The sequence below is a fragment of the Notamacropus eugenii genome, chromosome 2 (assembly GCF_028372415.1).
Source record: "Notamacropus eugenii isolate mMacEug1 chromosome 2, mMacEug1.pri_v2, whole genome shotgun sequence".
Taxonomy (NCBI): Eukaryota; Metazoa; Chordata; class Mammalia; order Diprotodontia; family Macropodidae; genus Notamacropus; species Notamacropus eugenii.
In genome coordinates, this window is record NC_092873.1 from 86,180,930 (window position 1) to 86,445,103 (window position 264,174).

The following is a 264,174-nucleotide window of genomic DNA, read 5'->3' on the forward strand; positions in this document are numbered from 1 at the left end:
TCCTCTGCAAGTGCTGCTGCTGCGTACCTCCAAATTGACCCCTACCTCCATGCCGCAAACCTCTCCTGCTGACCTCTGAAGAGTTTCTCTGCTGCTCCAGAATTTGATTTGGTTTAAAGTTGGTTGGAGGAGAATGTTGGGAGAATTCAGCTGGATTGCTTCCTCTTGACTCTCGCCACCCATATATAATAGGGCTCTTTTAAAAGCAGACATTCTAGCAGCAACAACAACAATAATAAGTAGCATCTATATAGTACTTTAAGGTTTGTAAAGTGTTTTATCTATATCATATCATTTTATCCTTACAACAACCCATGAAGTAAGTGCTATTATTGCTATTTTACACTTGAGGACATTGGGATAGACAGATTTAAATGTCCTGTCATCTGTTCAAGGCTAGCTTCAAAATCAGGTTTTCTTGATTCCAGGTTCATTATTCTATCTACTTCACCACTAAGGTATATGATGCAATGAAATTAACTATTTTTTCTTTTTCTTCCTTTTAATTTTTATCAAGTTTTATTATAAACTTAAACATCATCAGCAAATTAACATTTCAATAAAGAGAGCAAGAAAGAAAACTGAACTCCAGAATTTTGATTACATACACTTCATTTATTTGCATGTTATTTATAAATTCAATTTTATTTTTATTTTCAGTTCTGAATTCTCTACTACCTACCTCTCAACCACTCATTAAGAAGGAAAAAAACCCAAAAGTTCTTATCAATATGTATGGTCAGACAAAACAAATTCCCACATTAACCAAGTTTTGAAAAAAAAGGAAGTAAAGAAAGATAAGAAAATATCCTTCAATCTGCACTTTGAATCTGTCACATTTGTATCTGGAATTGAATAGTATGTTTTTTCATGAATCCTTTGTGGTTGTGGTTGGTCAGTGTATTGATCAGAGTTTTTCAAAGTTGCTTATCTTTATAGTATTGTTGTTGTATAAATTGTTCTCCTATTTTTGATCACTTCATTTTTCATTAGTTCATACAAGCATTCCCCGTTTTTTCCCCTCCCCAATACATTCCTTTTATCATTTCCTATAAAATAATAGTATTACATCACCTTCATATATCACAACTTGTTCAGTCATTCCCCAATTGATGGGCTTCGCATCAATTAAGTTAATTCAATTCTTTGATACCACAAAAAAGAACTCCTTTAAGTAGTATGTACATGTAGGTACTTTTTCTTTGATCTTTTTATGATATAGACATAATAATGGTTTCACTGGGTCAAAGAACATGCAAAGTTTAATTATTGAGGGGGTCTAGGACTCCACTGAATCCACTGGAGCAGTAAATGGCAAACCACTTCAGTTTCTTTACCAATCATATACCACAACTTGTTGAGCCATTCCCCGATTGATGCCATACCCCTCAATTTCCAATTCTTTGCCATCACAAAAAGAGTTTCTATAAATAGTGTTATACATACAGGTCTTATGGACAGTTGTTACAGAGTTCTTCCTTCCCCCTGCTCCCCACAAGAGTTTGGAGCACAGTCTTCCACAAATATACACAGGTTTTATGAGGGGAGTGGGAACAAGCTTAAAGTATGGTGAGGGAGGCATAAGAAAGCACTCGTAGGAAAGGCTTCCAATTACTGGAAATCCTTCTTTCTTTTTATGTCACGTTAATGAAGTTTTTCTTATGCATAACTTTGCTGAAATCTGAGAGTCAGGGAACTTGCAGAATACTTAAGCTGCCTTTTTGTCCCCAGTTCCTTTTTCTCTGCTCCCAGTTATTGTTTGACACTGATTCAGTCTTTAATGGCATCCTCAATAAGGGGAAAATGGCTGCCTCCTGGTAGAGGGACAAGGGCCTTCCTTCTTAAGGTGCTCTAGAGACTAGAAGCTCCCAAAGCTTGACCACTACACAGATGGAATGCTCCAGTGGGAAATGGGCTTTCCAGCTCTTGGTTATTTCATCCATGGCCAAAGAGTGTCAAACTCCTCCAACTAATCTCAACACATGTCTTGTGGGCATCTGATTTCATCTAATGAACTTCACACCTCCCAATTTGACTAAGGACTTGTTCACCCCTAGTTGACTGAATCACTCAACAGAGGGGACTAGAATTTCTGTAATTATATTAGGTGGGATGATAGGTGTAGAACATCTCTCCCCCACCCCTTACACAAAGTTTTCACTTTTATTCACTAAATCATTAAGTATTTATTAAGCCCTTAGTAGTTAGATGACACTTTACTAGCCTCTGGAGCTGCAAGTGAAAAACCCAGTAGTTCCTGTCCTCACAGAACTTAGACTCAACAAGAAAAATTTTCACAGGAATTGTTTGGTTAATATAGTAGAACTTCCTCTTTGATTTCTACTCTATAGGGTACCTGCTATTCCTACCCTTTCTCTTCCTTCATCTATTTTTTTTTAGTTTTTTTTTTTTGAGAAATCTGTATGATGAGGGGCTATGGTAGAAGTAAAAAGTTCCTGGAGGAATATCAAAGCACCTGGGATGAAAGGGCCTTCTGAGAAGATACAGATGAGATACCCACAGGAATCCGGAGAAAAGTTACAGGGTTCTTAACCAAGTACCTTTTTGGTCCCCATATACTCTGTCGAGGTGTTGGTTTAGGAGATAAGAGGAAGTTGGAAGTCAAGTGTGGATCTTGATCCCTAGTAGCCAAGGGTGATGTCTGTTGAGTCACAGGATTCCTCAGAGATGGGACATGGTTGCTTTTGTGGCCAATGGTTCTGTTGGCTTTCTCCAATCTATGCAACATGCCTGAAGGATCTTTACAATCAGGGGACCACAAGAGAAAGAAGGGACGTAGGGTACCAGAGAAGGGAGTGGCTTGAAATGTGTGGATGTGGGACCCATCCATCGCATTTTGAAAGGAAAGGAGCCCAAGGTGATAGTCTAGGAAAATACCAATCCTGTGGGGGGATACTCTGAGGGAGAGAAGTGTGGGAGGTGATGTGATGGCCCAGTACTCATTTCCATAGCATCCCATGACCCAGAAACCATTCTCAGGTGTCACTCGAATACCTCCCTTCCTACTCACATCTTCTCTACAGATGCCCAGGAACCACCCAGACCCATGCCCAGCCTCCACCTCCCAGGAATGTCTCCCAGAAGTGATTTTCTCCTTGCCCAGAACACTTGGCAGGAACTTAAATCTCTGTGGGTTGTCAGGCAGATTCTGTCTTATGCTTCCTCGAGTCACACATGTCCCCTTCTCAGAAAAGATGAGTTCAGGGTTAGCTGTTTTTGAATCCAGAGTACTGTTCACTGCAAAGAGAAATAGGGAGTCAGTCTCAGAGTTTAAGAAAACATTGATATTTCACATTTTGGGAATAAACTGAGATTGAATACATTAACATCCTAATTAAATACATTAAAGAGAAAGAAAGGCAAGATGGAAATATGACAATAATGAACCCTAAAATCCTTACCCTTCCTTTATCAACAAGGGAAGCAGGTTTGAATCTGAACACTCAAACTGTTTCTTTGAGTTGTCTAGAAAATTCATATGTGATGAGTGCTTTTATACATATGTAAACTTCTACCCTTTGGGTCTTGTTCTACCCAATGGCTTTCCTTTCCTTCTCTCCCAGTGTATTATCTTTCCTCATTAGAATGCATTTGTATCCTTAGTTCTAGGCACATTTAAAGTGTCAGACAAATGCTTTTACGTATGTCCATTTTGTTCCCTTTGCACTATTATGATTTAAGAGTATGGTAGTTTTTTTTTAAACTAGGGACAGTGTTCCACAGTGGATAGAGTGCTGACCTCAAAACCAGTATGATCTAGATTCATGTCCTGACTCTAATGCATGCTGTCAATGGAATGCTAGGCAAGTAACTTATCTTCTTGGTATGCCAGGCAACTCTCTAAGGCAACAAATAATAAATAAGAAAATAAACACCCCTTTGGAGACTGGGATAAACTGAAGAGAGAAAATGAAGCTCTAGATCTCAGATTAACTTAGAGAGCTTTCAGGAAGGTATACTACCAAATCTGATTTGAGATCAAAGCAAGCTTCTCCTTCATTTGGCTCAACCAATTTTGACTGGACAAAGTGTGCTCAGTTTCTGGCTCCTGATAAGATGCTACGACGGAGCAGCCTCAGTCTCTAGATGCCAATACTGGAAATCACTTTCCTGCTGGAAGCCTGCTCTTTGACATCAACCAAGTTAGAGAGTTTTTTCAGGCTGGCAATATTCATGCCACCCATAAAGAAGTCACATCAAACTCTGAAGCACCTGTCTGTGTGGCCTGATGTGAACTGAACTGAATGATGGGTGCCACCTGCTGGGAAGTAATGAGAGGTGCTGTAATCACCAAAGGGAGAAACCATAAGAAAAGTAACAGTTGCTGATAGTTATAAAGAGTTTTATGAATATTATTTCATTTTATCCTCGCAATAATTCTGGGAGATAGTACTCTTATTATTCCAATTGCAGAGATAAGGAAAGTAAAGCAGCAAAGAGTCCAGTTCGTAAGTTTCTGAGGACTGCTTTGAACTTCGATCTTCCTGCCCTTGACTAGACCACCTAGCTGTTTTGCTAAGTAAGTGACTACAAGGTCTTGAGGCTATATAGGTCTTAGGGGGCAGGGTTGCTCAATATTGGTTGATGGTACTTTCCAGGAGTTCTTGTAATTATTATAAAGGACAGACGTTCAAATCTCAGCTTACACTTTTATATCTTTGGACATGTCATTGAATTTCCTGGGGCCTCAGATTCCTCAACCATAAAATGAGTAGATTGACCTAGATAGCTTCTGAGTTCTCTTCCAACTCTACTTCTGTATTCCTATGATCTTGACTAGATTTAAATCTATCATTTTATAATTTTTTTCTTTGACATGTATTGTCTCTCCCTTCTTTGAACTTTGTGAACTATTTGTTTGCAAAGGGGCTTAGTAATAATACTTTTGCTGATGGTGCATAGTGAAGCTCCCAGATTTCTGGAGAGTGAGATGAGCCAGTTATCAGAAGTTTCCCCAAATGTACTCAGGACCTTCATGTCATTATCTCTGATCTATGAGTTATATGTGTGCCAGCTAAACAGGAAACAGAATGCTCTGAATACTCAAGTTAGAGGCAGATCAGCCCCTTGCTAGCCATATGACTTTGAACTTAATCCCTGGGGACTTTAATTTGCTCATCTCCAACTCCACTTTATAACAGGGTTATTGTGAGGACAGAATGAGACAAAGTAGAAGTGCTTTGTAACCATAACCGAGTTCTGCTGGAGCTGACTCATACTAGCTCTTGAGAGCTGATTGTTAAATTTTCAGTGTGAGCATTCACACCTCAGAAATAGACAAATCACAAGAAATCATGACTTGATTTATTGTTTTCTTTACTGTATAAACTTTATAAAGTGATGGAGAAAATAATATTAACAAGATCAAACTTAAAATTATGTCCTATGTACATTAATTATTGTTTTTTAAAAAGAGAGCCAGTTGTTAAACATTTATTGGCACATCGCTTTATTACTGTTCTTTTTCTGATCAGACTCCTTGCTATAGAATGGAAATGACCTGGCCTTTCTAAGGCCATGTCAGTGGAACAAAAGATTTTGCAGGTTGTTTCAAGCTAGAAAGTTTTGATGTCCTAGTGATGGATTCTGCCTCTGTAGTTCGGGGGCAATTTAGCTGAAATTGAAAAGGTTCATCGCTGAGTTGGCCTCACCTGTTGGCCTCACCCCCTGAAACCATCTGAGACATGGGGGCATTGCCATTAGTATCCACAGAGGGAGTATCCATACTGATGAAATCATCAACATTTTGAAATATTGAAGAAATACACTAATTTTTTTTCTGCTCAGAGTTGTAATGGCATCAGTGTAGGGAACACTCAATAAGGAAACTTCCTCTACCAACGAAGATTGGTAACTGCTAAAAATTTGAGATTATAGAGAGTTGCCCAGGGCGCTGAGAGTGTCCAGAGTCACACAGCTAGTATGAGTCAATAGTAGAACTTGAACTTAGATCTTCCTATCTGTGAGGTAAGCTTGTTATTTACTATGCCACCTTAGCTCTAGTAGTAAAATACTGTTACTAATAATGAACACAATGCTTTGTACTAGGTCCCAGGAATGTAGGGCTGACTGCTTTCTTCTCTCAACTGTGATTGGAAGTCTAGAACAAAATCATCAAAATGATACTCTGGGATTTCTGTGGCCTTTGTCATTCTGGGAGCTCTGAGTATTGACTTGGTTGTCTTTGTTACTCCCATTTTCTCTCCAACCATCAGCTGTTGGATGATTACTGATCTGGTGCTGAGAAGAAAATGGGGGAGGGGAGTGGAGTATAGTAAAAAAGAAGATAGAAGGCAAACAGAAAAAGAGAGTGAGAAGAAAAGGATAAATAAAGAGAAAGGGAAAGATGAATAGAAGACATGAAAAGAAGAAGACAGGAAGGACAAAAGAAAGAAGATAGGGATAGATGGACATGGAGAGGGATAGATAAGAAGAGAAGAGAAAGATAGAAGAAAGGAAGAGGGAGACAGAGATACAAACTGAGACTACATAATAGAGATTCAGAATTTATTTTATGTATGCAAGGTATATGCATATTATGTGTAATGTATATGCACATTTTCATATATGTTGTAAAGACAATATATGATGTATTGAAAGATTAATTTTATTTGATATTCAAGTTCAAAATAAAAATAAATTAAATGTGAGAGAGGAGAAGAGAGAGGGAATGAGGGAGAGAGAGAGAGAGTAAAAGACTCAAAGTGAGATAAGATCTCACGATATTCCACATTCTACATCATTTCCCAGCTCTCTGTCAGTCACCCAGCTCTCCTCACATCAAGTTTTTTTTTCCAAATCAAATTACCTTTTCTATAGTACTTGTTCCAAGTAAGAGTCGTAGTTGCAATAAGTAGGAAGAGTCCCAGGGTGAGCAGGATCTTCCAGGAAGAGGTCATCCCCAGTGGTGGCGGCTCTGAAACAAGAACCCCAAGATTATCATTAACTGTAGATGTGAAGCAAGTTTAGTACCATCTCTTTGATCTGGATGGTTCAGGCACCCTTGGGAATGTTCCTTGTGAACCCCCCAGGAAGCTCTAGGTCTGCTTTCTCCATCAAGAAGGGTGCTCCTGACTTCCCTCTTCGAAGACAAGTCTTCAAAGGAAATATTTAATCATCCTTTCTTCCTTTAACCCCTCTACCAATTCACCTGCACCTGTCCAGAAGTCAGTTTGGGAAAGGTGAGTGCTAACAACTCTGGCTGACATTATGCTAAGGAGTTCTTTTCTTCACAAGTGTGTGAGGCAGGTAACGTAAGGACAAAAGCAATATTCTACTCCCACCTTTCCACAGATGGGGAAAGAGAGAGATGTGGAGAGTTGCAGCTACATAGAGTGTGAGAGCTAGAACTCAAACCTCATAGTGCCTTGCTTATAGACGATGGCTCAAGTGGAGAAAGTGAGGCTGGTAACCTTGCACAGCCCTCCTTTGCTCAAAACAAAGTCAAGTGCAAGTCATGTCATCATTTCTCTGATGGCTTCTTTGAAAACAGGAAGGGAGATAAGAGTTTTTGCTGGGGCAGGCCGTGTCCTTGGGCTGGGGAGAAACTGTTCTTTTGAGGTTAGGGAGAAATGTGATTTTTAGAGAGAAATGTGATTTTAGAATTGGGGTCCAAGCACATGCACCCACAAGAACCCCATCAGAGAGATAAAAGGATACTTTTTAGGTCTAATTGTTTCAGAGTTAGTAGCAGAAAGAGAATTTGGCAACTCAATTCTATTTATTTTTTTTGTTGTTGTTTTGTCCACTAGAATCAAACCTTGGTAGCACGTGAGGGGATGGCATAAGGCCAAGGATGCTAAAGGACAGGTGTAACAAGGGAATATTTTCAAGCTGCAAAATCTTGTAAAATGCATATGTTCTGGTAATGTTGAATTCAATGAGCAAGATTCTTCAGGAACATGTAACAATGACAACAGCACATATAGTGCTTATATAGCACTAGGCACTGTGTTAAGTGCTTTACAAATATTATTTCATTTTATCTCACAACAACCCTGGGAGTTAAGTTCTATTATTATTCCTATTTTACAGAGGAGGAAACTAAGGCAGACAGACAGAGACTAAGTGCCCTGACTAGGGTTATATAGCTAGTAAGTGTCTGAGGCTGGATAGGAATTCAAGTCTTCCTGACCTCAGGCCTAACACTACATCCATTGTGCCACCTTGTTGTTCAGTCGTTTCTGTTGTGTCTGACTCTTTGTGACCGCATTTGGTGTTCTCTTTGGCAAAAATACTGGAGTGGCTTGCCGTTTTCTTCTCCAGCTTATTTTACAGATGAGGAAACTGAGGCAAACAGGGTTAAGTGACTTTCCCAGGATCGCACAGCTAGTAAGTCACCCTAGCTGCTTTTAAAGATAAATGGGAGAAACCTTTCCATTAGTGTTTTCTGTTCTAAGGACCAGAAAGCCCCAGCACAGAGCTGCAGAAGGATTCCTTTTTACCACTGAGCAGCTTCTCCAGTCCTGGAATCCCTGGATTGGAGAAGCAGTAAAACTGCATAAGTGTTTGATGGCCCTTTCTTTGAGCTCAATGGTTACTCTCAGATTAGGTATCTCAAATATCTTCCTGAAGTCTTTTTAGTGGGAGGAGGGAAAGAAAGTTTGTAAGTTATATTCCTTTCTCCTACTTAAGTGAAATTACTGGTCATTTCTTCTCCTTTATTTTATTTTTTAAAATTTTACTATTTATTTAAAAAAAATTTTATTTTTTATTTTTAAAATTTCTAGCTAGTCTGGCCTTCTATTGATCTTCTTTGTATACTCAGGTACACGTTTTCTCTAAGGGTTCATGACATAAAATGAGAAACAGTTTATAGCAGATTGATAGATTGGAAGAAAGGAATCTCAAACTAACTTGTTACTTTAAGAGAATTTGGTGAAAGAGTTCCTCATTAGCACTGAAGGAGCATAACTGAGCCACAGAAGAAAATTGTGAAAAGTCCCAGAGTCAAAGGGAAACTCTAGATGTTATAAGAACCCAGTGATAACACACCACCCTCCTTCCTTTCTTCCTTTCTTATCAACACACACACACACACACACACACACACACACACACACACACACACACACAGAAATTCCTATCACTTGCAGACAGTTCAAAACTCCAAGTCATGCTGTTCTTCACCTGCTACTTTCAGCTCCAAACTGGCTTCCCGATGGACTCCATCTTGTTCAAAACGACACCAATATTGTCCACTATCTGATGTATCAACATGGAATATTTTCAGGGTCCCTATCCCTTTGTTGACTGCATGTGTCATCAGTAATGTCCTTTTGTTCCCTGCTGTTGTGTTTCTGGTCATATCAACCATATCTTGATCCATGAGCACAGATGGAGACAACTGGACCTGGAACCATTTCACCTTCATGTGCTCTGCACTTGTCTCAGGGGAGAGATGACAAGATAAGGTGACATCTTCTCCAAGTCTGGCCACAATGGTATGGGTGGGACAAATGACTTTTAATTTAGCTGTTTGATGAAACAGAAAACACAGACCAAAGAGAATCAGAGTAGCATTTCCAGTGTTATTAGCAGGACTGTTTCTAGGAAACGGCACCTAGTTAGTCAATAAGCATTTATTAATTTATTGCAATATGCCAGGAATAGAAGCACTGAGTAGACAAATAAAGGCAAAACAGTCACCAGTCTTTAAGGAAGTCGTAGTCTACTGTGTAGACTACTGTCTATTTGTACAAACAAGATACATGCAAGATAAATTGAAGATAATTAACAGAGGGAAGGCATTAGAATTAAGGAGGATCAGGAAAAGTTTCTTGTTGAAGAAGAAATTTTATTTGCTAATTGAAGGATGTCAAGGGACAGATATGGAGAGGGAGAATATTCCAGGCATGGCGGATAGCCATGAAAAATACTCAGAGTCTTGAAATGGAACTTTTTGAGCAAGGAACAGAAAGGAGAACAATGTCATTGGATCATTGAGTATGAAGTGGGGAGTAAGGTATAAGAACGCTGGAATGGTAAGAGGGAACCCATTTATGAAGGACTTTGAATGGCAAATGAAAGATTTTATATTTGATCACTAGAATTTATAGAATAGGGAAGTAATGTGCACTTTAGAAAGATCATTTTGATAACTGAGTGGAGGATAGACTGGAGTGGGGAAGAGATTTGAGCAGCGAGACTGATATTTATACAGGTGTGAGATAATGAGGGCCTGCAACAGAATGTTGGCAGTGTCGGACGAAGGAAAGGAGCATAGTCAAGAGATATTAAGATAAAAACAATACAGGTTGGCAACAGATTGGATATGAAGAGTGAGGAGTCTAGGATGACACCTAGATTGCAAGCCTTGATTACTCGAAGGATGGTGGGGCCTTTGAAAATAGTAGGAAAATTAGAAAGAAGGGAGAATTTGGGAGAAAAGACAATTAGTTCAGTTTTGACTGTATTGAATTTAAGATATAGAATATCCAGTCAGAAATGTCCAATAGATGGTTGAAATGCAGCCAGTAGATAGGGAGAGATTGAAGATAAGCAAGAGAGAAGGAATGATTGGAAGGTAGCACCCAAGTGTGTGTAGAGCCCTTAGGGTCATTCCTTGGGGAATGGGAATCATGGGCTATACTGAGGGGGATACAGCCAACCTTAGTGGAATACAAGTTAGAGTTGTCCCAGGGGAGAGGGATGAACTACACACGTGCACGCGCACGTGTGCGTGTGCATGTGTGTGTGTGCATATGCGTGTGTGTGTGTGTGTGTGTGTGTGTGTGTGTGTGTGTGTGTGTATGGATGCATGTGGTACTCCACCCAATTACCTCACACTTGGGTGGGAGATACAGATTTTTGTCTAGATTGTCCAAGACTGGGGATGGTCTGGGTTTAGGGAGTCTCTCAGTGACATGATGTCCTCTCAGCCCCTCATTGGAGTGGACTCACTTCTCTTTGTAAAGTCTGCTCTAAGTAATTATTGATAAATCAGAATTGATTGTTACCCTCAAGAACACCCCTCTTCCAAGGGCATATAAGACATGATCCCACATCCATGATTGTCTTTGGCATTAGAAAGTATCACTGACCTTTTCTTAAAATGCTAGCATTATTAATAAAATAATTAAATTACCCAGAAAGTATATCTCTTGAAGTTTTTAAATGTCACAAGTGGACGACTGTTCAGAAGGAAGGCAACGATGGCCATCATACATGTTCTGAGAATATAGGAACTGTTGTAATGTAAGAGTATCCTAGAAGGCTGTTCACTGCTACTCCCATCTATCCCCCAAGCCTTGTCTCTGCAATGAGGACAGAGGACATTCCCTGAATTGTGATGACCAATATCTGGAGAAATTAGGAACGTCCATTGCAGACAGAGAACAGAACCTAATTTGAATCAGTGCCAGTTCAGAGAGAGCCTGTCCTGAATATATGCACCTTTCAATTTGGGGCAAGTGGGAGTATGGGATTAGACAATGTGGGAGGACAAACTGGACTTACCAAGCTCTGTATGCAGTTTCTCTGAAAAAGACAGAGAGAAAGATTCAATGTAGTTATATATGGAAAAGAACAGAGGTTGCCCCGGTATGTGAAACAAAGGTTTGTTTCTTTACAGGTATTTTCAATTCCTAAGGAATTACCATAAAGTCTATGTTGAAAGGGACAATGAAAATCATTTAGGTCAACTTCTCATACCATGCAGAAATTACTTCTGATGGTCTTTTAGGAACTTACTTCTCAGTCAAGGAGCTCACCTAATGTTAGATAACTTTAATTAATAAGGAAATTTTTCCCTTAATATTGACTTGAAATCTTTTATCCTACTATTTCTGCCCCATTTGTCCTGGCTCTGTTGTCTGGGTCCAAGCAAAACAGGTCTGATCCTTCTTCATGACAACTTTTCACATAAACGACAATATTATTATCTTTTTACTGCAAACCTCTCTCCACTCCCAAGACTTTTTTTCCCCTGGGCTAAATATGTCCCAAAATAGAATAACATATGCATTAGAAAGAGCATGACCACATTTGTTGTAGTCATAAGGGTTCTCAAAGGATTTCTTCCTCGTTGCTGTTCAGTCATTTCAGATTCTTCATGACCCCATTTTGAATTTTCTTGGCAAAGGTATTAGAGTGGTTTGTCATTTTCTTCTTCAGCTCATATTACAGAGGAGGAAACAGAGGCAGGCAAACAGGGTTAAGTGACTAGCCTAGGGTCACACAGCTAGTAAATGTCTGAGGTCTGATTTGAACTTAGGAGGATGAGTCTTTCTGACTCCTGGCCCAGCTCTCTATCACTGAACCACCTAGCTGTCCCAATTCCTTGCTTTATTCCTCCTTCATCCTCCACCTTTCATCATTTCAGTGTCCTATTGTCTTGCCAATTCAGCTTCAAGCTCATATTACTTTAGAACTTCGTGATTATCTTTACTTTCAAGTTATTTTCATTAAAAATTATTAACATAAGTAATAATGATAAATAATAATGAAGTGGTATAAGCATGCTTTATATACATACATATATATATATATATATATATATGGAATAGACTTAGAGAATTATGGAAGTGGAAGGAACTTGAAAGACTGTGTAATTCAACTCCTTTATTTTATGACTGAGGAAACTGTCATTCAAGGAATGTAAGTGACTTGTTCAAGGCTACACAGTCAACTAGCATTTATTATTAAGCACTTAACTATGTGCCAGACTCTGAGCTAAGTGCTAACAAGTGACACAAATGAGATGAAATCCAGGTCTTCTGATTCTAAGCAAAGGGCCCTTTCTGTCACCTGTTACTATGCAGTTAGGTGTAAGATATGAAAAAGACAAACAAAACCAGTCTGAGATAGGGTATGACACAGTCTAATACTTTTAAATGAGTAGTGATTATGTGTGTGATAATACCAGGAAACTCCTAGTTGTCCTGGCTGAGTTTTATTTTCTAAATTTATTATTTATTTTAACATATAAAAAAAATCAGAGTTCTAAATTCTCTTCTGCCCTGTGGTCCTTCCCTCACTTACTGAGAAGGCTTGCCTCTCTGCTCTGTAACTGCGACCCAGAACTTGCTTGGGTCAACTATATTTGGCATATGAGTTGGCAAATATAGCGTAGTCCTACACCTAGTGCAGAGTATCCCCTAATATCTCTTTCTGATCAGTTGTCTAACCCTCTTAGTATCTGGGGCTCCCAAAGTGGCTGCCGCCAGTGCAGTGCCCTACAAGACTTACAGCTAGTGTAGCTACCAGGTACAATACCAACTGGCCTCCATCCCAGTGTCAAAGACCTCTCCTGCTGACCTCCTTAGTTCTCTTAGGCTAGAAAAATGTCTCATCTTAACCTTTTGTTGGCTATACCATTCCAGAATTCTATTTGAGGCATTATTTTAAATTGTTTGGAGGGGAATGCTGGGACAGTTTCTCTGGGTTGCTGGCTCTTCTCTGCCATCATGGCCCTCTACCCCCAGGGGAACTTCAGAAATGAAGCTTTATGTGGATGTTGTTTCCTCTTCTTTATGGAACTTTATTTTTTTAAGCCTCCCTACAATTAGGGGACAGTGCTGGACCCGGAGTCAGGAAGATCTGAGTTCAAATTCAGTCTCAGATACTTACTAATGGCATGGGCCCAGTCAAGGCATTTAACTTCTGTTTGCCTCAGTTTCTTCATCTGTAAAATGAGGATAATGATAGCTCCTACCTCTCATGGTTGTTACTAGAATCAAATGAGATAATTGTAAAGTACTTAGCACTGTGTCTGGCACATAGTTAAGTGCTATATAAATGTTAATTACTGCTAATTAGTCCCTCCCCTCTGCCAGTGGAAAACTCATGAGATTTCCCTCTCACTTACAATCTGGGCATGCTGGAAGCGTGAGTAACACTGAACTATTATGGAAATGGCCCGAACTTTTTGATTGAAGTAGGATGTGGCAGTCGAGAAAAATTTTGAGTTTTCTGCACCTACCTCTTTCCGCAATAGATTGTCTCTGCTCTAGGCTAATTTCCTTATTTTTTATGAAACTCCTGTCTTACATCTAATCTGAAATACCCATACCTTATGTAACCTTAATAATAGGTGTCTCCTTTTCTGTGCCATCAGAGGCAGGAAACCAATTAGAAAGGCCTGAGAGAGCCCCTTTCCCCCTCTGTGAGGGACTGAATCCTCTTTTCTTGCAATATGGCTACTCTTGGCTGTCTTGCAATAGCCCTGCTTTGTTATTGCTATGTTTGTTCTTTGTTCTTGAAGAAGACCATGAGATCAAGATGATGACATGACTTGCAGTTGACTTTGATTTGAATGAGTGTAAATACTACTAATACTCAATTAGCTCTGCTTTGTAAGATCCCAGTGGTGAACTAAGAAACACAGCCAGAGTCTAGCATAAGCTGAAGCCTCTCCAACTGGGAGTCAGTGATGGTTCCTGCACCTCCGGAAAGCTAATTGTATTTTCTTCACAATGAGCATAATCTGGTTATATCCTTGCCCTTTCTTTTTGTCCCTATTTGCTTCCTACCTTCATCTCCTCATGTCCCAAAGGACTCTTACTCAAGATAAGTCATATAAAAAGGTTGTACAGACCAGAGCCACATGAAAAACAATACTCTATCAGTGGGAACTACATTTATGTATAATAGCTATATGTTTAATGTATATGGGGTGCCATAAACCATCAGTGGTTTCAGGAAAACAGTTTCTTGATTGGGGAGATAAGAGGAAGTGAGTAGAACCTTGCAGAAATGTGCAAAATTTATTACTACTTGAAATTGACCCCCCAAATTAAAGGATCCAATAGAAAATCTCTTTTGCCCTTGCAAATTTTATTTTCATCATACTTGTTTGCATAGATTTCCCCCTTTTCCTGATTAGGAATGTCTTAAGATTTCTAAAGTCTATTTACTGGTAAGCTTCTTTCCTTTTTTTTTTAGCCCCGTTAAGAATGTAAGCTTCATGTAAGTAGGAATTGTTTTATTTATTCGCTATGTATTCTCAGCACCTAGACCAATGTCTGGTACATAGCAGGCATTTCTTCATAAATGCTTGTTCATTGATGGCTTGATTGATTACTTTATGTCTTTTAGTTTCTTCTACTAAAGTACTTTTCGAAGAACCCAAACCTAGTTTCAGGAGGCACCAAGGGAGATAAAAGGGAGATCCAATTTGAGGCTGCTGGTAAAAATGTTAGAAGAGGGATTCTAAATCTTTCCTGTTGGCTCCCTTTGGCAGCCAGGATAATCAGAAGCCTCTGAGCTTCTTCTCAAAAGAATATGTCTAAATGTATAAAATACAATATATAGGATTACCAAGTGTATTGAAATAAAGATGCAATTTCAGACCCCCTGAAATCTATCCATGGATCCCAAGTTAAGAACCCTTGGGTAAGAGAGATAATAATTTATGTAATGAAGCAACCCTACAAAACAGAACCTAAAGCTCCTACATTGTCTGCCAGATCCAGGAAAGGCAATTTTGGGCATACTTTAGGGAGAGTTTTATGGGACAGTCATCCTTATACTCATATAGTGCTTTCAAGTTTTTTCTTCCAAATAACCTATGAAATTGCTGATATAAGTAATATTATTTGCCTTCTGTGGATAACGTAAAACTGTAAAGGTAGCAGCTAGGTGGCTCTGTGGTTAGAACTCTGGACTTGGAGTCAGGAAGACTTGAGTTAAATCTGATCTCAGATAATTACTAGCTGTGTGGCCATGGGTAAATCATTTAATTTCTGTCTCAGTTTCCTCATGTGTAAAATGGTGGTAATAGTAGCACTTACCTCCCAGGGCTGTTGTGAGGAACAAATAAGAGAATTGTAAAGCACCTAGCACAGCATCTGGCACATACTAAGCACTTTAAAAATGTTATCTATTTATTATTATTATTATTGTTAATATTATTATATATACTGAATTAGCCCACTCTTTAGAGATTAAAATACAAGGCAGCTACTGAAACCTCCAATTTCATCTCTTAGGATCTCTTTCAACCTTTGCTCTTCCATACCTTGCTGGGAGTTACTTTGGCAGCAGTTTCACAATGTATTTTTCTTGTCTTCTAAAGTTGGACTAAGTACTCTCTTAGTTTAAGGAAGGAGTGTGTGTTAAATTACTTTGTGAAGTTTAGAACTCAAGTCCAGGACATGTAGATCCACCAAGAAGGAATAAATGAAGAATTAAAAAGTAGAAAAGAAGCTTCTACCTTTGGGCATTATGGTCAGCAGCAGAAGAGAGCCTATGATAATACCAGCCTCATTCAGCATTTTCCCTGGATAAAGACTCAATGACACCAGAACTGGTCCAAAGATGGTGATTTTGATCCTGGAGAAAGAAAGAAGAAGATGACCTTTGGTCAAGGGGTTCCTTCCAAATGCCCAGTTCCAAAAGACCGAGGTTAGTATAGGAATGAACTTCCCACAGAACAAACTTAAGAGCAACAAGCAACAACTTTGACTTCACAGACCATGATGATGATTATAAGATGCAAATTCACTTTTAAATCACAATATATGATTTCGATTTCAAACTTGTTATTTTGTACAATCTCATAATCACCAATTGAATTTTATAAATAAGGAAATGGAATATCAGAAATTTGTAGTGTCTTCTCCAAGGTTATATACCTAGTACGTAACAGAGGAAAACTTCCAATATCCAGTTGGGTGCCATATCTTTTGCATCAATTCCTTTTTCTCTGTTCACTTGGTTACCACCCGGGTTCAGAAACAATATCTCTCACCCAAACTACTCCAGTAACCAAAATATGTCCCAGAAATTCATTTTCTCCCTTTTCCGATCCATCCTTCTCCAACCCGTATTTCTGTCTCTTCTCCAATGCGCACAACTGTCATTGATTCCATCTCCAATGATTTTTCTGCTACTGGTAATTTTTCTGTCCCTTTCCTTATAATAGTGTCATCCTTGTTGAATGCGTGCAATTTCTGGTGATGTGGAGGCTTCTCTAACAGTCAAATTACTGTGACTCTCAGGTATATCTTGTGGAATTTCCTTTTCTGCTTCTAGTGACCCAAGTCATGCAAAAGCTATATGGGAAGGAACTTCAGCTGGTTTCCAGAACAATTGTCTTAGGGCTATAAATGTCTTCTCTTTTTGACTTCCCTGCTAGTCTCTGTAGCTCCACACTTTGTTTTTTAAACCTAGAGATTTCATACCTGAAATGAGAGGTGCAGTTGGTTGAATGAGGCAACAGGAATGCAATCTTCACTCTTGCTCTCTTCTCATTTTCCTCTGCTTTCCTAATCCTATAGTTGAGTAATTCAGCTACATGCTGCCACCTGTTCTTTTTGTCTCATCCTAGCAACACTCATGCCCAGACAAAACCTTGTTCTATACCTTCTCTGCTACCACACCACTGTGACTGAATGCCACTGAAGAAGACACAGATGTGCAGACTGGGTCAAGTTCAAATGTAAACTTGATCTCTAATTTTGACTGTGTCCTCAATACCACAAGGTGTTCTTTCTATTTTATTACATGACTGACTTTCTAGCTCACTCCCCACATCTGCTGTTCTAAACCTTCTCTTTTCTTTTCAACCCTCAGGCACTTTCCCCTGCTTTCCTTCTCTGCAGAGTAATTCATCTCAAAACCTTGTGTTTGTCCTTCATTCTTGAAGAGGATAATGACATCAAGATGATTGCAGTTGACTTTGATTTGAGTGATGGAGGTCTGTGCAAGGTCACCAGCCTCACTTTCTTCTACAGAGCCATCTGGGTCCAGTGGTCAGATATTCATCAGGATGACTGGAGATGGCTCAGGATGCAGTGGGAGACCCTGACCATTTTAGGCTAAGGTCTTATCAAATTCTCATTTTGAGTGAGATACATCCATTTAATGAATAGGCTTCTTTAAGTAGTTACTCAGGGAATGGCCCCTTTAATAAAAAATAATGTTAAACTGGGAGGGGAAGACCTTTAGGGTTCTTGGGTTAAAGAGAAATACTATTTAGTATTTAAAAAATTTAATTAAATCAATTAAAAATGCTATTTAGCATTTACCTCAAAACCACTGCATATATAGATATATAGTTGTGAGTTCCTTATTCTTCCCTATTTTTCACCATCATGTCTCATTCTCCCAGTCTCATATAAGAAGATGGCTTTTCTCCTTATCGAGATCACCTTATTTATTTTTGCCCTTGATTCTACCTTTCCTCACTTCTCTTTGGAAGTTTACTTTCACAATCATCCTCATCCCTTTCTCATCTTCAATGTCTTCTAATTTATTGACCCTTTCCCTGCTGCCTACAAATATACTTATATCTCCCTCATTCTAAAAAAACCAATCAACCCAAGAACAACAATGGAACACCTTTTTGTGACCCTGCCGTAACCAAAGATGTATGCGTGTGTGTGTGTGTACACATTATTCACACATATACATATTTATGTATATGTATATACTTCTATTTCACAGTCAAGCTTGTATATAGCATAATCTACATTAAGGTCTGGACAGCTAGGTGGTGCAGTGAATAGAGTGCTGGACTGGGAGTCAGGAAGACCTGAGTTCAAATCCACTCTCAGATACTTACTAACCATGTGTAATATATATATTACATTACATATCCATACATATATGTAATATACATATATTATATATGTAATATATATGTATACACTTGGATATAAATAAACTAAATAACACAACAGATGAATCCTAAATTTATATGTTCAGCCCTCATTTCTCTCCTGTGCTTATGACAAACTCATATAAAAACTGCCTCCTGGATATTTCTACTGGACTATGCCATAGATAGCTCAAACTCAACATGTCCAAAATAGGACAAAATCTTTCTCCCTAAACCTGTACCTCCTCTAAAATTTCCCATTTCTTTCTAGTTACTTAGTTTTGAAACTTTGGGGGTCAACTTTAATTCTTCCTTTTTCTCACCTCCACTCTATATCTAATAAGTTGACACATTTTGTCAACTCCATAACCAATACATCTCTTGAGTCTGTTTCCTGATATCTACTCACATGGTAACCACGCTAATCTTCACACTACTCACCTGTACTATTGTGACAGTCTTCTAATTGAATTCTTTCCTGCTATTTGCTTTTCTCCCCAATCTCTCCTCTGCATAGATGCTGAAAAAATCTTAAAGCTCATGCTACCAATGTTGTTCTCCAGCTCAGGAATTTTCAGGAACTTTCCAGTGTATCTAAAGCCAAATAGAAATTACTCAACTAAGTATTTAGTAATTTTTACAGCCTGGTTCTAGTTTACCTTTCCAAATCTATTTCACATTGTTTCTCTTGCCATCTTCTCTATTCTAGACAGACTAGTTTACTTGTTGTTGCCTATTTTGGCATTCTGCCTTTTGTCTCCATGCTTTTGCTATTCTCAGTTTCCTCAGCTACAAAATGAGAATGATAATATCACCTATGAGATAATATTTATAAAATTCTTAGCACAGCGTATGGTACACTCCATAAATGTTTGCTTCCTGATCACTCTTGTCATTAGTGTTCACTCTTTTCTCAAATCAAAGAACATAACAATCTGTGAGGAGACCCAGCTACCTGAAGGGGGACCCAGCTAGCTATGAAACTCAGCTCCTCCTCTCTTTTCTGTCTTCCCCTCCCCTTCCTTCTCCTGTCCAAAGGAAGGTAAATTTGGATGGCCAGAGGATGCCCAGTCAATTTGGGGTTTATTGGCTAGGTCCTTTCCTTTCCTTTCCTTTCCTTTCCTTTCCTTTCCTTTCCTTTCCTTTCCTTTCCTTTCCTTTCCTTTCCTTTCCTTTCCTTTCCTTTCCTTTCCTTTCCTTTCCTTTCCTTTCCTTTCCTTTCCTTTCCTTTCCTTTCCTTTCCTTTCCTTTCCTTTCCTTTCCTTTCCTTTCCTTTCCTTTCCTTTCCTTTCCTTTCCTTTCCTTAATAGACACTTGCTAAATTGGATAAAATTGACTCCATTTAGTGGCACTGAGTACATGCAAGGTGTGTGGAATATTTCATCATCTTTTCTTTCACAAATTCCCAGGAGCTGCCTTAGATATACTTTCCAAGGTATAGAGGAAGGAGTTGAGAGTTAGGAGACCTGGTTCATAGTCCTGTCTTCATCATTACCTCAGTGTGTGACCTTTAGTAAATAATTTCATCTTGCTGGACTTTAGTTTCCTGGTTTGTCAAATGGAGATACTGATTCCTGCCCACCCTTCCTTCACAGAATTATTGCAAGAATCAAATAAGAGCATGTTTATTCAGGTATTTGGAAAATTGTACAAAGTAGCACTTCTGTGCTGGGTTGATGTAAAGAGAATTGGCATTTTTTTTTGATAGAAGATGTGCCTAATAAAAGGAGTACAACCCATTTGCTTTGCCAGTTTTTAAAATTTTGACCTAATTTCATTCAGCATGTTAATTAAAGAGGATCTTGGAATTGAGGCAGGTTTTATCACCACAACATTCACACAACTCCTGTCAGTTTAGGGGTATCAGAGCCCTCAGAATTTGTCTTGGGGATACATGCTCACAATCAGGGGTTAAGTGGAAGTTTCAAGAAATTTCCTAACTCTAAATCAGTTAGTTGTCTGGGATAACAGATCTTGAATGAGCCTGAACAAAACATCAATAAAAAGGTTGGATTTAATCTCAGCTTGGAAACTTCTCCTGGTTTTTGGTATTTATCCAACTGTGTAATAACCTTGGCTATCATCCATACTGTTTCACACAGCTGTCAAATTAAAATTTTGAAAGCAAACATTATTCCTCTGATCAAGGATTTTTGGTTACTCCCAACTACTTCTGGGATAAAATTCAAATTCTTCTTCGTGATATTTTAAATCTCTTTGCAAGCTCTTGTTTCTAGCTGATTACACATCTACTCTATGTTGTAGCCAAAGGAGACCAGGTATATTGATCTCCTTGCTGTTTGTTCTATATGACATTCCATCACCCGCCTCCATGATTTAGGACTAGTGTACTCCAGGTCCAGAACCTATTACAATGCTATTGTAATAGTACAGATATGAGGTTATCAGAGCCTGAACTAGAGTGGTATCCATGACAGTAGGGAAAAAAATAAATTCTAGGACCTCATGGAGATAAAAATTACAAGATTAGAAATGCATTGGATGTGCTCCTAGTCTGGGAGGTTTTCCACTTATCCAGAGTGCCTCTTCAGTGTATTATTTTCCTCATTTACAGATGAGGAAACAGGGTTCGTTGAAGCTAAGTAGTAAAACATTACAAGTCCAATGTTCTTTAAACTACAAGATGCTTCACTGAGTTAAATACATGAACAAACTATTACAACCACAAGACCAGGCACTTTCCTGAGAGTGCAAGGCTATTATGTGAAACGTTGACTATATTTCCAACTCTACAAGCTTATGCCCACTCCATAACCCCACATTAAATTTATAGATTAATAACTCCACTTCAAATTTAAAGAAAAGAAACCACTCACAGGGTATAATCAGTTCTGTCCTGGACCTTCTATTCAACCAGTCCAACCAGGGATACCTGGGAAGCCATCTGCACACAATAGGCCATTGACGCAGAGATGTGCTGCTTGGAGCACAGAGGTTGGAACAGCCAGAGTGGGTGGTGGAGAGATGCAGAGGGTGGCGCATGCAGAGGAGGGGGTGGAACCAAAGGTTTTTTTTTTCCACAGAGTCCTGAACTCAGTAGGGGTGTAAAAGCCAAGATTGAATAATGAAGTCAGTAGTAGTAAGGACAGAACTAGGCTACCTTTGAGAACTCTTTTGGGTTTCAACATAAACAGCATGACTTCCCACTGGCTATGCACACAGCTCAATCAGAAATGAAAGTTGATCCTGAGCAACAGAGACTTTGCACTGAATTCAATAACATTTTCATTGTAGGCCAGTAAAATGTACCCTAGAATCCCAGAGCAAGTCCTGGGTGAGCAAACAGATGAATTTCAACAGCCTTTTCTCATATTTGTAAGCTTTTTCTCCCTGACCTCAGATGCATAGTGTCCTCCTGCTGCTTGGGTGGTATCCTAGACTTTAAAGAACAAAGCTTCAACCCTATCTCTGCTCCCACTATCTAACTTCATGCCCTCTCTCACATACACCCAAGTTTCAATCCCAAGGATTTACTCAAGTTTGTATGAGGCAGAAAGATCATTAGTGCAACTTAGTGGATAGAGTGCTGGACCTGAAGTCAGGAAGACTCATCTTTCTGCATTCAAATAGACTTAATATAACTCAGACACTCAATAGCTCTGTGACCTTAGTCAAGTCACTTCATCCTTTTTGCTTCAGTTTCTGATCTGTAAAATGACCTAGAGAAAGAAATGGCAAATAATTCCAGTTTCTTTGCCAAGAAAACCCCAAAATAGGATTACAAAGAGTCAGACATGAATGAAACTACTAAACAATAGAAAGATCATTGGACTAAGAACCAGAACATTTAGATTGGCTAGGTTCTATTATCAGTATCTAGAGGCATAACATTCATTTCTCTGAGCTTCAGTCTCTTCATCTGTAAAATGGAAATAATAATATTGACCCTACTCATCTCTCAGTATTTATTTTTGTAGAGATTAAGTGAGTTAAAACATGTATTTGATGTGTATTTGAAACATTATATATCATCTGGGAGGACACTTGTCCACTAATAGACTCTTCAGAAGAGCTATCCAGGTTCAAGTTCTTCTGTGGGTTTAGATTTCCATAGTTCACAAGCCCCCATCAGTGTGTTAACTTCTACTAGTGAGCCAAAGCACTTAATTAGTTTAAAACCAAGGCATTTCATATGATGGTATAGCAAGAAAAGGAGCAATAGAACATTTATTCCACAAATCTGAGCATACTTTTACAAACACATCTTCCTGGGTAGCTAAGTAGCATAGAGCTCCAGGCCTGGAGTCAGGAAGACTCCCTGTCATGAGTTCAAATCTGGCCTCAGACATTAAGTAGCTGTGCCATCCTTTGCAAGTCACTTAACTCTGTTTACCTCACTTTCCTCACCTATAAAATGAGCTGGAGAAGAAAATGACAAACCACTTCAGTATCTTTGCCAAGAAAACTCCATATGGGGTCATGAAGAGTTGGACATGATTGAAATAACATCAACAACAAGACTTGAATCTTGCCTATGGTCCTTACTGTGTGCATTACCATGAGCAACAACACTCCTACCCTCTCTGATCTTTAGTTTCCTTACCTGGCAAAATAACACCTGTAATCTCCATGGATCAATGTTTTTGTGAGGGCACAAATGAGATAAATGCATAAAATATTTTGCAAACCTTTTGTGCTATTAAAATGGCAGTCTTTTTTTAAAGCCAGGACAGGAATCTTATTCCTTGGTGGATGACTCCTCTTGAATCCCAAACCTAGGAATGGAGAATTCCTCTACTAATGGATGAAAACTTTAAAAGGTATAAAGGTCTTCCCTGTACATTTATAGACCTACGTGACTACATTTGCTCCTTTTGCTCCTTGGAACAGGAACTGTGTTCCTGGGAAAAAAAAATAAGAGCATCTATGGCTTATTCCCCTTCCTTGAAGTGTTGGTCACCCTTGTAGGAACATATGGAATCAATTCTGTGTCCTTTAGAACACAGGTATTTTGCTTTATCAATCACAGATGTCTTACTCTTTTGAACTCTGGTCCAGTTCACAGCTGTAACATATCCTGTGCTGAGTCACATAGAGTCTTGGCACAGTGTCAATCAGGTGCTGAGTCAAGTGGATTATGGTGCCTTTTGGTTTTGAGAAACTGTATATATTTTGGGAAATTGATATTTTGCCTTGGGGCTTGCTCATGGGAAGAATGCTTGACCTGAGGCCTTTTTGATTTCCCAGATGGGACTCTGGGTAGTTGTTATCAAGGGGCCTCCCAGCTGTGAATGTGAACTCAGATGTTGGCACTATCCTGGTCTAGTGATGTATGTAAATATGTCTATTACTCTTAAGCTTTATCTTTCTATATGTGTATAATACTGCTTTATATTTAATTTTGAGTGGAGTGCTTATTATAATATGTGATTTGATCCTTAAATAATACATATATAAATACATATATATATACATATATTCACAGCAGCTGCTCATATCATATTAACAATACAATGGGGTAACAATACAAAGGGGATCAAAAAGATCCCCTATAGTCTATGAATAGGCCCAATTTATGGGGGTCCCTACCCATCCGTGAATTCCTTCTCTTGATTTCTGATGTTACTATGGCTCACTTAAGTGTGAGTGTGATGCATAACTTTTCCAGGTTGAGGGGGAGAGGGAAGCCTGAAGTTAGATTGAGGTGCCTTGGAATCTATTCTCTATGATATCATGGGAAAGTCTCCTCTGAGAGGAAGGGGAAAATTGAATAGCCAACCTATCTCCACAGGGCATTCTGTCCATCCAGTTTCCATATGTCCACATTCTGTACAGTATGCTACCCAAGAACCAGATTATTTTAATTCTGGGCTCAGTTGAGGGGTGTACTGGGGTCAGATTTTATAAGTTCATGACAGACAATTGTTAAATTTTCAGTGTGAACATTCATGCCTTTGAAATGAGCAAACTTCTAATCAGACCTCGATTCAGACACTGGAGTGTCTAAACTTAAGAAACTGATGGAGAAAATGTTGATAATAAGATTAAACTTAAAGTATGTCCTGCTTCTATTCTCTTCCCTCCCCCCATACTCAAAGAGCTAGTTGTTAAATATTTACCAATATACCACTGTCTTGGTCCCCAGTGAAGAATGCTAAGGGATGGAGTAGGGAATAGTTCTTAGCGAAGCCCCATTTTGGTGGAATGTGAACCAGAATTGAGTTAATCCCTAATCAAGGCTTCCCCTCTTCACCACTATCTTCAATGACTGGGATTGACCATAGATTTCCAGGCAAGCTCTTCTTTTCTTGTTTGTTTAGTGAGAGCAATACTTGAGTTACAAAGCACTGCTCCATGGTTGGTTATATTGGATTTCCTCATCAGAAGGAGGGTGTGGGGGACCATGTAAAGAAAAGTGAGGCTCACCTAGAGGAGGGGTAATATCTGCTTTGTCTGAATTAATATACGATGGGCAGGCGCAAAAATAATCCAAAATGTTTGAACAAGTAGTTGAACGTGAGAGATGGCTGAGGAAGCCAGAAGAATGTAGTTAAGCAATGTAGTTCTAGCTTCCTAGAAGGCTGGAAACCATAGGTGGTAGAGGTGGGTGGGTTGGAGTGGAAGGAAGAAGGTATCTACTCTGGGGAATATGTAGTTTCCAAGATCATCTCAGAAGCTTTGTAAAGGGTTGAAAAATGAATTACCCAAGCCCCTGCTCCAACAAGTACCATCTCCTCTTTCCACCTGTACCCTGAGTCTTCTTGAGAGAGGCTAAAGGCAGAGTCTGGGTCTAGGACTGGGCAACAGTTCTGGGAAAATCTTGTTGCAATGAGGCAATGTTCACAATCCCTTCAAAATCTGGGTCTTCTTTGGTACCAGAATAGGAATCTGTGAGACAAAAGCAGAAAAGCCCAGTCTGAAAAAGCCACCATCCCCTAGAGTGTTTATTACCTTGTCCCATCCACCAGTTTCAGGCTTAAGATTAAGAGAACAGTGTTGGTCACAGAAAAGAGAGCAAAGAGTCTTAACTATTGTATGTGGTGTGTGTGTGTGTGTATGTGTGTGTGTGTGTGTGTGTGTGTGTGTGTGTGTGTGAGAGAGAGAGAGAGAGAGAGAGAGAGAGAGAGAGAGAGAGAGAGAGAGAGAGAGAGGCAGACAGACATAGATAGACAGAGAGACAGAGACAGAGAGACTGACAGAGGCAGAGTCAGGGAGGCAGAGCAAAGGAAAGACAGATAGAGAGGTAGAGGCAGAGAAAGAGACAGAGAAACCCAAACAGACAGAAAGACAGACAGGAAGAAACAGACATAGGGACATGAATCTTAAGGCTATCAGAATGCTCAATACAAGATTGGAATAACTTTACTATCCCCTGTAGAGGAGATGGGGGAAAGTATGTGTTCTCTCTATCCTGATAAGCTTCACAATCCTCTCAGCAATGATGTGGTTCTTGGTGTCACAACAGACAGCTTCATAGAGTGTCTGTGTCTCCTCAGAACTCTCTAGAAGGAGGTCACTGATGGCTGCAAGAAGCTTGAGGAGAGGCAGGGGGAAGAGCTTCTTTTCTTTCTTTGTCTCAGGTGCCTAGTCTAATACATTTAGGTTCCTAACTTGTTTCTGGGAGATAGGATTTTAATAGCTCCCCAAGTTCTGAAGTTTGACCTCACAGGCTCATCCTCCCTGGGATCAATACAGAAGGAAGCTCCAGTTAGGGCCAAAGTCCAAAACCTCATCTAAGAACCACTTCTCCCAAGTGGTAAACTCCAGCACCCTTCATTCACCTTTCAAATTTCTGAGGTGGATGACAAGTCTGTAATGTTAATGGGATAGAGAGATCTTCCCTGTCCATGTGACCTGCTTTGAGCTCTGGCCCAGCTCTGGCCCAGCTCTGGCCCAGCTCTGGTCCAGCCTGAGTCACAAGGAGCCCAATTTAGGAGGAGCTTGCCTACTGGAAAAAGAATGTAGAGAGGAGCTTGCCTAGGGGAACTTGCTTGTGGGGAGGCCTAGTTGAAAGAATGCTTAACCTTTTGGTGCTCTCTGGATTAGTGATGAGTACCTTGTTAAATCTTAGCTCTTGGTATCCTAATAATAATGTTCTAAATAAATATTTTGGTTTTGCCTTTGAGGAAGAGAGTTTATTATATTTTGTGAATCTAACCTGGAAATACATATGCATAACCATAGCCGCTGCTATGGGTATTGCATTGGCATTACATTTGGCAATGAGGATGAGATCGCAAAATATAAAATCTCTACCTGGAGGCTGGAAGGCTCTAGGGAAGGAAATGAGTGTCCTAGGCTGGGAGGATTTATCTTTTCTTCTCCATGGCAAGAGAACAGGCTAAAAGCACAGAACTATGTGAAAACTGGGAACTGAGGCTACAGAAGGGAGAACCCATAGTTCAGTTAGCTGCTTTGCATGAGAAGCTTTCTATGCTACAGTGTCAGAACTTTCCTTTAGAAGAGCAAGCTAGAGAATATCAGGTGGTAGCAGAAGAGACAGCTGCTAGTTTAGCTTGGAAAAAGAAGAGAAAAGTTAACAAGAAGAAGGTGCATGCAACCCTTGCATCTGTAGGGCCTGATTGGGACCTGGACACCCGGGAAGAAGACATAGGGGAGAAAGATGAAGCAAATTCAGATGAGGAGGCTTCTGGAAATGTGGACACGTGTCCAATAATATGAAGGAAGCAGGAAAACCAGGGGGAGAGTTACACAGTATTTAAGGAAGTAATTGAGGATTTTACTCAATAGGAAGTGACAGATACATTAAGTCAATTCACCTAAAAAATGGGAGAATCATTAATATTATAGATGGTGAGAATCAGTGATGTAAGGGCTGAATGAGGATAAACAGATAATATAGATAGTTTGAAATTCATGAGTATTAGTAGAATCCCTTTATACAACAAGCTTTTAGGGATTACTATATTCAAGGAGGTAATGGTGGAACTAATTTGTTAGCTTTAGCTGCCAAGGGATATAATAAAGAGTATCCCACTGACTCTATGTGGCCTAATGGAGATAGACTGGGATATTCACTTAGAGACTATGAGAAAGTTGAAGGAAGAGGTAATAAGAACTGCAATAATGGTGGGAGATGCAGACACATATCACAGCACTCTTTTAATGGTTCCCCATAGAAATATAATAGTGAAGACTGATCCTCCTGCTAATAAACACACAATTCTGACTCTACTAATTGGGGAAATAGGGCACCCTCTTTCAGAGGTGCTGCATGAGGTTTCATAGTTAGGTGACCTAGGTGAATGAGAAAAAGATACATTTCCCCCAGAGAGGAGGAAATAGCCAGCAGATTCAAAGTCAGAATAGATTAACAAGGAGAGGAATGTTTACTGCTTCATTGAGAGCAGGGATAGATTATGGAAGAATAGGTGGTATTCCAACTAACAAAATATATAAGATGTACCGGGAAAAGAGACTTGGTATTAGATGAAATAGGGAAGTAAGAACTGTCCCTAAAAATCCTCCTGAATCATTATATCCAAGTTTGTCACACCTGCAGGGAGAATAGGAAATTGGCCAAGCTCTAGTTCAGATTAAAGAAATACACAGACAGTATGACACACCCCATATCAGGTTAAACATATACTGGAAAAATGGATCAACCACTGTAGCTAGGGCATTAATAGATACTGGGGTAGAGGCCTCTATTATATATGGAAACCCTGATAAATTTAAACATGGAACTCCTATTACCATCACAGGACAGAGAGGGGATGAAATACCAGCCAGTCAAGCTAAACTAATGATGAAAATTGAGCAATTATCTAAGAAAGATTATACAGTGGTAATTGTACCTGTTCCTGAATACATCATTAAGACAGATATATTGAGAGGTATGACTTTAAATTTGTCTGAGGGGAGATACCAATTTGCAGTAAGGAAGACAGAAATTAATGCAGTTCTAGTGGGTAAAATAAAAATGGACTCAGTCACTTTACCTGAACCTTCTGAAGTAATTACTTATTTATATATTAATTCTATTTATTTTTAGTGTTCTACAATCACTACCACAAAACTTAGATTTTTTCCCCCCTACCTATCCCCCACGATTCCTCTCCTTCTCCTCCCTGAGACGGCATACAATTCTGTTTAGGATCTACATATACATTCCTATTGAATACTTTTTTACTATAGTCATACTGTGTAGAAGAACTAAAATAAATGGGAGAAATCATATAACAAACCAAAACATAATACACACACACAACAAATGATCTACTACATTCTGCGATTGAATTCCATAGTTCTTTCTCTGGACATGGAAGGTATTTTGCCTTAGAAGACCATTGGGAATTTTTATTTAAGTCCTTGCACTGCTATGAAGATCCAAGTCTACTAGAAAAAACTTTCACATATTGTGGTTGTTGCTGTGCACAAAGTTCTCCTGGTTCTGCTCCTTTCACTCAACATCAGATCATATAAGTCTTTTCAGTCTTCTCTGAAGTCTTCTTGTTCATCATTTCTTATAGTGCAATAGTATTCCATTACATTCATATACCATAATTTATTCAGCCATGCCCCAATTGAAAGACATCCCCTTGATTTCCAGTTTTTGGCCACTACAAAGAGTGCTACTATATATTTTTGTACATGTGGGACCCTTTCCCATTTTTATGATCTCTTGGGGATACAGTCCTAGAAGTGATATTGCTGGGTCAAAGGGTATGCACATTTTTGTAGTGCTTTGGGCATAGTTCCAAATCACTCTCCAGAAAGGTTGGATGAGCTCACAGCTCCAACAACAATGAATTAGTGTTCTAACTCTCCCACATCCTCTCCAACATTTATCATTTTCCTGTTCTGTCATGTTTGAAGTAATTACTTTAAAGCAGTATCGTGTGCCAGGTAAACAAGATGAAATTACCAATATTATAAAGGAATATGTTGAGGCAGAAGTGTTAGTCCTTGTAACCACTCAATGGACCACTCTGTCTGGTCAGTAAGAAAGTCAGATGGGATGTGGAAAATGACAGTGGATTATAAACAATTGAAAAAAGTGACGCTCCCCCCACCCCCACCCTGTATGCTGCTGTTCTAGATACTGTTACCTTAATAGAAAGGATACAGGAATATGATGGGACTTGGTATGCGGTTATTGATTTAGCCAATGCTTTCTTCACTATTCCAATAGATTCTAAACAATGCGACCAGTTTGCTTTCACTTGGCAGGGCAGACAATATACTTTCACCTGCTTATTACAAGGATATCTGCATAGCCCTACTATTTGTCATAGGATTGTGACTGAAGATTTGGATGAATTAGAACTGCCTGATATATAGTTTACCCACTACATAGATGATATTATGATACAGGGAAAAATGTAGAAGTGGAGAAGAGTTTGATGCTCTTAACTGAGCATATGAAAAGCAAAGTGTGGGAAGTTAATTTTACGAAGGTTCAAGGATCAGCTCAAACAGTAAATTTCATAGGCATACAATGGAATAAGGGACTGCAAGATTTTTTTCACAAACCCAACAAAAGATTCAGGATTTTCTTATCCCAACCAATAAGAAAGAGGCCCAAAAGTTTATTGCATTATTTGGATATTGTAGACATTGCATACCGCATTTAGGGCAGATTCTGAAACCTTTATGTAAGGTTACTAGGAAGAAATATGAATTTGATTTGGGACTTAAGCAGAGTAAAGCTTTTGAAGAAGTCAAGGCTGCTATACAGTTGACCCTTGATTATGTAAAGTGGACCAGTAGAATTACAAGTGAAGGTACAGAATGAATAAATAAACTGGAGTTTATGGCAAAAACAGAAAAGCTGAAATGTACCTTTAGGATTTTGGTCTAGGAAGCTCCCTTCAGCTGGAATTCAATAAACCCCTTTTGAAAAGCAGTTGTTAGCTGCATACTGGGCCTTGGTAGAGATGGAACAATTGACTCTGGGCCATGAAGTAATATTAAGGCCTGGAATCCTAATTATGACCTGGGTAATTAGTACCCCAACTTCCCATAGAATTGGACATACACAAGAGGCTAACATAATTAAACAGAAATGGTACATTCAAAACATATCTAAAACAGGCAAAAGTGGAGTTTCTGCCTTACATGAATCTATAGCACACATAGATACTGAGGGAAATGATACATCCCTTGAACCAAAGCAACAGTTGGTACAATTCTTGGTAAAATAGAATGAGGGATATGATGGATTAACAAAAGAGACATGCATGGTTTACTTATGGGATAGCAAAATATTTGGGCCATAAAAGACAATGGAAAGCGGTAGCCTGTAATTCATGTACTAGATGGACTTTGGAAAGTACTTGGGACAGGTAGAAGTAGTCAATATGCTGAACTTATGGCAGTACATCAAGAAGGACAGTGTCATATATTCACTGATTCATGGACTGTAGCTATAGGATTAGCTATATGGATGCCCATATGGAAAAATCAAAATTGAGAAATTCATGGTGAACAAGTCTGGGACAAAAAATTATGGGAAGGCATATGGGACGTGTCTTTGGTTACTAACTTGTCAGTTTTCATGTAGATGCTCACATGGCCCTCACCACACCAGAACGTGAGTACAATGCACATGATGATCAGTTATCAAAGACTGCTACTTAACATGTTGTTCCTGCTCTGAAACCAAATGATGATCTGAAACTAGCAAAATGGTCTAAAGGCCAGCCATTTAGGGGTTCAGGCTACATACTAGTGGGCACAAGATTGAGGTATCTCATATTCATTGTTAAAACAGGTAGCAGAGGAATGTCATATATGTTAACTGGAAAAAGAATGAACTGTTCCTCACGTAGTAACTGGAGAAAAGTACCAACCCAATTTTGGCAAATAGATTATGTTGGATCTCCACCCCAAGACAGAGGATGCAAATTTATATGTACTTGTGTTGACATCTATTCAGGTGTGCTAGTGGCTTGTCCCTATAAGAATGCAACCCTAAAAATATCTGTGGAACTCTAGATATCGTAAGTCTATGGAATCCCAATGCAGATTCAAAGTAACAATAGGTCACATTTTAAAGGTAATAAAATGAAGAGATATTATATATTAAACAATATGGAATGGATATATCACATTCCATATTATCCACAAGCATCTGGGTTAATTGAAACAACGAATAAATTATTGAAAAAACAGTTAAAGAAGTTAAGTTCTAATAATTCTTATCAATATTGGAAAGATAATTTGTTCATTACTTTATGTAATTTGAATAATAGACCATTGGCAGAAAGTACACCTTTAGCCAGAATGATGACACCAACTCTGCAAATTAGAAAACAGCAAACACGTAAAATCCCAAGTAATTGAGTATTGGACTGTAGGACAAGATGACCCAGAACTGTATCCAGGGACACCTGGTTCAGCTGGATATGATGTACATTATTTGGAAGACTTTTTGTTGGATAGGAAGGAAATAAGAAGAAAGGAAAATTCCTACTGGAATATGTATGAAAATCCCTAAAAATAATTTTGGATAGATATTACCTAAATCAGGATTAGCAGCTCAAGGAATACACATGTTGGCTGGAGTAACAGATTCTAACTATCAAGGAGAAATTATTGTGGTATTCTAAAATTTAGGTGAAGAACCTATACAATTTGGTAAAAATGATAGAATGGTTCAAGTGATCATTATTGCTTATGAAATAATGCTCCTTGTGAAAACTAACCCTCCTTCTAAAATAACTATCAAAGGAACTGAAGCATTTGATTCTATTGATAGAATAAAATTGGGAGCTAAAGAATGGGTAAAACAGAAACCAGATGATGTTCCAAAGGCTGTCGAGATTATAGCACATGGAAAAGATAGTACTGTAACTGTTGTTTATTCAGGAGAAGATGATTACCAAATTGTGCCATTAATTCATATATTTTACCGTGAATAAGGTTCTGATAGTAGGTTCATGGTCTCTAGAAGCACAATTGACACTATATTTACCCTGCTTCTGGTTCTTGTCTCCTTATTCATTTTGGTCTTCGTTTGCTTTACTTGTTTGCTAGATTTATCTCCTATAGGCTCAGTGTCCTCCACTTGTAGATGACTGACTACTTAAGCTGGTTGTCACCCTCTGTCCAAGATTATGATATGTCACCCCTGGATCTGGAATTGATCAAGCTCTGGATACTAGCTAAGGAACTAACCCCTTGAATGCGACCTCCTGAAGCAGGGACAGCTCTATGTCGAATCTCAGCAGGAAGTAGTTTTAGAAGATGAGATCTTTGCTCCTTACTCTGAGGGATTTTAGCTCCCATTTATTTGAGGGGGCAGTGATGGGGTGCTTGTGTTCAACCTCCCCCAAGATTTCGTTTTATGTGTTTATTTTATGTTATCCCTTTTATGTTGTTATGGAAGTTATGATGATACAAGTTGCCCCTAAAGTTCCATTGGCCTATGTAATGGATATGAAAGATCTTGGGACTGAATGTAATGTTAATAGAATAGGAAGATCTTCCCCATCCATAATAAGACCTATGTGACTTGCTTTCAGCTCTGGCCTAGCCCATAGCTATGATACAACCTTAGTCACACGGAGCTTGAGTCACATGGAGCCCATTATAGGAGGAACTTGCCCAAAAGAAAAAGAGCAGAGGGAGGAACTTGCATAGGGGAACTTACTTGTGAGGAGGCCTAGCTGAAAGAATGCTTAAAATGTTGGCACTCTCTGGATTAGTAAAGAGCACCTTGTTAAATCTTACCTCTAGGTATCCTAATAGTGATGTTCTAAATAAATATTTTGAGGAAGAGAATTTATTATATTTTGTGAATCTACCCTAGAAGTACATATGCATATTTATAGCAGCTGCTGTGGGTATTGCATTGGTGTTGTGAAGCCTCACTCAAAGTAAGATCAGTCCAAATACCAAGCCCTGAATTCCAGTGAGCCTCTTAGTCCAGGAAGATTCAGAATGTGCTCCTGGGTACCACAGATCTTGAAGTTACTATATATCTATTTACTCTACTTTAGGGTCTCTGCTAGAGGTCCTGGAGCCTGTCCTATTGTATGGTGTTTGGAAAAGATTGAGTGAGGGAAGGGGAGGGTGAAGAAGGGAAGAGAAATATAAAGAACCATTTTTGGAATCAGGACTTAAAGGAGCTTATTTTAACCTGCTGATTTCAGATACTAGTTTCTCTATACTGGGGGGTCTTTAAAAGTTGAATCCAGAGCCCCTGAAAAGGGATCAGCTCTTGAAACTGAAGACTAATCAGGAAAATAACTGGACTCTTTATATCTCTTGAAAAGGAGAGGACCCAGGATTCCCCAGGTGCTCTGCCCTGGAATAGAGCTCTCCCAGGAGCTCAGGGTTTATGCTGGAGGGAGGGGATTGAATATGAGAAATTTCAGGAGATAGGGACAGCACACTCACTCTAAGGGTTCCTGGAGTCTTACCTATCTACGGTGTGTAGGGACCAGGGACTTAAGGAATCAACTCATACTCCAGTTTACAATGACAGGGCTCTGCAAGCTGACATGGTCCACATGGCAAGCAAAGACATCTCCTCTTTGGGGGGCCATTTCTAGCATCACAAGGGTTTGGAAGGTCCAGTCACTGTGCTGAATTCGATCTGTGGACAGGATTCCAGTCTTCTCTTCTTTTGTGATCCTGAATCAATTGATCTTGATCTCACCAGGATAGAAACATCACAGAACAGGGGAGCAGGCTGTGGTGCCCAGGTGGTTGTATCTTTGGTGGTAAAACTTTCACTAGAGGCTGGACTAAATGAGAGATAGACTCGTTAGAGAGATGAACTGTTCTCTGATCTTCAGGCCCTTCCTGTCTCCAGAGGTCTGTATCCCTTTAGCCAATCCCTATGACTTTAAGATAATCCCTCCTGATTTTATTCTGTATTAATTCTTTCCTATGACATTTCACTTCCTTCATGAAAATTTCCCTGATTTCCCCAGATGAAAGGAAAACCTTTTTGTTCAAATTTTCTCAAAGCACTTTGGAATGCTCATTTTGCATTGTATCATACTTACTGCTGTAAAAATTCTTATTGAATCCCCTTTATTAGATGGTAAGGCCATTAAAATCAGGGACTAAATTGTTTTTTTTTATTGGTTTATCTTTAGTATCTTGCATAGACCTTTACAAATAATAGGTGCTCAATTTTTAAAAATAGAATTGAAAGCAAGAGGATGGATAGGCTAGGAAGACAGTAAAGAGTCCAAAAATTCAATTAAATTCAATAAATGTGTATTGTGTACAACCTGCATGGGCAAAATACAGTATATCAACCTGGATAGGGAATAAAGAAGACCAAGGTCAAATGCCACCTTTGACACTGTCTCAGCCTCAGTTTTGACACTTGTCTGTCAAATGAGACAAATATACCTGTGGAGTCATGACGAGGTTCAAATGAGGTAATGTATATGAAGAACTTTACAAACCTCATAAGGTATTACATAAATGTTTGTTATTATTGTTGCTGTTATTATACAATGAGATATTGAGATTGAAGATGATCGAGTGGTCTCTCTCCAGTGATTGCTCCAGAGTCCTGTACTGTCCGTTTTAATTTGAGGACTTAGAAGGCAGGTGACCCCTTTCCAGGTAGGTATAAACAATTTAAATAGAATTTATTTGAAATTTGTTTTTTAATTTCCCCAACAAAGTATTTTTTTCTTAAGAAAGTTATTTAATCAAGAATTACTTTTCTTGAAACAAAGATCGCCTTGTATGAACTGTAACAAAAAGACATGAGGCTGGATTTTAAACTCTATTTCCAATTGGTCAAGGAAGATAAGTCATCTATTCCTGTGGCCCTTTAAAAGTGAGGGTTGACATTCTAGTGAGTTCAATGGGGGTGGAATTATTTTACCAAACCATATACCACTTTGAAATGGAGAGTAGAGCGGTGCCTTTTGTGACATGGAAAGGTTACATTTGCTATATATCTCTGAACATCTGACTCCATTCCTTTCAGAAGGCTAGGAAAATAGAAGCAGTTTCCATAGCGCTGGTGAAACTGTGAAATCTGGGCCTCTCTAGTTCAGTGGAATGAATGAATGAAGCATTTATTAACATATGCATTTATTGCACATGTATATTATGTGCAAAAGCCCTGTGCCCTAGGGATAGAAAAAGAAATAGAAAAGTCAGTCAGTCTGTGCTCCCAAAGTGGTCACATTTTAAAGAGGGAGTCAAGGGAGACGGGAAGGGAACAAACATTTATTAGATGTTTAATATGTGCCAGGCACAGTGCGAAGTGCTTTACAAATATCAACTCATTTAAACCATACAGGAGATTTCAGCTACAAGTCACAAGGGTCTTGCCTTGTAACCTAGGTGGCATCACACACTCACCCTTTTCTTCTAGTAAATTGGTCCCTGCTTTCAAGGGTTCTTACAAAAATGTTTGGCTACGTCAAGGAAAAAGACAAAAGAAAACCCAATTCTTTCTCCTTCCCCATAGCCTTTTCAGTTGGTCTATGCATTTGTGATCAGAAGAACCACAAAAGCCATGGTAAGGAAGGCGCTGAGCCATCCACAGAGCTGCAGATTTCACCTTCCCAAGTCCTGAAGGCTTATGCTTGAATCAATTCTTCCCATAGATTTGAGAATCTATACCCAAACTAAGTCTCCTATCATACTAATTTCTCTGCTATCTCCTTAAATGTCCTACTAGTGCTTCCTAAATGGCTTCATGTTAACAGAAAAGGTCATCAGGTGCACAGAGGCTTCTCCCATTGATCTGGTAATTCCCTAAACAGACCTGGCTTGTCCTGGGAAAACAATTATTGCTTCCTTTTCTCTTTCTCAGTTTCTCAAGTTTCCCCTTTGGGGAACAACCCCCACCCTCCCACTGGAGAGACCATTTGATAACTTTCCCTTTACTTCTCAGATTTCATTAGTCCTAATTCTGGCTCAGTTCATGCCTGAGAACTCAGGATGGGGTTACTGAGGAGTTTGAGGGAGGTGTTGGAGCTTTCTTATATTAATAACGATGGGTTATATTAATATAAAATTTTACAAATTTCAAGATGTTTTCATATATATTCCCATTCTCTCCTTACCACAACCCTATGAGGCAGACAGGACAAGGATTATTTATCTTAGCAATGGGGAAAACTCATCTGGAAAAAGTGTATATATAGTATACACACACACACACATATATGATATACTATATACATATACTTTATATACTACGTGTACATATATAGGATACTATATACACATATAGTATACTCATATATGTTATATAAAGTATATATTCACACACATACACACACATACACATTTATAAATATGTGGCCCAAATTAAATGGCTACTAAGTAAATCAGGACTAGTGACCAGTGAATGTGGCTTCTAGTTCAGTTCTCTTTCCTCTGCATGTACCATCCATATCAGCCAGGGTCCCTTTCCTTTGCACTGTGAATTTGTCATAGAAAAGAAAATTGTCTCTGCACACATTCACTATGGACCTTGCATGCTTGACTATCTCCTTCTTACTGTTTCATTTCTGGACTTGGGATTTCCACAGCTTGTCTGAAATAGTCCCACATCACTATCAAAGAGCACAAACTCCACCTGGTTGTAGATGAGTCTTGTTGGGTTCCATTGATCATGTGACCCTCAGACCCCATCTGATGTAGGTAATTCTCTGGGGAGACAAACCAGGTTATTATTATAGAGGATCCTTCCCACCAACCTAAGACAAAATTCTACTTTCCTCATCTTTTAGTGGGAGATGCTGAATCTTGTATGAAAACAGGCAAGTCTCATATATATTTGTGGAAGTATATTAGAGTCAAATTCATTTGTTCTAGCTCTTTCTCCTTCACTCACACCTGTCAGGCCTTCCCCAGGTCTTCCCCAGATTTTCCTGACGTACTGGTCTCCACCAGAAGGTAGATAATTAGCCTTAGATGAGCCATTATAGTTTCTAGTAGGACAGCTAGGTGGCACCATAGCATAGTGGGTGACACACCTTGAGTTAGGAAGACATCATTCTGAGTTCATATCTGACTTCAGATATTTCCTAGCTGTGTGACTTTGGGCAAGTCCCTTACCCCTGTTTGCCTCAATTTCCTCATCTGTAAAATAAGCTGGAGAAGGACTGGCAAACCATTCCAGTAATTTTACCAAGAAAACCTTGAATGGAGTCACAAAGAGTCAAACATGACTGAAAGTGACTGAATAAAATAGTTTTCAGTAGGGGACATGCTAAGGCTGAATGCCAGACCAAACAAATCTTCCCTTTATTCATGCTTGTGCTTCTCTTTATTTGCAGTCAGTAAGTCAGTCAACATTTTTCAAGGACCTCTTATACTTCAGAGTTCTGTGCTAATCATGTGTGAGATATATATATATATACACATATATACATACATACATAGACATACACACTATATATATGCATATATGTATAGTGTGAGGTACTAAATATATATGCTTGTATAGATATGTGTGTACACAGATATGTGTATATGTATATATAATGTGTATGTATTTATGAGGAAAAAAGGAAAAGGAACCAAATTTTCAAAGAAAAACATTTTCTTCTCCAGTGGGTGGTCCTCAGATATTTGCATACTGTTTAATGAAGTCCTCATAAATAATGGGCAAATGAAGAACCTATTTGTCCCCTTTTAGCTTCGACTTCTATTCTTTTCACCCTCCTATACTAGGAAGAACTACCTGGCCTTTAAGGTGGATATGAAAATCCTCGTTGCTGAAATTCTGAAAATATGGCATCATTTTACCTATTCACCATAAAAAGTCCCTGTCCCTCTATTCAGATTGCTCTTCCTGTTGTCCCACTTAGAAACCATTACTTTTATGGTTTCTTTATCTTTGTTCATGGTGTCATACCTTCCTTTTTGCTTTATGTGTCCACTTGAATAAATCCTAATTTTCAAGGCCCAGTTCAATTCCCACTTAATCCATGAACAGCTTCCCTGACAACTTTGATTCATAATGTTCTCCTCACTTCCCTTCATAGCCCCATTCCTGGCTTCCAGATTTTCATATCCTGCTGTCTCATCCTGGAGCTTCCCTCATTTCCTGGGGTCTCCTTGCTCTGGAATATCCAAATATCTCTGTGGCCTTCTCAAACTGGAGCATCTTATTGTAAGACCTCCCCCCTTCTCCAACTGATGAGTTGTTCCTGTAACCTCTATTTTTTGGAAAGTTCAAGGCTGGCTGGCTTTTCCCTGTTCTTTTCTGGCTTTTGAATTTTAAGAACATTCCTGCACATCAGGTACCGTCACATCCCTCCCCCTTTTAATCTCCTATTTTTATGTTGTCTTCTAGATTAAAAAGTAAGTTCCTTGAGGCCATAGGTTTTCTTTTTGCTTGTATTTATATCAGAAGTGCTTAGGATAGTGACTATTTTATTTTATTATTATTCAGTCTTTTTTCAGTTGTGTCCAACTTTTTGTGACCCCATTCAGGGCTTTCTTGGCAAAGATAAAAGAGTTGTTTACCATTTCCTTCTCCAGCTCATTCTGTAGATGTGAAAACTGAGACAAAGAGGGTTAAGTGACCAAATGTCTGAGACCAGATTTGAACTCAGAAAGATGAATCTTCTGACTGCAGGATGGGTACTCTACGTACTATGGTGCCACCTAGCTGCCCCAAAGTGCTTAATAGATGCTTGTTTCCTTTCTCCCTTCCCTAGCATTTGCTATGACACATATTTTTGAACTTAAAGACTGTCTCATACTGTTTTCCAGTTGCTTCATGGGTGTATCTGGTCTCCTTAATGCTATTACAAATTCTTTATGGACAAGGACTATGTCTCCTCTTTGTGTATCTTCTACATTGCCTAGCATGTTGCTAAGAATTCAGTGGGCACTTTTAAAAAATCCAGCTTTTAAATAAAGAAAAGGAATAACTTTTGGAATCTTACTCTGAAAACATAGGATCAAAAATATTCTCAAGATGGAAGAATAAGTAGAAGTTGAATAGTCTAGCCCAAACATAAATCCTTCAGCAAGGAGAAAGAAAGAGCACCAGATCATATAATGACTATGAAATCTGAGGAAAAAATGCAGTAAGAATTTTTGCATTTTCCCTTCTCAATTCTTTAAAAAAGGGCAGCCAGAAGCTTCTAGTTACTGGTTGGCTTGGTGGAGGAAAGGGTAAGGACAGGATCCAGCTAAAAAATCTGCTTGCAAACACAGAACAGGGAAACCTTTCAGTATTTGGACAATATTTGCCCAGGGAAGTCTGCTGTTGTGTACCAAAGGACAGGGAGGTGGACACTTGACCATAGACTAGCTTGAGATATCTAGAATCTGTAGTGGTGCCACCCTGACCCTAAACCAAGGGATAGGAGTCTGCAGATTCTGAACCTGGAGGATAATTATCAGGCCACATGTTGTATTAGATTGCCTTGGTTTAACTCAGTTATGAGTTATGGCACACAGTGCTCATTACCCAGACTACAGATAATCTAGATCAAGATCAAGGAAGCCCCTACTATTCCTGCTGGAAATGTGCAAAGGCTGACTATGACACAAATTTCCATTTCAGAAAGTAAAACTGGCAAAATGAGCAAACAAAAGTAAACACCAATGATCAAGAAACATTATACAGCCAAGAATAACCAAGACATAGATTCAGAAGGAGACTATAATTCTACAACATCCATAACCAAGTCCTCAAGCAAAGACACAGATTTGTCATCAGCTTTACTGAGATTCCTGGAAGAACTGAAGCAAAGATTTGAAAATGATAGTATAAATGAAATGAGATCTGAAGAAGAAAGAAGAAGAAAATTAATGTAAGTTCTAAAGAAAAGAATTGGAAGGAGAATTGATAGTTTAGTACAGATGGTATAAAACCTTAGTTGAGTAATAGATTCCTTGAAAATTAAATTGGATCCAGTAAAAATCAGTGAAACCATGGAGCACCAAGAAATACTAGAATGAAATTAAAGGACTGAACAAAGAGGAGAATGTAATGTATGTCATATAAGGGATGTAATACATTTTTATATTTGATGTAGACAATAATTCATCTAAAGAATCTAGGAGAGACAACCCCAAAACCGTAGGACTACCTCAAAACTTTAACCATGAAAAATTGTAATTATAATGTTTCAAGATATCGTGAAGCAAAATTATCCATGCTATTAGAACCAGAGGGCAAGATGAAAATAGAAAGAATTTTCCATCCAGCTTTTGAAAGAAATCTCCGAATGAAAACTCATGGAAGTACCTTAGATAAAATTCAGAGCTTCTAGGTCAAAGAAAAAAAGAGCTTAGAATACATTTTTCCAGAACAGAAATGATAAAGTCTTGCAGCCAAAAATAACTTACCTGGAAAATAGAATACAATTTTGTGGAGGGAAAGAGACCTTTAATAAAATAGATTCCCAATTATTCCTGATGAAAAGGACAGATTGAATAAATGCTTTGAAATGCAAACACAAAAGTCAAGAGGAACATAGAACAGTTATTTTAGGAATCAGAAGGAATCATGATAATGAAGTGTTTTTATTTTAATAAGGGGAGAAGAAATAAATTTCTCTTCAAAACCCTTTTCTCTGCGAGGGTCATAGAGGGAGTAAATAACATAGAAGGCTTGGAATGAGTCCATTTCGGTGATCCAAAAGTAAAAAAGGATGCCGAAATTTAGTGTGAAAGAAAAAAAGAAGAAAGAAGCTGAATCTTAACTATCTCACATAATCTGAGTGAGTGAGCAGACTATATTAAACATGGAAAATGGTGTGGGGAGAGTGGGAGTGGGATACAATTGAATCTCACTTTCATCTGAACCAGACAAGGGAATACTGAATGCACTCTGTCTCTCTCTCCCTCCCTTCCTTTCTCTCTCTCTCTCTCTCTCTCTCTCTCTCTCTCTCTCTCTCTCTCTCTCTCTCTCTCACATACATGCACATAGAAGATTTGAGGCAAAAATATATTTAGTTCAATAGTAATTCAGGAACAGGGGGACAGGAGAGGGCAAGATGGTAAGTAAATGTAATGAAATTATTGTACTGTAATAAGTGTTGAATATGATGAATACAGAGAATCATGGAAAGATCTACATGAGCTGATACAGAGTGAAGTAAGCAGAATGAAGAAAACCATAAAAATGTCAAAGGATAGAATAACTATAAAAAATTATTGCAAAATTGCAATGAAGAAGCATAGCCCTGAAGAAGAAATATGAGAAGATACTGTTCCCCCTCTCTCTCTAGAGGTGGGAGGTCCATGAATGTAGTACATGAACATATTTTCAGACTATTTTTATGTGTTCATAAATTATTTTTATTTTTTCTTCTTTTGTCTTTAAAAATGTTATCTATTATAAGGAATTTGTCTCTGGGAGGGGAAAGAGGAGAGATACTGGGGAAAATTATGATATATAAAAAAGAAATTTTTTTTAAAGAAGGAAGGTAGATTTGGGAAAGGGCTAATTATAAGCAAAACAAACTCCGATTTTGGAAAGTAAATTGTGAAGGAGGAAGAAAAGGAAAAAACAAAGAAAGTATAAGAGTTTGTGACCATGTACTGGATAAGGAGGGAAGCAGTGGAATGGAAACACATTGTACCAAATATACATTGCTAATGTTGAACACATTCCTCTCTTATCATGCTTTTCTTCCTTATTAAGAGATGGCCAAGGTAGAGGAGAGGAAAACATATAAAAGGGACAGGAAAAAGAGAAATCATAATTGTGAAGGTGAATGATATCAACTCACCCATAAAATGGAACACAGTAGCAAAATGAATTAGAAAGCAGTTATTCATGAGAAATATACCTCAAATAGAAAGATTTATACAGTGAAATTAAAGGGATGAAGCAAAATCTATTGTACTTAGGTGAACTAACATACACACACACACATATATATATACATACACACACATATATGATCAGAGATCTAGAAGTGGAAGCGATCTTAAAGGTTATATGCTCCATTCTTTTCATTTGGGGAAATTGAGACCTAAAGAGGTTTTGTTACATTCTGAAAGATACATGAGTAGTAAGTCACAGTCAGGATCCAGATCCTGATTGTAAATGTATACTCTTTCTAGGGCTTTTTCACCACTTTGGACATATAAGACATACTCTAAAGAGCTGGGTGTGCTCCCTTTCCTTGAATTTATAGAAACTTTGACAATCACATTCATATCTCCAGCAGAAGGAGGGAGGAATTGAGAAAGAAGAAAAGATATATTGATTGGCTTAGGCTTCTACTGATTTTATATTTCTGCTAAATGTCTTTTTCTGTGCCCTGAAGTAAAGTTTACAAACCCTTCTCCTGAAACAACTTTGTCTCTCAAGCTTTTCTATTCCATTGATTTTGACCTGAACAAAGAGAGAGATGAGCAGAAGCTGCTATTGGGTAATGTATGCCCACCCAGAGGAATGAGTGAATGAGTGTGTATATGTGTGTGTGTGTGTGTGTGTGTGTGTGTGTGCACGTGCGTGTGTGTGATGGCGTGTGAAGAGGAGGATAAAAAAATGACAGTGATTGATGAATGCCCATGAATGCAGACTTTGACTCCAAAAGATTTCTAACCTTTTGTGTTTTGGTACATCTGACCTATTCATTATTGTAGTATTTAAAATTGGCTTCCAAATAATGCATTCAGCTAAAATTTGGACAATGGGTTTATGTACCTTTGCTTTGTCTGCTTTAGTGTAAAACCCTCCAGACCCTATCACCTTTTCAGATCATCCTGCACCATCCTAGCCTGGACGAGAAAGATCACAAGTTTCAATTACAAACACTGTCAGCTTGACTTCCAAGAATCAGTCTAAACCTGGAACTTTGTATGGTGATGAAGTGTGGGTGGAAATATTTCCTTGAACCTTTGTTTAAGTGAGTATGCACATGTGGTTTTCATATTATTTAGTAAACTCTCTTGCTAGTTTAAGATCTGCAGGGAAGTCCTCAACCTAATTACCACATGGAATAAGAGACAAGGGTTAAATACACTGAGACTTTGTCCTACGGCTGACTTTAGGACTGCAGATTCTTTATTAATGGTAACCAAGGGCTAATTAGTAACCTTTATAAATTTTCTCTACACTCTTCAGGGATTTCTAAGATGTTTGTCCCCATGGCCTAGATAAAGACTTGGCATCCCAGGTATACTCCAGTTATAGAGACTTGTGATTCTCAAGATTTCATCCTTCTTTCTAGAGAAACTATTCCTAGTCTAGGTTTTGTGTTCTCTTGCTAATAACACCAGACCAATAAGTGCCATCTCTTCTTTCTCTCCCTAAGAGTTCTGCAATTATAATTCCATCCTGAGATCAAATGATCTCTTTACATTTAAAATAGTAAGGAAATAAGAGGCATTAAGCCCAATTTTCTCTCCTAGAGGATCTCAGCCTCTTTCTGCTCTCCCTAGGAAGTAGATGCTTTGTACTTACTTGGAATGTCCCTACCTCAGTCTGTGGGTGTGCTCAGCACTATCAGTATGACTTTCATACAGGGTCTCCCAGAAACTCCACATGTTCCATGTTGAGGACAAAGATGGGACTAGTGATTAAAGGTTGCAGCAGGTTTCCAATAAGACCTGGCCTCCACAACTTGAAGAATACATTGCCTCTGAATTCCTCTGAATTGGGTAGCTTCTAATTAGGAAGCCAATTAGCATCAGACAAGCTGTATTATCAGTCACTAGGCAGAATTGCAATGTGTGGGTTCCGAATTGACACTTTGCACCACTGGGCAAATTTGGTTCTCTTTCACATGAGTGTCTGAGCATGCTGTGACATGACCTGGCATTCCTTCTGTCTGCTGTGCACAGCTAATCCTGGACTAAATCGAAGCATGTGTGTGTATGCTCTGAGTAAGTTTTGGAAATTTCCCTCTTTGAGTCACCAATAAAGGTCAGGAACCTCCAGTGTAATATGTGAACTGGCATCACGAAATAAATCTCTGAATACTGTGGAGAGCAACATGTTCTATAGAAAATAAACGCAGTCCTAATAAGTAATTTCACATTGTGTCTTGTACCATGCCCCGTGTGTTGTATCTTAAGGCATCTGACTCCCTCGTCCTGCTCTGGTCCTGGTTTTTCCCTGGACTCATTTCTCTGAACCTTTTCCCACTGGTCACACTCTTATATGCTCAGTGCAGAAGTTGCGAGGTGAAGATAAGAGTTTCTTAAGTTAGACAACAGGTTTGGCTGATGGTTATAGGACAACTGTGCTCCTAGGATTCCTTGTGGATGAGAGGCTCATTTGTCCCTGGGCTACAGAAGCAGCTTTTCTTCCTGGGCTCACCTCATCTCTTGAGGCAAGAGATAAGAGAGTTAAATAATGATAATTACAACTCCCTATGCTCATAGTCTACTACTCTCATTATTCTTAGGATGCTCCGAGCACTCTGCTTATCCAATATCCAGTTTGCTTAGAGCATACAGAGCACATGCTTCGATTTAGTCCAGGGTTAGCTGAGCACAGCAGACAGAAGGAATGCCAGGTCATGTCACAGCATGCTCAGACACTCATGTGAAAGAGAACCAAATTTGCCCAGTGGTGCAAAGTGTCAATTCGGAACCCACACATTGCAATTCTGCCTAGTGACTGATAGTGCAGCTATTCCTCTAAGGTCTGGGCTATGATTCTCTGGATAAAGTTCTTTAGCCTCCCCAAGCAAGGTCTCCTATTGCATCCTGGGCTATCCCCAGTTGTTCTGATGAATATCTGGACACTGGACCCAGATGGCTCTGGAGGAGAAAGTGAGGATAAGGGTTTTGTACAACCCTCCCTCACTCAAATCAAAGTCAGTTGCAAGTCATGTCATCATCTCCCTGATGTCATGATCCTCTTAAGGAATGATGGACAAACCATAGTCCGAGCTGCCTAAATAGGGACCCAGCTAGCCAGTTCCAGTTAGGCAACTCAGCTCACCCTGTCCTCCTCTCCTCTGCCCTCCCATCCTCTCCTCTCCCCACCTCTCATCTCTCCAAGGGAAGGTAAATTTTGATGGCCCAAAGCTACCTGGTTAACTTGAGGTTTACTAGTTAGGTTTCTTTCTCAAAGACCAAGCCTTAAACTCAATTCACTCTGGATCTCATGGATTGAACAATAGGTCCCTGCCTAAGCACTGCTTAATGGTTATTTTTGGGCCCTCCTGGCTCAAAAGGAATGTAAATAGTAACTGATTCTCTTTTGGTCAGCAACCCAGAGGGTCCTCCCCTATTAAAGGGGCTTTCCCTTGACTCACTTCTTAAAGAGGTCAATTCACTGAATGGGTGTTGCCTCACTCAAAATGAGAACTTGAAAAGGGCCAAGGTCGCCCACCGCATCCTGGATCATCTCCAGCTGTCCTGATCGATATCTGGTCTCCCTTCTAAGCTTTACCAGAAATGGCAATTGAGTGTGGTCCAATGGTCATGGTGGGAAGTGGAGGGGGAAGGCACTTGCTCCATTAGAAACTCTCTAATAGTAAATATTAAAGCAACTGTTTGGAAGACAGTTAACCCAAAGGAGATTCCTCTTCATCAACTAGGTGTCCTGGTTTGACACAAGACTAGATGTTATGTGTTCTTATGAAAATCCTCATGGAAAGTTCTAGACATTTATAATTTAATGATGAATTGTTAATGATAAATTTTATAATGTTAAATCATAATGAGTTCTTACATCTTTAAGGACTTAAGGGTATTACAAGCCAAAAAGATTTAAAAAATAGTATTTAAAAAATAATTTAAAAATAAATTAAATTCTATCTGGTTATGTATATTAAAAATATCTTTTGAAACCACAAAGTAGATCCTAGCATTTGCTAGTATAGACTATTTTGTTTTGTAAAGCTTTGACATTTTTCTAAGTTTTCAAAAGCTACCAACTAGTGATTTTTAAATGTAGAGGCCTATTAAACTTTAACCAAAATATATTATTTAATTTCAATTACATACACATTTGGAACTCCAATACTTTTCTTCACTTCTTCACTGTGTTCTTCCCTCTCTTCTTAGACCCTTTACCAGACAACAGCAGCATCTACTTTTAATAACCAGTGCCTCTATGATCTCACTGTCCCGCTGAAGACCATGTAATCAGCTCTGTGACAATTGTTCAGACCTACAAACCATATGAGCAGGACCTGCATGAATTTGATGAAGATGAACCATTTCACATGGACTATGAAAAGAAGGAAACAGTCTGGCAGCTTCCTGAGTTTGGCCGTATCTTCAGTTCCAATGCACAGATTGGGCTAGGTGACATTGTTGTGGACATGACTAACTTGAACCAACTTATCAGGCAAACCAGCCACACTCAAGTCACCACTGGTATGCATGTCTCCCACTCTGCTCTCTTCCCTGGGAGTAGTCTGAGTAGTATTGGTGGGGAGGAGGACACTAGAGGTTCCTGCTTTTTAATATGCTTAGACTTTCCTCAACTCATGAGAATTCTGGACCCCCTCAAAAGAAGCTTCTATTTCTAGTAATCAATGCCTTTTCCCTAGAGTCTCTAGTTGGGGACAGAAGGATAAAAATATTTGTTCTCTCCTATATGTTCCTACACATTCCAGGTTGATTCAATCAAGCTGAAGCTTCAGAGACACAGCTCTTTCTTCAGTGACTTTTATTTTTTACGTAGACAACTTGTTCCTGCCACCAGGGGCATCTGCTCAGGTCATTCATGGAGTGAGTGGAACTTGTCAGCTCTTACTTGAACACCAAATGGCTCAGAGGAGAGGACATTTGGGGTCCAAATGAGCAGCTACGTGTCACAGTGGATAGTGCAACAGGTTTGGAGTCAGGAAGACCTGAGTTCAAATCTGGTCTCAGATGCTGACTAGTTGTGTGACCCTGGGCAAGTCATTTAACCTCTGTTTGCCTCAGTTTCCTCATCTGTAACATAAGGATAATAATATCACCTATTTCTCTGGATTGCTATGAGGATCAAATCAGATAATGATTCTAAAATGCTTAGCATTGTGCCTGACATACAGTGAGTGCTATATAAATGTTATTATCATTATTAAATTCTTGGAACTTAGGAAATTTAAAAGATGGTTACATTTAAGATTACTGTGGAATGGAGCTTTGAAGATTTAATATGGGAATTTGAAGGGAAAAATTGCAGTGCTTAAGGAAGGTGTTTTCTGAATCCTTCATTTCATGGGAAAGCCAAAATAGAACTTCTTGGGTTCAGCTGTGGGGCTCTACTCACTATAGGGCCATTTGCCAAGGCTGTTTTCTCCTTCAGTGACTTCAGAGGTGGCAATGTTTCCCAAGGAGGCCGTGGAACTAGAAGAACCCAGCGTCCTCCTTTACCACATTGATAAGTTCTCCATCCCAGTGATCAATATCACATGGCTGTGCAATGGTGAGTCAGTCACCACAGCGGTATCTGAGACCGCCTTCCTGCCTCAGGATGACTGTTATTCCCACAAGTTTCATTACTTCACTTTCTTCCTCTCAACTGATGATATTTATGACTGTGTAGTTGAACCCTGGGGCCTCAAAAACCACTTTTCAAGCGTTGGGATATGAATCAGTACATGTGGGGACCTCTGTCCTCTTACTCTCCTCAGTGACTACTTTCTTCCTAAGCAATGACCAAGCTCTTCCTAAAACCCAGGTCTCCTATTGTTCCCATCCTGCCCCAATGAGTTTTGCCTCCAGATTCCATGTGGCAGAAACCAAAACCTCCTATTTTTTCTTTGCTCTCTGAGCCTGAGACGCTAACACCACCGTCTGAGACAATGGAGATGCTCATCTCTATTCTAGGAATGGCTATGGGCCTGGTGGGCATCATGGTGGCTGCCAGCTTCATTATCAGAGGCTTGTGCTCAGGCAAATGGTTCCTGACGCCACAGATCAAGTATAATTTTCTGCAAGAAATCTTTCCAATCCTCCTTAATCTTAGTGCCTTCCCCTGAGACCACCTCCACTTTATCCTGTATACATCTTGTATGTTCATGATTGTTGACATATTGTCTCCCCATTAGACTGTGAGTTCCCTAAGATCTGGAATTGACTGTGTTTTTGCCTTTCTTTGTATTTACAGGATCTAGCACAGAGGAGACATTTAATAAATGACTATTGATGGACTCACTGAAGAGAAAAAAGGTGTAGAGAGATTCATAAAAGGGAAAAATATAGTGGAGAGAAATAGAAGCCTTGTAGACAGAAGGGCCAGCAGGGGAGAATGGGGCAGAGACATTATGGCAAGGAAAGGCTTGTTAGTGAGCAGAGGATCCAGGACGCGTGAGAGCAGAGGAGAGAGGAGAGAAGGTTCAAAGAAGAGGAAGCTATTGTCTGGGGGTCATTGTTCATCAATCTTGCTGGAGACAAGAGTTTATAAAAGGGAGATTCCCTCTCTGTCCTTCTCTACCCCCAAGTTCTCCTGCTCCACACTGCCTCAAGTCTCTCCTTTCCCACAGCCCCCCATATTCACTAATTTTAAGCAAAGAGGTCTTTGGGAACTTAGAGGGAGAATGAGCTATCAGGACTGAATTCCTCTGATTTTTGAAATGAAGGGAACACTGTCTTAGAGGCAGCTGATGGCATTGTGGATAGAACCCTGGGCCTTGAGACACAAAGACTTGAGTTCAAATCTAGATTCAGACTCTGACTAGCTATGTGCCCCTGGGCAAGTCATTTAACCTCAGTATCCTTCATTGTAAAATGGGGATAAAACTGCACTTATCTAGAAAGGTTATTGTGAAGACAGAATGAGATAATATTTGTAAAAAGTTCCTAATATGGTTCCTGGCACATGGTAGATATTACAACAATGCTGTTCCCTTCCTTATCCCCTTATTTGCATTTAACTTTTGTCCTGGTAGTAGATGGGCAGAGGATCTGCATTAGTAGTAAGTTAAATTATCTAACTACATAGTTTCTATGTAAGCTGGGCAGAGTACACATATGTACACACACACACACCATTAAATCGGGAAACTTCTCAACTCTGTGTATGTGTGTGTGTGTGTGTGTGTGTGTGTGTACACATGTCCTGTTCAATGAAGGTCACCTTTTCCAAGTGGGGACATTCAGTTATATAATCACAGCACCTGGTCCCAGGCTATGAACTCATAGGAATTCAGTGAATGCTAATTAACTGATAGCCCCTATGGCTGATACAACTCTCTGATCCTCCAATTCTGTCTCTTTTGTCCTAATTCCAGCCTGTTCTTCTTACCATTTAGTTCTCCATCATGTCTTCCATCTTCCATGTCCCACAACATCACATGAAATTAATTCCCTATGAAATATATAAAATTAATTCCACTGAAAATCTAGATGCCTAGAAAATGTAATTCATGATATCAGGAGGTCAGAATGGGTGGAATTCCCATTTGGGTAGCACATTTTAAAAAGTGCCTGCAAGTTACTTGCTTTTGTCATGACATAATTCAGTTAAACAAATATTGATTAACCACATTTCATTCTTAATTCACCATGCAAGATTTGGGGAATATAAACATAAGACTAGGCACAATCTCAAGGATCTTGTCCTTCATTCTTAAAGAGAACCATCACATCAGGGAGGTGATGCCATGACATACAAGTGAATTGGATTTAAGTGAGGTAGGGTTGTGCAAAGTCACTAGCCTTACTTTCTTCTCTGGAGCCATCAGGGTCCGTTTTGCTAGGTGATACTCTCCCTCTCTGGGTGGTTTCAGACACCTTCAGGCCAACTTTTTATCCCTGAGGAAAGTCAGTGGAAGCTTCTTTTTGGTTTACACCAGGCCACACACCTAGGGAAGAATGTCCTCCAGTCTCTGATAAATCCTATTTTTTACTGATTGTTATGTTTGTCCTTCATTCTCGAAGAGGACCATGACATCAAGATGATGAAATAAGTTTCACTTGACTTTGATTTGAGTGAGGGAGGGCTGTGCAAGGTCACCAGCCTCACTTCTCCTCCAGAGCCATCTGGGTCCAACAGCCTGATATTTATCAGGGCAATGGGAGACAGCCCAGGATGCAAGGCAGTACCTTGGCCATTTTAGGCTAAAGTCTTATCATTGTCTCACTGAGTGAGATACACCTATTCAGTGAACAGGCCTCTTAAGTAGTTACTCAAGGGATGGCTCCCTTTAATAATAATAAAAAATAATCAAAAAAACAGACTGGGAGGGGAAGACCCTCAGGATTCCTGGGTAAAAGAGAAATAGTTACTATTTAGCAATTACATTCACTCTGTGAGCAGATGTGGGCAGGGACATGATGTCCGGTCTATGAGCTCCAGAGTAAATTGGGCTTAAGGTTTATTCTTTGAGCAAGAATTGTAGCTAGAAAACCCAAAGGAAAAAAGGTAGAAAAGGTAGGAGAAATCATCCAGCAAATCTGTTGGGCTTGTCCAACTTGTGCCCAGGTATATCCTGAAGGGACAGTCAGACCTCCCCCTCTTTTAAATCCTGTTCAGAGGAGGAGTACCTACCTAGATGAAGACAATGAAAGGAATGAAGGGATAGGAGAGCCACAGTGAAAGGACAGTTAAAAAGATTATTGAGTATGTTAGGTAGACGGTGATGGGCCTGATGATGGGCCTCAGGCAAAAATGTTAGGGATTGGATTGCTGAAACGTGTAGTAATGTTCAGGGATTGGATTCTGTTCAAAGACATGTTCTTTTCCTTTTGGGAGTTCAGGTCCCATAACCCCATCACTGCTACTGCTCACAGAGTCCTCACAACTACTACTCTCCTTCGTTCTTGAAAAGGACCTTAAGTGAGAGAGGGCTGTGTTAAGTCATCACCTTCACTTTCCTCTCTGGAGCCATCGAGGTCCAGTGACTGTTAGTGGCACACTGGACTCAGAATCAGGAATCTGGACTTATTAGCAATGTGATCCTGGGTAAATCACTTAATCCCTATTTGTTTCCCCAGAGGAATTTACCATTTATAAATTTATATATTTATTTATGTATTCCATTTATTTATTTATGAATTTATATATTTATATTTATTAAATATATATTCATATACCATTTATATATTCATATATCTCATTTATTTATATATTTATAAATTTATATAATTATATTTATTAAATATATATTTATATACCACTTATAACATGACTGACAAGTCGTATGTTTCAATGTGACTGTTTGAATTCTTCTGATTCCTAGCTGAGGGAGTTTTATGAATTTTTGTAAGTTCCAAAGGTACACAACAGAATGAATATATTTGAGCTTAAGGTAGAAGAAGTTGGGGGGGGGGGTTGGAGTAAGGCTTACTCTGATCTCTTTGTTAGTGGAGGGAGACTTAAGAGACCTTCAGCCACTACAAAGATGCTTTTCTTGTGAAATGAAATTTAGAGTTGGATAGTTAAGGAAGAAAGAATAGAAGGAGGGAAAGAAGAGAGGGAGGGAGAAGAGAGAGGACAGGGAGGGAGAAATTAGATATCCATTATGGCAAACACTTCCTGAACTCTGGAAAATTCTTAGGTGGAACCCTCTATTTCAGAGTGAAATAGATACAGCTACGGTAAATGTAGGAAATCAACATTTTACTTGCCTATAGTAACTCAGGGCATGACTCCCAATTTCTATGGTAGGTCGCTAAGCCATGGCTACTCCAGGTTCAAGATATTCTACGGGTCTGTAGCCACTCAAAAACCATAGCTCATGAGCCCAGATTTATATATTTGCCTTTGCTAGTCAGCAAGAGGACACGATGAATTTAAATGAAAGAAGTTTAATAAATAGTAAGTGAATAATAAGAAAGTAGCAATGTCCCACAATATATCAATTAGAAGAGTGGACACATATAATGAATATGTGTGTAGGAGCATCAAAAGAAACAGGCAGGATACACATGGAGGCAACTTTTTTCCGCTGTTATGTGGTTGCCAGCGTCTTTTGTAGATGTCGTTATGTTGTTCCCATTGGACTTCCTCCTCGTATGGTGGCATTTTTTCTGCCCCCTGGGTAATCTTCTCTGCTTACATAGTTTCTGTTGGGCATTGATGGTTATGACCCAGTATTGCTGGTTGTATTGCATGGCCCAGTATTGTAGCTGTTGCTGATTCCTTCAAGGAGCAACTCTGTTGAGTATGTCATTGAATCTAAGAAAACTGTTTAAGTATTTAATATTTGCTAAGGCAGCTAGGCAACTCAGTGGATAGAGAGAGTGCTGTGCTTGGAGTCAGGAAAACCTGAGTTCAATTCTGGCCTTAGACATTCACTAGTTGTGTGACTTTGGGCAAACCACTTAACTTTTGTTTACCTTAAATCCACTGGAGAAGGAAATGGCAAACCACTCCAGCATCTCTGCCAAGAAAACCCAATATGGGGTCACTAAGAGTTGGATGTGACTGAATGACTGAACAACATTTGCTAAGTGCTGGAGATTCAAATACAGAAAGCAAAGATAACTCCTGTCCTTACAGAACTTCCATTATGACAAGGGAAACAACAGAGAAAGGGGAGTAGCAGTCAGGGCAGAGCCCTGTGATCTGGAAAGTTACAGGGATGGTGGTTCAACACATCCCACGCAGCGACAAGAGAATTTATTTGATCATGGTTCCTCGTACCAGAGTTTTAGAGCAGGAATGAGGAGGGGTTTGGGGAAACCTACATATACAAAGGCAGAACTGAAATAGTATTTCTGGAAGGCCAGTCACCAGTTTCCTAGGATCTAAGTTCCTCCGGGACATGGTTTCTGGTTTGGGTGGAAATGATTGTGGAATGAGTGTATCTTCTTTCTGCTTCTGGCTTGTGTCTTTAGCTAGAATCCTGGGCAGGGCTACTAAATCTCCCTTCTTGCTTGGTCTTCCTGAGAGTAGTGATACCCAACAGAAACTATATACTTTTCATAGAAAGGTTTGCAATAGCTCTGTTCATTTAGAAGCCCAAGGTTTCTCTGCTATAGGTCTTTCAGAGCCATGGAGTCAAATTCAAATAGAAACAGGTGCCTGTAAACCACAAATTGACTTAGAAAACCACAAAGTAACCTTATCTTTGTTCTATTTTTATTTACTTTGTTAGACATTTTCCAGTTACATTTCTACTTTGATTCTGGCTGCAGGCAGCCTGAGAGCCATGAGTTTGACATAACCTGTTTTAGAGGTAGAAGCTTTAACACACCTAGTTATTGGATTAAAGAGGGAAACCAAAACTCCAGACTCAGGAGAAACCCTTAGGTTTCTCTTGCTCTCCAGGCTGTGGTCTGTGTCTTAGAATCTTAATGAATATAATTTTCTTTTCCATAAGGAGTTAGATTTTATGGACTCTATGGTCTCCCTTCCAAATCTGAAACTATGACTGTGATGGTGAATCACAGTATTGAAGAGGCGCATCTTAAACTCTGTCGCTGTAGTTTGCCTAGCTTGCAAGGCTAGCTAATGGTGCTAGTTACAAGGGAATTATGAACAACAGAGAATCAGGGCTTGGGATGGTTCTTAGGGCCACTGTATTTTGTACCGTTTGATTTTAATGCTTTCCTGAGATCACAATCTTGCTATTGAAAAAAAATGGTTTTTTTTTTTGCGAGATGCTGGATGGCATGAGTCATAGAGCAGTAGAGATTTCAAAGAATTGAGATTGAAAATCTTTCAAAGGTCAAAAGTGGGGGGTACATGGTGGGTATAAGCTGGCTGAAACACAGTGCAAAGAGTTATGGGAAAATGGTATAAAATAGTAATGTCGAACTTAAACAAAAAGTATGCCATTAAACTATAAGAATTGTTATATGCCATGTATTGACTTAGAAAACCACAAATTAATATTATCTATATTGCATTGCAATTAATTTTGTTAAATATTTTCCAATCACCTTTTCATCTGCAGTATTCATGACTCTGTAGCCTTATGTTTGATACTTCTGGTATAAAGAATTTAATGGAAGAAATGTATGAATTAAAAGGAAGATGAATTTGTTAAGTGATGAGAGCTAGGCATATACAACATTTGCTAAGTGCTGGGGATGCAAATACGGAAAGCAAAGACAACTCCTGACTTCACAGAATTTACATTACGATGGGAGAGACAGTAGAGAGAGATGAATAGCAGACAGGGCAGAGCCCTCTGGTCTGGAAAGTTACAGCATCCTCTAACTGATGCCCTCCATTCCCAGGCAGACAGATCTCTTTTGATCTTTTCCAGGCAAAAATATATGCAAGAGTTTCACAGTTTGGGCAAGAATGGGCAGGTTGTGATCTGCAACATCAGTGAGATCACTTCTAAGTGAGTATTCACGAGCTATTTTTGAGCAGTGTGTGAAGTCAAGTGTTTCGATAACAAGTGGTCTAAGAAGGAGAAAATTTAGGGGAACTATAAACTCATGAGGATTGACTGAATAATTTTGAACCCGAAGTCAAGATTCTTTGAGTAGCAGTAAGGACAGACCCTATGGATATGCCACATGCTCTACTAGATTATAAGTTATGTGATGGCAAGAATAATTTTATTTCAACTCAGTTTACTGTAAAGCACATTTTGCTCTTCTCCAGTTATGTCTGACTCTTCATGATCCTATCTTGGGGTTTTCTGGGTAAAGATCCTGAGTGGTTTGCCATTTCCTTCTCCAGCTCACTTTACAGAAGAACTGAGGCAAACAGGTTCAAATGACTTGCTCAGAATCACACAGCTAGTAGGTGTCTGAGGCTAGATTTTAATACTGGTACTCTGTCCACTGCACTACCTAACTGTCCATTAAGCACATTGTTGGTACTTAGTCAATAGCTGAATTAATTTTTCTAAAGCTGATCCCACAGCAATCTTGTGAGAAGTGACAAGGGCAGGTGCCATTATCCTAATTTTATAGATGCGGATAATGAGGCACAGAGATGTTGAGTGATCCACACTTACTGAAGGGCACGTGCTAGTAAAATGCTCAAAAATAACTCTTGAATACTCAATTAGAAGTGATCTCATGGATTACACAGATCACAACCTGTTCATTCTTGTCCAAACTGTGTAACTTTTGCATATGTTTTTGACCGGAAAAGACCAAGAGAGATTTCTGCTTGGGGGTGGGGTATCAGTTAGAGGACCCCAATGGAGCTCTCAGGCTGTAAAAACGTTGAAAAGTGAAAGGCTTCAATGCTGATCTCTTGACTTCATGCCCAATAGTACTTATTTTGATGTACCACACTGATGCTCTCCTGTCATGATATGGATAGTTTAAAACTTTTTACAAGTTGTCTTCCTGAACTTCCTCAGAAATGACTTTTAATAAGAACCAGAACCAAACTGCTCAATGAGACAAACAAGGGCAGTGAGAACACTGACAAGAGAAAAATTCAATTGCTTTTAATTTCTTCAACAACACAAGGGAAGACACCATTCCAAATCCCCAAACCCACAAATCTGTTCCCTCACTCCCCCTCTCTGAAGCACATTACCAGAGAGAGGCAAGCACTGGGGAGAAGGATGGACACTGGAAAGGCATCTCTCTGCTGGAATGAAACACTGAGGGCCTAGTGTGGACTGGAAGGATGGTTTCCACCAAGCATATAAACCATATTTTCAAAGTGAATGGACTTTGGGAGAAAGGAAAGCAAGAAAAAGTGCTGATGTCTGTGTTTTGCCACCTTCAGTCCAAGGTGTTCTTGGGATGGGGCAGAAGATAGTGCTGGGATTGGGGCTGGAAGAAACTCAGTCAACATTCTGGCCTGAAAATAGACTTATTGGGGCTTGATGAAACAGCCAAATTTCCTTTGACTTAGGGGAAGAGAAAGGGAAGCCCAGACTTGAAAGTGAGCAGCAGAGGCAGAAGAGGGAGAGACGGTTCCAGAAAAAATAATTCATTGTATATTTCCCAGGGTAATACTGACCCTTTCCATAGATATGAGAGCTGGAAAGAATCTTAGAGCTTCCAAGATCCTGGAATCTGAGAATTAGAAGAGACCCTAGAAGTCATCTGTGTCAACCTGTACGTCGCTAACAATCTTCTTTACAACATACCCCCAAAGGGGTTATCCAGCCTTTGCCTGGAGACAGCAGATTTGTTGGCTGTGGGGCACACCTCTGGGGATGAGTTGCCCTCCCCACTATTTAATGACCACTAATAGCTTACATGAAAGTCACTTGTGGAACAGTCACAGAGGAAGTTAGGGTAAGGCTAAATAGCTATCTTTATTGAAAAATATGGGATCCATAGAACTTCCTACATTTCAAATGAGCTCCTCCTTGGTTCAGCACCATTCTGTTCCCTCCCCTGGAAGGCCGCCTCTTTAGCAATGGTCTCATGGTATCTCAGATCTTGGCTGTTATCTGGCCTTGTGTCCTGAGATCTGCAGTTTCTTCCTGAAGTTTCCTACCCCCTGCCCTCATCCTTATTCCTGATCCTTCTCAAGATACTGGTATTGCAAATAAGAACCCTGCTACAGGATACCACATAGTATGACATCATACAGTTTACTAAATTCATGCAAGAGGATCTTTAATTTCCATCTATCACAAATTGAAATCAGAGCTGATGGAAAATAACCACAATTGCTAGTGAGTCACCTTCACCCAGGGAATCAAGTTTTGTCAGGCACTCACAGTCACCGAATGCATTATTGATTTTAGTTGAGGCTCCACCTGAACTTCTACGGATGTACCAGCAGGTGGCACTGTTGGACCTTTCTTCTGTCACAGACTGTCTTAGTATTGAAGAAGGAAGCACAGTAGGACGTTCCTTCTGTGAAAGGGGCTCAGTTTTTCTCTGTTTTATAGCTTGAATGCAATTCCGGGCAAGTTTTCCTTGGCTCTGACACCTCTCATGACACCTACCACACTCTGGTCTCACATGAGAATTCATTCAAGAGTCAGGAACACATTCTTCCCTTTTCATATTTGAATAGGTCTCTATCACTAAAATGGTGCTTTACACATTGACTCAAAGCAGCCTTCTTTCTCCCAGCAACCCAGAATTGTTTTTCCCTATTTGAATAAGCACTTCTCAGAGTTCTAGAGGCTTGATATCACACCTCAATTTCTCTTTAATTGTATCACTTGCCCTCAAGTCCCTCTGAGTCACAACTGGGTATGGACAGTTACTCTAATTGCCTGGAACTACTTCTCACAACCTCTAGAAGTAGACAGAGAAGGGCAAGTAATCCACCAGTAGAACTGCACATCTGTAGGGCTGAGAGAAAAAAAGAGAAGAGAAATCCAATAAATCCACATAGACATTCTCAATATGAGTAGCTGGGGTTGAAACGATTTCTGCTGTCCCATTAGACTCTGCTGTGGTCCCCTGCAGGATCACTCTCCTTGGCACTATTGTGATAGGCCTAAGGAGAAGTGTGATTGCAGTTATACCATCTGCTGATGTCATTGACTGGTAGCACTTAGGGCAAATATCTCCCACAACTAAAACAATTATAATCACAATTGATAGTTTGCTACAAAGTCCCCTGGTACATGCATAGTAAGATCTCTCCCTCTCTGTATATATCTATATCCATATCTATATCTATATGCACACATAAGTATATACACATATATATGTATATACCTCCATATATATATATATATATATATATATATATATATATATGTATCAATCTATTACCTCCATTGATTTGTGTACTCAGAGCCAGGAGCCATTGGGCATCGAAGTACCCTAGAGGCCAGGAGAAAGTGATAGCAGTCGTAGGGAAATATTTGGGAGGTTGGCCTATTAGGGAGTGACAGAAATGAAATGGAGTCTGTGGTTCAGCTATGAACTCCATTCCTTCCTGCCTAGACTATTTCTTGACATACTCTAGCCCAATAAAATATTGTGATGGGAGTGTCACTGAAAGGTAATGCTGTGAATTGGGATTCAAGTCAATCAGTCGCTTTGGAAAAATTTCTCTTTAGTTGCCTTTAATGGTGACTAGCAGGCCAGATGTTTGGGAAACCATGAGAGGAATGAAATATTTATGGTTAGAAAAGCAATAGAGGAAAGTGAGGGGCCAAACAACAATAATATTAACTATCCTGTGAAGAAAGATGTTTCCAGACATATAGACATTTGTCAACATGCTATATACATTTGCAAATATTTTCATGATAGTGAGAGGAAGAAGAGGGAGGCCAGAGATAGAAGTTAGAGTTAAAGGGCAGAGGGTGAAGATTAGAAGATAGAAGTAGATGTTGGAGGTCAAGGAGGTAAAGACAGGAGGCATTGGATGAAGAAGAGGGAGAAGGCTTGAATATTAGCAATCCGTAAACTGTCAGATAACTAGCATTTATTAAGCACATGCACCAGAAGTTAATATAAAAACTGATAACACAAAGAAAGGCAAAAGGTAGTCCCTGTCCCCAAGCTGCTCATTTTAATGGAAAAGACAACATGCAAATATCTACGTAAAATTAAGGTGTACAGGCTAAACTGAAGATAATCTCAAATGGAAGGCACCAAGATTAAGGGGGACCGGAAAAGCCTTCTTGTAGGAAGTAGGACTTTGGCTGAGACTTGAAGGAAGACAAGAAAACCAGGACATATAGATGAGGAGGGAGAACATTCCAGACTTGTAGGACAGCAAGTGAAAATGTCCAGAGTTGGATGATGTTGATACTAACATGGTTAGATCTATATTTAGGGAAGATAAATTTGAATGGAGTGGGAGACCAAACAGTAGATTATTGCAGTAGTCCAAGGTGTTAAGTGATGAAGGACTGAGCCAGGGTCTTGGCAGTATCAGAGGAGAGATGGGATGATATGTGAGACGTCATAAAGGTAGAAATTATAACATTTGGCAACTGATTGGATAGGGTGGGGCTGAAAGAGAGTGAGGATTAAAGAATGACAACTAGGTTGTGAACTGGGATGACAGGGAGGATGGTGGTGCCCACCATATTAATAGGAAAGTTAGCAAGGGATAGAGTTTTGGGGAAAAGATAATACATTTAGTTTTGGACTTGTTGAGTTTAAGTTGTCTATGAGAAATCCGATTTGAAATGTCCAATAGACAGTTGGAAATGGGAGACTAGAGGCCAGAAGACAGGTTAGGACTGGGTAAACAAATCTTAGAATCATCTGCATGGAAATGATGGTTGAATTCATGGGACCTGGTGAAATTACCAAGCAAAATAGTATAGAGGGAGAAGAAAAATCAGAGTCAGAAGTGATCCTCATGGTATATCTATGGTTAGTGGGTGTGATGTCAGCGATGAGTCAGGAAAGGGGACTGAGAAGAAGCAGTTAGGCAAGTAGGAAGAATGCCAGGTGAGAGTATTGTCACAAAAACCTAGAGAATCTTCTATCATGGAGAAGAAGGTGATGGACTGTGTCAAAGGCCTCTGTATTATGGGTTACAACCTCAAAGGATAGAGATTCTAGGCCTGTTTTGTGACTTGAATAACCATGACAACACATTTAAATTATTTAAATTCTCAATTTCATCATCTTTTATGTAGTAGAGTTTAATCAGCTCATGGTTTTTTAATGGTATGTGTGTGTGTGTATGTGTGTGATGGATCCCTTTGGCAGTCTGTTGAAGCCAATGGATCCCTTCTCGGAACAATGTCTTTAAATATATACATATACATACATATATATATATATATATATATATATATATATATATATATATATATATAATATAAAATAAAATGCATAGGGTTACAAAGGAAAGCAAAGGTTAGTGAAAATAAAGATGTACTTTTTTTCCTTTCCTGAAAGGAAACCTATCCTGAACCTATTCCTATTTCATGGACCCCAGTTTAAGAAACTAGATTAAGTGGTCACTGAATTCCCTTTCAGTTCCATTTTGAGATATTTAAGAAGTTACACACCTGCCAATCATACATTATTTATGTGTGTGGTTTTAGTCACTCATACCAAACTATAAACACATTAACATCCTGCTTATTTTATTATAACTAATTATAGCTGAAGTTCAACGCCTTGTGGGTTTCCTCCTACCAGTAATTTACAGTAAGACATGCTTATCTGAGGATACATCAAGAGTTTAGCTGAATGCAGATAACTCTCAAGTTTGCTTGCAATACTAGCCCTGATTGGGAAGATAAGGCCATCTCTGGTCTTGGCAGGATAAAAATTAAAATTATTTTACAATGTTTTGCAGCATCTTTTTCTCAAATCAGATGCTTTTAGAGTTGGAAGGGACCTTACGGATTCCTTAATTTTGTAGATGGATTATATCTACAAATATGTGGATTACATATATAAATATATGTTTGTGCCAAAAGCATGGTAAAGGTTTCCAAGCTCATATTCATTTGATCAGCCACAGTCAGATACAGTAGATCTTGACCCTGACATAGTGATGTCATTTTGGTCCTCTTTGAGCACGAAGGACAACAACCACTATTAATTTTGTAGATGAGGAACTGAAGCTCACAGAGGTAGGGCATGATCTGAAGAGTCATTCAGGATAAAACTACCAGATTTAACTTGGTCCATGTTAATAAAAAACCTTAAGAAGAAGCTAACTTTATTAATTCATGCATTTTTTTCAGTTCAAAGTGTTTGATTTTAGTTTGATTTGTCACCACTGACAAAATTGCCATGAATGACTTTTCCTCAGTGAAAGGTAACTATCACAAGATTTAAGAGACTCAGGGAGAAGATATGAAATATGATTTTCTTTTTCTCTTCTTAATAAAGAAGGAAAATCAAAGTAGAAATAGGAAATTAGAAACTTGGCTGGACAAAGAAAGTTATGTAATGGGAAATTGTATTCCTCATGCAAACACAACATAAAGGTAGAAATACTGTAAAGTATATCCTCTCAATTACTTATTGAAGCAATTAATTTGTACCTAGGTGTTCACATTTATTTACATCTTGTCTTATGTTGTATCCTTCTCTTTGTATAAAGTGAATTTTGTGTTATTGTTCAAACACCATTATCTGTGAAAGGTCTTTCCCAGTCTCCTTCCCCTTACCATGTTTTAGTATTCATCTTGAAGGTTACCATTCCTGTGTCCTTTATATATCTTGTATGTTGCTCTTTATTTATGCGTTTTATTTGCTATTGGACTACAAGCTCCTTGGAGGAAGGGACTTTTCCCCCCTTTCTTTGGATCTTCTATACTTAACACAAGGAAATATTTATTGAATGACTGATTGGTTTAGTGAGAAAGAGTTGTCTTTTTCTAGCAAAAAATAAAAGCACACTTCACTAATTTTTGTGCTCTTACTGATCTCATGCCTTTGTAGAGCCTCAGAGCTGGGTCTGTACACTAATGATTAGGTACCAAGAATCTGCTATAATGGAAAGAGTATTGGATATGAAATCAGAAAACTTGATGGATCTTCTTATTTCCTGTGTGACTTTGGGGTAGTTCCTTCATCTCTCTGGACTTCAGTTTGTTAATCAATAAAGTGAGAGGATTAAACTGGGCGATCTCTGAGGTGTCTCCTATTTCTAAATTTACAATTTGTCCTCAGACTACCTGGCATTGTCAACTCTTGTTATTGTAAGCATAAATATTAGGAGGAAATGTTTAGTTTCTAGGGGACATAGCATCAGAATGTCTGAATTTGGAGGAGTCTGAGGGGGGATTTGATCTAGCTCACAAATAACTAGGAACTTGCTATAATACAGCAAGAAATGGCCACCTACACTTCAGCTTAATTCAGAAGAATATATGACCTCTGGATATAGAAAATGAGTTCAGGAATTTAAGAATAAATCCTGCAAAACAAAGGAAAATAATCCAGCATGATGAAACAGAAAATCCTGTCAAATGTGAGGAGAACATGGAAACACAGCACTGTTCCTCAGTGGTTCAAAAGAGAAATGAGAATTGTGGTATCCTAATTTATGAGTAAAAATAATGAGCACAACAGAAAAACTGGAATTTGCAATAGCAAGCCTCACAAAAGAAACTAATAGATTGGAGATGCAAATACACAGAAGTGAAGGATAATCTAGAAAAAGGGAAGTAAAAAACAATGTTAAAAGAAAACATGCTCATTATGGAAACTGACTATTCATTTCCTTGACCATTTTATGAACTGGTGACATTTCATCTGTAAAACTTAATCAGTTCCTTATTTATCTTGGAAATAATTCCTTTATCAGAATCATTTGCTGCAAAGGTGTTATTTTTCTTCTCCATTTAACTGTTTCCCTTTTAACCATAAATGAATCGATTTTGTTTGTACAAATCACAGTGTGTAGTATTAGTGTTTTCTATAGATATACAGAATACAGTATAGATAGTATATTAGTATAATCAGTAGGTATATATTTACTCAGTTCCTATGACACTGAAGGGAAGGTGCATTATAGACTGCTGAAAATGAATATAATTCTCTATTAAGAGTACTATTGGCAAACTGAGATGTAAGCAGTTTTGAAGTTGTTTTACGGTCTGGCAGCAGCAAGAGGAGGAGATGAAGGTGCACTGTCACCATTGTGCACGTCTGTAGGATGAATTTTGTCCTCAAGAATTTGTACATGCATCATTACCCATTCCATTAGTAACTTTAAAGGCAGACCTGACTGGAGTCCTTGCTGAACATTATCAGGTTTTATAAATGGTACTGTACTGTACTGACTGCTGCTGAACTGAACCACAATTTGCTAGTGTTTCCTGCTCAACCACGAGCCCACCAAGTCCAACCATCAGTTAACCAAATTGCACTGCATCTCTCGTTTTCTGAACAGAGTTTTAAGTTCTCTTTCACTGTAGTTTTGTATAATGCATTTCAAGAGCTTGTCTCCAACACATAACTTTGAAGACCTTTTCTCTCTCTAGTCTTGTATTGTGTATTTCAAGAGCTGGGCAGTTAGTTGGCACAACAGATAGAGCGCCAGGCCTGGAGTCTGGAAGACTCATCTTCCTGAGTTCAAATCTGGCTTCAGTTATTTACTAGCTCTTCACCCTGGGCAAGTCACTTAAACTTGTTTGCCTCAGTTTCCTCATTTGTAAAATGAGCTGGAGAAAGAAATGGAAAGCCTCTCCAGTATCTCTCCCAAGAAAACCCCAAACAGAAAACCCCAAAGACATGACTGAACATGTCTGAACAATAACATTTCAAGAATTTGTTCAGCTGAATGTAGATACTTCTCTAGTATGCTTGTAATATCAGCCCTGTTTGGTAAAATAAGGCCATCTCTGGTCTTGGTGGTATAAAAATTAAATTTACGTTTTTTCCTATATCTTCTTGCTTTTATCTCAAATCAGATGTTGTTAGATTTGGAAGGGACATTATGCATTCCTTAATTTTGTAGATGAATTATTTTGCACATGGACTATTTGTGCCCAAGCCATGGAAGAGCCTTCCAAGCTCATATTGGTCTGATCAGCTATAGTGAGACACAGTATAACTTGACCCTGACATAGTGATGTCATTTTGGTTCTCTGAGCACAAAAGACAGCAACCATTATGAATTTTGTAGATGAGGAACTGGAGCTCATGGGCATGATCTGAAGAGTCATTCAGGATAAAACTGCCAGATTTAACCTGGTTGATATTAATATAGAACCTTAAGAAGAGGCTAACTTTATTAATGCTTGCATATTTTTAGTTCAAATTGTTTGATTTCAGTTTGATTTGTCATCAATGACAAAATTGCCAAGAATTACTTTTCCATCACAAGATTTAAGGGACTCAGGGAGAAGATATGAAATATAATTTCCTTTTCTTCTTCTTCAGAAAGAAGGAAAATCAAAGTAGAAATATGGAAATAGAAACTTGGCTGGACAAATAAAGCTATGTAATGGGAAACTGTATTCCTCATGCAAATATGGCATAAAGGTAGAAACACTGTAAAGTATATCCTCTCAATTACTTACTGAAGCAATGCAGTGGAAGAGGGAATTAATTTGTACCTGGGTGTTCACATTTATTTACACCTTGTCTTATGTTGTATCATTCTCTTTTTATAAAGTGAGTTTTGTGTTATTTTTCAAACACCATTATTTGTGAAAGGCCTTTTCCTGGTTTCAGCCCGAACCATGCTTTGGTATTCACTTCTAAGGTTACCATTCCTTTCTCCTTTATATATCTTGTATGTTGCTGTTTTTTTATGTGTTTTATTTGCCATTGGACTACAAGCTCCCTGGGGGAAGGGACTTTTTTCCCTTTTTTTGGATCTTCTATATTTGGCACAAGGAAATGTTTATTGAATGACTGATTGGTTTAGTGAGAAAGAGCTGTCTTTTTCTAGCAAAAAATAAAAGCACACTTCACTAATTTTTGTGCTCTTACTGATCTCATGCCTTTGTAGAGCCTCAGAGCTGAGTCTGTACACTCATGATTAGGTACCAAAATCTGCTATAATGGAAAGAGTATTGGATATGAAATCAGAGAACTTGGTGGATCTTCTTATTTTCTGTGTGATTTTGGGGTAGTTCCTTCATCTCTCTGGACTTCAGTTTATTGATCAATACAGCGAAAGGGTTAAACTGGGTGACCTCTGATGTCTCTTCTACTTCTAAATTTACAGTTTGGCCTCTGACTACCTGCCGTTGTCAGCTTTTGTTACTGTAAGCATAAATCTTATGGGGAAACGTTCTGTTTCTAGGGGACATAGCGTCAGAGTGTCTGAATTTGAAAGGGCCTGAGGGGGAATCTGATCTAGTCCACAAATAACTAGGAATTTGTTGTAATACAGCAAGAAATGGCCACCTACACTTCAACTTAATTCAGGAGAAAATATGACCTCTGGATATAGAAAATGAGTTCAGGCATTTAAGAATAGCTACTGCAAGACAAAGGAAAATAATCCAGCATGATGAAACAGAGAATCCTGTCACATTTGAGGAGAATATGGAAACACAACACTCAATTCCTCAGTGGTCAAAAGAGAAATGAGAATTAAGGCAGTCTAATTTATGTCCTTCACAGAAAAAATGATGAGCAGAATAGAAAAACTGCAATGCAATGGCAAGCTGCACCAAAGAAAGAAGAGAGAGTAATAGATTGGAGATGCAAATACACAGAAATAAAGAATAATCTAGAAAAAGAGAAGCAAAAAACATAATTAAAATGCTTATTATGAAAATTGACTATTCATATCCCTTGACCAATTATGAACTGGGTAATAGGTCATTTGTAAAATTTAATCAATTCCTTATACATCTTGGAAATAATTCCTTTTTCAGAAGCAGTTGCTGCAAAGGTTTTATTTTTCTTCTACATTTAACTGTTTCCCTTTTAATCACAGCTGAATCGATTTTGTTTGTACAAATCACAATGTGTAAGGATCTATAGTATTAGTGTTTTCTATGGATGTAGATAATACAGTATAGATAGTATATTAGTATAATCAGTAGATATATATTTTTTCAGTTAATATGACACTGAAGGGAAGGTGCATTATAGATTACTGAAAATGAATGTAATTCTCTATTAATAGTACTATTGACAAACTGAGATGTAAGTGGTGATGAAGCAGTTTTGGGGTCTGGCAGGAGATGAAGGTGCACTGTTACTATTGTGTACATGTCTGTAGGATGAATTTTGCCCTCAAAAATTTGTGCATGTGTCATAACCCATTCCACTAGCAACTTCAAAGGTAGACCTGGCTGGAATCTTTGCTGAAGATTATCAGGTTTTATAAATGGTAGTACCATTCTGCTGTACTGACTGTTGCTGAACTGAATCACAATTTGCTAGTGTTTCCTGCTCAACCACGAGCCCACCAAGTCCAACCATCAGTTAACCAAATTGCACTGCATCTCTCGTTTTCTGAACTGTTTCAAGTTCTCTTTCACTGTAGTTTTGTATAATGCATTTCAAGAGCTTGTCTCCAACACACAACTTTGGAGACCTTTTCTCTCTCTAGTCTTGTATTGTGTATTTCAAGAGTTGGACAGTTAGTTGGCACAACAGATGGAGCGCCAGGCCTGGAGTCTGGAAGACTCATCTTCCTGAGTTCAAATCTGGCTTCAGTCATTTACTAGCTCTTCACCCTGGGCAAGTCACTTAAACTTGTTTGCCTCAGTTTCCTCATTTGTAAAATGAGCTGGAGAAAGAAATGGAAAGCCTCTCCAGTATCTCTGCCAAGAAAACCCCAAACAGAAAACCCCAAAGACATGACTGAAAGTGTCTGAACAACGACATTTCCAGAACTTGTTCAGCTGAATGCCGATAACTCTCCAGTGTGCTTGTAATATCAGCCCTGATTGGGACGATAAGGCCATGTTTCTCTTCCTAATAAATCATCTGCTTTCAAATCGGAATGACTGCAATCTAGATTCCAACGTGCACTGAGTTCACGCCAACCTTTTTAAGGTTCATTTTAAGCTGTGAACCTTTGAGTTTGTCTCATTTTGAATGCCAAGGGTGACTAGAGTTTTCTATTCTCTTAATGACTCCATCTACAGATAATTCTGGAGAAAGACACACACACACACACACACACAGAGACAGAGACAGACAGAGACAGAGAGAGACAGAGAGAAAGAGAGACAGAGACAGAGAGACAGAGACAGACAGACTGAAAAAGAGAGAGAGACAGAGAGAGAAACAGAAAGACAGAGACACAGAGAGACAGAGACACAGAGAGACACAGAGAGAGAGAGACAGAGAGAGACACAGAGAGACAGAGAGGTCCCAAACTAGGTTTTATAGAACTGGAGGTAGAATTTAAGCCTAAGGCTCTTTGTCTCTCTGTCTCTCTTTCTCTCTCTCTGTATCTTTCTTTCCCTCCCTCTCTCCTTCTCTCCTCCACATCCCCCTTCCTCTTCCCCATCCTTCTTTTCTTCTCTTACCTTTTTTCCGCCTCCTACCACCATGGCTTGTCCCTCTGCACCTAGGATTGACTTCTCCATCCCATAGTCATAGCTGTCACAACTGCAGGGACCCCACTTGTGAGGGATCTATGAATTTGAAGTCCCCTGCTGCTACAGTTCCCTTCACCAACTCTTATCCTTTGATACCCAATATCATGCTACTTGGGACCAACCCTCATCTTCCCCAGAGGACCTGGGTTTAAGTGCTTATTCTACTTTCTAGTTGTATGACCCTGGGCAAATCACTTAACTTTATGGGCCTCATTTGCCTCATCAATAAAGTGAGGAGGTCAGATTAGGTGACTTCTATTTCCTTTCAGGTCTAAATCCATGATCTTATTTTGATCCATTACCACTTGGACTCTGAAGCCTCTCATCTCCTGAGAAGGGGATTCTCCAAAGCTTCTGAAGCAGATAGGGGAGACACAATGCTGGACGTGTAGTCAGAAAGTTGTTGTTGTTGTAAACATTATTAGCTGTAGAACCCTGGGCAAGTCACTTAACGTTCTTCATCTGCACTTTTCTCATCTGTAAAATGGGGGCAATAGATTGGATGACATCTAAAGTCCCTTTCAACTCAAATTCTATGATCTTGTGGTCCCATTTAGAGGGAGAATTTTGTCTTAACTTGTTGGGTTTGTTCTTCTGGCTCATCCTTTTCTTTCTATGACTCTTTCTAGTTCTAGGCAACCATGAGAAAGCTTGAGGGACAGGGAGAGGCTACTTTTAGTTATGTAAGATTCTTGACTAAGGGCCTTGCAATGGGAGATGATAAAGGGTTTTATACCAAGCTGGAGGGCTGATGATTCAGTGGATGAAGAAAAAAATGAACCTCTCTCCTTTTCTGGCTGCTAAATGTGTGAATTGCTTCAAGTGGTAACCTAAGATTTAAATGGAGGAAGGTAGTAGATTATTTGTATTTCCCATCCATCTTCCATGTATCCATGAGCACTAGGCAAGCCTGAGCCTAGTGCTTGTGTTTGTTTCTGTTTTGATCTTAGGGACATGTGTGTGTATGTGTGTGTGTGTGAGTGTGTGTGTGTGTGTATGTCTGTGAGTGTGTGTGTCTGTGTGCTTGTGTGTACAATAATGGACATATTTTTCAAGAGCAGGCTGCTGGCAAAGAAAGTTCTCATATCAGAGTGGGTGCCCACTCAGAAGAAGATTTATCCAGCTTTGGATAAAAAAACAGTGTTAAGCAAAGGTGAAATATAAAACAATTGATTGGCAGTCATGAAAAGTTGTTTATGTCCTAATGAGGCTTAAATATTAGTTTCTTAGTCATTACAACAATAGTTACAAGTAAAATGACTGAGTTCTGGCATTTCTGGTAATTTAAGATACAATTCTTCATGTTTAGTTTTTCTTTGTATGTAGAATTAACTTGGTGCCCCACAGCAGATTAATTCAGTACACTGAGCATTTCTTTTGTTCCCCCTCCCCCTTTTGGGGAATCCTTAGACTTGTAAGCCATATTCTAATTTATTGTAAGCAAAATTTTTCTCTCCGCCTCAGTTAAACTGGGTGGAGGAATTAATGAGCTAAAGAATGTGATAAAAGGGAGCCCCTCTCACCATAGGCCAAATTTCTCAGGATTGAAGCAAGTCCAAATCTCATAGCTGGGTATAGAAAACGGAGGGCTGAATGTCTCAGCCTCCATGGGCCCAGTTGATTTATGTCTCAGTCCTAGAAGCATATTTGGGGAAATGTGTGTTAACAAAAAAGACTAACCCTGTAAAAAAGTGAGTTTCTCTCTTTAAAGAAATAACTGGTTCCATATATGGAGAGAATTTAAGGTGTACCTTATATCTATACCATACCTTTTGTCCATCTTTGAACAAGCTCAAACCATCAGCAGGGACTTATGGAGCGTTTATTATGTACCCCTCACTATGCTGGACAATGGGCAATCAAAAGATCAATTGAAATAGTCTCTGCCTTAATTTATCAGGGGAGACAGCATAGACATATCAGTACGTATAAGGTGTATATTAAACAAATTTAAGGCATTTTGCGGGGAGGGAGACACTAGCTGGGGGTTTTAGGAAAGGCCTCATGTAGGAGGTAGAGCTTGAACTGAACTTTGAAGGAAACCAGGGATTTTAAGAGACAGAGGAGAGGTGGACATACATTCTAGTAAAATCAGAGGATTATATATCAGAGATATATATTATATATCAGTGATACAACTTGAAGCAGGTGAAAGAAATGGAGGAAGGGTATGTTCCTGGACAAGTCCTGGAAAGACTACAGAATTAATTGCTAAACAAGAGGAGGAGCGACTGCAGGCTGCAGCGGGGGGTTAAGGGGAAAAAAAAGAGCTCTGGAGCTATGCCATCTAACAGAGAAGGCCAAAAAATTATAAAAAAAAGCAGTTACCACAAAGATTAAAGAAACTAAGAAAACAGGAAAAGGTCCAACGTCAGAAAGAGATTTGAGAAAGCAGATAATAGAGTTGAGAAAGCCATGACCAAAGAGATCATATGAATATTTAAAATGTACAAAAACTTTTAGCAAGAATACAATTTTATTTAAATATTGTGCAACTTATTCTAAATGTAACCTATCCCCTTCCCCACACAACTCTAGGACAAAATGCCAAGGTTTGTGATAATTGGTTTGTGATAAGTACACACGTAGTTGGGGGAGGGGAACTAAAGAAAGCAGGAGAGAGGAAAAGAAAAATGTCATTGGCTTCTAGACAACACTGAGGGTGCATATGTAAGCAGTTTCTATATTTGGCATACTGTTTTGAATCAGAATTTATTTTTTAAAATCTTGTTTAACATTTTATTTACCCCCAATTATATGTAAAAGCAATTTTTAACATTCTTTTTTCTTCAAACTTTGAGTTCCAAATTCTCTGTCTTTCTTCCCTCTCATTAAGAAGGCAAGCAATTTGACTTAGGTTATACATGTGTAGACATGCAAAACACATTTCCATGGCAGGCATTCTGTGAAAGAAAACACAGACAGAAAAAAACAAAGTAGAGAAAAAGTATCTTTTATCTGCATTCTGGCTTTACCAGTTCTTTTCTGGAGATGGATAGCAACTTTCATCATAAAAGAAGTGTCTTAGGTCATTGTATTTCTGAGAACAGATAAGTTATTCATAGTAGATCATCATAAAATAGTGCTATTATTGTGTAAAGTGTTTACCTGGTTCTGCTCATTTAACTTTGCATCACTTCATGTAAGTCTTTTGAGGTTTTTTTGAGAGCATCCTGCTCATCATTTCTTTTTTCCATTTTATTCTCTCTCCCACTTAATAATATTTTATTTTTTTCTAATGCATCATTGTTTTCAACATACATTTTTTTAAAAGATTTTGAGCTTTAAGTATTTCTCCCTCCCTTTTTTTCTCCCTCCCAAGATAGCAAACAATCCGATATAGGTTATACATGTGCAATCATATTAAATGTATTTCCACATTAGTCATGTTGTGAAAGAAGAATGAGAACAAAAGGGAAAAACATAAGAAAGAAAAAAGCAACAAAAAAGTGAAAATAGTATCTATAGATCTGCACATAAATAGTATTTTCCATCAGGAGTCTTTTGTATTTGTCTTAGATCATTGTATTGGTGAGAAGAGCTAAGTTTCATAGTTGATTATTGCACAATGTTGCTGGTACTGTGTGCAATGTTCTCCTGATTCTGTTCACTTCACCACCATCAGTTCATGTCAGTCTTTCCAGGTTTTTCTGATATCCGCTTGCTCATCATTTCTTAAAGCACGATAGTATTTCATTGTATTCATATACCACAACTTGTTCAGCCGTTCCGTAATTGATGGGCATCCTTCTAATTTTCAATTCTTTGCCACCACAAAAAGCTGCTACAAATATTTTTTGTACACATAGATCTTTTTCTGTTTTTTATCTTTTGGTATTCAGATCTACTAGTGGTATTGCTTGGTCAAAGAATATGCATGGTTTTATAGCTCTTTGGCATAGTTCCAAAATAACACTCAGAATGGTTGAATACAGTTTTGCCAATAATACATTAGTGTTTTAATTTTCCCACACCTCCTCCAACATTTGTCATTTTCCTTTTCTTTCATATTAACCAATCCGACACGTGTAAAATAATAGCTCAGAATTGTTTTAATTTGTATTTATCTCATCAACAGTGATTTAAAGCATTTTTATATGACTGTAAATAGATTTGGTTACATTGTCTGAAAACTGCCTGTTCATATCCTTTGACCTTTATCAATTGAAGAATGGCTGTTATTTCTATATATTTCACTTAGTTTTCCACATATTTGAGGAATAAAGTCTTTATCAGAGAAATCCACTGTAAATTTTTTTCCACACTAATGATTACCAACTATGTATTTCCCTCCATCCTATTTTCCCCATTTATCCTAATCTCTCTCTCTCTTTTCACTCTGTTTATTTTCAAAAGTACTTTGCTTATGACTTTTACTTTCCCCAAGCTGCCCTCCATCCTATCAGTTTATGCCCTTTCCTTCCTACTTTCTTGTGTGGTAAGATAGATTTCTACACCCAACTGAGTGTACATATTATTCCCTCTTTGAGTCAATTCCTATGAGAGTAAGGTTCACATGCTCCCCTCCAGGCTTCTCCCATTTCCCCCTCCACTGTAAAATCTGTTTCAGGACTCTTTTATGTCAGATAATTTATCCCATTCTACCTCTCCCTTCTCCATTCTCCCAGTGCATTCTTCTTTTTCATCCCTTAATTTTTTTTAGATAATTATACCATCACATTCAACTCATGCCTCTGCTTCTCATCTATATATACTCCTTCTAATTACCCTAATAATGAGAAAGTTTTTAGGAGTTATAAATATAATTTTCCCATGTAGCAATATAAATAACTTAACCTTATCAAATCCCTCATGATTTCTTCTTCCTGTTTACCTTTTAATGCTGCTTTTGCATTTTGTATTTGAAAGGAAAATTTTCTCTTTAGTTCTGGTCTTTTCACTAGGAATGCTTGAAAGTCCTCCCTTTTACTGAATATCCATTTCCCTCCCTGCAGGTTTATACTCAGTTTTGTTGGGTAGATGATGCTTGATTGTAATCCTAGCTCCTTTGGCCTCCGTATCCCCAACAAATATCATATTCCAAGTTTTCTCATCCTTTAAGGTGGAAGTTGCTAAATTTTGTGTTATTTTGACTGTGGCTACATGATATTCGAATTGTTTTCTTTTTGGCTACTTGCAGTATTTTCTCCTTGATCTTGGAGGTTTGGAATTTAGCTATAATACTCCTGGGAGTTTTCAACTCGGAATCTCTTTCAGGAGATGATCAGTGAACTTTTCCAATTTCTATTTTATCTTCTGGTTCTAAAATATCAGGACAGTTTTGCTTGATAATTTATTGAAAGATGATGTCTAGGTTATTTTTTTTATCATGACTTGCAGGTAATCCAATGATTCTTAAATTGCCTCTCCTGGATTTATTTTCCAGGTTAGTTATTATTCCATTGAGAAATTTCAAATTTTCTTCTATTTTTTTCATTCTTTTGATTTTGTTTGGTTGTTTCTTGATGTCTCAATAAAGTAATTTGCTTCTATTTGCCCAATTCTATCTTTTAAGGAATTTTTTCTTGAGTGAGTTTTTGTTTCTTCTTTTCCATTTGGCCAATTCTACTTTTAAAGAGTTGTTCTCTTCAGTGAATTTTTGCCTATTTTTTTTCATTTGGCCAGTTTTGCTTTTGAAGGCATTCTTCTCTTCATTAAATTTTTGTTTGCCTTGTTCTATTCTGTTTTTTAATGCATTATTTTCTTCAGCATTTTTTTGTGCCTCTTTTATCAAGCTATTGACTCCTTTTCAAGATTTTCTTGTATCATTCGTTTCTTCTCCCCAATTTTCCCTCTACCTTCCGTATTTGATTTTTAGAATTCTTTTTTTGAGCTCTTCTAGGAATTCTTTGGAGCCTAATTCCAGTTCACATTTTTCTTTGAGGCTCTGGATATGACAGTTTTGATTTTGTTGTTTTCTTCTGAGTTTATATTTTGATCTTTTCTATCAACTTTCTATAGTAAAATTATTTTGTTGTTTGGTCATTTTCCCAGTCTACTTCTTGATTTTTAATTTTATGTTAAAGTTGGGCTCTGTTTCTAGGGTAGAGAGAGCAGTGTGTCAGACTTCAGTTTTTTATGCTGTTGTTCTCAATGCTAGGGGACTACAAGTTTTCAGTTCTTCCAAGGTGGTATGATTTAATGAGGGGAACAGTCACTGCTCTCCTGGCCTGTTCTCTGGTCTATGATCAACAATAATCAATCTTTTCTGCCCTGGAATTGACTAGGGTCTCTACCCTGCTAGTGCTTCTCCTTGTTCTGGGGCTGTGACATGCTACTGTGTATGGACAATGCAACAGAATTCTGCACCCAGTGCCAACAGAGGGTTCCTGCATTCTCTTTTTGGCCAGATGTCTGACCCCCCTTGCCATCTGTGGGCTAAGAGCTCTGGAAACCACTATTGCCAATTCAGTTGTCTCTCTCTTTGCCCCTCTCCCCTCCAAGGCCTGCTAATGACTTGCTGGAGGTTGGCTTTCTCTGGACTACACTCCACTATCATCCCAGTGAGATAGTTCTTTCCTGATGATCTTTTAAGTTGTCTTGAGTTGGAAAATTGTTTCACTTCACCTTTTTATTGGTTCTTCTAAGCCAGAATTCCTCTTTAGGTATTATTTTGAAGTCATTGCCTTTACTCCATCATCTTGGCTCTACCTGTAGAGCCTATATCTTAACCAAAGTTTTCTGGGCAGTATTTCCACACTACAGACCCATAGCAGTTTTCCTAGGATAAATAACATAGAGACTGAATGATGCTTTATAGCCTCTTTTAAATCTTGAGCACTGCAGGAACATAATTTTCCTAAGGAGAGGCTTCAAACATACAGAAAAAAATTCAGTATGAGAAATGTGATGACAGTTTCCTTTCTTAAACTTCCATAGTGAATTCACTTCTGTCTCATTTCAGGCAACAACTGAGGAAGGGAAACCTAAAAATGGGGGATAACTGTCTCAAGAGGAAATAGCTGTGCATAGGAAATATTACAAAAAAAAGTTTCTTACTGCTTTTTGTTATGCACTGGAATTACGTAGGAGAATTAAGAGCCTGTCTTGATGCTGTTGTTAGAAAAGATAAGGCAGGAGGACTTGTTTCATGGAAGTGTGAAGTCTGTATATGGAGTATTTTGTGAGTTATTTTGGAACCAAACCAGATTCTGTTCAGTGTGTATGAGAGCATATCTGAGGACTTGGAAGCCATAGCAGTGTGTGTGTGTGTGCATGTGTGTGCGTGTGTGTGTGTGTGTGTGTACAGGAAATAGAGCTAACTTGTGTTCAGAAGATTGGTTTGCTTTGATGAAAATCAAAAAAGGAAAGAGCATAGGCTCTCTAAATCTGTCTGTGACTAGACCACAGAGAGGCTTAGTGCCCTCCAACTTAACCATACAAATTTGGGGAAGGAGTGACCAGCAACTGTTTATCTGATTTTGTTTTAAACTCTTTATCTAAACTGGTATTTTCTGAGGTCCTTGTCATAGTCACTGAGGAAAGTATCCAGAAGTGGATCAGGAGCTGAGGACATAAGTAGATCCATGACAAAGGTTTAGTGTTTAGAAAAATAATTTATCTTTTAAAGTTATTTGATTTAGTTATGCAGCCAATAGGACTCTCCTCATTGATGAAGACTGATTACTCAATGTTCCATGACTGTTTGAGGTGCAGAATTCTCAAGTGACATCCTTATCATTTTAGCTTCCAGCTTAAAGAAAGAAGACGTGGTTCTTTCAGGGAAAGTCAGTATCTAGAGGAACTGGCATCTCCATTATGTACTCATCCACAGTTTGTTACACCAGAGACTTAGGGGAAAGTCCCCTAGAGACTCTCTTTTGCTTGAGATGATATATCTTGCTCCCAGTGGGGAGATTATTTATTTACTTTGTGTGTTGCTTTGTATGATCTTATTTATACACTTTTTTGATTTGTTTGCTATCTATTTGAATAAAAGGGTTTATATGCTATTCTCTACATCTGTCCTTTGTGATGAGAAGGAGATGAAGCAGGATGTGCTGGTAAATGTTTAACGATTGGCTCTTCAAAAAAAGTATACAGAAGATACATTTAAGTTTAATTTGCATTATTATCACTGTCTTAAAATAGTAGATCAACCCCTGATTTATTGCTTTTGCTAATTTTCAAGGAGTAAATCCTCATGTTGAACATTTAACAGTTGGTTCTAGAGAGCTGATACTAGTTGAATCCAGCACCCTTCTTGAATCAAGTCTTGGATGTATAAATGTGAGGCACTCCTTTCCTGTTAAAGGAATAGTGAGCAGGAGTGAATTGGGACCCTAAAAAAATTTCTCCCAGACAAACAATAGTTGGAGCTGTGCAGAGTGGGGAAAGATAGATATAATTCTTTCCTGGTCCACTTAGTTTTGGAAGAGAGAAGAGTGGCCAGCTTCTGGGATAATTTCCTATTTCTCCTCCTGGCCAGAATGAAAACCTCACTTGGAAAGGTATGGGCGGAAGAGACTCTAGAAATATTTATTTATGCCTCCCTGTCAGCAACATCTAATAATTTATATGGGTATTCCCACTCAATTGCATTTTAATCCTCAATTGTGTTGATTTTATTTTGAATTTCTCTGCCTTTGTTATTCTAGGTAATCATTTCTTTTATAAGAAAGTTACACATCTGGATCTGCTATCTTATCTGGAACTAGAAGGAAGAAAGGTGTCTAGAGAAGCTGCTTTCTAAAGGGCATTTGCATGAGTAGAATTTATTAGGAGAAAAAAAGCAGGAGTAGTAATTATGAGCTCAGACAAAGTTAGAGCTAAAATTGATTTAATCAAAAGAGAAAAATAAGGAAACTACACTATACCTCAACCACATTCATCAATATTGTTTTAGACTATCTAAAATAACTAGGCAGTATAAAGTTGGAATATTGTTGTGGTATAGGAAATGATGAGTTGGTGGACTTAGAAAAATATGAAAAGACTTGGATTTACTAAGGAAGAGGCTATCCATCCTCAGGGAAACAGAGGACAGATAAGTATAGTATAGTGTTATATAGATGCATATGTATGTCTATATAGGAGTATGATTACAGATATCTAAGTATATGTACGTTTATGTAAGGGTATGTGTGTATGTGTATATATATATTATATGTCTGTGTATATGTTAATACACTTATATATGTATGTATATATGTATACATATGTTTATATATGTGCATATGTATATATACATATATTATATGTAATAAAAATATATCTATTTTTAATTGTAGCTTTCTTGGAAGGAGGGAAGGTAGGGGGACAAAAGATAAAGTAAAATGTGCACAGCTGAGAATAAAAACTTACAAGGAAGCAAAGATGGACGGCTCAAAACACAATGTGTAATATTTATTATATAGATTTTCTTAAAATGGAAATTTGTTGCTGTACATTTTAAATCTTCTCTTATGTTCTGTGTACATGGCAATGCTTTTTTCTTTTCTTATTTTGTAATTAAGTTTAAAATAAATTAATAATAAAAAAAGAAAGAAAAAAGGAGCAGTGGTTAGAGCCCTGGAGTCAGGGAAATCTGAGTTCAAATCTGGCCTCAGACACTTGACAGTTACTAGCTGTGTGACCCTGGGCAAGTCACTCAACCCTGATAGCCTCACCAAAAACAAAAACAACAACAAAACAAAGTGTATTTGCTTTTCTCCCCCCAACCCCAGACAGTATTTTATAAAATCATAGAATCTCAGAGTGGAAAAGAACCTTGGCATTCATATATTCTAACCTCTACCTAAAGCACCAATCCTCTGTGTAGCCTTCCCAAGAAGTAGTCATCTAGCATGGATACCTTCAGTGATATTGACAGAAAATTGACATCGTCATCATCATTGTTGTCATTCAGTTGTTTCAGTTGCATCTGCCTCTTTGTGACTCCATTTGGTGTTTTTTTTTGCAAAGATATTGGAGTGGTTTTCCATTTCCTTCTCCAATTCATTTTATGGATGAAGAGACTGAGGCAAATAGGGTTAAGTGACTTGCCCAGAGTCACACAACTAGTAAGTGTCTGAGGCTAGATTTGAAATCAACTTTTCCTGACTCCAGGCCTGGCACTCTATCCACTGACAATCATCCTTGAAAAGGCTTGTGTTTTTTCACATGAATTATTTACTTACATCTTTTTCAACCCATATTTGTGCTTTTGCTTGTTTTTGGAACCTATCAGCAGGTTCCCCTGATGGTAGGTAAAGTTGACAAGTGGACAAGGTCTTTTGGAGATAACTCCTTATAAATTCAAGGATGAACATTGTGTGGTACCATATTTTTTTTCCCCTCGCTGTTAAGTAGTAACTTTCTTCTTACTGGAACAAGAACCAAAGCCTGATCTCTAGCTTGGGATCAGCTCTTTCTGGATCTTCTCTAAAGAAACAGGAAAGGTCTGTTTTTATAAGTTTTTAAATTTCAATATGAAGGGTTCTTCCAGTTCACATAATCCTGGGCCCGTCAAATTATCTCCGAGACTTAATCACTCATTTTGAATGAAGTATCTATTGATTGAAACCTGGGTTATGATCAATGGGGATACCCTTAACATGTCTACCTGACCAGGCATCTCTGATCAAGCATCTATGTTTGGACTGTGACCTGTCATTTCCCAAAGAGTAAATACCTGAAATCACAGACAAATTGACCACCCAAGGTAATTTAAAATGAAATAGAAAACAGAACACTTTCTTTATACCTCAAGCAAGTCCCACTATCTATTTTTTAGAGTAATCAAGTTTTTGTCAATTTTGCCATCTAGTGTTTGCCCTTGTAAGTGCTTTCAAGAAGCCTTGAACAAAGAGGTCTCAGTGCAAGAGTCATTCACTGGGGTGGGGTGGGATGGGTGGGACCGGACACAAAATGACTGAAGCTTGGGAGCATTAAACTTCTTGCCTGTATGAATTTCAAGTGAATTTCAAACATGTTTAAGGAAAATTGATCATAACAATTATTGAATGTGTGAAAATATATGAAAATGTATTATTTATTAAGGAACATAAGCTATCTGGTAACCAGTGTGAGAATCAAACACAAAATTATGGAATTTCAGAGTTGGATGGGATCTCAGCAACTGTGTCATCCAATGTATTCTGCCTCTGCCATGAGGGATCAAGGTACGCTAAAATTTTAAGTTGTAAGCCCTATGGAAGGGTTAGGAGACTCAGGCATATTTAGTTGCCCTTCAATAAGAACATCAAATATTGGGGAGCTCTCTGAATGTTGAAAATATGATATGCATTGAATTTAGTGTGTTTAAGTCAGGACAAATGGCCCAGGATGTGGTGGATGACTTGGTGGCTTTGTCACTCAAATACAATTCACACACAAGTCAACACATCACTTTGGTGGCTTTGTCACTTAAATGCAATTCACACACAAGTCAACACATCACTTTGGTGGCTTTGTCACTTAAATGCAATTCACACACAAGTCAACACATCACTTTGGTGACTTTGTCACTTAAATGCAATTCACACACAAGTCAACACATCATTTTGGTGGCTTTGTCACTTAAGTGCAATTCACACACAAGTCAACACATCACTTTGGTGGCTTTGTCACTTAAATGCAATTCACATACAAGTCAATAAATCACTTTGGTGGCTTTGTCACCTAAATACAATTCACACACAAATCAACACATCTCCCCCACATGTCATTGGTCCTCTTTGAAACTAAGGACAAACAATTGTTTATGTAATTGGGAAGTTTTGTTTAAACGAGGAATGCTATGCTTCCCTCACTATTTACTCTGTGTTTGTGTAAGTTATAATAAACAAAATTATACATTTACTTTTGTAGCACTTGCTCTGGAGCACATTCTCTCAGCTCCTACTCACACTGGCAGGAGATGTTTACTTATCCTCTCAGAATTTTAAGGACCTCCGAGGGGCTGTGGGGAGAGGGTCACCAAGGACATAATAAGCACTTAATAATATATACCTGACTGTCTAATATTATAGCTCACTAGTCCTTCCCAGTGTATTTGTACTTCCTCAGTGATTAATAGTTGTCATCAATTAATTAGCCAGACTTGATCAGCTTTTAGATAAGGATATTGCAGGGGTGAGGAACCTGTGGCCTTGAGGTCACACGTCACTCTCTAGGTCCTTAAGTGCAGCCCTTTGACTGAATCCAAATTTCATGGAACAAATATTGAGTCAAAGGGTTGCTATTGAGAACCTAGAGGGCCACATGTGGCTTCAAGACCACACTCCTGCGCTAAGGTAATATAGAAAGAAGAGTGGGGACAAAACATTTTCCCAAAAAATCTGTGATGTGCTCTCCCACAAGTACATGCAGAGTCTAGGAGAAAACAGGCACAAACTCAGAGAGCACATGTGGTAAAGGATTTTGTTGAAAGACTCTTTCTGCCTTGAAATAAATCTTTTTACATCATTCACTAGGTAGAGGAAGCCATTTGTTCAGAAATGAATGTGATACAATAGCAAAAGATATGAGTACACATTTTTTTTGGGGCATTTGGGGTGAAGTGATTTGCCCAAAGTATGAGGCTAGATTTGAACATAGGTCCTCCTGACTCCAGGATTAGCCCTCTATCCACTGTGCCTCCTAGCTGCACCTTTTTAAAAGAAACTTTGGAAGATATAGGATCACAGTGTTAGAGCTGGAAGGGATGTAGGGAACATTGTATACAACCTCTTCATTTTACACATGAGGGAACTGAGGCTCAGAGATACTACTGCCCAATTCAAAATCACACAAAGAGTGAGAAAGTAGACCATCTTCCTACTTCAAATCCAGCATCTTAGATTGTATCAGGACTGCAGACGTTCAAGTTCCGCTAATCTTTTCTTCTTTCTTTGTATGTAAAAATTTTGTGCAACGACCCTGAAATTATAAAGGGTTCCAAGTCCTCTCTGGGTGATATTTTGTTGCTTTGGAGTTGGGAGGGAATAGTAAAGCATAGGTCAAATTCAGACGTTGAAACTCAGTTAGGTGAAAATCTCTAGATGAAAAAGGATATTGAGCACGTAGTCATCTTAAATAACTACTCTTAGAGATAATTCCTTTATAGGCAACCTAATTCCTCACACTTTCTCTTTTACCCAGAAACCCTGAGGGTCTTCCCTTCCCAGTTTGATTTTTTTCTCTTTATTAATAGGGACCATCCCATGAGCAACTATTTAAAGAGCCCTTGGGCAACTAGTTGGCGCAATGGATAGAGCACCAGTGCAGGAGTCAAGATGACCTGAGTTCAAATCTCACCTCAGGCACTTGACACTCACTAGCTGTGTAACCTTGGGCAAGTCATTTAACCCGAATTGCCTCATCCTGGGTCATCTTCAGTCATCCTGATGAATATCTGGTCACTGGATTCAGATGGCTCTGGAGAAGAAGTGAGGCTGGTGATCTGCTCAGCCCTCCCTCACTCAAAACAAAGTCAAATGCAAGTCATATCATCGTTTCTCTGAGGGCATGGTCTTCTTTGGCAACGAAGGACGAACATACACACTTAAAGAGCCCTACTCATTGAATGAGTGTGTCTCACTCAAAGTGAAACCCTGATAAGAGCTTAACCTAAAAGGACCAGGGTCTCACATTGCATCCCAGGCCATCTCCAGCCATTCTGAAGAATATCAGGCCACTGAACCCAGACTGCTCTAGAGGAGAAAGTAAGGCTAGTGATCTTGCCCAGCCCTCCCTCACTCAAATCAAAGTTAAGTGCAAGTCATGTCATCATCTTGATGTCATGGTTCTCTTCAAGAACTAAGAACAAACACAACAATTCCTCCCACTACTCCTCCTCTACCCCCATACCACACCCTTTCCCCTCCCACACCAAAGCTTTTCCTTGGTGAGTCTGGGCTTGTGTGGGGATGATTCCAAGACTTCCAAGGGTCCTTGTCCCTCCAAGTAGAACAAGGGCCTGAATTATCCCTGATTGCCTTCATATTTCATTTTACTTTATGTGGCTCCAGAGGGATGGTTATCACTTAGAGGTAGGGACTCAAGGCCATGTCTTTGGAGAACCAGCTTTCATTCTCTGGCCCTCCTATCCTAAGTAGTGAAAAGCCAATTAGCAAGTGAATTCAAAGGAGTCTTCTGTAGTGGGGAGGTTTCTATGAGGTTTTCTCTTTACAGGGTAATATTATCAACAAGCCTCATAAAAGTCATTGTGGGCTAAGTGTCATACAAAGTGCTGACCTTTCAGCTGCTCTGGGAGGCAGGAATTGGAAATATCACCACTCCAATCTTACAAACGTGAAAATTGAGGTGAAGAGAAATTAAATAACTTATCTAGCACCACAGAGCTAGAAAGTGCTAGAACTTGATTTTAACCCAGATGTTCTAAGACCTAAATCTAGTATCATATATTTCATTCATTCACTCTTTAAACTGTATGCCAGGAGTGATATCCAGTTTATAATAAGACAAGAGCTTTGATTCACAGAACATACAATCCATTATACTGTGCTGGGTATGATACACACATGCATTGTAGCTCAATCATTTTTCAGTCATGTCTAACTCTCTGTGACCCTATTTGGGATTTCCTTGGCAAAGATACTAGGGTGGCTTATTCTTTTCTTCTCTAGCTCATTTTACAGATGGGGAAACTGGAGCAAACAGGGTTAAGTGACTTGCCCTGGGTCACCCAGCTAGTAAGTGTCTGAGGTTGGATTTGAATTCAGGAAGAAGAGTCTTCCTGACTCTAGGCCCAGCGCTCTATGCACTCTAGCCTCACCTAGTTGCATCATATGTTTGCATATATATTATACATATATGTTAATATATTATAAATGAGTCTAGCTTCATCTCTACTTTCATTTTTATTTCTCTCTCTTTCTCTATCATACAAGTGGATTGGCAATCTGTACTTATGGGCACCATCCTACTGTCTTCAGATCTTTCTTTTTACCTGATATTGGCTTGGTCCACTGGGGAGGGAAAAAGAAAGATGTCTGAAGGAAAACAGATGAGAATTGGGAAGAGAAGTCTAATTTGGAGAAGACATTAGGAATGAGCCTGTGGGAAGTAGAATCCATTTCCCTCCTCCTCTCTTTCTTTTCTCAATTTATTATACCTCCTGGAATTACAAAGACATGAAAATTTTCACATAGGTCAGCTTTTTTAATGTGCATGTTGTTGAGATTATGGTGAAAAAACAATATACTTGGTTTATGATTCTACACAAATTCTAATTCCACCTAAAAGCTTCTGTTGGGCAAAGAGGACATGAAGTTGTTGGTTATTGTATTCTGCTTATATTTGCTCTCTAACTGACATATTCCAGTAAAGAGTAAGTCAGGAAATGGTGTTGATACTTCTGTGCTCATTTGAATATGATGTTTTATTAATGACTTCTGTCCTCATTAGTGGCCAGTGGATCACTAAAACTATTGTTTATTAAGGCTGGAGAAGAAATCAGTTGTGATTCTGTTTCTGGTAATTGCCAATGGGAATTTTCATTTTTAATACATTCTTTTTATTTTTAAAAATTTCATTTTTTTCCAATTTAAAACATTTATTTTCTTTTTTCTTCCACTCCCAACTGAGCAACAGAGAAAATAAAAATCCTTGTAACAAATATGCATGGCCAAGCAAAGCAAAATCCTATCAGTTGTGTCCAAAAATGTATGTCTTGCGCCACACTTTAAGTTCATCACCTCTCTGTCAAGAGGTGGGAAAAATCCTTCATTACTGCCCCTCTGGACTGCTGTTATGTCATCTCCTCAGAATTCTTAAGTATCACATTGTCTTTCTTCATAATGTTATCCTATAAATTGTTCACTTCACTATATAGTATAGCTGAGGATTATTCTTTAATCATTTCCACTTTCTAGGGGTTCCTGAAGGTATTTTTTTAAGGGGAGAGGAAGGAGGATGATTTCATAAAGATATTACCATGTAGCTATGATACCTGCAGAATCTAAAGTAGGACACTCCCAGGCATTCAAGTTCTCAACTTTATTTTTTTTTTAATTTTAATTTTTTTTTTTCAGTTTTCAACATTCACTTCCATAAGTTTTAAATTTTCTCCCCTCACCCTCCCTCTCTCCCCAAGATGATATGTAACCTGATATGAGCTCTACACATACATTCCTTTTAAACACATTTTCACATTAGTCATATTGCATAGAAGAATTATAACAAATGAGAGAAACTATGAGAAAGAAAATGAAACAAAATGAAAGAGAAAAGAGTCTGCTTCACTCTGCAGTCCAATTCCATAGTTCTTTCTCTGGAAGTGGATGGCATTTTCCACTATGAGTCCTTTGGAAAAGTTTTAGGTCCTTGCATTGCTGAGAAGGCTAAGTCTATCAAAATCAGTCCTCCCACGCTGTGGCTGTTACTATGTGCAATGTTCTTCTGGTTTTGCTCACTTCTCTCAGCATTGGTTCATGTAAGTCTTTCCAGGTTTTCCTGAATTCCAACTGCTCATCATTTCTTATAGCACAATAGTATTCCTTTACATTCATATACCACAACTTGTTCAGTCATTCCCTTTTTAACATATTCTTGATTTTCTAGGAGTTCATAAATAACTTTCATTTAAAATAAATAATACATTTGTTTGGGGGGTGGTGGTGGATGGGGAGAACACAGCTAGTGCAAGTTCGATCCTATGGTATCAGATAAGAGATGCCTCAAAACCTCTGAGGAATCTTAGAATCTGAGTGGGTAGATCTGCTAGTTCTGACTCTGGGAGAGTCAACCAGTATATACTTCTACACCTGATTGTCCTAGTCCTCATTGATTTCCACTTCAATGTCCTATAGCATTTTAATTTTTACTACACAACTCAGCAGATAATTGCACAATATCTTGTTTTTTTAACTATTTTCCTATGGGATGATATAATGTTAATTATGTTAATGACAGTTAAAGATCTTCCTGGCCCATTAATGGCCCTCCCCATTAAGGGAAGCTTAATTAGGGGAGAATTGTTTTGTAGGAAGACCCACACCCCTTTTTAAAATTTCTAATGAGGCACTGACTGAGTGGAGGATCATGCCCTCTGGCTCTGAAAAGTGTATGTATACTCTGAGGTGAGGTTTTACTTCAGGACTCACTCATTGGAAGAAGGTTATTTGACTAGATGCGACTCTGGGTAGCTGTTAAAGAGTTCCCCAGTTTTGAAAGCTTAGATATTGGTGCTTCTATCTCTGGTAACCATGTAGGTATGTAATGATCAGACAGTTGGGTCTCTCTGTTGATCTGTGATGTGTGCATTGTTTGTGATCAGACAGTTAGAAGCCCTGTCTGTTGGTCTTTATTTCTCTACTTGTATTTTCTCTGTTGGTATGTATGATTAAAAAAGATTGTTGACCTCTCAAAAATTGCTTTCCTTTTAGAAAAGCAGATTTAAGAAGCTGTGCAATAGACCATTTTGGATGTGTAAGGGTGCTTACTGTTATAGGTGATCATGTCTCTCCAACAAGATTTTTGAGAGCTGGACCTATGTCTCATCTACCTTCTGAATTCCACAGTATCAAGAATAATTCTGCACACATGAAAATTGATCCAGATTGATCAAATGATTCTTCAGTGAATAATGATATTGGTTTAGAAACCATGTCTTATGAGCAACTACAAAAAGTCACTTTAGATCATTAGGCAGTGACAAATCAGAAGATGAACTAGAGTGTAGACATAATTAACCACTTACTCTGTGTGTATGCATGTGAGAGAGAGAAGGGAGGGGAGGGAGGGAAGGAAGGAGAGAGACAGAGAGAGACATACAGAGACAGAGAAGCAGATATAGAGAGGGAACAAGTTACTTTCCTTTTTTTGGTCTTGTCATTGGTAAAATAGATTAATAAGACTAAATTAAAATAAGTTAACTAAGGACTAGTGAAATAATATATTTGAAGCACTTTATAAACACAAATCGCTAAGTAAATGTAAGCAATTTTTATTACTAGGCATCCTTAAGTGGCGGTGGGCCCCAGAACTTCTGTTCTTCCGTGTTCTATGTTGGAAAAAATATTAAAGGGTAGGTTGCCCCAGAGTTTACATTAACCAATTACTAAGTAGCCTGTTGAATTAGGACAGGAAAGGTTTGAAGTGTCAGCATATGTAGGAGATTTTATCGAAAAGAAATCAGATTCCCGTAAATAGGAAGATTCACATCACTCTGCCTGAAGTCTAGAAAGAGGGAATGAAGATATCTTCATTTACTGATTTCCCAAATCAGCACAAAGAGGTGACAATCTCAGCATTGAGGTAGCTGATAAATCCTCCTTCTTTTTCTGATCTGGATCCAGATGGCTCTGGAGGAGAAGTGAGGCTGGTGACCTTGCACAGCCCTCCCTCACTCAAAACAAAGTCAAGTGCAAGTCATGTCATCATTTCTCTGATGGCGTGGTCTTCTTTGGCAACAAAGGACGAACACAACAACAGCAACAAATTCCCCCTTCCTTTTCTGATCTGGGACCCAGCTTCTAAGCAAATGGAGTAGGAACTTTCGTACTTCCATGGCCTTTGAATTATCTGTGATAACCTTCAGCAGTTACACATCTGGAAGTCACACACGTAAGTGGTAAGTGTAGATTTAATCACAAGTACCACTAAACTGATTATCAGCTTATAAACATCCTCCTGCTGATACTGTTCTGGCTGATTAGGGTTAGAGCCAGAATCTTGTGGGTTTCCACCTGCTAGGAGATTGTGTTTGTATCTTATACATCTGAAGATGCAGCAGGAGCTTGAGTAAACATTAAAGATTCCTCTACTTGCTGATCTGAGAGACAAATCTGTCTCTGGTACTGGGGGTGGTGGGTGCTAAAATTTCTACTTAGCTAACCTTCCTTCACATAATTTCCATCCCTCTAAGGCTCCCTCTTCTCGGATTATTTCTGACCATATCATTTCCCCTACTCAATAAATTCCAGGGTTTAATACACTCCTTTTTTACCTCCAGAATCCAATAAAGTATTTTTAATTTCAAGTTCATACATGATTAGATCCATTCTGAGCAAATGATATAGGTCTGGGATGAAATGTAATTGCTCCTGATATGAGTAGAAATTGTTTCCTTCTTTGTATTTGTATAATTAGCACCTAGAATAGTGTCTGGCACACAGTATGTCCATTATTATTTATTAACTGATTAATCTTGAATGCTTTCTCCTGATCCTCTGAAACTGTTAATTCCCTCCTTCCCTTGTATTCATTTTATATATGTATATATATATATATATATTATTAGATCATTACATATCATTCAATATTACTTTCAATATTATTGATTGATTTACATAGATTCAATGTTGTTTCTCAGTTTGTGACCTAAGTTTTTAATATTTCTATGACATTAGCACTTCACATAGCCTTTCCTTCCTCCACCTTCCACCCAATGTCCCATTTCTTCTTGAATATCTCCTAAGGTTGACAACTCTGGGATTTGGTCCTGTCATACTTACCATCCCTTCATCAAACATATATAAAGCACTTCTTATAATAGGGTCATGAAAGGACAGAATTTCTGCCTCATTCAATGACAGTTTGAATGCTCCTACATGAAAAATCTAGATAATGTTACCGTGAATAGAGTGTAGAATCATCAGAAAATCCCCTGAAGTGGCTGAAGGTGGTACAGTCCTACCACAGAGCAACCTCTAGCAGGGAGAAAAGGCATAGCAATGATGTCATCAGAAGAGCCAGGAGGCCCTGCAGTGACAGGGTCAGGAGCTGTTTTTTAGTGCCTGTGCCCTGGTTATAGATGCACTTTAGATAGAGGTCCTGGTAAACACGTGCTCTGGCTACTTGTTTTCACTCATGTGTGGTATCTGTGCATGGTCACACTTCCCATACACGATTTGTGCATTTGGGGGAGACTAAGCCCCAGGTTTGTGGAGGAAACGTTCTTTGCTACTTTTATTACCATTCATTATTCATTAAATGCTTTTGTGTTTCGAACTGGTCATATCCCTTGGGTGATTGGGGAAAAGAGTAGACAAAGTCATGTGGGCTCATTATCTATTATTTTAAATACCTTAATCCTTGGGTCATTAATTTGAGGGTCGTATGAGTGAGAAAGGAGGTGTTCCAGGTGCTACATGTCTACTAGTATGGTAGTTGAATGAGAGATCTTTGAAGTTTCTTCCAATTACAAAATTCTGTGATTCTGCAAGGCTTCTATACTTGACAGGCTCACAGATGTGCTATTGTGTGGTTTTAATCACAGCAAATTATACAGGTCTTAAATATCCTGCTTACTTTGTCACAGCTGCTTGTCAGTTAAGGGGATGACTTGGATATCTGTGGACAGATCAGCTGAGTACTGCAGAATTCTCTACCTTGCTCGAAACCTTGGCCAGGATCTAGGAAACAAGGCTAATTGTGACTGACGTGTAACGAAGGTGGGAGGGAGAAACAGTAAAGAAAGTCTGCTTTATTTTGTTTTGTTGTAACTATTAGTGAAGAGCTATTTGAGTTTTATTCTATTTCTGTTGTCTCTGACAAAGAGAATAATCTATGAATAGGAAAAGACAGAAAGAACTCATTGGAAAAGACCATGATGCTGGGAAAGATTGAAGGCAAAAGGAAAAGGGGATGGCAAAGGACAAGATGCATAGGCAATGTCATGGAAGCAATGAACGTGAACTTGGACAGAGTTTGGGAGATAGTGTAGGATAGAAGAACCTGAAGGGCTGTGGTCCATGAGGTCATGAAGAGTCAAACACAACTGAACAACCCACAACAAAGGAAAGGACAGAACAAAAAGGGCTAAGAGACAGATGATACCTACCATACATGTATGCATAAATATGTGTGTGTGTCTATATCTCTATATCAGCAGATGTTTTTTTAATACAGGATAGCTAGATGGTGAAGTGGATAGAGGGCCAGGTCTAAGTCAGGAAAACTCACTTTCATGAGTTCAAATCTGGCCTCAGACACTTACTAGCTGTGTGACCCTGAGCAAGTTACTTTACCTTGTTTGCCTCAGTTCATCATCTGTAAAATGAGCAGGAAAAGAATATGGAAAATCACTCTAGTATGTTTCCCAAATATTGTAAATGGGTTCATGAAGAGTCAGATATGACTGAACAACAACACCAACAATATATTCATATATACTATACTACGTAATGTCTCTCTCTTTCTCTCTCTCTCTCTCTCTATGTATATATATATATATATATATATATATATATATATATATATATATATATATATATATTACATAGACACACACACACACACACATATATATATTACATAGATACATACCTACTATATACAGGGATCAAAGGCTATATAATATTCAAAACAATTTACAAAATTTGAAGTGCTATGGAAACATTTTATTATTATTGTCACTAGTATTATTATTATTTTATTATCTGAGAATCATGTGGGAATGGGGAGCTGAAAGACAATAATGCGCAAGCCTTGAAAGAGTGGCTGGAGCCAGATAGAGAAGGGCTTTAAAAGCCAAAGAGAGGAGACTGCATTTTGTTCTAGATATACTGGAGCCTTTCAAACAAGGGAGTGAAAGAATTGGAACTGTAATTCCTTCCTCTGTCTCTTCTTAATATACAATGCCAATCGCTGCCATGCCATACCAACTTGTTTACCTAGAGGGCAGAAAAATAGTACAATAGATAGTGTGCTGGGACTGAAATCGAGAAAATCTGAGTTCAAAATTAGGCTCAATCACTTGCTAGTTGTGTGACCATGTAACTTCTTTCTGCCTTAGTTTTCTGTCTGTAAAATGTCAGTAATAATGATGTATCTCCCAAGGTTGCAATGAGGGTAATATGAGATGATATTTGCAAAGAGTTTTGAAAATCTTATGGTATTGTATTGCTAATATATTGATGCGATTACTATTATTTCCACTTTTCAATAGGGTCTTCCAGTATTGAACCATATTTCATTCATTAGACACATCATAATCACATTATGTTTTAGTGCTAAGTCAAATTTGCCTCCTTATATTAGGACCTCTAGTTCTTCCTCCTTGTTCCCAAAACTTTGGGCATTTGTATATAGACAGTTTGTTAATTTGGAGCATTTTTTTTTGTTTTTATGAGATGTTTATCCACTTACTTGAAATTCTCATTTTTCTTATACATAGTTTTATATAGTATTTTATTACCGTTCTATTCACTGAGAATTTATCACTCTTATTTTTCTTTATTCTGACCACTTGACAAGGTTTGGCAACAGATAACATATATGGAATGAATATGAGAGGAGTTGATGATGATATCAAGGTTTCTAGCCTGGGTGACTAAGAAGTTGTGGTGCCTTCAGTAGTAGCCAGGCGTCTTGGTCCCTTATGGTGCATCACATTATAGGGTTAAGAATAGATTGATTTTTAAAGGTCATCTAAGCAAGCCCCTCATTTTACAGATGAGGAAATTAAGGTCCTCCCTCAGAAGTATACTGACTTGCCCTAAGGAGCTGAACAGTGTTCCTGAGTCCAAACCCAGTGCCTTTTCCTGTGCACTAGAAGTTGTCTCCTCAAGTGTCTTGGCAATAATTTTCTGGTCACTGAAACTCTCTTTCCATCTTCAGATCTTTTGCAAGTAAGTAGGCAGTAATGGAAAGAGTTCTGATGGTGGTGGTAAAATCAAGATGGTAGAGTGAGAGGGAGTAATTTTGACTTAGTTTCTTCACAATCTCTTCCAGAATAACCAGATTTAATTCTCAACAACATGCCAGACTTAATTCTGATCAGAAAGCCAAGAACAATTCATAGTGAGCCATTTTCCCAGTCCAAGGCAGCTTAGGAAAATCTGACCAGAGGTGTCACAGAGCAGCATTGTGAAAGTGGCAGCAGTCTTCAATGGCAGCAGCAGGGAACAGTCCAGCACCCAGGGATAGTAAGGAGGCTGAACATTTGGGAAGAAAGATGTCAAGGACATTTATACTAGCACTAGGAGCAGGAATGGGGGACGTCTGGAAGCTCTGTTGTCCATTACCCCAATTCTGGATCACATTTTCAGGGAGGAGAGAAGTGGCAGCGTGTGAAAGAATAGGGGCCTTACTTGTGTAAGGGACAGGGAACAAGTTCTACAAACAAAGCTGGGTGGTTCTTTCAATAATGTTAATTTATGCCGTATTGCTTGCTTTCTTAAAGGGTGGAAGGAGGGCCTGAAAATGGGAGAGAACTGAAGCTCAAAATTTTCATTTTTAAATTTATGATATTTGAATGCAAAAATAAATTAATAATAAATTAACTAAAAAAGAAATGTTATCTATCCAATTTTAAAATTAGATATTTTAATAATGGCTTGTTTTAAGCAAATTAAAAATGAAACAAAGTAGAACAATTCAGAAACATTCTTCATTAACCTGCCTGATTTTTAGTGTAAGTATTTTTTTTACTCTTAGAAGCCACAATATTCAAACAAAGCTGTGACTACTATGGAAACAGTACACATTCCTACAGTTTAACTTGAAAACCTGAAACTGGTTAGATTACTATTGTCTTTTTTTTTTTTAAAAAAAACATTTATCCAACTGCAAATGAGAATTTTGGCTCCACAAGAAGTATGAAATTGTTCTACTATGTGCAGGCAGCAGAATTTGGGTTACCGGACCCGCTCTGGAGGAGGTGGAGGAGTGAGATGGCTGATGCTAGTGCTGGATCCGCGGCGCATTGATCCTGCGCGAGAGAAACTGAGACTGGCCCAGCTGCGCTTCATGCGGCAGGTAGAGCTCTCCCAGTGGCAGAAAACGCTTCTGCAGCAGCGGGGCCGGAACATGGTGACTGGCTTGAGCATCGGGGCCTTGGTGTTGGCCATTTATGGGTATACATTCTACTCAGTGTCGCAGGAGCGGTTCCTAGATGATTTGGAAGACAAGGCCAAAGCTGCTAGAGTGAAATCTGCTGGGGCCAACAGCCCCTGAACCCCAAGTGGGTGCTCACGCTGTCTCCACCCTGGATGGAACTTGTTCAGAATAAGGATGGATGCCTCCACCTTCTGTACTTCCCCTCCCCTGCAAGAAAAGACTCCTACTGGGATAAGGCCAACCTGACCTTGGGGTGTTGTTTTGTTATGGAGTTCCATCCTACTTTGGGAATTGTGTATCCAGCCAATTTGATGGGAACACCTGTTCCTTCTCCCCCCCACCAAAACAAAAGAAATTGAGCCTTTGTCACAACAGGGAGCAGGCACAACCAGATCACCCCCAGCTTTTTCGGTAGCATTTTATTCATGTCTTCATAGCTTCTTCCTACTGTAGAGATTTAAAGCCATTGTTGGGGGGCAAGTTTAGTATCTCTTCTCTTTGTTGAAACCTGATAGGGCAATGATGGTGGTCAAGCTGAGAGCTGATTCACGATAAAGTGAATCAACTGTTCTAGAAAAAAAAAAATAAATTAATTAAAAAAAAAAAGAATTTGGGTTACCTTCCCATGGACAGGAAATCTGCATTATCTGTGAAGATATCACGGTCTCTCTTAAGTTACGGAATATCTTATTGATAAGTCCATTCTCTGGTAACCCTATTCTAAGGGCAAATTTGTCACATGACTTTTACTGATGCTGAAGCAGCTGATGAACTATTGGTGCGGAGTCCTTTCATTTTCCAGTCCAACAGAATGATGTGTCTCTTTGACTTCCTTTGTCTACTTTCCAGCAGACCATTCACCAACTGCTGCATTTCTGATTCCTTTTACTGTCCTTCAACATCAGTCTTATCCTCTGCATAGCTGAGCATCGTCAGACTTTGCTGCCTGCTTGTCAGTCTTCTGGTAATTCTGTATATGTATTGTCCTTCATTGCCAAAGAAGACCATGACATCAGAAAAATGATGATATGACTTGCACTTGACTTTGTTTTGAGTGAGTGAGGGCTGTGCAAGGTCACCAGCTTCACTTCTCCTCCAGAGCCATCTGAATTCAGTGACCAGATATTCATCAGGATGACCCAAGAGATGACCCAGGATGAAGCAATTGGGGTTAAGTGACTTGCCCAAGGTCACACAGCTAGTGAGTGTCAAGTGTCTAAGGTGAGATTTGAACTCAGGTCCTCCTGACTCCTGCACTGGTGCTTTATCCACTGCACCACCTAGGTGCCCCTCTGGTAATTCTAATCTTTAAGTGAATGTAGTGGACACCATAGCCATAGCTATTCATCCAGGAGATGCCTTTCACATTGAGTTGAATCTTGGCCAACATGTATTCCAGGAGGGATCGTGACATTGATTGTTTCCTGTAGCCCCTGAGCTCTGACTGTCTCATCAAGGACAGCTTGAGCTGCAGAAATAAAGTGGTCTGAGTGGACATCTGCTCTATCCCTCCCAAACACAGGACATCTCTGAAATTTTAATGTTGTGAAAATTTCTTTTTTCCCTACAGGCATTCTCACAGTCTGGCCATTCTTCACTCCTGCAGGTACTGAGACTATGATGCTCATCTTTTGTTTGCGTTGTCCTGTTCCCCTACATACAACGCAAGGAGGAGTTATCATGGATCCATGGCCTCCATATCACCTACATGCAGAATGCATCATAAAAGGGCCTGTAGTTATGGTTTCCATTCCTGTGTTACTGCAATAACGACACTTCTGAAAATGGGTGCCAGGTTCATTCCTTTGCCATCACATGGCTCACATGAGTTATTAATATTCACAGTAAATTCTTTGTCAGCCTGAATGAATGTCAGTTCCATGATGTATTCCTGAGACTTATCCCGTATACTTTGGTAATCTTCAAATGAAGATCTGAAAACTGCCCAAAGATTTTCCTAAAGAGTTCCTCTGGGTCGACAGTAGGGCCACCTTGCCAGTAGCTCTGTCCAGAACTTCCCATTCCAGAATCAAAAGCGTAGATAGAATCGTAATTATCCTATTTTCACTTCACTTTATCCCTTAGCACCTCATGAGCTTCTGCTGACTGTGAGGACTTTTCTTTAGCCTTACAATCATCCTTATTCATTTCAGGGTGATATTTCTTGACAAGCTGGTAGTAGGTTTTCTTGATCTCTTTCTGGTTGGCAGTTCAGGGTACTCCTAATATCTAGTAATAATCATATTTGGTTGAGGAAGGAAAACTCATGTGAAATGGAGCAGTACAAATTAAAGGGTAAAATTTTATTGCTGAGAGGCTGATGCTGGTTCTCTATGTCAGGAGTCTCCTTGGGACGAAAACTGAGATGAGGTGAGATGTGGCATTGTTTAGCCTATGGCCCACAGAGAACACTAGGTGCCTTTCTGCGGTGCCCAAGTCCCTTTCCCTGCTGCAGCTGGCAGCCAGAGGTGTGGGGGGGCACAGCCAATGAAAACCAATGTGAGATGTCACCACCATCTTGGCTTGGGGACCTCTATCTACTTTTTTTTAAAATCAAGGCCATCAGCTCCATATTAAGAGAACACAATCTTTGCCTTTACTTAGAAAATCCTTTATTTTATAGGGAGTACAAAGGTCACCTTTCATCTTCTTCCTTTCTGAATTATTATTATTATATTAATATATTGTATTAATGTATTATTCCAAATAATATATTATTATTTGGAAAGAGTAGAACATATGTTGCTGACAACATACTAAATATTTAAAAACCCATTTGATATTCAGGAGGCTTGGGTTGACATTAGCGTGGTCTAATGGGGTGAAATCACAAGTCCTTCGTTTACTTGACATGACTATTCCCTCCATGTGACCTTGGACATGATACTTTACCTTAGGGGACCCCAGTTTCAACATCCATAAAGTGATAAAAGTTGTACTACATGGTCTCAAAGGTCTCAATTCATTTAAACGATGCTTTAAAGTTTACAAAGCACCTTCTTCACCACAACCTCTTGAGATGTATAGGGCAAGTTATTGTTCCCTTTGTATAAATAACTAAACTGAGATTCAGAAAATTTGCCTGTGATCATGCCTACATTAAGACAAGTATTACTGTTCTCATTTTATATGTAATAAATACCCATGTATAGAGACAGCTGAGTGTTATAAATGCCTAGAGCCTCATTTCTATAGCTGTCCTTGTGTGGCTCAAAGGGAAGTTGCACAGACATCTCTAGCCTTCTCTCCCTCCACCAATCTGGCGGAGATTTTAATTCCTTGTAGGAGGAGAAGCAGGAAGTGGGTCCAGAGGCTACTATTTTGTTCTTCTTAGAGAGAGGGGGTGCTAAGGTATTATTACATCTGTTTCTTTAAATATTATTGGTCTATGGAGCTTACCTTCAAATGATAAGAAATATATATCTAAAGCTATCAGTAAGCATTTGTAATGGAGAAAAGTTAGAAGCCTTCCCAGTACAATGAGGGAAGAAGCAAGGTTGCACATTATTACCTCTATTATTTAATATTGTATCAGAAATATTAGTTAGGCAATCAATGAAAAAAAATGAAAGAGGTGATCTAGCCATACTAGATCTCAAACTGTATTATAAAGTGGTAATTATCTAAACAATTTGGTACTGGCTAAGAAACAGAGTGGTGGATCAGTGGAATAGAATAGATACAAATTACATTATAGTAAATGACCATAATAATCTAGAACATGAGAAACCCAAAAGATCCAAGCTTTTGGAATAAAATCCCATTTTTTTGACAAAAACTGTTGAGAAAACTGGAAAACAGTATGGCAGAAACTAGGTATACACCAACATCTCACACTCTATACCAAGATAAAGTCAAATGGGTACATTATGTACACATAAAGGGTAATACCATAAGCAAATTAAGAGATAATGGAATGATTTAATTGTCAGATTTATGGATAAGGGAAGAATTTAGGATCAGAGAAGATAGAAAGGGCATTATTAGAAGCAAAATAGATGATTTTGATCATAAAAAATTAAAAAGTTCTTGCACAAACAGAACCAAATGCAACCAAAATTATAACGAAAGCAGAAAACTGGGAAAATATTTTTGCAACAAGTATCTCTGACAAAGGCCTCATTTTTGGGAACTGAGTCAAATTTATAAAAATACAAGTCATTCCTTAGTTGATAAATGGTCAAAGGATATGAACAGTTATCAGACAAAGAAATCAAAGCTATTTATATATATATGAAAAAATGCTCTAAATCTCTATTGATCAGAGAAATGCAAATTAAAAAAAAAATCTCTGAAGTACCACCTTAAACCTACCAGAGTGGTTAATATGGCAAAAAAGGAAAATGTCAGATGTTGAAGGGGATGTGGGAAAACTGACATTAGTATGCACTGCTGGTGGAATTGTCAACTAATCCAGCCATTCTGGAGAGCAATTTGGAACTATGCTCAAAGGGCTCTACAACTGCACATACCTTTTGATCCAGCAATACCACTATTAGGTCTATATGTCAAAGATATTTAAAAAAGACAGAAAAGAACCTATTTGTACAAAAATATTTATAGCAACTTTTTTCGTGGAGACTAAGAATTGGAAATTGAAGTGATCTTATCAGTTGGGGAATGGTTAAACAAGCTATGGCTTTATGATTCTGATGGGATGTTATTGTGCTAATAGAAATGACAAACAGGATGGTTTAAAAAATACCTGGAAGACTTACAGGAATTGGTAATGAAGTTAACAGAAGCAGGAGAACATCATACAGAGTAACAGCAATATTGTTCAATGAATCACTGAGCTATTCTCAGCAGTACAATGATCCAAAACAATTCCAAAGGACTCATAACGAAGCATACTATCTGTGTCCAGAGAAAAAATTGAACACGAATGAATACAGACCGAATCATGCTACTTTTCATTTTATTTTATTTATTTATTTTTGCTTTGATTTGAACCCTCTTGTACAAAATGAATAATAAGAAAATATTTTACATAATTGAACATTTATAGCCAATATCTGATTTCTTGCTGTTTCAGTTAGTGAGAGGAAGGAGAGAGAGAGAGAGAGAGAGAGAGAGAGAGAGAGAGAGAGAGAGAGAGAGAGAGAGAGAGAGAATTTGGAGCTCGAAACTTTAAATAAAAATGTTAAAGGAAAAATGTTGTTTGTCTAGGGGATATGATTAGATTCAATCTAACTTCTGATCACTACATCATTATTGTTGGGGAAAGAGGAGGTGGATCCCAAGATTTATATCCAAGACTTTATCCCTTTCCCACTAAATGCCAATTCCACAATGAATATTCATAACACACATCAAAGAAACACATTTATCCAAATCAATAGCAAAATGGAAATCAGGGAAGGTATATATAGGAGACTATAGAGTGTTTATAGAAAGGGCTTTCCCATTGGGAAAGAGATTAACTCAGCTCAACCAAGAGAGTTTGAGATCTCACCGAAGGGTAAACTCCCTGAAGATTCCACTGTAGCAAGCTGAAGACAGGGACATGGTGGAGACTGCAAACTCTTCTCATGTCTTTCCAGAGTCTTCTACTTCAGTAACCTGAAGTGTGATTGACCTCTTCCATCTTGCGCCTTGAAACTGGAAGCCAATAAAGCCCAAAGTGACTTGAAGCTTGAAGAGTCCCAAAGAGACTGAAGGAAGCTGGAGATTTTCTGTTCCCCTCAATTCTGTCTTGCTTCTCATGTAGGGCAAGGCCTTCATGTCCACCAGTAAATGGCTGTGGGACAGGGTTTACATATAAATAACTAAACTGAAATTCAGAAATATTGCCCATGGTAATACATGTAGTATGCGATGAACTCTGCAGATTTGCCACTGCTCTCTCCACTACATTATACTGTAGAATGAATGGTTAATCACTTTACATGTATCAGACGTTTACTAGTCACAGGAGATACGAATGCAAAAAGTGAAAGAGTTTCATTTTGGCTAAAAAAAGAGAACACGTATAGGAGTGATGACCAAAGAGGGGTATTTTGTTGAAAGAAGTCACTGGGCTGGTGAGTAGAATCCCAACAATTGGTACAAAAGCGGAGTCTAGACAAAGTCATAGAAAAAATTTGAGATGAGGGAAATTTTCATGAAAGAAACACCTTAGGTGGGTCTGGAAGGCAGAGCAGTTATTCATAAACATAAATATGAGGGAGGAAGTTTTGGGTCGAGAGACTGACCTGTGCTGGTGCCCATAAGAAATGGAGAAAGCAGAACTATTGGAACTATGCCCGAAGGGCTATACAACTGTACATACCTTTTGATCCAGCAATACCACTGCTAGGTCTACATGTCAAAGACGCATAGACTGCAATAGCTAATCACATTTTTTTAATACACACACAGACACACACACAGAGACATGCACACTCTCTCTTGCACACATTTACCAATAAATCACTACATTAGATATGTTTGCATTGCACAGCCTTAGGTGGCCTTGTTTCTGCCTTCCCACCACTACCCAGAGACCTAAGGTGCCCATCTCCTTGTTAAAGTTGCCCAAACCCTCTTAGAAAGTTATCTTCTTAGTTGTTCTCTTAAGTCAGACTTATTGAGAACAAAAGTAGTAGAAGATGTGAGGGTTTCTGTAAGGTAGCAAGACACACAGAGCTCAATAAGAACCAGTACAGAAGCTGACGATGTCCAGCATAGGACCTTGTACATATGTGGCATTTAATACACGTTTGTGCTACTGAATCATAGGTTCTTTAAAATCCCTGTACATAGTTCTTGAGTTCAATGTGCTATTTGTCTAGGGTCCTTTTGTCTGCATCCTTCCAAAGTCTACATTCTTCATTCCTAGTCCTAGCTGAGACTATTTATTTTCTTCAGTTCCAAAAGTATGTCTTTTTGTTGATCTCAATTGTATATTAAAGTTAATGTCTTTTTCTGTTTCAGATGTTACCTTGGGTTGTATCTAATGAGAAGTGTTTCACTGAACATATGCTCAAACAAATCTAATTATATAAAAGATGTACCTTGACATGGTTCATGAACTGCAGTTAATAATTGACTACAACACTGATTACGACTGGATTCTTATTTTGTTGATTGTGAAATGAGATGGACCCTACAGAGGAGTTAGAGTCATACAAATGTAGCATTTTCATCTGCTTCTGAGATGCACATCTCATTCCAATCTACAGAGACAGAATTCTCATCACAAAGACCTCTTCTCTTATATAAGAAGATATGTAGGGGGAAGAATTTAATTGGTTTTTGAATTTCATATTGTGGCAGATCAAGTCTCTGATACTGTCTGAAATGGTAAAGGGAGTTCCTATTGACTCCCAGCACAGGTGGCGTGGTCAGGAGCTGAATCTATATAGTCCCCTCCTATTGCTGTATATCCCTCATTCAGTGTTCTGGGGTCTCTCAAGAGGAGTTTGTGCTTTCAAAACTGTAGCAGGACTGGTGATGTCAGGATGGCCTTAGAGAGACTTCCTCCTGCCCAGATGCTAGTTCTTCTTTTCTTCGGTTTCCTAGTGACCAACTCTGGTAAGATTTCATTTTTCTTCTTCCCCAGAGTCTGAGCTATTAGGACTTGTAGTGAGCTGGACTGGGCTGCTGGACTTAGAAAAAACTTATAGGTTAGAAAATTATAATGCAATATTTACCATCTCTTTGGAGCAATGCAAGGAAATTACAATGTCTGAATTTTGGAGAGCCTTCTTAGGTTTGAAGGAAGATTATTCATCAAGAGATACGATATTTGGTCCCAGAATTAAACTCGTAAAGTCCTGGTCTGAGGTTTCCTGTGACTTCTAATATGGCAGATGGTCAAGAAACCAATAGAAGACCCAAGACTGCATTATTTAGTCTCATTGATCTGCTTTGGCTTACTCTAGGGCATCATCTCAGTGCCATGCCATCCTCCTAAATGATCAGGAAAATTTAAAATCATTGCCACATGTCAAATTCAGTATTTGAGTATATGGATGGAAGGATTCCTACATGAAGCAAGTAGAGAGATTCCCTGATCTAGCCACTCAACTCATTAGCCAAAAGAAACTTTGTTGAGACTGTGCTGGTTTGGCCTGTGCTGACTAACAAGGAGATTACTGTTAGTTTGTGAAATAACTTGCAAGTTTTGTGTGGTCTCTGTGACTGGGAGAGAAGAAATATAGATATCAGGTACTATATGATCTAAATAACTTTGCACCTGCAGCCTAGCTCTGGGACCTAATCTAGGGAATGTTCTTTTAAGACCTGTACCACTCAGTTTAAATACAAGGAATTTCACCCCTCCCTTAACCAAAGTATTTTGCAAATATTTTGCTTCAAAGGTAGTTTTGAGCTCCTTTCCCTGGAATTAGTCCTCTCAGCATTTAACGGACTGATCAATCCCATACCAATTGTGTAGAGAATAAATCTGAGAATGGGTAATGTCACCTGATTCTTCCTAGAATCACCAATATAGCCAGAGAGGAGTGGGGCTGGCATATGACCAGAGACCCAGGACTCTTCCATTTAGCCTCTAATTTTATATTCTCAAAATGATTGATTATAAGCTTCCTGCGAGTGCTTAGAATTTCACACACTTTTCTATATTCCTAGGAATGTCAATCCCTGTTCATAGTAAGTGCTCAGTAAGGATGAATTCACTGATTTCATTCATGCTAACTTTCCCATGGGATGAAATTGAGCAACTTACATGCCTATTCCTTCCATAAAATAAACTCTTAGCTATAGTGGAAAGAAGACTGGTTGTAGTCAGGAGACTTTGGTTCTGCCACTAGTGATGTGAATTTCAGAAAGTCGCTTTACCACTTTCAATTTTATTATTCTCTCTTGCCAAAAAAAAGGGACTTGGAGTAATTTTCTCTAAGAAGTTTTTCTGCTTTGAAATGTTAAATATTTCATGGCCCCCTCTCACTCTCTGTCTCAGCTCCCTACACCTCCATCCCCATAATATATCCCTTTGGACGTTGTCTTGCTATATAGTGTTAGGTGTTGGCCTCTAGCTAGTTTCTGCCAAACCACTTTTCAGTTTTCCCAGTAGTTTTTGTCAAATAGTGAGTTGTTGTTTCAAAAGTTTAGATCTTACTATAGTCATCTCTACTGTGTATTGTGTGCTTAATTTATTGCACTGATCCATCTCACTATTTATTAGCTGGTACCAGATTATTTTGATGATTACTACCTTGTAATACAGTTTGAGATCTGGCATGGATAGGCCACCTTCCTTCACGTGTTTTTTACACAAATTCCCTTGATATTCCTGACCTTTTTTTTTCCAGATGAATTTAATCACTTTTTGTAGCTCTAAAAATATTCTTGGTAGCTTGTTTGGCATAAGTAGCATGAAATAAATAAATTAATTTAGGCAGAATTGTCATTTTATTATCCCACCCAATGAGCAAGTCATGTTTTTATAACTGTTTAAATCTGACTTTCTTCATGGGAAATGTGTTTTGTAATTGTGATCATGTAGTTCTTGAGCTTGTGGCAAGTACTGACTCCCAAGTATTTTATATTATCTGCCATTATTTTAAATGGAATTTTTCTTTGTATTTTTTGCTGCTGGATTTTGTTGGTAATATATAGCAATATTGATGATTTATTTGGGTTTATTTTATACCCTGCAACTTTGCTAAAGCTGTTCATTATTTCAACTAATATTTTTAAATTGATTCTCTGTTATTCTCCAAGTATATTATCATATTATCAGTAAAGGGTAATAGTTGTGTTTTCCTTCAGTTTCTTTATCTTTGCTTATTGCTATAGGTAGCATTTCTAGTACAATGTTGAATAATATTGTGCTCAAGGTGGGCATCCTTGTTTCATTCCTGATGTCACTGGGAAGGTTTCTAACTTATCTCCATTACAGATAATCCTCACTGCTGGTTTTAGATAAATACTGCTTATTTTCAGGAAAGCTCTGTTTATTCTTATGCTTTCCTGAATGTTTAATAGACATAAGTGTTGTATTGTGTCAAAATCTTTTTTTTGCATCCATTAAGATAATCATAGGATTTTTGTTTTTTATTTATGTAGTTAATTATTCTGAAGTTTTCCCAAATATTGAACCAGTCCTGAATTCCTGGCATAAATCCCACATGCTCATAATATATGAATATCTTGATGATATATTGCTATAATCTCCTTGCTGACATCTTATTTAAATTTTTCATCAATATTTTCTAGGGAAATTTTTCTATAGTTTTCTTTCTCTCTTTTTACTCTTCCTGGTTTATGTTTCCATGCCGTATTTTATGAACATAAAAGGGATTTGGTAGGTGAGGATTTTAAAAAATTAATTATTTTATTTTTAGTTTTCAACATTCAGTTCCACAAGCTTTTGAGTTTAAAATTTTCTCTACCTTCATCTTCTTCCCCCTCTGCTAGGTGGCATAAAATCTGATATAGTCTCTACATATACATTCATATTAAACATATTTTCCCATTAGTCATGTTGTAATGAAGAATGAGAACCAATGGATTGAACCACAAGAAAGAAGAAACAAGACAAACAAATAAAGAGAGAACAAATAGTATGCTTTGATCTGCATTCTGCACTCAGACTCCATAGTTCTTTCTCTGGAGGTAAATAATATTTTCCATCATGAATCTTCTGAAGTTGTTTTAAATCGTAGCATTGCTGAGAAAAGCTAAGTCTACCAAAATTAGTCATTGCACAATGTGTCTGTAACTGTGTACAATGTTCTGGTTCTGCTCACCTCACTCAGCATTGGTTCATATAATTCTTACCAGGTTTTTGTGAAGTACACCTGCTCATCATTTCTTATAGTATAACAGTATTCCACTTTGTGAATATACCACAACTTGTTCAGCCATTTCCCTCATTGATGGATATCCCCTTAATTTCCAATTCTTTGCCATCATGAAAAGAAAAGATATAAATACATGTGGATCCTTCACCCTTTGTTATGACCTCTTTGGGGTACTTCCCTAGAAGTGGTATTGCTGGTCAAAGGGTATGCACCTTTTTATAGTCCTGTGGGCATTTTCCCCAATTATTCTCCAAAATGGTTGGATCAGTTCACAACTCCACCAACAATGCGTTAGTGTTCCAATTTTCCCATATCTTCTCCCGCATTGATCATGCTCCTGTTTTGTGAAGTTAGTCAATCTGATAGGTATGATGTGTTATATCAGAGCTATTTTGATTAGCATTTCTACAGTCAATAGTTATTTAGAGAATTTTTTCATATGACTGTAGATAGCTTTAATTTCTTCCTCTGAAAACTGCCTGTTCATATCCTTTTACCATTTATCAATTGGGGAATGACGTGAATTCTTTTACATTTGACTCAGTTCTCTATATATTTGAGAAATGAGGCCTTTATCAGAAACATTAGTTGTAAAAATTCTTTCCCAGTTTTCTGTTTCCCTCCTAATTTTGATTGCATTAGTTTTGTTTGGGCCAAAAATTTTCAATTTATTGTAATCGAAATCATACATTTCAAATTTCATAATGTTCTCTATCACTTGTTTGATCATAAGTTCTTCTGTTCTCCATTAATATGACTGGTAAGTTATTCCTTGCTCTCTCAGTTTCCTTATAATATCAGCATTTATATCTAAATTGTGTACTGATTTGAACTTTATTTTGGTATACATTATAAGATATTGGTCTATGCACAATTCTGTCACACTATTTTCCAGTTTTCCCAGTAGTTTTTGTCAAATAGTGAGTTCTTATCCTAGAAACTGGAGTCTTTGAGGTTATCAAACAGTAGACTACTAAAATCATTGCCTACTGTGTTTTATGTACCTAACCTATTCCAATGACCCATAACTCTTATTTCTTAGCCAGTACCCAGTAGTTTTGATGATTCTGCTTTATAATATAATTTAAAGACTGGTATGATTAGGCCATCTTTCCTAGCCTTTCTTTTCATTAATTCCTTTGATATTCTGGACCTTTTGTTCTTATAGATGAAGTTTTAAATTTTTTTCTAGTTTTACAAAATGTTTTTTTTTGGTATTTTGATTGGTATCACACTGAATAAGTAAATTAATGTAGAGAGAACTGTCAGTTTTTAAATATTAGCTTGGCCTACCCATGAGCAACTGATGTTTTTCCAATTATTAAGATCTGACTTTATTTATGTGAAAAGTATTCATATAGTTCTTGAGTTTGTTTTGGCAGAAAGACTCCCAATGCACATGGTATATATTATATTTTATATTGGTATTATATTATATATATGGTATATATTATACTTATAATGCATATGGTAACTTTAAATGGAATTTCTCCTTGTATCTCTTGATGTTGGACTTTGTTAGTAATATATAGGAATGTTAATGATTTATGTGGGTTTATTTTATATCCTACTATTTTGCTATAGTTGCGTATTATTTCAAGTAATTTTTTACTTAATTTTTAGGATTCTCTAGGTATACCATCTGTAGAGAGTCATGGCTTTGTTTCTTTTTTGCCTATTCTCATTGCTTCAATTTCTTTTTCTTTTCTTCTTGCTGAAGCTATAGGTTCTTGTAACACATTGAAAACTATGGTGATAATGGACGTTCTTATTTCACCCCAATCTTATTGGAGAGGCTTTTCACTTATCCTGGGATTTTTTAAAAAAAGAACTCATTGATGGCGGGTTCAATCTATTTTTCTTAAGTAGGGTTATTTAAGAATTCTACTTTGTCTTCTGTTAATCTGTGGAATATATAATTTTGCAAATATTCATCTATTTCACTTAGATTGCCTGATTTATTATCATATATTTAGGCAAAAAAGTTCTTAATTATTACTTTAACTTTCTCTCCATTGGTGGTGAATTCAACCTTTTGATTTTTGATACTGGTAATTTGTTTTTTTTTCCTTTTTAAAATCAAACTAACCAATGGTTTTATCTGTTTTATTCCTCCCCCCCCCCAATAAAACCAGCTCCTAATTTTTTTTATATTAGTTTAGTGATTTTCTTACCTTCAATTTTATTCATCTCTCCCTTGATTTTCATGATTTGCAACTTAGTGTTTAATTGTGAATTTTAATTTCTTTCCTTTCTAGTTTTTTCGTTGCATGTCCACTTCACTGATTTGTTCTTTCTTTATTTTGTTGATGTAAGTCTTTAGAGATATAAAATTTTCCCTGAGTACTGATTTGTCTGCATCCCTTAAATTTTGGTATTTTGTCTCATTGTCATTCTCTTTAATGAAATTATTTACTGTGTCTATGATTTTTTATTTGACCCAATCATACTTTAAAATTAGAATATTTAGTTTCTAATTAACTTCATGTCCCTTTATTGAAAACAATTTTTATCCATTATGATTTGAAAAGGATGCATTTAAGATTTCTGGTTTCTGTATTTAGTTATGAGGTTTTATGCCCTAATACATGGTCATTGTTTGTGTAGGTGTCATGTAGTGCTGAGAAAAGATATGTCACATGTAACTTTTCTAACATCTCTTTCATCTCCTTAGTTTATTTCTTCCTTATTTTTTAAATCTAACTTATCTAATTCTGAAAGGGGAAACTTGAGGTTCCCCACAGGTATAGTTTTATTGTGTATTTCTTCCTGTAACTCATTTAATTTTTCCTTGAGGATTTTGTATGCTATACCATTTGTTGCATATTTGTTTAGTAAAGATATGACCTCATTGTCTATGGTACCTTTTAACAGGATGTGATTTCCTTGATTATCTCATTTAATTAGATCTGTTTTTGCTTTTGCTTTGCCAGACATCATGGTCACTACATCTACTTTTTTTTACTTCAACTGAAACATAACAGATTCTGCTCTACTCTTTTTCCTTTACTCTGCATGTAGCTCTCTGCTTCAAGTCTGTTTTATGTAAACAACATATTGTAGAATTCTGATTTTTAATTCACACAGTTAGATTTTTTTTTAATATAGAAGCTTACTCATTTTCCAGCTTATTTCTTGATGTTTAACTCTATGTTAATGTTGGTCTCTGCCCTGATTGTGGAGGGGACATTGTCTGAAACATCACTGCTCTCTAAGCTGTACTCTGGTCTGCAAGTGACTCCAATTAACTGTTTTCTCTCCTGGAGCTCTTACTCAGGTTCTGACCCCTTGTGACTGGGATCTCTAATATGTAAGTGTTCCTCCTTGCCCTAAAATTGTGACTTGGAACTGATTATGAGCAATGTAACAGGGTCCTGCACCCAGTGCCAGGAAAGTATCTCTTGTAGTCTCCTCCCCACTTGTCTGAAACATTGTCATCAGTGGGCTGAGTGCTCAGGATGACACTGCAATAAATTCAGTTGCCCCCAAGGCCTGCTGCTGGTTGGGTGTGGTCTGCTGGATGTGTTCTGCTACTTGCTGCCTTGTGCAAGGGCCTCATTTTCAGGTGTGGCATACATTGGACTGCACTCTGCTCTTTTCTTTGAGACAGAACTTTTCTGCCAACCTTTTAAGATGTCTTGGGCTGAAATATTCTTTCCTTGATAATTTCATGAAAGATGATGTCTAGGCTCTTTTTTTGATCATGGCTTTCAGGTAGGCCCATAATTTTTAAATTGTCTCTCTTGGATCTATTTTCCAGGCCATTTGTTTATCCAAGGAGATATTTCACATTATCTTCCATTTTTTCATTCTTTTGGTTTTGTTTTGTGATTTCTTGGTTTCTCATAAAGTCATTAGCCTCCATCTGTTCCATTCTAATTTTGAAAGAACTATTTTCTTCAGTGAACTTTTGAACCGCCTTTTCCATTTGACTAATTCTGCTTTTGAAAGCATTCTTCTCCTCATTGACTTTTTGACCCTCTTTTGCCAATTGAGTTAGCCTATTTTTCAAGGTGTTATTTTCTTCAGCATTTTTTGGGGGTCTCCTTTAGCAAGGTGTTGACCTGCTTTTCATGCTTTACTTGCATGTCTCTCATTTCTCTTCCCAGTTTTTCCTCCACCTCTCTAACTTGATTTTCAAAATCCTTTTTGAGCTCTTCCATGGCTTGAGTCCATTGAGTGGGCTGGGATACAGAAGCCTTGACTTCTGTGTCTTTCCCTGATGGTAAGCATTGTTCTTCCTCATCAGAAAGGAAGGGAGGAAATACTTGTTCACCAAGAAAGTAACCTTCTATGGTCTTATTTTTTTCCCTTTTCTGGGCATTTTCCTAGCCAGTGACTTGACTTCTGAATATTCTCTTCACACCCACTTCCCCTCCAGATCCTCCCAGCCAGTGCTTGGGGTCTGAGATTCAAATGCTGTTTCCCAGCCTCAGGGCTTTGGGTGGGGGCGGGGCTGCTATTCAGTGTGAGATTAAGTTCAGGCGCTCAGGTGGGGGCAGGGCCACCACATGGGACTCAGTTCCCTCAGGAGGTTTATGTGGAGACCTTCAACAATGGATCCAAGCTCCTGCCTGCTTGGGGAGCCCTGGTCTGCTCCCGCCTCTGCTGCTGCCTCCTGAGGGGGCCTGAGTTATGGGGGCACCCCACTCCCTTCTTGGCAAACCGAGAAGACCCTCTCACCAACCTTTGGTGCCTGTGGGTGGAGGGACCTACATGGCTGCTGGAGATTCTGTCCCTGAAGCCTGCTCGGATCTGCTCCTCTTGGTGTTGTGCAGCCAAGGCAGGGCTGGACTTGGCTCCAGGTCCAGGGCCTGACGGACCTTTTGCAAGAGGTTTTCAGGGCTCTCTGGAACAGAAATCTCTTCTGCTCCATTGTTCTGTGGCTTCTGCTGCTCCAGAATTTGTTGGGAGTTCTTTTTTACAGATATTTTATGGGCTGTAGGTTTGGAGCTAGCGTATGTGTGTCTACCCCACCATCTTGGCTCCACCCCCCCTGAAATATTCTTTCACCCAGGACTTTTGTTGTTTTTGTGGCTCCAAAATTTATTCTCAGGCATTAATTAAAGTTGTTTGGAGGGGAATTTGGAAAGGGTTAGGTGAGTGCTTGCCTTTATTCCATCATCTTGGCTCTCCCTTTCCAAAGGTGACCAATTCATCTTGCATATAACTTGTTTGTACTAAATAAATAACCATTTTTAAAGCAACTGCTATGCGCCTGGCACTGTACTAAGCCCTGGTGATACCAAGAAAGACAAGAAAGCAGTCCCTGCCTTCAAAGAGCTCAAAGTCTAATGGGGGAGAAAACATGTAAACAGTTTTGTATAAATATGATATATGCAACAAGAAAATTCATTGCCCACCCTCTGGACCCTGAAGAGGTATCTCAGTTGCTTCCTTTCTATACCTGGGGCTCTCAGAGGTTCCTCACTTCCAAGCCAGGATGTTAACAGGGGGTGCTGTTTTTCTTTTCCAGACAAAGACAAACTCCAACTCAGGGGAGGAGAGACTCTATGCTCTGGATGAGTGGAGATATGGCATGATGGCTCCTGGGGGACAGTATGTGATGACTTATGGGACCTAGCAGATGCTAATGTGGTTTGTCAGCAGCTGGGCTGTGGCTCTGCTGTGGCTGCTTTGGGAGGAGCTGCATTTGGCCCAGGAAATGGGACCATCTGGTTGGATGATGTGTGGTGCAAAGGGAGTGAGTCCTCTCTGTGGGATTGCCCTGCAAGTTCCTGGGATAGGAGTCCCTGTGTTCATGAGGAGGATGCTGATGTCATGTGCTCAGGTGAGTGTGATGTACATAAGTCTAAGAACAATATCTGTTCTCAGAACTTTTTGCTTTGTGTAAGGGCCTGGGGCCTCACTTTCAGGTGTGGCATACACTGGACTGCATTCCCCTGTTTCTCTTGTGACAGATGTCTTGGGCTGAAACAGAGTTCTGAGAACAGATATTGAGCTGGAGGATGTGGGTCTAGAGTTTGCATCTAAATGAAGCTTCCACCAGTTTGTCTTCTGCAAGTAGGGGAAATTGTAATCTGATCCTGGAGTCATAGAATTTAGAATGGGAAACAAAATTGATGGTCGTCATGTGTCTTTACAAAGAAGGAAGTAGAAATCCAGTGAGGTTATCTGATTGTCAGAAGGTTACACAGACTAACAAGTATAATTTGATGGGAAAGTTTTGAACATAGGTCCTAAGACTCCCAGAACTACAATACCTCTTCTCTCCTCCAGAGCTCTCTTCATGCTTGTGCCAGGGGAAGAGTACATGGGGGATCTAGGAATCTTTCTGATCTGCTTAAATAAAGTATTTAGGACAGATTGCTTCTCTTTTCTGGAGGTCTCTATGCCCTACAAATTCCTGGCCAGATTAATATCTGGATTTTCTCTCTCTGTCTCACTCTGCTGACCTGAGCTGGAAATAATTGTCTCATCCCCAATTTTCCTAACATTTTCTTTATTAGGCTTTGGTCTGGTACATTTTTTATATCTGCTTCCACAAGCTTTTTCGGGGGAACTCTTCGTGCTAATTCCCGTTATTCTGTCATCTTGACTCTACCTACTCAGTTGTATAGTTTTATACTAAGGTATAAAGGTAGACAAAGGGAGATAGAGGCTCCATTCTAAAGCAAACAAACATAGCAAGTGGGAGTATAGTAATTGTAAGTATCAGCAATAAAGCTAACTACAGATGCTGGGAGAGATCATTTGGAGTTGTTATTTCATTCACTGATATTAATCATGTCCTTTAGTTATTTCAATCTCCATGTTGCTAGTATTTCTCTGGGTGAGGGTGCCTAATACAATTGACCTGCATCAACTACATTCTCACTGTGTGGCCCAGAGAGATTGGTCTTGGGGCTTCTGTTCTAAGTACATTATTTTTTGGATTATTAAAAAGATAGAAGATTTTTTGATGTCCTCAACAGATGATTTTCTGGTAACCAACAACATTAATTCTCTTCTTACCTTAGTTTATCACCAAATCAACAAACTTATGTTTATAATCATATCCACAAAAATCTCTGTAGCAAATGTGACAGAAGCTAAAGTCAAGTGTGAAAGTATAGTGGACTTGTTCCAGCCTCAGATTGAGGAGAAAGGTTTGTACAGAGTAAGACTATCAAATCATTAAAAGGACTCATTGGCAGAAGTGATTATTTCCTTTCCAAGTCAGCAGAAATGGCACCTGTTTCCCCCCCCTCCTTTTTTTCTCTTTCTTCTTTCATTCTTTGTCTCTCATGCTCCTCTACTCTCTCTGTCTCTATTTGTCTCTTTGTTTCTCTGCCTGGCACTGACCATGAGAGGAGCAAACACTTTTCCATTTTGGAAAAATTGAAAATTTACAGATCCCTAGAAGTATCTCTGAAAACAGCTGCACAAAAGCTGTGAAGTTTGGGACAGTACACTCCCCACACTGGAAGTAGAGCCATACCTTAACAGAGAGTTAAAAAGTCAAGTAATTGGCTGAGAAAATGAACCAGCAATGGAAAAACCTTAGACTATAGAATCTTACTTTGATGACAAAGAAGATCAAAACATACAACCAAAAGGAGACAACAAAGTCAAAACTCCTACATGTAAAGACTCCAAGAAAAGTATGAATTGGTCTCAGTCCATGCAAGATCTCTAAGAGGATTTTGAAAATCAATTAAAACATATAGAGGAAAAATTGGGAAGAGAAATGAGAGTGATGCACAAAAAGCATGAAAAATAAGTTAATTGCTTGCTAAAGGAGATGTAAAAAAGTGAAGAAAATAATACCTTACAACATACACTACTCCAAATGGCAAAAAAGGTCCAAAAATCCAATGAGGAGTAGAATGCCTTAAAAAGCAGAACTAAGCAAATGGAAAAGGAAGTTCAAGAGCTCACTGGAGAAAATAATTCCTTCAAAATTAGAATAGAGTAAATGGAAAGTAATGAATCTATGAGAAATCAAGAAATTATAAAACAAAGCAAAAGCATGAAAAAATAGAAGACAATGTGAAATATCTCACAGGAAAACCAATGGATCTAGAAAATGGATCCAGAGAGATACTTTAAAAATTATTAGAAATAATTGAAAATTAGAAAATTATTGAAAGCCACAACAAAAAAAGCTTAGACATCATCTTTCAAGAAATTATCAAGGAAAACTGGTATCCTAGAACCAGAGGGAAAAATAAATATTGAAAGAATCTACTCATTGCCTCCTGAAAGAGATCCCAAAAGAAAAACTCCTAGAAATATTATAGCCAAATTCTAGAGTTCCCTGGTCAAGGAGAAAATAGTGAAGAAGCCAGATAGAAACAATTCAAATATTGTGGAAACACAATTGGAATAACAAAAGATCCAGCAATTTTTAAATTAAAGGAACAGAGGGCTTGGAATATGATATTCTGTAGGTCAAAGGTGGTAGGATTAAAACCAAGAATCATCTACCCAGCAAAACTGAGTAAATCCTTCAGAAGAAAAATGGACATTCAATTAAACAGAGGACTTTCAAGTATTCTTGATGAGAAAACCAGAGGTGAGCAGAAAATTTGACTTTCAAATACAAGACTCAATAAAAGCATGAAAAGGTAAATAGGAAAGAGAAATTGTAAGGGATTTATTAAAGTTGAACTGTTTAAATTCCTACATGGAAAGGTAACAGTTGTAACTTATGAGACCTTCCCCAGTATTAAGTAATTGGAAGGAATATATATGTGTGCATGTATATGTACATAAACATATATACACACATACATGCATATATACATGCATGCACACACACATATACATACATACATATATCAACAGAGGGTTGAGGGTGAGTTGAATATGAAGAGATGATATCTAAAATATAAAATGATAAAATGTATGGGTGAGAGAGGAATGTAATGAGAGAAAGAGAAAGGGAGAGGTAGAACAGGATAAATTATCTCACATAAAAGATGCAAAAATGTTTTTATATTGGAAGGGAAGAAGGTGGAGGTAAGAGGTAATGAGTGAACCTTACTCTCATTGGATTTGGCTTAAGGAGATAATAACATATTCAATTGGATATAGAAATCTATTTTACCCTATAGAAAAGTAGGGAGTAAGGGGAGAAGAGAAGGGGAATGATAGAAAGAAGGGAATATTGTGGGAGGGGGAAATCAAAAGCAAATACTTTTGAGGAGGGACAGGTTCAAAATAGAGAATAGAATAAATGGGGGTGGATGGGACAGGCTTGAGGGAAATATAGTTAGTCTTTCACAACATGACTATTTTGGAAGTGTTCCTCAAGGCTACACATGTATAACCTAATTGAGTTGTTTGCCTTCTCATTGAGGGTAGGTGGGGAAGAGAGGAAGGGAGAGAATCTGGAACTCAAAGTGTTACAAATAAATGTTAAAAATTGATTTTACATGTGACTGGGCAATAAGATGTAGAAGCAGTAGGGTATAGAAATCTCAAACAGAAAGGAAAGCAGATAAGACATGTCGGGGGTGATAGAAGGGAGGGCAGTTTGGGGAAAGGGGGTAATCAAAATGCATACCATCTTAAGGTGGGGTTAGGGGAGAGATGGGGAGAAAATTTGGAACTCAAAATTTAGTGGAAGCAAATGTTGAAAACTAAAAATAAATAAGTAATAATTAGAAATAAAACAAAATATTAAAATAAGAAAAGGAAATCTAATAAGAACAACCAGGTTCTTGGAGAAGAGGACATGGTTTCTTCTCTAATGGTGAGATTTTATAGGAGTCTAATTTTCTGAGTGAGAGGCATACATTCTGCTTTTCCATATGTCTCTCCCCTGCGTAAAAGAGTAGCAAGATCGCATTTCACTACATCTGTCAGACATACTTTCCCGAAGAGTACCAGGAATGAAGCACCTTCAGTTTTATTTCAGATTTAATCATAGTCAGCATGCTTTTAAGGTATTAGTTTTTATGTGCTCAGTTAAAGAAAAATTCCTTTGCTTCTTCTGCCTTGGGAATATGCCAGACAGAATCTCACGTAATTAATTGTGTTTCTTCCCTCATCAGGGAAATCTTGGCTTTCAGGGCCAATCACTCAAGTTCTTTCTTGTCTTTCCAGGGTTTGTCCAGCTAGTTGAGGGGGATGGCCCCTGTAACGGGAGGGTAGAATTTGATTCTGAAACAAAATGGAACACGGTCTGTGATTGGAATTTTACTCTTTGTACTGCCAAAGTCATTTGTGCTGTGTTAGAGTGTGGCACTGCAGTCTCCATCATGAAAGGGGCTCACTTTGGAAGAGGAAATGGACCCATCTTGTATAAAGAATTCCAATGTAATGGAAGTGAACCATTCCTGTCACTGTGCCCCATGGTACCACTTCCACAGGGAAAATGCAGTCACAGCATGGATGTTGGAGTCATTTGTTCAAGTAAAACTTGCACAATGCTTTTCTCCTGCTCCCACATTGTACTTAATCTTGAAATTAGAAAGTCACACTGACTTTTCTAAAGCCCTGCCTTCTTCTCCCCAGGGTACGCAGATTTTCGTCTGATGGATGGAAGCTCTCAATGTAAAGGAAGAGTGGAGATCCAAGTTTTGGGGACTTGGAGGACTCTCTGTGACTCCCACTGGGACCTGGCAGATGCCAACATTCTCTACCATCAGCCCCACTGTGGTGTTGCCTTGAAGCCTCCAGAAGAAGCACATTTTGGTAGAGGAAGTGTCCAGATCATAGGGGACACATTTTATTGCACAGGAACTGAGTTTGATTTATGGAATTGTTCTGTGACTATCCTGGGCACTTCTCCATGTTCCACAGGAAAAGTTGCCTCTGTGGTCTGCTCAGCTTAGTGAAGGAAAACCCCTAATTCAGACTCAAGGCATATCTCTAGATGATGGACCAGTGAATATATTGATGTGTTCAGGAAGGAAAAGAAGTATCTCCACTCATCAACAGTCAAGTGGTCCTTTTCAGTATCCACAGGACAGCCATGGCATCTTTTCTCTGATAGAAGTATGAAGAGTCCTAATCATGCTGGGAATTTTGTATGACATTTGTTCATACTTACTTTATATGTTATTGTTCATTTGTGTCTTTCCTTTGGGAATTCCCAGATAGGGAAGATGTATTGTGATCCCTCAACTACTTTAGAGGAAAGTGTAAACTTATGTTAATGTGTCATGCTAAGAATGAACAGGGATATGCTGGCTCTGGGCATTCATAGGAAGGACTAAGAATGAACAACCTTAGACAGGAAGGACTAGGAATTGTCCAAACTCACATGTAGGATGTTTCACCAGAGCTTGATGGTTAGATCACCCCGCAAATAAAGAATACTTGAGAAAAGATCATAGACACTGTAATACTATTCAATATTGGGTGGACCATATTGCAAGCATCTTAGTATAAAATTTCAGGTCTTTGTTCCTTGAAAATTGCAACCCTTGTTTCAAAGCCATTTGCCAAAGATCTCATTTTTGGTGGGAATAGATTTCATGAGGGTCAGAGTTGATGAAAGCTGGGGAAAGAGAGATCCTGGTCAAAATGAAAAGGAGATCCTGAGCCAGGTCTCTCTTCTCTCCCGTTTTCACCAACTTTGTCTTATGAAATCAATTTCTACTGAAGAGATTCTTATGTAAGTAGACCCTTGAGTCAAAGATTACACAATTTTATCTTCTCTGTATATTTGTTTGAGGTAGTAGGAATTGAATTATACAAATACTTCAGAGTCCAGAGTAAAACATCAAGTCAGGGGTCAGAGAAGCAGAATTCTTCAAGGAAAAAAAAGTACCTGTTGGATAAGTGTAGGTCAGCCAGAGATGGGGGAGAAAACCTGAGGGAAGAGATAGTGAGGTGTGTGAATGATGACATGGTTGAGGAAACAAAGGCTGACACTTCCAAGTTTATCAAATTATTAAACAATACATGGCTATTGCTTAACAAATTAGGGCCAGAGACCTTTCTCAGCTTTGTCACTAAGAATATAGGGAAGACAGATTTTTATGTTTTAAAAACAATTAATCAAATGAGACCAATTAATTAAAGAGATTAATTAAAGAAAATTAGTAAGGATGCAAAATTAGATTATCTAATTTCAATTTGCAGGAAAGATTGGAGGCTTTTCCAGTAGAGAAGGGGAGAAAAATACATGTAGTTCCCTGAAATCAGAAAAAGAGGTTTCTCACTGCACCCTCTCCTCGCCAGTGTCTATATTGAATCAAAAGGACATAGAAACAATACTTGATTGAATAGTACTGGGGTAGTTTTCAGATAAAGCTCATGCGTTGCTTGTGAGAAAATTCCTTTCATCAATCATTGCATGTGACTGAGTTTCTAGTCAGCATCACTTATGTGCTTAGTTAATCATCAGGTAGAGGTGGTCCAGGTCCCAGTAATGCAGGATGAGGTTCAAAAGACGCAACAATGTTTTCTTCCACTTCCCACTATTGCATAAAGCTTTCTCACTAGATAGAAATTGGACTAGACCCATAAGTGAAGAGATGGAACTTAGCTAGCTCCAGAATTGAATAACAAGATAGTCAGTGTAGTTCACTCAATTCCTACTACCACTTGCTACTCCAATATCCTTAGTAGGATAGTCTCAGGGAGCAGGAGAGAAATTTAGAAATAGGTTAGAATTAGAGGGTGCCCCTTTCAGTTGTTCTACATTAGCATCATCTTGAGAAGTCATTTCTAATGATATGCAAAAGTGGAGTTTCTGCTTTTATGTTTTCTTTTTCCTCAGTTACTTAGGAAAATCAATCTACTAGCACTTAATAGGTGCCTACTATTTGAAAACATCCGCTTTTTCTCTGTCGAACTAGGGTAAGAAGGGATTCCTATCTAGCTAGGCAATTGTCCCTCTAGAGCAGAGATTCTTGACTTTCTTTGGGCCATGGCCTCCTTTGGGGGTAGCTTTGGGACCACTAGAGAATAATGCTTTTAACTGATCTTCCCCTCTACTTGATGTCAGAAGAATCAGAAATTGGATTGGAACTGATACTCCTCTCTGACAAGAGCAGAGGAGGCTTTGCCCCCAAACTCCTGCCTGCCTTCCTGGTGGGAAATAAAATCTCCCTAGAAGAAGGGAGGTAGAGAAGCTAAGTAGAGAGGCAGCTAGGTGATACAGTGGATAGAGTGTAGGGCCAGGAATCAAGAAGACCCAAGTTCAAATCTGATCTCAGACAAATGGTATTTACATGTCTCTGGGGAAGTCACTAAACCCTGTTTGCTTCATTTTCCTCATCCGTAAAATGTTCTGGAGAATTAAGTGGCAAAGCATTCTAGTATCTTTGCCAAGAAAACCCTAAATGGTGTCACAAAGAGTTAGACACCACTGAAATGCCTGAAGTACAACAAGAAAGAGGAGAAGAGGGCTAGATATGTCTGTTCCTCCTTCCTTTGAGTCATACAATGGCACTCCTATGCTGCATGTGAGAGAGGCAGCCCCTTGCCCACATGAGGCCTCACCACACACAGACACCTCTACACGTAGGCCCTTGCTACAGGTGGGGTTCTCCTTACATAAGTAAGAAACAAATTATATTGAAATGTAGTTATTAATATGTTTTTAAAATTTTTTTCAGATAATATCTTTTCATAATTTCATGTAAAGCCAATTTTTAACATTTATTAAAATATTTTAGTTACAAATTTTCTCCCTCCTATTCTCCCCACCCTAAGCAATGTTTATCAATATATTTTAAAACAAATTCATGTACTTCACATAAAAAAATACTTCTCTTCTGTTTAGACATAGGATGGTGGCAGAAATATGGTAGGAGGAAGCTACCCTATACAGTTCATATATGTTAGATCTAGCAGAGGGGGATCAAAGCCGGAGGAAGGCTGATAAGCTACAAATACTGCAACCTTTGTCTCAGAAGCTCTTCCTAGTGGAAGGTCATAGACTTTTAAGGGCCTTTGCATATGGAGGGTATGATTTGGACTGGGGCAGTGGAAAAATAGAACCGTCAACGAGAAAAATTTTGTTTGACTTGGTAGAGCCAAAACATGCCTTCTTAGACTGGGAAATCCCTTTGTCCCTTCCTCAAAACCTGCCTTCTCTCCAATTTACTGAACCTCACCTTCCCTCATCCAGTGCCTTTCCTCAAGGTACATATTTACCTTACTTATCCCCTCCCAGCTTAAAACTTCCAGTTTCAGATTTGAGCTGTGTTTGTTTTTTTCAGCAAACCAGACACAGGACCTCACATTCAATAATTCACAGTCTGACCAAGAAAAGACACCTGTGCTATTGTCGGGTAAAAAAGAAAATTGAACAATTTGAGGAAACTGTTCTCTTTTCTTGGGAAAATGAGTAATTAATCTGAATTTCTCCCTGTAGCAAATGTACAGCTTCATCTGTTGAATGGAAGAGGGCTCTTCTTAGGACCTGAGTGATGCCCATGTGGTATGCAGGCAGCTGGGCTGTGGAGTGGCCCTCCAAGTCATGGTCTCTGCTCACTTTGGGCAAGGATCAGGGCCCATCTGGCTGGATGGACTTAGCTGCTCTGGAAATGAATCCCACCTAGGGGAGTGCCCTTCCCTCCACTGGGGTCAGCATGACTGTAGACACAAAGAAGATGCAGAAGTCCTCTGCTCACGTCTGGGCCACACAAAACACTAACACTGAGGGATTTATGGGAGCGCTGAGGAGGTAGGTCTTAGAGACCTGAGGGAGAAGGAGCTGATTCAGACAGGGAGGAGAAATTCTTGCCCCAAACAGAGCCCCACCTAGAGTTCAGATGCAGGGCAAGGCCTCTTATCTGAAGGGTGATTTTATTCATTTCCTACAATTGTATAGCTGGGTCTTCTCCCTTATGAAGATGTGTGTATGTGTGTGTGTGTGTGTGTGTGTGTGTGTGTGTGTGTGTTTCTTCCTTATATTTTCATTTCATATTAGAGTGCTCTTCACAGACTAGGTATACATTATGAGTCTGCAGATTTGCTTTACTTTGGTGGTTCACAGATACACCCTGATTTTTAAAGTGAGAGACTGAGTAGTGAAATCAGAGTGAAGACATTCTTGTCTTTATCAACGTGGGAGACAAGACAGAAAGAAATGTTCAGAAATATAGCAGGAATAATTCTGGTAAAATACGTGGGGTCTGTGTCTATCCAGTGGACACATCATAGCCAGAGAACCTAATAAATTTTCCAGAGGGAAGAGTCCCAGAGAATATGAGAACAAATGTCTCCTCTGATTGGGCCATACCTTCCTCTCTACTTAGAGAATCCCTGGATCTCAGGTTGGTGAGTAAGGATCATATGTGCTCTGGGTGGCTAGAGGTTTGCTACAATGGAACATGGGGTAGTGTTTGTTCTAATTCTATGGCTGACAATACTGTGTCAGTGATTTGCAGACACCTGAGTTGTGGTGCCAAGGGGCATATTGAAACACTGTTTAGCCCCTCCCACTCCCAAAAAAATTTGCAGCCCCGCTGGACAGACAAAATCAACTGCCAAGGTCAAGAATCCTTCCTCTGGCATTGTTCTTCTCAATCTTGGGACCAGAATTCTTGCCAGCAGGGAGAAGAAACCTTTATCACATGTGAAGGTAACTACATCTGTCTCTTCTTTTTGATTCCTTTTTAATGGGATTATTTTTTTAGTCCAAGTGAATTCAATCTGTGTACAAGCTCTTGACCCCAATTCATTTTAATGCATCCAAGTAAACAGTGGGAGTGACTTCGGTTGGTAGGAGTTATGTGATGAAGACCTCAGATTTTTTATTTTGGTTGACTAAAACCTTGATGTGAACAAGTCCTGAGTCAGTCTTCCTTTCCACGACAATTCTTGTTCTCATAGCAAGAGATTAAATATTCCCTCAAACACCCTAACGTCCCAGTTCTTCACCTTTTTCATTTGCAAATAACTCCATCTGTCTTAGGGACACAAAAAGTGGTCATACTCTTGATCTTGCTGTCACCTACATTTTCCACTTACATATTTGTGCACTCTGAAATTCCTTTTCTGATCCTAATTGATGGCCATTACACCTCTCCCGTTGCATAGCAACCCCCTAAAGTCTACTCTTCACCCTCACTGTGACTTCTACTACTCAGCTGTTTCAAGGTTATCATCATTGTCCTGGTTAAATTCTCCTCCTTGATTTTGTGGTGGTCTGATTCATATCTCTGTCTACCCTCTTCTATTGTGTCTCTTGTCCCCTTTTACTGTCTCCAAACTTGCCCTTCCAAGTCTTAGTCCTAGTTTATTATTCTCACTAACCCCTGCCTTTGCTCCTACTCAGGGAATCCTGAATGAAGCTGGAGAAAATCATGTAACCATACTAAATTCATTACAGTATGTTGCATAATCTTAACTAGCTCCTCATTGTAGCACATGAACACTTTTAAGTCTTCTTAATTTATTAAATAACCCCCTCTCCATAGTGGAATTTCCCAGCTTTTTCATCCCTCCTCCAACCTCCTTTCTCCTTCCCTCTCCTTCTTGTCTCACATTTCACTGAAAAATTGAAGTCATTCATCAAGAGCTCCCTATTCTTACTTCCACATGTAATGTCACCCAGATATTTTTGCTACTATCTCTTCTTCTCACATAATCCACCCATTACTGCTAGCCATCATCTTATATTTTCCCTCTCTTTGGTGGGTAAAATCTTTGTGAAGGCTATAAAGCACCAGTCTGACTGGGTCACCTCCCCATTTCCAAACAATAACTTTGGTGACTCCCTCTTAGTCTGGGATCCAATATCATACACATCCTCTCATTCAAAGTCCTTCCTATCCTGGCCCCCTCTTACCTTTCTAGTCTTATAACATGTTATTTCCCTCTGTATACTCCAGTTCAGTGACATCAGTCTCTGCTGTTCTTTGTACAGGACACTATCTCCTAACTATGCATCTTCACTGGTTCTTCCCACATCTATAATTCTGTCCTGCCCCATCTCTGTCTCTTCCCTACCCTGGCTTCATTTGCTGCTGTTGTTTAGTCATTTCAGTCCTATCCAACTCTTCATGGTCCTCTTTGGACTTTTCTTGTCAAAGTGTTTTTGCCATTTCTTTCTCCAGCTCATTTTACAGATGAGGAAATTGAGGCAAACATGATTCAGTGATTTGCCCAGGGTCACACAGCTGGTAAGGGTCTGAGGCCATATTTGATCTCAGGCAGACGAGTTTTTCCTGATTTCAGGAGTCCTATGTTTCACATAGAAGCCCCTTATTACTCACTTTAATGCTAGTGCTGTCCCTCTATTGATTTTCTCCAATTTCTCCTATATATAGCATGTTTGTACAAAGCTGTTTTCACATTGTCTCCCCTAATTAAACTTTGAGCTCCTTTGCCTGTCTTTGTAAATCAGTACAATGCCTTGCACAGAGTAATTGGTTAAAAAATGGGTATTGACTTGTTCACTTTGTCTTTTGCTCTCCTCAAACCCTCATCTGCATGTTTAGAGCAGAAAACTGAGCCACCTGCTTCTCTAAGAAGTTTGATGAGATCTTACTGAAATTCATTTACCTCCCATTCAATAGTTTTCAAAATTTCTTGGCAGCATGGTCCTTCCTATTATAAAATGAAGCACATCCCTATTCATCTGTATGACTATTCCTTCTCATCTGTATCTTTTTTCAGGCACTGCCTCATCTACAGGCAGACTCAGGTTGCTTCAGACTTCTTCACTCTCTCTGTGGACTACTTTCATCTGTTTCCTTATAGGATCTCCACTTTTATGTTCATGTCCCCTCTCCCTAATTACACTCTGAATTCCCTAAAGGCAGGCACCTAGTATTTTATATTTATGTATGCATTTTTTCTTTTTAAAATTTTTATCACTTGATAGCTGATAGTATGAATTCAACTAATCATTGAATGTGATAAAGATGAAGATAGCACTACTATATATTTAGGAAGTAAATTAAGTGATCTTTGGGAATCCTGCCCTGAAACAAGAAAACCGAGGTGCCCCCAAAATATTTTAGGATTATCGTTAACTCTCCCTGTGTCTTGTCTCTGCAGAAAGGAAGGTCATTGACTGCCCAACGTCTGGTCCCTGCACAGGTATTTCACTTCATCTCTCTATCTGGGGCTTTTAGATGTTCCTCACTTACAAGGTGGGAGTGTAACAGGTGATTTTGCTTCCTTTCCAGACAAAGACAAACTCCGACTCATTGGAGGAGAAACTCTATGCTCTGGACGAGTGGAGATCTGGCACAATGGCTCCTGGGGGACAGTATGTGATGACTCATGGGACCTAGCAGATGCTAATGTGGTTTGTCAGCACCTGAGTTGTGGCTCTGCTATGGCTGCCCTGGAATGGTCTGCGTTTAGTCCAGGAAATGGCACCATCTGGTTGGATGAGGTGCAGTGCAGAGGTAGGGAGTCCTCTCTGTGGGATTGCCCAGCAAGGCCCTGGGGTCAAAATGACTGTAAGCATGAGGAGGATGCTGGTGTTAAGTGCTTAGGTGAGTGCCAAGGATGCAAGATGGGGTTGGGAGCTCTGAGAACAGACTGAGCTGGAGCACATATGCTGGAGTGTGCATTTGAATGGAGCTTCCATAGTTCTGTTCTCTGTTACCATGGGAGGCTGTAATCTGATCCTGGGGTAATAGAATTTAGAAGGTAAAATCAGTGGTCATCAGGAGGAAAAAGAAGTTCAGCAGAGTCATATGACTGCCATAAGGTCACACAGGCTAGCAAGTGTAACTTGCTGGGAAATTTTTGAACATATATCTTGAGACTCCCTAATTTACAATCTCTCTTCTTTCCTCCAGTTCTCTCCCTAAGCTTATGCTGGGGGTAGGTACGTAAAGGATTTGGATACCTTCCTGAGCTGTTTGAACAGCACATCTTGGGCAGATATTCAAATGACAGAGGACTCAGGCAGAATTCAGAGCCAATATGCCCAGCTTGGTTTGTACTCATGCCTCCAACTGTTTTTTCCTTCCAGTGAAAAGGACAGTAAAATGGTATCAGGTTATTCAGTCTTATCTGGCTCTTCGTGACTCCATGGACTCTGTCCATAGAGTTTTCCTAGGAAAGATACTGGAGTAATTTGCATTTTCCTTTTCCAGTGTGTTCTCATTTTACAGATGAGGAGCTGAGGCAAATAAGGGTTAAGTGACTTGCTATTGTCTGAGCCTGTATTTGAACTCAGTTGCTCCTTTTATCTTCTTGGCCCAGGGCTCTATGCATTGCTCCACCTGGTACCTCTTAGCTACTAAAATAGTATGATGTTCAGCCACCCTCCCCATCAGCTCTAGGCCATATTCCAGTGGCTCAAAACCAATCAATCCACAAGGATTTATTAATGAGTGCTTAACATATGCGAGGCACTGTCCTAAGACTTGACAATAGAAAAAAAGACAAAAATATTTTCTGCTTTCAAGCAACTTTACAAAATAATGGAGGAAGAAACATATAAGTCACGAGATTCATAGAAGATGCATGTAGAGTAGAAAGAAGGTAACCTAGAAAGGAAAGCTTAAGCATCTGGAGTGTCTCAAGGCAGCTTCCTGTAGAAGGCAGTATGTGAGTTGAGTCTTGAAGGAAACTAAGCATATCAAAAGGTGGGAGTAAGAAAGGTGGTCATTTCATGTAAGGAGAGCCAGAAAGCCAACATTCAGGTGTACAGATGGAGCATCATGTGTGAGGAATATGGAGGGAGCCTGTGTAGCTTAGAGTGTGAGGAGAGGAAGAGTGTATAAGAATTGTGGAAAGGTAAGATGAAACCAAATTGTGGAGAACAGAGGAGTTCTATTGGGTCCTGGAGGTAACAGGGAACTACAGGATTTTATTGAACATGGGTATGACGTGGACAGCCAGGTGACACAGGCCTGGAGTCAGGAAGAGTAATCTTTCTGAAGTTTGCATCTGGACTGGGATACTTCCTAGCTGTGTGATCCTGGGCAAGTCACTTAACACTGTTTGCTTCAGGTCTTCAATTGTCAAATGAGCTAGAGATAGAAATGACCAACTACTACAGCATCTCTGCCAAGAAAACCCCGAATGGCATCACAGAAAGTCAGGCATAACCAATAATTAATTTAGTAACAACAAAAACCATGTGGCTAAAAATGCCCTCTTGAGCAGCTGAGGCGGGGACCGGTGGTCTTGAGGAAACATGTGGCCTTCTAGATCCTTGCTTATGGTCTTTAGACTGAATTCAGGTTTTACAGAACAAATCATTTTACTAAGGGATTTTTTTCTACGAAATTTAGATTTAGACAAAAGAGTGCACTTGAGGACCTAGAAGGTCAAATGTGGCCTTGAGGCCACAGGCTATCCACTTCTGCTCTAGAAGGATCACTTTACCAGATGAATAAAGGATATATTGGCATGAGGAGGACCAATCAGAGGGCTTTATAAAAGTCTTGGAGATGATGGGGACCTGAATTAGAGTGTTGGCTGTATTAGTGGAGAGAAAGAATTTGTGGAGATGGAAATGACAAGATTATCTAATTAATTTAATCTCTGAGTAACTTGAGAGTGAGGTTGTTAGGATAGCACCAAAATCGTGAGTCTGAGTGATTGAGAGGGTGGTAGTGACTTCAATAGAGAAGTTTAGAAGTGGGGGAAGGTGTACGAGAAGAAATACCATGAGATAATCTGTGTTTTTTTGGACACATTGAGTTTGAGATATCTATGGGTAAGGAGGAAGGTTATGTGAGACATGTATTCCCTTTGGGAATCTTTCATGTCTTGGAGAATTAACTCTTTTAGGTCAGAGCATCTGTTGAGAAACTTGTGAGCCAGGGGTTGGGGTAAAGGTGAGGGGACCTACAGAAATACCTTAGAGAATATGTGGTCCTTCCAAAAATTTCAAATTTTGGCATCTGGATTTGGGATTTGACTTCAGCACAGGTCCTCTGACTCCAATCCATACAATCTCTAAGTGTCTTCTTAAGGTTGAGTGGGATGAAGGGATCGATGAGATCTAGGAGCCTTCCTAAGCTATTTGGTTAGAGTATTATGGGAGGATGTTTACATCATAGCGGGGTTCAGAGCAGGATCCAGAGGCCACACACAACTTGATCTCTCCTCATTTTTCATGTGCTTTTTCTATTTTCTTCTAGTTGAGAGCACAACATTGCCATCTACCACAAAAGGTACGCTGCTCTTCCACTCCCTTACTCACCTCTTACCACCTCTGGATTCATTTGACACAACAAACCTTCCCAGGCCCAAGGCTGACCTTGTGGGATTATTTCATCTTTGAGCAGGTCTACTATCCCAGAATCCTGAGATGCTGCTGAGAGGCTTGTGGGCTGGGGGTTCAAGAGGGGTTTGGGAGGATTCACAGAATATTCTTCAAGAATGTATCACTAACTGCCAATTTCTGGTTTGGAGGCCTGGAGCTCAGTCCCCACAAGGAAGAATGGTTCCTTCACTGTCCTTTTCTGGAATCCAGGCCTATCCCTGGCTCTTCTGTAGGACAGTTGGGGGGGAGGGTTCCCCAGTTGGAGGATCTTCAGGTTGAAGGTGAGCCTCAGATTTACCTCTTCTCTCTAAACTCACCTCACCGAGCTGTCCTGGGGAATTTGACAACTTTTTCTATAATCCAGAGCTATATGATTCTTCTTCTCCAAAGTATCTAAAGCATCTTTGAACTCTGGCGTCTCTTCTGTTCTTGGAATCCTCTGTCTCATTTTAGGGGCCGTTCTCTTCCTGGTCCTCATTCTGCTAGGGATGCACATGCATAGAGGGAGAATCCAGCAACAAGGTGGGCAACCTGTGGGGCACTGAATAACGTGGGCAAGGGTGTGGATGAATTAAGGTAGACAATGATAGGGGCAGGGATTTTGGACAAGGCCAAATAAAGGACGTCCGGACTGAATATGACCCACATGTTTTGCTCTGATTTTCAAGCTCTCAATAGCTTTGACTGTCATTGGCCCAAGAGAGGCTAAGCTGTGAGCACAGAGCTGTGTTAGGTAAGAGATTGCAGCCAAGGTCATATAGTATGAGGCTGGGCAGAGCAGGCATCCATATTAGAACCCAGAGTGGCCTGAGTAAACAGAAAGTAGACTGAGGAGGGCCCCTAAGACAAATATATATCAGATGATGGTCTTAGGCCAAATTTCTGATCCATGGACATTTGTCCCAGTTTTGTCCAGTTATCGGGATTCTCTTCATGAAGCTGTCTACCAAGAGATTGATTACTCCCTGACAGGGGAAAAGAAGGAGCTTCTTAGCAGACCAGGTATGTGTATCTTCTGCCCATCCTCCTCCCTTGGACACTCTGGACATGAACTATATGCTTTGGTCAGTATCAGAATCCATAGCCTTGGAGTCTTCTTAAATCTCTGCCTATAGCTATCTGCTGTGGCTCTCCCACATGCCATAATATTTTAGTTTTCATTTCTCATTTTCTACGTGCGAAGACAGATTCAACAGCCCCATTCTGAATTTTGAGCTTCATCTCTTGGAGAAAATACCCAGAGCTCTGTGTTCTTTTTGTTGTGATGCTCTTTTGTCAGTCTGGGTTCCCTTGATTATAGTGGCTACAAGTTCAGGTTAGATCCTTATTTTTTCATGTCCAAAGATGCAATGATTTCATTTCTCTAAGAGGATAACCAACTCATTTATATCATTATTAATTAAAACCATGATGCCATTCCCTCTAAATCTGGGAGTTTCTTGGTGAGAACAGAATTGGAGCAAAACTTGTTGAATGTGCCTAATGGTTAATAATATGAAACCTCCTTCCACACCTTTAGGGATTTTCCATCCACATGAATTGTACTGATCCTTATGAGCAGAGCCACCATCTTTCCCTGACCAGCCCAGGAACCTCACTCACTATCAAACTTTCATTTTTCCCACTTTTCCCCTATTATACATGAAGAACAGCAACCTCATCATTGATGACATGCTGCAATTTTTAGAAGATAGCTTGTTTTACATTATTAATGTCCTGCCAATTAAGTTCTTTACCAGCCAAATATGGAGCTTTCTAGCAAGATGGCATAAAAATTTATGTCATATTTGAGAGATATCTTAGTCTCTACCAGAACAGTTTGATTAATCATCTCATGTAGTGACATTTTTATCTCTGTCACCAAAGACTGTCAATTGCCCCCATTTCAGGGCAGCCTCCTTGCTCTTAGATCACATTGTCATGTTCCGAAGTTTATGGATTGACCCAATCTGAGGGATAGAAGGGGAAAATGAGTTTCCTTTTCCTATTTGCTTCTGCCATGTTCTTCTTCTTAGGTTCTATTGTTGGTAATGTGAGAGACAATCTTCCATAGTATACAGGGGGAAATGAAGGGAAAAGTCAAGTTACAGGAAAGGGCATGCCTTAAAGGCAAGGACTGATGTTTCCCAAGGAGTTTTCTGACCTGTGAGGCATAAGCTAAAATACAACTCTCAATGGCAGCTTGATATTCTCTGCCTCCAAATGTGTTTGGGAGAGAGAGGTTTGGATTGGGACAAGGGAAATGATTGAGAGAAAGGGAGGAAGGGAGTCAAATTTGGTTTAATAGGTGACCAGGTCCCTGAGAGGGGCATACGGCTGCATTTCATGGTCAGAATAATGATCAAAGAAGTATCAGAATCTGGAAGATAATTCAGGGAATCAGCTTACTCTTTATGATGTATTCTGTCTTAGGGTCATTATTAACAGAACAACATGAATTGAATTTTGACAGGGTTGAAGGTTCTAGGCTAAATGATTTCCTCATTGAAGCTGGGGCCAGTGATAATCTTTGAGGCAATAGAAATTAAATGAGTAGAATTTTGAAGCTAAAAGAAATGAAGAGAAAAATAACATTAAAGGGACTGAAATCATTATCCTATATAAGGGAGCATTTGTCCCCTTTCTCAGTTTGGAGATTCTTAGTGCAAGTTCAGGTCTCTAACTCCAACCCTAAGTAGTGTTATTCTTCAGCTGAATTCAGCTTTGAATACCTCCAGACATTCTTTTCTATCTTAAAAAAATAAAATTGCGTATTTATTTTCATGTGCACAAGAACATCCCAACACTTACAGAAAAATTGTGTTGAAAACAAAATTATCATCTTTCCCTCAGATATCTTAAGTGGGCCTGATGATCCCCCAAGTAATGGGTATGATGATGTTGAAGAATTATCTGGGCCTGAAATTCCCCTGTTCCTCAGATGAATGAGGTGGGTGCTCTGGGGCCTACCAATGAATGGCATGAGCAAAGAGAATCAAACACAGGTGAGTTGCTCCCAACAGACTTATTGACTTGACAAGTGAGGTTTCCATCTATTGGTGAGCTTATTTTGAAAGATGAAGGAGTGGCACTACCTTCCCATACACATGTGTAAACACACATGTGTATATACAAATATGCGTGTCTGCTAAAACATATACATACACACATGTGCAATAATATGTGCTTACATATATTCAAATGTGTAGATATATGGTTCTTTACAAATATGTATATATACATACACATATATATGAGGAAAATATTTTGTTAGTACATTGAGAATTCTCTGTATTGACATTTTTCAGAAATATACCTGGGACAATTGTACCCATGGTGATGTGACTAAGCAACAAAATGAGCAAGCCTTGGAGTTCGACAACTGCCTCCTCCAGACTCTCATTCCCTTTGACCTAACCCATCCTCATTATGAATAGAAGCCTTTCCATCTCCTATTCTCAATTCTGGTCATTCCTGCTCCCTTTTCTGTCAATGGTGCATCATGACTAAGAAAAGACTCTTCACCCAAGTCTTGAGGGTGGCATTTTTTTCACCCACCTGCCACACCACCAAAGGCTTCTTGCTTTTCTTAAGACATAAGTACAAATTCAACTCCAATTTCCTGTTTCTAGGTGTGTCTCCTGAGTTCTTTGGGGGATCGCCTGACTCCAGGATGGGAGAAGATGCCCCACCAATGTCCTCTGAGGACCTGGGGTATGATGAAGCTGAGATTGGTGTTCCTCAGATGTCACTTTAAGACCATCAGCTATAGGCAGTTTCTTAATAAATGTTTACTGAAATGAATTGGAGTGGAACCAGTTTCCTGTGATACCTGAAATAGTTTAAGAATTCACTTGCCCTCACACACTCTATCCTGAGAGGATAATATTGAGGGTTTCCTCTTCACACGTGGTGACCACCTCTCCACTATCCTGAACTTGCCCACCTGTGTGAGATATTTACCTCTATCAAAACTGCTTCTCCTATCGGACCTTCAGTTCTGAAATTTCCCTCCTTTATCCTTCTTTTCCTATGTTCTCACTGCTAAACTTTCATTTACCTATATCTTTTGCTCTAATATCCTGTTTTTTACCTTTTCTTTCAGTCCTTTATGCACAATATGACTTCATCAATAAAATGATTGGACTTCATAACTGCTCAGAAAATGTCTATGTAAGCAAAGATGCTTCATGAAGAGTGGAGACATATTCTCTGGACTATAAGGAACACACCTCTTCAGAGAAGCACTTTCCTTGTTGAATTACTAGACTATATAGCCTAGTATACTCCTCTACTCCTCTAAAAATGGAGATCTCATGTTCACTCCCAGGTGGACAGAAGACTTTGAATCCAAGATTCCAGTTCTTTTCAATCTCTTCTGCCATCTCCCAGAAGAGCCTCCCTTGATTCGGGGATCAATCTGTGACCCAAAATACATCATAAGTCAGGATTATGTTTCATCATTATACTCCTGACTTAGCTGCTGGGAGAAATGCTTATTAATAACCAATTATGGGGGAGATTCAGGCTTTTTCTCTGTCCTATTTGCTTGTTTGAAGCCTCTCAATTTCTGAAACTGCTTCATGCTGATGGAGGATGTAGAGCTGCCTTACAAGGTTCTACTGGGAGAGGGGTTGGGCCTGTAGGCAGTGCTGGGAACTTGGCCGATGCCAGGTTCAGAAGGTGATGGATCATGGTCTTGGACAGTGGTTGGTACCCAGCCTGAGCTGTCATCTGCAAGTGCAGTGTACTGAACTTAGAAGACACAAACCTGGCAAAAAGATTAAGTAAACAACGACCAAAAAACAGTAGGAAGAAAATGACTAGAAGTGAGTTGAGTGTGCGAATACTGTCAAACTTCCTTATACCCTTTCAACGTACTTAGTAACTATTCAGGAAAAAGAGGGACTTGGATGACCCTCACATCTCCCAAACCTTCTTTTCTACTTTACACATTTTTGATCAAGCTTTTTCTATTTTTTCAAATCTTTTTTTATTCATTTATTTATTTATTCATTCATTGATTTATTTAGTTTTTTAACTTTTAACATTCATTTTAGTGAAATTTTGGGTTCCAAATTTTCTCCCCTTTTGTCTCCTCCCCCCCAAACACCGAGCATTCTAATTGCCCCTATCACCAATCTGCTCTCTCTTCTATCATCCCTCTCTGCCCCTGTCTCCATCTTCTCTTCTCTCCTGTAGGGCCAGATAACTTTCTATATCCCTTTACCTGTATTTCTTATTTCCTAGTGGCAAGAACATTACTCGACAGTTGTTCCTAAAACTTTGAGTTCCAACTTCTTTACCTCCCTCCCTCCCCACCCCTTTCCTTTGGAAGGCAAGCAATTCAATATAGGCCAAATCTGTGTAGTTTTGCAAATGACTTCCATAATAGTTGTGTTGTATAAGACTAACTATATTTCCCTCCATCCTATCCTGTCCCCCATTACTTCTATTCTCTCTTTTGATCCTGTCCCTCCCCATGAGTGTCGACCTCAAATTGCTCCCTCCTCCTCATGCTCTCCCTTCCATCATCCCCCCCACCCTGCTTATCCCCTTATCCCCCTCTTTCCTGTATTGTAAGATAGGTTTTCATACCAAAATGAGTGTGCATTTTATTCCTTCCTTTAGTGGAATGTGATGAGAGTAAACTTCATGTGTTTCTCTCACCTCCCCTCTTTATCCCTCCACTAATAAGTCTTTTGCTTGCCTCTTTTATGAGAGATAATTTGCCCCATCCCATTTCTCTCTTTCTCCTCCCAATATATTTCTCTCTCACTGCTTGATTTCATTTTTTTAAGATATGATCCCATCCTCTTCAATTCACTCTGTGCATTCTGTCTCTATGTGTGTGTGCGTGTGCGTGTACATGTGTGTGTGTGTAATCCCACCCAGTACCCAGATACTGAAAAGTTTCAAGAGTTACAAATATTGTCTTTCCATGTAAGAATACAAACAGTTCAACTTCAGTAAGTCCCTTATGACTTCTCTTTGCTGTTCACCTTTTCATGCTTCTCTTCATTCTTGTGTTTGAAAGTCAAATTTTCTTTTCAGCTCTGGTCTTTTCATCAAGAATGCTTGAAAGTCCTCTATTTCATTGAAAGACCAATTTTTCCCCTGAAGTATTATACTCAGTTTTGCTGGGTAGGTGATTTTTGGTTTTAGTCCTAGTTCCTTTGACTTCTGGAATATCCTATTCCAGGCCCTTCTATCCCTTAATGTGGAAGCTGCTAGATCTTGTGTCATCCTGATTGTATTTCCACAATACTTGAATTGTTTCTTTCTAGCTGCTTGCAATATTTTCTCCTTTACCAGAGAACTCTGGAATTTGGCCACAATGTTCCTAAGAGTTTCTCTTTTTGGATCTCTTTCAGGTGGTGTTCTGTGGATTCCTTGAATATTTATTTTGCCCTCTGGTTCTAGAATCTCAGGGCAGTTTTCCTTGATAATTTCATGGAAGATGATGTCTAGGCTCTTTTTTTGATCATGGCTTTCAGGTAGTCCCAAAATTTTTAAATTGTCTCTCCTGGATCTATTTTCCAGGTCAGTTGTTTTTCCAATGAGATATTTCACATTCTCTTCCATTTTTTCATTCTTTTGGTTTTGTTTTGTGATTTCTTGGTTTCTCATAAAGTCATTAGCCTCCATCTGTTCCATTCTAATTTTGAAAGAACTATTTTCTTCAGTGAGCTTTTGAATCTCCTTTTCCATGAAGGTGTTATTTTCTTCAGCATTTTTTGGGGGTTTCCTTTAGCAGCGTGCTGACCTGCTGTTCATGCTTTGACTGCATGTCTCTCATTGCTCTTCCCAGCTTTTCCTCCACCTCTCTAACTTGATTTTCAAAATTCTTTTTGAGCTCTTCCATGACCTGAGCCCATTGAGTGGGCGGGGATACAGAAGCCTTGACTTCTGTGTCTTTCCCTGATGGTAAGCATTGTCCTTCCTCATCAGAAAGGAAGGGAGGAAATGCCTGCTCACCAAGAAAGTAACCTTCTATAGTCTTATTTCTTTTCCCTTTTCTGGGCATTTTCCCAGCCTGTGACTTGACTTCTGAATATCCTCTTCACACCCACTTTGCCTCGAGATCCTCCCAGCCAGTGCTTGGGGTCTGAGATTCAAATGCTGCTTCCCAGCCTCAGGGCTTTGGGTGGGGGCAGGGCTGCTATTCAGTGTGAGATCAAGTTCAGCTGCTCAGGTTGGGGCATGGCCACCTTATGGGGCTCAGGTCCCTCAGGGGCTTTATGCAGAGACCTTCAACAATGGATCTGGGCTCCTGCCTGCTTGGGGAGCCCAGGTCTGCTCCTGCCTCTGCTGTAGCCTCCCGAGGGGGCCTGAGTTAAGGGGGCACCCCACTCCCCTCTTGACCCACCAAAGAGACCCTCTCACCAACCCCCATCACCTGTGGGTGGAGGGACCCACGCAGCCACTGGAGATCCCATCCCTGAAGCCTGCTCAGATCTGCTCCTCTCGGTGCAGCGGCGGTGGCAGGGCTGGGCTTGGCTCTGTGTCCACAGCGTGATGGACCTTTTGCAAGAGGTTTGCAGGTCAGTCTGGAACAGAAATCTCCTTTGCTTCACTGTTCTGTGGCCTCTGCTGCTCCAGAATTCGCCATGAGTTCCTTTTTACAGATATTCTATGGGTTGTGGGTTTGGAGCTATGTGTATGTGCGTCTTTCTACTCCACCATCTTGGCTCTGCCCCCCTATTTTTCCAAATCTTTTGATCTCATTTGTCAGACTGCTTCACTTTCCTTTATATTTCTACCATAGACAAGATAGCTCACAAGTTATTACTCTTCCCTAGCTTAACTGTATTGCCTTAAACAAAAGAGGTTTCTGACTTGCACCTTGCAATTGAATAAACATACATCCCTGTTTCACAAGCTTGTTTATCCTTCTCTGATTATATTCACTCTGGAAGAGAAATTTTAGAAATTAGGTTTTTTTCATATATGATAAATTCAAACACTAATTTTAACTCTTGCCTAGACCACGGAATGACTACAAATTCAGATTAATACAGCAAAAACAAGTCTACTTTATTAGTTAATTCAGCAATACGTTACCTTGTAAATGAAAATTTAATAGGCCTTACAAGAGAGATTTAAAAAAAAAATTTCTTCTAAAAATATTTCCTTTTAAAACAGTTTAAAATTTATCCTGATGCTCAGAGTCACAAGTTTCATAAAGAAAATTAGTTGAAAACTCTTAAACTGATAGCTCTCTTTTCACCCTAAAGCAAAAACAAACCTTTAAAATCAAAACTCATTACAATTTACTTGCTATAAAAATGTTCTTAAAGTAACATACGTCCTGAAAGTTTTAGAACAAACTAATTCTTAGTTATTGCAAAATCCCTAAATATCATAAAATGTCAAGAAGGTATTGTAATGGAATCCCACATTAATAACAGTAAGAAACTGATAGTAGGAAAATACTACTGCTTTTTAAAAATCCTTTTTAACAGTGAAAACATCTTAAGGTGAGTCTTAAGTAGTTCACATAAATTTTTGCACCTGATGTAATTCTAGATAAAAAAATAGCATCAGATTTCCCAGTAAAATTACACAAAAGGGCTCACATATTTACTGACTACTTGCTCTGATCATAGAAATTTGCTATACAAGAAAAAAAACCCATGACCTGTGGCATACCAAATATGACAAATTAAAACATCCTTGACTCTGTTTGAATTCAAATAAGAGTGAAATTCTCCAATCATGCAGTATCTGTTTCATAGCAAGACTTAGGAACGGTCAGGTGAGAAATATTCCTTTTTAAAGGAACACAATGGGGAAAGTGAGCCAGGAGTATCCCATGCTAGAATGAGACTAGAATTGTCCCCTTGGCCTTTCCTTTCCAGATACAAATTTCAACCTGTTAACAGTACAGGATCACATTCCCTCTGAGTAGCTAGCGGCATTTCTCTCAGATACTGATTCAATGCTAACAACTATCCCAAATTTAAACTCAGAACAAAATTAGTTTTGGTCCCAAATCCCTTTTACCTTAAACAGCAAGTTTCACTAATCGCAACTTAGAGCCAAATAGTTATTTCCATTCTCATGGAGTTGCAATAAAGAATAAAGATTTATCAGGACTCACATAATAAGGCATTCCATTTAAAACCTTTCCTTCTCTAATTTAAAACTTGTCCTGATGTAAAAGTCAATGTTAAAGATCCTTTCTGTCTATTACAGCTTCTGAGCAAGTCTTATTCATTGTTTAGGAACCACATAATCCAAACAAGTTCCTTTCCTAGGGTTGATGACCTTGCCCACGTGGATGGTTTGCAGGGGATTAGCAATTTACAAAATAAAGGCAAGTGTCATATTTCTTCCATCCTTTCAGACAAGGAGGAACAATTTAGGTCTCCAGAGGAATTAATTAATGATGGAATAATAAATTGGCAATTGGTCCCCAGGGAGGGGACTGATGCTAGTGCCCCTGCCTGCCAACATACAGGAGGACTGCTTTGAATGAGCAGAACCAATCTAAATAAACTTTTCACCCAATTCCCTCCTTTCCACACACAGCAATCAATTAACAATTTTATGATTTAACATTAAAACAGTAACCCCAAATAACTTAGTAAACAATCTTACAACTTTCATAAGTGACAGCCAAATTGTTTTAGCTGTAACCTCTTTTTAGCTACAGGAAAGGTGAAAATACCTGGTTTTTTAAATTGCAGTTATAAAACATTATAAGACAGGGTTAGTAAAGCTGATAAAGTAGTATAATTGATTTTACACAATTTTTTCAATATCTTTTAGGTTCAACAAAATTCAGATTAAAAATGCTTTATCTAATACCATTTCTGGCTCACAGTGGTCACTCAATTTTTACAATATAAGAGAATTTTACTACAATTTAGAAGTACAATAGCAGTGCCAACAGTAAGTTTTAGATTATGTTAATTGCATTTCCAAACCATCACATATAAAAATTATTAATAGAAGATTAGCCTTATGAAATGTAGAGGCTGTTTGGCTTCTGATCTTGTACTGCCCTGGCCCATCCCCTCCCCTCTCTCCACAGTTGCAGAACCTAGTTGTGCGGGAGTGAGAGATTTGGGAAGGGGAAGAAAAAGTGACTAATGACCGGGCAGTGCTGGGAGGTTGTGAAGTCCATCACCTGATTTAAAGCACTGGTGGCCATTGAGGAGGGGTGTTTGGTGGATGAGGAAGATCCTCGAGAACTCTATGAGCTTCCTGATATGGGTTGCTCAACTTCGGGGAACTTGGAGCCGAAGCTCCAATCTCCAGTGATATGGGAGCAAGGAGTGAAGGGTTTGAGAGGAGAGGTTCCTCTGCTTGTCTAGAGGTGTGGGCTTCAGAGTGCCCAGGGACTGAGGGCTGTTGTCAGTGGGGTCCCAATATAGCTGCTTTTCTTCCTCCTCCTTTCTTTTGCCAGGTGGAGGAGGATAACTCAGATTTCCTACTATTCTTCAGCACTCTCTTCCCTTAATCTGATCTGGAATGAGAGGCGTTAATAGAATCTGCTAAAATGTTTTTAGCTGTTCTAACTATTTACTGCCCAGTGGTCAGAGTCAGATATACAGGGTGAAAGATCTTAATGCTTCTAATTTTTATTCAAGTAAACTTAACTTCTATGCCCACTCCTTAAAAACTTCTTTGAAAGAGAGGGATATGAATTTTCCAGTAGAAGTGAGGAAGACTCTGGAAAAAGATCCAGTGGTGTCTAGTCCCCTTCTATCTACTGAGGAATTCAAAGTTTCATCTCTGAAGTGTCTCTTTTTCAGATATATGCATTTTACCAATTTTCCTTAGTGCCAAATAGTATAATAAATTCTGAGCTATCTGAAGCATCAAATTAGAAGTGACTTGTTTCACTTAAAATATGACCATAATGCAAACTTTTGGTTGCATCCCATTACACAAAGACTTTTCTTTTAGGAGAGGTATGAAATAATTAAATGCTAGTCAATTTGCCTCTCTGATATGAGAGGAAAAGTTTCCCTGATTTCTTTCTTGTCTTTCTCTCCACCTCCAAAACCTGGCTAGGGTTAGAAGGTAGAAAGAGAGAGAATTTTACCAACAACTTTCCAACAATTTCCAAAACCTTTTATACTTTCCTCAGACTTTCTACCCATGCTGTTTCCCTTTCTACATGCTACTTTCTTTTGGTGTGCTTTGATTAAAGCCCATTTAAAACTTCACATATCTTGTTTCTTTTTGTTTCTGAACTGACACTGCCTTAAGCAATCATATTAACTAAATTGTATAAGATTTGTTCTGTTCTTTCTTTCTCCTGTTTATCTGCTCCACTGATGCTGTAATCAGAGAGAGAGGGAGAGGTGGAGGGAAAGAGATAACCACATTCCAAAGTCCAGCTGCATTAACACAGATGCTCTCATTCACACAGACACAGATATAGAGCATATACAGACAATGAAAAGAAGAATCCAAAAACACAGAGAATTGTCAAAAATCCTCTGCACAAATCAGGCCCTTTTGCTTCTCTCCAGGTCATAATAGAGGCCAGCTAAAAAGTTTTTTAAGCTATTGGAGACCAAGTTTCCTAGGGGTGAATTGGGGCAGAGTTTGGCCCATCCTTTTGTCTGTAGTAAACTTTAGAGATGGGTATACAAGGGGAGGGTACCAATAGAGTGCCTATAGTCTTACACTCTTTCCTGAAGACATCCTGAGAGTGAGTAAACCCATACAGATCCCCACAAGGCAATCCTTGTCTGGGGGGTAAGGTGGAGATTGTGATAGAGTCTGTCAAAGGTTCCACCTGAACCCCAATAAGTCTTCATAGGTACTTAACTGGCAACTTCAACTATAGGGCTAGGAGATGGAGAGGGCTTGGGAAGATTAAGGGAAGTCAGAAGAGAGGGGAAGATTACCTTGACTCGAAGAATGTCTGAAACCTCAGACTGTGCCCCATATTGGGCACCAAAGTATGATGAGGGCTGGAGTGTCTGTGTGGTGGGGTACAGGAACTCTAAGACTGGAATTCCCTGCATGGCCTGTCTGGGGAAGAATTCACAAACTCAAGCATTGTTGAGGTCCAGATAAAGATTTATTACACTTTTCAGCAGGCAAGAGTTCTTAGGGAATCTGCAACCTTAGTGGGGTACAGGTAAAGTTTATATGGGATATTCCATAGTAAACCAGGTGCCAAATATGTTAAGTAGGTTATTCGGGGTGGGATTAGGGATTGGTTAATTCTTTTTTTTTTTTACTTTAAATGTTTATTTATTACTTTTTAGTTTTCAACATTCATTTCCACAAAATTTTGAGTTCCAAATTTTCTCCCCATCTCTCCTCTCCCCCACCCCATAACGCCTTGTATTCTCATTGCCCCTTCCCTTAATATGCCCTCCCTTCTATCACACCCCTCTCTTCCCTTGTTCTCATCTTCTCTCTTTTCTTGTTGGGCAAGATAGATTTCTATACCCCATTACATACAGATTCTGTATTTCTCATTTCCTAGTTGTATGCAAAAACATTTCTCAACATTCATTCTTAATACTTTGAATTCCAACTTCTCTCCCTTCCTTCTTCCCCACCCACCCCCAATGGGAAGACAAGCAATTCAATATAGGCTATATATGTGTAGTTTTGCAAAAGGCTTCTATAATAGTCATGTTGTGCAAGACTAACTATATTTCCCTCCATCCTATCCTGCCTGACATTTGCTCTATTCTGTCTCCTGACCTTGTCCCTCCCCATAAGGGTTTACCTCTAATTACTCCCTTCTCCTCCCTTCTATTTGCCCTCCCTTCTATCATTCCCCTCATCCTACTTGTCCCCTTCTCCCCTACTTTGCTGTAGTGTAAGACACATTTTCATACTAAATTGAGGGAGCATGCTTCCTTAAGCCAAATGTGAAGAGAGTAAGCTTCACTTTTTCCTTCTAAATTCTTCCCTTTTCTCCTCCATTGAATAACTTATTCTTGCCACTTTTATAAGTGATAATTTGCCCCATTATATTTCTCCCTTTCTTCTCCCAAGATATTCCTCTCTCACCCCTTAATTTTATTTTTTAGATATCATCCCTTCTTATTCAACTCACCCTGTGCTCTGTATGTATGTATGTATGTATGTATGTATGTATGTATGTATATATATATATATATATATGTATTCTTGTGCTTGAAAGTCAAATTTTCTTTTCAGGTCTGGTCTTTCCATCAAGAATGCTTAAAAGTCCTCTATATCATTGAATGACCATTTTCCCCCTGAAATATTATACTCAGTTTTGCTGGGTAGGTGATTCTTGGTTTTAATCCTAGTTCCTCTGACTTCTGGAATATTGTATTCCAAATTCTTTGATCCCTTAATGTAGAAGCTCCCAGATCCTGTGTTATCCTGATTGTATTTCCACAATACTCTAATTGTTTCTTTCTATCTGTTTGCAATATTTTCTTCTTGACCTGGTAACTCTGGAATTTGGCTGCAATATTCCTAGGAGTTTCTCTTTTTGGATCTCTTTCAGGAGGTGATCAGTGGATTTTTTCAATATTTATTTTACCCTCTGGTTCTAGAATATCAAGGCAGTTTTCCTTGATAATTTCATGAAAGATGATGTCTAGGCTCTTTTTTTGATCATGTTTTTCAGATAGTCTCATAACTTTTAAATTATCTCTCTTGGATCCATGTTCTAAGTCAGTTGTTTTTCCAATGAGATATTTCACACTATCTTCTATTTTTTCATTCTTTTGTTTTTGTTTTGTAATTTCTTGGTTTCTCATAAAGTCATTAGTTTCCATTTGGTCCATTCTAATTTTTAAAGAACTATTTTCTTCAGTGAGCTTTTGAACCCACTTTTCCATTTGGGAAATTCTAAGCATTCTTCTCCTCATTGGCTTTTTGGGCCTCTTTAGGCATGTCAGTTAGCCTATTTTTTAAGGTGTTAATTTCTTCAGCATTTTTTGGGTCTCCTTTAGCAAGCTGTTGACTTTCTTTCATGGTTTTCTTGCATTGCTCTCATTTCTCTTCCAAATTTTTCCTCCACCTCTCTTACTTGATTTTCAAAATTCTTTTTGAGCTCTTCCATGGCCTGAGATCATTGCATATTTATTTTGAAGGTTTTGCATGTAGAAACCCTGACTTATAGGTCTTCTTCTGAAGACCTAAATTGTTCCTCCTCATCTGAAAGGATGGAGGAAAACACCTGCTCACCAAGAAAGTAACCTCCTATTGTCTTTTTTGTTTTCCATTTTTAGGGCATTTTCCCAGCCAGTTACTTGACTTTTGAGTGGGTCAGGGCTGAGATTCAGATCAGCGGCTCAATTCCCCCAGGGCTCTAGGCAGAGGTCACCAAAAATGAAAGCTGCCCCTTCAGTGGCTTCTGCTGGGGGTGCTGACTGCGTTTTCATGTCTTGGGTGAAGGAGCCCTCCCACTGACCTTTGTAGCTATCTGTGGCATCTGTGGGTTGAGCAACTGGGGAACTACTGCTGCTGGTGGCTCCCTGAGGCTTGTTTAGGGTCCTGTCCCTGCCACATCAGGCTGCACTCTGTGCTTCCTGAAGAAGTGGTTAGTTTGTAAAGGAACCTGCACTTTTGGCATCTACTGCACAGGTATTTTTACCCAGAATTCATTGTGAAATAGCCCAAGGAGGTATTCATGGAAGTGTTGTTATAGGCTTGAAAATTCACTAAGTCAGCTAGTGAACAGGGCTGGCTAAGGAATACCAGGCTCTTCTCATTAATGTTTTGTTAGATAAGGTAAATTTAAGGGAGTGTATATATGTCTAAGTCTAGGATGCATATGATTGGTCTGTGAGTAGTAAATGTCATTATGAGCCAGTGCACAGCCAGTTCAGTCAGTACACAGGTGTTTCAGACTAATAAATTCTATAGGTGCATCTGGCTACTGTAGCAAGAAGGGAGATAACAACTGTTGCTGAGGCAGGTTGTCCTTGTCTGAGGAGAATCTGCCTGGGATAGTGTTTTGAGACTAGGGAGAAATGTGATTTTAAAAGAGAAATGTGGTATTAGAATTGGGGTTAAAGCACATGCACCCAAGCACTCCTCAGAGTCGTGAGAAGTGTCAGCATATATAGGAAATTTTATTGAAGATAAATCTGATTTCTGTAAATGGGAACATTCTACCACTCTGTCTCAAGTCTGGAGAGAGGGAATGAAGAAACTTCTTTATATCAGCACAGAGACATGACAACTCTAGAACCGGTGCATTGAAGTACCTGGTAAATCCTCCTTTCCTGTCTGGGACCCAGGTACTAAGTAAATAAAGTAGAAAATCTCACACTTCCATAGCCTTTGAGCTGTCTGTGATAACCTTCAGCAGTTACACACCTGTAAGTCACATATGTAATTGGTAACAGTGGATTTAATCACAAATACCACCAAACGGATTATCTCCACATACACTTCCTCCAGCTGACACTGTCCTGGCTGATCAGGGTTAGAGCCAGAGTCTTGTGGATTTCCCCCTGCCAGGAGATTGTATTTGCTTCTTCTACATCTGAAGATACATCAAGAGCTTGAGCAAACATTAAAGATTCCTCTATTTGCTGATCTGAGAGACAAATCTTTCTCTGGTACTGGGGATGGTGGGTGCTGAAGTTTTGTGTTTTTTGCATTTATATTGTCAACCACTTGTGTGTTACTGTTCTCATTACATTCTCTATGTAAGCTTAGACAGTTAACTTTGATGCTGCATAATCTTGAGTCTTTGTGCCTGAGTTTTAAACTATGACTCTATCACACACTAGCTGTATGACTATGGTCAAGTCACTTAACCACTCTGAATCTGTTTTCTTATTAATATAATGAGATTAATGCTGTAATGGTGAATAATAAAAATAAAAAGCAACTAGGTGGCACAGTAGGTAGAATACTGGGTTTAACTCACCTTAAAAGCACCAAACTCACAGAGTTATTGTGAGGATCACGTGAGATAATATTTGCTAAGCACTTTCTATAGTGTCTGGCATAATTTAGATAGATAATTAATGGCTATGCGCTCTTTCCCTTCATTGTCTTCCAACAACGAGTCAAGACGCTTGGTGTAATTCTCTAGTTTTCAGGCTATTTACTCCCTTTCTGAGTTTAGTACTTGGATCACGATCTTTTTGTCCTCTAACCTTGACTTCTACTTGAGAACTTCACTGTATATGTTGTAGTCTCTTCAAATATCTCAAATCCCTGAGTCATCAGCCTCCTCTGTTTCCATATCCTACTTTTTAAAAATTTTTCTTATTTTTTAATTTTAATTTATTTTTTAAAAATTTTTCATTTTTAACACGGTTCATATCACATAAAACAATTTCAACTTTGGGTCAGGTGATACTTCTTTTAAAGTATTTCCAATGCAGGCCACAAATGAATTTTATTTTTTAACATTAACCAGCTGAGACACAAATAATAACTATGTATGCTAACTTCATAAACCCTTGACCTAATTGTCTTCACACTACTAGTGAGAATTAAAGGACCCTAACTTATTGCTGTTGGTCTAAAGTCCTAAGCCTAATAGCTTAATTTTAGACTTAGCCTCAGATGTTCCCTTATGAACAATCTATAATTTAATAGATCTGGTGTTGGGGGTGTAAGCTCAGTTTTCACGTGGACAGTCTCGGGCAGGTAAAAGTGAGGACTTCTAAACCTCAGAGTTCTCACCCGAGGTCCCCCAGGGAACATCTGGGGATTGAGGCGTGAAACATGGGCTATCTCGTGCATTTCCACCTCTTCTCAGTGGAAACTTGCTGGGGAGAGCATCCCACTCTTGAGATTGGCCTGCTGAGCACACCTGTTGTTGACTACCTAGGGGCTGAGAGCACGCACGGTATTCATGTGCAAACTATGCGGTGGGAGAGCTTAAGTAGGGACAGGAAAGCCTGAAGGCCCTCTTCTGGATGCGGAGTCCACTCCGGGGGCTCTTTGCAATGAGGGGCCCTTAGAGGGCAGAGGGTCCCTCCCCTCCTCCACTCCCATCCTCTTGTGGTATGATCCTTGTCCCTTGGGAGGAGGAGGATTCCTCTCTCCTGAGGAAGAATTCACCCTGCACATGTAACCAAGACCCTGAATAAAGCCTAACCCTTGTTCGATTCTGGAAAGTCTCTTCTCTCAATATGTTTATCTGGTTGGCCACCAAAGACCAGTGAAAAGGTAAGACTCGGGTAGTCCATCGGCCTCTAGGCCGAACAATCTGGTATTAAGCTTACAAACCTTTTGACTATAGGAAATTGCCACTAAGAGTAGACACATTGCAGGGAAACAATAACTCCCCAACTTCATGTCAATTCCAGACAAGAGTAGATTGTCAACTTTCATTCAGTGAGGCTTAAAGTCTTCCAAGTGTCAGTAGGGAAACTGAGTCAGGAGAATCCTACCTCAGCCTAGGCTGAACAACTGATCTCCTACCCTTCCCATGAGATCACCTTTTTCAGTTCATACCAGCATCTCACAGGCTGTCATCATGGACTGGAGGCTCAGATCACCTGTCTTGCTATCCATACCTGGAGTTAGACTCAGAAGAACTGTCAGTTAATAGTCCCATAGCATCTTAAAATAACAAGTTCCAATAACCAGGTTTCAGATATGACTATAATTTCACATTGGCTGAGGAACATCTTTTGAGGGAAGTCTTAAGTGGCTTACATCCCTTTCTATACATGTTTTAGTTCCTGCTTAAATAACAATCATAAAATCAAATTTACCATTAAAACCTTAACTTTTCCATCAATGCTAAATTTTACCCAAAGTTACCTGCCTCTAGGAGACTTAGACAAATTCTTTTCCCCAAACTAAAGATGTCTCTGATTTAGTCTCAGTAATTAATTCATTCAATTGTTTTAATACTAAGTGCTTTTACATCACTTTGTAACATGTCCAATTTTTCTCCCCATCTCTCCCAACCCCCCCAATACCTTGTATTCTGATTACCCCTTCCCTCAATGACCCCTCCCTTCTATCACACCTCATCCTTCCCTTATCCCCATCTTCTGTCTTTTCTTGTAGGGCAAGATAAATTTCTATACCCCATTACCTGTGTTTCTTATTTCCTGGTTTTATGCAATAATAATTCTCAACATTTGCTTCTAATACTTTGAATTCCAACTTCTCTCCCTCCCTCCCTCCTTTCCTACCCACCTTCACTGAGAAAGCAAGCAATTAAATATAGACTAAATATGTGTCGTTTTGTAAAAGACTTCCATAAAAAACATGTTGTGTAATACTAACTATATTGTCCTCTTATCTTACTCTCTCCCCCCTTATTTTTTATTCCCTCATTTGACCTTGTCCCTTCCCAAAAGTATTTATTTCTAGTTACTCTCTTCTCCCATTTGCCCTCCCTTCTATTGTTCTCCTCATCCCATTTGTCACTTCCTCCCCTACTTTCCTGTAGTGTGAGATAGGTTTTCATACCAAATTTAGTGAGCATGTTATTCCCTCCTTAAGCCATATGTGGAGAGAGTAGCTTCACTTTTCCCTTCTCCCCTTTTCCTTTTTCTCCTCTATTGAACAAGATTTTTCTTTATCTCTTTTATGAGTTATAGCCTGCCCCATTCCATTTCTCCTTTTCTCCTCCCAATATTTGCCTCCCTCACCCCTTAATTTTTATTTTTATTTTGTGGATATCATCTCTTCTGATTCAACACAGCCTGAACTCTCTCTCTCTCTCTCTCTCTCTCTCTCTGTGTGTGTGTGTGTGTGTGTGTGTGTGTGCGTGTGTGCGTGTATGTATGTATGTATGTACAACCCCTCTGCCTACCCAAATACTGAGAAAAGTCTCAAGAGTTATAAATATTTTCTCTCCATGTAGGAATGTCAACAGTTCAGCTTTAGAAAGTCTTCTTTGATTTCTCTTTTCTGTTAACTTTTTCATGCTTCTCTTGATTCTTGTGTTTGAAAGTCAAACTTTCTCTTCAGTTCTGGTCTTTTCATCATGAATGCTTGAAAGTCCTCTGTATCATTGAATGACCATTTATTCCCTTGAAATATTATACTCAGTTTTTCTGGGTAAGTGATTCTTGGTTTCAATTCCAGATATTTGACTTCTGGAATATCCTATTCCAAGCCCTTTGATCCCTTAATGTTGAAACTGCCAGATCCTGTGTTATCCTGACTGCATTTCCAAAATACTCAAACTGTTTCTTTCTAGCTGCTTGCAGTATTTTCTCCTTGACCTAGGAACTCTGAAATTTGGCCACAATATTCCTAAGGGTTTCTCTTTTCGGGTCTTTCTCAGGAGGTGATCAGTGGATTCTTTCAATATCTATTTTGCCCTCTGGTTATAGAATATCAGGAGAGTTTTCCTTGATAATTTCATGGAGGATAATGTCTAGGCTCTTCTTTTGATCATGGCTTTCAGGTAGTCCCATATTTTTAAATTGTCTCTCCTGGATCTATTTTCCAGGTCAGTTGTTTTTCTAATGAGATGTTTCACATTATCTTCTATTTTTTCAAACTTTTGGTTTTGTTTTTTAACTGCTTTGTTTATCTCATAGTCATTCATTTCCCTGAACTCAATTCTCTCTTTCAAAGATTTATTTTGTTCAATGATGTTTTGAATTTTCCCCTACATTTGACTTATTCTGCTTTTTAATGCTTCCTTCTCCTCCCTGTCTTTTTGGACCTCTTTTTCCAATTGAGTTAGCCTCTTTTTAAAGGTGTAATTTTTCTCAGCATTTTTTTGGTTCTTCTTTAGCAAGATGCAAACTCACTTTTCAAGATCTTCTATTTCCTGAGACCAGTTTAAGTTCACTTTGGAGGCCCTGGAGGCAGGGATCTTAACTTCCTGTGACAGTAAGCTTTGTTCTTCCTCATCTGAAAGGATGGGAGGAGACACCTGTTCACCAAGAAAGTAACCTTCTGTGGTCTTATTTTATTCCCTTTTTTATCTTTTTCCCTGCCAGTTACTTGAATTCTGAATCCTTTGTCAAAAGATTTGACTCAGCTGTTAGATTTCCCCCAGGGCTTTGGGTGTGGGTGGGGCCATCACTCAAGGCTGAGGTTTGGATCAACTGCTCCCTACCAGAGGCTTTAAACTGAGCTGCCTGGACAATGAATCCAAATTGCTTCCTAGTCACCTTATATACCTGCAGTCTGCTGCCATGGCCTCTGCCATTGCCTGGAGCTATTGCTGAAGGAACCCCTTCCCCTCTCACCCAGCTGGGAAAGCCCTCCCACACTGACTTTTGGAGATTTCTTTGTCAATTGTGAGTTGAGGTATCTGGGACCCTCCCTGATGGGGATTCTGCCTTGGAGACCTGTTCCTCCTCCTGTCACATGGCCAGGGCTGTGATCTGCTCTGCTCAGTGTCCCATGAGATAGAACTTTCCTATCGGCCTTCCAGATTACCTTTGACTGGAAGCCTCTTTAGCTCTGTTGTTCTATGGCTTCTGCTGCTTTAGACTTTGTTGTGAGTCATTTTTTACAGGTATTTTGTGGGCTGTGGGGGAAGCACTAGAGTATATGTGTCTTTCTACTCTGCCATCTTGGCTCTGCCCCTTGATAGAACCCTCCATATCCTACTTTCTAACTCAGTCATATGGTTATAGCTTGGATATCAACATTACCCGTAACTGTACCTCTTTCATAATTTGTTTTTTTTGGGTTGGCATTGACTTTATTGAAAAATATATTTTTTGGTAAATATCAGATCACTGATACTGGCATCAGGTGATATAATCAAGTTAAACCCATTTACATTAAACTTGACAGAACTACAGGACAATATTCCTAGTTAACAAATTGTACTTTTCAAAAAAAATGTAAAGCTTGTGAGAGGAGTAAAATCTCACACATGGATATTTTGTGTCCATTGTCTAGCATACCTTTGTACTCAACCTTATACAGTTATTTTCATCTCTAGAAACATGAAAGAAATGTTGTGTAGATGATCTTAAGAAGATTCGAGCATTGGGAGCATATATTCCAGCACAGAAAGCTAGGTGGTGATGATAATAAAAGATGTTTTCTTTTCCTCTAAAACAAAAACCAGGATTACATAGCTAATAAGGGGGGAAGTTGAAACTTGAACCCAGGTCTTTTCATTCCAAGTCCAATACTTTTTTCCACAATGGTTTGCAGTCTTGTACAAATCTAAGAATAACTCTGCTCTAAGATTTCCTATGTGCCTAGGTCTGTGTCAGTCTACACAGTGAGGTAGACAGGAAAAGAAGTCCAGGTGCTCACTTTCCAAGAACTCAAGGTCTGATCCCAAAGTTTAAATGGCAAGTCCAGGAGCCAGACGGCCCAGAAATTACCCAAGGCCTAGAATTTGGACTCCATCAATTCTTGTCAAGTGTACAATGTTCCAGGTCTGTGGAAGGTTCTACTGGTATGATCTTGGCTAAGACTTTCACAGTACTGGAAGATTTGGAATCAGGGAGAACTCTGTTCAAATTCCGTCTCTGACACTCTAGCTGCATGAGCATGAACAAGTCACTCATTTTGAAGCTCAGTTTTCTCATCTGTGGGAATGTTAGTAATATCTACCTCATAGGGGTGTTGGTTAAGAAAAAGACATTGCAAACATGGAAGCCCTTTAGATACACGAATTAGTACCAGTTATTATTCCCCACCCTTACCCTTCCCAGAGTCTGTGTGTATTATAGGAAGTTAAAAATCCCCCTCCCTTCCAGCTCACCCCAGGGCCTAGGAGGGGCAGACTGTGGGGGCATGGTGAGGCATTCATCCCCTCAGGATTTGTGCCAGGGAATATATTCTAGGATAAGTAATATAGCCTCCTGGCTCACAGATTCATCATTTGAAACACAAACTGCCTCTCACTGGCTCCCCCATTTTATTCTGCACCTGTACAATTATTCCATGGTAAACATGACTCTTAATTAAAACATTATTTCTCTTCAAGCAGGGTTGGTGTATCAGCTTCCACTCAATACCAAAGCCTGAAATATAAATATTTCCACTCAGAGATGCACCTAGGGCACCACCTTACTCAGCCCTGCTTCAAAGGCTATGAAGTAGGAGGTGGCCAGGAGTTCAAAGTTCTCCTCCAAGTAAAGAAGTTTCTGCATGGATATTCCACCCAGAATATTGGAGCAGTCTTACTGAGATGTCAGAGCATTCCCAACTCTAGAATAGTGGGCCAAGCCACCTGGAATGTTGATGAATTCTGCCCAGAACGTGGGTGACCTGCCAGGCACTGTTGTGTCCACTACTGGTCAGCTTTAGTCAAACACCCTTAAACCCACCTCCATGGAGAAGTACCAAGGAAGCTACCAAATACTCAGGCTCCAGGTGAAGATCTGACTTGGTCCAGCCTGAAGAGTTGAGATTCCATCCCCTGCACCACTGGACCCATCCTTCACTCCCCTCCACGCCTTACCCCCAGACTGGGCTGTTAGATTTGCAGGCTGGTTATCATCAAAGGCAAAGAAAGAGAAGGCCTCCCACCCAGCCCCAAGGCTTGGTCTCACGTCAGTCTTGGCTGGCCCAAGACTCAGCCCACTCCCACCCCCTTCTTACAGGACGTAAATGTGAGAGGTGGCTCTTGACTGGAGTAAGCAGGAGAAGCACAAAACCTCATGGCTGCTTGTGTGGCTATTGCAGATATCTTGGTCAGACGCACTCAGTCGTCTTTAGGGTAGTTCACTGTTCTCTGGCATCGCTGACAAGCAGTAGGACAGAGCCGTTCTGCACGTTGACCTCGCGGACAGTGTTCTGCTTGCCCAGCTGCCTGGTGCTGTAGTAGAAAGCCTTCTTCCAGGACGAGACACCCCTGGCGCACAAGCTTTGCTCGCAGGTCGCTCATGGTGTCCGCGGGCCGCACAGTCAGGAGCAGCAGCAGATCCTCCTCGGACACGTGCACCTGAATGTGGTAGCGAGCGAAGGATCTCCATGGCCCCCGCCCCCTAGGGCCCCGCTCAATACTTGGCCTGGGTTGGGCTAGGGAGCCCGGGGAGGAGCCCCTTGACACCTCCCGCAGTCCCTGGCCACCGCCTCCTCCAAACACCCGGGGCCCTCCTTCATAATTTAAAAGAGAAATGATTTTTGCATTTAACAATGATTTATTATGAGCTTAATATTAAACATCATTTCAAGTCTCTACTCTCTAATACGCTCTTTGCCCAAAATATTCTTACTAAGGTCTAAACATGTAAAACAGTTTCATTGTCAGGCATTTGAAGTCCTTTGAAATCTGTCCTCCACCTACCTAACTGGCCTTCATTTATATAGTTTCCCTTCCTCTAAGGCTTCCTCCAATAGGATTACTTCTGACTATATCATTCCCCCTATTCAGTAATTTCCAAGGTTTAATACACTCCTCTTTTACCTCCAGAATCCAATAAAGTACCTTATTCTTTAATTCAAGGTAGTACATGATTAGACCCTTTCTGAGTACATAAGCTGGATCTGGAATGAAATATAATTGCTGCTGATATGTGTAGGAATTGTTTCATTCTTTGTATTTATGTACTTATTGCATAGCATAGTATTTGGCATATAGTATTTACCTAATTAATATTTGTTAATTGATTGATCTTTAGTGCTTTTCCTGATCCTCTGAAACTGGTAATGCCCTCCTTCCCCTTTATTTAATATATATGTATTATTAGAACAATACATATCATTCAATTTTACTATCTAAATTAATTTACTTACATAGATTCAATGTTATTTTTTAGTCTGTGACCTATGTTTTTAATGTTTTTATGATATTAACATTTCATGCAGGAAGTAGTTATTATGGATACACAGTCTACACATGGCCTACACGTATAACGCACCTCAAAAGGGCCTGTATTTATGCTTTTGCCTTTGTTGAACATTGGTGGCAGGTTCATTTCCTTTGTTATCACACGGTTCACATGAGTTCTTAACGAGCACAGTACATTCTTCATTAAACTCCCTTTGCAACCTGAATGAATGTCAATCCCATGATGTGTTCTTGAGCCTGATCAAATACCCTTTGGAAATCTCCAAATGAAGATCCTGAAAACTTCCCAAAGAGTTTCCTAAAGAGTTCCTCTGGGTCAACATCAGGGCCACTTTGACTGTAGCTCCATTCCAGAGTCAAAGCCAGCTAAACCACAAGTATCATGCTATTTTCACTTCTCTGTATCACTTAGCACCTCAGAGGCTTCTGCTAATTGTGAGAACTTACACTTGCTTTAACGTCATTGTTATGTCAGGGTGGTATTTATTGATAAGCTGGCAGTAGGCTTTCTTGATCTCTTTCTGCCTGGCAGTGAAGGGTACTTCTAATATTTGGTAATAGACCTCTTTGTCTGAAGAAGGGGAACTTGTGTGAAATGAGGCAGTACAAATTAATGGTAAAATTTTATATCTGAGAGGCTGATGCTGGGTCTCAATGTCAGGAGTCTCCCTGGGATGAAGACTCCCTAATGAGGTAAGATGGTGGCATTGCTTAGCCTGTGGCCCAGAAAGACCACTATGCTGCCCTTCCATGGTGACTGAATCCCTTTCCCCCACTGCAGCCAGCAGACAGAGGTGGGGGGAGGTAACCTACAGCTAGTGAAAACCAATACAAGGAACACCTCATCATCATCTTGGCCTTCAGCTCCATGTTAAGAATATTCATTCTTTGCCTTTACTTAGAATATCCTTTATTCTATAGGGCATACAAAGGTCAACTTCCATCCTGTTTCTTTCTGAATTGTTAACATTTTGAAAGAGTAGAGCATATGTTACTGAGAACGTACAAAGTAATTTTAGAATCTATTTGTTATTCAGGAAGTTTGGGGTGATAATAGCATAGTCTAGTGGGATAAAAATCACAAATCCTTCATTTACTTGACATGACTGTTCACTCATTGTTACCTTGGACATGATTTTAGGGGACCCCAGTTTCTCAGCTGCAAGGAAGAGGTCTGCACTACATGGTCTCAAAGATCCCAACTCATTTAAATGATATCTTAAAGTTTACAAAGCACTTTGCTCACCACAAACTCTTGAGATATATAGGAATATATATCCCCATTTTATAAATAACTAAATTGATACTCAGAAAGTTTGCCTGTGGTCATCCCCATGTTAAAACAAGTGTTACTGTTTCTATTTTGTGTGTAATAAAGCTGCATGTATAGAGAGAGGCCTATGTTTTATAAGTGCCTATGGTCGGCTATCTAGCAGGGAGTTGTCCTTGTGTGGCTCAAAGAGAGATAGTTCAGGCATCTTTAGTCTCTTCAACCTCCACCAGTCTGAGGGAGATGCTAATTCCTTGTAGGAGGTGAAGCAGGAAGTCAAACTTCTCCTTAGAGAGAGGGAGTGCTAAGCTAGAATTACATCTGCTTTTTAAAATATCATTGGTCTATGGAGTTTACCTTGAAATGATAAGTAATATTTATCTAAAACCATCAGCAAAAATTATCTGTAATGGGGATAACCTAGAAGCCTTCACAACACAACCCAAGATGAAGCAAGGATGCCCCTTATCATTTTTATTATTTAATATTGTATTAGAAATGCTAGCTGGGTAATAAGAAAAGAAAAATAAATTTAAAGAATTAAAAAATGTGATGAGGAAGCAAAATTATCACTCTCGGCAGATGATAGGATGTTATACTTATAAAATCCTAGAAAATCAACTGAAAATCACTTGAAATTATTAACAACATTATTAAAGTTGCAGGACACAAAATAAACCCATGTAAAATCATTAGTATTTCAATATATTACCCACAATCTAGCAGTAAGAAATATAAAAAGAATTCTATTTAAAATAACTGTAGACAATATAAAATACTTGGGAGTCTACTTGCCAAGACAAACCCAGGAACTATGTAAACACCACTATAAAACACTTTTCACACAAAAAAGTCAGATCTAAATAATTGGAAAAATATCAATTGCTCATGGGTACAATGAGCAAAATATAATAAAAATAACGATTCTACCTAAATTAATCTATTTATTCAGTGCTAGTCAAACTATTAAAAATTATTTTGTAGTTCTAGAAAAAGTGATAACAAAACTCATCTGGAAGAACAAAAACTCAAGGATATCAAGGGAATTAACGAAAAAAGATGCCAAAGAAGGTGGTCTAGCCTTACCAGATCTCTAACTGTATTATAAAGTGGTAATTATCTAAACAATTTTGAACAGTTTAAAGAATAGAGTGGTGGATCAATGGAACAGATTAGATATGTTACATTGTAGTAATTAAACATAATTATCTTGTATGTGATAAAGCTAAAGATTCAAGCTTTTGGAATAAAAATTCACTATTTGACAAAAACTGTTGAAAAAACTAGACAACAGTGTGGCAGAAACTAGTCATATACCAAGATCTCCTACTGCATATAAGAATAAGGTCAAAATGGGTACATTACTTACACATAAAGGGTGATACCACAAGCAAATTAAGAAAGCATAGAATAGTTTATCTGTCAGATTTGTGCATAAGGGAAGAAAATGGGACCAAAGAAGATATAGAGAGCATTAAAAAATATAAAATAGACAATTTTGATTACATTATAAAAAATTTTTGCATAAATAAAACCATGCAACCAAAATTATAATGAAAACAGAAAACTGGAAAAAAATTTGTAACAATTATATCTGAAAAAGACCTCATTTCTCAGGTATATAGAGCACTGAGTCAAATTAATAACAATAGAAGTCATTCCTTAATTGGTAAATGGTCAAAGGACATGCAGACAAAGAAATCAAAGCTATATATAGACATGAAAAGTGCTCTAAATCACTATTAATCTGAGAAATGCAAATTAAAAAAATCTCTGACGTATTCCCTCACACCTATCAGAGTGAGTCATATGACAAAAAAGTAAAATGTTGGATATTGGAAGGGATGTGGGAAAACTGGGACACTAATACACTGCTGGTGGAATTGTGAAATAATCTAACCATTCTGGAGAGCAATTTGGAACCACATCTGAAAGAGTATAAAAATTTGCATGCCCTTTGATTCAGCAATACCACGGCTAGGTCTTTATACCAAAGACATCCAAAAAAGGGAAAAGCACCTATTAGTACAAAAATATTTATAGCAGCTTTTTTGGTGGTGGGTATGCATTGGAAATCAAAGGGATGCCCATCAATTGGGGAAAGGTCAAACAAGCTGTGGTATATGATTGTAATGGAATGTTACTGCGCTAAAAGAAATGACAAGCAGGATGATTTCAGAAAACCCTGGAAAACTTACAGAAACTGATACATTGTGAAGTGAAGAGAATCAGGAGAATATCATACACACTAACAGTGATATTATTTGATGAAGAACTGTGAATGATTGAGTTATTCTTACCAATGCAATGATCCAAGACAATTTTAAAGGACTATAGCTGAACCATACTATCTGCCTCCAGAGAAAGCACTGACACTAACTGAATACAGACTGAAGCATGCTATTTTCACTTTCTCTTATTTGTTTTTTCTTTTATTTGAGTCCTCTTGTACAAAATGACTAATATTGAAATATTTCACATAAGTGTACATATGTCACCTGTATCTGATTGCTTTCTATTTCAGGGAGGGAGGAAAGGAGAGATAGAGGGGAGAGGTAGAATTTAGAAACCCAAACTTTAAATAAAAATGTGAAAGAAAAAATAGTATTTGTCTAGGGGATATGATCAGATTCAATCTAACTTCTGATCACTTTGTAATTTTTGTTGGGGAAGGGGGAGAAGGATCCCAAATTTTATATCCAATGCTTGATCCATTTCCCACCAAATACTAATTCCACAATGAAAATACATAGCACACAGCAAAGAAACACATTTATCCAAATCAGTAGCAAAACAGAAATCAGAGAAAGTATATATAGGAGAATATAGAGTGTATATAGAGTGAAAGGGCTTTTCTAGTGGGAGAGAGATTAACTCAGTTCCACCAAGAAAGTTCTAGATCTCACCCAAGGGGAGACTCCCTGAAGATTCCTCTTAAGCAAACTGAGGACAGGGACATGGTGGAGACTAACAGCTCTTCTCATGTCTTTCTAGAGTCTTTTACTTCAGGAAGTTGAAGTGTGATTGACCTCTTCCACTTTGTTCCTTGAAGCTGGAAACCAAAAATGCCCAAAGTGACTTGGAGCTTGCAGAGTCCCAAAGACACTGAAGAAGACTGGAGTTCTCTTGTTCCCCCCCAATTCTGTTCAACCTCTCATGTAGGGGAGGGATTTCATCTTCACCAATAAGGGAAGAATCCCAAGCTAGTGGGCTTGGGGACAGGGATTACAAATAAGTAACTAAACTGAGATTGAGAAATATTGACCATGGTCACATATTAATATACACTGAACCCCAGCCAGGTTTGTGACTGCTCTCTCCTCTACATTATGTTATAGAATGAATGAATGAATGAATGGTCATTGATTAATCAGTTTACATGTACCAGACATTTATTAGTCACAGGAGAGAGAAATGCAAAAAATAAGAGTTTCATTTTTACTAAGAAAAGAGAATACATGTATAGGAGTGGTGACCAGGAGGGAATATTTTGGAGAAAGAAATCACTGGGATGGTGAGTAGGGTCCTAACAATTGATACAAAAGAGGAGTCCAGGCAAGGTGATAAAAAAAGCTTGAAACAAGGGAAAGTTTCCTAGAAGAGGCACCTGATGTAGGTCTGGAAGGAAAACGTGAATTCAAGAAACAGAAATTGAGGGAGTAAGTTCTGGGCAGAGAGAATAATCTGTGCAAGTGCCCATAAGAAATGGAAAAGGCAGAATAGGATGTTTTCACACACACACACACACACACTCACATACACACATCTCACAATAAATGACTTCATTAGATAATCACCAACTCTTAATGTTTGCACAGCACAGACTTATTTCTGCCTTCCCATCACTACCTAAGGACCTAAGGTGGCTGTCTCCTGGATAATGTTGCCCAAACCCCCATAGAAAGTTATTTTCTTAAATGTACTCTTAAGTAAGACTTCTTGAGATCAAAAACAGTAGGAGGTGCGAGATTTCAGTAAGGTAGCAAGTAACACACACAATAAGACCCAGTCCAGAAGCCAGTGATGTCCAACTGGGAAGCAAACCCAATGCAGGACCTTATACATATTTGGCATTTAATACGTTTGTGCCATTGAATCATAGTTTCAGTGAGATTCCTGTATAAAGTTCTTGAGTTCAATGTGCTATTTGTCTAGGGTTCTTTTGCCTGCATCCCTCCAAATTCTACATTCTTCACTCTTAGTCCTAGCTGAAGTTATTAATTTTCTCAAACTCCAATAATATATCTTCTTATAGGTCCCACTTGCATATTGAAATTAACTTAAGTTTCTCTTTCAAATGTTGCCTTGGGTTATATCTAGTGAGAAGTGGTTCGCTTAATATATGCTCAAACAAATCCAATTATTTAAAAGCTGTCCTTGGTTCTATCCCATGAACTGCAGGGAGTGACGAACTACACCTCTGATTGTGACTGGATTCATATTTTGTTGATTGTGAAATCAGATGTGCCCCACAGAGGAGTTAGATTCATAGAGATGCATCTTTTTCATCCATTTTTGTGATGCACATCTCAAGCCAACACGCAGAGAAAGAATTTTCATCACAAAGACCTCTTCTCTCATATAAGAAGATATGTAAAGGGAAGAATTTAATTGGTTTTTGAATTTCATATTGTGGCAGATCAAGTCTCTGATACTGTCTGAAATGGTAACGGGAGTTCCTATTGACTCCCAGCACAGGTGGCGTGGTCAGGAGCTGAATCTATATAGTCCCCTCCTATTGCTGTACATCCCTCATTCAGTGTTCTGGGGTCTCTCAAGAGGAGTTTGTGCTTTCAAAACTGGTGATGTCAGGATGGCTTTAGAGAGACTTCCTCCTGCCCAGACGCTAGTTCTTCTTTTCTTCAGTTTCCTAGTGACCAACTCTGGTAAGATTTCATTTTTCTTCTTCCCCAGAGTCTGAGCTATTAGGACTTGTAGTGAGCTGGACTGGGCTGCTGGACTTGGAAAAAACTTATAGATCAGAAAATTATAATGCAATATTTACCATCTCTTTGGAGCAATGCAAGGAAATTACAATGTCTGAATTTTGGAGAGCCTTCTTAGGTTTGAAGGAAGATTATTCATCAAGAGATATGATATTTTGTCCCAGAATTAAACTTGTAAAGTCCTGGTCTGAGGTTTCCTGTGACTTCTAATATAGCAGATGGTCAAGAAACCAGTAGAATCCCATGACTGCATTTTTTACGCTCATTGACCTGCTTTGGCCTGCTCTGGGGCACCATCTCAGTCCCATGCCATTATTAAATGATGAAAGGGAATTTAAAATCCTTGCCATATGTCAAATTCAGTGTTTGAGTATATGGATGGAAGGCTTCATACATGAAGAAAGTGGAGAGGTGCTCTGATGTAGCCACTCAGTCCATTAGCCAAAGAAACTTTGTCGAGACTGTGCTGGGCTGATCTTGGCTGACTAGCTGGGAGATCATTGCAAGTTTGTGAAATGACCTGAAAGTTTTGTATGGTCTCTGTGACTGGCAGAGAAGAAATACAGATATAAGCTAATACACAATCTAAATAACTTTGCACCGGGAGCCTGGGTCTGAGCTCCAATCTAGTGATTGTGCTGTTTAGACCTATACCACTCAATTTAAGTACAAGGGCTTGCACCCCTCCCTTACCAAAGTGTTTTGCAAATATTTTGCTTCAAAGCTGGTTTTGAACTCCTCTCCCTGGAATTGGTCCTCATAGCATTTAAAAGACTGATCAATCTCATCCCGTTTTCGGAGAGGATGAATCTGAGAATGGTAATATCACCTGATTCTTCCCAGAATCACCAACGTGGCCAGAGAGGAGTTGAGCTGGGATATGGCCAGAGGCTCAAGACTCCTCTAATTAGCCCCTAATTTTATATTTTCAAAATGATTGATGATAAATTTACTGTGAGTGCTTAGAATTTCACAAACTCTTCTATGTTCCCAACAATGTCAAGCCCTGTTCATAGTAGGTGCTCAGTAAGAATGAATTCACTGGTTTCTTTATGCTAACCTTCCCATGGGATGAAATTGAGAAACTTACATGCCTATTCTTTCCCTAAAATAAACTTTTAGCTATAGTGGAAAGAAGACTGGTTGTAGTCAGGAGACCTTGGTTCTGCCACTAGTGATGTGAATTTCAGAAAGCCACTTTACCACTTTCAACTTCACTATTCTGTCCTGCCAAAGAAAGGGATTTGGATGAATTTTCTAAAAGGAGTTTTCCTGCTCTGAAATGTTAAATATTTCATGACCCTCTCTCACTCTGTCTCAGCTCCCTACTCTTCCATCCCCATAATATATTCCTTTTGACCTTATCTTGCTATGTGGTGTTAGGTGTTGTTCTCTAACTAAAAGTAACTAAAACATTTCAGTTTTCTCAGCAGTTTTTGTCAAAAAGTGAGTTTTTATTTCAAAAATCTAGATCTTATTATTTAACAAATAAACATTTCTATGGTCACCTTCTACTGTGTATTGTTTACTTAATTTATTTCAGTGATTCACTGCACTATTTATTAGCCAGTATTGGACTATTTTGATGATTATTACCTTGTAATACAGTTTGAGATCTGTTATAGCTAGGCTCCTTCCTTCACATTTTTTACATGAATTCCCTTGATATTCTTGACCTTTTTTTTCCAGATGAATTTAATCACTTTTCGTGGCTCTAAAAATATTTTTGATTGTTTGTTTGGCATGATACTGAATAAGTACATTAATTTAGGTAGCATTGTCATTTTACAATATTGGCTCATCCCACCCATGAGCAAGTTATATTTTTACAATTATTTAGATCTGACTTTCATGGGAAATGTGTTTTGTAATTGTGTTCATATAGTTTATGGGTTTGTATTGGAAAGTAGACTCCCACTTTTTTTGTATTATCTCCCATTATTTTAAATGGAATTTCTCTTTGTATCTTTTGCTGCTGCATTTTGTTGGTAATATATAGAAGTATTGATTATTTATTTGGGCTTATTTTGTATCTTGAAACTTTGCTAAAGTTGTTCATCATTTCAACCTGTATTTTTGGAATTATCTAAGTATATTATCATGTCAGCTGCAAAGAGTGATAGTTGTGTTTCCTCATTTCCTCTTCCAATTCCTTCAATTTCTTTTCCTTTGCTTATTGCTATAGCCAGCATTTCTAATACAGAGTTGAATAATATTGTGCTCAAAGTGGGCATCTTTGTTTCATTCTTGATCTCGCTGGGAAGGCTTCTAACTTATTTCCATTACAGATAATGCTTGATATTGGAGTTAGACAAATGCTACTTACCATTTTAAGGAAAGCTCTTATTATTCTTATGCTTTCTCTGAGTTTTTAGTAGAAATGAATGCTGTATTGTGTCAAAATCTTTTTCTGCATCTATTGAGATATTCATGTGATTTTTTATTAGTTTTGTCAATTATACTGAAGTTTTTCCCAATATTGAACCACTCCTGAATTCCTGGTATAAATCCCACATGCTCATAGTATATGAATATCTTTATGATATATTGTTATAATCTCCTTGCTAATATCTTATTTAATTTTTTCAATATTCACTTGGGATATTGCACTATAGTTTTCTTTCTCTTTCTTCCCTCTTTTTATGTCTGTGACATATTTGTATCATAAAAAGGATTTGGTGGCATTCCATTTTGTCATTTTCCCCCAAATAGTTTATACAGCACTGGGATTAATTGTTGCTTGATAGTATTCACTTGTGAATCCATCTTGTCTTGGGAAGTTTTAAAAATTAATTAATTTGTTTTTAGTTTTCAGCATTCAGTTCCACAAGATTTTGAGTGTTAAATTTTCTCCACCTCCCTGCTCTATCCTCCTCTCTCCCCCCACCAAAAAGGCACAAAATCTGATATAGGCTCTACATATACATTCATATTAAACATATTTTCCCATGACATATTGTAAAGAAGAATGAGAATGAATGGGTTGAACCATGAGAAAAAAGAAACAAAACAAACAAAAGAGAGAGAACAAATATTATACTTAGATCTGCATTCTGCATTCAGACTCCATAGTTCTTTCTCTGGATCTGGATAACATTTTCCATCATAAACCTTTTGAAGTTATCTGAAATCATTGCATTACTGAGAAGAGCTAAGTCTATCAAAGTTAGTCATTGCACAGTGGGGCTGTAACTGTGTAGAATGTTCTTCTGATTCTGGTCACCTCACTCAGTATTATTTCATATATGTCTTACCAGGTTTGTCTGAAGAATGCCTGCTCATCATTTCTTATAGCACAATAGTATTCCATTACATTAATATACCACAACTTCTTCAACCATTTCCTCAATTGATGGGTAGCATCTCAATTTCCAATTTCTTTCCACTTCTTTGCCACCACAAAAAGAAATACTATAAATATTTTTTGTATGTGTGAGCCCTTCTCCCTTTATTATGATCTCTTCGGGATGCAGCCCTAGAAGTAGTATTGCTGGGTCAAAGGACATGCGCATTTGATGAGCATACCCTCAATTTCCAATTCTTTCACGGAACAAAAAGTACTGTTATAAATATTTTTCCATATGTAGGTCCTTTTCCTTTTTCTGGATATCTGTGGGATATAGCCCTAGAAATGGTATTGCTGGGTCAAAAGGTATGCCACAGTTCCCAGTTGCTCTCCAAAATGGTTGGATAAGTTCACAACTCCACCAACAATGCATTAATATTCCAATTTTCCCACATCTTCTCCAGTGTTCATCATTTTTTTATTCTATATTAGACAATCTGATGGGTATGATGTGGTATCTAAGAGCTTTTTGGTTTGCATTTCTAAAGTCAATAGTGATTTAGAGCATTTCATATGACTATAGATAGCATTAATTTCTTCCTCTGAAAACTGCTTGTTCATATCCCTTGACTTTTTATTAATTGAGGAATGACTTGTATTCTTATAAATTTGTCTCAGTTTTTTATATATTTGAGAAATGAGGCCTTTATCACAGACACTAGTTGTAAAAATTCTTTCCCAGTTTTCTGCTTCCCTCCTAATCTTGGTTGTGCAAAAAATTTTTCAATTTAATGTAATAAAAATTATCCATTTTGCATTTAATAATGTTCTCTATCACTTGTTTGGTCATAAATTCTTCTGCTCTCCATAAATCTGACAGATAAGCTATTCCTTGCTCTCCAAGTTTACTTATACTATCAGCCTTTATATACAAATTGTATACCCATTTGGACTTTATTTTGATATAGCCGTGTAAGATATTGGTCTATCCCCAGTTTTTGCCACACTATTTTCCAGTTTTCCCAGCAGTTTTTATCAAATAATGAGCTCTTATCTCAGAAGTTGGACTCTTTAGATTTATCAAACAGTAGACTACTAAAGTCGCTCACTACTGTGTTTTGTATAACTATCTATTCTACTGATCCACCACTCTATTTCTTAGTCAGTACCAAGTAGTTTTGATGATTCTGCTTTACAGTATAATTTAAGGACTGGTATGGCTAGGCCATGTTCCCTAGCTTTTCTTTTCATTAATTCCTTTGATATTCTGGATCTTTTGTTCTTCCAGATGAATTTTTAAATTTTCTCTAGTTCTATAAAATAATTTTTTGGTATTTTAATTTGGTAATTTAATTTGGTATGGCACTGAATAAGTGAATTAATTTAGGTAGAATTGTCATTTTTATAATATTAGCTTGGCCTACCCATGAGCAACTAATGTTTTTCCAGTTATTTAGATTTGACTTTATTTGTGTGAATGTTGTTTTGCAATTGTGTTCATATAATTCTTGAATTTGTTTTGGCAGATAGACTCTCAAATATCTTATAATGTCTACAGTAACTTTCAATGGAATTTCTCTTTCTTTCTTTTGCTGTTGGGGTTTGTTAGTAATATATAAGAATGCTAAGGATTTATGTGGATTTATTTTATATCCTGCAACTTTGCTACAGTTGTGTATTATTTTAGGTTTAATTCACTTAATTCTTTAGAATTCTCCAAATATATCATCATATCATCTGCAGAGAATGATAGCTTTGTTTCTTCTTTGCCTATTCTAATTCTTTCAATTTCTTTTTTTCTCTTATTGCTAAAGCTATAGTTTCCAGTACCATATTGAATAATTGTGGTGATAATAGATATCCCTGTTTCACCCTAATCTTATTGGAAAGCCTTCTTGTTTATCCTGGGGATTTTTAAAAAGGAATTCATTGGTGGCTGGTTCAATTTCTTTTTCTTAAATAGGGTGATTTAATTAATCTACTTGGTATTCTGTTAACCTGTGGAATTTATATTTTTGTAAATATTCATCCATTTCACTTAGATTGCCTGATTTACTGTCATATAATTAAGCAAATTAGCTCCTAATAATTGCTTTAACTTTCTCAACATTGGTGGTGAAGTCAACCTTTTAACTTTTGATGTTGGCAATTTGGTATTCTTCTTGCTTTTAAAAATCAAATTAACTAATGGTTTTATCTGTTTTATTTCCTCCCTTACCCCATAAAATCAACTCCTAAATTTTTTTTTATTAGTTTGACGTTTTTCTTATCTTCAGTTTTTCATCTCTCCTTTGATTTCCATGATTTACAACTTAATGTTTAATTGTAGATTTTAATTTTTTTCTATTTAATTTTTTTATTTCATGTCCACTTCTTTGATTTGTTCTTTCTCTCTTTTGCTGATGTGAGCCTTTAGAGATATAAATTTTTCCCTAAGTACTGATTTATATGTGTCCCTTAAAGTTTGATATGTTGTCTCATTGTGATTCTCTTTAATAGAATTATTTACTGTTTCTATGGTTTTTTTTGTACCAATCATGCTTTAGGATTAGATTTTTGGTTTCCAATTAATTTTCAATATATATTCCCTTGTCCTTTATTGAATGTAATTTTTATTGCATTATGATTTGAAAAGAATTCATTTAATATTTATGGTTTTCAGCATTTGGTTGTGGTTTTATGCCCTAATTTTTTTTTTTTTGTGTGTGTCATATACTGCTGACATAAATGTATATCACATCTAACTCTTCTAACATCCCTTTCAACTCCATAACTTCTTTGTTGCTTATTTTTTGGCTAGATTAATTCTGAGAGGGGAAATTTGAGGTCCCCTACTAGTATAGTTTTATTGTCTATTTTTTCCCCTGTAATTCATTTAACTTTTCCTTGAAGAATTTGGATGCTATACCATTTGGTGCATATATGTTTAGTAGTGATATGACTTTAATGTTTATCGTACCTTTTAACAAGATGTAGTTTCATTGATCATCTCACTTAATTAGATCTATTTTTGTTTTTGCTTTGTCTGAGATCATGACTGGTACATGTACTTTGTTTTTTTACTTCAGCTGAGACATCACAGATTCTGCTTTGGCCTTTTTCCTTTACTCTGTATGCAATTCTCTTTCAGATCTGTTTTGTGTAAATAATATATTGCAGAACTCTGGTTTTTAATCCACTCTGCTATCTGCTTCTTTTTTATATTTGCTTGTTCATTTTCCAGCTTATTTCTTGATGTTTAACTCTATGTTGATGTTGATCTCTGCCCTCATGGGGGAGGGATCACTAAAACATCAGTGCTGTCCTAGCCTGTCCTCTGGACTGCAAGTCACCCCAATTACTGTTTTCTGCCCTGGAGTTCTGACTAAGGTCCTAGTCCCCTGTGGCTGGAATCTCTAATGCGTAAGTAATCCTCCTTGCTCAAAGACTGTGAACTGGAAGTGATTATGGGCAATTTAACAGGGTCCTACCCCCACTACCAGGAAAGTATCCCTTGTAGTCTCCTTCTCATCCATTGTCTGACACACTTATCATCTGTGGGTTGAGGGCTCTGAAAGACACTGCCACAAATCCAGTTGCCCCAAGGACAGCTGCTGGCTGGTGCCAGGTGTGGCCTGCTACTTGCTGCCTTTCACAAGAGCCTGGGGCCTCACTTTCAGGTGTGACATATACTGGACTGCATTCCCCTCTTTCACTTGAGAGAGAACTTTCTTTACAATCTTTTAAGTTGTCTTGGACTGGAATATTCTTTCACCCAGGGCTTGTGTTGATTTTGCTGCTTCAGAATTTATTTTGAGGAATTATTTAAAGTTGTTTGGAGGGGAATTTGGGAGAGGGTGAATGAATCTTTGACTTTACTCCACCATCTTGGTTCTGCCTTTCCAAAGGTGATCAATTTATCTTGTACATAGTTTATTTGTACAGAATCAGTAATCATTTTTTAAACAGCTACTATGTGACCAATACTGTACTATGCCCTGGTGATACCATGAAAGGCAAGAAAGCAGTCCCTGCCTTTAAAAAGCTCAAAGTCTAATGAGGGAGACAACATGAAAACAGCTTTGTATAAACATGATATATGCAAGAAGGAAATTGACTCTCCAAACTCTATTTCCTGCACAAGTATCTCAGTTCCTGCCTCTCTATACCTGGGACTCTCAGAGGTTCCTCACTTTCAAGCTGGGAATTTAACAGAGAATGATGTTTTTTTCCCCAGACAAGGACGCACTTCGACTCATGGGAGGAGACACTCGATGCTTTGGACGAGTGGAGATCTGGCTCAATGGTTCCTGGGGGACAGTATGTGATGACTCGTGGGACCTAGCAGATGCTAAAGTGGTTTGTCAGCAACTGGGCTGTGGCTCTGCCCTGGCTGCTTTGGAAGAGGCTGCATTTGGCCCAGGAAATGGGGCCATCTGGTTGGATGATGTGCAGTGCAATGGGAATGAGTCCTCTCTGTGGGATTGCCCTGCAAGTTCCTGGGGTGAGAGTAACTGTGACCATAGCGAGGATGCTGGTGTCATGTGCTCAGGTGAATATGAAGGAAATAAGATGGGGCTGAGAGCTCTGAGAACAGATATTGAGCTGGAAGATGTGGGTCTAGGGTGCGCATCTAAATGAAGCTTTCACAGGTCTGTTCCCCAGTTCCAGTGGAAGTTGTGATCTGGGGTCATAGAATTTAGAACTGAAAGTAAAACTGATGGTCATCATTCTACTGTCTTAACAACAGAAGAAATAACAATCTAGTGAGGTTATCTGACTGCCATAAGGTCACACAGAGTCACAAGTCTAATTTGCTGGGAAATTTTTGAACACAGGTCCTATGACTCCCAGAATACAATATCTCTTCTGTCCTCCAGTGCTCTTTCCAGGTTGGTACTAGAGAGAGAGTATGAAGGGGGTTTGGGAACCTTTTCGATCTACTTAAATAGAGTATTTGGTTCAGATAATCTCTCTCTTTTCTGGAGGTCTCCATGCCTTACACATTCCCAGCCAGAATAATATCTGGAGATTTCCCTGTCTTTCTCACTCTTCTGACCTGAGCTAGAAAAAATATCTAATCTTGACTTTTTCATAGATTTTCTTTATCAGGATTTGGTCTGGTGAATTTTTTATATCTATCTGGAGAAGATTTTTTGGGGAAACTCTGTTTCATTTCCTGTTATTCTGTCATCTTGACTCTACCTCCTTAGTTGTATAGTTTTATACTAAAGTATACAGGTAGACAAAGAGAGATAGAGGATCCATTCTTAAGCAAACAAATCTAGTAAGTGGGAGTATAGCAATTGTGAGTAATAGCAATAAGGCTAACTACAGATGTTGGAAGAGATCATTTGGAGTTGTTGCTTCATTCAGTGATATTAATCATATACTTTAGTTATTTCAGTTTCCATGTTGCTACTATTCCTCTGGGTGAAGGTGCCTAAGACAACTAACCTGTGTCAACTACATTCTCATTGTGTAGCACAGAGAGATTAGTCTTAGGGCTCCTGTTCAAAGTACATTATTTTTTGATTATTAAAATAATAGATGATTTTCTGATGTGCCCTAAAGATGCTTTTCTGGTAATCAACATCTACTCTGTCCTTGCAATAGTCTATCCCCAAATCCGCAAACTTATATTTATCATCATATCCACAGAAATCTCAGTAGCAAATGTGACAGATGGTAGAGTCAAGTGTGGAAGTATTATGGGTTTATTCCAGACTCACAGATTGAACACAGTGATTTGTACAGAGTAGGACTATCGAATCATTAAAAAGACTTATTGGCAGAAGTGACTGCTTCCTTTCCAAGTAATCAGAAATGTCACCTGTTTCCCAGTACCCTTCTTTCCCTCTCTCTTTCTTTGTCTCTCATTATCTCCCTCCCTCTCTTTCTCTATCTGTCTCCTTATTTCTCTGTCTTTATCTCTGTCTCTCTGTCTCTATCTCTCTTTGTCTCTTTCTGTCTATGTCTTTGGTCTGTCTCTGTCTTTCTGTCTATGTCTCTGTGTCTGTCTTTCTCTGTCTCTCTACATATATGTGTGTGTATGTATGACAGAATAATACTGGTCTGAACCCACAATTAACAAATCTATATACGTACATTGAAATTCATTATGCTGGCATTTATATTTCAAATGAATAAGTTCTTTTTTTCTTCTTCCTTCCTGATTTCTTATTGTGGTTGTGGATCCTCATGGCTTAGCACAGTGTTAAAAGAGTGTGTTTAATGCACTTATTTCTTAGCACCTGAGTTCTAGTTCTCAAACATTCCAGAATTAACTGGAAATTAATCATGAAAAAATATGGAAACTGTACTTGAAATATGGAGTGCAAAATTATAGAAGCAACCTTGGATATCTCATAAACAATTTATATCTATGTCAAGGTATGCCAGGCCTAGAGGCCTGAGGGCTACCCGAGTCTTACCTTACCTATTGCAGGTCTTCGGCTGGCCAAACTGGATAAATGTATGAGAGAAGAGACTTTCCAGAGTTGAACAAGGGTTAGGCTTTATTCAGGGTCTTGGTTACATGTACAGGGGGAACTCTTCCTTAGGAGAGAGAGAAATCTCCCAAGGAGGCAAAGATCTTACAGTAAGAGATTGGAAGTGGAAGAATGGGAGAATGGAAGAGGGGGAGAGAGGGGAGAGGGAAGAGAGAAGAGAGGAAAGAAGGAAGAGGGGCCTTCTGTCCTCTAAGGGCCCCTCAGCTAAGAGTGCCTTCAGGCTTTCCTGACCCTACTTAAGCTCTCCTGCCACATATTTTGCACCTGAATACTGTGCCTGTTAGATAACAATAGGTGTGCTCAGACCTGGGCCAATCTCAAGGGCGGGGATGCTCTCTCCCATCACTTTTCTCACGGGAAGAGGCGGAAATTCATGAGATAGCTTGGTCTCACACCTCAATTCCCTGCTGTTCCCTGGGGGGTCTCATGAGAACTCTAAGGTTTAGAAGTTCTCACCTTTACCCGCCCGAGACTGTCCACATGGAACTGAGCTTACACCCCCAACAAAGGTAACTGCAATAAGGCTCTCCTAAGCATCTCTTATCTGACAAAAAGGAAGAGAAAAGATGAATAAAGCCTCAGAAAATTAAAAGGAAAAGAAAACATGTCGGGCATAGACAAGATGGTGGAACAAATGCAGGGACTTGCTTGAGTTCTTCCCCCAAACCCTTACAAACAGCTGTAAAAATGACTTTAAACAAATTCTAGAGGAGCAGAACCCACAAAAATGACAGTGTTAAACAAATTTCTTTTTTTTTAAATTAATTAATTTATTTAACTTTTAACATTCATTTTCACAGAATTTTGGGTTCCAAATTTTCTCCCCCCTTGTCCCCTCCCCCCACCCCAAAACACCGAGCATTCCAATTGCCCCCATCACCAATCTGCTCTCTCCTCTATCATCCCACTGTGCCCTTGTCTCCATCTTCTCCTCTGTCCTGTGGGGCCAAATAACTTTCTATACCCCTTTACCTGTATTTCTTATTTCCTAGTGGCAAGAACAGTACTTGACAGTTGTTCTTAAAACTTTGAGTTCCAACTTCTTTTCCTTCCTCCCTCCCCAACCCCTCCCTTTGGAAGGCAAGCAATTCAATATAGGCCAAATCTGTGTAGTTTTGCAAATGACTTCCATAATAGTCGTGTTGTATAAGACTAACTATATTTCCCTCCATCCTATCCTGCCCCCAATTACTTCTATTCTCCCTTTTGATCCTGTCCCTCCCCATGAGTGATGACTTCAAATTGCTCCCTCCTCCCATTGCCCTCCCTTTCATCATCCCCCCCATCCTGCTTATCCCCTTCACACCCACTTTCTCTATTGTAAGATAGGTTTTCATACCAAAATGAGTGTGCATTTTATTCCTTCCTTTAGTGGAATGTGATGAGAGTGAACTTCATGTTTTTCTCTCACCTCCCCTCTTTTTCCCTCCACTAAAAAGTCTTTTGCTTGCCTCTTTTATGAGAGATAATTTGCTCCATTCCATTTCTCCCTTTCTTCTCCCAGTATATTTCTCTCTCACTGCTTGATTTCACTTTTTAAAGATATGATCTCATCCTCTTCAATTCACTCTGTGCACTCTGTCTCTATGTGTGTGTGCATGTGCATGTGCATGTGTGTGTATGCAATCCCACCTAGTACCCAGACACTGAATAGTTTCAAGAGTTACAAATATTGTCTTTCCATGTAGGAATGTAAACAGTTCAACTTCAGCAAGTCCCTTAAGACTTCTCTTTGCTGTTTACCTTTTCATGCTTCTCTTCATTCCTGTGTTTGAAAGTCAAATTTTCTTTTCAGCTCTGGTCTTTTCATCAAGAATTCTTGAAAGTCCTCTATTTCATTGAAAAGCCATTTTTTCCCCTGAAGTACTATACTCAGTTTTGCTGGGTAGGTGATTCTTGGTTTTAGTCCTAGTTCCTTTGACTTCCGGAATATCCTATTCCATGCCCTTCGATCCCTTAATGTAGAAGCTGCTAGATCTTGTGTTATCCTGATTGTATTTCCACAATACTTGAATTGTTTCTTTCTAGCTGCTTGCAATATTTTCTCCTTGACCAGGGAACTCTGGAATTTGGCCACAATGTTCCTAGGAGTTTCTCTTTTTGGATCTCTTTCAGGTGGTGATCTGTGGATTCTTTCAATATTTATTTTGCCCTCTGGTTCTAGAATCTCAGGGCAGTTTTCCTTGATAATTTCATGAAAGATGATGTTTAGGCTCTTTTTTTGATCATGGCTTTCAGGTAGTCCCATAATTTTTAAATTGTCTCTCCTGCATCTATTTTCCAGGTCAGTTGTTTTTCCAATGAGATATTTCACATTCTCTTCCATTTTTTCATTCTTTTGGTTTTGTTTTATTATTTCTTGGTTTCTTATAAAGTCATTAGCCTCCATCTGTTCCATTCTAATTTTGAAAAAACTATTTTCTTCAGTGAGCTTTTCAACTTCCTTTTCCATTTGGCTAATTCTGCTTTTGAAAGCATTCTTCTCCTCATTGGCTTTTTGAACCTGTTTTGCCAATTGAGTTAGCCTATTTTTCAAGGTGTTATTTTCTTCAGCATGTTTTTTGGTCTCCTTTAGCAGGGTGTTTACTTGTTTTTCATGCTTTTCTTGCATGTCTCTCATTTCTCTTTCCAGTTTTTCTTCCACTTCTCTGACTTGATTTTCAAAATCCTTTTTGAGCTCTTCCATGGCCTGAACCCATGGAATATTTATTTTGGATGCGTGGGATACAGAAGCCTTGAGTTCTGTGTCTTTCCTTCATGGTAAGCCTTGTTCTTCCTTATCAGAAAGGAAGGGAGGAGATACCTGTTCACCAAGAAAGTAACCTTCTATAGTCTTATCTTTTTTCCCCCTTTTCTGGGAATTTTCCCAGTGGGTACTTGACTTCTAAGTGTTCTCTCCACCCCCACCTCGCGTCCAGATCCACCCACCCAGCGCTTGGGGTCTGAGATTCAAATGCTGCTTCCCAGCCTCAGGGCTTTGGGCAGGGGCAGGGCTGCTATTCAGTGTGAGATTAAGTTCAGGTGCGCAGGTGGGGGCAGGGCCACCTCTTGGAGCTCATTTCCCTCAGGGGGTTTATGCAGAGACCTTCAACAATGGATCCAAGCTCCTCCTTGCTTTGGGAGTCCCAGTGCTGCTGCCGCCTCTGCTGCTGCCTCCCAAGGGGCTTGAGTTACGGGGACACCCCACTGACCTCTCGACCAGCCAAAGAGACCCTCCCACCAACCTTTGGCACCTGTGGGTGGAGGGACCTGCGTGGCTGCTGGAGATTCTGTCCCTGAAGCCTGCTCAGATCTGCTCATCTCAGTGCCACGAGGCCAAGGCAGGGATGGGCTCTGCTCTGGTCTGGGGCGCGGTGGACCTTTCGTGTCAGGTTTTCACGTCTCTCTGGAACAGAAATTTCATCTGCTCTGTTGTTCTGTGGCTTCTGCTGCTCCAGAATTTGTTGGGAGTTCTTCTTTACAGATATTTTATGGGCTGTGGGTTCGGAGGTAGCATATGTGTATCTTTCTACTCTGCCATCTTGGCTCCTCCCCCCTGGAGAGATAATTTAAAAATTATTACACTACCTGAAAGCCACAATCCAAAAAAGCTCCTAGACATCATCTTTGAAGAAATTATCAAGGAGAACTGCTCCAATATCCTAGATCCAGAGGGCAAAATAGATATTGAAAGAATTCCCCAATCACTTCTTGAAAGACATTCCAAAAGAAAAACTCCTAGAAATATCACAGCCAAATTTCTGAGTTCCCAGGTGAAGGAGAATGCATTGCAAGCAGCCAGATAGTAACAATTCAAATATTGTGCAAACATAATTGGGATAACACAAGATCCAGCAGCTTCTAAATTAAGGGAATACAGGGCTTGGAATATGATATTCTGTAGCTCAAAGGATGTAGGATTAAAACCAAGAATCATCTACCCAGCAAAACTGAGTAAATCCTTCAGAGAAAAAATGCCCATTCAATTAAATAAAGGAATTTCAAGCATTCTTGATGAAAAGACCAGAGGTGTGTAGAAAATTTGACTTTCAGATACAAAACTCAAGAGAAGCATGAAAAGATAAATAAGAAAGGGAAATTGTAAGGGATTTATTAAAGTTGATCTGTTTAAATTTCTAAATGGAAAGATGATATTTGTAACTCATGCGACCTTTCCCAGTATTAGGGTAGTTGGAGGGAATATGAGAAAATATATAAGCTTATGTATATGCAGATATACATATACATATGTATTTACGTACATGTATACATATATATACACACACATATATATATAATATGTAAAATATAAGATGAAAGGGTGAGAGAGGAATGTACTCAGAGAAAGAGAAAGGGAGAAGTAGAATGGGATAAATTATTTCAGATAAAAGAGGGAAGAAAATTCTTTTACAATTGAAGAGAGGAGGGGGGAGGGGAGAAAGAATGAGTGACCTTACTCTTATGAGATTTGGCTTAAGGAAGGAATAACATACTCACTTGGGCATGGAAATCTATCTTACCCTACATAAAAGTAGAGGGGGAGGGGAGAAAAGAAGGGGGAATGATAGAAGGGAGGCCAGACTGGGGGAGGGGATAATCAAAAACAAATACTTTTGAGGAGGAACAGGGTCAAAGGAGAGAATAGAATAAATGGAGGTTGGTGTGGTAGGGTTGAGGGAAATGTAGCTAGTCTCTCACAACATGACTTTTATGGAAGTGTTTTTCATTTATTATTAGTATCATTTTATTTGTTTTCAGTGTTCTACAATCTCTTTATGGAAGCATTTTTTCAAAGTTACACATATATTACCTAATTGAATTGCTTGCCTTCTCTTTCAGTGTTGATGCAGAAGGAGGAAGGGAGACAAACGCAAAGTTTTTAAAGTGAATGTTAAAAATTGTTTCTACATGGAAGTGGAGAATAATAGAAGGAAAAGAGAATAAGAGAAGTGGGGGGTGAGAGAAGGGAGGGCAGATTGGGTCAAGGGTTAATCAGAATGAATGCTGCCTTGGGGTAGGTGGAGGGGAGAGACAGGGAGAAAATTTGGAACTCAAAATTTTGTGGAAGTGAGTGTTGAAAACTCAAAATATATAAATTAATAAAAATTAAATATATTAATGTTAGAATGTTAAAAATAGTAAATAAAATATTTACAAATAAAATTTCTATTAATTTGTACATTGAAATATTAAATGGAAAAATTATATTAATATTAAAATAATGTATTTTACATTAAATAGAAATATTTAATTATTTATTATTATATATAGTATACAAGTATTATATAATATTAAATATTAAAAATTCAAATAAATAGCAAGCTTATTAAATATTGTTTTTATTAAAATATTGAAACTTAAAACATTACACAATTTATTGAATATTAGAATATATTAAATATTTATATTAAAACATTATTAAATATTTTAAAATGCTAAGCATTAAAATAATTTAAAAAGAAAGGAAAATCTACTAAGTGTAGTCAGGTTCTTTGGGTAGAGGAGAAGGTTACTTTTCTAATGATGAAATATGATAGGAGTCTAATTCTCCTTGAACGAGAGGTATCCATTCCCTCTGCTCTTCCCATATGTCTCTCCCCTCCCTGAAAGAGAAATAGGATTACATTTCCTTACATCTGTCAGACCAGGAATGAAGCACCTTCAATTTTATTTTAGGTTTAATCATGTTCAACATGCTTTTAAGGTATTAGTTGTCATGTGCTCAGGTAAGGAAAATTCCTTTGCTTCTTTTGCCTTGAGACTATGCCAGACAGAGTCTCATATAATTAATTGTGTCTCTTTTCTCATCAGGGAAATCTTGGCATTCAGGGACAATCACTCAAGTTCTTTCTTGTCTTTCCAGAATTTGTCAAGCTGGTTGAGGGGGATGGCCCCTGTAATGGGAGGGTAGAAGTTAATTCTGAAACAAAATGGAACACAGTCTGTGATTGGAATTTTACTTTTTCTACTGCCAATGTCATCTGTGCTGAGCTAGAGTGTGGGACTGCAGTCTCCATCATGAAAGAAGCTCACTTTGGAAGAGGAAATGGACCCATCTTGGATAAAGAATTCCAATGTAATGGAAGTGAACCATTCCTGTCACTGTGCCCCGTAGTACCACTTCCACAGAGTAAATGCAGTCACAGCATGGATGTTGGAGTCATTTGTTCAAGTAAAACTTGCACAATGCTTTTATCCTGCTCCCACATTGTTCTTGATACTGAGATTAGAAAGTCACACTGACTTTTCTAAAGCCCTGCCTTCTTCTCCCTAGGGTACACAGACTTTCGTCTGATGGATGGAAGCTCTCAATGTGAAGGAAGAGTGGAGATCCAAGTTTTGGGGACCTGGAGGACTCTCTGTGACTCCCACTGGGACCTGGCAGATGCCAACGTTCTCTGTCGTCAGCTCCACTGTGGTGTTGCCATGAAGCCTCCAGAAGATGCACATTTTGGCAAATTAAGTGTTCCCATCACAGGGGATACATTTTATTGCACAGGGACTGAGCCTCATTTATGGAATTGTTCTGTGACTATTCTGGGGACTTCTCTATGTTCCACAGGAAAAGCTGCTTCTGTAGTCTGCTCAGGTTAGTGAAGGAAAATCTCTAATTTAGACTCAAAGCACATCTCTAGATGATGGACCAGTAAAGCACTGATGTGTGCAGGAACGAAAAGGATAGAAGTATCTACACCCATCAACAGTCAAGTAATATTTTTCAGTATCCACAGGAGAGCCATGGCATCTTTTCTCTAATAGCAAGTAGGAAGAGTCCTAACCATGTTGTTGGGAATTTTGTGTGACATTTGTTCATACGTACTTTATATATGTTATTGTTCACTCGTGAGTTTTATTTGGGAATTTCCAGGTAGGGTAGATGTATTGTGATCCATCAACTTCTTTAGAAGAAAGTGTAGACTTAAGCTAATGTGTGGTGCTAAGAATGAACAGGGATATATTGATTCTGGACATTCATAGGAAGGACTAAGAATGAACAAACTTAGACAGGAAGGACTAGATAATTCCCCAGAGCAAGATCACCCTGCAAATAAAGTATAGGTTAGAGAAAAATCATAGCCACTGGTATACTATTCTATATTGAGTGGACCATGTTGTGAGCATCTTAGAATAAAATTCCAGGACTTTGTTCCTTGAAAATTGCAACCCTTTTCTCAAAGGTCATTTGTCAAAGATCTCTTTATTGTTGGAAATTGATTTCATAAGTGTCAGAGTTAGTGAAAGCTGGGAAAAAGAGAGATCCCAGTCAGAATAAAAAGGAGATCCTGCTCTAGAAGACCATGAACTTCATCTTATGAAATCAATTTCCACTGAAGAGATTCTTATACAAATAGAACTTTGAGCCAAAGATTACACAATTTTATCTTCTCTGTATATTTGTTTGAAGTAGTAGGGTTTGAATTAGGGTAAAACCTTCTCATCAGACATACAAATACTTCAGGGTCCAGAGTAAAACATGAAGTCAGGGGTCAGAGGTGCAGGATTCTTCAAGGAAAAGAGGGTATCTTTTGGATCAGTGCTGGTCAACCAGAGACTGGGGAGAAAACTTGAGGGAAGAGATAGTGAGGTGTTTGAATGATGACATGACTGAGGAAACAAAGGTTAACTTTCCCAAGCTTATCAAATTATTAAGCAATTCATAGCTATTGCTAAAAATCAGGACCTGTGTCCTTTCTCGGTTTTGGCACTAAGAATACAGGGAAGGCAGATTTTTATGTTTTGAAAACAACTAGTCAAATGAGACCAATTAATAAAAGAAAACAATTATAAGGATACAAAATTAGGTTATATGCTCTCTAATCAGAGGAGAGATTGGAGGCTTTCCAAGTTGGGAAGAGGAGAAAAAAATATGTGTAGTCTCCTGAAATCAGAAAAAGAGGTTTCCCATTGCCCTCTCTCCCCGTCAGTGTCTGTATTCAATCAATAAGAACATAGAAACAATATCTGATTGAATAGTACTGGGTCAGTTTTCAGATAAAACATATGGATTACTTGTGAGAAAATTCCTTGGATCAATCTTTGAATCTGACTGGGTTCCTAGTCAGTATCGTCCAGGTCCTTAGTTATGCATCAGGTAGAAGTTGTCCAGTTCCCAGGCATGCAGGTCTAGGTTCAAAAGATGTAAAGTGTTCTCTCAGAATTCCCACTCTGGCATAAAGCTTTCTCATGGGAAAGAAATTGGACTAGATTCACAAGTGAATAGAAAGACAACTGAGCTAACTCTAGAGTTGAGTCACAAGATGGAGTCAGTGTAGTTCACTCAGTTACCATTCCAATGTCTTCAGTAGGAAAGTCTCAGAGAGCAGGAGAGAAATTAAGAAACAGGTTAGTATTATGTGAAGCTCCTTTCAGTTGTGCTACATTAGCATCACCTTGAGAAATCATTTATAATGAGGTGCAAAAGTGGAGAGTTTCTGCTTTTATATTTCATTTTTCCTCAGTTACTTAGGAAAATCAATCTACTAGCACTTAATAGGTGCCTACTATTTGAAAACATCCACCTTTTCTCTGTTGAGCTAGGAGAGGAAGGAATTCCTATTTAGGTGGTCCAAGACAGATACCTGTCCCTCTTGAGCAGAGATTCTTGACTTTCTCTGGGCTATGGTTTCTTTTGGGGTACCCTCAGGGCTGCTTCAGATAATGTTTTTAACTGATCTCCCCCTTCAATTGCTGTCAGAACACTCAGAAGTTAGAGTGGACCTGATCATGATCCCTCTAGACTAACAATATTTAATGGAGCAGATAAAAATAATTCTAGTCTGGTAAACCTTCTTTCCGATGAGAGCAGAGCAGCCTCTACTCCCAAACTTCTCCTTCCCCTCCTGGTGGGAATTAAAGTCTTCCTTGGAGAAGGGGAAGTGGACAAGCTAGGTGGAGAGGCAGTTAGGTAGTATAGTGGATAGAGTGCAGGCCCAGGAAGCAGGAAGACCTGAGTTCAAATTTGACCTAAGACAATTAGTAGATGCATGTCCCTGGGGAAGTCACTTAACCTCGTTTGCTTCATTTTCCTCATCTGTAAAATGTTCTTGAGAAGGAAGTATCAAACCACTCCAGTATGTTTGCCAAGAAAACCCTAAATAGGATCATAAAGAGTTGGATATGACTGAAATGCCTGAAGTACAATAAGAGAGGGAGAAGAGGGCTAGAGATATCTATTCCTCTTCCCTTTGAGTCACATAATGACACCCTGATGCCACATGTGAGAGGGACAACCCTTTGTACACAGGAGACATCACCACACACAAGCCTCTCTCTATATAGGTCCTTGCTACAGGTGGAGCTCCCCTTATACAAATAAGAAACAAATTATATTGAAATGTAGTTATAAATACATTTTAAATAGTATTTTTCTTAATTATATGTAAAGGCAATTTTTAACATTTGTTTAAAAAAATTTAGTTCCAAATTTTCTTCCTTCCCCCCTCAATTCTATTCAGCCTAAGCAACACTGATCAATTATTTTAAAGCAAATTTATGTACTTCAAATAAAAAACTCCTGTTTTTCTGTTTAGACATAGGACGGTGGCAGAAATATTGTAGAAGGAAGTTGTCCTAAACAGTTCATAGATGCTAGACCTAGCAGAGGGGGAGCAAAGCCTGAGGAAGGATGACTAGCTATGAGTGCTGCAACCTTTCTTGCAGAAGCTCTTCTTCATGGAAGGTCACAGACTTTTTAGGATCCTTTGTATATGGAGTGTAACAATAGAACTGTCAATGAGAACAATTCTGTTTGACTTGGTGGAGTCAAAACATGCCTTCTTAGACTGGGAAATCCCTGTGTCCCTTCCTCACAATCTATCTTCTCTCCAGTTTGCTGACCTCTTATCTGGTGCTTTTCCTCAAGGTACATAATTGCTTTACTCATTCCCTCCCAGCTTAAAATTTCCAGCTTCAGATTTAAGCTATGTGTGCTTTTTGCAGGAAACCAGACACGGTCCCTCACATTCAATAATTCACAGTCTGACCAGGAAAAGGCACCTGTCCTATTTTCAGGTAAGAAAGAAAATTGGACAGTTTGAGGAAAGTGTTTTCTTTTCTTGGGAAAATGGACAATTAATCTGAATTTCTCCCTGTAGAAAATGGACTACTTCGTCTATTGAATGGAAGAGGTCCCTGCTCTGGAAGAGTTGAAGTCTATTACAATGGGACCTGGGGGACCATCTGTGATGATTCTTGGGACCTGAGTGATGCCCACGTGGTGTGCAGGCAGCTGGGCTGTGGAGTGGCCCTTGAAGCCATGATCTCTGCTCACTTTGGACAAGGATCAGGGCCCATCTGGCTGGATGAGCTTAGCTGCTCTGGAAATGAATCCCACCTAGGGGAGTGCCCTTCCCTCCACTGGGGTCAGCATGACTGTAGACACAAAGAGGATGCGGGAGTCCTCTGCTCAGGTCTGGGCCACATACAACACACTAACACTGAGGGATTTATGGGAGCCTGAGGAGGTGGGGCTTAGAGACCTGAGGGAGAAGGAGTTGATACAGACAGGGAAGAGGAATTTCTGCCCCAACCAGAGTCCTCCCTAAGAGTTCAGTTTCACGGCAGGGTCTCTTTCTGAAGGGTGATTTTATTCATCTACAATTGTGACGTGTCTTCTCCTTTATGAAAACATATGTGTTCGTATGTGTGTGTGTGTGTGTGTGTGTGTGTGTGTGTGTATGTATTTCTTATACTTTCATTTCCTAGTAGAGTGCTATTCACAGAATAGGTATACACTATGTGTCTGCAGATTTGCTTTACTTTGGTGGTTCACAGATACACACTGATTTTGGTACTCTGAAACTAAGTAGTGAAATCACAGTAAAGGCATTCCTGTCTTTATCAATGGGAAAGAGAAGACAGAGGGAAATGTTCAGAAATATAACAGAAGTAATTCTGGAAAAGATGTGGGGTCTGCACCTATCCAGTGGAGACTCCCTAGCAGAGCCAGGGAACTTAATACAATTTCCAGAGGAAAGAGACCCAGGGAATATGGGACCTAATGTCCTCTCTGATTGTGCCATACCTTCTGCTCCACTTACAGATTCTCTGGATCTCAGGTTGGTGAGTGAGGATCAGAAGTGCTCTGGGTGGCTAGAGGTTTTCTACAACGGAACATGGGGTAGTGTTTGCTCTAACTCCATGGATGACAATACTGTATCAGTGATTTGCAGACACCTGAATTGTGGTACCAAGGGGAATATTGAAACACTTTTTAGCCCCCCAAATAGTTTACAGCCCCGGTGGATAGACAAAATCAACTGCCAAGGTCATGAATCCTTCCTCTGGCATTGTCTTTCTCAGTCTTGGGACCAGAATTCTTGCCAGCAGGGAGAGGAAGCCATTATCACATGTGAAGGTAACTACACCTGTCTCTTTTGACTCCTTTTAAATTTTTATTTTATTTATTTAATTTTTATTTATTTTTATTTTGTTTTTTTACTTCTTTTTTTTTTAAAATTATTTTTAGTTTTCAACAGACATTTCCACAAGATTTGGAGTTCCAAATTTTCTCCCCTATCTGTGCCATCTGCCCACAAAAATGCATTCTCATTACCACTTCCTCCAATGTGCCCTCCCTTCTATAACACTCTTCCTTTCACTTATCCACATCCCTTCTGTTTTCTTGTAGGGCTAGATACATTTCTGTATTGCATTACCTTAGGTTTTATTTCCCAGTTGCATTTAAAAACAATTTTTAGCATTCGTTTTTAAAACTTTGAGTTCCAGTTACTCTCCCTCTCTCCCTCCTCCCCTTCTCCGCTGAGAAGGCAAGCAATTCAATATAGGTTATACATGTGTAGTTATGTAAAACACTTCCATAACAGTCATATTGTGAAAGACTAGCTGTATTTTCCTTCATCCTCTCCTATCTTTCAATTTTTCTATTCTCTCTTTTGACCCTATCCCTCCTCAAAAGTGTTTATTCTAATTACCCCCTCCTCCCTTCTATCATCCCCCCCCCTCACCGCCAGCTTATTCCCCTACTCCTTACCTTCCTGTAGTGTAAGATAGATTTTCATATCAAGTTGTGTGTGCATGTTATTCCCTCCTTAAGTCAAGTGTGATGAGACTAAGGTTCACTCTTTCCCTCTCACCTCCTCCCTCTTCCTTTACATTGAAAAAGGTTTTCATTGCTTTTTAATGTGAGATAATTTGCCCCATTGTATTTCTCCCTTTCTCCTCCCACTGTATTCCTCTCTCACTCCTTAATTTTATTTTTTTGGATATCATCTCTACCTATTCAACTCACCCTATGCCCTCTGTCTACATGTATTATAATCCCTCCAACTACCCTAATACTGAGAAAGGTCTCGAGAGTTGCAAATATGATCTTTCCAAGCAGGAATATAAACAGTTCAACATTAGTAAGTCCCTTATGATTTCTCTTTCCCATTTATCTTTCCATGCTTCTCTTGATTCTTGTGTTTGAAAATCAAATTTTCTATTCAATTCTGTTCGTTTCAACAAGAATGCTCGAAAATCATCTATTTCATTGAAATTCCATTTCCTCCCTCAAGTATTGTACTCAGTTTTGTTGGGTAGCTGATTCTTTTAATCCTTGCTCCCTTGACCTCTGGAATATCATATTCCAAGCCCTTTGATCCCTTAATGTAGGGGCTGCTATATCTTGTGTTATCCTGATTGTATTTTCACAATATTTGAATTGTTTCTTTCTAACTGCTTGCAATATTTTCTCCTTTACTTGGGAGCTCTGGAATTTGGCTACACTATTTTGAGGAGGTTTCCTTTTGCAATCTCTTTGAGGAAGTGATAGGTGGATTCTTTCAATGTCTATTTTACCCTCTGGTTCCACAATATCAGGGCAGCTTTCCTTGATAATTTCTTAAAAGATGATGTCTAGACTCTTTTTTTGATCATGGCTTTCAGATAGTCCAATAATTTTTCCGTCTACTCCATCAAATCTTTAAGTATTTTCTTCAGTGAACTTTTGGACCTCCTTTTCCATCTTGCCAATTCTGCTTCTTAAGGCATTATTCTCTTCACTGGCTTTTTGGACCTCTTTTGTCATTTGGCTTAGTCTATTTTTAAAGTGCTATTTTCTTCAGCATTTTTTTGTGTCTCCTTTAGCCAGCAGTTGACTCATTTTTTATGACTTTTTTGTATCACTCTAATTTCTCTTCCCAATTTTTGCTTGTTTCTCTTACTTGATTTTCAAACTCCTTTTTGAGCTCTTCCATGGGCTGAATCCAGTTCATATTTTTCTTGAAGGCTTGGTATGGAGGAGGTTTGAGTTTGTTGTCTTCTTTTTGTATACTTTGATCTTCCTTGTCATCCAAGTAAGATTCTATAGTCTGATTTTTTTTTCTGGTTTTTGCTCATTTCTCCAGCTATTTACTTGATTTTTGAGCTCTCTACCAAGTTAGTTCTCTGTTTCCAGTGGGGGTGGGTGTTGTACTGTCAGCCACTTGATCCCCGCCAACAATCTGTTGGCCTAGAGCTCAAAAAACAGTCTCTACCACTGTCCCTACCCTTGTACTTGCCCCTGCTGCTACCAGTTCCTCTTCCACAGACTCCTCCAACCCCTCTGCTGCCCTGGGCCTGGGGCTCTACCTCTCTATTCCCTAACACAGGTCCCCCAGGCTTTTTCTGCTGACCTTTCAAATTGACATTGGCATTTTGGAATTGTGACATGTGGAAACTGCCACAGGTGCCCAAGATTCAGTCCCCCCAAGGCCTCTTCAGGTCCAGCTTGTGCCTGTGTGTCCCACACTGAATTGCAGTCTGTTCCCAATGTGCTGAGATAGACACTTCCAGGCAACCTTCTGGGCTGTCTTGGCCTGAAGATTTGCTTCACTCCATCATTCTGTGGGTTCTGCAGCTCCAGAATATTTTAGAGTCATTTTTTTACAGGTATTTGGCTGAGTTTGAGGAGAGAGCACTAGCAAGTCCATGCTTTTACTCTGTTACTTTTGACTCCTTTTTAATAGGATTTTCTTTTAGTCCAAGTGAATTCAATTGTATACAATATCTTGACCCCAATTTATTTTAATCCATCTAAGTAAACAGCTAAAATGACTTTAGATGGTGGGAGTTATGTGACAAAGACCTCAGATTTATTATTTTTGTTGACTTAAACCTTGTGGTGAACAAGTCCTGAGTCAGTTTTCCTTTCCAACACAATTCCTGTTCTTATAGTAAGAGATTAAATATTCCCTCAAATACCCTAAACTCTCAGTTCTTCACCTTTTTCATTTCCAAAGATCTTCATGTGTCTTAGGGATGCAAAAAGTGGTCCTACTTTTGATCTTGCTACCACCTACAAGTGTTCCACTTATATGATTTGAACTCTGAAATTTCTTTATCTGATCATAATTGATGGTCATTACACCTCTCCCATTGTCTTGCAATTCTTTAGCTCTACTATTCATGCTCACCATGACTTCTACTCCTCAGCTATTTCCAAGGTCATCATCTCTGTACTGGCTAAACTCTCTTCCTCGATTTCTTGGTGATCTTGTTCATATCTGTCTACCCTCTTTTATGAGTCTCTTGTACCCTTTTACTATCTCCAAACTTGCCCTTCTAAGTCTCAGTCTTAGTTTATTCTCACTAACCACTGCCTTTACTCTTACTCAGGAAAACCTAAATGAAACTGGAGAAGATCGTGAAACCATGCTGACTGAGTTCACTACAGTACGTTACATAATCTTAACTAGGTCCTCACTGTAGCAAGTAGAGCAACTGTAGCAACACTTTTATGCTTCCTTAATCGATTCACTAGCCCCCCCTTCATAGTGGCTTTTCAAACTTTTTCATTCCTCCTCAATCCTCCTCTCTCCTTTCCTTTCATTCTTGTCTCACATTTCACTGAAAAAATTAAAGGTTACTTCCACGTCATATCACCCAGGTACTTTTTGCTGCTATCTCTTCCTCTCATTTAATCCACCCATTCCTCTTAGCTATCATCCTATATTTTCCTTCCCTTTGGTGGGTAAAATTCTTATGAGGGCTATTATAGCTGTTACATTCATCTTCCTAAAGCACAAGTCTGACTGTGTCACCTTCCCATTTCCAAACAATAACTTTCATGGCTCCTTGTTATTTTGGGATCCAATATCAATTCCTCACTTTTAAAGCCCTTCCTCTCCTGGCTCCCTGCTACTTTTTTAGACTTCTAACACTTTACTTCCCTCTATATTCCCTTCATGTCAGTGACATCAATCTCTGCTGTTCTTTGTGGAAGACACTGCATTTTCACTGGTTCTCTCCATGTCTGTAATTCTCTCCTTCCTCATCTTCATCTCTTGCTTTCCCTGGCTTCATTTGTTGTTCTTTAGTTATTTCGGTCCTGTCCAACTCTTCATGATCCTCTTTGGAGTTTTATTGTCAAAGTGTTTTTGCCATTTCTTTCTCCAGCTCATTTTACAGATGAGAAAACTGAGACAAATAGGGTTCAGTGACTTGCCCAGGGTCACACAGCTGGTAAGTGTCTGAGGCCATATTTGATCTCAGGAGGATGAATTTTTCCTGATTCCAGGCCCAGCATTCTGTCCCCTGTACCACCTAGCTGCTTCATTCAGGTCCCAGCTAAAGTCTTATGTTCCACACAGAAGTCTCTTATTGCCCACTTCAATGCCAGTGCTGTCCCTGTATTGATTTTCTCCAATTTCTCCTGCATATAGTATGTTTGTACAAAGCTGTTTTCACGTTGAGTCCCCTAATTAGACTTTGAGCTCGTTGAGGGCAGGGATTGGTTTTTTGCCTTTGTATCACCAAGCCTTAGTACTTTTCCTGGCACAGAGTAGTTGGTTAAAAAATGGTTATTGAATTGTTCACTTTGACTTTTTCTCTCCTCACACTCTCAACTGCACTTTTAGAGCAGACAACTGAGACCCCTGCTTCTCTAAGAAGTTTGATGAGGTCTGATTGAAATTCATTTCCCTCTCATCCTATAGTTTTCAAAATTTCTTGGCAGCATGACCTATTTCTCTTCTTTCCTTCCTATTATAAAAAGATGCACATCCCTATTCATCCCTATGGCTGCTCCCTCTCTCTGAATCTTTTGTCCAGCACTGCCTAATCTAATAGGCGGCCTCATGAAACCTCAGACCTCTCACTCTCCATGGACTACTTTGATCTGTTTCCTTATAGTGTCTCCACATTATTTTCATGTTCATTTTCTCTCATTATCCTCTGAACTCCCTATATTGGTATACCTATTTTTACTCAATTTATAGCTCATAGTATGACTTCAATAAATCATTGAATTGATAGAGATGATGAGGGTGCCATTCTGTATTTTGGAAGTAAATGAGGAGATCTTTAAGAATCCTCCCCTGAAACAGCAAGATCTAGTGTCCAAATAATATTTTAAGAATATCATTAACTCAGCCCTTTCCCAATGTCTTCTCTCTGCAGGAAAAAAGATCATTGACTGCCCAACGTCTGGTCCTTGCACGGGTATTTCACTTTCTTTCTCTGTCTTCCTGGGGCTCTTAGAGGTTCTTTACTTACAAGCTGAGAGTGTAACTGAACTTCTTCCTTTCTAGACAAAGACAAACTCAGACTCATTGGAGGAGGGACCCCATGCTCTGGACGAGTGGAAATCTGGCATGATGGCTCCTGGGGGACAGTATGTGATGACTCATGGGACCTAGCAGATGCTAATGTGGTTTGTCAGCAACTGGGCTGTGGCTCTGCTTTGACTGCCCTGGAGGGGGCTGCATTTGGTCCAGGAACTGGGACCATCTGGTTGGATGATGTGCAATGCCAAGGGAGGGAATCCTCCCTGTGGGATTGCCGTGCAAGGCCATGGGGAAAGAATGACTGTAAGCATGAGGAGGATGCTGGCGTCAAGTGCTCAGGTGAGTGTGAAAGACACAAGATGGGGCTGGGAGCTCTGAGTACAGATGTTGAGCTAGAGGACATGGGGCTGGAGTGTATATGTAAATGGAGCTTCCATAAGTCTGTGCTCTGGTACCACAGGAGACTGTAATCTGATCCTGAGGTCATAGAATTTAGAACTGAAAGTAAAATTAATAGTCAACATTCTCATCTCTTTGCTTTACTTAGGAGGAAATAGAAGCCCAGTGGGGTCATGTGACTGCCAAAAGGTCACATAGACTAGCGAGTATAACTGGGTGGGAAATTTTTGAACATAGGTCCTGTAACTCACAAATTACAATCTCTCTTCTGTCCTCCAGCTCTCTCTCCAAGTTTATGCTGGGGGAAGGTAGGTAGCAGATTTGGGAAACTTCCTGATTCTTTTGAATAACAAATCTTGGGGAGATCTTTAAATGACAGAGAACTCAGGCAGAATTCAGAGCCAATATACCCAGCTTGGTCTCTACTCCTAACTCCAATTACTGTTTTTTTCTTCCGGCAAAAATACCAAGATAATGTTAGCATCTGGTCATTCCATCATGTCTGACTCTTCATGACTCCATGGACTCTGTCCATGAGGTTTTCTTGGGAAAGATCCTGGACCTGTTTCCTTTTCCAGTGTGTTATTATTTTACAGATGTGGAACTGAGGCAAATATGGGATAAGTGATTTGCCTAGGGTCACTCAGCTATTGTCTGAGCTTGTGGTTGAACTCAGATCCTCCTTATCTTCTAGGCTCAGTGCTCTATCCATTGCACTACCTAGTGCCTCTTTGCTATCAAAAAAGTTTGGTGCTCAGCCACCCTCTCCCTTGGCCCTAATTCATTTCAGAGTGACTCCAAACCAATCAATCCAAAAGGATTGATTAATGAGTGCTTATTATATGCCAGACACTATCCTAAGCCCTGACAATAGAAAGAAAGGCAAAAACATTTTCTTCTTTCAAGCAGCTTTATAATAAAATGGAGGAAAAACATATAAATCATTATATACACAGAAGATACATGTAGAGTAGAATGAACGTAACCTAAAAAGGAAAGCTTAAGCATTTGGCATGTCTCAAGGAAGCTTCCTTAAGAAAAAAAGTATTTGAGTTGAATCTTGAAGGAAACTATGTATACCAAGAGGTGGAGGTAAGAAGGGTCATCATCCCATGTAAGGAGTTCCAGAAAGCCAATATTCAGGTGCAGAGATGGAGCATCATGTGTGAGGAACAGAGAACGGGCCAGTATAGCCAAGTAGTAGAATGCGTGAAGAGGAGAAGTGTACAAGAATTGTGGGAAGGTACAATGAGACCAAGTTATGAAGAACTGTGAAGAACAGAGGAATTCTATTAGATCTTGGAAGTAACAGGGAACTACAGGATTTAATTGAGCATGGGCATGATGTGGGCAGTCAGGGGGCACAAGCTTGGAGTAGGGAAGACTCATGTTCTTAAAATTCATATCTGATCTGTGATGCTTACTAGTTGTGTGATCCTAGGCAAGTCACTTAACACTGTTTGCCTCAGTTCTCCAACTGTAAAATGAGCTAGAAGTGGAAATGACAAACTACTCCAGCATCTCTACCAAGAAAACCCCAAATTGTATCATAGAGAGTCAGACGTGACTGAAAATTGATTCGGCAAAAATAAAAACCTTGTGGCCAAAAATGCCCTTTTGAGTAATGGGGCTGGGGGGAGGGGAGGCCACATGTGACCTTCTAGGTCCCTGAATATAGTCTTTTGACTGAGTTCAGGTTTTACAGAACAAATCCTTTCATTAAGGGATTTGTTATATGAAGTTTGGATTTAGACAAAAGGCTGTTCTTGAGGACCTAGCAGGTCAAATGTGACCTTGAGGCCCCAGACTTCCCACCTCTAGAACTGGTGAATGATCTAGAATGATCACTTTAGCAGGTGAATAAAGGATATATTGGGATGAACAGGACTAATCAGAAGGCATTATAAAAGTCCTGGAGATGGTGGGGACCTGAATTGGTATTGGCTGTATTAGTTGAGTGAAAGAATATGTGGAGATGAAAATGACAAGGTTGTCCAACTAATTTGATCTTTGAGGAAAGTGAGTGAGGTTGTTAAGATAGCACCAAAATCATGAGTCTGAGTGATTGGGAGGGTGGTAGTGTCTTCAGTAGTAATAGGAAAGTTTAGAAGAGGGGAAGGTGTATAAGAAGTAGAGATAACATGAGATAATCTGTGTTTTTTGGACAAATTGAGTTTGAGATATCTAGGAGACATAGCTAGGAGATATCTAGGAGGAAGGTTATGTGACACATGTATTCCCTATGAGAGTCCTTTATGTATTGGAGATTTAACTCTTTTAGGTCAGAGCATCTGTTGAGAAACTTATGAGCTTTGGGTGAAGTTTAGGGGACCTACAGAACTGCCTTAGAGAATATGTGATCCTTCCACAAATTTCCAATTTTGGCATCTGGATTTGGGATTTGACTTCAGCAAGGTCCTCTGACTCCAAACCACATGGTCTCTAATTCTCTTCTTAAGTTTTAACTGGATGAAGAGAATGGAGGAGATGTAGGAGCCTTCCTAAGTTGTTTGGACGGAGCATTATGGAGGATGTTTATATCATAGGGGTTTTAGAGCAGGATCCAGACATCATGCCCAACTTGATCTCTCCCCATTCTTCATGTGCTTTTTCTGTTTTCTTCCAGTTGACCGCACAACATTGGCATCTACCACAGAAGGTACACTGCTCTGTCACTCCACCTCCTACAATCTCAGGGTTCATTTGACAGCAGAAACTGTCCCAGGTCCAAGGCTGACCTTGTGGGATTCTTTCATGTATGGGAAGAATTACTATCCCAGAATCCTGAGAAGCTCCTGAGAAGTTTATAGGCTGGGAGTGAGGAGAGGTTTGGGAGGGTCCACAGAATGTTCTTCAAGCATATATCACCTCCTGCCAATTTCCATTTGGAGGCATGGAGCTTAATCCCCTTAAGGAAGGAGGGTTCCTCACTGTCCTTTCTTGGGCATCCAGGCTTATCCTAGGCCTCTCTACAGGGTAGTTGGTTTGGGGGTAGGGTTCCCCAGTTGGAGAATTTTCAGGTTAAGAGTAAGCCTCAGATTTCCCTCCCCTCTCTATACTAACCTCAGTGAGCTGTCCTGGGGAGTTTGACAATTTCTTCCATAATCCAAAGCCTTATGATTTTTCCTCTCCAAAGGAACAATCACCACAACAGATTCTTCCCCTTTGATCTCTGGCAACTCCTCTCTGCTTTGGATCATCTGCCTCATTTTAGGGGCCCTTCTCTTCCTGGTTCTTATCCTGCTAGGGATTCAGGTGCACAGAGGGAGCATCCAGCAACAAGGTAGGCAATCTGTGAGGCACTGAATAACACGGGCAAGAGTGAGGCTGAGTGAAGGGAGGCAATGATAGGGATAGGGATTTTGGACAAGACCAAATAAAGTACTTCAGGACTGGATGTGACCCACATGTTTTGCTTTGGCTTTCAAGCTCTAAATAACTCTGACTGTCTTTGGCCCAGGAGAGGGTAAACTGTGAGCACAGAGCTTGTGTTAGGGATGAGATTCCAGCCAAGTTCGTGCAACGTGGGACATCCATATTAGAACTTAGGAGTGGCCTGAGTGTTTACACAAAGTAGATTGAAGAGGGCCCCTCAGACAAATATATGTCAGGTGATGGTCTCAGGCCAAGTTTCTGATCCATGGCCATTTGTCCCAGCTTTGTCCAGATATAGGGATTCTCTTTACGAAGCTGTCTACCAAGAGATTGATTACTACTTGACAGGCGACAAGAAAGAGCTCCTCAGCAGCCCAGGTATGCATATCCTCTGCCCATTCTCCTCCTTTGGACATGAACTCTGTACATGAACTATATGCTCTGGTCAGTGTCAGAATCTATGGTTTTGGTATCTTCTGAAATCTCTGCCTATCACTGTTTACTTTGGTTCTCACTCACCCCATAATATTTTAGTTTCCATTTCCCATTTTCTACATGGGCAGGCAGGTCCAACAGTCCCATTTTGAGTTCTGAGCTTCATCTCTAGGGGGAAAATACCCAAAGCTCTGTCTTCTTTTGTCAGTCTGTGTCTCCATGATTATAGTGGCTACAAGTTCAGTTTAAGTCCTCATTTTTTCAGGTCGAAAGATGGAATGACTTCCCTTTTCTAAGAGGATAACCAATTCATTAACATTATTATTAATTAAAACCACTATACCATTCCCTCTAAATCTAGGGGTTTCTTGGTAAGAACCGAATTCACATTTGAGAGATACCTTAGTCTCACCCAGAACACTTTGATTAATCATCTCATAGAGTGACTTTATTATCCTTGTCACCAAGGACCGTCAGTGCCCCCTGTTTAAGGTCAGCCTCCTTGTTAGAACACTTTATCATTTTCTGAAGTCTGTGGATAGACTCAACCTGAGGGATGGAGGGGAAAAATGAGCTTCCTTTTCCTATTTGCTCCTGCCATGTTCTTCTCCTCAGAGTCTATTGTTGGTAATGTGAGAATCAAGCTTCCATAGTATGCGGGGAAAATGAAGGCAAAAGCCAACCTGCACTTTTCCCAAGTGATAGGAAAGGGTGTGCCTTAAAGGCAAGGACTGATGTTTCCCAAGGAGTTTTCTGACCTGGGAGGCATTCACTAAAATACTACTTTGCTGTCCTCAGCTTCCCCTCATCCCAGATATCCCATAACCCCCCATGCCAAGGTTTCAAGATTACTCTTCATGGAAGTTTGATACTCTCTGGCTCCAAATATGTGCTTGGGAGATAGAGGTTTGGACTGAGACAAGGGAAATGATTCAGATAAAGTGAGAAATGGAGCCAGGTTTGGTTTGTTAGGTGGACAAGTTCCTGAGAGGGGCACAGGGCTTCATTTCAGGGTCAGAATAATAATTAAAGAGGCATCAGAATCTGGACTATAATTCAGGGAATCTGCTTACTCTCTCTGGTACATTCTTTCTTAGCGTCACTATTAACAGAGCAACATCAACTGAATTAGGACAAAGTTGAAGATTCTTGGTTCAGTGATTTCCTCCTTGAATGTGGGGTCAGTGAGGTAATAGAAATCAAATGAGGAGGATTTTGAAGCTAAAAGAAATGAAGAGAAAAATAACGCTAAGGGGACTGAAATCATTATCCTACATGAGGAAGCATTTGTCTCTTTCCCAGTTTGGTGATTCTTAGTTCAAGTTCAGATCTCTAACTCTAAACCTAAATAGTCTTCTTCTTCAGCTGAACTGAGGTTTGAACACCTCCAGACACTCCTTTCTATCTTAAAAAAATAAAATTAAATATTTATTTTCAAGTGCACAAGGACATCCCCACACTTACAGAAAAATTGTGTTGAAAACAAAACTATCATCTCTTCCTCAGATATCTCAGGTTGGCCTGATGATCCCCCAGGTGATGGGTACGATGATGCTGAAGAATTATCTGGACCTGAAATTACCCCTGTCCCGCAGATGAATGAGGGGGATGCTCTGGAGGCTACAGATGAATGGGATGAACAGAAGGAATCAAACACAGGTGAGTGGTACCCAACAGACTTGTTGACTTGATAAGGGAGATTTCCATTTATGGGTGAACTTATGTTGGAAAATGAAGGGCTGGCACTATCTACCAATACACATATGTAGTATACAGATATGCTTATCTATTAAAATGCATGCATACATATATGTGCACATATATGGACTTATATGCATTCCAACATATAGATATATTTCTCATTACAGATGTGTATATGCATACATACATACACATATTTGAATATATAGATATATATTCACACATTCATATATATGACAAAAACGTTTTGTTTTTGTACATTGAGAATTTTCTATATTGACATTTTTCAGAATTATACCTGGGACAATTGTACCCACAATGATGTGACTAAGCAACAAAATGGGCAGGCCCTGAGGTTTTACAACTGCTTCCTCCAGGTTCCCATTCCCTTTGACCTCAACATACCCTCAATGTAAAGAGAAGTCTTTCTTTAGCCCTCTCTCAATCTTGACCACTACTGTTCCCTTTTCTGTCAATGGTGCATCAAGACTGAGAAAAGAGTCTTAATCCAGGTCTTGAGGGTGGCATTCTTTTCACCTACCTGTAACACCACCAAAGGCTCCTTGCTTTTCTTTAGACATAAGTACAATTTCAGTTCCAATTTCCTATTTCTAGGTGTGTCTCCTGAGTTCTTTGGGGGATCCCCTGACTCCAGGATGGGAGAAGATGCCCCACCAATGTCCTCTGAGGACCTGGGGTATGATGAAGCTGAGATTGGTGTCCCTCAGATGTCACTTTAAGACCATCAGCTACAGACAATCTCTTAATAAATGTTCACTGAATTGAATTGGAGTGGAATCAGTTTCCTGTGGTACCTGAAATAGTTTAAGAATTCACCTGACACTCTAACACTATAACACTCTATCCTAAGAGGACAGTGTTGAAGGTTTCCTCTTTACATGTGGTGAACCCCTCTCCACTATTTGGAACTTGTCCACTGGGTGAGATATTTACTTCTATCAAAAATTCTCCTTTGGGACCTTTAATTCTGAAATTTCCCTCTTTTATCCTTCATTTCCCATGTCCTCACTGCTAAACTTTCCTTTTCCTGTATCTTTGGCTCTAATATCATGTTGTCTACCTTTTCTTTCGATCCTTTACCCACAGTATGACTTCATTTGTCTTCCCTTCATTAATAAAATGATCGGCCTTCTTGACTGCTCAGAAAATATCTATGTAAGCAAAGAAACTTCATGAAGAGTGGAGCCGTATTCTCTGGACTATAGAGAACACACCTCTTCAGAGAAGGACCTTCTCTGTTGAGTTAACAGACTACGTAGGCTAGTCTCCTCCTCTAGAAATGAAGATCTCATGTTCACTCTCAGTTGGAGAGAAGACTGAATCTAAGATTCCAGTTCTTTTCAGTCTCTTTTGCTATGTCCCATAAGAGCCTCCCTTGATTCAGGGATCAATCCAGTGCCCAATTTACATAATAAATCAGGATTTTGCTTCAACAATATACCCCTGACCTAGCTGTTGAGGGAAATGCTTATTAATAACCAGCTATGGGGGACATTCATGCTTTTTCTCTGCTTTTCTTTCTTGTTTGAAGCCCAGTCTCTGAAGGACAACATTGACCTCTGCCAAAAATTTGCCCCACCTAGATCATCTTAATTAGTTGAATTCCTGCTCATTATATTTATACCTACTCATATATATTTAGGTTTGGATGGGAGTAAATTATTTCATTAAATTGTTCAACCCTGAGGGTGATTTGGAAGTAAATGACCTGATCAAAGTCATATCCCCCATCCCTCATTAGAATAGTCACCTCAGAGACACCCACTCTTGCAAGCTCGTAGAAGCATGGAGTGGGATCAGTAAGGAGTGTCGGGAATTAAAGAGTGTCACTGATATCTTTTCTTGATAATATGCTAGCCTTATTAATACAATGATTAATTACCCAGTAACAATATCTCCTGAATTTTTAAAATGTCTAACTGGTTATAACTGAAATGGAAAGTATTTCTATGAAGTTAACTCATCCCCCAGCTCTTCCTGTTCCCTGCCCTTTCCAACCCCTCTCCTATTCCTTCTCCCCCAATTTCCACTGTACTTTTTAAATTTCTTTGTGAGAGATGATCCATTCATACATATTATTCTTTCAATAAGCCCATCTAAAACACCTATTCTATGTTGATAGATATAATTCCTGCTCTGTCAATGATCCAGAAGAATACTCATTACAATCTATGGCAAGTGATTAGAACCTCACATCTACAGGCAGCCAAAGAAGACCTTCTTCTGGGTTGAGGTATCCTAGTGTGTACGTTGTGTATGTCTAGTAGTTGTTAAGAATAGTTATTATTGTACTGGTGAGGAGAGGCCTTGTTCCCCCTTCTCTCTGGCCCTCACCCTTCCAATGGGCTACACCACTCTTTCCCGTGTTCTTCTTCCTTACCTCCCCTCCTCACTGTCAGCCTTGGCTTTCTCTCCAGTCATTCTTTTGTCCCTGCCCCTAGGCAAGTTTTTCTTTCAAATCCATCAGGCAGAAGACTATGGGAAGGGAAATTGGACTGGACTGAAGTGAGACAGACTTGCACAAGGTCATCAGCCTCACTCTTTTTTTCCAGAGTCATCCAAGGCGAGTAGCAAGGCAAAAGTCAGAACAAATGGCCCAGGATGCAGTGGATAACTTTGGTGCCTTTGTTCCTTAAATACAATTCACACAGAAGTCAGCACATTGCCCCAGGATGTCATTGGTCCTCTTTGAAACTAAGTACAAAAAATTGCTCATGTAATTGTAAAGTTTTGTTATGCTTACTTTACTATGGACTCTGGGCTTGTATAAATTATAGTAATCAAAATTATATGTTTTCTTTTGTAGCACATGCTCTGAGGCACATTCTACTCACACTGATAGACCTCAGAGGGCAGATGCTTACTTATCCTCCGAGGGTTTTAGGGGCCTCTGAAGGGCTTGTGCAGGGGATGGGGGTCATAAGGCACATGATAAGTACTTAATGAATGCTACCTGTCTAATGTTATAACTAATGTTATAACTCACTAGTCCTTCCCAATGTGCTTACACTTCCCCAATGGTTAATAGTGCCTATCAATTATTTAACCACACTTGACTAGTGTTTAGAAGGTGATTTTGCAGGGGTGGGGAACCTGTGGCCTTGACGTCACTTTTGGCGCTCTATGTCCTCAAGTTTGGCCCTTTGAGTGAATCCAAAGTTCACAGAACAAGTAAGGACAGGGAGACAGAGAGAGAGAGAGAGAGAGAGAGAGAGAGAGAGAGAGAGAGAGAGAGAGAGAGAGAGAGCAAGTTACTTTCCCTTTTTGGTTTGTCATTGAGAAAATTGATTAATGATTAAATGCAAAGAAATAAATTAAGGACTTACAAAATACTATATTTGGAGCACTTTACAAGCATAAAGGGCTAAATAAATGTAACCAATTTTCATTTCTAGGCATTCTTAGGTGGGATGGGCCTCAGGGCTGCTGTTCTTCTCTGTTCTATGTTTGAAATAATGTTAAAGGGAAGGTTGACCCAGAGTTTGCCTTAGACAAATACTAAGTAACCCACTGAATTGGAAGAGGAGAGGTGAGAAGTGACAGCATATATAAGAAATTTTGTCAAAAAAATCAGATTTCTGTAATTGGGAAGATTCCCACCACTCTGCCTGAAGTCTAGGGAGAGGAAATGAGGAAACTTTATCATATCAACACAGAGACACGACAACGCTAAAACTAGTGCTTTGGAGTAGCTGGTAAATCCTCCTTTCTTTTCTGAGACCCAGCTACTAAGCAAATAGAGCAGAAAATCTCACACTTCCATGGCCTTTGTGCTGTCTGTGATAAACTTCAGCAGTTACACACCTGCAAGTCACACATGTAATTGAGAAGTGTGGATTTAATTGCAAATACCACTAAAGCAATTATCACCATATAAACATCCTCCTGCTGATGCTGTCCTGGCTGATCAGGGTTAGTGTCAATGTCTTGTGGGTTTGCACCTGCCAGGAGATTGTGTTTGCATCATGTACATGTGAAGACTCATCAAGAGCTTGAGTAAACATTAAAGATTCCTGTGCTTGCTGATCTGAGGACAAATCTGTCTCTGGTACTGGGGGTGGTGGGAGCTGAAGTTTTGTGATTTTTGCATCTATATTGCCAACTACTAGTGTGTTACTGTTTTCTGGGTAGGCTTAAACAGTTAACCTTGAAGCTAGATAATCCTGAGTCTTTGTGCCCGGGTTTTATGGTGAAGTCACTTAACTACTCTGAATCTGTTTCCTCATTTATATAATGATATCAGTGTTGTAATGATGAATAACAATGAGAGGCAGCTAGGTGGCACAGTAGGTAGAAAACTGGGCCTAGAATTAGGAGGATCTGAGTTCAGATCTAGACCTGGTTGCTTACCAGCTGTGGGATCCTGGCCAAGTCACTTAATCTGTCTGCCTCAATTTCTGCAAATATAAAATGGGGTTCTTTTTTTTTTGCTGAAGCAACTAGGGTTTAGTGATTTGCCCAGAGTCACACAGCTACTAAGTATGAAGTGATTGACACCAGATTGGAACTCAGGTCCTCCTACCTCCAAGGTTGGTGCTCTGTTCATTGCACCACCTAACTCACCTTAATAGCACCTAACTCATGGACTTATTGTGAGGATCACCTCATATTTATAAAGCACTTAGCATAGTACCTGGCATATTGCAGGTAGACAATAAATGTACTACTATATATAGGGATCAAAGGATATAATAAGCAAAGCAATTTGCAAAATTTGAAGAGCTATAGAAACTTTTTATTATTATTATCATTATTATTCTATTATCTGAGAATCATGTGAGAAATAGGATGTGGGAAGGGAGAGCTGAAGAAGACTAACCTCAAGCCTTAGAAGGGTGGTTGGAGCCAGACTGCAAAGCGCTTTAAAAGCCAAAGAGAGGAGTCTGTAATTTTTTTCTAGATATACTTGTCTGAGCCTCTCAGACAAGAGAGTGACAGAGTTGAAATTGTAATTCCTTCCTCTGACTCTTCTTAATATACAAAGACAATCCCTACTACTCCACACTCATTTGTTCACCTAGATGACAGAAAGAGTACAATAAAGAGGGTGCTAGGAGTGAAATCGAGAAAACCTGAATTCAAAATTAGGCACAATCACTTACTAGCTGTGTGACCATGGGAAAGTCTTTTAACTTCTTTCTGCCTTAGTTTGCTATCTCCCAGAGTTGTTTTGAGGATAAAATAAGATATTTATAAGGGATTTGAAAAATCTTATGTTATTATACATAATTATCATTATATAGATGCTATTATTTTATTATTAATTCTACTTTTCAAAAAGTCTACCAATCTTGAACCATATTTAATTCATTGGACACATCTTAGTCACATCATTTCTTATTGCTAACTTTGAGGTCAAATTTATCTCCTTTCATTAGCACCTTTGGTTCATTTTGATTGTTCCCAAAACTTTGGGCATTTGTATATAAACAGTTTGTTAATTTGGAGGGTTTTTTTTTGTGTGTGTTTTTGGGTATGTTTATCCATTTACTTGAAATTCTTATTCTTTCTCATGCATATTTATACATAGTATTTTATTCCCTCTCTATTCACTGAGAACTTGTCACACTTATTTTTCTTTATTTTGGTCACTTGACAAGGTGTGGCAATAGATAACATATGTGGAGTGAATAAGAGAGGAGTTGATGATGATATCAAGGTTGCTAAATTAGGTGACTAAGAGGATTGTGGTGCCTTCAATAGTAGTCAGGAGTCTTGGTCCCTTATGGTCTGTTATAGAACTAGATTGATTCCTAAAAATTATCTAGGCAGCCTGCCATTTTAGAGATGAGGAAATTAAGGCCCTCACTTAGAGTTGTAAAAATCAGTGGAAGGAGGTAGCAGCGTAGAGAGATGATTCAAGCGAAACTCTCCCAGTGTTGTTCCCAATGAACTTTAAAATAATGTGTCAAATCAAATTCTGGGGTAGCATAATTAACAAAAGTTCAGAGTGACATTTTTCTGGTTCAAGAGAACTTAGGAGTCTGGAATGAAAAGTCTATGAGACCGGGGTGAAGACTGGCCCAGAGTGCCGCATGACAGTACCATCAGCTGTGTGTGCTGGAGGCTCTCAGTGACAGTAGTGCACCAGAAACACTTTTCTGTTCTCTCACCAACCAGGGATGGCAAAGTGATTGGAAAACTTGTCAGAGGGAGGTTATAAAAAATCTCTGTGCTGGCACTGGGCACAGGACTGGACAACTCCATTGCTCACTAATCATATCTGGGATGTAGTTCTAATGCAGAGAACACTAGTGCATGTGGTTGCAAAGGACCTTCCTGAAGAACTAGAGTATGGACCATGAGAACACTGACCATGTCTCTCCACGGATCACACCATATTGGAAGCACAAGAAACTTAAAAACTTCCAAAGTTTGCTGTGAAAACATCAGCACAAAAAACCACCTCAAGTTTGGTACAGTGACCTGCTCTCCAGATGAGCAGAGTCCAACCTCAACAAAAAGTTCAAAGTTAAGAAATTAACTGGAAAAATGAGAGAGGAAAAAATTACTTTGATCATAAAAAGCTACTGTGGTGACAAGAAGTATAGATATAAACTCAGAAGAAGATAATGATGTGAAAAGATCTACAAGGTAAGAATTAAAAGAAGATGCAGATTGAATAGAAATTCAACAAGTATTCCCAAAAGAGTTAAAGAACGAGGTGAAAAAAAGAGAGAACATATTTTAAAAATCAAATAAGGATGGTAGAGGAAGGATTGGGAAAAGAAATTAGAATAATAGAAAAAATTATTGAAAGATAATTAACAGCTTTATAAAAGAGACAAAAAATACTGAAGAAAACTGCATCTTAAAAACAGTATTGGCCAAACGGTAAATGTAAATGAGGTACAAAACCTCTTTGAAGAAGAGAAATCCTTATAAAACAAAATATGCAACAGGTTTGAAAAAAGAGGCATACAATTTCTCTGCTGAAAATAACTCCTTAAAGAAGCATGATTCACCAAATGCAAAAAGAGATACAAAACTTTTACCCATGAAAATACTTTCTTAAAAACTAGAAATGAGCAAGTGGAGACTTAATGACCTCATGAGAAATCAAGAAACAATAAAACAAAGCCAAAAGAATGAAAAGGTGGAAGAAAATATGAAATATCTTGTTGGAAAAATGACTGATTTGGAAAATGAATTCCCTTCAATGTCCACTATTGCCACTATTATTCAACATTTTACTAGAAATGCTCGCTATAGTAATAAAACAAGAAAAACAAATTGAAGGAATAAAAACAAGCAAAACTGTCACTCTTTGCAGATATGTTGGTGTACTTAAAGAAACATAGAGAATCCACTAAAATCTAGTTGAAACAATTAACAACTTTAGCAAATTTCCAGAATATGAAATAAATCCACGTAAAGCATCAGCATTTTTATATATGACCAATAAAACCCAAATAGGAGAGATAGAAAGAGAAATTCCATTGAAAATAACTTCAGACAATAGCAAATACTTGGGAGTCTACCTGAGAAGACATACCCAGGGGGTATATCTATACAATTACAAAACCCCTGTCACACAAAGAAAGATCTAAATAATTTGAGAAATGTTGATTGCTCATGGGTAGACTAAGCTAATAAAATAGAAATGATAATTCTACTGAAATTATTTTACCTATTTAGTGCCATACCAATTAAACTACTAAATAATTATTTTATAGGGCTAGAAAAGTATAATCAAGCTCCTCTGGATGAGAAAGAAAGGGAATAAATGAAGAAAAAATGGGAAAGAAGACAACATATATACAGTAGTAAGTGGGTATAGTAATTTAGCATTTGATAAACCAAACACCCAAGCTTGTGATGCAAGAACTCACTAATTGACAAAAATGGCTAGGAAAATAGAAAGCAATTTGACAGAATCTAGGCACAGATCATCTTTTTACAACATCAACCAAGAGGAGGTCAAAATGTGTACATGAATTAGATGTAAAGGTCAATGTAATAAGCAATTAAGGGAAGCATGAAAAAATTATCTGTCAGGTCTTTGAATAAGAGTAAGACTTTATGACCAATCAAGACAGAGAGAGCCCCACAAAGTAAAATGGGTAATTTTGGTTATATTATATTCAAATGATTTGAATAAACAAAACTAAATGCAGTAAAAATGAGGAGTGCAGGAAAGTCAGAAAAAATTTCTCATATGAAGTACTCATTTTTCAAATATAGAGGATATGGAGTCAAATTTATAAAAAAACAGCCATTCCTCAATTGACAAGTGGTCTAAAGATATGCAAACTGTAATAACTGAGTTACTAACATATCTATCCGATTGGTTAGCATGACAGAAAAGGATGATGATTAACGTTGAGGGGATATGGAAAAATCGGTGCACTAAGGAACTGTTGGTGGACTTGTGAATTGGTAAAACCATTCTGGAGAACATATGTATACTTGTTGACCTAGAAGGAAAAAGAAAAAGACAAATATTTGTAGCAACATTTTTTTTTTTGTGGTATCGAGTAACTGGAAATTAGAAGGAGGCCCATAAGTTGAGGAATGGCTAAATAAGCTGTGGTATGATTGTGATGGAAAAAAATTTGTGCTATAAGAAATGATGTAGGAGGTGATTTCAGAAAAACCAAATAAAATGGAAAGACATATAAACTGGTGCAAGGTGAGGTAAACAGAACATATTTCTAGTACACACTACACAGACCACTACACTATACAGTGATTCTTTATTGCTAATTAACTGTGAAGGACATAGTGACTCTAATCAGTACTTTCACCCAAGAGAATTCTAAAGAATTCATGATGAAAAATTATATCCAACTCTAGAAAGAGAACTGCTGAAATCTGAGTGCAGATTGAAGCATACATTTCTCATTTTATTTTTCTTTCCTTTTCTCTCAACATGGCCAAAATGGAAACATTTTGCATGACTCCACATGCACAATTTGAGTTATGTTGCTTTCCTTCTTAAAGGGTAAGGGGAGGGGCTCAAAAGAGGGAGAGAATTGCAACTCAAAATTTTTATTTTTAAATTTATTACTTTTGAATGTCATAAAAAAGATGCCTTTCCCACTCAGTTGAATCTTTTGGTCAACCTGTAATCCCAGGTGGGATCATGACATTGTCCCTTATAGCCCTTGAGTTCTGGCTGTCCCACCAAGAACAACCTGAGTTAGAGAAATAAAGTCGTCTGAGAGGATATCTACTCTAACCCTCCTAAACACAAGACTTCTCTGATCCTTGAATGTGATGAAGATTTCATCTTTTCCCCCATAGGATTCTTACAGATTGAACACCCTCTGGTCCTGCAGGTGCTGGGAACATGATCTTCTTCTATTTGGCTTGTCCTATTCCCCCACATACTACACCAGGAGTAATTATTATGGATCCACAGCATACACATGGCCTGCATGTCAAACACACCACAAAAGGACCTGTATTTATGCTTTTGGCTCTGCTGAACACTGGTGCCAGGTTCATCTCCTTTGCCATCATATGCCTCATGAGGTCCTTCATGGTCACAATAAGTTCTTTTTTATACACCCTTTGCAACCTGAATGAATGTCAGTCCCATGATGTACTCTTGAGGCTGATCAAATACACTATGGAAATCTCCAAATGAGGATCCTGAAAACTTCCCAAAATGTTCCTAACGAGTTCCTCTGAGTCGACAGCAAGGCCACCTTGCCAGTAACTCTGTCCAGAACTTCCCGTTCCAGAGTCAAAGTCAGCTGGACCACAAGTATCATGCTGTTTTCATTTTACTTTATCACTGAGCACTTCATAGGCTTCTGCTAATTGTGAGAACTTTTCTTTAGCTTTTGGGTCATTGTTATTCATGTCAGGGGGGTATTTATTGATAAGCTGGCAATAGGCTTTCTTGATCTCTTTCTGACTAACAGTTCATGATACTTCTAATATCTGGTAATAAATGTCTTTGGCTGAGGAAGGGGAACTTGTGTGAAGTGGAACAGTACAAATTAAACGGTAAAATTTTATTCTTTAGAGGCTGATGCTGGGTCTCCATGTCAGGAGTTTCTTTGGGATGAAGACTCCCTAATGAGCTGAGATGATGGCATTGCTTAGCTTGTGGCCTAGAGAGACCACTATGCTGCCCTTCCATGGTTCCTGAGTACCTTTCCTTGCTGCAGCCAGTAGACAGAGGTGGGGGGAGGGAACCTATAGTTAGTGAAAACAGATATGAGAACCTTGCCTTCATCTTGACTTGAGGACCACTATCTATTTTTTTTTAAATTAAGGCCTTCAGCTTCATGGTAAGAGTATTCATTCTTTGTCTTTATTTAGAAAATTCTTTATTCTATTGGGTGTACAAAGGTCAGCTTCCATCCTGTTCCTTTCTGAATTGTTAGACATTTTGAAATAGTAGAGCATATGTTACTGAGATCATAGTAGATATTTATAGAATGTACTTCCTATTCAGGAGGTCTGGGGTGCTAACAGCATGATCTAGTGGGATGACATCACAAATCCTTGGTCTACTTGACATGACTGTTCACTCAATGTTACCTTAGACATGTAACTTTACCTTAGGGGACCCTAGTTTCATCATCTGTAAAGTAAGAAGGTTGCACTACATGGTGACAAAGGTCAGAACTTATGCCTTAAAATTTACAAAGCACCTTGTTTACCACAAACTTTTTGAGATGAATAGGGCAAGTTATCCCCATTTTATAAATAACTAAACTGAGACTCAGAAAGTTTTCCTGTGATCATTTCCATGTTAAGACAAGTGTTACTGTTCCCATTTTATATGTAATAAAACCCTATGTATAGATAGAGTTATAAGTGCCTATAGTCTCATCTATAGTGGGGGGGGGGGGCTTGTGTGGTTCAAAGAGAGGTATCACAGGCATCTCTAGTCTATTCAACCTCCACCAATCTGAGGGAGATTTCAATTCCTTGCAGGAGGAGAAGAAGGAAGTGGGGCCAGAGACCACCTCTCTATTCTTCTTAGAGAGGGGAGTACTAACCTAGAATTATATCTTCTTCTTTAAATATCATTGGTCTACGGAGTTTATCTTCAAGTGATAAGTAATATTTATCTAAAACCATCAGCAAACATTATCCGTAATGAGGATAAGCTAGAAGCATTCCCAACACAATCAGGGGTGGAGCAAGGATGCCCCTTATTGTCTCTATTATTTAGTATTGCATTAGAAATGTTAGCTATGGCAATAAAAAAAGAAGAACACATTTAAGGGATTAAAATAGGTAATGAGGAAAAAGATTATCATTCTTTGCAGATGAAATGATGTTATACTTAGAAAATCTTAGACAATCAGCTAAAAACTACTTCAAATTATTAACAACTTTAGTAAAGTTGCGGAATACAAAATAAACCCACATAAATCATCAGTATTTCGATATATTACCAATGAAGTCCAATAGTAAGAGACAGACAAAAAAATTCCATTTCTAATAACTATAGACAATATAAAATACTTGGGAGTCCACTTGCCAAGACAAACCCAGGAACTATAGAAGCACACCTACAAAACACTTTTCACCCAAAGTCATTTCTAAACAACTGGAAAAAATTAATTACTCATGGGTACTTTGAAGCAGTACATTAAAATGGCAATTCTACCTAAATTAATCTATTTTTTCAGTGCCATATTAATCAAACTAATAAAAATTATTTTGTAGATCTAGAAAAAATGATAAAATTCATCTGGAAGAACAAAAACTCAAGGTCATCAAGGGAATCAATGAAAACAGATGCAAAAGAATGTAGTCTAGCCTTACCAGATTTCAAACTGTATTATAAAGTGGTAATTATCTAAACAATTTGGAGAGGAGAGAGAGGGTGGGAGGGATAGATTTTAGAACTTCAAATTCTGAGTAAAAATGTTAAAGCAAAAATATTGTTTGTCTGGGGGATATGATCAAATTCAATCTAACTTGTGATCACTATGTCATTATTGTTGAGGAAGAGGGAGGAGGATCCCATATTTTATATGCAAGGTTTATTCCCTTTCCTACCAAATAATAATTCCACAATGAAATACATAGCACACAACAAAGAAACATCTTTATCAAATCTGTAGCAAAACAGAAATCAGCGAAAGTATACATAGGAGAATATAGAGTGTATATAGAGTGAAACGGTTTTTCCAGTGGAAGAGAGATTAACTCAGTTCCACCAAGACACTTCTGGATCTCACCCAAGGGGAAACTCCCTGAATATTTTACTGTAGCTAGCTGAGGACAGGGACATGGTCGATACTGTCAGTTCATCTCATGTCTTTCTAGAGTCTTTTCCTTCAGGAACTTGAAGTGTGATTGACCTCTTCCATCTTGCCTCTTAAAGCTGCAAACCAAAACCCCCCCAAACTGATGTGAAACTTGAAGAATCCCCAAGTGACTGAAGAAGGCTGGAGCTCTCCTGTTATCTCCAATTCTTTCCTACTTCTCATGTAGTGTAGGGCCCTCATCTTAACCAATAAGGAACTTAACCAGTGGACTTGGGGACAGGAATTACATATAAGTAACTAAACTGAGATTCAGAAATATTGCCCAGGGTCACATATTAATATGCACTGAACCTCATCCAGATTTGCAGCTGCTCTCTCTTCTACGGTATACTGTAGAATCAATGAATGAATGGCCATTGATTAATCATTTTTCCTGTACCAGACACAGGAGATACAAATGCAAATAATAAAAGAGTTCCATTTCTTCTAAGAATAGGGAGCAGAGGTATAGGAGTGGTGATGAAAGAGGGGTATTTTGGTCAAAGAAGTCACTGGGATTGTGAGCAAAGTCACAGCAGTTGGTATAAAAGAGCAAGGCGATAAAAAAAGCTTGAAATGAAGGAAAGTTTCCTTGAAGAGGCTCCTGAAATGGGTCTGGGAGGAATAACAGGAATTTAAGAAATAGAAATGTGAGGAAGTTCTGGACCTAGAGAATAACTTGTACTAGTACCCATAAGAAATGGAGGAGGCAGAATAGTCTGTGGAACAGCTAACCATATTTTTTATACACATACACAAACACTCTCTCTCTCTCCCTGTCTCTCTATCTCTCTGTCTCTGTCTCTCACTTAAACACACACACACACACACACACACAGACACACAGACACAGACACACACCAATAAATCACTTCATTATATAATCACCAAATCTCAATGTTTGCACAACACAGCCTTATATGGGCTTGTTTCTGCCTTCCAACCACTACCCAAGGACCAATGGTGGCTGTCTCCTGGACAGTGTTGACCAAATCCTCGTAGAAAATTATCTTCTTAGTTGCTCTCTTACATCAGACTTACATCATCTCTTACATCAGACTTCTTGAGATCAAAAACAGTACAAGGTGTGAAGGCTTATGTAGGGTAGCATGTCACACATGGCTCAATAAGACCCAGTCCATTGACCGCTGATGTCCAACTGAGAAGCAAACCCAGCATACGGACTTGTACATATTTGGCATTTAATACACATTTGTGCCATTGAATCACAGTTTCCCTGAGATTCCTGTATACCTTCCTTGAGTCCAGTGTGCTATTTGTCAAGGATTCTTTTGTCTGCCTCCCTCCAATTTCTACATTCTTCACTCCTAGTGCTACCTGAAATTATTGATTTTCCCCAATTCCAAAACCATGTCTTTTTATGGGTCCCAATTGTATATTCAAGTTAGCTTCTTTTTCCTCTTTCAAATGTTGCTTTGGGTTGTATCTAACAAGCAGTTGTTCATGTAATAAATGCTCAAATAAACCCAGTTCTATAAAAGCTGTCCCTGAGTCTGGTCCATGAACTGCAGCGAATGACTGATCACATCATTGATTGTGACTGGATTCATATTTTGTTGATTATGAAATAAGATGGATCACGCAGAGGAGTTAGTGTCATACAGATGTATCTTCTTCATCCCCTTCTTAGATGCACGTCTCATTCCAATCCTTAGATATAGAATTTTCATCACAAAGAACTCTTCTCTCACGTAAGTAGATATGTAGGGGAAAGAAATTAATTGGTTTTTGAATTTCAGACTGTGGGAGATTAAATCTCTGTTACTGTTTAAAATGGTAAAGGGAGTTTCTATAGGCTCCCAGCACAGGTGGTGTGATCAGATGTGGCTCTGGGAGGAGGATGTGAGCAGGCCTCTGGGGTGGAATCCCCAGTTACATTAGAAGCAGTTTGCAGATCCCTCAACCCACAGGTGCCAAAGGTCAGTGACAGGGTTTTCTCAGCTGGCCGAGAAGGGAGAAGGGCCTTCCCATAGCTCCAGCCTCATGTAGCAGCCACAGAGGCCACATTCTGCAGGCTGCAGGAGTTCCCACAGCAACCCCTACAGTAGCCAGCATCCATTGTTGGATCTTAAAACCCCATGGGGGCACTGAGCAGCTGATTCTTCCCTCAGCCCTGTGTAGAGGCCCTGCAGAAGCTGATTTTTATCTCACACTGAATGGTGGCCCTGCCCCTGCAGCTTATCTGAATCTCATCCCCCAGTGCTGGCTTGGTGGAACTGGAGGCAAGGTGATTGTGAAGAGGAAACTCTACTAAGATTCTCTGCACAAAAATCTCTGGTTACTCCCAGGCCAGTGTACATGCTTGATTTTGCCCCTGCTCTTGACAAAGAACCCAAAAGTCAAGTAACTGGTTAGGAAAATTCCCAAAAAAGGGAAAAAAATAAGACTGTAGTAGATTACTTTCTTGGTGAACAAATATCTTCTCCCATCCTTTTGGATGGAAGAAGAACAATACTTACCATCAGGGAAAGACATAAAAGTCAAAGCTTCTGTATCCTAAACATCCAAAATAAATGTCCAATTTTCTCAGGCCATGGAAGAGCTCAAAAACGATTTTGAAAATCAAGTAGGAGAGATGGAGGAAAAATTGGGAAGAGAAATGAGTACAAAAAATCATGAAAAGTGGGTCAATAACTTGCTAAAGGAGACCCAAAAAATGCTGAAGAAAATAACACCTTTAAAAATAAACTCAATTGGCAAAAGAGGTTCAAGGAGCCAATGAAGAGAAAAATGCTTTAAAAAGCAGAATTAGCCAAATGGAAAAGGAAGTTTAAAAGCTCACTGAAGAAAATAGTTCTTTCAAAATTAGAATGGAATAGATAGAGGCTAATGACTTTATGAGAAACCAGGAAATCATAAAACAAAACCAAAAGAATGAAAAAATGGAAGATAATGTGAAATATCTCATTGGAAAAACAACTGACCTCAAGAATAGATCCAGGGGAGACAATATAAAATTTATGGGACTACCTAAAAGCCATGACCAAAAAAGGAGCCTACACATCATCTTTCATGAAATTATCAAGGAAAATTGCTGTGATATTCTAGAACCAGGGGACAAAATAAATATAGAAAGAATCCACCGATCACCTCTTGAAAGAGATCCAAAAAGAGAAACTCCTAAGAACATTCTAGCCAAATTCCAGAGTTCCAAGGTCAAGGAGAAAATATTGCAAGCAGCCAGAAAGAAACAATTTGAGTATTGTGGAAATACAATCAGGATAACACAAGATCTAGCAGCTTCTACATTCAGAGATCAAAGGGCTTGGAATATGATATTCCAGAAGTCAAAGGAACTAGGACTAAACCAAGAATCACCTGCCCAGCAAAACTGAGTATAATACTTCAGGGGAAAAAACGGTCTTTCAATGAAATAGAGGACTTTCAAGCATTCTTGATGAAAAGACCAGAGCTGAAAAGAAAATTTGACTTTCAAACACAAAAATCAAGAGAAGCATGAAAAGGTAAACAGGAAAGAGAAATCATAAGGGACTTACTAAAGTTGAACTGTTTACATTCCTACATGGAAAGACAATATTTGGAACTCTTGAAACCTTTTTCAGTATCTGGGTAGTTGGCGGGATTACACACACACACACACACACACACACACACACACAGACAGAGAGCACAGGGTGAGTTTAATAGGATGGGATCATATCTAAAAAAATGAAATTAAGGGGTGAGAGAGGAATATATTTAGAGGAAAAAGGGAGAAATGGAATGGGGCAAATTATCTCCCATTGAAGACACGAGTAAAAGACTTTTCTGTGGAGGGAAAAAGGGGGGAGGTGAGAGAGAAAACATGAAGCTTACTCTCATCACATTCAACTCATGGAAGGAATAAAATGCACACTCATTTTGGTATGATAACCTATCTTACAGTGCATTAAAGTTGGGGAGAAGAGGATAAACAGGGTAGGGGGATGATGGAAGGGAGGGCAATGGGAGAAGAGAGCAATTAGAAGTCAACACTCTTGGGGAGGTTCAAGGCCAAAAGAGAAAATAGAAGAAATGGGGGGCAGGATAGGATGGAGGGAAATATGGTTATTCTTACACAACATGACTCTTATGGAAGTCATTTGCAAAACTACATATATATGGCCTATATTGAATTGCTTGCCTTCCCAATGGGGATGAGTGGGGAGGGAGGAAGAAAGAGAAGCTGGAACTCAAAGTTTTAGGAACAGCTATTGAGTATTGTTCTTCCATGCAACTGAGAAATAAGAAATACAGGTAATGGGGTATGGAAATTTATTTTGCCCTACAGGACAAAAGAGAAGATGGGGATAAGGGAAGGGAGGGTTGATTGGTGATAGGAGTAATTGGAGTGCTTGAAGTTTTGGGCTAGAGGGAGGGGAGAGATAGGGAGAAAATTTGGAACTCAAAATTTTGTGAAAATGAATGTTGAAAACAAATAAAAAAAGAAGAAAAGAAAATGAAGGACAAACACACACACACACACAAATGTCTAATCTATTTAACCAATTACTATGGTCACCTACTACTGTGTATTGTGTACTTATTGCACGGATTTACTACACTATTTATTAGCCACTACCAGATTATTTTTGATGATTACTACTTTGTAATACAGTTTGAGATCTGGTATTACTAAGCTATCTTCTTTCACACTTTTTAAAAATGAATTTTCTTGATAATCCTGACCTTTTTTCTTCCAGGTGAATTGTATAATTTTATCTAGCTCTAAAAGTATTTTTGGTAGTTTGTTTGGCATGGTATTGAATAAGTAAATTAATTTAGGCTGAATTGTCATTTTATTATATTGGTTCATCCCACTCATGAACGTCATATTTTTACAATTCTTTAAATCTGACTTTCTTCGTGGGAAATGTATTTTGTAATTGTGTTCAAATAGTTCTTAGGTTTATTTTGGAAAGTGGACTCCTAAGTATTTTATATTTTCTACCATTATTTTAAATGGAATTTCTTCTTGTATCTTTGCTGCTGTTGATCCTCTGAGATTCTCCAAGTATATCATCATATCATCTGCAAAGAGTGATACTTGTTTTCCTCATTTCCTCATCTAATCCCTTCTATTTGGTTTCCTTTGCTTATTGCTACAGTTAGTATTTCTAGTACAATGTTGAATAATGTTGTGCTCAGTGTGGGTATCCTTGTTTCATTCTTGATCTGGGAAGACTTCTTACTTATCCCAATTGCAGATAATACTCACTGTTGGTTTTAGATAAATACTACTTATCATTCTAAGCAAAACTCTATTTATTTATTTTTTGCCAAGAATACAAAGTTTATTGAACAAAGGTGATGGTCATATACAAGTAAAGGAAAGCTGTTTGGCAGTATACACAATGCAGATCTATACCTTGTCTCTCCCTGTTTTTTTGAGAGAGAAGCATTAAAAATAATGACCAAGGACTGAAAAGAACCATACTCACCAAGACTGCTAACACCATTTAAATTGTTGCTTTCCACAGGACAACCTGGTTTTCTTGCATATGAACTGTTTAAATTGCAAGAAAAGCACAGCCAAGTTTGGTTATGAGGGACTTGGCTTCTATATCAAGAAAAAGCAAATTTGAAATTGAGCCTAGTTTCATAATTATCACCAATTATTTGCTTCTAGTTATCAAAAGGTCATTAAGGGAAAAACTAAGGCATGTTAATTTGGTAATATTTGTGGTCACTGTGGCCAGGTTAATGAGAAGGAAGGAGATTATGCTGAAACATTCAATTACTTTTGGACATCCACGACAACCCCCTGGGGAGGTCCATTCCAGAACTACTAGGAAGTCTGTTTTTGCCATAGCCAAGAGGCAGTGCTTATTGAGGGTGGGTTTGGGGTGTGGAGGGTTCAGGGATGGGCAGATTTCTAACATTAGCTGAACTCATTCCTGTGAGTTGCAATTCTAATACCAAATTTCCTTTTTTAAGGTACAGAATTCCCAAGGGGTGCCCTGAATAAGGGTTTTTTTCTGCCTCTTCTATAAAGCTGAAAACAGGAGACCTTTCTGTTGCAAATTAAGTTGAGGAGGTTTGAAGATGGATGATTTGGAGGGGTCTACCATACAACCCAAACAATAAACTGGAGTTTAGGGACTCACCATCTCTGATCAGGAGACCTGATGGCATGATTGAAGACCTAGTGCTTAGACACTTATTCTGAACTCAGGAGGCTGCATTCCAAGAGCAATTTCAATTCTAGCTTCATTGATTGAAGCCAAAATAAATATATCAAAAGGACTGGAGGGCACAGGAGGGAGGAGGAAACCAAAATAATCTTGTGGTGTGGGGTAGGAATTTTGTTCCTTCCCTATCACAGCTTCTATTGCTGCAATGCATAGAGATGGTAGTTAAGAGAAAAATTTTTAAATTGGTTTTCTGACCAGGGAAAGGGTGGACTAGGAAGTAGTCTGAAAATTTATCTCTCATCTCTAAATATTTATGACCAGGCTGGCAGGTTTTAGATATGCTTCAGACTGGAAATGGAAAGATAGGGGGAAATGTCAGCATGACAGGGGTATACAAATGCCATATACCAGTTACTTCAAAAACTGGTTTAGATTTCTGCCTTTCACTCAAGTAGGATACTACTTTGATCAACTACAGTATACTGAGAGAGTCCAAGAGACAAAGGACAAGTTTTTTAGAAAAATGAAGAGCTTGCTCTACTCCTTCTGTCTGCCACTCTGTGGTGGATACATCCAGACCCCACCTGACTGATAATATTTGTTTAAGCCATGGGTGAGAACCAAGAAAGGAAAGCGGGGTGCTGAACCTCAAGTTCTTCTCCACAGGGTAAGTAATGTTGGGAAAAGTGGCAAGTCTTCATTCATTGTGTCAAGACCTGTGGCGATGCCCTGAGGTTGCTCCCTTCCTCACCAAGAATTTGGTCCAAGAGAAGGAAAAAAAAAGACGAAAATCAACCAGCTCCCAAACAAACACTTCATCCCATGAATGATGTGATGTGGCTTCTGATAGTCATCAGCAACAGGGGGAGGAAGGACTCGCCTGCCAGCTTTAAGATTTATTGAAGGCTGTCAACCCAGCCTAGATCACCTCCACAGCACTGTGCTTTGTTCCTTCCACCTCAGGGTAAAGCTCTACCAGGTCCTTGGCTCGGTTCATGGTTACATCATATCTTTCATCTGCCAGGGTAGAGAAGACTTTCTAGCAAGTCTGAGGAGTGGGCCAGCACTAGCAGTGCCAGGGTCTTGCAGTCCATGAGCTGGGGGTCATTCACCTCTCACTCCAGGACACTCTCCTGAAGCTTTCTGACCAGCTGCTTTTTTCTGTTGCGTTGGTCACTGGGTGGGTGGTCATGTCAAACAGCAGGAAGTTCTGTTTCTTGGGGGTCAGAATACCCTTCTCCACCAGGTTTTTGGCGATCCATTCTCATATATTTCTCAGCTGATACTGCAGCTTGAAGGGCTTCCACCTTTCACCAGTGTGCTACTTGATCCATGTTTGAACAGTTTTTGCTGGTTCTGTGGTCTTGATGTGCTTCAGTGTTTCATCCAGTAAGACATCGCCAGTTGGACTGTCTGACTTTAGCAACACCTTTCTGTCAAGTAGTCTCTTCTTGTGTATGGTTGGGGGATCCAGATGGATGCGACCTCACATGATCAATTCTATGAGGATGCCTCCTCGAAGCCCAGAAGAAATGCAGTTATTCAAGAAGGACGTGTAACCCTCTTTATCCTTCAGGCCCAGAAGCAACACCTCTTTGGTAAGGTTGAGGCAGATATCCTTAGGGTCACCACAGTCATCATTATCCAGACCTCTCTCTTGGTTGGAGTCTTCCTCACCTTCCGACTTCTTTTCAGAATTCTTACCAACCAATTTAGGTAGAATCATGATTTTTAAAAAAAATATTAGCTTGGTCTAACCATGAGCAACTGATGCTCCAATTATATAGATCTGACTTTATTTGTGTGAAAAGTATTTTGTAATTGTGTTCATATTGTTCTTGGTTTTGTTTTGGCAAGTAGATTCCTAAATATCCTATAATGTCTACAGTAATTCTAAACGGAATTTCTCTTTCTATCTCTTGCTGTTGGGTTTTTTTAGTAATACGTAGGAATGCTAATGATTTACGTGGGTTTATTTTATGTCCTGCATCTTTGCTATAGCTGTTTATTATTTCAAGTATTTTTAAAAATTAATTAATTTATTTTTAGTTTTCAACTCCATTTCCACAAGATTTTGAGTTCCAAATTTTCTCCCCATCTCTCCCTTCCCCCTACTCCAAGACCATACATTCTGTTTTCCTCTTCTCCCAATCTTCCCTCCCTTCTATCACAACCCTCCCTTCCCTTATCCCCATGTCCTCTCTTTTCTTGTAAGGCAAGATAGATTTCAACACTACATTACCTGTATTTCTTATTTCCCAGTTGCATGCAAAACCAATTCTCAACATTCATTCCTAAAACTTTGAGTTTCAACTTCTCTTCCTTCCTCCCTTCCCACCCAAGCCCAGTGAGAAGGCAAGCGGTTCAATATAGGTTATATGTGTGCAGTTTTGCAAAAGACTTCCATAATAGTCATGTTGTGAAAGACTAACTATATTTCCCTCCATACTATCCTGTCCCCTATTTATTCTATTTTCTCTTTTGATCTTGTCCCTCCCCTAAAGTGTTTATTCTAATTACTCCCTCCTCCCATTTACTCTCCCTTCTATCAGACCACCACCCCACTTATCCCCTTCTCTCCTACTTTCCTGTAGTGTATTATAGCTTCACACCAAATTGAGTGTCCATGTAACTCCTTCTTTAAGCGAAATCTGATGACAGTAAGATTCATTTTTTCCCTCTCACTTCCCCCATTTCCTCCTCCACTGGAAAAGCTTTTTCTTGCCTCTTTTATGAGAGACAATTTGTCTCATTTAATTTTTCCCTTTCTCCTCCCAATATATTCCTCTCTCACCCCTTAATTTTATTTTTTTAGATATCTTCCCTTCCTATTCAACTCACCTAGTACTCTCTGTTTATTTATATGTGTATAATCCCTTCAACTACTCAACTACTGAGAAAAGTTTCAAAAGTTACAAATATGATCTTTCCATGTAGGAATGTAAACAGTTCAACTTTAGTAAGCCCCTTATGATTTTACTTTCCTGTTTACCTTTTCATGGTTTTCTAGATTCTTGTGTTTGAAAGTCAAATTTTCTATTCAGCTCTGTTTTTTTTTCATCAAGAATGCTTGAAAATCCTCTATTTCATTGAATGACTATTTTCCCCCCGAAGTATTATACTCAGTTTTTCTGGGTAGGTGATTCTTGATTTTAATCCTAGTTCTTTTGACTTCTGGAATATCGTATTCCAAGCCCTTTGATTCCTCAATGTAGATGTTGCTAGGTCTTATGTTATCCTGGTTTTATTTCCACAATACTTGAATTGTTTCTTTCTGGCTGCTTGCAATATTTTCTCCTTGACTTGGGACCTCTGGAATTTGGCTACAATATTCCTAGGAGTTTTCCTTTTTGGATCTCTTTCAAGAGGTGATCAGTGGATTCTTTCAATATTTGTTTTACCATCTGGTTCTAGAATATCAGGGCAGTTTTCCTTGATAATTTCATGAAAGATGATTTCTAGACTCTTTTTTTGATCATGGCTTTCAGGTAGTCCTATAATTTTTAAATTATCTCTCCTGGATCTATTTTAAAGGTCAATTGTTTTTCCAAAGAGATATTTCACATTGTCTTCAATTTTTTCATTTTTTTGCTTTTGTTTTGTAATTTCTTGGCTTCTCATATAGTGTCCATCTGCTCCATTCTAATTTTTGAAGAACTATTTTTGTCAGTGAAGTTTTGAACCTCCTTTTCCATTTGGCCATTTCCGCTTTTTAAAGCATTCTTCTCCTCATTGACTTTTTGGACCTCTTTTACCATTTGGGTTAGTCTATTTTTAAAGGTGTTATTTTCTTCAGCATTTTTTGGTTCTCCTTTAGCAAGCTGTTGACTCAATTTTCATGATTTTCTTGCATCACTCTCATTTCTCTTCCCAATTTTTCCTCCACCTCTTTTACTTGATTTTCAAAATCCTTTTTGAGTTCTTCCATGACCTGAGACCATTGCATATTTATTTCGGTGGTTTTGAATGCAGAAACCCTGCCTTTTATGTCTTCCTCTGATGGTGTGCATTATTCTTCTTCATCTGAAAGGATGGATCAAAATACCTGTTCACCAAGAAAGTAACCTTCTGTAGTCTTAATTTTTCCCTCTTTTTGGACATTTTCCCAGTCAGTTCCTTGACTTTTGAATCGTCTGTCAAGTGGAGAGTGTACTCTAGGGACCTGTAAGTCCTCAGTTCCTCTAAGGTGGCACAATCAATAGAGAGGAGTTTCCTCCTCTCCTGTCCTGTGCTCTGGTCTGGGAGCAATCATAAGCTTTTCTGCCCAGGGTCTACTAGTAGAATTTCCTCTTCACAGCTTCCACCAGTTCCACCAGCCAGTCCTCCTCCTCACCCCAGGACTGCCACTCAGAATTGAAACTCAGATAAACAGCTCGATTCCCCAAGGCTCTTTTGACTGAGGGCTCCAAAAGTGAATGCTACCTCCATGTGGGGCTGAGGGCAGACTGTGTTTCCTTTTCACCCAGGTGAAAGAGCTTTCTTACTGACCTTTGAAGCTGTCTTTGGCATTTGTGGGTTGAGGAATCTGGGAACTGCAACTGCTGCTGGGAATTCCTCTCCTGAGGTGTGCTCCAGTCCTATCTCTGCTGCACCAAGGCTGGGCTGTGTTCAGTAGGCTGTGCTCTGCTCAGTGCCCAGCGCAATAGACTTTTCCTGTGGGCCTTCCAGGCTGCCCTGGGCTGAAAATCTCTTTCACTCTGTTGTTTTGTGGCTTCTGCTGCTCTAGAGTTTGTTTAGAGTAATTTTTTACAGATATCTATTTTATGGACTGTGGGGGAGAGAGCTTCTACAGTTCTGTTGTTCTACATATTTCAAGTATTTTTTTTACTTAATTCTTTAGGATTCTCTAAGTATATCATCATGCTATCTGCAGAGAGTGATAGATTTGTTTCTTCTTTGCCTATTCTAATTCTCTCAATTTCTTTTTCTTCTCCTATTGCTAAAAAAGTACCACATTGAACAACTGTGGTGAAAATGGACATTCCTGTTTCACTCCAGTCCTAAGGTAAAGGCTTTTCATTTATCCTAGGGATTTTTTTTAAAAAAGGAACTTATTGATGGCTGGTTCAATTTATTTTCTTAAATGTTAGTATTTAAGTATTCTACTTCATCTCTTAATCTGTGGAATTTGTATTTTTGCAAATACTCATCCATTTCATTTAAATTCATTGATTTATTGTCATATAGTTAGGCAAAATAGCTTACATTTACTTTAACCTTCCATTGCTGGTGAATTCCACCATTTAATTTTTGATACTCTTAATTTGGTTTTCTTCTTTTTGGCTAAATGAAATTAACCAATGTTTTTATTTTCTCCAACTTTCATAAAACCAGATCCTAAATTTGCTTTATTAGTTTAATGGTTTTGTTACCTTCAGTTTTATTCATCTCTCCTTTGATTTTCATGATTTACAACTTAGTGTTTAATTGTGGACTTTAATTTTTTCCTTTCTGGTTTTTCTTGCATGCCCTCTTCATTGATTTTTCTTTCTCTTTTTGTTGATTTAAGCCTTTAGAGCTATGATTTTTCCCCCTAACTACTGCTTTGATTGTATCCCTTAAATTTTTGTATGTTGTCTAATTGTCAGTTTCTTTCAGGAAACTATTTACTGTTTTGATGATATTTTATTTAATCCAATCGTGCTTTAGGAGTAGATTATTTAGTTTCCAATTAATTATCAATCCATGTTCCCATTCTCTTTTATTCAATGTAATTTTTATTGCATTATGATTTGAAAAATTTAATATTTCTGGTTTTCTACATTTGATTGTGAGGTTTTATACCCTAATACATGGCCATTTTTGCATCAGTGTCATGTACTGCTGAGAAAAAGGTATATCATATCTAACTTTTATAACATCCCTTCCAATTCCTTAACTTTTTTCTTGCTTATTTTTTGGTTAGACTTATCTAATTCTGATAGGGGAAACATGAGTTCCCACGCTAGTATAGTTTTATTTTCTGCTTCTTCCTGTAACTCATTTAACTTTTGCTTGAAGAATTTGGATGTTATACCATTTGATGTATGCATGTTTCTTAGTGATATAGTTTCCTTGATTATTTCATTTAATTAGATTCATTTTTGCTTTGGCTTTGTTTGAGGTCGTTATTGCACATCTCTCTCTCTCTTTTTTTACTTCAGTTGAAATGTAACAGATTATGCTCCTTTTACATTTACTTTGCATACAATTTTCTGCCTCAAGTCTTTTTTATGTAAACAGCATATTGTAGAATTCTCATTTTCAATCCACTTTGCTATCCACTTCTTTTTTATAGATGCTTGCTCATTTTTCAGCTTATTTCTTGAAGTTTAACTACATGTTAATGTTGGTCTCTGCCCCCATGTTGGAGGGGACACTGTCTGAAACATCACTGCTCTCCTAGACTGCATTCTGGTCTGCAAATCACCACAATTATTGTTTTCTGCCCTTGAATTCTGACTCAGGTCTGTGCCTGGGATCTCTAATGTTTAAGTTCTTGTCCTTGCCCTAAAACAGCTGAATGAGCCATTTCTGAAGCCACACTGGCTCTCAAGTAAATGACCATCTTCCAAGTGAAGGATCAGTTTGCTAAGGAGGACTCTTTCAAGAATATTGCCAGCAAGGACAAAGAGAAAGACTTCCCTGTAATTGCTGCAGGACAATCTATTTCCTTCAACTTTATAGAATTGGACAATGAAGGCATCCTTGGACTCCTGGGGGATAAATAACCTCGTCTTGCCATATAACTTTGAAAATTTCATTCTGCTTTTGTATCAGCAGTGGTCCCCCTACCTTGTTAATCTCTGCTTGAAAAAAATCAGAACCATTTGCTTTGCCACATGAAAGGAGCAGAATGGCATTCAAAACATCTTTTTCAGTTGGAACTTCAGCTTGGGAGGGATTGACTTCAATCTGAGTTAAATGGTCAATGGCGTCAGCACTGATTGATGATGGTCTGTTGAGCACAGTATGGACATTCTGCTCATCTCTCTGGGATATTGTCCTTATCATTAATTAATGTTGCTCTATTAACAATGAGTAGTGGTAATGCACCATAGGTCTTTGACCTACTAATAACTTTCAGGGCACCATAAAAGAGCTTTGGATTGTTACTATCAGTATGAAAATAAATTTCATCTGACTTCTTACTGAGCCTAGAATGATGCATCTCTTAAAGCTTTGCTTATCCTTTACTTTTGATGGAATTAAATGTTGCCTTCTCAGAGATGGATGAACTGTACTACGAAATCCTGTGGAGTTTTCGCTTTTCATTTAGCGGCTTCAGAATTTCCCGTCATTTTCAAGAAACCAGTCTTGGTGTTTGGTAGTGGTCTGAAGGCACCATGAGGCAATGCAGTGCTGTCCACCACTATCTGCCTCCAGAGAAAGAACTGATATTGATTGAATACAGACTGAAGCATGCTTTTTTCACTTTCTCTTACTTATTTTTTCTCTTACTTGAATCTTCTTGTACAAAATGATTAATATTGTTATAATTATAGTCATAATATCTAATAAAGTTGCAGATAATTCTATATGTACAATCTATATGTGATTGCATGCTGCTTCAGGTAAGGAAGAGTAGAAAGAGGGGGAGAGAGAATACAGAACTCAAAATCTTAAATAAAAATGTTAAAGAACAGCATATTTGTAAAGATGATATGATCAGATTCAATTTAAATTCTGATCACTATGTCATTATTGTTTATGAACATCGAGGAGAATTCCAAGTTTTATATACAAGGCTTATTCCCCTTCTCACAATATAACAATTGCTCAATGAATATGCATTGCGCACAGTGAAGAAACATATTTATACAAATCAGTAGCAAAAGAGAGAACAGAAAAGGTATACATAGAAGAATGTAGAGTGCATATAAAGTGAAAAGGTTTTCCATCGGCAAAGAGATTAACTCAGCTCATCCAAGAGAGTTTGAAATCTCACCTAAGGGGAAACTTCCTGAAGATTCCATGGTAGCAGGCTGAGGACAGGGACATGGTGGAGACTTCTAGCCCTTCTCATGTCTTTCTAGATTCTTTTACTTCGGTAACCTGAAGTGTGATTGACCTCTTCCATCTTTGCCCTTGAAGCTGAAAATGAGACACCGCAAGTAACTTGAAGCTTGAAGAAGAGACTGAAGAAGGCTGGAGCTCTCCTGTTCCACGAATTCTGTCCTAGCTCTCATGTAGATCAGGGCTTCTATCTCCACCAACAAAGAAAGGATTCCAAGTCACTGCACTTAGGGATAGGGATTACATATAAATAACTAAAGTGAGATTCGGTAATACTGACCATGGTCACACATCTAGTTTATGCTGAACGCCAGATTTACCACTGCTCTCTCTACTACATTATACTGTACAATGAGTGAATGGATCGTCATTGATTAATCACCTTATGTGTATCAGACATTTACTACTCTCAGTAGATACAAATGCAAAAAATAAGAACTCCACTTGTACTAAGAAAAGGGAACACCTGTATAGGAGTGGCGACTAAGGAGGGGTATTTTCATGAAAGAAGTCGTAAGGATGTTGAGCAGAGTCACAACAATTGTTACAAAATGAAAGTCTAGACAAGGTGGGATAAAAAGTTCAAAAAGAGGGAACGGTTCTTGGAAGAGACACCTGAGGTGTGTCTGGAAGGAAGAGCCGGAATTCAAGAAACAGAAATATGAGGGAGGTAGTTCCAGGCCTAGAGAATAACCTGTACTAGTGACTATAAGGAATTGGGAAGGTAGAATAGGATGTGTAAGAGCTAATCAAGTTTTTACACACATACACACACATGTACACATACACACATGCACATACACATTTATCAGTAATTCACTTTATTAGGTAATCACCAACTCTCCATGTTTGTACAGCACAGCCTTATCCTTCTGCCTTCCCACCTAATATTGCCCAAACCTTCATATAAAGTTGTCTGCTTAGATGTACTCTTAAGTCAGACTTTTTGAGATAAAAAACAGTACAAGATGTGAGGATTTCTGTAAGGTAGGAAGTCACATAGCATTCAATAAGACTCAATCTAGAGGTCAGTGATGTCCAGCTTAGGAGCAAATTCAACAGAGGGCCTTGTGCATATTTATCATTTAATACATGTTTGTGTCATTGAATCATAGTTTCCTTCAGATCCCTCTGTAAAGTCCTTGAGTTCAATGTGCTATTTGTCTAGGTTCCTTTTGTCTGCATGCTTCAAATGCCTACATTCTTCAATCCCAGTCCTAGCTGAGGTTATTGGTTTTCTCCAACCTCAAAATTATGCCTTTTTATGGGTCCCAAGTGAAGACTGAAATTAACTTTTTTTTCTTTTTCAAATGTTGCCTGGCTATCTAATGAGAAGTGGTTCACTTAATATACATACCAAAAGCCCAATTAAATGAAAGATGATCCTGAATCTGCCCCATGCAGTGCGGCAAGTGACTGACCATATCACTGATTATAATTGGATTCATGTTTTGTTGATTGTGAACGTGAGATGGACAACACAGATGAGTTAGTCACCCAGATGTAGCTTTTTAACCTCACTTCTGAGATACACATCTCATTCAATCCCTCAGAGAGTGAATTTTCTTCACAAAGACCTCTTTTCTCATATATGGAGATATGTAGAGGTAAGAATTTCATTGGTTTTTGAATTTCAGATGTGGCAGATCAAGTCTCTGATAGTGTCTGAAATGGTAAAGGGAGTTTCTATTGGCTCCTAGCACAGGTGGCATGGTAAGGAACTGAACCTATATAGTCCCCTCCTATTGCTGTACATCCCTCATTTGGTGCTCTGGGGTCTCTCAAGAAGAGTTGGTGCTTTCAAGACAGCACCAAGACCGGGAATGTCAGGATGCCCTTAGAAAGTCTTCTTACAGTGCAGACGCTGTTGCTTCCTTTCTTCAGTTTCCCAGTGATCAACTCTGGTAAGACTCTACTTTCCTACTTCGAAATGGTCTGCCTCGTAAGGAGTTGGACTGAACTGGACTGGGCTGGTGCACTTGGGAAAAAAGGATCAGTCAGAAGACCATAATCCAAAATTTACCATCTGTTCTGAAGAAAGGAAGGAAATTACAATGTCCCAAAATCTTTTCCTCTCTTCTGTAGGGCCTTTTCGATTAGATTTGGAGGGGGACTATTCATCTGGAGAGATATATTTGTCCTAGAATTATATTGTAAAGTCCCCTACTATCCCAGGAGTGGTCTAATCTTTCATGTGACTTCTAATATGGGAGACGGTCAAGAAAAGAGTAGAAGACCCATGACTGAATCATTTTCGCTCATTGATCTGCTGCCGTTGGCATGCTCTGGGGTGTCATCTCAGTGACATGCCATCCTTCTAAATGAGTAAAGGAAATTTCAAATCATTATCATGTCTCAAATTTAGTGTATGAGTATGTGGAAGGAAGGCTTCATATATGAAGGAAGCAGATAGATGCCCTGATCTAGTCACTCAGTTCATTAGGCAAAAGAGCCTGTGTTGAGACTGAACTGGTCTGGCCTGAGTTGACTGACAGATGATTGTTAGTTTGTGAAATAACCTGAAGGTTTTATATGGTCTCTCTGACTGGGAGAGGAAAAATACTCAGATCAATGGCTCCAAGATCTAAATAACTTTGTACCTGCTGCCTAGATCTGAGCCCCAATCTAGGGCTTGTGCTTTAAAGACCTGTAATACTCAGTGTAAATATGGGATCTTACACTCCTCCCTAAACCAAAGTGTTTTACAAATATTTTGCTCCAATAGTAGCTTTGAACTGTCTCTGGAATTACTCCTCTCAGTATTTAAGGGACTGGTCAATCTCATCCCCATTTTATCGATAATGATTCAGAGAATAAGTAATGCCACCCGAAGTCTACCCAGAATCACTGAAATGGCTGGAGACGAGTGAAGCTGGGATCTGGCAAGAGACTCAGGTGTCCCTAAACTCCTCTAATTAGTTCCTAATTTCATGGTCCCAAAGGGATTGATTATAATCTCCTTTGCCAGCTTAGCTTTTAACATACTTTCCTATATTCCGAGAAATGTCGAGCCCTGTCCATAGTTGCTGCTCAGTAAGTCTGAATTGCCTGGTTTCATTTGTGCTAAACTTCCCATGGGAGGAAATTGAGCAACTTACACTCTCTATTACTTTCATGAAATGAATTCTTAGCTATACTGGAAATAAGAATGGCTATATTTAGGAGTCTTTGGATCTACCACTAGTGATGTGAATTACAGAAAGTTACTTCACGACTTTCAACCTCATTATTCTCTCCTATCTAAAACTAGAGTCTCGGATGAATTTTTAAAAGGAGTTGTTCTGCTCTGAAATGTTAAATATATTACGGCCCTCTCCCAGTGTCTGTCTTGGCTCCCTACTGCTCATTGCTGTTTCACTGAGAGAAAGGATGTACATATTACTTAAACTTTGGGATGTAAAAAGCAGGGATTAGATATATTCAGGAGACAAGACAGGGTGGATTCCCAATAAGAACTTTTAGATTAAAACTTCTGTTAAGCCCCTGCTTTGTGCCAGGGAAATGTAGGAGATATAAAGACACTAGCGATAGAAGGGAAACATGCACACTGACAAGGAAAGACAAATATATACAGGGTAGACCCAACACAACTGTTTGTAGAGGGAGAAAAGTTGTGGGAATTGAGTTGATTAGGAAATCAGAAGGTTTAGATGATAAAATTTGAGGTAAGATGTGAAGGGACCTGGGAATTCTAAGAGGCATTAGTACAGAAAGAGACCATTCCCAGTATGGGGGATGAAATGCAAAAGGAAGGGCATGTGAGATAGAATATCATCTAGTGAAAAATAGCATGTGGTCTTGTGTCACTCCAAAATAGACTGAAAGAGAAAGAATAATCTGAAATCATTCCAGAAAGATAAACTAGAACTAGACTGGAAAGGCCTTCAGAAGTTATGCAGAGGCATTTGTATTTCATTCCTGAAGTAAAAAAAGAGAAACAATTGAAATTTTTGAGCAGGGTAGTGTCATCGTCAGCATGGCAGCTGTCTGGTGGATGGATTGAAGGGGAAAGACTGGAGGCACAGAGACCAATTTGGAAGATATTGTAGTATGTTGTTTTGAAGGAAGAGGATCAATAACCTGAAATTTGATGTGCTTGATTAATATTCAAAATATAGTTGATCATTGTCCATCTAGTTTCTAATGGATCAAATGGTACCTTTCAAAGAAGGTCTCCTGGGAACCTGATCCAACTGATGAAATTCTCTCTAGCCCAGAGCTATGGTGGCTGCAACCCTTATGAAGTATATCCACTATAGGTGACTCCTCTATCTTTCATCTCATTTACTTTGTGATATGACTTGCAGCTTCCTCATTCAACTGAAATGGATCTCTCCAAAGATCTCTTCATTTCCAAATCTAATTAATTTTTTTAGGTTCTCATATTTTACAATGGTCTCTGTAACCACCGATACCATTTACTCTTTGGTACTCTTTTCTGTCTAGGATTTCATGCTGTTTCCTGTTTCTCCTCCTACCTATCTGATATCCCCTCCTGTATCTCCTCAGGTCACCTCCACTAATTATTGATGTTCAGCAACAGTATCCTGGACTCTCTTCTCTGCATTGTCTATAGTATTTCAGTTGATGACCTCATCAACTCCACTGTGTTTCATGATCATTTCTATTCAGATTATTCTCAGATCTATCTATTTTCAAAACTACCTTCTATCCTGACGTGCATTCTCACATCTCCAGTTTCCTATTGAACATTCTGAACCAGATGTCCTGTAGACTCTTAAATTTAATATGTCCAGAATAGAACTTATTATTTCCCCCTAAGTCTTCCCATCTTTGTGACTTTCCTATTAGTGTGGAGGTCACCACTATCCTCCCACAGTCACCTAGTCTTTTTAAAATATTTATTTATTTTTAGTTTTCAACATTCATTTCCACAAAATTTTGCGTTCCAAATTTTCTCCCCATCTCTCCCATCTCCGCCCAAATACGGTGTATTCTGATTATCCCTTCCCCCAATCTACCTTCCCTTCTACCACACCCCTACCTTCCCTTATGCCCATCTTCTCTCTTTTCTTGTAGGGCAAGATAGATTTCTATACCCCATTACCTCTATTTCTTATTTCCCAGCTCAAGCAAAAACAATTCTCAACATTCATTCCTAAAACTTTGAGTTCTAACTTCTCTCCATTCCTCCCTCCCCACCCATACTCAGTTAAAAGGCAAACAATTAATATAGGCTATTTATGTGTAGCTTTGCATATGACTTTCATACCAGTCATGTTGTGTAAGACTACCTATATTTCCTACCATCCTATCCTGCACCCCGTTTATTCTATTCTCTCTTTTGACCGTGTCCCTCTCCAAAAGTGTTTCCTTCTAATTACTCCCTCCTTCCATTTGCCCTCCCTTTGATCCCTTAATGTAGAAGCTGCTGGATCTTGTGCTATCATGATTGCATTTCCACAATACTCGAATTGTTTCTTGCTAGTTGTTTACAATATTTTCTCTTTGACCTTGCAACTTTGAATTTGGCTACCTTCCAGACTGTCTTGGACTGGAAATCTCTTTCTCTCTGTCGTTTTGTGGCTTCTGCTGCTCTAGAATTTGTAAAGAGTCATTTTTGCAGGTATTTTATGGCCTTTGTGGGGAGAGCTAGAGTATGTCCTTCCTTCTACTGCACCTATTTGGATCTGCCCTCCTATTTGAGAAACTTTGTTAGGGAATTTGGTTAAAATTTTTTTCCGTTTCCTGTTTTCTTTCTAATCTTGGCTGCATTGGTTTTGTTTGAGCAAAAGCTTTTAAAATTGTGTATAATCAAAATTATCTATTATGAATGCTTCCCGTCACCATGGACGTGTCAGTTTAACTATTCCATGATCCTCTCATATGCTTGTGCTATCACTCTTTATGTTCAAATCATATATCCCATTTGATTTCATCATGCTATGTAGTATCATGTGTTGGTCTATACCTGTTTTCTGCCTAACTGCTTTTCAGTTTTCAGAACAGTTTTTATCAAATAGTGAGTTCTTGTTTCAAAAGTCTGAATCTTACTGTTTAGCAAACCCAAGATTACTGTGGTCACCTACTACAGTGTATTGTGTAGTTACTTTATTCCACTTATCCACAATTCCATTTATTAGTCAGTATCAAATCATTTTGATGATTACTACTTTGCAAAACAGTTTGAGATCTGATATGGGTAGTTCACCTTCCTTCTCATTTTTTAAACATTAATTCCTTTGATATTTTTGTCCTTTTGATTTCCAGATGAATTTTATCACATTTTTCTACCTCTAAAAATAGTTTTTGATAGTTTGATTGCTATAATACTGAAAAGTAAATTAGTTTAGGCAGAATTGTCATTTTATTATATTGGCTCATCCTTCCCATGGACAAGTCATATTTTTCCAATTCTTTAAATGCGACTTTCTTTGTGGGAAATGTGTTTTATAACTGTGTTCATATCGTTCTTGCTTTTGTCTTGGTAAGTATACACCCAAGTATTTTATATTATCTGCAATCATTTTGTATGCATTTTCTCTTTCTATTTTCCCCCAGTAGACTTTATTGGTAATATACAGATAAACTGATGATTTATGTGTGTTTATTTTATTTCTTGCAACTTCGCTACAGTTGTTAATTATTTCAACTGATATTTTTTAGTTGATTCTTGGGGATTCTCCAAGTATATCAACACATCATCTGCAAAGAGTGACAGTTGTATGTCCTCGTTGCCTCTACCAATTCCTTCAATGTAGCTTTCCTTTCTTATTACTGTAGCTAGTATTTCTAGTACAATGAATAATATCATTTTCAAAGCTGGCATCCTTGCTTCATTCCTGATCTCACTGGGAAGTCTCCTAACTTATCCCCATTACAGATAATACTCCCTGTTGATTTTAGATAATTACTGCTTATCGTTTTAAGGACAGCTATTCATTACTATGCTTTCCAGAGTTTTTAGTATGAATGAGTGTTGTATTTTGTCAAAATCTTTTTCGGCATCAATTGAGATAATAACAGGATTTTTATTATTTTATTGATATAGTCAATTATACTGATGTTTTTCCTAATAGTAAATTATCCCTGCTTTCTTGGTATAAATCCCACATGCTCATAATATATGAATATCTTTATGATATATTGTTGTAATTTCCTTGATAGTATTTTATTGAAAATTTTTCATCAATTTTTACTAGGAAATTTATTTACAGATTTCTTTCTCTCTTTTCACTCTTCCTGGTTTATGTATCTGTGTCATATTTGTGTCATGTAATGTAGTTGTTAGGATTCATCTTTTTGCCTGTTTTCTCAAATAGCTTATCCATCATTAGAATTAGTTGTTTGGTAGAATTCACTTGTAGATCCATTTGGGCATGGGAGTTTTTAAAAATCATTCACAAATCTTTTATGTAGTATTTTAATTTTCCCCAATTACATGTAAAAATAATTTTTAACATTTATTTTTAAAACTTTGGCTTCCAAATTCTCTCCCTTCTTCCATCCCCACTCCCACCTCATTGAAAAGGCAAGCAATTCTATATAGGTTACACATGCGTAGTCATGTAAAACATTCATTATAGTTACGTGTAAAAGAAAACATAGATAGTAAAAAGTCTCAAGATAAATAAAGGAAATAAAAAAAATGCTTGAATCATGTATAGCTTTTTTCATCATAAGTCCTTATGTATTGCCTTGCATCATTGTATTCATGAGAATAGCTATGTTATTCAGAGCTGATAATTTTACAATATTACTGTTACTTTGTACATAGTACATTTCACTTTCCATCTCTTTATGCAAGTTTTTCCAGGTTTTTCTGGAAAACTCAGCACTTTTCTCACTCATCATTTCTTACAGCACCATAGTATTCCATCATAATGACATTCCACAATTTGTTCAATCATTCACTAATTGAGAGGCCTACCCTCAACTTCCAATTCTTTACCTGAGCATTTTTAAAGGAAATCATTGATGGGTTATTGAATTTCTTTTTGTAAAATATGGTTATTTAAATATTCTGTTTCTCTTCTGTTACTCTGGGAAATTTATATTTTTGTATTTATTCATCTATTTCCCTCAGATTGTCTGATTTAATGGCATGTGTTTAGATAAATTAGCTCCTAAAATTGTTTTGGTTTTCTTTTCATTGGTGATGAATTTCATCTTTTCTTTTTTGATACTGGTGATTTGGTTTTCTTCTATTTTTTAAAATCAAATTAGTCAATGGTTTATCTGTTTTATTGTCCCTTGACTCTCAACACCATGAAATCAGTTCCTAAATTTATTATTTTAATGTTTTTCTAACCTTCAAATTTATTTATCTTTCTTTTGGTTTTCATGATTTCCAATTTAGGGTTTAATTGTGGATTTTAATGTGTTTTTTTTCTAGTTTTTTTTAGTTGTATGTCCACTTCATTGATTTCTTCTTTCTCTATTTTGCTTATGTAATCTCTTAGGAATATAAAACTTTTGACTCTGTCCCTTAAATTTTGATATGTTGTCTCAATGTTATTCTCTTTAATAAAATTATTTATGATTTCTATGATATCATGTACTGCTGAGGGAAAAAAATGTATCTGTCGCATATAACTTTCCTAAGAATTTATTCATGTCCCTAACATCATTCTTGCTTATTTTTTGGGTTGGATTTATCTAATTTTGAGAGGAAAAAAGTTGAGGTCTCCCAGTAGAATAGTATTGTTTATTTCTTCCAATAATTCGTTTAACTTTTCCTTTAAGAATTTCAATGGCATACCATTGGGTGCATATATGTTTAGTAGTGATATGAATTGATTGTTCATAATACCTTTGAACAAGATGTAATTCCCTTGCTTATCTCATTTAACTCATCTGTTTTTGCTTCTGCTATGACATCATGACTGCTATGTCTACTTTTTTTACTTTAGTTGAAACAAAATCAATTATGCTCCAGTCTTTTACCTTTAGTCACCATGTTTCTCTCTGTTTCAAGTGTGTTTTGTGTAAACAACATATTGTAGGATTTTGGTTTTTAATTCACTCTGCTATCTGATTCTTTTGTTTTTTATAGGTGATTGTTAATGTTTGAGACTATTTGTTGATGTTTAACTCTATTTTAAAGTTGGTCTCTGCTCCCAGGGTGGAGGGAACACTACCTGAAACATCTCTCCTCTCCTGGCCTGTACTCTGGTCTGTGAGTGACCACAGTTACTGCCCTGGAATTCTGACTAAGGTCCAGGTCCCCTGTGGCTGGGAACTTTAATGTGCTGCTCCACCATGCCCTACAACTGTGACTTGGAACTGAGTATAGGCAATGCAACAGGGTCCTGCACCCAGTGCCAGCAAAGTGTCTCTTGTAATCTCTTTCTCACCAGTTGTCCAACTCACTTATCTTCTGAGGGCTGAGAGATCCAGAAGACACTATTAAAAATCAGTTACCTTCAAAGCTTGCTGTGCAGGATATGGCCTGGTACTTTCTGTCTTGTGCAAGGGCCCGGGGCCTCACTTGCAGGTGTGGTATGCACAGGAGTGCATTCCCATCTTGCCCTTGAGACAGAACTTTCCTGCCAACATTTGAAGTTGTTTTGGAATGAGCTATTGTTTTACCCAATGCTTTTGTTGATTTTGCTGCTCTAGAAGTTATTTTCAGAAATTATTTTACACTTCTTTGGAGGGGAATTTGGGAGAGGTTTGTGAATATCTGCCTCACCTCCACCATCTTGGCTCTGCCTTTCCAAAGATGTCCAATTCATCTTGTATATAGCTTATTTATACAAAATCAAAAATCATTTTAAAGCAACTACTATGTGCCAGGCACTATAGTAAGACCTTGTGATACAAAGATAGACAAGAAGGCAGTCCTTGCCCTCATGGAGCCCAAAGTCTAATAGGGGAGGCAACATGAGAACAGATTTGTACAAACATGATATACAAGAAGAAAATTGACTCCTTAACCTCAAGGCCACAGGTATCTCAATACACCCCTCTTTGTAGCTGGAGCACTCAGAGGTTCCTTATTTCTAAGCTGGGAGTGTAATGGGAGATTCTGCTTCCTTTCTAGGCACAGAAAATGTCTGACTCAGTAGAGAAAATACCCGATGCTCTGGACGAGTGGAGATAGGGCAAAATGGTGCCTGGGGGACAATACATAATAGGAAATGGAACATAGCAGGTGCTAAAGTGGTTTGTCAGCAGCTGGACTGTGGCTCCACTCCTAAATTGGCTGCATTTGGCCCAGGGAAAGGGATTATTTGGCAGGTACAGTGTAAAGGAAAAGAGCCTTCTCTATGGAAATGCGAAAAATCAAGTGCTGAGAATTCATGTACTCACGAGGCAGATGTTGGTGTGATTTGTTCAGGTGAATGTGAAGGACATAAGATGGAGCTGGGAGTTCCAAGAACAGATATTGATCTGGGGAACATGGAGCTAGAGTGTACATATAAATGGAGCTTCCACAGATACCACGAGAAGTTCTAATCTGATCCTGGGGTCATAGAAATTGGAACTGAAAGAAAAATTGATGGTTGTTATCTGTCTTTACAATTGAGGAGGTAGAAGTCCAGTGAGGTTATCTGACTGCCACAAGGTTACATGGACAGACAAGCATAATTTGCTAGGAAATTTTTGAACACCGAACTACAGTATCTGTTCTGTCCTCTAGAACTGTCTCCAGGTTTGTACTGCAGAGAGGGTATGTAGGGGATTTGGGAAACTTTGTGATCTGCTTTGATAAAATATTTGGGGCAAACAACCTCTTCCTCACCTGGAGCTCTCCATGCTCTACAAATTGCTGGCCAGAGAAGTATCTGGAAATTTCTTTGTCTTTTTCCCGCTCCTGACTTAAACTGGAAATAAATGTCTCATCCTCACTTTTTCTTAGATTTTCTCTATGAGGATTTGGTCTGGTTCATTTTTTACATCTGCTGAGAAGTTTTTTTTCTTTTTTCTTTGAGGGAAATTCTACGTGCTGATTCCTGTTGTTCTGCCATCTTGACTCTACAGCCTCAGTTTTACCATTTTATAATAAGGCATAAATGTAGAGAGAGGGAGATGGAGTCTCCATTCTAAGGCAAATAAACCTAGCAAATGGGAATATATCAACTGTGAGTAGCAGTGACAAGTCTAACAGCAGATATTGGGAGAGGTCATTTAGAGTTGTTCCTTCATCCACTGATATTAATCATCTCCTCCAGTTATTTCTATCTCCATTTTGCTACCATTCCTTAGGGTGAAAAAGCCTAATAAAATTAACCTGCCCAGAAGAGATTGATTTTGAACTCCTCCTCTAAGTTCATTATTTTCTCGTCATTAAAAGTTAGATTTTCTGATCCTCTTTAAAAATATTTCTCTGGGAACCCATATCTCCTCTGTCCTTACCACACTCCTTTGCCAAATCCACAAAGTTTCTCTTCATTATCGTGTTCACAAAATTCTCTGTAGTAAATGTAACAGATTCTACAGTCAAGTGTCAAAGAATTGTGGGCTTCTTCCAGATTTATGGATTGAGTAGAATGGTTTGCAAAGAGCAGGACTATCAAATCTTAAAAGAAAGATTCATTGGGAGAAGTGATTATTTCCTTGCCAAGTCAGCATAAATGTCAACTGTTTTCCTCCCTCTTTTTCTCTCACTCTCTTTGGATCTCTCTTTCTCTCTTTTCATCTCCCTCTCCCTCCCACTCTGTCTCTGTCTCTATCTGTCTCACTGTTTTTGTCTGTCTGTCTCTGTCTCTGTCTGTCTCACTGTCTGTGTCTGTCTCTCTCTGTCTCTCTCTCTGTTTCTCTGTCTCTGTCTCTGTCTGTCTGTCTGTCTGTCTGTCTGTCTGTCTCTCTCTCTCTCTGAGTGTCTATCTGTCAGAATAATAATGGTCTGGCCCGACAAGTCACAAATCTGTATATGTGAAACTTTGCTAAAGTTTTAGTTATTTCAATACTGGTAGTTGTATTTCACACAAACAAGTTCCTTTCTTGTCTTCCTCCCTGATTTCTTATTGTGTTAGTCGAGCTTCATGGTTTCCCACAGTGTTAAAGGAGTATGTTTCAAATGTCCTTATTGCTTAGCGCCTGAGTCCTAGTTCTCAAATAATTGAGAAGTAGCAGGAAATTAACCATAGAAAATATGGAAAGTTAACTTGAAATAAAGAATACAGAATTATGGAAACAATCTTGGACATCTCATTAGCTCTTTATTAAAAATTCAAGGTAATTGAAATATAGACTATTTCAATCCTATTCCAAATATATGTGTATATATATATATATATATACATACATACATACATATATATATATATATATATATATCTATATATATATATATATCGGTCATCTGACAAAAAAGGAAGGAAACAGATGAGTAAAACCCTAGAAAATTAAAAAAAAAGATAAGAAAACCTATTTATGAAGTTCTTGGGGTTGAGGAGATGGCCACTTTTCCAATACTGAGATATGAGTCTAATTTTACTCCTTGCATGAGATACATCTCATGCTCTCTGCTGTTTCCATATGCCCCTCCCCTCTCTAAAAGAGTAGCAGCATTGTATTTCTCTACATATGTCAGACATGGTCTCCCAAAAACTACCAGGAATTAAACTGCTTTTGTTTTGTTTCAGGTTCAGTCATAGTCAACATACTTCCAAGGTATTAATTGTCATCTGCTCAGTTAAGGAAAGTTCCTCTGCTTTTTCTCCCTTGGGAAAATGCCAGAAAGAGTCTCACGTAATTAATTGTGTGTCTTTCTTCATCAGGGAAATCTTGACTTTCATTGTGCTGCAGTGGAGTTCTTTCTTATCTTTCCAGGATTTGTCAAGCTGGAAGCAGGGGATGGTCCCTGTAACGGGAGGGTAGAAGTCCATATAAGAAACAAATGGAAAACAGTCTGTGATCGGAACTTTATGCTTTCTACTGCGAAAGTCATCTGTGCTGAGTTAAAGTGTGGAACTGCAGTCTCTATCAAGAAAAGAGCTCACTTTGGAAGAGGAAAAGGAGAGATCTGGGATAAAATATTCAAATGTAATGGAAGTGAGCCTCTTCTGTCATCGTGCCCCACGGTGCCACGTCCAAAGGGAACATACACTCACAGTACAGATGTTGGCATCATTTGTTCAAGTAAAATTTACTTAATGGTTTTATCCTGCTCCCGCACTGTACTGGATACTGATATTAGAAAGGCACAATTACTTGTGTAAAGCCCTGTCTTCTTCTTCCTAGGGTACACAGACTTTCGTCTGACGAATGGAAGCTCCCAATGTGAAGGGAGAGTGGAGATCCAAGTTTTGGGCAACTGGAGGACTCTCTGTGACTCCCACTGGGACTTGGCAGATGCCAACATTCTCTGCCATCAGCTCCGCTGTGGCATTGCCATGAAGCCTCCAGAATATGTCGATTTTGGCAAAGGAAGTGTCCAGATGACAGGGGATACATTTTATTGCACAGGGATTGAGTCTCATTTATGGAATTGTTCTGTGATTGCTCTGAGGACTTCTCAATGTTCCAAAGGAAAAGTTGCCTCTGTGGTCTGCTCAGGTAAGAGAAATGAAAACTCTAATTTGTTCTCAAAGCATATCTGTCAGTGATGGAACAGTGACAGCATTGCTGTGTGCAGGAAGGAAAAGTGTAGAAGTGTATCCAGAGGAGAGCCATGGCATCTTTTCTCTGAGAGCAAGTGTAAGAAGTCCTAATCATATTGTTTGGAATTATGCATAGCATTTTTTCCTACTTTATTTATATATCTTATCATTCATTCATGACTTTTCTTTGGGAATTCCTAGGTAGGGAAGATGCATTATGGTCCATCAACTACTTTAGAGGAAAGTGTAGAGTTATGATAATGATAATAGTAATAGTAATAGTGAATAGGGATATACTGGCTCTGGATATTGTTAGGAAAGACCAAGAACAAACAAACTTAGACAAGAAGGATTAGGAATTGTCTAAATTCACATGCAACTTGTTTACCCAGAGCAAGATGGTTTGATTAGCCTACAAGGACAGACTAGGTTAGAGAGGATCAAAGATACTGGGGTACTCTTCAATATTAGGTGAACTATGTTATAGCCATTTAAGAGTAAAATTCCAGGACATTTTTCTTTGAAAATTACAACTCTTGGAATATGATATTCTAGAGATCAAAGGAGCTAAGATTAAATCCAAGAATCACTTACCCAGAAAAATTGAGTATAATACTTCAGGGGAAAAATGGAATTTCAGTGAAACAGAGGACTTTCAAGCATTCTTGATGAAAAGGTCAGAGCTGAATAGAAAATATCACTTTCAGATACAAGAATCAAGAGAAGCATGAAAAGGTAAACAGGAAAGAGAAATCACAAGGGACTGACTTGACCTGTTTGCATTCCTACATGGAAAGATATTATTTGTAACTCTTGAGACTTTTTCTCAATATTAGGGTAGTTAGAGGTATTATATACATATAGACAGAGGGCACAAGGTGAGTTGAATAGGTACTGATGATATCTAAAAAATAAAATTTAGCGGTGAGAGAGGAATATATTAGGAGGAGAAAGGGAGAAATAGAATGGGGCAAATAATCTCATTTAAAAGAGTCAAGAAAATGCTTTTACATCAGATGGTGGGGGATGTGAGAGGGAAAGAATGAGATTTATTGTAATCAGATTTGGCTTAAGGAGGGAATAGCATGCACTTATTTTTGCATATGAAAATCTATATTTCCCTACAGGAAAGTAGGGGGAAATGGGATGGAGGGTTATTGAAAGGAGAGCAAAGGGGAGGAGGGGGTAATTTGAAGTAAACACATTTGAGGAGAGACAGGGTCAAAAGAGAGAGTAGAATAAATGAGAGGGGGAAGGGAAATATAGTCAGTCTTTCACAACAGAGTGTTAAAAAAGTGTATTGCATGACTACATATGTTTAACCTATGTTGAATTACTTGCTTTGTCCATGGGGGTGGATGGGGAGGGAGGATGTGAGAGAAATTGTAACTCACAGTGTTAAAAGCATTTGTTTAAAAATTGTTTTTACATGCCACTGGGAAATAAGACATATAGGAAATGAAATATAGAAATTGGTGTTGCCCTACAAAATAGAGGGGAAGGGGATAAGAGAAAGGTGATGGGATAGAAGGGAAGGCAGAATGGAGGAAGGGGTAATCAGAGTATACACTCCCTTGGGTTGAGAGGAGTGGAGAAATGGGAAGAAAATTTGGAACTCTAAATCTTGTGGAAGTGAATGTTGAAAACTAAGTAACTCAATTAAAATAATAAAAAATGATACTTTATTTTTCATCACTACATGTACAGATAATTTTAATATTCATTTAAAAAAGTTTTAGTTCCAATTCTTCTCCCTCTCTCATTCCCTTAATTTCCCTCACCATAAGCCATGTTTATCAATACATTTTAAAACAAATTCTTGTACTCCAAGTAAAACCTTTCTAATTAAGTGGTTAGACATAGGCTGCTGGCAGAAATGTGGTAGGGGAAGTTACCTTATACAGTTCATAGATGCTAGACCTACGAGAGGGTGAGCAAAGCCTGAGGAAGAGTGTTCAGTTACAAGTGCTGCAACCTTTCTGTCAGTAGCTCTTCTTCATGGAGGGTCACAGACTTTTTAGGGCACTCTGTATGTGGAGGTTATGTTTGGAGCTTTGGGAGTGGAAGAAAGAACTGTCAATGAGAACAATTCTATTTGACTAGGTAGAGACAAGGCATGCCTTCTTAAAATGGGAAATCCCTTTGTCCCTCCCTCACAACCTGGCTTCTCTCCAATTTGCTGACCCTCTTCTTCCCTCATTCAATGCCTTTCCTTAAGGTACATACTTACTTTACTTATCCCCTCCTACTTTAAAACTTCCAACGCTGGGCTTGAACTATGTTTGCTTTTTTCAGGAAACCAGACACAGTTCTTCCCATTCAATAATTCACAGTCTTACCAGCAAAAGACACCTGTCTTCTTTTCAGGTAAGAAAGAAATTTGGAAAATCTAAGGAAATGCTTCTCTTTCCTTGGAAAAAGTGCAATTAATCTCAATTTCTTCCTCTAGAAAATGGACAACTTTGTCTGTTGAATGGAAGAGGACCCTGCTCTGGAAGAGTTGAAGTCTATTACAATGGTATCTGGGGGACCATCTGTGATGATTCTTGGGACTTGAGAGATGCCCATGTGGTGTGCAGGCAACTGGGCTGTGGAGTAGCCCTCGAAGCCATGGTCTCTGCTCACTTTGGACAAGGATTAGGGCCCATCTGGCTGGATCAACTTGGCTGCTCTGGAAATGAATCCCACCTAGGGGAGTGCCCTTCCCTCCACTGGGGTCAGCATAACTGCAGACACAAAGAGGATGCAGGAGTCCTCTGCTCAGGTTTGGGTCACTCACAAACCACTAACCCTGAGGGTCCTATAAGAGCCCTGAGGAGGTGGGGCTTAGAGAACTGAGGGAGAAGGATCTGATTAAGACAGGGAGGAGGCCTTCCTGCCCCAACCAGAGCCCTTCTTAGAGTTAAGTTTCAGGATAAGAACTCTTATGAGAAGGGTGATTTTATTCATTTCCTATAATTGTACAGGTGGATCTCCTCCTTTATGAAGACATGTTTAGATGTATATATGTATGTATATATATGTATGTATGCAAAAACATTGATGGGTGTGTGTATGTGTGTGTGTGTGTGTGTGTGTGTGTGTGTGTGTGTGTATTCTTAAACCTTAATTTCCTAGCAGAATGCTATTCACAGAATAGATATAGAAAATGTTTCTTGTGATTTGATTTACTTTGGTAGTTCAATGATGCAGACAGATTTTTAAACTGTGAAACTCAGTAGTGAAATCACAGTAGAGGCATCCCTGTCTTCATTCATTAATGGGGAAGACAAGACAGAGAGAAATGCATAGAAATGTAGAGGAAATAATTCTGGAACTAGAAAGTCTGTGTCTATCTAGTGGAGAGTCCCCAGCGGAGCCAGACAACCTAATAATTTCCAGAGGTACGAGATCCGGAGAATATGGTAACAAATGTCTCTTCTGATTGTGCATATCTTCCTCTTCATTTACAGAATCCCTGGATCTCAGGTTGGTAAGTGACAAGTCTAAGTGCTCTGGATGGCTAGAGATTTTCTACAGTGGATCATGGGGTAGTGTTTGCTCCAACCCCATGGATGACAATACTGTATCAGTGATTTGCAGACACCTGGGTTGTGGTGCCAAGGGCAATATTCAACCAGTGTTGAGCTCTCCCATAAGTTTGCGGCCCCGGTGGATAGGCAAAATCAACTGCCAAGGCCAAGAATCCTTCCTCTGGCACTGTCCTTCTCAATCTTGGGACCCGAATTCTTGCCAGCAGGAAGAAGAAGCCCATATCACATGTAAAGGTAACTACATCTGTCTCTTCTTTTTGACTCCTTTTGAATGATATTTTTTTTTAGTCCAAGTGAATTCAATCTGTGTACAGCATTGTGACCTCAATTCATTTTAATCAATCCAAGTACACAGTGGAAGCAACCTAGGTTGGTTGTAGTTATGTGATGAAGAGTTCAAATTTTTTGTTTTAGTTAACTGAAACCTTAATGAAAACAAGTTATGATTCAGTCTTTCCTCCACAATTCCACTCCTTATAAGAGGAGATTAAACATTCCCTCAAACACTCTAACTTCTCCTTTCTTTACTGTATTCATTTTCAAAGACCTCCATCCACCTCAGAGACACAAAAAGTTGGCCATACTCTTGATCTTGCTGTCTCCAACAAGAGTTCCACTTACGTGTTTGTGAACTCTAATGCCTTTATTTGATCATAAATGATATTCATCACTCTCCTACCTCTGCCTTGCAACCCCTTAACTCTATCTTTCATCCTCACCATGACTTCCACTCTTCAGCTGTAACCAAGGTCTTCCTTCCTGCACTGGGTGACCTGTCCTTGATTCCTTGGATAACTAATTCATTTTTCTTCTCTATCCTCTTCTATTTAGTCCCTCATTCTCTGATACTATCTCCAAACTTGCCCTTCCAAAATTCAGCCCTAGTTTATTCTCACCATCCACCTCTTTTGCCCCTACTCAGGGAATCCTGAAACAAGTTGGATAAAATCATGCAACCATGCTGACTGGTTTCATCACAATATGTTGCATAATCTTAACTAGGTCCTCATTGTATCAAGTAAATCCTTTTATGCCTCCCCAATGAATTCTCTAGCCCCCTCTGTAGAGCTGCTTTTCCAGACCTTTTCATTCCTCCTCAAACCTCTTCCCCACCTCATCCTTGTGTCATATTTCACTGCGTAAATTGTGGTTCTCTTTGAAGAGTTTCCTATTTGTTCCTCCACCAACCATATCACCCAGATTCTTTCTGTCCCTTTCTCTTCCTTCACCCCTGTCTCACAAAAAAGATAACCCTTCTTGTTGCCAAGGCAATTCTTGTCTACTAACTTCTCCTCTACCTCATACAAATATCCCCATCTCCCCAATATTTGAAAACCCTCTCACTCAATCCACCCTCGCTATTGTTTCATATTTTCCCTCCTTGTGGTGGCTAAAAGCATTGTGAAGACTGTCTGCTATATTTGCTTCAAAGTTCTTTTGTCTGACTTTCATCTTAAGTGTGCAATCTGACTTCATGCTTCATCATTTAACCGAACCAACTCTTTCCAAAATAATCAACTGTCCCTTAATTACCAAATCTAATGGACTTTTCTCAGTCCTCTTACTTTCCACCCTCTCTGTACCCACTGACACTCAATTACCACCTCCTCCTTTATATTCTCTTTCTTTTAGGATTTCATGATATTGCTGTTTCATGGTTCTTCTTCCACATATCTGGCATCTCCTCCTCAATCTCCTCAGGTCATCTCCACTAATCATTATTGTTACTCCAAGGGTATGTCCTGGGCTGTCTTCCATTTACTTTCAATATTATCTCACTTGATGATCTCATCAGCTCCACTGTGTTAAAACAGAACCTCTATGCACATGATTCTCACATCTACTTCTCTCATCTTATGCTTTTTCCTGATCTCCAGCTTCACATCTCCTTTTGGATATTTTGAACTAGATTTTCTGCAGATATCTTAAATTTAATATGTCCCAAACTGGACTTCTTTCTCCCTAAACATTTCTTCCATGTAAATTCTCTATTACTGTGGAGGACACCATCAGCCTCATCTAGTCCTAAGTGCCATCCTCAACTCTTCTCTCTCTTTTGCCCTGCCGTGTGCAATCAGTTGTATTTTGGAAGTAAATTAAGGGATCTTTGAGAATCCTGACCTGAAACCGGAAAACCTAGTGCCCAAATAATATTTTATGGTTATCATTAATGCAGCTCTTTCCCAATGTTTTCTCTCTGCAGGAAAGGAGGACTGCCCAAACTCTGGTCCCTGCACAGGTATTTCACTTTCTCTCGATATATACTTGAGTGTCTCAGAGGTTACTCACTTACAAGCTTGGGAGTGTAATGGGGCTTCTGCCTCCTTTCCAGACAAAGACCAACTCCAACTCATTGGAGGAGAGACCCCATGCTCTGGACGAGTAGAGATCTGGCATGATGGGTCCTGGGGGACAGTCTGTGATGACTCATGGGACCTAGCAGATGCTAATGTAGTTTGTCAGCAGCTGGGCTGTGGTTCTGTTCTGGCTGTTCTGGAATGGCCTTCATTTAGTCCAGGAAGTGGGAGCATCTGGTTGGATGATGTGCAGTGCAGAGGGAAGGAATCTTCTCTGTGGGATTGCCCTGCAAGTCCCTGGGGAAAGAATGACTGTAAGCATAAGGAAGATGCTGGTGTCATGTGTTCAGGTGAGTGTGAGGGACCTCGGTTGGACCTGGGTGCTCTGAGAACAGGTACTGAGATGGAGGAGCTGGGTCTAGAATGTGCATCTAAAAGGAGCTTCCACAGGTCTGTCTCTGGTACCAGGGGAGGCTATAATTTGATTTTGGGGTCATCGAATTTAGAACAGAAAGTAAGATTAATGGTCATCATTCTCACCTCTTTGCTTTGCTTAGGAGAAAATAGTTCAGTGGTGTCCTGTGACTGCCATAAGGTTACACAGGGTAGCAAGTAAAACTTGCTGGGAAAATTTTGATCGTGTGTCCTGTGACTCTCCAATTTACAATTCTTTTTCTGTCCTCCAGCTCTCTCCTGGAGAACTTATGCTAGGGGACGATAGGTAGAGGATTTGGGAACTTTCCTGAGCTCCTTGAGTAGCATATCTTGGGCAGATATCCACATGACAGAAGACTCAGGTAGAATTCAGAGCCAATATGCCTCCAATTATTTTTGTCCTCCAGTAAAAAGGGCAGTATATAAAGTTCTCAGGGCACTAATATGTGTCCTATGTGCCATCATCAAGTCTTCTCTCTTTTGCCCTGCCATATGTAATCAGTTACTAAGTCCCGTTCATGCTCCTTTTGTACCATTTCTCATCCACACCCCCTTTTTCCTTCTGACACTGCTGCCACACTGGTCCAGGCCCACTCTGTGTATTTGGAAGAACCTTCTGGTTGGTCACTCTGTCTCACTTCATTACAATTCACCTTCCACTCAACTGTTACATTCACTTTCCTAAAGCACAAGTCTGACCGTGTTACCTCCACATTCCCCAACAATTAGGTGTCTCCTGTTCCCTGGATATAATGTCGAATCCTCTCATTCAAACATCTTCCTATCTGGGCCCCCTCCTACCTTTCTGGTCTTACAATAATTTAGTTCCTTCATTGTCAGTTCAATGACATTAATCTCCTCTGTTCTTTGTACAAGACACTCTATCTCCTGATTGTGCGGTTTTACTGCTTCTCTCAAAGTCTATAACTCTCTCCTTCCTCATCTCTCTCTCTTGACTTCCCTGGCTTCATTTGCTGTTGTTCAGTTATTTCAATCATACCTAAGTCTCCATGACCCGTTTTGTAGTTTTCTTGTCAAAGTGTTTTTGCCATTTCTTTTTCTAGCTCGTTTTACAGATGAGGAAACTGAGGCAAACTGGGTTCAGGGACTGGCTAGGGTCACACAGCTGGTAAGTGTCTGAAGCCAGATTTGAACTCAGGAAGATAAATTTTTCTTGATTCCAGATCCAGCACCCTATCCCCTGTAACACCTAGCTGCTTCATTCAGGTCCCAGTTAAAGTCCTATCTTCCACACAGAAACCTCTTATTACCCCCCTTTAATGCTAGTGCTGTCCTTCTATTGATTTTCTTCATTTCTCCTGTATATATCACGTTTGCACAAAGCTGTTTTTACATTGCCTCCCTCAATTAGACTTGGAGGTCCTTGAAGTCCGGGAATGCTTTTATGCCTTTCTTTGTGTCAACAGGGCCTGGAACAAAGCAGTTTTTTAAAAAAATGATTATTGACTTGTTCACTTTGACTTTTGCTCTCCTCAAACCCTCAAGTGCACATTTAGAGTAGAGAACTGAGCCACCTACCTGTCTAAGCAGTTTGATTAGATCTGACCAAAATTCATTTCCTTCCCATCGTATAGTCTTCAAAATATCTTGACAGTATGACCCTTTTTTCTTCTTTCCCTTCTATTGTAAAAAGAAGCACATCCCTCTTTATCCCTATGGCTGATTCTTCTTTTTTTGGTCAGACACTGCCTCATCTGGCAAGCAGCCTCACGTTGCCTCAGACTTCTTCACTCTCTCCATGGGCTACTTAGATCTGTGTCCTTGTAGTGTCTCCACTTTATGTTCATGTCACTTTTGCCTAATTACACCGCAAATTCCCTAAAGGCAGGGACTTATTATTTTATATTTATATATGTATTTTGAATCAGTTGACAGCACATTGTATAAATTCAACAAGTCACTGAATGTGATAATGTTGAAGATGGCGCTAGTCTGTATTTTGGAAGTAAATTAGGGGATCTTTGGGAATCCTGCCCTGAAACAGGAACACCTAATGTCTAAATAATATTTTATGATTATCATTTATACAGTCATTTTCCAATTTCTTCTCTCTGTAGGAAAGAAGGTCATTGACTGCCCAACCTCTGGTCCCTGCACAGGTATTTTGCTTTCTCTCTATATATATCTTGCTCTCTCAGAGGTTCCTCACTTACAAGTTGGCAGTGTAATGGGACTTCTGCTTCCTTTCCAGAGAGAGACAAACTCTGACTCATTGGAGGAGAGACCTCATGCTCTGGACTAGTGGAAGTCTGGCATAATGGCTCTTGGGGGACAGTCTGCGATGACTCATGGGACCTAGCAGATGCTAATGTAGTTTGTCAGCAGCTGGGCTGTGGCTCTGCTCTGGCTGTCCTAGAATGGCCTTTAATTAGTCCTGGAAATGGGACCATCTGGTTGGATGATGTACAGTGCAGAGGGAGGGAGTCTTCTTTGTAGGATTGCCCTGCAAGGCCCTGGGGGCAGAATGACTGTAAGCATGAGGGGGATGCTGGGGCCATGTGCTCAGGTGAATGTGAAGGATATTGGTTGGACCTGGGAGATCTGAGAACAGATACTGAGCTGGAGGAGATGGGATTAGACTATGCATCTAAATGAATCATCCACAGGTCTGTCCTCTGGTACCAGGGGAGCCAATAATTTGACCCTTGGGTCATAGAATTTGGAACAGAAAGTAAAATTAATGGTCGTCATTTTCACCTCTTCTCTTTGCTTAGGAGGAAATAGAAATTCAGTGGGATCATGTGACAACCATAAGGTAACACAGGGTAGCAAGTACATATTGCTGGGAAAATTTTCAACATATGTCTTGTGACTCTCTAATTTACAATCCCTGTTCTGTTCCCCAGCTGTCTCCCTAAGCTTTATTTGGGGGAAGGTAGGTAGAGAGTTCGGGAACCTTCCTTAGCTGTTTGGATAGCATATCTTGGGCAGATATTCAAATGACAGAGAACTCAGGCAGACTTCAGAGCCAATATGCCCAACTTGGTCTCTCCTCATACTTTCAATTGTTTTTTTTCTTCAATAAAAAGTATAATTTAATGTTATCAGATCATTTATTCATGTCCATCTCTTCATGACTCCGTGGACTATTTCCATCGGGTTTTATTGGGGCAGATACTAGAGTAGTTTGCCATTTCCTTTTCCAATGTGTTCTCATTTTACTGATGAGGAACTGAGGCAAAAAAGCATTAAATGACTTGCCCAGGGTCACATAGCTATTTTCTGAGACTGTCTATGAATTCTGGTCCTCCTTTTCTTCTAGGTCCCGGGCTCTATCCGTTGCTCCACCTGGTACCTCATTGCTATCATAAAAGTATGATCTTCACGTACCCTGACCCTCAGCTCTATGCCATATCAGAGTGGCTCAAAACTAATCAATCTATAAGGATTGATTAATGAGTGCTTACTATATGCCAGGCACTGCTCTAAGCCCTGGTAATAGAAAGCAAAAATATTTTCTGCTTTCAAGCAGCTTTACAAAATAATGGAAGAAAAACCACATAAATCCTTAGAAGATGCTTGTAGAATAGAATGAAGGTAACCTAGAAAGGAAAGCTTAAGCATCTGGCATCTCAAGGAAGCTTCCTTTAGAAGGCAGTATGTGATTGTTGAGGGAAAGTAAGCACATGAAGAGATGAAGGTGAGAGGGGTGATCATTCCATGTAAGGAGTGCCAGAAAGATAATATTCAGGTGCAGAGATAGAGTATCAAGTATGAAAAACATGGAGTGGGCCAGTATAGCCAAGTAGTAGAATGTGTGGAGAGGAGGAGTGTATAAGAATTTTGGAAAGGTACAATGAGACCTATTTGTGAAGGCCTGTGAAGTACAGAGGAGTTCTATTACATGCTGGAAGGAACAGGGAACTACGGGATTTTACTGAACATGTGCATGATGTGGACAGCCATGTGGCACAGGTCTGGAGTCAGGAGGACTCCTCTTCCTGAAGTTCATGTCTGACCTGTGATGCTTACTAGTTGTGTGATCCTGGGCAAGTCACTTTAACACTGTTTGCCTCAGCTGAATTGTAAAATGAGTAGAGATGGAAATGGCAAAGAACTCCAGCATCTCTGTCAAGAAAACCCCGAATGGCATCAGAAAGAATCAGACATAAGTGAAAATTGATTTAGCAATAACAAAAGTCATGTAGCCACAATGCCCTCTTGAGTAGTGGAGAGGTGGGGGGGATGACCATGGTCTTGAGACCACATGTAGCCTTCTAGATTCTTGTTTATGGTCTTTTGACTGACTTCAGGTTTTACAGAACAAATTCTTTCATTAAGTGATTTGTTCTGTGATGTTTGAATTTAGAGAAAAGGCTACACCAAAGGACAAAGAAGGTCAAATGTGGACTTGAAGTCACAGGCTTTCCACTTCTGCTCTAGAAGCATCACTTTAGCAGGTGAATAGAAAAATATATTGGCATGAAGAGGAACAATCAGAAGGCTTTAAAAGAGTCCTGGAGATGGTGGGGACCTTAATTAGAATGTTGGCTGTATTAATGGAGAGAAAGAATTTGTGGAGATGAAAATGACAAGAATATCCAACTAATTTGATCTTCGAGGAAAGACGTTGTAAGAATAGCACCAACATTGTGAGTCTGAGTGATTGGAATGGTGGTAGTGTCAAATAGTTGTTGCAAAGTTTCTAAGGGGGAAGGTGCATGAGAAGGAGAAACAACATGAGATTATTTGTTGACTTTGATATTTCTATGCTACAGGAGGAAGGTTACGTGAGACATATATTCCCTATGAGAATCCTTCATTTCTTGGTGAATTTAACTCTTTTAGGTCAGAGCATCTGTTGAGAAACTTGTGAGCTAAAAGTTGAGGTTGTGGGGACCTACAGAACTATCTTAGAGACTACGTGGTCCTTCCATAAATTTCCAAATTTGGCATCTGAATTTGGGATTTGACTTCAGCACGGGTCCTCTGACTCCAATTCCCATGGTCTCTAAGTCTCTTCTTAAGCTTGAGCCGGATGAAGGGGCTGATGAGATCTAGGAGCCTTCCTAAGCTGTTTGGATAGAGCGTTATAGGAGGATGTTTGTATCACTGGGAGTTTAGAGCAGAATCCAGATGCCACATGCAACGTGATCTCTCCCCATTCTTCACATGTTTTCTCTATTTTCCTCCAGCTCAGAAGAAAACATTGGCATCTACCACAAAAGTACACTGCTCTGTCACCTACCCTCCTACCTACTCAGGGTTCATTTGACAACAGAAACCTTCCCAGACCCAAGGCTGACCTCGTGGGATTCTTTCTTCTTTGGGGAGATCTGCTATCCTAGAATTCTGAGAGGGTGCTCAGCACTTGTGGTCTGGATACATTTGGGAGGTTCCACAAAATGTTCTTCAAGAATATATCACCTCCTGCCAAATTCCAGTTTGGAGACCTGGGACTCATTCCCCCTAAGGAGGGATGATTCCTTCATTGTCCATTTTTGGGCATCCAGGCCCATCCCAGGTCCCTCTGCAGGGCAATGGGGTGGGGAGGTTCCCCAGTTGGAGGACCTACAGGTTGAGGGTAAGCCTCAGATTTCCCTTCTCTCTCAATGTTAACCTCAGTGAGCTGTCCTTGGTTGTTTGATAACTTCTACTCTAATCTAGAGCCTTGTGATTCTTCTCCAAAGGACCAGTCACTACAACAGTTTCTGCCTCTTTGATTTCTGTCATCGGCTCTCTGCTTCGGATCATCTGCTTCATTTTAGGGGCTTTTCTCTTCCTGGTCCTCACCCTTCTAGCAATTCAGGTGTACAGAGGGAGAATCCAGCAACAAGGTGGGCAACCTGATGGGCATTGAATAACGTGGGCAAGGGTATGGGTAGTCAAAGGAGACAATGGACAAGGCTAAATAAAGTACTTTAGGGTTGGATATGATCCAAATGTTTTGCTCTGATTTTCAAGCCCCAGGTAGTTCTGACTGTCTTTGGCCCAGGAGAGGCTGATCTATGAGCACAGAGCTTATGTTAGGCCAAGGTTTTGATTCTAGCCAGGGTCATACAGAATGCAGCTGGGATGGGCAGATAACCATATTAGAACTCAGGAGTGACCTGAGTATGAATAGAAAGTAGAAATGAGGAGGGCCCCTAATACAAATACATGTCAGGTGATGGTCTCAGGCCAAGTTTCGGATCCATGGCTATTTGTCCCAGCCTTGTCCAGATATCGGGATTCTCTTTATGAAGTTGTTTACCAAGAGATTGATTACTACCTGACAGGGGACAAGAATGACCTTCTCAGCAGTCCAGGTATGTGCATTCTCTGCCCATCCTCCTCCCTTGGACACTCTGGATATGAACTATATGCTTTGGTCAGTATCAGAATCAGTCTTGGTATCTTCTGAAATCTCTGCCTATAACTGCCTGCTGTGGCTCTCCCCCACCATAACATTTTACTTTCCATTTCCCATTTTCTACATGGGCAGGCAGGTCCAACAGCCCCATTCTGAATTCTGAGCTTCATCTCTAAGGGGTAAATGCTCAGAGCTCAGTGTTCTTTTTATTTTGATGTTCTTTTGTCAGACCTGGTCCCCTTAATTTTAGTGACTACAAGTACAAGTTCGGTACAATGACTTCATTTCTCTTAGAGGATAACCAACTCATTAACATTATTATTAATTAAAACTATTATCTTCTTCCTTCCAAATCTGAGGGTTTCTTGGTAAGAACAGAATTGGAACAAAACTTATTGAATGTCCCTAACATTAATAACACCAAGTTGTTGATGAAACCTCCTTCCACACCCTTCAGGATTTTCCATTGTACTGATGGATTGTACTGATCCTTAAGAGCACAGCCACCATCTCCATTTTCCCCTGGCCAACCCCAGGACCCTCACTCACTACCAAACTTTCATTTTTCCACACTTTCCCCCTACTTCGCATAAGGAACAGCAACCTTCTGTTAGGACAACCTGACAGATGACACGCCACAATTTTTAGATCACGGCTTTTTCACATTCTTAATGTCGTGTCAATCTAATTCTTCACCAACTAAATATGGAACCTTCTACAAAGGTGGCATAAAAATTTCTGTCACATTTGAGAGATACCTTAGTCTCACCCAGAACACTTAGATTAATTAATAGGGTGACTTTTTTGTCCTTGTCACCAAAGTCTGTCAGTGCCTTGTGTTTAAGGTCAGCCTTCTTGTTGTCAGAACACTTTGTCACATTGTTCTGAAGTCTGTAGATAGACCCAAATGGAGGGATGGAGGGGGAAAATGAGTTTTCTTTTCCTATTTGCTTCTGCCATGTTTTTCTCCTCAGGTTCTCTTCTGGGTGGTTTGAGAGACAAGCTTCCATAGTATATAAGGGAAAATGAAGGGTAAAACCAACCTGCACATTGCCCTAGAAACAGGAAATTGCAGGCCTTAATGGCAAGGACTGATGTTTCCCAAGATATTTTCTGACCTGGGAGGCATCACATAAAATACCACTCTTTTGTCCTCAACTCCTCCTCATCCCAGACATCTCATAGCTCCCCAGGTCAAACTTTTATGTGTACTCTCAATGGGAGCTAGATATTCTCTGGCTCCAAACATGTACTTGGGATATAGAAGTTTGGACTGAGACAAAGGAAACAATTCAAAGAAAGGGAGGAATGGAGCCAGGTTTGGTTTGATAGGTGCCAGGCCCCTGAGAGGGGCAGAGGGCTTATTTTTTGGGTCAGAATAATGATCAAAGGGGCAACAGAATCTGGAGCATACTTCGGTGAATATGCTTACTTTTTCTGGTGTATTCTGTATTATTAGCAGAGTAACAGAATTATGACAGGGTTCAAAGTTCTGGGCTAAGTGATTTCCACCTTGAAGTTGGGCTCAGTGATAATCAGTGAGGTAAAAGAAACTAAATGAAGACAATTTTAAAGCTAAAAGAAATGGAGAGAAAAATAACACTAAAGAGACTGAAATCTTTATCCTATATGAGGGAGTGTTTGTCCCCTTTCCAAATTTGGTGATTTTTAGTGAAAATTCAGCTCTCCAACTCTAACCCTAAGTAGTCTTCTTCTTCAATTAATTTAGCTTTGAACACCTCCAGGTCATTCCTTCTATCTTAAAAAAGTATAATTGCACATTTATATTCACATGCACCAAGACATCCCCACACTTACAGAAAAACCTCTTCCTCAGATATCTCACATTTTTCTGATGATTCCTCTCGTGATGGGTATGATGATGCTGAAGAATTACCTGGGCCTAAAACTCCCCAGGTATCTCAGATGAATGAGGGCAGTGCTCTGGGGACTACTGATGAATGGGATGAGCAGAGGGAATCAAACACAAGTGAGTGGTTCCCAAGAGACTTATTGACTTAACAAATGAGATTTCCTTCTGTGGGTGAGCTTATTTTGGAAGATGAAAAGGAGCCACTACCTGCACACATATATATGTATATATATATAATATATATGTATATATGTACATATATGTGAACACATATGTCTCTGTACTCATATGCTTGTCTCTTAAAATGTGTGCATACCCATACATACAATATAATGTGCTTACTTACGTTGAAGTATACTGATAAGTTTTTCTCTCTATATGTGTATATAACACATACATATATATCCATTTATGAATATATGTATATATTATATATGACAAAAACATTTTGTTAGTATATTGAGAATTATTTGTATTGACATTTTTCAGAAATATGCCTGGGACAATAGCACCACAGTGATGTGACTAAGCAACAAAATGAGCAGACCCTGGGGTTTTACAACTGCTTCCTCCAGGCTCCCATTCCCTTTGACCTCGACACACACTCAATGTAAAGAGAAGTCTTTCTTTAGCCCTCTCTCAGTCCTGGTCACTCCTGATCCCTTTTCTGTCAATGTTGCATCATGACTGAGAAGAGTCTTCACCCAGGTCTCGAAGGTGGCATTCTTTTCACCCACATGTAACAACACCAAAGACCTTTCCTTTAGACATAAAGACTTTCCTTTAGACATACATACAAATTGAATTCCCATTTCCTGTTTCTAGGTGTGTGTCCTGAGATTGGAGGATCCTCTGATAACAGCATGGGAGAAGATGCCCCACCAAAGTCCTCTGAGAACCTGGGGTGTGTTGAAGCTGAGACTGGTGTTCCTCAGATATCACTTTAAGATCATCAGCTACAAACAGTCTCTTAATAAATGTTTATTGAATGGAATTGTGATACCTGAAATAGTTTAAGAATTCACCTGCCCTCAAGCACTCTATCCTGAGAGGACAATGTTGAGAGTTTCCTCCTCACATGTGTTGAACTTGCCCACCAGAGTGAGATATTTACCTCTATCAAAAGTGCTACTCCTTTAGGACCTTTGCTTCTGACATTTCCCTCTATTATCCTTTGTTTCCCATGTCCTCGTGACTAAACTTTCATTGTCCTGTATCTTTGGCTCTAATCTCATGTTGTCTACCTTTTCTTTCAGTCCTTTACTCACAGTATGACTTCATTTGTCTTGCTTCCCTTCACCAATAAAATGGTCAATCTTCTCAACTGCTCAGAACATGTCTATGTAAGCAAAGATACTTCATGAAGAGTGGAGCCATATTCTCTGGACTATAGAGAACACACCTCTTCAGAGAAGCACCTTCCCTGTTGAATTACCAGACTATATAAGCTAGTGTACTCCTCTTCTTCTCTAGAAATGGAGATATCATCTTCCCTCTCAGCTGGACAGTCTTCTGACTTTGAATCCTAGATTCCAGTTCTTTTCAATCTCTTCTGCTCTCTCCCAGAGGAGCTTCCCTTGATTCAGGGATCAATCTATGGCCCAATTCACATCATAACTCAGGGTTTTTCTTCAACATTATGCCCCTAACCTAGTTGTTGAGAGAAATGTTTATTAATGGCCAACCAAGCGGGAGATCTACTTTTCTTCTGTCCTATTTCCTTGTTTGAAGCCCAGTCTCTGAAGGACATTACTCACCCCTGCCAAAAATTTATATCACCTAGACCATCTTAACTAGTTGGATTCCTGCATATTATGTTTTACGTAGGTTGTCTGGGAGTAAGTTCCTTCATTAAATTGCCTAAGTCTGGGGGTGATTTCAAAGTAAATGGCAAGATCAAAGTCATATCCTCCATCTCTCATTAGAATAGTCACTTCAGGAACATTTCCTCTTCCAAGTTCATATAAGCACTGAGTGGGGTTAACAAAGGGCCTTGGGCATTAAAAAGAGTCACTGACCTCTCTTTCTTGATAGTATCCTAGCATTATTAATAAAATGATTAATTACCTAGTAACAATGTCTCTTGAATTTTTTAAATGTCTCTGGTTATAACTGAAACTGAAAATATTTCTATGAAGTTAACTCATCCCACAGCTCCTCCTGTTACCTGCCCTTTCCAACCCTCGCCTATTCTTTCCCCACCAATTTTCACATTGTACTTCATTAATTGCTTTGTGAGATATGGACCATTCATACATATTATTCTTTCAATAAGCTCATCTAAAACACCTATTCTTTGCTCACAGATGCAATTCCTGCTCTGTCAATAATACAGAAGAATACTCATTATAGTGTATGGGAAGTGATTAGAACCTTGCACCTAGAGGCAGCCAAAGGAGACTTTCTTCTGGGTTGAGGTATCCTAGTGTGTGCGTTATGCATGTCTAGTAGTTATTGAGAATAGTCATTATTGTACTGGTGAGGAGAGGCCTTATTCACCCTTCTTTCTGGCCCCCATCTTACCAATGGGCTACACTACTCTTTCCCACGTTCTTCTTCTTCTTTACCCTGCCTTCTTTACCCTTCACTGTCCGCCTTGGCTTTCTCTCTAGCCATTCCTTTGTCCCTGCCCCTGGGCAAGCTTTTCTTACAAACTCATCAGGGATAAGACTATGGGAAGGGAAATCAGACTCGATTGGAGTGAGGCAAACTAGCACAAGGTCATTTTCCAGCGTCATCCAAGGCCAGTGGCAAGATGAACATCAGGACCATTGGCCCAGGACACAGTGGATCGCTTTGGTGCCTTTGTTCCATAAATACAATTCACACACAAGTCAACACATTGCCCCATGATGTCATTGGTCATCTTTGACACTAAGGACAAACAACTGCTCATGCAAATTGCAGTTTTGTTTAAATGAGAAATGTTATGATTACCTTATTATGGACTCTGTGTGTGTATAAATTATAGTAAGTAAAATAATATGTTTTCTTTTGCAGCACATTCTACTGACAGACCCCAGAGAGCAGATGCTTACTTTTTCTCTGAGGGTATTAAGTGGTTTGTGAGGGGGGTCATCAGGCACATAATAAGTACTTAATGAATGCTACTTGTCTAATACTGTAACTCACTAGTCCTTCCAAGTGAGCTTGCACTGCCAAAATGATCAATAGTGGTTATTAATTATTTAGCCAGATGACTAGCTTTTAGAAAGTGATTTTTCAGGCATGGAGATCTGGAGGCCCCACAGCCACATGTAGCACTCTAGATCCTCAAATGTGTCCCTTTGAGTGAATCCAAACTTCACAGAACAAATGTGGACAGAGAAGGAGACAGAGACAGCAAGAGAGCAAATTACGTTCCCTCTTTGAACTGTCATTGATAAAACTGATTAATAAGATTAAATGAAAAGAAATAATTTAATTAAGGACTTACAAAGTAATATATTTGAAACATTTTACAAGCTACTGCACTAAATAAATGTAACCAATTTTTATTACTAGACTTACTTAAGTGGGGTGGGCCCCAGGGCTACTGTTCTTCTCTCTTCTGTGTTTGAAATAATGTTAAAGGGGAAGTTGACCCAGAGTTTACATTAGACAAATACTAAGTGACCTACTGAATTGGGACAGGAGAGGTGAGAAGCGACAACATATATAGGAAACTATTGAAAAGAAATCAGATTCCTGTAAATGGGAAGATTCCCACCACTCTGTCTGATTCTGGAGAGAGAGAATGAAGAAACTTTATCATGTCAACACAGAGACATGACTACCCTAGAACTAGTGCATTGAAGTAGCTGGTATATCCTCCTTTTTTTTCTGGGACCCAACTACTAAGCAAATAGAGCAGAAAATCTTACACTTCCACAGCTTTTGAGTTGTCTGTGATAACCTCCAGCAGTTCCACACCCTCAAATCACACACATAATTAGTAACTGTGGATTTAATCACAAATGTCACCAAACTGATTATCATTATACAAATATCCTCCTGCTGACACTGTCCTGACTGATCAGGATTAGAGCCAGTCTTGTGGGTTTCCACCTGCGAGGAGATTGTGTTTGCATCATGTACATTTGAGGATGCATCAAGAGCTTGAGTAAACATTAAAGATTCCTCCACTTGCTGATCTGGGGACAAATCTGTCTCTGGTGCTGGGGGTGGTGGGTGCTGAAGTTTTGTGTTTGTTGCATTTATATTGTCAAGTACTTGTGTGTTACTGTTCTCGTTACATTCTGTATATAAGCTTAGACAATGAACCTTGATGCTAGATAATCCTGAATCTTTGTGCCTGGGTTTTAAACTATGACTCTATCATGCACTAGCTGTGTGACTGTGGTCAAGTCACTTTACTGCTCTGGATCTGTTTCCTCTTTTTTTAATTAATGCTGTAATGATGAATAATAATGAGAGGCAGGTAGGTGGCAGAGTAGGTAAAACACTGGGCCTAGAATTAGGAGAATCTGAGTTCAAATCTAGATTTGGATGCTTACTTGCTGTGTGATCCTGGCCAAGTCACTTAATCTGTCTACCTCAATTTCTGCAACTGTAAGATGGAATTCTTTTTTTTTTTGCTGAGGTAATTAGGGTCAAGTGACTTGCCCAGAGTCACATAGTTAGTAAGTATCTGGTGTCTGAGGCCAGATTTGAACTCAAGTTCTCCTTACTCCAGGGTTGATGCTCTGTTCACTGCACACCTAACTTTCGTTAGCAGCACTTACCTCCTGGAGCTATTGTGAGTCTCACCTGACATAATATTTGTAAAGCCCTTAGCATTGTACCTGGCATATTGTAGGTAGATAATAAATGTTTTTCCTTTCTTTCCTTCATCTTTCTCTTGCACCCAGAGTCAAGAAGCTTGGCATAATTCTCTAGCTTTTTGGCTAATCACCCCATTTCCCAGTTTACTACTTGACTCACAGTCTTTTTATCCTTTAACCTTGTTTTGTGCTTGATAACTTCACTGTATATGTTGTTGTCTCTTCAAATATCTGAAATCCCTGAGTCATCAGCCTCCCTAGTTTCCACATCCTACCTTCTAACTCAGTCAGATGGTTATATTTCAGATATCAACTTAACCTGTCAGTATACCAACTTCATGATTTAAATGAAAAATGATTTTTACATTATAATTGATTTATTATGAACTTAATATTAAACATCAGTTCAAGTCTCTCCTGTCTAATCAATTGTCTGGCCAAAATATTTTTTACTAAGGTCTGAACATGTAAAAGAGGTTCATTTCCAGGCATTTGAAACCCTCTGAAATCTGTCCTCTGCCTACCTAAGTGACCTTCTTTTGTATAATTTCTCTTCCTCTAAAGCTCCCTCCTCTAGAATTACTTCTGTCTATGTCATTCCCCCTACTCCATAAATTCCAAGGTTTAATATGCTCTTTTTTTACCTCCAGGATCCAATAAAGTACCTTATGATTCTTTTCAAGGTCATCCTGGATCAGACCCTTTCCGAGCAAATAAGTTGGGATCGAAATACAATATTATTGCTCCTGATGTGTGTAGGAATTGTTTCATTCTTTGTATTTGTGTAAGTATTACTTGGCATATTGTTTGGCTTATACTTAATATTAATTAATTAATATTCATACTTAATTAATATTTAATTGATGTTTATTACCTGAATGATCTTTAATGCTTGTCCTGATCCCCTGAAACTGGCAATGCCCGCCTTCCCTTGTGTTCATTTTATATATATATATATATATGATTATTATTAGACCATTAGGTATCATTCAATATTACTATTTATATTGTTGATTCCTTTACATGGATTCAATGTGATTTTTCAGTCTATGGCTTATGTTTGTAATATTTCGATGACATTAACACTTCACGTAGCCTTTCCTTCCTCCACATTCCACCCAATGTCCTATTTCTTTGGAATATCTCCTAATGTTGGCACCTCTTCATCAAACATATATAAAGTAGCTCTTGTAGGTTCGTGAAAGGGCAGGATTTCTGCCTCATTCAGTGATAGTTTGAATGGTCCTATATGAAAAAGCTAGATAATGTTACCATGAATAGGGTGGAGAATCATTAGAACATCCCCTGAAGTGGCTGAAGGTGGTACAGTTCCACTATAGAGCAACCTTTAGCAGGGAGAAGAGGCATAGCAATTACATCATCAGAAGAGCCAAGAGCCCTGCAGTGATGGGGTCAGGAGCTGCTTTTCCATGCATGTGCCTTGGTTATAGATGCTCTGTAGATAGAGGCTTTGGTAAACATCTGCTCTGGCTACGTGTCCCTTCATGTGTAATATATGTGTATGGCCACACTTCCCATGTGTTTGTGGGAGACCAAGCCCCAGGTTTATGGAAGAAATATTCTTTGCTACTTTCATTACTGTCATTATTCTTTAAAAGCTTTTGTGTTTCAAACTGGTTACATTCCTTGATTGATTGTGAAATACAGTAACCACATTCATGGGACTTATTATCTATTATTTTAATTGCTGTAACCCCTGAGTAGTTAATCTGAGGCTCAGATGAGTGTGAAGAAAGTGTTTCAGCTACTACACGTCTATTAGTATGATAGTTGAATGAGAGATCTCTGAAGTTCTTAAAATTACAAAATTCTGTGACTCTTCAAAGGTTCTACTCTTGACAGGCTCACAGAGCTTCTATTGTGTGGTTTTTAATCAGAGCAAATTATACAGGTCTTAGCATCCTGCTTACTTTGTCACAGCTGCTTGTCAGTTTTGAGAGGAATTGACTGTCTGTGGGTAGATCAGCTGAGTGCTCCAGAATTCTTTACCATGCTTCAAACCTTGGCCATGATCTAGGAAACAAGGTTAATTGACTGATGTGGAGTTTAAGTGGGAGGGAGAAGGGCATAGAAGCAGGAAAGAGGGATTTGTTTTATTTTCTTTCATATCATATGGAGAGCTGTTTGAGTTTTATTCTGTTTCTCTTTTCTCTGACAAAGAATAATCTATGGATAGAAAAGGAAGAAAGAACTCATTGAAAAGGACCCTGATGTTGGGAAAGATTGAAGGCAAAAGGAAAAGGAGATGGCAAAGGATGAGCTGGACAGATAGTGACGTGGAAGCAATGACTTGGATGGAGTTTGGGAGATAGTGGAGGATAGAAGAACCTGGAGAGATATGGTGCATGAGGTCATGAAGAGTCAGACGTGATTGAACAACAATAACAACAAAGGAAGGGACAGAATAAAAAGGGATGGGAGAGAGATGATACGTGCCATACACACATAGATACATACATACATATATATATGTATTTACATCTATATGTATATGTATATGTAGATTAACTTGGGGCAGCTAGGTGATGAGGTGGATAGAGTGTAGTGACTGAACTCAGGAAGACTCATCTTTTGGCATTCAAATCTATCCTCAGGCACTTACTAGCTCTGTGACCCTGGGCAGCTCACTTAACCCAGTTTCCCTCAGTTTCTTATCTGTAAAATAAGCAGAAGATTATGGCAAACCACTCTACTATCTTTGCAAAGAAAACCCCAAATGTAGTCATGAAGAGTCGGATATGACTGAACAACAATACTAAAATATATTAATAGACAATATAATTTACTATGTTATAGGTCATAAATATATGTGCTACATGAACACACATCTACTATATATAGGAATCAAAGGAAATAATAAGAAAAACAATTTAGAAAATTTGAAGTGCAATAGAAACATTTTATTATCATTATTACTATTATTATTCTATTATCTGAGAATCATGTAGGAAATAAGATGTGGGAAGGGAGACTTGAAGGAGACTAACCTCAAGCTTTGAAAGGGTGGTTGGAGCCACTCTTGTGAAAAGCTTTAAAAGCCAAAGAGAAGAGACTTCATTTTTTTCTGGATATACTGGAGCCTTTCAGATAGGGGAATGAGAGGGTTGGAATTGTAATTCCTTCCTCTGGCTCTTCTTAATGTAGAGTGCCAATCCCCACTACTCCATAATAATTTGTTCACCTAGATGACAGAAAGAGTTGAATAAAGAGCGCTCTGGGACTGAAATTGAGAAAACCTGCGTTCAAAATTAGGCTCAATCACTTACTAGCTTTGCGACCATGGGAAAGTCATTTAAATTCTTTCTGCCTTAATTTACTGTCTCCCAGGGTTGTTATAAGGATAAAATAAGATACTTGTAAAGGATTTTAAAAGTCCTATATTATTATTCATATTATGATTATATAGATGTTATTATTTTATTATTAATTCCACTTTTCAAAAAGCCTACTAATCCAGAACCATATTTCATTCATTGGACACATCTTAGTCACATCATTTCTCATTGCTAAATCTGAGGTCAAATTTATCTCCTTTCATTAACACCTTTGGTTCATCTTGATTGTTCCCAAACTTTGGGCATTTGTATATAGACAGTTTGTTAATTTGGAGCATTTTTTTTTGTGTTCTTGGATATGTTTGTCCATTTACTTGAAATTATTATTCTTTCTCATGCATAATTATACAAAGTATTTTATTACTTCTGTATTCATTGAGAATTTATCACACTTATTTTTCTTTATTTTGGTCACTTGACAAGGTGTGGCAATAGATAACATGTGTGGAGTGAATAAGAGAGGAATTGATGATGATATCAAGGCTGCTAGCCTGGGTGACTAAGAGGATTGTGGTGCCTTCAATAGTAGCCAGGAGTCTTGGTCCCTTATGGTCCATCACATTATAAGTTTAGAAGTAGAGTGATTCTTAAAAATTATCTAGGCAACTCCTCATTTTACAGACGAGGAAATTAAGGCCCTCCCTCAGAGTTGTAAAAATCAGCAGAAACAGGTAGCAGTGTAGAGCGAGGATCCAAGTCAAACTCTCCCAACACTGTTCCCAATGAAGTTTAAAATAACCTGTCAAATCAAATTCTAGGGTAGTATAATTTACAAAAGTTCAGGGTGAGACATTTTTCTGGGTCAAGAGAACTTAGGATCCTGGAATGAGAAGTCTGTGAGACTGGGTTGAAGGCTGCCCAGAGTGCCTCATGACAGTACCATCAGCTGTGAGTCTTAGAGACTGTCAGTAACAGTAGCAACATCAGAAACACTTCTCAGTTCTCTCACGAACCAGGGATGGCAAAGTGATTGGACAACTTGTCAGAAGGAGGTTATAGAAGACCCCTGTGCTGGCACTGGGCGCAAGACTGGACAACTCCATTGCTCACTAATCATATCTGGGATGTAGTTCTAATGCAGAGAGGAACACTAGTGCTTTTGGTTGCAAAGGAGCAAAGGAAATTCCTGAAGAACTAGAGTATGAACCATGAGAACACTGACCATATCTCTCCATGGATCACAACATCTTGGAAGCACAAGAAACTTAAAACTGTACAAAGTTCATTGTGAAAACATCAGCACAAAAAACACCTCAAGTTTGGTACAGTGACTTGCTCCCTAGATGAGCAGAGCTCAACTTTAACAAAAAGTTCAGAGTGAAGAAATTAGCTGGAAAAATGAGAGAGCAAGAAAAAATTAATCAGATCATAAAAAGCTATTGTGGTGACAGGGACTACAGATATAAACTCGGAAGAAGACAATGATGTGAAAAGATCTACAAAGAAAGAATCAAAAGGAAATGCAGATTGGATAGAAGTTCAACAAGAATTCCCAAAAGAGTTATAGAAAGCAGTGAAAAAAGAGAAAAAATATTTTAAAAATCAAATAAGGATGGTAGAGGAAAGATTGGGAAAAGAAATTAGAACAATAGAAAAAATTATGAAAAGATAATTATTAACAACTTGGTAAAAGAAACAAAAAATACTGAAGAAAACTATATCTTAAAAACAGTATTGACCAAATGGTAAAAGAGGTACAAAACCTCACTGAAGAAGAGAAATTCTTATAAAACAAAATTTGCAAATGGTTGAAAAAAAGGGGTATAAAATTTCTCTGATGAAAATAACTCCTTAAAGAAGCATGGTTGACCAAATGCAAAAAAGATATAAGAAACTTTACTCATGAAAATAATTCCTTAAAGTCTAAAATGAGGAAGTGGAAACTTAATGACCTCATGAGAAAGCAAGAAACAATAAAACAAAGCCAAATGAATGAAAAGGTAGATGAAAATATGAAATATCTTGTTGGAAAAATAATTAATTTGAAAAATAGATCCCCTTCAACGTCCATTATTGCTACTATTATTCAATGTTGTACTAGATATGCTTGCTATACTAATAAGACAAGAAAAACAAATTGAAAGAATAAAAACAAGCAAAACTATTACTGTGCAGATATGATGGTATACTTAAAGAAATGTAGAGAATCTACTAAGAACTAGTTGAAACAATTAACAACTTTAAGAAATTTCCAGAATATGAAATAAATCCACATAAACCCTCAGCATTTTTATATATGAGCAACAAAACCCAAATAGGAGAGAAAGAAAGAGAAATTTCATTGAAAATAACTGTAGACAATAAAAAATACTTGGGAGTCTAACTGGGAAGATATACCCAGACAGTATATGGATACAATTACAAAACACCTGTTACACAAAAAAAGATCCAAATAATTTGAGAAATACTGATTGCTCATGTGTAGACTAAGTTAATGAAATAGAAATGATAACTCTACCTAAATTAATTTACTTATTCGGTGCCATATCAATTAAACTACTAAATAATTATTTTACAGGGCTAGAAAAGAACAATCAAGCTTATCTGGATGAGAAAAAAAAGGGAATAAATGAAGAAAAAATGTGAAAGAAGGCAACCTATATACAGTAGTAAGTGGGCATCGTAATTTAGTGTTTGATAAACCAAACTCCCAAGCTTGTGATGCAAGAACTCACTTTTTGACAAAATGACTGGGAAAATGGAAAGCAATTTGGCAAAAACTAGGCACAGATCATCTTTTTTACATCATCAGCCAAGAGGAGATCAAAATGTGTGCATGAATTATACGTAAAGGTCAATATCATAAACAAATAAGGGAAGCAAAGAAAAAGTATCTGTCAGATCTTTGGATAAGAGTAAGACTTTACGATCAATCAAGATAGAGAGGGTCCCACGAAGTAAAACGGATAATTTTGATTATATTATATTCAAATGATTTGCACAAACAAAACTAAATGCAGTAAAAATGAGGAGTTCAGGAAAGTTGGAAAAAATTTCTCATATAAAGTTCTTATTTTTCAAATATAAAGGAAATGGCATCAAATTTACAAAAAGCAGTCATTCCTCAATTGACAAGTGGTCTAGAGATATGCAAACTATAATAACTCTGAGTTACTAACATATCTATCCGATTAGTTAACATGACAGAAAAGGATGATGACTAATGCTGAGGGGATGTGGAAAAATAGGTGCACTAGGGAACTGTTGGTGGAGTTGTGAATTGGTAAAACCATTCTGGAGAACAATTTGGAATTATGCCTAAAGGGCTTAAAATGTGCATATTTGTTGACCTAGAAGGAAAAGGAAAAGGACTTCTATGTACAAAAATATTTGTAGCAACTTTTTTTTTTTTTGTGGTGTCAAAAAACTGGAAATTAGAAGGATGCCCATAAATTGGGGAATGACTAAACAAACTGTGGTATATGATTGTGATGGAAAAAATTTGTGCTATAAGAAATGATGTAGGAGGTGATTTCAGAAAAACCATATAAAATGGGAAGACATATAATCTGGTGCAATGTGAGGTAAGCAGAACATATTTCAGTACACACTACACAGACTACAGCAATTCTGTATTGATAATTAACTTTGAAGGACATAGTGACTCTAATCAGTACTTTCATCCAAGACAATTCTAAAGAATTCATGATGAAAAATTATATCCAACTCCAGAGAGAGAACTGCTGAAATCTGAGTGCAGGTTGAAACATACATTTCTCATTTTATTTTTCTTTCCTTTTCTTTCAACTTGGCTAAAATGGAAACATATTTTGCACGACTCCACATGCACAATTTATGTCAGGTTGCTTTCCTTCTTAAAGGGTAAGGGGAAGGGCTCAAAAGAGGGAGAGAATTGGAACGCAAAATTTTTATTTTAAGATTTATTGCTTTTGAATATCATAAAAAGATGCCTTTCCCACTCAACTGAATCTTTTGATCAACCTGTATCCCAGGTGGGATCATGACATTGTCTCTTATAGCCCCTGAGTTCTGGCCATCTCATCCCACCAAAGACAGCTTGAGTTAGAGAAATAAAGTGGTCTGAGAGGATATGTGCTCTGTCCTTCCTAAACACAGGACTACTCTGATCCTTGAATGTTATGAAGATTTCATCTTTTTCCCCATAAGCATTCTCACAGATTGGTCATCCTCTGCTCCTGCAGGTACTGGGAACATGACCTTCTTCTATTTGGCTTGTCCTATTTCCCCACATACTATATAAGGAGTAATTATTGTGGATACACAGCGTACACATGGCCTACATGTTGAACACACCACAAAAGGACCTGTATTTATGCTTTTGGGGCTGCTGAACATTGGTGCCAGGTTAATTTCCTTTGCCATCATATGGCTTCCATGAGTTCTTAATGATCACAATAAGTTCTTTGTTAAACATCCTTTAAAGCCTGTCAGTTCTATCATGTACTCCTGAGGCTGATCAAATACACTATGGAAATCTCCAAAGGAAGATCCTGAAAACTCCCCAAAATTTTCCTACAGAGTTCCTCTGGGTCGACAGCAGGGCCACCTTGCCAGTAGCTCTGTCCAGAACTTCCCATTCTAGAGTCAAAGTCAGCTGGACATCATACTATTTTCTCTTTACTTTATCACTTAGTACCTCATAGGCTTCTGCTAATTGTGAGAACTTTTCTTTAGCTTTAGGGCCATTGTTATTCACGTCATGGTGGTATTTATTGATAAAATGGCAGTAGACTTTCTTGATCCCTTTCTGACTGACAGTTCAGGGTACTTTGAATATCTGGTAATAGACGTCTTTGGCTGAAGAAGGGGAATTTGTGTGAAGTGGAGCAGTACAAATTAAAGGGTAAAATTTTATTCTTTAGAGGCTGATACTGGGTCTCCATGTCAGGAGTTTCCTTGGGATGAAAACTCCCTAATGAGCTGAGATGATGGCATTGCTTAGCCTATGGCCCAGAGAGACCACTATGCTGCCCTTCCATGGTGCCTAAGTACATTTCCCTGCTGCAGCCAGTAGACGGAGGTGGGGGAGGGAACCTATAGCTAGTGAAAACCAATGTGAGAACCTCACCTACATTTTGACTTGAGGACCACTATCAATTTTTTTTTAAATTAGGGCTTTCAACTTGATGGTAAGAGTATTCATTCTTTGTCTTTGTTTAGAAAATTCTTAATTCCATAGGGTGTACAAAGGTCAGCTTCCATCCTGTTTCTTTCTGAATTGTTAGACATTTTGAAATAGTAGAGCATATGTTACTGAGATCATGGTAGATATTTATAGAATGTATTTGCTATTCAGGAGGTTTGGGGTGCTAACAGCATGATCTAGTGGGATGACATCACAAATCCTTGGTCTACTTGACATGACTGTTCATTCAGTGTTACCTTAGACATGATACTTCACCTTAGCGGACCCCAGTTTCATCATCTGTAAAGTAAGAAGGTTGCACTACATGGTCTCAAAGATCCCAACTCATAAATTATGCCTTAAAGTTTACAAAGCACCTTGTTCACCACAAACTTTTTGAGATGTATAGGACACATTATTCCCATTTTATAAATAAGTAAACTGAGACTCAGAAAGTTTGCCTGTGATCATGCCCATGTTTAGACAAGTGTTACTGTTCCCATTTTATATGTAATAAAATCCTATGTATAGATAGAAGCCTGTGAGTTATAAGTGCCTATAGTCTCATCTATAGCAGGGGGCTGTCCTTGTGTGGCTCAAAGAAAGATAACACAGGCATCTCTAGTTTCTTCAACCTCCACTAATCTGAGGGAGATTTTAATTCCTTGCAGGAGGAGAAAGAAGTGGAGCTGGAGACCACTGCTCTATTCTTCTTAGAAAGGGGGGTAGGAAGGTAGAATTATATCTTCCTCTTTAAATATCATTGATCTATGGAGTTTATCTTCAAATGATAAGTAATATTTATCTTAAACCATCAGCACACATTATCTGTAATGAAGATAAGCTAGAAGCATTCCTAATACAATCAGGGATAAAGCAAAAATGCCCCTTATTGTCTCTGTTATTTAACATTGCATTAGAAATGTTGCTATTGTGATAAGGAAAGAAAAACACATTTAAGGGATTAAAATAGGTAATGTGGAAAAAGATTATCGCTTTGCAGATGATATGATGTTATACTTATAAAATCTTAGACCATCAACTAAAAATGACTTGAAATTATTAACAACTTTAATAAAGTTGCAGAATATAAAATAAAGCCATGTAAATCATTGGTATTTCAATATATTACCAACAAAATCCAATAGTAAGAGACAGAAAAAGAAATTCAATTTCAAATAACTGTAGAACATTATAAAATATTTGGGAGTCTACTTGCCAAGTCAAACCCAGGAACTACAGAAATACAGCTATAAAACATTATTCACACAAAGTCAGATCTAATCAATTGGAAAATTTAATTACTCATGGGTACGCTGAAGCAATACATTAAAATGGCAATTCTACCTAAATTAATCTATTTTTTCAGTGCCATGTTAATCAAACTAATAAAAATTATTTTGTAGATCTAGAAAAAATGATAACAAAATTCATCTGAAAGAACAAAAACTCAAGGTTACCAAGGGAATCAATGAAAACAGATGCAAAAGAACATGGTCTAGCCTTATCAGATCTTAAACTGTATTATAAAGTGGGAATTATCTAAACAATTTGGCACTGGCTAAGAAATAGAGTGGTGGATCAGTGGACTACATTAGATAAAAATTAAATTGTAGTAAGTGACCATAATCATCTTATATGTAGTAAAGTTAAAGATCCAAGTTTTTGGAATAAAAACTCATTATTTGACAAAAATTGCTGGGCAAACTAAAAAACAGTGTGGCAGAAACTAGGTATGTACCAAGATCTCTTACCGTATATTAAGAGAATGTCAAAATGAGTACATTATTTACATACAATGGGTGACACCATGAGCAAATTAAGAGAGTATGGAATATTTTATCTGTCATACTTATGGATAAGGGAAGAATATCGGACCAAAGAAAATATAGAGAGCATTACAAAATATAAAAGACAATTTTGATTATATAAAATTAAAAAGTTTTGCACAAACAAAACCAATGCAACCAAAATCATAATGAAAGCAGAAAACTGAAAAAAAAACTTTTGCAACACATATCTCTGATACAGGCCTCATTTCTCAGATATATAGAGAACTGAGTCAAATTTATAAAAATACAAGTCATTCCTTAATTGATAAATGGTTCAAAGATATGAACAGGCAGTTTTCAGATAAAGAAATCAAAGCTACCTACAGTCATAGATAAATACTGTAAATCACTACTTATCACAGAAATGCAAATTAAAAAATCTCTGAAACACTCCCTCACACCTGTAAGTGTGGCTCATATGAAGAAAAAGTAAAATGTGAGATGTTAGAGGAGATGTGGGAAAACTGGGACACCAATGCACTGGTGGTGGAATTATGAACTGATCTAACCATTCTGGAGAGCAATTTGGAATATATCCAAAGGACTATAAAAGCTTTGCATGCCCTTTGACCTACCAAACACCGCTACTAGGTCTATATCCCAAAGACATCCAAAGAGGGAAAAGGACCTATTTTTACAAAAATATTTATAGCAGGTTTTTTTTTTTTGTGGTGGCTAAGAATTGGATATCAAAAGGATGCCCATCAATTGGGGAATGGTCAAACAAGCTGTGATATACCATAATAATGGAATATTATTGTGCTAAAAGAAATGACCAGCAGGATGATTTCAGGAACCCTGGAAGACTTACAGAAACTGATACATAGTAAAGTGAACAAAATCTAGAGAACATCATGCACAGTAATAGAAATATCTATTCTTAGCAATACAATGATCCAAGACAATCCTAGAGGACTAATGATGAAGCATACTGTCTGCCTCCAGAGAAAGCACTGATATTGATTGAATACAGACTGAAGCATACTATTTTCTCTTTCTCTTATTCGTTTTATCTTGTATTTGAACCCTCTTTTACAAAATGACTAACATGGAATTGTTTTACATAATTGTACGTGTGTAACCTGTATCTGAGTGCTTGCTGTTTTAGGCAAGGAGGAGCAGAGACAGAGGGTGGGAGGGATAGATTCTAAACTTCAAATTTTAAGTAAAAATGTTAAAGAAAAAATATTATTAGTGTGGGGGATATGATCAGATTCAATCTAACTTGTGATCACTATGTCATTATTGTTCGGGAAGAGGGAGGAGGATCTCAAATTTTATATTCAAGGTTTGATCCATTTTCCACCAAATATTAATTCCACAATGAAAATATATAGCACATATCAAAGAAACATATTTATTGAATCTGTAGCAAAACAGAAATCAGAGAAAGTATACATAGGACAATATAGAGTGTATATAGAGTGAAAGGGTTTTTCCAGTGGGAGAGAGATTAACTCAGTTCCACCAAGAGAGTTTTGGATCTGACCCAATGGAAAACTCCCTAAATATTCCACTGTAGCAATCTGAGGACAGGGACATGGTGGAGACATCCAGCTCATCTCATGGCTTTCTACAGTCTTTTTCTTGAGGAACTTGGAGTGTAATTCCATCTTGCCCCTTAAAGCTGCAAACCAAAGACACCCATAATTGATGTGAAACTTGAAGAATCCCCAAGAGACTGAGGAAGGCTGGAGCTCTCCTGTTCTCCCCAATTCTTTCCTACCTCTCATGTGCTGTAGGACCTTCATCTTCACTAATAAGGAAAGAGTGCCAAACCAGTGAGCTTGGGAATGGGAATTACATGTAAGTAATTAACTTGAGATTCAGAAATATTGCCCATGATCTCATACACTGGACTCCATCCAGATTTGCAACTGCTCTCTCCTCTACATTATATTGTAGAATGAATAAATGAATAAATGGCCATTGATTAATCACTTTACCTGTACCAGATATAGGAGATGCAAATGCAAAAATAAAAGGGTTCCATTTTTACTAAGAATAGGGAGCAGAGGTATCGGAGTGGTGACTAAGGAGGGGCATTTTGGTGAAAGAAACACTGGGATTGTGGGCAAAGTCACCACAGTTGGTACAAAAGAACAAGGTGACAAAAAATTACTTGACTGAGGGAAAGTTTCCTGGAAGAGGCACTTGAGGTGGGTCTGGAGGATTAACAAGAATTTAGGAAATAAAAATGAGAGGAAGTTCTGGACCTTGAGTACAACCAGTGCTATTGACCATAAGAAATGGAGGAGGCAGAATAGTCTGTGGAACAACTAATCACATTTTTTCATACAAACACACAAACACTCTCTCTGTCTCTGTCTCTGTCTCTGTCTCTGTCTGTCTGTCTGTCTGTCTGTCTGTCTGTCTCTCTCTCTCTCTCACACACACACACACACACTCCAATAAATCATTTCATTATATAATCACCAAATCTCAATGTTTGCACAACACAGCCTCATGTGGGCTTGTTTCTGTCTTCTCACCACTACCCAAGGACCTATGCTGGCTCTCTCCTGTACAGTGTTGCTGTAATCCTCATGTAATTGTGTTCAAATAGTTCTTAGGTTTGTCTTGGAAAGTAGACTCCTAAGTATTTTATATTATCTGCCATTATTTTAAATGGAATTTCTCTTTGTGTCTTTGCTACTGGATTTCATTGGTAATATATAAAAATACTGATGGTTTATTTAAGTTTATTTTACATCCTGCAACTTTGCTAAAGTTATTACTTATTTCAACTAGTATTTTTTAGTTCATTCTCTGAGATTCTCCAAGTATGTCATCATATCCTCTGCAAATTTGGTTTCCTTTGCTTATTGTTATAGTTACCATTTCTAGTTCTATGTTGAATGATGCTGTCCTCAAAGTGGACATCCTTCTTTCATTCTTGATCTCACTGGGAAATGTTCTTACTTATCCCCATTGCAGATAATACTTGCAGTTGGTTTTAGATAAATTCTACTTATCATTTTAAGGAAAATTCCATTTATTCATGTGATTTCCTGAGTTTTTAATAGAAATGAGTGTTGTATTTTGTCAAAATCTCTTTCTGCACCTATTGAGATAATCATATGATTTTTATTAGTTTTGTTATTTATATAGTCAATTATACTGAAGTTTTTCCCAGTAGTGAATCATCCTGACTGCCTCAAGGTCACACAGAGTAACAAGTATAATATGATGTGAAATTTTTGAACACAGGTCCTGTGATCCTCAGAATTACAACATTTCTTCTCTCCTCCAGACCTCTCTCCTGGCTTGCTCTGGGGAGAGTGTATGTAGGGGATTTGGGAACCTTTCTTATCTACTTGAAAAGAGTTTTTAGGGCAGATACACTCTCCCTTTTCTGGAATTCTCCATGCCCTGGGAATTTCTGGCCAGACTACTTTCTGGAAATTTCTCTGTCTTTCTCACTCTCCTGATCTAAACTGAAAATGAAGGTCTCATTTTCAATTTTTCATAGATTTTCTCCAGGATTTGGTCTGGTACATTTTTTACATCTACTTGGAGGAGTTTTTTTTTTTTGGTGGGGTGGGAGCTCTGTGTGCTAATTTCTGTTGTTCTGTCATCTTGACTCTTACCACCTCAGTTGTATAGTTTTTATAGAAATGCATAAAAGAAGAGAAAGGGAGATAGAGGTTCCATTTGCAAGGTAACACACCTAGCAAATGGGAGTAGATCAATTGTGAGTAGCAGTGATCAGGCTAACTGCAGAAGCTGGGAGAGATCATTTGGAGTTGGTGCTTCATGCTCTGATATTAATCATTTCCCCTAGTTATTTATACCTCGATTTGCTACTATTTCTCTGGGCAAAGGGGTCTAATTCTGCTAACCTGCATCAAGTACATTCTCATAGTGTAGCCCAGATAGGTCTATCTTGGGATTCCTCTAAGTACATTATTATATGATTATACAAAAAAAAAAGGCTTTTCTGATATCCTGTAAAAACTGTTTTCCGGTGACCAACATCTACTCTGTCCTCTGTAGAAAATGTAACAGATTCTGCAGTCAAGAATCAAAGTGTTGTGGGCTTGTTCCAGTTTCACAGACTGAGGAGATTGGTTTGTACCAAGTAGGACTATGAAATCATATAAAAGATTCATTGGCAGAAGTGATCACTTCTTTTACAAGTCAGCACAAATGTCACCCCTTTCCCTCTCTCTCTCAGTCTCTATATTTCTCTTTATTTCTCTTTCTTCTCTCTCTCTTTCTGTCTCTCTCCCTCTCCTTCCCTTTCTACCTCTGTCTCTCTGTTTGTCTCTTTCTATCCATTTCTTCCAGAATAATACTAGGCAGGCCCCACAATTCACAAATCTATATATGTGCATTGAACTTCATTGAATTGGCAGTTGTATTTCCAGCAAATAAATTCTTTCCTCTTCTTCCTCCCTGATTTCTCAATGCAGTGTTGGGGCCTTATGGTTTGTCACAGTGTTGAAGGAGTAAAATGTCCTTATTTTTCTTCATACCTGAGTTCTAGTTTTCAAACATTCCAGAAATAGCAAGAAATTACCCATGGGAAAATATGGAAACTGTCCTTGAAATATGGAGTGCAGAATTATACCAACTTGGACATCTCAGAAACCCTTTATAAAGACCTCAGGGCAACTGAAATATAGGTTATTCTGAAGATCTCTTATCTGAAAAAAAAGGAAGAAAAAAGATGAACAAAGCCCTAAAAAATTAAAAAGAAAAGAAAACCTATTTAGAGCAACCAGGTTATTGGAGCAGAGAAAACAGTTACTTCTCTACTGGTGACATATCATATGGGTAGAATTCTCCTTGAGGGAGAGGCATCCAATCCCTCTGCTGTTTCCATATGTCTCTTCATGCCTGAGTCGCAGGATTGCACTTCCCTACATATGTCAGACTTGACCTCCCTAAGAATACTAGGAATTAAGCACCTCCAGGTTTTTTCAGCATCAATCATAGTCAGCAGGCTTTCAACGTATTCATTATCTTGTGCCCAGTTAAGCAAAGTTGCTCTGCTTCTTCTCCCTTGAGAATATGAAAGACAGAGTTTCACAAAATTGTGTTTCTTTCCTTATCAGAGAAACCTTAGCATTCAGGGACAATCACTGGAGTTCTTTGTCTTTCCAGGATTTGCCAACGTGGTTGTGGGCGATGGACCTTGTAATAGGAGGATAGAAGTCAATTCTGGAACAAAACAAAGCACAATCTGTGATCGGGACTTTACTCTTTCTACAGTCAAAGTCATCTGTGCTGAGTTAGAGTGTGGGATTGCAGCCTCCATCATGAAGAGAACTCACTTTGGAGAAGGAAATGGACACATCTGACATAAAAAAATCCAGTGTAATGGCAGTGAACCCCTTCTGTCGTTGTGTTCCACAGTACCACTTCCACAGGGAAAATGTAGTCACAGCATGGATGTTGGAGTCCTTTGTTGAAGTAAAACTTACACAATGCTTTTATTCTGCTCCCATGTTGTACTTGATCCTGAGATTAAAAGGTCACAATGACTTTTCTAAAGTCTTTCTTCTTCTCCCTAGGGTACACAAACTTTCATCTGATGCATGGAAAGCCCCAATGTGAAGGAAAAGTGGCGATTCAAGTTTTGGGAATGTGGCAGACTCTCTATGATCCCCACTGGAACCTGATAGATGCCAACATCCTCTGTTATCAGCTCCACTGTGGGGTTGCCATGAAGCCTTCACAAAATGTACATTTTGGCAAAGGAATTGCTCAGATCATAACATGTACATTTTATTAAACAGGGACTGAGTCTCATTTATGAAATTGTTCTGTGACTATTCTGGGGACTTCTCAATGTTTCAAAGGAAAAGTTACTTCTGTGGTCTGCTCAGGTTAGTGAAGGGAAATCTCTAATTTGGACTCAAAGCATATCTCTAGGTGATGGGCCAGTGAAAATACTGATGTGTGCAGGAAGGAAAAGGATAGAAGTGTCTACACCCATCAATAGGCAGGTACCATTTTTCAGTATTCAGAGGAGAGTCAAAGCCTCATTTCTCTGAGTGCAAGAATGAAGAGTCCTACCATGTTCTTGGGAATCATGTGTGGCATTTGTAAATATTTACCTTATATATGCCATTGTTTATTCATAACTTTTTTTTGGTAATTCCCAGGTAGGAAAGGTGTATTGTGATCCATCAAGTATTTTGGGAGAAACTATGGACTTATGATAATGTGTAGTGCAAATAACGAACAGAGATACACTGACTCTGGACATTGGTAGGAAGATCCAAGAATGAACAAACTTAGACAGAACAAACTTTCCTTAGAGAGGAAAGACTGACAATTGTCTAAATTAACATGAAGGGTGTTTCCCCAGGGCAATGTGGTAAGATCACCCTGCAAGGACAGAACAGATTAGAGAAGATCATAGACACTGGGATACTCTTTGATGTTGAGTGAACCATATTACATCCATCTTGGAATAAAATTCCAGGACTTTGTTGCTTGAAAATTATAGCCCTTTTCTTAATGGACCATTTGCAAAAGATCTCCTTATTGGGAGAAATTGATTTGATGAGGGCTGGAGTTGGTGAAAGTTGGAAATAAGGGATATTCTGGTCAGAAAGAGTGACCTTGAGACAGAAGAGCAGGATCTCTCTGCTCTCCAGCTCTCCCTAACCATCTTATGAAATCAGTTTACACCAATGAAGAGATTCTTCTGCAAATAGACTCTTGAGTAAAAGATTCCAGAATTGTATCTTCTCTATATATTTGTTAGAGGATGTAGGATTTGAATTAAAGTAAAACCTTCTCATCAGACATACCAATTGGTCAGAGTCCAGAGAAAACATCAAGTCAGGGGTTAGAGGAACAGGATTCTGCAAGGAAAAGACTGTATCTGTTGGATCAGTGCAGGTCAGCCAGAGACTGGGAAGAAAATTTGAAGTAAGAAATAGTGAGGTATATGAATGATGAAATGACTAAGGAAACAAGGTTTTGAGCTCTGAAGCTTATCAGTTTATTAATCAATATCTGCCAATTGCTTATCAAATAAGGACTAGAGGCCATTCTCAGCTTTGGCACTAAGAATACAGGGGCAATCAATTTTTATGCACTAAAAACAATTGATCAAATTAACAAGAATACAAAATTAGGTTGTCTGATTTCTAATTGAAGGAATGATTAGGGGCTTCTCAGCTTGAGAAAGAGAGAAAAAATTGGTAACATTCCCTGAAATCAGAGAAAGAGGTTTCCCACCCCCCCCCCCCCACAAGTCTCTCTATTCAATCAAAATAATCTGGAAACAACAACTGATTGAATAGTACTGGACCAGTTTTCAGATAAAACATGTGGGTTGCTTGTGAAAAAATTCCTAGATTCCATCTTTGGATCTCATTTGTTTTCTAGTCAGCATAACCTTGGTCCTTAATTAAGCATCAGGTAGACGTGGTCCAGTTCCCAGACATGCGGGACTAAATTCAAAAGATGCAGTAATGTTTTCTTCCACTTCCCACTATTGCGTAATATTTTCTCACAAGATAGCAATTGGACTAGACACAGTAGTGAATAGACAGAACTGAGCTAGCTCCAAAATTGAATCACAAGATGGAGTCAGTGTGGTTCACTCAATACCACTAGCACTTGCTATTCTAATCCCCTCAGAGCAGGTGAGAAATTTAGAAAGAGGTTAGAGGATCCTACTTTCAGTTGTGCTACATTAGCATCCTCTTGAAAAGTCATTTCTAGTGATGTGTAAAAGTGGAGAGTTTCTGCTTTTATGTTTTCATTTTCCTCAGTTACTTAGGAAAATCAATTTATTAGCACTTAATAGGTGCCTACTATTTGAAAACCTTAAGTTTTTCTCTGTTGATTTAGGGGAAGAATTAACTTATATCTAGTTAATTCAAGAGAGGTATCTGTTCCTCTAGAGGAGAAATTCTTGACTTTCTTTGGGCCATGGCCTCCTTTGCTTTCTGCTAGGGACTGCTTTTAAGAATAATGTTTTTAACTGATCTGATTAATGTCAGAATGATTAGAAGTTAGATTGAACCTGATGATGACCCCTCTACACCAACAATATTTAAGGAAGCAGATAAAAATAATTCTAGCCTCTTAGGCCTTCTCTCTGAGAAGATTGAATTGGTCTGGCCCCAATCTCCCACTTCAACTCCTGGTGGGAATTAATGTCTCCCATGGAGAAGGGAAAGGGTAGAAATTAGGTAGAGGGGCAGCTAGGTGGTGCAACAGAGTGCAGGACTTCAGGAGTCAGGAAGACCTGAGTTCAATTTTTTTTACAATTTATTTATTTTTCAGTTCTTTACATTCACTTCCACCAGAATTTGAATTCAAAATTTTCTCCCCATATCTCACCACCTCCACCCCAAATCAGCATGCACCCCATCCACCCTTTCCTAAAGTTTGACCTCTCTTCTATTACCCCCTCCTTTTTTCCATCCTCTTCCCCTCTATTTTCCTGTAGGACAAAATCGTTGTCTATACTCCATTGCCTATATAGCTTAACTTCCAGCTGCATGCTGAAAAAATTTTTAACATTCATTCTTAAAGCTTTGAGTTCCATATTCTCTTCCTCCCTCCCCACCCACCCTCATTGAGAAAAGAAGCAATTCAAAATAGGTCATACATGTGTAACAGTGCAAAACACTTCCATGATATTTATGTTGTAAAAGACTAACCACATTTCCTCTGTCCTATCCTGCCCTCAGTTTATTCCATTCTCTCCCTTGACCTGTCATCCCACAATAGTGTTTGCTTCTGATTATCCCTTTCCCCAATTTGCTGTGCCTTCTATTATTTTCCATCTGCTATCCCCTTCCCCCTTGTCTTCCTGAAGGGTAAGATAAATTTCCATAACCAACTGAATGTGTGTTATTCCTTCCTTAAGCCACATCCCATGAAAGTAAGGCTCAATTATTTCCTTTCATCTTCCCCCCTATTTTCTTTATTGTTTTATTTTGTTTTTGTCTCTTTCTCATAGTTTCTCCCATTTGTCATAATTCTTCTATGCAACATGACTAATGTGAAAATATGTTTAATATGAATGTATGTGTAGAATGTCTTGGGGAGGGAAGGGCAAGGGAGGGGGAGAAAAATTTAAAACTTGGAAGTGAATGTTAAAAACTAAAAATAAATAAATTGAAATAAAGAAAAAGTAAATTCAACATAGATTTTTTTAAAAAAATTATTTTTTTCCTAATTACATGTAAATACAATTTTTAACATTCATTTAAAAAAAATTTTGGTTCCAAATTTTTCCCTCGCTCCCTCAATTCTCACCACCCTAAGCAATTTTTATCAATATGTCTTTAAAATAAATTCATGTAGTCCAAGTAAAAACCTCCTGATCTGGAGTTTTGACATAAACTGGTGGCAGAAATACTGTCCTTCTCCATCTTGGGACCACAACTCTTGCCACGAGGGAGAGGAAGCCATTATCGTATGTGAAGGTAACTGCATCTGTCTCTTTCGTTTGACTCCTTTGTAATAGGATTACTACTATTTTTTAGTCCCAGTGCATTCAATCTGTGGACAAGATTTAGAAGCAAATGCATTTTGATCCATCCAAATAAACAGTGAAAGAAACCTAAGTTGGTTGAAGTTAAATGAGGGAGACCTCAGTTTTTTTTAATTTTAGTTGACTAAAACCTTGATGTGAACAAGTTGTGAGTCAGTCTTTCTTTCCTCCACAATTCCTGCGCTTATAGCAGAAGATGAAATTTTACCGCAGAAACCCAAACCTCCTAGTTCTTCACGTCATTTATTTCCAAAGACCTCCATCCAACTCAGAGACTAAAAAGACGGTCATAATCTTGAGTTTGCTATCACCTACACGTATTCCACTTACATGTCAGAAATTCGTTTATCTGATCATAATTGATGGTCACTACACCTCTCCCTCTGCTTTGCATCTCTTGTTTCCATTCTTCATCTTCACCATTCCCAAATAATATCTTCAGTGACTCCCAGTTACCTCTGGGATCCAATACCAAATCCTCTCATTCAAAGCCCTTCCTGTACTGGCCCCTTTGTACCTTTCTAGTCTTTAATTCTCTCCATATACTCTTCAGTCCAGTGACACTAATGTCTGCTGTTCTTTGTGCAGGACACTCTATTTCCTGACTGTGTATTTTCATTGGTTCTCCTCATGTTTATAATTCTCTCCTTCCTCATCTCCATCCCTTGCCTTCCCTGGCTTC

General features: G+C 38.7%; 4 protein-coding genes and 6 pseudogenes across 4 annotated transcripts; 4 read left to right on the forward strand and 6 right to left on the reverse strand.

Moving 5' to 3' along the window:
- Positions 1 to 619: 619 nt before the first annotated feature.
- Positions 620 to 16,287, reverse strand: LOC140525873 (butyrophilin subfamily 1 member A1-like). Its single transcript, XM_072641647.1, has 5 exons — positions 16,175 to 16,287; positions 11,479 to 11,499; positions 9,151 to 9,495; positions 6,830 to 6,937; positions 620 to 3,258 (listed from the first exon to the last, which is right to left on the reverse strand). Exons 1-5 carry the CDS (start codon positions 16,233 to 16,235, stop codon positions 2,468 to 2,470), a joined length of 1,326 nt encoding a protein of 441 aa, XP_072497748.1. The 5' UTR covers positions 16,236 to 16,287; the 3' UTR covers positions 620 to 2,467.
- An 8,973-nt stretch (positions 16,288 to 25,260) lies between these two features.
- On the reverse strand, positions 25,261 to 43,926 carry LOC140523609 (H-2 class II histocompatibility antigen, E-S beta chain-like; annotated as a pseudogene).
- Positions 43,927 to 44,271: 345 nt separating this feature from the next.
- Positions 44,272 to 47,950, forward strand: LOC140522722 (HLA class II histocompatibility antigen, DP alpha 1 chain-like). The gene is made up of 3 exons (XM_072638025.1): positions 44,272 to 44,290; positions 46,499 to 46,741; positions 47,664 to 47,950. Exons 1-3 carry the CDS (start codon positions 44,272 to 44,274, stop codon positions 47,948 to 47,950), a joined length of 549 nt encoding a protein of 182 aa, XP_072494126.1.
- A 42,629-nt stretch (positions 47,951 to 90,579) lies between these two features.
- LOC140522723 (cytochrome c oxidase assembly factor 3 homolog, mitochondrial pseudogene) lies at positions 90,580 to 91,045 on the forward strand (annotated as a pseudogene).
- Positions 91,046 to 91,286: 241 nt separating this feature from the next.
- On the reverse strand, positions 91,287 to 93,072 carry LOC140522724 (dnaJ homolog subfamily A member 3, mitochondrial-like; annotated as a pseudogene).
- Positions 93,073 to 102,308: 9,236 nt separating this feature from the next.
- Positions 102,309 to 185,415, forward strand: LOC140522725 (antigen WC1.1-like). The gene is made up of 26 exons (XM_072638026.1): positions 102,309 to 102,315; positions 107,083 to 107,346; positions 111,609 to 111,917; positions 112,020 to 112,324; positions 116,928 to 117,048; positions 119,472 to 119,513; positions 119,603 to 119,827; positions 123,559 to 123,654; positions 124,668 to 124,684; positions 125,573 to 125,636; positions 126,737 to 126,804; positions 145,270 to 145,414; positions 159,973 to 160,287; positions 168,090 to 168,356; positions 168,501 to 168,680; positions 168,789 to 168,815; positions 172,166 to 172,237; positions 172,321 to 172,635; positions 173,268 to 173,582; positions 178,607 to 178,648; positions 178,738 to 179,052; positions 181,739 to 181,771; positions 182,249 to 182,395; positions 182,770 to 182,865; positions 184,429 to 184,581; positions 185,239 to 185,415. The coding sequence occupies exons 1-26, from the start codon at positions 102,309 to 102,311 to the stop codon at positions 185,361 to 185,363; spliced, it is 4,065 nt and encodes a 1,354-aa protein (XP_072494127.1). The 3' UTR covers positions 185,364 to 185,415.
- Positions 185,416 to 188,433: 3,018 nt separating this feature from the next.
- LOC140522726 (dnaJ homolog subfamily A member 3, mitochondrial-like) lies at positions 188,434 to 196,852 on the reverse strand (annotated as a pseudogene).
- A 3,378-nt stretch (positions 196,853 to 200,230) lies between these two features.
- Positions 200,231 to 204,728, reverse strand: LOC140522727 (Golgi phosphoprotein 3-like; annotated as a pseudogene).
- Positions 204,729 to 214,000: 9,272 nt separating this feature from the next.
- On the forward strand, positions 214,001 to 259,323 carry LOC140522728 (antigen WC1.1-like). Its single transcript, XM_072638028.1, has 8 exons — positions 214,001 to 214,030; positions 223,687 to 224,047; positions 224,150 to 224,464; positions 226,804 to 226,875; positions 226,958 to 227,272; positions 227,961 to 228,275; positions 230,374 to 230,688; positions 259,127 to 259,323. Exons 1-8 carry the CDS (start codon positions 214,001 to 214,003, stop codon positions 259,321 to 259,323), a joined length of 1,920 nt encoding a protein of 639 aa, XP_072494129.1.
- Positions 250,976 to 255,559, reverse strand: LOC140530390 (dnaJ homolog subfamily A member 3, mitochondrial-like; annotated as a pseudogene).
- Positions 259,324 to 264,174: the final 4,851 nt, after the last annotated feature.

Coding starts and splice junctions, on each gene's coding strand:
- LOC140525873 (XM_072641647.1), bottom strand. CDS start 16,235: ATGCTGAATGAGGCTGGTATTATCATAGGCTCTCTTCTGCTGCTGACC. Junction 11,500..16,174: donor GCTGACCATAATGCCCAAAG/GTAGAAGCTTCT, acceptor TGTCTTTTTCAG/AGAAACTGCATACAGAGCTT. Junction 3,259..6,829: donor GAACAAGTACTATAGAAAAG/GTAATTTGATTT, acceptor TTCTCTTTGCAG/TGAACAGTACTCTGGATTCA.
- LOC140522722 (XM_072638025.1), top strand. Junction 46,742..47,663: donor CCACACTCAAGTCACCACTG/GTATGCATGTCT, acceptor TTTCTCCTTCAG/TGACTTCAGAGGTGGCAATG.
- LOC140522725 (XM_072638026.1), top strand. Junction 168,816..172,165: donor TGCTTCTGTAGTCTGCTCAG/GTTAGTGAAGGA, acceptor TGCTTTTTGCAG/GAAACCAGACACGGTCCCTC. Junction 178,649..178,737: donor AACGTCTGGTCCTTGCACGG/GTATTTCACTTT, acceptor CTTCCTTTCTAG/ACAAAGACAAACTCAGACTC.
- LOC140522728 (XM_072638028.1), top strand. CDS start 214,001: ATGTCGAGCCCTGTCCATAGTTGCTGCTCA. Junction 227,273..227,960: donor TGCAGGAGTCCTCTGCTCAG/GTTTGGGTCACT, acceptor CTTCATTTACAG/AATCCCTGGATCTCAGGTTG. Junction 230,689..259,126: donor TGCTGGTGTCATGTGTTCAG/GTGAGTGTGAGG, acceptor TTGTCTTTCCAG/GATTTGCCAACGTGGTTGTG.